The sequence below is a fragment of the Microtus oregoni genome, unplaced genomic scaffold (assembly GCF_018167655.1).
Source record: "Microtus oregoni isolate MIOR12 unplaced genomic scaffold, Mior012 000033F_ref0000390, whole genome shotgun sequence".
Lineage (NCBI taxonomy): Eukaryota > Metazoa > Chordata > Mammalia > Rodentia > Cricetidae > Microtus > Microtus oregoni.
Window position 1 is genome coordinate 13770357 of NW_024543092.1, and position 288358 is coordinate 14058714.

Consider the following 288358-nt stretch of genomic DNA (forward strand, 5'->3'; position numbering starts at 1 on the left):
CTACTTTCTGTCTGTCTAAAGTTGACACAGCTTGCTATCTTGGACAAGCAGAGTCAGACAGCGTTGATTCGTTGCTCGCCATCTGATTTTACTTGGCATAGTCTCTTCAAGATCCATCCATAGCATATCATAGCAAAGCTGGAAATCTCTGAGTTTGAGGCCAGCTTGGTCTACGAAGTAAGTGCCAGGACAGCCAGGGCTACACTGATAAATCCTGGCCCCAAAATCAAATTGATTAATTGATTGAATATATATATATATATATATATATATATATATCAAAAGGATATCATGTACAACTCTTCATCAATAATCTTGAAAATGTAAAATGGATAAATTCCTAGCAAAATGTCTTCTTACAGTTAGTGAAACCATATAATCCAAATAATACTGTATCTTTTAAATAAGTCCAGCAAACAATTTAAATTGGCCCAACAAGGACTCTCCCGTGACAAATCCTGTCAAACACCACATGAAGAACCAGTGCCCATTATACACACGCTGTCACAGAAGAGGAGGCACTAGATCTCGGCTCGCTTTATCAGCTCAGCGCCACCAAACTGAAGCCTGAAGAAGTCACGAGTGCTTATCAGCACTGCCCGTGAGCAGACTTGAAATTTCAAGTACAACGCTAGACGAGGAAATCCGGAAATACATAAAACCAAATATGGCTTATTTCAGGAGGGTAAGAGTGGTTTCCGATCAGTATAAAAACAAACAAACCAACAAACCAAAACCCTACAAAACCTATCAGTCTACTGCCCCCCCCCCCCGAGGTAAAGGGGGCAAAGCGGTGGTATTTCCCTTCATATCGGCAAATGGTGTGCTTTATGGTCGGTCAATAGCCCTCTCACTGAGTACAAAAACAGTTCTTTATAAAATTCAAGACCCATTCAAATGAAGGAAAAAAGGGCAGGGGGCTGCTTCACAGCCCTGATGGAAATTCTTTTGTCTCATGAAGAACAACCACAACGGATCTACAGCCAACACCATAGATAGTATAGACTATGTGGAATATGGAGTGTGCTTCCCCGAGATTGGGAACAAGGAAAGAAGCCCAGCGTCACTGCTGGCATGCAGCGTAAACCAAATGTCCTAGCCTATGCTACACATCCATAAAATAAATAGGTATTGACCTCGGGAAAGAAGCTGTTGTCAGAAGCTGGAAAGATGGCTCAGCGGTTAAGGGCACTGACTACTCTCCCAAAGGACCCAGGTTCAAATCCTAGCAGCCACATGGCTGCTAACAACTATCTGTAAATGAAGATCTGACACTATCATGCAAACGTATCTGCCAGCAAAACACCAATGCACATAAAATAAAAGTAAATAAATCTTAAAAAATAATAAATAAAATAAAAGAATCTGTTGTCACTTGTACATTATGCGAGTGCATATGAGGAAAAAGCCCTAAATTGTCCACAAGAAAAGTTTATTAAAATGAAGAAAGTAGACACAAGCTAAGTACGTTAACATCAATTGTACATATCTACAGCAACAGCCGAAAAATTAAATCTTTTCAAAGCAATTTGAATCGCATCAAATGTTCAGATACCTAGGAACAAGTCCCATGGTCAATGTGCAGCACTTTATGACGAAAATTGCAAATATAATAATAAGATTGTTTTCAATATGGACAGAGGTGACAGCGTTCATGGGTCCAACAGTAAGACACCCGTTCTCAAAATTGCCAACCTGTTCACTACAAGCCCAATCAAAAATCTTCAAACTGATAGATAGTTTCAACGCAAGGTTTAAAAAAGTAATCTTAACAGCTTAGAGATACATTTTATGGTTTCCATCTCTGTTACTGACTGGTGGAAATTAATAATGAAGTAATTCTCAAACATAGATATACAAATACAAAAGCAAAATCCATCCCATGGATGGAGGCAATATTGGAGGAGGAGGAGGCAAGGGAGGTAAGAAGAAAAGAGGAGAAGCTGAAAGAGATACACATCTCAGAAGCCACAAGCTTGCGAGTGTGGCTTCCGAGTCAATTCATTGCTCTGAGACTTCACAGTGTAATATTTTTTTCAGACAGCGCTGGTGTAAAGCGATAAATTGGTACACCATTCTGAGGAAGGTTTTATAAAAATTTTCTAAGGCTAAACCTACAAAGCTCCAATTACAGAACAGTTCTACTTCCAGGCACAGAGTGAGCCAAAGGAGTTCTCAAGCCATCAAAAACTGTCTGCAGGAATGCTTACACAAGCTTTATTTAAAATAGGCAAAAGATGCGTTAATGAACCAAACGTGCGCCAAGAGTAAGTAGACAGATTGAAGACGATTAATAGACAGAGTTCATGACATATTCTGCATAATCAGCATTTGCGTATGCAACATGGATGAGTGTTCGACATAAAGACAAGGGGGGAAAGCCCCAAACAAAAGGATGCGTAGGACATGATTCCACTCTTAAGTTTTAAAAACTGGCAGAATGAACTCGAGGTAGCGAACCTGAGAGGAGTGACTACCTGTGAAGGAACTGAGCAGTGACCCTGTGAGAGCCCCCTGAGGTCCTGGATTCGTTCTGTGGCTTAACCTTCATGTAGGGTAGGAAGGTGAAGGTGTGTTCTGTCAGAAAGATTCATTATGCACACAATTCATACCTGTTGCTTGTCAGCCTGTTCCCGCTCCATTTCTCTGCCTTTTAAACTGCTCTTCCTAAGGACCTCCAAACGGCTAGGCTTGGGGCCACACACTTCTAACCTCTGCCTCGAGGCAGAGGCAGGCAAATGTCTGTGAGTTGGAGGCTAGCCTGGTCTACGAAGGGAGTTCCAGGCCAACTAGAGGTACACAGTGCAATCCTAGCAAACAAACAAACAAAAGCACACCAAATGTGCAGAGAGAAAATCGGTGCCCAGCACTGGGCTTACTTCTCTGAATTCTCTTCCTTCTGAATCCTTGGAACAGGTCTCTCTTCTTCAGCTTTCTCTCACCCACCTCAAAAACCAAGTCCAGAGACCAATGCAATCTCAGAATGACATAAGTTACATTTTTTTTTTCACTTTCAGGTTCAATTCTTAAAAAAGGTGACAGTGGTCAGGCGCTGCCTTTCAGAGCACTGTTTTCATCTGAGGCTCAGGTTCAGTTGTTCCCATCTTAAGTAAAGGACACTGGGCACACAGAAGTCAACCTACTGCACATGAAACATTAGTAGGCACAAAGCCTATGCTTTAACCCACCTCTTACTCCAGACCTCTTTTCACTCTCAAGATGTATTTTATTTTTGTGTATATGTGTGAGCATCACGACAAGTGCAGTATCCTTGGAGGCCAGAAGAGGGCGTCAGGTCCCCATAGCTAAAGTTACAGGCAATTATAAGCTGACCAACAAGGGACCCAAACTCGGGTCCTCTGCAAGAGTGATACATACTCTTAACTGCCGAGCCATCTCTCCCTGAATTCTTAATAATAAATTATAAAACAACACAGGAATTCAAAATGATACATCCCTAAAGTAGACTGCTACAACCAGTCTAGTTCTGTTATACGGTTATGATATTTTCTTAGGGTAAAAGGAGTTGGACATAGCTAATGACTTTGATACGATCAAAGTACTTTTGATTTTTGCCCTCTAATTGTAAACTGCCCGAAAGGCATCCTGGACCTTTGCAAGTTCCATGAAAAGGGGAAATGTCCAGGTCTGTGCACTAGAGGTCCCCCTCCTAATGGTGGAGCTTACCTTTTGTTGTCTCTTAGAGGAAACCCGCCAAATTGGCCAGGTCTTGGCTGCAGACATCAATGTGACCAGCAGATGGCACTAAACTCCCAAAGATCAATAGGTTGTAGCTTTAGCTCACCCGTTCTGTGATTACAGAGTTTAATCCCTCAAGACAGGCCGTGCTAAATCTGTTATTTTAATGTATATTTCAATATGACGTTATTTAGTTACCAGTAGAGTTTAGAGTTAACTCAAACACACACACATACACACACTCGTCTTCTGAAAAAAAAATCAAAAAAAAAAAAAAGGAAAGATAGGTTTTTTTTTTTTTTTTGGGAAACAACAAGCAAAAGAGGATATGAAAGATATTTAGTTGACAGGATTGGCAGCTCAGACTGAGTTTTCAGGCTCTTTCCTGTATGAGATTTTACCAAACCCTATAGACACACTTGAGATCAGGAAGGTGAGGAGACCACAGGGTCCCAGTGTTTTCCACTGTCTCTCTTCCTACTTTCATGGGCAGTTCAGGTAGGTGGTCCATGAGGGCAGGGTAAGTGAAGACCTGGGTGTGGCAGAAGGTGGGGGGGACTCCACAGTGTGTTCCTGGCTTTCTACGTCATGCGAGGCTCCCTCAGGCCCCAAGCACTCACCCCACTACTTAACAAGAATTTCTGAGGCTCCAGCTAAGGCTTAGCTCAGCATCTCACTCCTGTGTACCGAGACCTGCAGCAGGCCTACCGACTTCCTGTCTTGGGGACTTCACTTAGGTTACCCCATTTATAGCTGCAACCTACAGAAGACATGCACCAAGATCCCTCATCTAAACCCAGGCCTGATGCCTGTCATGAGTCTCAGTTTGCTGCTCTTTCCATCTGAAAGGTACTCCAGGAGCAAAACCCCACCCACTAAGGATGACAGTGAAGAAAATGTTAGCATCTTTCCATGGTCACTACTGAAACAGTTAACTCCGGATCCCGTTATGAAAACTAATTTGCCCCATGTGAACCCAGCCTTGTTGTATGGAGAGTGTGGAGAGACTCTTCCTCAGAAGAGCCAAGAACTGGGGACAGCATCCAGTGTTTGGATGGCAGGAGCAAGACGTCTACCTGTATTGGGGGGGGGGGGATTACGTACATGTATGTGTACATGCGTGGAGGCCAGGGGTGTTCCACTTTGAATTTTGAGACAGGGTCTCGTTAGCCTGGATATCACCAACCAGTTCAGGTGGGTGGGCTGGCCCAGGAACTCCAGAAATCCTCCTGTCTCTGCCTCCCCAACTCTGAGACTACAGGCGAGCACCAAAACAACCAGCTTCTCGTGTGGGTTCTGAGGAACCGGCTCCTCTTAGTGAGTAAATCTTATGTCTGTAAATGAACTTAGCAAGAAACTGTTCCTCAAACAATGCCATAAAATTGTCCCGATCAGTCAACCGTCAGAAATGAAATAAAAACTTCAGCTCTGTGAGCGCCACCGCCCTCAAGCCTCAGCGAGTCCTCTACAGCATCCCTCAGTTCTATGTCTTATTAACGATTTCATTTTTATTGTAGGGTGCTCTCCCCAGCCCCTCACACCATGCGGAGCTTCCTCTCTTTCCTCATGGACACTCACAGCATGTCCAGACAGGCTCCTTCCACTCTCACCAGTTAGTGCCAGCGGACAAAGCTTCCTTTACGAAGATCACGGTGGCAAGTGACCTCTGCCGCTCTCACTCGTGGGTGCCTGCCCCCACATGGAAATCTAAAACGACTAGAATCCTCAAACCTCTGAGGGTCAGGGGAAGGAATTTCATGCCAAGGGACGTGGGCTTCCCGTGATCTCCGCACCTTAAAGAGAATTATTTTTGTCGTGGTTCAGAGATTTCAGTCTGTACTCATTGGCGCCACTCAGTCTGAGCCTGTAGTGAGACCGAATGTCATGGCTACCGGAACATGTTGCAGACAACGCTGCTCACCTCCTTGTAGCCTGGAAGTAGAGAGGCAAGGACCCGGAACTTAACCTGCAAAGGCAAGGAAGTCTCCGTGATTCACTTCCTCCAGTTCTGTCCCTTCTCCTGGTTTCCACCACCTCCCAAAACATTACCACCTGCTGGGAAAGAAGCGTTCGGTGGCGTACAAGCCTCTGTAGAACACTTTATATCCAAATCCCGGCAGCGGTGCCCAGCACATGTACATAGCAATCAATCAGCTGCTTCAGGCTCAAGCCTTGCCCATTCATCATCGCTGCCCTCCCGGCCTTGCTTTCGTAACCTGCAATGTGGAGAAAGACTCCAAATCTGTTCTAGGGGTGTACAGGTTCTTCATTCAGCTCTAAATTACACGCCAATCGCTGTCACAAAGACCCTATTGATGGAGACGTCCACACTTTGGCTGCAGGGCACAAATTAATCTCCCACTGGTTAAGAGCATCCTCCCTGCCTTCACAGAGCAGGAAGGTGCTGCCCTGGCTGCTGGAGGAGAAAAGACATCGATGAGGTTACCCAGCCCTGAACCCTATGTCAACACCAGCCTTGGGGTGAGATGTGTCCTGTAGCGCGGTAGTGGAATAACTGTTAAGCTGGGACTAACTAATTTCTAATTGGATTTGAGACAAAGGGAGTAGGCCCACAGAGCCATTAGGAATTTGCTGTTAGAGAAGCAAACTATCAAACAGTTTTTCTCTCTTTTATTTTCTTTTGCTTTCAACTCTATAACACAATGATATCCGAAACAAAGCAGTTTCTGTACGATTCTGGAAGTTGCTTTTGTGGTGGTGGTTTGTCGTTTTGGTTTGGTTTTGGTTTTGTGAGACAGGGTTTCTCTGCGTAACAGCCCTGGCCATTCTGGAACTCGGTCTGTAGACCAGGCTCGTCTCTGATTCAGAGATCCCCCTGCCTCTGCTTCTGGAGTGCTGGGATTAAAGGCGAGTGCCACCACTGCCCTTCGCTTTTGTGTTTTTTAATGGAGACGGTCTTGGGGAAGTTTCGGTTCCTCTGAGGATGTACTGCTCCCTGCTGACTACCGAGTTTCTACCTATCCACACACTTTCACTGAGTGCTTCTCATCACACAGCCAAGCCCACTGTTCGAGGTACTCAAAAGAGATCAGAAGACAAGACAATTCACCTATTAAGCAGGCACAGCTGCCTTGGGACACAACCAGCACGATGGAGGGCAGAGCTCTTGCCTTTGTCTAGACAAGAAAAGGACTGTAGAGGCAATGATGTTGCAGCCTGCACTCGGGAGAACTGTGAGCTCTCACACTGCTCAAGCTAGGTAGGGCATTCTACAGAGTATTTACAAAGCAGAAAGAATGCAGCAAGCACGGTGCATTTAGGAACCCACAAATAACCTGATATATGTATACATACACACACACACACATATAACCTGATGTGTGTGTATGTGTACAATTTTTTAAAGGTTTATTTATTTATTATATATACAGTGTTCTGTCTGTCTGTACGGTTGCTGGCCAGAAGAGGGCATCAGATTTCATTATAGATTGCTGTGAGCCACCATGAAGTTGCTGGGAATTGAACTCAGGACCTCTGGAAGAGTAGTCAGTGCTCTTAACCTCTGAGCCATCTCTCCAGCCCCCAATTTTTTTATTGATATTTATTGAGTTCTACATTTTTCCTCTGATCCCCTCCCTGCCTCTCCCCTCCCCTCTTCAGTCCTCCCCCAAGGTCCCCATGCTCCCAATTCACTCAGGAGATCTTGTCTTTTTCTACTTTCTACTTCTCATGTAGATTAGATCCATGTATGTCTCTCTTAGGGTCCTCATTGTTGTCTACGTTCTCTGGGATTGTGATTTGTGGACTGGCTTTCTTTGCTTTATGTTTAAAAACCACCTATGGGTGAGTACATGTGATAATTGTCTTTCTGGGTCTGGGTTACCTCACTCAAAGTAATGTTTTCTAGTTCCATCCATTTTCCTGCAAAATTCAAGCTGTCATTATTTTTTCTGCTGTGTAGTACTCCATTGTATGAAAGTACCACATTTTCCTTATCCATTCTTTGATCAAGGGGCATTTAGGTTGTTTCCAGGTTCTGGCTATGACAAACAGAGCTGCTATGAACATAGTTGAGCACCTGTCCTTGTGGCACGATTGAGCATCCTTTGGATATATACCCAATAGTGGTATTGCTGGGTCTTGAGGAAGGTTGTTTCCTAATTTTCTGAGAAATTGCTACACTGACATCCATATGAATCAGGACTCTATTCACATAGGCAAGACATAGACACAGATTAGATATCCCATCAACTGATGAGCAGATAATAAAAATGGGCTACCTAGCTGGGCGGTGATGGCTCACACCTTTAATCCCTGCACTTGGGAGGCAGAGGCAGGTGGATCTCTGTGAGTTCGAGGCCAGCCTGGTCTACAAGAGCTAGTTCCAGGACAGGCTCCAAAGCCACAGAGAAACCCTGTCTCGAAACAAACAAACAAACACCAAAAAACCCAAAAACATTTAGCAGAACTTCCGAGACAGACTGAAATAGCCCTACAGCCCAGATTGAAGACCTGTTGGTACTGATTCGGGTCCCACCCACTAAACATAAAACAATCTGCATGGATGAAATTTTGGGTTCTTGGCTTTCACAAGACTCACATCTTCTTCCGTGTTCCTACCTTACTTAATATCCATGAAGGAATTTGTCCTTGAATCTGTCCCAACATCAGTCCTTACAGATAGACCCTAATGGAGCTTGCTCCCAAATCATCTCAGGGGCCTTATTTTACCTGTAACGTGGAGGATGTGAAACACTTTCTGTCTTAACCGTGAAGGGCAATTTCAACTGTCAGCTTGATTAGATAGAGAAGAACCTAGGGAATTAGTAAGGCTCACACCTGTTATTGTTACCCACTGCTATGCTTCCTGCCCACCTTGATACGAACTACTCTGTGCTACATCCTGTATACAGGGAGCCGAGTGGCCTTCTCCAGCCACAAGCTTCATGTGCTGCTCAAACACCTGGGGCCAGGCAACCAGATGCCTATGATGAGCACGATAAACAATTCCTCCCCCACCCTGCTTTTGTCGGGTATTTTGCTATGATGAGGAAAGTAGAGCTTGCACACTAGCCAAACAAGGATCGTTAAAGCCTACGGAGTACTTATTCTTCATAAATACTTACATTAGGGAACAATATTCCAATTGCGTTTTCATAAAGCTGCCTAGACAAAAATTTTTACCAGAGGATCTCTCCATGTACCAGGGATTTCAAAGCGTCTGCTATTACCATGTTTGGGACAGAGAAGCAGACAGTGAAGATTGACAGAGTCTCCTGCAGCAGGAGCTTATTACGGGGAGGACAAGGGGGAACAGCCAGCAATAATAAAAGGCTATCTTTCACTGCGTTTAAAGAAAGAGAGACAGAGTGTGTGTGTGTGTGTGTGTGTGTGTGTGTCTGTTTGTTTGTCTTTACACTGGGTTTCCTGTTCTTCCCTGTCCCTGGGGGAGGTTTCATTCCTCTAGAGAGTTTATTGGTGTGATGTGGAGATGAGCCAGGGAGCTTGGGAGCCAGGTGTTGAGCTATTATTACTAGATAAATATAAATGCTAAGTGAGCTAAACAGGTCCAAGGAATGTTTCACTGAGGAAATGAGGTATCCGCTGCACCGACTCATGCACCGAGGATTTATTTGGTGCTCAGTGGCACAGAAAGGTTGTGTGGGGGTGTGTTTAGGAGGTGATGCCCTTGATTGGGCAGGAGGGCGGACTTATTGCATTTGTAGCCAGAGTTGAAACGTGAAGCAAATGAGTATGATCAGGGTCCATTTCCTGTGTCTACGAAACCCTCAGGAAACAAACTGAAAATACGACGGAAACAAGATTTTATAATGATTTCATTTAAGGGGTGGGGAGACAACTCAGCGAGGAAAAGCACTTGCCATGGAAACTTGAGCTTGATCCCCCAAGTAAAGCTCTTTGGGGGTCCGGGGGCAGAGACAGAGCGTTAGTAAGGGTTTCTGTTGCTGTGTAGAGACACCATAATCACAGCAACTTTTATAAAGGAAAACATTTAATTAGGTGGCTTACAGTTCAGAAGTGCAGTCCATGATCATCATGGTGGGACATGGTGGCATGCAGGCAGACATGGTGCTGGGAAGGGAGTTGGGAGTTCTACAACTTTGATCCTGCAGGGAACACCATGAGTGGTTTGAGCATTTACAAGACCTCAAAGCCCGCCTCCACGGTGACACACAAGGCCACACCAACTCCAAAGCCACACCTCCTAATAGTGCCATTCTCTATGAGCTTTTGGGGGCCAGTTACATTTAAACTACCCCTAAGAGGATTCCCTAGACGCTAGAGGACCAACTAGCCAGAGGATGCAATAGGAAAGAGACCCTAACTCAAAGATGAGAAGGCCAGAGCCAACATCAGAAAATTGTCCTCTGAGCTCCACACAAGTGTCATACCCACACCCACTCTGCGTCAGGGCACGTCATTTACTCAGTGCAGATATTTTAGCGGAGGTGAGTATGATGACGTCAGTCTGCTAACAGCATTAGCCAGAGGAGGCATCTAGATGAGTGCACCGCAGGCTGGTGAGGTGGTTCCGTTAGGTAAGGGCATTTACTGTACAACATAATGACCCAAGTTCCACCTCAGAGCCCACAGTCAAAGAAGCCCAGATCTCCAAATTGCTCTCTGACCTACACACACACACACACACACACACACACACACGCACTAAAAGTGAATCAGAATGAACGCTTGGGGAAAGTGAGCAGAGTGAGCCTCCTCATTCATCCATTCTCTTGGCAGGTGTGTCTTGAGCGTGCTGGGTTTCAGAAGCGCTCTTTGCTAAGGAGGCAGTGGGCACAGCTGTACGCGGCCAGGAGCCAGAAGAATGGTCCACAGTGCTTACGTGAGATGTTTGTGGTTAACCGTTCTCGCTAACCACAAGCATCCCTTGTAGCCAGCTTAATTTAAGACTACCCTGACAGCTTTCGGTTCTGGGTTTATGCTAATTTGCCTAGCTATTTGGAGGTTCGCATTTGCAATTAAAATGGTCTATGTAATTGTTAGAAAACGGCTCTGTAAGTGAAATGAAAAACAATTTTGTGCTGTTAAAAATACATGAGCAAGAAAAGAGACAGAGAAGAGGAGAAAGGGGAGAGAAGGAGGGAGGAAGAGAGGCAAAACCATATGAATCCCAACCATCAGGAGGATGAGGCAGGAGGATCCCACATTTGAGATCAGCTCGGGCTCTGTAATGAGACCCTGTTTCAATAAAAGCATCAAGCTTTAGAGGTGATTAGCAGGCTTCAGTCCCAGCACTCGAGAGGCAGAGGCCGGTGAATCTCTGAGTTTGAAGCCAGCTTTGTCTACAGAGTGAGTTCCAGGACAACCATGGCTACACAGAGGAACCCTATCTCTATCCCTCCACCCGCAAAAGACTGTAGAGGTGGTTAACTAGATCTAGAAATAAGATAGTTAGGGAATTTGTCTTAATGTTAATGTCAGAAATAAGAGGAACCAATTGAAATGTATGCTGGCTAATTTTGTGTGACACAAGCTAAAGCCGTCAGGGAAGAAGGAGCCTCCGTTGAGAAAATACCTCCATAGGACAGAGCTTCAGGGAGTCCTTTAGATGTTTTCATAATTAGTGATCTATGGGGGAGGGCCCAGTTTATAGTGGGTGGGACTCTCCCTGGGCTGATGGGCCTGAGTTTTATAAGAAATCAGGCTGAGCAAGCCATGAGGAGTAAGCCAATAAGCAGCTCCTCTTCAATCCCTCTGCATCAGCTCCTGCCTCGAGGCCCCAATCCAGGTTGAGTTCCTGATGTGGGATTCCCCTCTGTATGCTGTGAATATCATTGGTTAATAAAGGAATTGCTTTGGGCCTATAGCTAGGCCCAAACAGAGCTAGGTGGGGGAAACTGGAAGAAAGGAGGAGGAGTTAGAGAGAAGCCATAGAGCCACCGCTGGAGATAGACGTGCTGAAACTTTGCCGGTATGCCATGACCTCGTGGTGATGCACAGATTAATGGAGATGGGTTAAATTAAGATGTAATAGTCAGCCAATAAGAAGCTAGAGCTAATGGGCCAAGCAGTGATTTAATTAATACAGTTTCTGTGTGATTATTTCGGGGCTCAGAGCAGCCGGAGACCAACAAGCGGCCCTTCCTCCTACAAGTTCCTGCCTTGGTTTCCCTTAAGGAACCGTGATATGTAAGCCAAATAAGCCCTTTCCTTCCTAAATTGGTTTTGATGGGGCATTTCATCAGAGCAATAATAACTCCAAGACAGACACTGAAGAGAGATTTAAGTTGTGAAGTTTGGTTAATTATGTTCCTGTTGGAAGGCAGTCCATGGAGAAGGGCTTGGCTCGTGCCATGTACTTCATTGGAGTGCAGTCCCTTAGGGCAGCGCTTGGCACGCAATTCACTGAAGTGCATTCTTTTATTATATCTTATCACAGACTTTACTAGAGTACAGTCCACGGGGAGGTGCTTTGCTGGAAGCAAAGACCTGTATTTTGTGTATGCCATCTTACGTTCAAAAGTTAAGTAAGATATTCACTTTGCAGGGCAAGTTCCAGGCATAGAAAATTAACCTAGTGAGACTTGCAGGCCCCAGGCTTTAGAAGCAATTAGCATTTCCTGTATTAGTTAACAGTCACAGACCTCAGTATTTCCTTATCAGCTAGGGATGTCTCCAGACCTGAATTCCAGCATCCTAACTCCCGCTCACCTTGCCTGTTTGCTTTATAACAGCTCCTGAGGACTAATAAAGAGGCACCTGGATCAGAAAGCTTGTCTGGCTGTCATTTCTCTGTCCCCTCCGTTCATCTTCCTCCTCCAGATTTATCAGGGACCCTCTGTTCGTGTCCCGCTGGACAGGATAGTGCCTGGCACATGCCATGCAGTTTGGACTGCTTAGTAGAGAAGCTGCAGCCAGTTACCACAGCACTGTTTATGTCCCAAGTTACCATACCACACGTTCTAAGTGGGAAGACTGTGGAGATGTCCCCATTGTCCTTACATCTCTGAGAACCCATCCTGTGAAATGATGGTGAGTTTAATCTGAGCTGGCACCAGTACAGAACCTCAGGAGCCATTAGACACTGGATGAGGTTCTGAAGAGGACCCACCGACCTGGATTTAGTTCCAGCTTGAGTTCTATTGGCCCCGCAAGCACCATGGAGATAACTTAATATTACGTTACTGACTAAGTTTCTAATAGTCACCTGAATCAATGCAGAAATTTTTGTGTAAAGTTTGCATAGGATTCTCTTACACAATCAGATCTGGCACTGTCTGGCCTCCATTCACTCTTGGCAGACTTGACCAGAGCCACTCCTCTTAAAGGAGAATGCTCTGGAAGTGTGCTTTGGTCTCCACCATCTCTGTTACCTCCACTTACAGCATCATACAGACATCTGGCCCTTACCTCTTCCAACATTTACACTCTAGCTCACTGAATGGTGGGGGAGAAATGGGTCAACACTACATCGCCCAACAAACCATACATTTACAGGGCTCCAAAACAGCCAGAAGATCATGACGGTTGTTTTTCAAATCCTTATGTACACGCTGATGTAATCAGCAAAAATCCTAGAATTGTTGTGAATTGTCTTGCGTTTGTGTGCCCGTGCATGTGGAGACCAGAGGATGGCATCCAGTGTCTTCCTCAGTCGGGTTCTCAAGCTTGAGGTCACGTCCAGGTGCTTACAAGGCAGGTGCTTCAGCAATTAAGTCATCATCCCTGTTCCTGGATTAAATTGTCTAACATTTATTCCATAGTGTAGAGGGCTTTTTTATTTTTTAAAATTAAATAAGGGGAAGGTGACATTTGATATGTCAATGGTGTTTCTTTTAAAATTAACTTTTTACATGTATCTATTGATTGTATGTTTATGGGGGTGGTGCGTACCACAGCATGCATATAGAGATTGGAGGAAAACTTGCAGGAATTAGTTTTCTCCTCCTACCGTGATGGATCCTGGGGACTGAACTCAGGATCAGACAACTTTACCTGCTGAAACATCTTGTTGGCTCACATGTCCATGGTCTGTGAATGCAGATGGCTATAAAAACATTTCCTGGACTCTACATTGAGAGTCAAGCAAATTTTCAGTTACATCAAGAGTTTTAAGTCATTGGGCAGTGGCGGCACATGCCTTTAATGCCAGCACTCAGGAGGCATAGGTTCAAGACTGATCTTGAAAATACTAATGCTCGTGCTCGCTTCGGCAGCACATCTACTAGAATTGGAAGGATACAGGGAAGATTAGCATGGCCCCTGCGCAAGGATGACATGCAAATTCGTGACGCGTTCCATGTTAAAAAAGAAAGAAAGAAAGAAAGAAAAAGAAAATACTATGCTCAGCCAGACATGGTGGCACACGCCTTGAATCCCAGTGCTTGGGAGGCAGAGGCAGGTGGATCTCTGAGTTCAAGGCCAGCCTGGCATAGAGAGTGAGTTCCAGGACAATTAGAGCTCTGCAGAGAAACCCTATCTTGAAAGAAAAAAAAAGAAAGAAAAAAATACTAATATTAAATATTGGCAGCATATTCCAATAGCTAATGCAGAATAGTGATGGTTAATGACTGATTTTGGACTATACGAAGATCATCATATGCATTGTCCGGTTTTAGTCCACACAATTACTTTATGAAACAAGAATTATGTAAAAAAAAATAAAAAAAGAAAACCTGTTTGATTCTGGCTGCTTAGCCATTAACCAAAAACAGTAATAAAACTGTAGAGAATTCAAAAAAAAAAGAATTATGTTTCTATTTTTATGGATGAAGAAGCTACTAGTTCAAAGATTATTGACACATATACAAGTTGATACAACACATATACAAGTTGATACAACACATATACAAGTTGATACAACAAATCAGATTATCTGTGGAACAGGTAAGCAAATGCCAGATCCGCCAGTATCAGAGTGTGAGCTCATACATTCATGATCTAACACAACAAACATAACCCATATATAAAACTATAGGGAATGGAAGAAAAGGCAGCAGTGAAAGACGCTATATCTATTGTGTGGTGCTGGTGACACCAGTCAAAGCCAGTCTTCTGCACGCATAGCAGGTGCCTGTCCACACCCCTGTCTCCCCATCCCTTCAGTCCTTGGCTTTTTTAGACAGGCTTGTTATGTGGGATCAGGCTGTTCTTGAACGTAAGATCCTCCTGCCTCTGCTTCTGCCTCCTGAGGTCTGGGATGGTAGGTATGTACCACCATACACAGCTATAATGTCTCTTTGTAAATATATTTGGATGACAGTCACGTGCTAAGAAAATGTCACATTATGATCCGGAGTCAGGCTAGACGTCATGTATTAAATACAAAAAGTGAAGTGACACAGAACTAAAAGTTGAAGGATGGAAACATATTCCTAAGAAGGAAAACAAAGGCTGTGGCCCTGTGAGATGGTTCAGCGATTAAGGCTCCTGCCACTAAACCTGATGGCTTGACTTGGATCCCTGGGACCCACATGGTAGAAGGAGAGAAGTGATTCCCACTAGTGGGCCTCTGACTTTCCCATGCATGCACATATGTGCGCACACACACACACCTCACACCCCTAAATTCCCCAGAAAGGGAAGCTAGGATTTCTGTTTATTCTGTTGAACGTTCTAATCAAAACAGCTTATATCATCTTAACCATTGCTAAGAATGTGGAGATGGTGAAACAGCAGCCACTGAGCCAAGATAATATTGCCAGAGTAAAGCAGAATCAATGGAATATTTTGGTTACTATTTCAAAGTGACTTCCTCCAGGTATAATGGCACATCCTATAATCTCAGCATCTGGGTGACAGAGGCAGGAGAATAAAGAGTTCAAGGCTAGCCTGGGTTACACAGGGAGTTTGGGGCCAGCCTAAGCTACATAAGACACTCTAGTAAGAAGAAGGAGGAGGAAGAAGAGGAGAGGAGAAGAAGAAGGGGAGAGGAAGAGGAGGAGGACAAGAAGAGGAGGAAAAGAAAGAAGAAAAGAAAAACAAGTAAGCTTCCCTCACAGAGAGTTATGAGAGCTGGATGGTCATAAAGCAGAATCAAGGGGAACATAGGTTATGAAATGCAGTCATTGAAACCAGCAAAAGTCAGGCAGACAAACAAGCACTGTTCATCCAACCTGGACGGGTGAGGCAGCCATGCTGGTTTGGGCCAGAGCTGGGAAACTCCACAGGACTGAGGGCTTTTTGTGCCAAAACCCGGAAGTTATGGGCAAACTGTCAGGAAGATGGGACCCTCTGGGAGACAGAAGGAAGGAACACAAGTTGGAAATCCTTGAAAAGTCATGAAAGAAGCTAGTTATGAAAACTAGAAGCAAAACTGTCAACACTTCCCCAACAGGAGATTTGGGCGAAGAAATAGTTTAGGAATAATAATGAGTCATTTTCCTGAATTAAAGGAAACTGAAAGATCTGAGGAGAGGAGGATTTGAGACTGCCAAGGAAAATGACATGTTTATTTTATTCATCCAAGACAGAGAGAAAATTCTGAAAGTATTCCAGATGAGAATGAAGCACCCACAAAAAAAGTGAGTATTGTGAGTGGTAGCGAAAGCAACACTGGGTACAGGAAGGCAGGGGATACGATTTTTAAAGTGACAAAAAAATAAATAAAAAACCTCAGAGTTTGTTACGCTAAACTTTCTGAAAAGACAAGGCTACAACAAAGATGCACTTTGGGGATGGGAGTGAGCTGGAGAGATGGCTCAGTGGTTAAGAATATTTACTGCTCTCGCAGAGGACCTGAGTTCCTTGCCCAGCATCGGCGTCTGATAGCTTGCACTGTCTTGTAACTCAGCTAAGCTCAGGAGGTCTAACACATCCTCCATAGGTATGTGCGCGCATGTGTGTATGGACATATGTAGACACATGTACACATAAACAAAAAACTGAGTAAATATATATGTGTGTGTATGTATGTATGTAGATAGATAGATAGATAGATAGATAATTAGGATACACTTTATGTGATGGCATAAATATATTGAACTTACAGTGATCTGCCTGCCTTTGCTGCCTGAGTGCTGGGATTAAAGGCAGGCAGCACCACAGCCAGCTATGATGAATAATTTTGATTGTTGGCTTGATAGTATTTAAAGTCCCTGAAAATAAAGCTCAGGGTGTGTTTCCAAAGTGGTTTAATTGAAAAGGGAAGACCCTCCCTAAATGTGAGCGATGGCAGCATTCTTCTCTGTCTAGTTCCTACTGGGTGTTCAATGAAACCCACTGCCTCAGGCTCCTGGTGCCATGACTTCACCACCAGCATGTGACTGACCTGTGATCGTAAGCCAAAATAAGTCCTTTCTTAAGTTATTTTTGCTAGATATTTGGTGACAGCAACAGAAAAAGCAACTAATCCACTTTAAGACAGAAGGACTTAGAACTTTGCCATATTTTAACAGGTCCCCAGACCTTAGTAGTCTTCCAGACCTTAGCACAACTGATTCCATGATGGAAATACCATTCAGGTCCTATAATTCAGCATGTAGACAGCAACACCAGCCAAAACAAAAACCTAAGCCATCAAAGTCCATAGCCCTGGGAAAGACTCTGAATGTACTAACCTTGCTCTTTGGCTTCTGTCTTTGTGCTTCTGGCTAACTGTTCTTGTTAACTGAAGTGTGTCAACCTGGAACGTGGTTTTTGTGCTTAAAAATGCACCCTGGGCGGGGCGGTGGTGGCGCACGCCTTTAATCCCAGCACTCGGGAGGCAGAGGCAGGCAGATCTCTGTGAGTTCGAGACCAGCCTGGTCTACAAGAGCTAGTTCCAGGACAGGCTCCAAAGCCACAGAGAAACCCCGTCTCGAAAACCAAAAAAAAAAAAAAAAAAATGCACCCTGGGAAACACACCTATGGCAACACTGGGATCGCAAATGCCTAGTGTAAGTTGTTATCCTACCACTGAAGACTTTCTGTCGGCTTAACCGGTGTCAGGTGAGTCTTCGTTGGTGGATAGCACACAACAATATGAATCTCTCTCTGAACACATGCACTCTTGGGAAACGTCCTGTTAGAAAGGAAATAAATGCAGGAGAATACCAGAACACACACAGAAACTCAGGCCTTAGTGACACCTGTGTACTCTAAAGCAGTACTTCTCAGTTTTCCTAATGCTGTGACCCTTTAATACAGTTCCTCATGTTGTGGTGACCCAATGAATAAAATTATTTCTGTTGCTACTTCAGAACTGTAATTTTGCTACTGTTATGGATCATAATATAAATGTCTCAAACACAGGATATCTGATATGCGACTCCTGTGCAAGGGTCCTTTGACCCACAAAGGGGTCTCAACCCACAGGTTGAGAATCACTACTCACTGCTCTGCTTGTGGCAGAAACAAGACGTGCATTCAGCAACTCAGAACCTAAGTTCTTACTGTCAAATGCCCGGGCAGGAGGTGACTGAGGTGGTAAGAGATGAAAATACACTAGGTGCTGATAAGTTTATAGAGACATTAAGTAAGTGTAGGGCTTAAGAAACTAGTGGTAACCATATAAAATGCCAAATCAGAATCCTGTAAATATTTTCCAATTGAAGGAATACAAACACAAAATCTGTAGTTCTTCAACAAAACTCAGAAAAGAGAAATCAGCAGAAAAAAGAAAAAATAGGATCTTATGAAGTACTAATATGGATAATAAAAGAAATGAAAGTAGGGAAGGTTATGGGGTCTAGAGGGGAAAACTGAGGGTAGTGGGGGGAAACAAATATATTTTTTGTCTCATAAAAAGAGTTTAGATTTAATATCTATTTAATATAGAAATATATTATATAATATATTTAATGAAAGCTAAAAGAAAACTATCTGAGGGGAGAAAAGGGAACCAATGGAGGGGGCAAAGGGGTCAAGGTAGAGTAAAGGGGGCAAACATGAGACAGTACAGTAAAACGCATCTATGACAAACTTTACTACTACTACTGCTTAGGGGCTGGGCAGTGGTGGTGCATGCCTTTAATCCCAGCACTTGGGAAGCAGAGGTAGGCAGATCTCTGAGTTCGAAGCCAGCCTGATTCACAGAGCAAGTTCCAGGATAGCCAGGGCTATACAGAGAAACCCTGTCTCGAAAAACCAAGAATATTAAATAAATAAAAGAATAAAATAAAAGAATAAAAAGTCTTAAGACCCAGATGTGTTGGTGGATGCCTTTAGGTAGGTCTATCTGTGCGTTTGAGGCCAACCCAGTCTGCCTACACTGTGAGTTCTACAACAGACAGAGCTACATAGTGAGACCCTGTCTCAAACCTTCCATCAAATATGTTATTCTATTTAAGCAAATACAATAAATTTATATGGTGGCTGTTCTTGATCATCAACTTTGACTACATCTGGAATGAAGTACAACCCAAAAACAGAGGGCACAGCTGTAAGAGATTGGTTTTGCTTGGTTTGTAGTGGGCGAATCTACTTCTAGTCTGGACCTTTGAGGTAGGAAGACACACACCTTTGATACTGATTTCGAGGTACCTTTAATCTGGGTCACCCCTTCTGCTGGAAGCCTATATAAGGAAGGACGCTTTTGCTATTTGCCTCCTTGCTAGCAAGTTCATCCCCTCATTAGAGCCTACTTCTTTGGATTCCAGAATATAGTGTAGAACAGCTGAGACATCTAAATCTGTGGGTTGTGCGACTTCTGGATTTTTGAACTTTCCATTCATAGCCAAGTATTGTTGGACTGGTTGGACCATAACTTAGAAGTGATTCTAATAATTCTGATGTGTAAATGTGTGTGTGTGTGTGTGTGCAATGTTACTCTAACAAACCCTGACTAATACAGATTCAAAACATAAAAGGTTCCTAAAAGTTGAATTAAAAAGCAAAAGCAAAGCATCGCAAAGTTCCTATAGGAAAATGTTATGCAGAAAACCTGAAAGCAAATAGTTGAGATAGAAATATTACATCAAAATGAAGTAAAGCTAGAAAAAGACTTTTTTTTTTTTTTTTTTTTTTTTTTTTTTTTTTTTTTTTTTTGGTTTTTTGAGACAGGGTTTCTCTGTAGCTTTGGGAGCCTGTCCTGGAACTAGCTCTTGTAGACCAGGCTGACCTCGAACTCACAGAGATCCGCCTGCCTCTGCCTCCCGAGTGCTGGGATTAAAGGTGTGCACCACCACCTCCTGGCTGGAAAGGACTTTTAATATGACACATATTATTCAGTGTTTTTCACCTTGAGTTTTCAAAGGAAGAAAGCATTAAGAGTAGAACGGAATCAAACACAATCTACTACCTAAAGCAATACAGAGCAATAAGATGAAATCATGAGGCGAGGAATATAACCTGGCTAACATAGTTGAGGTGGCCATGGGGGTCGGGAAGTGACGTGGACTAATGAAATGCAGATGTTTTAAACACAGCTGGCAAACGCCAATGAACAGGCCTATAACCAACCAACAAAACAAAAATGCATACTCTACTTAAACAGGTGTGAAACTTACACAAGTTTCTCAGAAGAACCTTCAGGTGAGTTTTGGCTTCATCTCACTAACTGCAACCTTAGCTTTAGCTACGCCTGCCTGAGAAAACCTTATAACTGAATCCTCTTCAAGGTTGGCCTCCCGCTCTCTGAGATCTGCCTGCCTCTGCCCTGTGAGTGCTGGGGATAAAGGCGTGTTCCACCATGCCTAGTTTAAAGCATTTATATTTAGTAACCCAGAGTGAGAGACAGATAAGCTCTTACAGAAATGTAGCACTTTAATTACAAAAATGTTTAATATTTTCTGACCGTTATTCTTCAGCATGTAGATATAAAATTAGTATCTACTTGGACTGTACAGTTTTATGATGTTTGATTTTAAAAACTGTCTCATCTCATCTGAGGATGAGATCTGCCAGGGTGGAGGAAGGCAGCAGCAAACTGAACAGCTGCAGGGCTTATAGAGGGATTCTTCTGGGTAATGTTTTTCCAGGGATGAGATTTTCAGGTGGGAATTGGTTAGATCTCAGTCCCTTGAGCTCAGATTGACTAGATCTCATCCTCAGGGATTGGTTAGTTTTCTGCTCTGGGATTGGTTCATTTTCCTGCTCAGGGATTGGTTGGTTTTCTGCTTAGTTGGTCAGAGACAGGTTTGGCTCTGTTTTCAGGGCCAAAGTGTGTTTCTTTCAAAGGCCCCTTTTAGCTTTTTGGCTCTAATTTCAAGGCCAGGGCATATTTCTTTCACTGGCCCTGATCCTAGGGCCAGGGTGAGCTTCTCTGGCTGGCCCTTTTATCCTATATTAACTCTGTATGGGAAAAAATGAGCCCATCTGTGTCACCAATGTACACACTTCCTTTAGTAAATATTAAAATTATGTATGTCAAAATTGTTTAAAATAAATGATTCACTTTTAGTAAATGTTTCATTTGCTTGCCTCTTTTATATACTTATGCTATCCAGTTCACATAAAAAGTTCTTAGAAGCCGGGCGGTGGTGGCGCATGCCTTTAATCTCAGCACTCGGGAGGCAGAGGCAGGCGGATCTCTGTGAGTTCAAGACCAGCCTGGTCTACAAGAGCTAGTGCCAGGACAGGCTCCAAAGCCACAGAGAAACCCTGTCTCGAAAAACCAAAAAAAAAAAAGTTCTTAGAAAAAAAGGAGCCATAAGCTAAGGAAAAATATAAAGATGATTTATGTTAACTATGCTTTATTATATTTATATTAAGTGCTATATTAACATTTTACCTTCAATGCTCCAGAAGGAGGAACTGGATCCCATTGGACTATAGTGTACAGACACTTAAAATCTGCCATGTAAGTGCTGAGAACTGAACTTGGGACTTTGGAAAGAGTAGCCAGTGCTATTACCCACTGAGCCATCTCTAAGCCCAGTTGGCAGTGAACTTTTAGAGCAGCCGTGAGACTGGTTTTACTGTTGCTCCTTGATGCCTATGGCACTTCCATTACGGGAGCACTTTATGCCAGGGCACCTGAAGAGCACCTGTGCTGGCTGGACTTCTTGTGCAGTACTTTCTCTTTTGCTCAGGTTGAGGTAACTGTCCTCGGGGTCTCCTGGAGTGCAGGGGGGAAATGAGCAGACTCCCTCTTCATCCTGACTTGAGCTGTAGCCCTCTGAGGTCCCACGTGGTTCTCCCCTGGTCAGATTCTAAGTTTTGACTTTTGCCCTCTTTCGCTTAGGAGCTTGTCAGAGCCCAAAGGTCAAGTTTGCCTGGAACGAAAAAACCCTCCCAAGGCAAACGCCATTTCAGGGTCTCCCGTTCCTCTCCATGTCTTCAGCCTTTATCTTGCTATCTTGCACTCAGTTCTTTCAGAGCCTACCAGACTTTTTTTTTTTCCTTCCCCAGCATCTGTTGTTTCCATCAGTGAGGCTGCTCTGATTGCAGGAAGCTTATTAAAAATTTGCATTCTGGTTCTGTCAAGTCCACTTCCTGGACTCTTGTTTCTGGAAGCTTTCATGCATGGTTTCCCACTACCATTGTGGGGACATTTGCTCAAGGCAAAGAGCACCTGTGTGGGCCTGAGCTGCCTCAAGAATCACAACAACCCAAAACAACAGCAACAAACAATCCAAACAAGGCTTTTTCAGTCAGCATTCTTTAACCATATTTGCAACAGACTTTTTGCCAGACACCTTCATGAGTCTGTCAGTTGCTTTCCTCTGGCAGCCTCTATTTCGTTGTTGCAGCTGACTGGCAGATGAACAATCCAACACCAACTGAAAATCATTTCTTTGCATGAGGTTTTTCACATTGCCCAGGTATTAGGAATTACACCACAAATTTGCTTTTGAGGTGATTGTGGTTACATAGTCACAGGGCAGCATTTCCCCTCTCCCCACTGTTTCCAGTGTTGACACAGACTCGTTTCCTCACCTGTCTCCTCCCCACCTATGAGCATTTCGGTGTTTCCTGCTCCCTGTAGATTTCAGCCATTTTGTTGCTGATGCTACCCTGTACTTTCCATCCTTAAAGAGCTTAAGATAGACTGTCCATGCTTGTCAGGCAGGTGCGTAACTTTGAAATCATTTGGACTACTAACTACATCCTATGTCAACAATATTGGCTTTTGCTTATTGTTTTGTTTTTCAGATAGGATCTTATGTAGTTCAGATTGTCTTTGAATGTGATATGTGACTGAGGTTGGCCTTGAACTTGGGATGTTTGAATGCTAGGGTTTCTGTGATGTGTAACGACATGTAATTTTTTTCAGTGCCGGAGATCAAACCTAAGGCTTTGCACATCCTAGAATTACAAGTGTAATTAAATTAAATCTTGTAATTAAAATGACAAGAATTACAATTAATTACCTTACTTAAAGGCATCCTTCCCTCTTTGTGCAAATATGACCACACTGGAAGAAAGGTCACTGACTGATGTTAGAATGGGTACTGTCCTCAGGCCTGCTGCTCCTCTGCTGTTTCCATCTGTGGTACCTTTGATCCTGCTGCTGTGACCTAGGATACCTTGATGGACACTCAGGAATCAAGCCCTCTATTTCCTGTTCCCCCTTAGGTGTTATTTTACAGTGGCTTCTTGGTGAAGGGTGTTTAGTAATCTCTGGCCATTCACACTCCCACATGACTTCTGCCCTCATTCTTGTTGAAAGCCATAGGGACTATTTTTACTAACTTTAAAGGAGCGCCTAGACCTCTGTCTAGATACCTAGCTACCAGGCTACCTCCTGCCACCTCACCATTCTTTTTTTATTAGAACTTGCCTCTCTTTTTCTTCTTTTTTCTCGAGACAGGGTTTCTCTGTGTAGCCCTGGCTGTCCTGAAACTTGTTTTGTAGATCAGGCTGGTCTCAAACTCAGAGATCAGCCTGCCTCTGCCTCATGAGTGCCGGGGTTAAAGGTGTGCGCCACCGATGCCCAACAAATCACACCATTCTAAGCCTCTGCTTTATTTACCTGCAAAACTTAATGTTTTGTTGTTCTAAACTAATCAGAAGGCAGGAAAATTCTATGGTTTCCAGGCTGCTATCCTGCAGAGGTCGGACTACCCCAGATTTTGGGATCAGGTGCCTGGGACCAAATCTCTCCTAGTCAAGGCTATGTAATCCTCCCAAGACTCATGAGAAGCTGGAATCCATTTTCTCCACCTGTCACAATTTGATTCTAACTTTAAGTTGGCCTAAGAACTCTGTCAGCAACACCAGCACATGTACATGGAATCCTAGGGAGCCGTGGGAGGAAGTTTCATTTCCCTGAGCTTTGTGGCAGAAAAAAGTTGAATTTACCTATGTAAACAAAAATAGCATCCTTTCTCAGTGAAGAACAATTTACTCTCAAGAGGAAAATTCAAATGGCTTTCAAAAATAAAAAAGTTTGGCAACTGTCCTCACTGCGTTTAGCCTGCAGATTTTGTAAAGTGTTGGGTTCTTAGCCTCAAAGTGTTGCACACCTGAGCTGCTTCCATGAGGCTGTGAGGGAGTACCGTAGATGGAGCCGAGAGGCAGTGATAGCATCCGTGCGTACCTCACTCTCCAAGAGTCCTGGAGTTCAAGAGCAAGGTGCTGGCGGGCTGGGTCTTTGAAGGCTTGAGGATGCCTTTCTCCTCTCTGACTTCACCAAGGTCTTGCCCTTGTGGGCCTCTGCATCCTCATCGCTTCTGACACACATCAGATTGGCTTAGGACCCACACTATTGGCCTCGTTGTAATTGAGCTACCCCAGTAAAGGCATTGTACCTCCAAGTACAGACAGAATTTTTAACAATCAAAATTTGGGGGCCAGCATAAATAGCTCAGTTTCCACGTGTTATCCGCAGTTTGCTTTCTATTCATTTGTACCTAGTAGTTCTTGCTTATAGTTTTTGTACTTCTAGGTTTAGTTTAAGCATCTTTTGTGGTTAAAGTGTCTAAAACGTCAATGTCAATCCCTAAGTGCCTTACTACAGACTCAAGTAGACCCTATTGCGGTCCAGCCCACCACCCGACCTGCTCACCTCTCTAACTCTACCTGAATCCATTACATACCAACTCCTAATTTGCCCCTCACCCTACCACCCAGTAACCTCAGTCTGTCTATACGGATCAGCACGCATGCTCTTCTGTGACTGGCTTACTTCACTTAGCAGGTTTTCTTTGTTTTATTTTGCTGTGGGTGTATCAGAAGTCCCTTTCATTTTTAGGACTGAATAGTTTTTTTTTTATTCTATAGATACACCCTTTTTGTTTGTTTAGTGTTTTTTTTCTTTCTTTCTTTCTTTTTTTTTTTTTTTGAGACAGTACATGTGTTGCTTTCACTGGTTGATGAATAAAGCTGCTTTGGCCAACGACTTAGCAGAGTAAAGCCAGGTGGGAAATCTGAACAGAATAGAGAGAGAAGAGACAGTGTCAAGGAGACCCATGTAGCTGCCGAAGGAGAAAGATGCCTCAAATTCCAGCATGGCATGATCAGAGACCTTTTGCAGGGTCAGTTATGAAAAACAAAAACAACCAACCAAATATGAGCAACAGCAGCTAGCTAAGGGAAGAGGCACATAGAAACACTCAGGTGGGCAAATGCTATGCTGTCAGCTAACAGAGGGATAGTGAGCGGCACGTGTGGGGTAACAAGGCCTTCACACCCCTGTAAGTTAGGATGTATCTGAAGGGCAATGGAGAAGCAGCACAGGTATTTATCTAAACGAGAGATGTGTCTAAAACAGAGCCTCTAGGCTACTGTCGAGATCATGCCAGGTACGCGGAGACAGCAGGATCGTCAGGCATGGCCTGTGAACACTGGAAGCGGTGTGCACTTGAGATAGCAGGTGAAAAAAAAATTGGAAGCTTCTTGTCACTATTTTTACCTTCTAACAGCCAGTGCCAACAGCATATCTGTGAATGAAGCACGTACAGACCCTAAAACGCCAGGAAGGAACTTGCTTTGTGTTTCATAGGGCTCTGGATTTAGGAAACACTTTAAAGCTGCCCATTTTCACTTTTTTCATTTTGCTTGCATCTGGGGAGAGCTATGGCAAACGGCTTTCAACAAGGGTGGTCAGGGTGGCCGTACGTGTGGGAACACCCCTCGTTGGTAAAACTTCAAAAGAAGCACGACAGCGGCTCACCAGTAGCACTTCTCGATCCTAAAATCTGTATCCATCCTCTGCACTGATAATCTGGGGCAAAAATTCCTTGAGAATAACCCACTTCCTAAAAAAATATGGGTTGCGTTTCCGCGTCCAAACGGGACGTTCTGGGTTCCTTTCCGCCTCGGAGATGCTCAGGCCCCGATCGCTCAAGCCCGCATTTGCCTGCACGGTTGCGGCATGCACGCGTCCCATGCCAGCTTTTGTGTGGAGCGTTTGCTCCCCGCTTCTGGGACGCTTGGGGACACGCTGCCGACGAGGAATCCTCCCGGGGCTTCTCCTCCAAGTCAATACCCACGAAAGTTGTCAAAGGCACTTGCCCCCGGCCTCCAGGGCCGACGCCATCCCCTGGGGGACGGCCGTGGAGACACTGCCGTTCCCTCCATCCCTCCCCGCCCCCCGCCCGCACTTCGGGTTCCTCTCAGAGCAGCGCTCCTCCGCGGGACCCGCCACGGTCAGTGCCTCCCGTCCGCGCCGCAGCGCTCGCTCCCGCGGCGGGCGCCGCCGTCCCTCTCCCACCTCGGCGATTCGGGCTGCTCTGGCCCGCGCCGCGCGTCTCGATGGTCCGGCGCGACCGTGGGCCACGCGCGGCCCGGTCGCCAGGGGGCGCGCTGGCCGGCGCCGCCGACTCCGAGTGCGCGGCCCGACCGCGTCCGCCATATTGGATGCCGCAGCCGCCGCGGTCAGCGCTTCCTCCTGTGTCTTCGCTGCGCGCTGCAGGTTTGCGCGGCCTAGGCGGCAGCGCGGCCACACGGGAGTCCGCGGGAGGAAGAGGAAGGAGGAGAAGTGGGTGGAGAGTGCAGGCGACCGGAGCCTGAGCGCCGAGGCCGCTGCCGAGCGGGGCGGAGAAGCAGCGAAGGCGCCCGCGCCGGCCCCTCCCCCGCCGCCGACCCGCCCCGGCGGCCTCCGTCCTGCTCGCTGCGCCCGCCCCGCGGCCATGCCGGGGCCTCGCCGGCGCTGAGGAGCGTCGCCTGCCCGCCGTGCTCCGCGGCCTCCTGGGCCCGTCGTCCGCCCGCCCTTCCGCTCGCGCCGCCGCCTCTTCCTTCGCCGGGCCCCGGGCCTCTGCGCAGACAACATGGAGGCCGTGAAGACCTTCAACAGCGAGGTTCGTACCGCAGCCCGGCCTCCCGCCAGGCCTCAGCCGGCCCGGGGCTCGCGTGCCGAGCAAGGGCGCGGGCCGCAGTTTCCCTCCGGGTGGGGCGACGGCGGCCGGGCGGCCGTGAGGCGGGGGGGAGGGGAACGGCCCGCGCCCCTCCCCAGGCCAGGCAGGGCCGGGGGAGGGCAGGGGGAAGGGCAGGGGGAGGGCCGGAGGCCGGGCCGGTTCCCGAGGCCGCCGCGCCACGCTCCCGGGTGGGTTCGACCGAAGTCTGGTCCGCCCACCCGCAGCCCGTGGCCCCGCAGGGTCTGAACTGTTGCGGGACATCACTCTGCAGGTCCTCCCGGGTGATTGAGGAAGCTGACACACGGATGCGAGGCCTTGGAGAGGACCCACGGGGTGGTGATCCGAAGTCACGTTACACGTAGTGTTTATTATTGAGGTTCTGTTGACTAGGTAACTTGCCAGCCAGGGACTTAGCTAATTGGATGGTTGGTAGGGAGGCAACATTATTCCGTGATTTCTCTCTTCCCCCACTCCTCTCCCCTCATTTTTTCCTATTCTTGCTTTTCTGATCATGAGTTAGGGAGAAAGACACGAATATTAGGGAGACATTGTGCACCAAGAATGGAAGAAGCTTAGAGAATCATTTGCCACAGGCTCGTTCATGTGTCAGGTTAAGCATATATGATATATAACATATTTTATATATTATATATTATACACATATAATTATATACGCACACATATATAATATATAATATGTTATGTATTATATATGCAGACACATATTTTAAGGCAGGTGTCCGATTTTCACTGCTGAATTTACTGATCTGATTGGAAGTCAGGCTTCGAAAAAAATCAGTTTCTTTTTAAGGAATAATATCACTAGGACCTAATTCGAATATTAAATGTAGCAAATATCAGCTCAGTCAGCATCATTGTAGTCTTGTACCCCTTAGAAAAATACTTAAATGAATGCAAACTAATTAGCATAGTTTTCAGAACTTTTGATTTGGAAGTACTAATGCTTTACTCACTAATATGACTATTAATGTTTTAAGTACATGATCTATTAAAAGAGAATTTGTGGATGTCCACATGTGTTTTTAAATGCCTTTATGCAATTTCATCTTACTTTTTTTCCTGTTTAAGGCAGCATTTGGGAAATGCTGCAAAGGGGTTAAAAGTTAGATAAATTCATGGCTCTTTAGTTATGCATGTTACTTTAGGTAGTAGTAAACTTCCTGACCATTAGAGCGATGCATTCAGGAAGCTTCTGAATTATGGCTGGTAGTCGGGTCAGATAGTCCCTTATATAAAATTTATTCTCCCACTCAATGATCTATATTTAGAATATGGAATAAAGGGAATTTAGTGATAACTGTAATTAACTACTTTTAATATTTTGTGGCTATAGAAAAAGTCATGTGGCTTTTTAAATTTGCTACATACAGCACTAATATTTAAATTCTTTAGTACTGAGGCCAAGAGGTGGATCTCTGAGTTCAAGGCCAGCCTGGTCTACAGAGTAAGTAAGTTCCAGAACAGCCAGAGCTGTTATACAGAGACCCTTTCTCAAAACAAAACAAAATCCCTCCTTTCTCTATTTCCACGTCTCTGGACCATGGTAGGTGTAAACAACACTTAGTGCTCTGGCCACAGTAGCGCAGTGTGGAGGAGGAGAACAGGCTTTCCCGTGTCTGCTGCAGCAGAGTGAGGTCCAGTTCTAGTGTGTAGCCTCCTCAATTCCCATCTTTCCCCTAAGGATTTCAGACAACTTAAACCTTTACCTTTCTGTCTCACTATGATGGAAACTTTTATTATTAGAATGATCTAGAGTGGAGTTAGGCTGGACTCAGACTGAGAATTGAATGCTTTCTATGCTTAGGTTAGGGCTCCATCCATGAGTTAGAATATCCCAGTCCTGTTTTTTGCCATGAGAGAAGTCCTTTCTTAGATCGCCTAGGCTGGTAGCATTTGAACTCACTCAAGTTCAGATAAGACTTGTATTTATTATGTGATCCTCCTGCCTCAGCTTCTCTAGTAGCAGGATTCTCATTTTGCACTAGACTTGGCTTTGTATACTTTTGTTTAAGCACAGGATGCATAGGCTTGTTAATTTAGAAAAGAGGAAATTGATTATAATGTTGTGCGTATGTGGCTCCTGTGTGGTCTGTTATTGCAGGAGAGCCCTGGAGCAGTTCATTCATTTCTGTTCTGTTAAGTCCTGTTTTGTAAAGTACAGAGATGAAAAGAAGTCTGAATTACAGGCTTGGGAGGAAATCATGTTTTCAAGTGCTCACAGTGAATTTGGCTTTTAAGGCATCAAAATTCAGCTCATGGTAATAATAGCTATCATTAGTATTGTTGAGACAGGGTCTGTCTGTTGATTCGGTTTCCTGAGTGCTGGGATTACAGGTGTGTGGCACCACACTCTAGGCTAGTTTAAAGAATTATCATGACTGTTTGTTACCGAGGCATTTTTAAACCTTCAAATACTTAAAATATGAAAGTTGGGTCTCCTGACACACACTAGTAATTTCAGCACCTAGGAGGTTGAGTCAGGAGGATTACTCTGAATTTGAGACTGGTCTGGGCTACGTACTTTGTTCTAGGCCAGACTGAGCCATATTATACAGCCCTTCTGAAATAAAAACAAAGCAAACATGCTTAAAATATGAAAGGCTTGCTGATTCTTAGGCTTTATAAGACTGAACTACCCCCGTCTTATTTCCTGTTTAGCAGAGAACATTATCTTGGAAATAAAATGCTAGAGATTGTGAAGCTAAGAATACAGCCTTTTTTAAAATTAATCTGCAAAATGTGAAAAAATTTTAGTCTGAGTCATCATCCCCTATTAACTTCCTCCTCTCATAATTTCTCAAAGAATTTCTCAGTCCTTCACCACTATATTAAAGATACTGTTCCTCTTCATTATCATGAGTTGAATGAGAGCTAATCCTATGGCCATTATTGTCAATTCTGATACAGTGAGAGAGTCGTCCTTATTTTGGAAGACTCCCCGAGAATCCAAGCTTGAATAGAGCAGCTAAACGAGCATGGATTCGTCTTTACCAGGTACTGGACTTGATGCCATTCCAGGTGTTCACTTCTTACAGGGACCTGGAGTCACTGTAGTCACCTAGTGAGAAGGACAGCTTAACTGTGGACCGAATTGGGGCTGCCTTGAGTGCATAGAGGCCTCTTCCTCTCGTTCATTTCTCTCTCTCTCTCTCTCTCTCTCTCTCTCTCTCTCTCGTGTCTTGTATTTGAAAAGCATAAGGAAAGAGAATGGCTTTACATGATTTCTTCTTTAGAAAATTTCAGAGCAATTGGAGAAGAAATTTTAAAACATACTCATAAGGTAATCCATGGAAAAGTGTAGGAGTGGATCAGCAGTAGTTATGCCTGGACAAAACCAGAGGAGGTGCATTTTTACTTTGGTATTGGAGTCTTTTAAGAACTTAGTGTTTACAGTATTACAGGTGTGTGGCACCACACTCTTGGCTAGCTTAAAAAATTATCATGACTGTTTGTTACCGAGACAGTTTTAAATCTTCAAATGTTTAAAATAATGAAAGTTGGTGTCCTGACACACACTAGTAATTTCAGTACCTAGGAGGTTGAGTCAGGAGGATTACATAAAATTATCATGACTGTTTGTTACCGAGACAGTTTTAAATCTTCAAATGTTTAAAATAATGAAAGTTGGTGTCCTGACACACACTAGTAATTTCAGTACCTAGGAGGTTGAGTCAGGAGGATTACTCTGAATTTGAGACTGGTCTGGGTTGCATACTTTGTTCTAGGCTGGATTGAGCCATATTTTTAAACATCAAAAAAATTAGCATTAAGTCTTTAGCATAATAGAATCTGCTTCAGTGATGCAATTGTGTAGGTTGCTTTTCTAGCTGGTTATGTTGATGATGCCCCATGATATGTTTCATTTTCTCGCTCTGAGTAGGCTGAGTAGAAGGTAGGATGGGGCCTATGGATTTAAGACATGTTTTGTAGGGGAAGTTTGGTTAATTTTATCAACCTGTAATTTTTCTTTCTACCTTGTTGGTTATACAGTAATAGTTTTTTCTTATCCATAATAATAAAAATTTATACTACAATAATAATTCAGATTGAATAGATTTTGATATTGCATTTTGATTGATATAATCTCAACCATTCAAGATTACAAAAGAAATTGTCACTGTAGAAATCCATTTCATATAGTACTAAACCGAGGTATTCTAGACTAGTATTAAGTTAGTAAGAGTAATTTGTTGATATTTAAGGGACTCATGTATCTCCACTCTTCTGAACAGTTGTATTTTAATCATCATTTGCAGTAGGTAGTTTAGAATTAGTAGTGATTTTTATTGCTTCCACATACGATTTCAGATATCTCTTTCTAGGGCCAGATTTGCTGTTAATGGACAGTTTCTGACTCAGTGGTATGACAAAAATGTGATCAACCATGACCGTGAACACTGGCTGAGCTCAAACTCTTGAGTGAGCTCGTTTTGTCTGTTTTTGTTTTCTCAACATCTTTCTCTACTCCTTTCTCTCAGGGTTGTGCCTCTACTCCTGCTTGTACAGACTGCTTTTCCAGCAGCATGGACACAAGAAGCATAGTAAGATGATTCTAACCCACATAAGGCAGGCTCTCTGGGAAATGTTAGGTTTAATTTGGTAGTGAAATTCTGTATTGCTTGTATGGGTAGTACTTGGGAAGAAGGTGGAGTTTTGCTGCTTAAAATATATTAGTAATCTTAAAAAGATCATATAGGGAATAAAACTTAATTGCTTTATAAGAAATGTTGGAATTTCTTTAAAAATGGGGAAGGAAAAGTTACTGGGCTTAATAGTGAGCATATATCATAAATTTGCATTACATTTATTTGCATTCTATATTACATAATTTCACTACATTTTTGATAACATTTTAATATGAGTTACTTACAGACCTCATAATTTACGGTTTGGAAATAAATTAACGACGTATGATATAGGAGTGGAGAAACAAAAACTAAATCAGATTTTAGATTTTCTACTAGAGGGGTTAGTTATGGTACAGATGTCTCGAAAGTCAGGGCTGGTGAACAGTGTTTTGTAGCCTGAGTGCTCCCACGGTCTGTCTCAAACTTGGTTGTGAACATGGTGTTTGTTCTTTGTGATTCAGATTGTATGTACCTATTTCATCTTTATAAGAACTGATAAAGCCAAATTAAGACATAGGAATGAGTTTGTAACTTCCCACTGTGGGTCAAGAAATACCTCAGACTTTGACATTACCTTATTTATTAAGAGTGAAGAATAGATTGCTATTTTCCCTGCAGACATTTATGACTGATAAGCAAATGTGTATCAAACACGTTTTTAAAATCTGCAACTTAGTTATTCGTCACTTTGTTTTTCGAGACAGGGTTTCTCTGTGCAGCCATGGCTGTTCTTGAACTCACCCTGTAGATCAGGCTGGCCTCCACCTGTCCCTGTCTCCTGGGTACTGGGATTAAAGGCCTGCACCAGCACTGCCTGGCTAGTTTGTCACTTCTCTAGGTTGATTAGGAAAGGCTTAGGATTTCATTCTTTGACCCTGTTGTTAATTTAATTCTTAGTGGATGCTTACTGTATGCCAGGAGATTTCCTTAGATACAGCAATAAATGAGGCAAGGAAAGAACATCTACCTTAGAGGGATCTGCACTCTCTTGAGCCTGTCTGTCCTGTGCCTGGCTAGGCCCTCTAAGTGCCTGCATTCCTTCCTGCCCTGTTGGAGCTGCTGGGATCCTGCTGTCCAGGCCCAGTTTTGCCGAATAGTCCAAGTGTTTGCCTCCCAGAGCCAGATGACCCTGCGTGTGTTGTGCTCACAGTAGACCCAGCCTGTTTGCCCAACAGTCAGAAATAAGACAGTGCTGTTGAATTGTATTTGAAAATTTCTGACATTAAAAAACACCCTTCATTTGTTCTTTTAGAATCAGAACTACTTCTTTTAAGACTCATCTTTAAGAGTCCTTTCTTCTGTCATTGAGATAGTTACTCTATGTGTAACTTCCGTTGAGCAGTGACAAAAGCTTAAGTTTTGGAAAAGTAATAGATTTTTATTTAAAATCTTTTACTTGATCTAAGTATAGAAGAAATTGGTACCTTTGTTTTAACACTTTCTGAATTTGGTGTGTTCCTCAGACCTCCCTTCCTTCCTTCCTTCTAGCTAAAGTAAAAACAGTTGAGGTTATACAACCTGGGCAGTAATGCAGAGATTCCTACATAGTGGTACCATAAAGACTGCCACAAACAGGTTCAATGGCTTTCTTTAATTCAGTAAATTTTTTGATGCATAAAGTTGACACGGTATTTTGAATTAATCAAAGCAGTTCAAATATTCAGGTAAAAATCCTCTTCCATGAGTTGTTATTTGGTTCTGCAGACTAAACCTAGCATTTGTTGCACCAAATACGGTACACCAAATTTTCTAGGGAATAACAAGAGAAAAAGCATGAGTTCAGGACAGTTTTTTTTTTCCTGATTCTTTTTAATTTTTTGAAACTAGAGTTTCTCTGTGTAGCCTTGACTGTCCTGGAACTCACTCTGTAGATCAGGCTGGCCTCAAACTCAGATCCACCTGCCTTTTGCTCCCAGAGTACTGGGATTAAAGGTGTGTGTCACCACTGCCCAGCCTTTCCTGAATATTTCTGATTTGTGGGTGCTTGAACTCACTGATGCAGAAGCACTCTTCTTCCTGTTACACAGCGTGGTGCTTCAGCCATTGTTTGGGAGAGCTATGTAAAAGCTTGGTGGGTGCTCTTCCCTTTGCAGATGGTCAGCCATTGTGATTTTACCAAAGAAATGCACTTTGTAGCTGTTAGACAGGAAAGAAACGTGTGAGTTAGCACTCCTCTGATTTTCTTGCCCTTTGGGGGTTGCTTTTTTTTTTTTTAATTTGTAATGATGGAAACAGAAATACACAAATGCAAAGCTGTTTCCTGCCTAGTCTTGTGTTTCAGAACTGGGTCTCTAAAGATCTTTGTTGACAACAGTTTTGTCCAAGAGGATTCACATAGAGGATCTTGTAGACTTGAGGTGATTGTAAATCTTTGATCCATTGGCTGTCACTTTTTGAGGATAATGGTCAATTGCAGCCACCAGGGCATGGATATAAGGGTGGTCTGAAGTGCTGTCACCGGTGTTCTTCATGATGATGGCTTTTTGTCCAGAGTAGTGTCCAGTCAGGACCAACACTGCTCTCCCAGGTTTCATGAACATGCCCATTTCTGCAGAGAATAAAAGCAAGGAGTGACTCAGAAATTTGTAAACCGAAAGCCCAGGAGTGGCTAATAATACAAGGAACCCAGGTCATAGGCCCTAGCTGCCAATAAGGCCACATCGCCTATGGGTTCTGCTTGAACAGGAGGTATCCAGTCACCCAACCTGGAGATGCTATTGTGGGGGAAATGCAAGACCCCACCAGTCCTCTTCCTTGCTTTTTGTAAAGGAGGCCCATTAGTTAATGTTTTAGTAACTTAATAGACATCATGTTCAAATATAACTTTCATTTTTAAAAAATTACTTGAAACATATTTGTAAAGTTGCAAGAAACTTTTAGGTGCATACTTTGGATTCTTTTAAAGAAAAGATTTATTTTATATGACAGAGTGTATGTATGTATGTGCTTGTATGTATGTATGTGCATCGAGTGGGTGCCTGACAGAAGTCTGAAGAGTGTCGAATCCCCAGGGACTGGAGTTAGAGATGGCTGTGAGACATTGTGTGGGTGCTGAAGATTGAACCTGAGTCCTCTGCAAGAGAACTGAGCCATCTCTCTAGCCCCAGATTCTTTGTGTTAGATACTTTAGCTTTCTTTCTTTTTATAACACATGAACACAAGCTCTTTTTCTTGAATATTTTGAAGTAAATACCAATTCAGAGTGCCAGCTCCCTCTGAATAGCTGTCTCTTTTCTTTTAAAAAGGTATTTGTTTAGTCGAAATACAGTGTTATCCATTGGGAGGTTAACAGTGATTATAATTACTGTTGAAGATCTTTGCCTAATTTCACTATATATTGCACCCATGGTTTTCCTTAGAGAATAATTTCTATACCACACTTTAGTGTTTTATCTCTTTTAATTTGGAAGTTACTCTATTTTTTTTAGAGCTTGAGGTGGTGGTGTTTGATGACAGCAGGACAATTTAGAATTCTCTTCATATTGACTCATCCGCTGTGTAACTTTATGTGTTTTAGGTAGGAGTCCTTCAGAAATAACATTGTGGGCATCCTGACTTCTGAGACTTCTAATTTGTGTCATTAGCAGGAGTGGTAGCTCTTGGCTACAGCTTTCTTTGCTTTCTCTACCTTTGTACCATGTCTCTTGTAGGTGAGATATTTTGATGCAAATATAAAAAACATCACCCAAATTTGCTCACTGGTTTTTAGCATAAATTCATTTCTTGCCTGATATAGTCACCAAATGTTATTTTCTAAGTTCTTTGTGTCTGTATTTCTTTGTATCTGTGACAGCTTTCCCTTCTCTTAATTTCTACGTAAATATAATTTTGTATTTTGTTGTAAACTCATGGATTCTTTATTCATTGGCTTTTAAAGATCTATGGTAGTTGGGCGGTGGTGGTGCACGCCTTTGATCCCAACACTCAGGAGGCAGAGACAGGCGGATCTCTGTGAGTTCAAAAGTCAGCCTGTTTATAAGAGCTAGTTCCAGGACAGGCGCCAAAGCTACAGAAAAACCCTGTCTCGAAAGATCCTGCGTGGTCAGTTTTGACTAATCAGAGATTATTCAAGCCAACTCTTGGGCACTTTGACATATGCTAATGAGTTTTTGGAATAGCCCCTTACTTTGTGATACAGTAAGTTATTCCTGCCCAAACCTTGATTAGCCATTTCTTCAAGAATTTCAGGCTTCATTTGGTGTCAGGCTCATGGTATGATTAAAACTTAGGTAGTAGCTGGGCATGGTGGTGCACATCCTTAATCTCAGCACTTGGGAGTAGAGGCAGGTGAGTCTCTGAGTTGAAGGCCAGCTTGGTCTACATAGAGAGTTGTACGACAGTCAGGGCTATACAGACAAACCCTGTCCCCCAAAAGAAACCATTTAGTTGTTTATTGAAAGGTCTATGAAAAAAATTAAAGATTTAAATTGTGGTAGTGGCAATTTATTAGGACATTGGTATTAAGCCTGCTTGAATCCTTTAGCATTTTATGTAACATTTGTTACACAGTTCTTTATTATAATCATGAAACTAAATTAAACTACTGTAATATTAGAAATAGCTCATTTGTTTGAGAAATTGTAGTTAATACAGCTATGGGAACTTGCTGCCAAGAAGCTTTTTAATATCCTGATGACTTCCCGTCTCCTATGGTCACTTTGCTGTTATTACCACTTCTCAAACTAAGAGGACGTCGTGGTCTTACTGTTCCACTGTGATGGCCTCAGACAAATGTGGGCTGTTTAAATCATGGGGGAATTTAACTGAAGGTTTTCATACATCTACCTGTGTACTTATGTATTTTGTTTCATCTCAAGAATGATTTCTGCCCTTGGTTTTCTGACATGGTAACTGAATACCATTGTAGTTGTGTTGTGCATCGGGAGCTGTAAGCAGAACTGAAGTCTGGTTTTGTTTTTGACTCCCTTGTTCAGTTCTTGGCATAAACTTGACTTTTGAAAGATGTCGTTCGGTAGACTTGAGGATGAGCACTCGTACTTTATGTATTATTTAGGATACATACCTATGAGCAGTCAAATTAGAGTAAATTAATAATTTTCTTTTAAGTCACACTTATCTGTCTCTGTAGCTCAGACTGGAACTCATAGCTATCCTTCTGCCTCAGCCTCCCTAGCTGGAATTACAGATTTGTAAGTTACCATGCCCAACTACATTTATGTATTTATATAATTCAATGTTCTAGGGTTTTGGGGGATTTTTTTTTAAGATGGTGTTCTTGGGTGGCCTTGAACTTGATATGTAGACCAGATTGGCTTCAAACTCAGAGATCCACTTGTCTCTGCCTCCTGAGTGCTGGGATTAAGAGTGTGTGCTAGCACACCTGGCCAGGATGACTTTTAAAAAATTTTTTTTTAAATATGGTTGCTGTCAAAGGAATATGGGACAGTATCCATTGTGCAAGGAGACGTGTGGTAGTCCATCACTCACATGGTGGGATTAGAAAAGAGCCCTAGAGGGGCTTTTAGAGAAACGGACTTGTAGCACGGATTCTAAATAGTTTTTATAAAAACCTGGTGGGGCTGGAGCGATGGCTCAGAGGTTAAAAGCAGTGGCTGCTCTTCCATAGGTCCTGAGTTCAATTCCCAGCAACAACATGGTGGCTCATAACTATCTGTAATGAGATATGGTGCCCTCTTCTGGCATGGAGGTGTACAGGCAGGAGGAGCATTGTACATAAAATAAATATATCTTAAAAAAAAAAAGAAAGAAGAAAAACTGGAGTCAGATATGGGGATTAAGATCAGAGAAGCAGAGCGGCCAGCCACTAGAGAGTGCTTACCTCTACCAATGCTCATACTGAGGGGGTGATTCTGTCTCTTTGAATTCTCAGACTGACTGCTGCCTTTATGAAACTTCAGACTGCATCTGAGCTCCTGTCTCCTCCTATCTTATAGTCTTCTCTGTGCTCAGTCATCTCATTCGTGTAGGGTTAAAGGTGTATAGCTCCCAAGTACTGGGATTAAAGGTGTGCCATCACCACAACCTGACTTTGTTTCTCTCTTAGATTGGGTCAGTCTTGTATATTTGTATAGCCCAGGGTGGCCTTGAACTCACAGAGATCCACCTACCTCTGCCTTCTGGGATTAAAGGTGTGTGCCACCACTGCCTGGCCTCTGTGGCTAAATAGTCGCTTAGCTCTGCACTCTGATCTTCAGGCAAGCTTTATTTGTTAGATTACAAACAAGATAACACTACAGGGACTATCATTGTTACGGATTTTGAGCCCTAAAGCCTTATTAATGATTGTGTAAAATTCATGTTTAGGTGAATTTTGTCAAGTCATTTGATAAGTAGATTCACAAACACTTTACGTTTATGAAAAATCTGCTTGGTTATTAGGTTGACACCATGGTATAGTATGTTTTCCTAAATCCATTATCTTCACTAGGGAGTCATTGTTTCCATAGTCTTCCATCTTCACTGGGGACTCAGTTGTGTAGATTTACATGGCTCCTAGCTGATAGATTTGTTTTCTGTCTTTCTGTCTTTTTTGTTTGTTTGTTTGTTTTTTGGTGGCATTTACTTAGTTATTTTTTGAATTTTAGGTGTATGGTGCTTTGCCAGCATAGATGTCTGTGTATCATTTGTGTGTAGGGGACCTGCAATGTTAGAACTGTGAGCTGCCATTTGAGTCTAGGGAATTAAACCTGGGTCCTTTGGAAGAACTGCTAGTGCTTTTGCCAGGCCCATTGGCTCTTTTTTCTTTTCTTTTTTTTTTTTTTTTTTTTGGTTTTTCGAGACAGGGTTTCTCTGTGGTTTTGGAGCCTGTCCTGGAACTAGCTCTTGTAGACCAGGCTGGTCTCGAACTCACAGAGATCTGCCTGCCTCTGCCTCCCGAGTGCTGGGATTAAAGACGTGCGCCACCATCGCCCGGCAAGACGTGCGCCACCATCGCCCGGCTTCTTTTTTTTTTTTTTAATTTTTATTTATTTATTTTGGACAAGGGCTTGCTATGTATCCCTGCTACCTCGAACTCTCTCTACTTCAATTCTCCCATACCGGGATTACAGGCATGGGCCACATACAGTATGGACATTCCATATAGGCATGGGTAGTTTTGTTCTTGGAAACTCCATCCCTTCTGTGAGCCAAAAGTACTGTTTGAGACACGAGTCTGTAATGTATTTGAGGTGGTACTATGACAATTTTAATTTAGTTATCACTTGTTACAAATCAAGAAAATGCAAATACTATCAATCTTGGCAGGCCATTCTGAAGGAGAAAGTGCTTGAGCGGTCCTGACAGAACTGAGCGTTGGCAGAGTGCCTCAGATCTGAAGTGTTCTTTTCTCTTTGTGTGCAGCTCCTTTCCCTTAGCTCTGTCTTGGTTCTTTACACTTTTGAAAGCTTGATCTGAAGATCTGTTAACAGGCACATATTTTACTTTTCTCCTAGATCTCAGCATCTATTTCTTTTTTTCAAACCAATGTACTAATTATTATTTCTTTATCTGCCTTCTGTTACCTCTACAGGTATTCTTTTTTAAAAAAGATTTTTGTTTTATGAGATTCAGTTCTACATTATCTCGTTTTTTTTTCCATAGTGTATTATAATTGCAGTCATGTTCCTGTTACCCCAAATCTAAATTTTTCTTCAATTCACTTTTTGCTTTTAAGACTTCAGTTTACTTGGGGCAATAAAGCCATATTTCTTAATATTGACACAAAAACGTGTGATTCATCTGTCTTCCTCAGTTGTGAAACCCAATGAGCTACTTTTTAATGCATGCTGCATCCTTCCCTTTTTATTCTCCACGTTGAATCTTTAATCCATGCATGCATCCTTTCTCTTTTGCATTGCTGTTGTCAGTTTTAAGATGACCTCTGTCTTTAATTTATATGGAAGTTATCTCTTTAGCTTCTCTAAAATGACTTAGATTCTCAAACTTCGAAATTAGGCGTTGTGGCATAAGCCTTTAATCCTAACACTTGGGAGGTAGAAGCAAGCAGATCTCTGAGTTTAAAGGCCAGCCTGCTTAGTCTACGTAAACTAGTTTCATGCCAGCCAGGCCTACATAGACAGATCTGTCTCAGAATAAAACAAAAACTAAAAAACTTTCAGATTCTCTTTTTTTTTTTACAGCTTTACTATAAGGCTTTCTATAAGACTATACAAGAGAGAATTAATGATCAACTCTCAAAGTAAACATGTCAATTATATACAGGGATGATTTTTTTATTTAAGATGGTTATTTTTATTGGTGTGTGGGATAGACATGGGTGTTGTGCTGTTGTACACGTAGAGAGGTCAGAAGACAGCTTTGTGGAATTGATTGTCTCCATCTTATGTGTGTTCTAGGGATTGAGCTCATGTCAGGCTCCACCGCCACCACTTTTACCCTCTGAGCTATCTTGCCTACCCTAAAAGAAACTACAAAGCATCCAGATGATGGTGGGATCCTTTGAGTGGGCACCGTGCTGTGTTGACCTTTCTGTCTCCCCCATTTGTACCCTCCCTCAGGACAGCACTTCATTTTATGACAGTAGGGGATCAAGGTATTTTTTGTTTTGTTTTTGATTTTTTGAGACAAGGTTTCTTGTAGCTTTGGATCCTGTCCTAGAACTCACTCTGTAGACCAGTCTGGCCTTGAACTCATAGAGATCTGTCTGACTTTGCCCCCAGTGCTGGGATTAAAGGCGTGCACCACCACTGCCCAGCTTGGGTATCAAGGTTTTAAGTTAAATTGTGTGTGTGTGTAGGGTGGGGGGAGAAGTTTATATCAGTCCTGAGGCTTTGGTTACACATCTTTGAATGAGATCACTGTATTCAAGTGAATTTAATCATGAGGAAGTTGAGTAAATTCATTCTGCTATCTTGTATTGGATTGTTTAATTCCTTTTAGCGTCCATGTGTACTTAGTAAATTTTAGCTATTGTGGATGAGAAAAAAAACAAAGCAAAACAAAAAACTTTCTTGGCTACTGTTTAATGTAAGGTCATACTTTTCCAGGGTAGATGGAGAGGAAAAGAACTCGGGGTTTCTGCTAGAACATGGGTGTCAAATTGTAATTTTAGGTATAAAAGAGATTCACTTTCCATCTTTCAGTACAGAACATTTTAGTTGAGAACCACTTTGTTTTTTGTGATGATATATATTTGTTAATCTCTAAAAAGTTATTCGTTAGATTTAGCTTTGGGCAAGTAGTATTATCTAGAGAATTTAAAAATTTTTTTCCTTGTAATTTCTTAGTACTGCCTTTTGATAGTTGTGGACTATAACATTGTTTTTCAAAAAAATACTTAATTTCTTGGGGCTGGAGATATTGTAAAGTAAGTTAAGAGTACTTGCTGCTTCTTGCAAAGTATGTGGCCAGTTATAAGCCTAGGTCCATGGGATCTGATGCCCTCTCTGGACTCCACTGGCACCAGGTATGCACAGTGTTGTAGTGGAGTGGTGGGCCGCTTCTCGCCACTCAGGAGGGCTCCTGGCCACCGGCTAGCTTTACCCGAAATAACAACACACAAACTGTATTCTTTTAAACACTGCTTGGCCCATTAGCTTCAGCCTCTTACTGGCTAACTCTCACATCGTGATTAACCCGTTTCTAATAATCTGTGTAGCACCACGAGGCTTACCCGAAAGATCCTAACCTGCATCCATCTTGGAGAGGAGAGCTATGGCATGTGCCCCACTTCCCTTCTTCCCAGCATTCTGTTTGGTCTACTCCGCCTATCTAAATTCTGCCCTATCAGGCCAAGCAGTTTTCTTTATTAATTAACCAATGAAAGCAACAGATAGACAAATGACCTTCCTCCATCACAGTGTACATACATGCAGAAAAAACTCTCAAACACATGAAATAAAAAGAAATCTTAAAAAGAGATGCTGAAAAATATTTGCCTTATAATACAAAATATAGTTTGTGGCCTGATTAAGTAGTCAGCTGATTTGATCTGTGTTGCTGAGGACTGGTCAGTGCAGTTCAATATTTCCTATTGAACCTGGATTTGGTGTCTCCACTAATGACCCCATCCATCACTTGGGGCAGAGGTAGGAGGATTGACACAAGTTTAGAGCTGGCCTTGATTACCTAATGTGACATTTTACGGGATCGGAGAGGGAGCGACGGGAGGGTTTGTTTTGTTTTTAGAAAATTACTTATGTTTATTATATCCAGTTGACAATTTTTGATCATTTTCCCTGCTCTTGTTTTTGTATTTAGTCCATATATTTAGGATATTACAATGAATTTGAAACATTTACACTTATTATGTAACATATTAAAATATTCTGTTATTTCTAAGTGTAGTAATATGAGCGGCGGGGCTGTGTCCCCAGCACCCTGGCCGCCTGCTAGCTTATGCCCAAAATAACAACACACAAACTGTATTCATTTAAACACTGCTTGGCCCATTTCTATCTAGCCTCAGGCTAATTCTCACATATTAATCTAGCCCGTTTCTAATCATCTGTGTAGCTCCGCTAGGTGCGCTTACCGGGAAGATTCTAGCCTACGTCCATCCTGGGTCGGAGCTTCATCACGTGTGCCCCCGAGAGCTGAGCTATGGCGTCTCTCTGAGGCGTCTGCCCCTGAGAGTAGAGCTGTCGAGTCTGAGCTCACGTCCTCTTCCTCCCAGCATTCTGTTCTGTTTACTCCTCCCACCTATGTTTTAACCTATGAGGGCGAAGCAGTTTCTTTATTGCTTAACCAGTGAAATCAAGAGATTGATATATGACACTCCCACATCATCTAAGATAATTATTTTAAACCTCATTGACTATGCTAATACAAGGACAGAGCTTATTATTTCTCATCTTAATTATTTAAGTTAGTTGGGTTAGCAGTATTAAATGTCTCTTCTTGGCCATGTAAGTTATTTTTTTCTTTTTTATTGAGGGGGCTTATTTTTAATTTTTTGTATCATCTATAATGCTGATACGAAAGAGATTGTGATTATGGCCTGTTAAGTGTGTTAAGTCAGTAGAAGAATTTTTTGACTCTTACATTTAGTGTCATACTGCCAACTTCTCCTGGGTGTTAAAGTTGTGTATAAAATGACCATTTTGCTTTTTTTTTTCTTAGTTTCTTTTTCTGTGCTGAAAACTTGTATGTGTATTTATTTCCAGGGTTCATAGTATGTAATTTCTTTAAAGTATTTGTTAAAAGTTGATTTCTTTGATAGTTTCAGTCACGTAGATAGTATATTTTGATCATACTCATTCATTACAATACCCGCTACCCTCTACCACTTCCTCTGAACCTCCTTTTCTTCCTAACAAGTCTCTCTCATGCCCCCTCATATTTAATGGCCTACTCAGTTTAATTAGGGTTGCTGGCAGAAACAAAGGTGTGGTGTTATTTACTGGAGCGCAGGCATTTATTTTTCTATTTTCTTTAAAGTTTCTTGATGACTCTAGTGTAATTGTCCTTTTGTGATTAATAGTTAATTGTCTTTTTTCGCATGCGCACGCATTCAGTGTCTGTTTGCAAACCATCTGCTTTGTCCCTTGAATGTACCTAGCACACTTTTTGCTTGATGTAGTCTAAAAGTTGGCTAATAGTTGACAGGTATTTTAGTCTCAACTTTTGCCTTCCTTCTTCAGAAGTCTTTATGGAGGCATAGTCCAGAATGAGCCTAGGACTTGTTAGTTCATACACAGAAGAGTGTCCCCTGTTCACACTGGGATTCCCACAGTCTCCAGATTTTAGGACTCTTCTGTTTTTCTGTTCAGAAAGTTACCTGCTATGATTGAAGTAAAGAAAAACAATGAAACAGGACGGCCTCACACCTTCCGTTTCTTAGATAATGCAGTCTCCTTTTCCTTGTGCTTCTGGGTTGATGCTCATGTTGTAAACGGAGCTGCCTTCCAGTTAAAAAGGAAGCAGGAGAAGGGGAAAGAAAAGTCTCTCTTTGCTTTCCCCGCTCCTCCTTACCATCTCCCTAGTGCCTTTTTCTCTGCTCTTCTGGTTGGATACAGGGTAGGTTTCTACTGGCTGCTTTGCTTTTGTTGGCTGCACAGTTCTTCAGTTTCTGCCAGCACTGGGCTCATCCTGATGGCGGAGTACCCAGTGCTCTGGAATTTACCTGCTCTCTAAAGCCTCCTCATACCGGCACCACACAGCATTGAGGCTTGACACTCATCTTCAGTTGGCCTGCTTTTATACTTTTGAGTAATTGGGTAATTTTGTTTAGTCCTGGGTTTTTTCAGTTGCCAACAGGGAGGGGCTGCAGAAGGGGACATGTGTTTGACCTATCAATCTTGACCTGAAATGTGTACTTCTTAATAGTATTTTTAGCTCTCCCATTCCAACAATTTGACATGAAAGGACCTCTATACACAACTTTGTGGCTTAAGTATAGTTCTTTAAATAATGTTTGTTTATAGGGAATGTTGACTTTTATTTTTGCTGCAAATACAATTTTGAACTTAGATTCTAAAATATTTTCCTTTCAAATAGTATTCAAAAACTAATATTATCCTTAGGCAGTTACTGTACTTGAAAAGCAGGATATTGTTAATTTAATTACTATCCACATGAGAATGCTTATAGCCCATAGGAAGGACTGGGAAACATACCAGAACTCATGGTGCTGTAATGGTGTTGATAACTGCTTTGATTTGTAATTTTTGGTGCTGGGGATTGTGCACCCAGGTGTCACACATGCTAAACACCAGGTCCTACTAAAGCTATAGAGGTTATAATGTTAGAAAAACAAATGTTTCCCTTTCTTGATATTTTGTACTTCAAAAAATGTTTTAGATTTTTTTATTCTGAGAAAGTTGTACATTATTTCATACTCTTGTGTATGCTGTTACGTTATTGCACTGTTGTCCTGCTCTAGAAACGTGAATTTAATGGCAGACCTCATGGCCTTGTCGTACATTCCTACTGTCTGGTTTCAGTGAGTAGGTTTTGAATGAGTGATGAATTGTGAGATTATACATAATTTGTTTTTTCCTTCATTTGTGGTTTTTAAATTAGTCCATATTTTCTGTATTAAAATATCTTGAATTGGAAATAAAGGTCAGTCAAGGAGATGGCTCAGTGGATAAATCCACTTGGTGTCAATCCAGAGGATCTGATCCATATGGCAGGAGAGAACCTGTTCTTGCAGTTGTCCTTCGACGTCCATTTGGCATGTGTACACAAACTCATACATAAATAATGTAATTAAAATATGTTTTAGGAAAAGAATCATAAGCATTCTTTTATAACTAAGAAAAGTTATTTATTGTTGTAGGAGGCTGCTTGTTCGTTCCTGGCTACCCAGACTGGAAATAATCACTAATTATTTAAACCATTGCTTGGCCAATCACTTAAGCATATTACTAGCTAGCTCTTACCTCTAGAATTAACCCATTTCCATTATTTTATATTTTACCACGAGGCTTGTGGCCTATCTGCAAGGTTCCAGCTGGCAGCTCACATCTTTCCCCTCTGGCAACTTTTTTACCCCAGTGTAGTGATGAGGTGAGCTGGTTACGTCCTGTGGCCTGGCTAGCTTTACCCGAAATAATTACATGGACACTGTATTCGTTTAAACACTGCCTGGCCCATTACTTCTAATCTCTTATTGGCTAACTCTCACATCTTAATTAACCCATTTCTAATAAATCTGTGTATCACCATATGATTGTGGCTTACCGACAAGATTCTAGCCTATGTCCATCTCGGGCCTGAGAGCCATGGTGTCTGCCAAACTGCCTTCTTCCTCCCAGAATTCAGTCTACTCCACCTATCTAAGCTGCTGCCCTATCAAAAGCCAAGGCTGTCTCTTTATTTAACCAATAAAAATAACACATAGACAGATGACCCACCTACACCATTTCCCCTTTTTCTATTTAAACAAAAAGGAAGTTTTTAACTTTCACATAGTAAAATTACATATAACAAAACAGTTATCAAGCAAGAATTACAGTCACAATATTTATATCTATTTTATCTTTTATCATAATTAAGGAAAACTGTAACTATAACTAAGCATTCTTCAACTCCATCAAAGACTCCAGAAGGATATAATATTACCTAAGTAATCAAGAAATAAGCAACTTCCAAAACTCTAGAAATGACAGAGATATCTCGTTGCCTGGACAGTCACCCAAAGTTCCTCTGTACCGTTGGGGCATCCATCTTCAGCCTACAGGCCCATAGTATCCAGCAGACATTTCCATGAAGCAGGAAACTTCAAAGACAGTTGAGCCACTTTTTTCTGTGTCCTGTTTCCAAAATAGTCCAAGCTGATGTCTGCTTCCCTCAGGTAAGGCACTGATGGGAGTCTGGAGAAAGAACTGTATCCAAGTGTGGCCTTAGTGACCCTGAGCTTAATGAGGTCCCTTACAGGAACATGGTGACTTAGAGACAGCTGCGTCACTGAAAGGTTTACCCCAACGTGGTTGACAGCTGCATCCTTGCAGCTGCCAGCCTAAATTGCAGGTTGCTCCACCAGTTTTCTCCCTCTAGTTGCTTAACTGCTCTCCTAATTTGGGGAGGGGCCTTGTGTTGTTTGTAGCTTTTTGAAGCCTTTGTGGGTTTTTTTCTTTTTTTTTCAAGACAGGGTTTCTCTGTGTTTGTAGCCCTGGATCTCCTGTGTAGATCAGACTCAGTGACTTCAAACTCAGAGATCCCCCTGCCTCTGCCTCCACAGAGCTGAGATTAAAGATGTGCACTACCGTGCCTCACTTTTTGTTTTTAGACAACAGCTTTATTGAGACATCCACACTATACTTTTCATCTGTTGAAGTGTGCAATGTATAAGTTTTTGTATATTACACTAATAACTCTTTAAAGCTGTGGGAACCAGGCAAGATGATTCATCTCTGGAATTCTAGTATTCCCTGAGTTTTAAAAGTTTCAAGAGCTCTCTGTATCTCTGTGGGGTGAGCCACCCTCAGCTCTCCAGGGGCAATGTTCTAATGTGAAGAAATGTATTCACAGCACTCCATTTTCCCTCTACCTCACAGTATTTATCTGCCCCTTCTTTTGTGATGCTCTGAGTTTAGAAAGGGGTAATTTACATGTCTGTTTAACCCATCCTTATGGCTTACCATTGGGCCATTGTACCACAGCAGAGGTTATTTTAGTTTGTATGTATTTTAGGTTTATTTAGTATGAATGGTTATGAGTTTCTACAGTAGCCACTGCCCATTGCAAAGAAGAATAGCCTTCCTGAGTAGGGGCAACAACATCAGCAGCTGATGTCTAGAAGATAGTTTGACAGGCACATTACATCTGTAGCAGTTAGTCTCCTTTTGAAGCCTTGGATAGCCCCAGCCACAGATTTTTATCTTGACTTAGAGTATCAAATACGGTTTCCTCAAGGGAAGATAATTTTAAAGTCAAACAGAAAATAGGGACCTCATCTATCACCATTATTCCTGCACATACATGATGGATGATATGTCGTCAGAATCTGTAATCCAGCAGGACTGTTGGCGACAGTTTTTGCACAGCAGATTGTGGAGTGTCTTCCAGAGATTCAGTGAACAGGGCAGGACATGTCCAGCTCATTAGTAGTTGGATTTCCCCTAGTTCTGCAACCAAAATCTGTGCTGTCCTAGCAAAAAAGGACTTACCATCTAATTTGTGGAAACAACCAGCACCAAGGGCCATAGTCTTTTTGATTTATATATAGGATATGGGGGCCTCCCTGACCAAGAACTCATAGGGGTAGAGTTACTGTGGGCTCAGGGATTTTCATTTAATAACCTTACAGCTGCTGTCAATGTTTTTTTCTTTTTCCTTTTTCCTTCTTTAAGTAGGGTGCATTTATTTAAATTAACTTTTTTTCAGTTTTCTAAATCTCGGATACCGAACAGTTGGTTTTACATAATGAGATCGTCTTACAAAGGGTGAGCAGGATCTTTGCCCATCCAGGATTGTTCTTTTTGAGGAAGTATCCATTGGTTTTAGGATTTATCACTTAGCAGAATATTAAAAAGATCACTTAGCAAGTTCCAGTGCAGCCTGAAAAGATTGTATCCTTGTTCTGGCAGAAGAGCAGTGATGAGGTTTGATAATGTGGTCCGTGAACCATCCTGATTCTCCATCCTAGAGTGCTTCCAGGGTGCTCTGCACTTCCACCCCACAGGCTCAGTGGAGTTGTGTACTTGACCAGGATAGGGACCAGGGGAAGCAGGACCACATTTTTGCCTACCTTGACTGCCATTGTAGCTGATTTCTTGTAACCTCTGGGCTGGTTTTGAGGCCACTGCCTTTCCATTGACCACAGCTGACTGCAAAGGTCAATGGGTGGATGAACAGTTTCTACCCCCCAGTAGTAACGTACTCTAGGATACTAATTCCTACCCCCTCCCCTTAAAAAAAAAACAACTTGTACTATTCTGTCATTTCTTTAACCTTTTGGCGAAGTGTTTGGCCTTCCGGAAACAAATGCAACATTGGGTTTTCTGACATTTCTTAGTACTTTCCTTTCACATGTATCTCGTCACGTTTACCATCAAGTGAACTGGATAGATAGACCCTTTTGCTTGCCCTTGTGGTATCATGTCTTGAGTGCTGGAGCAGCCTCTGAACCTTATTTACATAACTGCTCTGAAGTCAGTCCCATCCATATACCTGTTCCCACATGGCTCATTGATGGTGCTGAAGTCCCCATGCCAGTTGTGAATACCAGCTGCTCTAGCTTCTTCCTGCCTCCTTGTGAACAGTCCTTTGGACCTGATGAATTGGAATTAAGCACTGTCTCTCACACACCCAGTATTCCTCAGTAATGCTGTTTTTTGCTTCCCGCTTATATTTATGTGGATCTTAACAGGCAGTCTATCAGGGATTGATTTCTGTTACATTGCCTCAGATTGTGCTGCCTTTGTCTCAAGGACAGACAGCTAGGTGCTTTCTGGTTTCTCCATTCCCCTGGCACTCAGACTGATCTTATCTATCCCCATGGCTCATACCTCAGGAACTAGACTGTGGGGAGTTGTTTTCCTTTCTTATTTAAAAGTCTTTCCAATTGAAGCAGTTTAGATGGAATATATTACTTGTTTATCATCGTTTCTGTACTGGTTCATTGTTAAGGCCCTCATCTGTATACTGAGTCTTGGATTTGTCCATTCTGTAGAAAAGGTCAGACCTGAGAAGTATCTTCTTTTTTTTAATTAAAAATATTTATTTAGTTTGCGTATGTGCATGATATATATGTGTGTGTTTGTGTGTTTGTCGGGGTGGTGGTGCATGTGGTATGGTATGTGTGTGCAGGTTAGAGGCTGATTTTATGGACTCAGTTCTCTGCTTCCACCTTATGTGGATTCTAGATATCAAACTTGGGTTGCTAGACTCTTTAGCAAGCATCTTTACACAGAAATCATTTCTCTAACCCCTAGGAATATCTTCTGTTCTATTTTTCCTTCACTATTTAATTTTGCCCCAGGTTACAAATCTTTCTGTCTGGTAAGGGTTTTTAAGGGCAGATAATGATTGGTATTTCGTTAGTGTCTCACCAGCATAACGAACAGCAGACCAACATCTTCATGTCATCCTTCCTTATTTTTCTTGAGTGTGTGCGTGCGTGCATGTGTGTGTTAGAGGCCAATATAGAGAATAGGATAGCATCCATTTTTTTTTGTAATTCCTTTCTTTGTTATAGTAATTTATTTTTATGTGCATTGGTGTTTTGCCTGTATGTATGTATTTGTGAAGGTATCGAGTCACCTGGAACTGGAGTTACTGACAGTTATAAACTGCCATGTGGGTGCTGGGAACTGAACCCCCAGTCAGTGCTCTTAACTGCTGAGCCATTTCTCCAGCCCTGTAATTTCTTTCTTATAGAGTTTGTTCTTTGTAGACTGGAAGATGAGCCTCAGTTGAATGTTGTATGGCCCAAAGCAAAGACCACATAACTTGCCTCTGTAGCTTGCTTATGATTGGTTCTCCTATGCAGTACTTCAGGGCTTGTACTACATTCTCCAGTCCGTTAAGAATTTCATAATGTGTGGGATACCATTCATCAAGGAAGTATGCTCTCCCATACTATGTAGACAGTGGCTATTGGAACATCCTCCCCTTTTCCAAAAGGTGCTCTATTCAAATGGCTCCACCTGGATTCTATATATTATTATCACAGGACACACACAGCTGTCATTACAAGGAGGCACACCATCCTTTACCACATCCTGGGAAAAAGTAGTCATATTGGGATTGCCCCCGTGAATTCTTCATCCTCAGACAGATTGTGTAAGCAGAAGCTGCTCGTTTGTTTCCCTGTCGCTCAGACCTGAAATAGTCACACAGAAACTGTATTATTACAACACTGCTTGGACTATTAGCTCATACTTCTTCTTGGCTAGCTTTTATATCTTAAATTAACCCATTTCTATTAATCTGTGTATTGCCACGTGGTTGTGGCCTACCGGTAAAGTTTTGTCCGGTGTCTGTCTCCTGCAGTGGCCACATGTCTTCTCTTTGACTCTGCCTACTCTTTTCTCTATCTGCTTGGAACGGACACCTTGACCTACTCTGTGCTGCAGTAGGCCTAAAGCAGCTTCTTCATTAACCAATGATATTCACAACATACAGAGGGGGATCCCACATCAAGATTGGCCAAGATTTGCTTATATTATCCTCACTTTGGTTATGTTAGTTCATGTTTGGGCACCAGTTGCTTTGTGTGATCATTCCTGGGGAGAAGTGTACAAAACATGCCTTTATCCTAGATAGCCACTGATGACAAACTAAAGACACAGTTCCACCTATCTAGCTGGATGAACCAGTAAGTTTATTAGGGTTAGTTCCAGTAGCACAGATGACTCACAGGTAACCTCAGTATTGAAAGGCCCATCCAGCATGGGTGCCAGCTCACGAAACCCATATTTTAGAGCTTTCTGTATCTGTTAGGTTTCATGAATTTCCTGAGCTTCTTGTGTGAATCTTGCCTGTTGAGTTTCCTGAATGTGAGAATCCCTCTTCCTCCTTTACTGGGAAGAATGAATGTTCAGTTTGGAGGACATAAGTGCTTTACAGCTATGAATGTATTTTATTTTCCCAATGCTCTAATTGAACAATAACATGTTTATAAATGGTAGGAAAGTTTCATCTAACCCATTTTTTTTATAGTGTCTTAAACAACTAAAAATTTTTTTTCTTTATAGTTCTTGAGGCTATAGTCAAGGCTTCAGGTGCTGACCATTGAGTTCCCAGAAGAAACTGTTTCTGTCTGATGGATACTTGCCTTCTCACAGAGGAAGGGAGGAGTGGGGTGCAGAAAGAATGTGGATATGTATGATAGCAAAAGCTGAGCTATCTAGTTTTTGAAAGACAGTAATCCTTGTTAGTCTGTTTATATGATATCATTTAATCACCTCCTTCAAAATACAGTCATAGTGAAGGTTGCGACTTCAATCTAAGAATTTAGGAGAAGGTGAACTGTGGAAATGATGTATGCACAAGTGGACTAGAATGAAAATAATGAAATTCAATTTTTGAATGATTTTGAAGTCTCCGACTTTGCTTGATTCCCCCCCCCCCAAAGACCACTCTTTTTCTCTTGTTAACCCTTAAGGTTATTAAGCCTTTAAATAAAGTTTAATACCACTGTCAGTTGAGTTTTAGACGTTAATAATTGTTGCAGTAGTAGGCGGGGGCATTTTTTCACAGTTACTGCTCCTGCACTCTCTCAGATCTTGGTCTTGGGTAGTGAGCCGTGAAAGAATGTATTTTATACAGTGGCTGTGTCTTATGTGTGTGCTAGGGCTCTGCTTTCCTTGTCTTACCAGTTACCAACCCTTTTCCATTTTCTAAAAGCTGATGACATCAGTTATCTGTTACTTCTCCCTTTTTTTCTTCATTATGAAAGTCATTGTCTTCTGAATAGGAGGAAGAAGTGGTTGTGTCTAGTCTGCTCACAGCCTTGAAAGTGTCAAGATCATATTGATTGGCAGGAACTTTTGTGAGGTTTCTCGTGTCTTGGAGAGTTCAGAGATACGGATTTATTTTTAAAGCCCCAAGGGGTTATTTTGGGAAAAGAATTAGCTACTCTTTTTTTTTTTTTTAAACTCACCCCCCCCTCCTTTTTTTTTTTTGGTTTTTCGAGACAGGGTTTCTCTGTGGCTTTGGAGCCTGTCCTGGAACTAGCTCTTGTAGACCAGGCTGGTCTCGAACTCACAGAGATCCGCCTGCCTCTGCCTCCCGAGTGCTGGGATTAAAGGCGTGCGCCACCACCGCCCGGCCTCACCCCCCTTTTTAAAAAAGATTTATTTATTAAGCATACTGCTGGCCAGTAGGTACCAGGTCTCATTACATTATAGATGGTTGTGAGCCACCATGTAGTTTCTGGGAATTGAACTTGGGACCTCTGGAAGAGCATCCAGTGCTCTTACCCTCTGAGCCATCTCTCCAGCCCTAGAATTAGCTACTCTTGACTTTTGATTTATGCTTTAATGCATTTGGTCAAAGATTCAGCAGCCTTGAAGGCACACTGCGCTGATGTACAGTCAGATGTCTGTTGGTGGTTCTGGTTTAGGACCTGTAAGTTCTCTTAGATTCTGCCAAAGCCATAGGATTAATTGAGTATTGATCAAATCGGCAAAGACACTAAAATGTTTTTTGAAAGTTTTGTTTGAAATAGTTTGAAAACATTTTGTTAAAATTGGGTGATGAGTTTCATTCAATACATATGAGGGTAGAAGAATGTTGTCTAGTGAGAGTACATTGTTTATCAAAAAGAGGAACGACCATCTTGAATTCAGATACTATTCAAATTCAAGGGTTGACTTTTGCTCTAAGTTCTTTTATCATACAGTTTGGTTTTTTTGGGTCAAATACAGTTTATTGGTGTCTTGCTACAAGAATAGACCTGAACAGAAGTGATATAGTAGAAACAGTGTGGCCTTACTAGCATTTTGCCATTATAATGAAATGCTTGGTACAAAAGAGTCCTTTTAGCTTATCCTTTTGGCAGTTCTGGAATGTGATGCTTGCAGTGGGTTTTGTCAGGTGAGGACCTCCATTGTCAGCAGGAGCATTTACTGTGTGCCTGTGATCACATGAGGCAGAGAGACCAGTGAAGCCAGGTTCAGGCTGGAGAACAAGCTTATTCTGTGGCCATTGCCTCCATATTATTTGAGGATCTCCCAGTAGGCTTCTGTAGATGGAAGTTCTGTCCCACCTGGTCCCACAGCTGTTCAGTCCCAAATAAACACACAGAGGCTTACATTAATTATAAACTTTGGACTTTTGCTCAGGCTTATTACTAAGTAGCTCTTACAGCTTAAATTAACCCATAATTCTTATCTATGTTTAGCCACATGGCTTGGCATCTTTTTTCAGTAAGGCATTTTTATCTTGCTCCCTCTGTGTCTGGGTGGCCACTGTTCTCACCTTTCCCCTTTCCAGAATTCTCCTATTCTGGTCGCCTCGCCTGTACTTTCTGTCTGACTACTGAGCAATGAGCATTTTATTAAACCAATACAAATGACAAATCTTTACTGGGTACATGAACACTATCCCACAGCAGGCCTGTCCTTTTAAGTCCCACTGCCACACTTGGAATCAACCTTCTTAGTATCGTTGGGGCCTTATTCTAGTCAGATGATTGTAATGGAAATGTGGGTACCCCAGAGGACGTTGAAAAGAAAGGCTGTTTGTAATTTTTTTAAACATAATTCTTTGGTTCTTTGGGAATTTCACATGATATACCTCAGTCCTGCTCACCTCCTAATTCCTCCATATCTACCCCTCTCTCCTGCAGCATGCCCCCCCCCCCAAATTAATTAAAAACAAAAACCAAAACCTACTTGCTCCTCCATCTTTCCAACACTTCTCCATTCATCCTCGTAGCATCAGGAGCTGTGGTGTGTCACACAGTATACCGTTTGTCAATAGCTCCACCCTCATGGCCCCAGGTGGTGGCCTAGATCTCTGGCATTGCCTTTGATGGTATCCAGAGCCATGGACGTCAATACAGACCCTGGGTATGGGTAGGGCCATGGACGCAGACATGGCCCTTGGCAGCAGTCCTGACCCAGATGGGTTGTTTGTAATTTTTAACTAGAATCCTAGGTTGCTTTCTGTTTGCAAAGTAGTTGGTGTATAGGTGGCCACTTAATACCTTAAATTGTATTAAAGGAATTAAACCCTGTGTTTATTAGTGCTAGTCACATTAGCTTTGTAGCAGTTCTTCTTGAAAAGTAAAATATTAGATGTAATCAGACAAATTAATGGCTTGATAGGTGAATGGTGAAACACTGAAAACATACAGAGAAGCTTGGTAGTGGGGAGTTAATGGAAGCCTCTCCTCCTTAGTTCATTTAGGGAAAAGTATACATTAGCTATCGGAGAGGCCCTGGTAGGGAATATTCTGAATAGAATAGAATAAATCTCATTTTAAGGGTCCTGTGGCTGGGAACTGAGAAGAGTGTGTACTAAGAGCAGGGGGATATAAACATGGCACAAGAGAAAACTGACCGTGATGCTGATGAAAGTCACACAGCGAGTCCTTCATTTGAAGTTTTGTTTTCTCCATAGGGAAGTTCCTGCTTATTGAAGTCGAGTAGTGGTGAAGGGAGATTTATTTATTTATTTTTATTTTTAAGATAGCTATAAATGTCGTAGGAGAGCATGCAGTATCCATTTACTTGTTCTCCAGGTGAGACATGGCTATTTCACTGTGGTCTGTTTGATAGGCCAAAGTCTAGTGAACAAACTTTTAAATACTGTCTTCGCCATAGCATCACAGACTGCAATGGAATTGGTCAGTTTTCGTTTAACCCCAGTTTTCTATTATCTAATTTTTCTGCCACTTCTTTTAATTATTGTCTTTCTGAGCATTCCATGAGGAATTATTAAAACAGATTGAAGGGCAAATTGTCTTGAAACCTTAGACACGTTGAGTTTTTGTTTTTTTTTTCTTTTTCTTTTTATTTATTTATTTATTTATTTATTATGTGTACAATATTCTGTCTGTGTGTACGTATCCAGGCCAGAAGAGGGCACCAGACCTCATTACAGATGGTTGTGAGCCACCATGTGGTTGCTGGGAATTGAACTCAGGACCTTTGGAAGAGCAGGCGATGCTCTTAACCACTGAGCCATCTCTCCAGCCCCGAGTTTTTGGTTTTTTAAGACAAAGTTTCTCTGTGGCTTTGGAGGAGCCTGTCCTGGAACTCGCTCTGTTTACCAGACTGACCTCAAACTCACAGAGATCCTCCACCTGTCTCTGCCTCCCAAGTGCTGTTATTAAAGGTGTGTGCCAGGTTTATTTTTCTTTTCCACCCCTCCTTTTCCTTTAAGTTACACTGCAAATCCTTGGATAGCCTAGCACACTGAGCATAGACTAGGCTTTTCTTCGAACTCAGAGAACTTCCTACCTCTGTTTCCCAATTGCTGGGATTAGAAACATGTGCCACCATGCCTGGCTTTAAAAAGACTTGCTGAGCTAGAATTCACATATAAAATCAGCAGCTCAATATGGCCATTTGGGGGTATAGTCACCACATGGTGCAACCATCATTGCAATTAACTTTAGGGTATTTTCTTTGTCTTTAAAAGAATTGCTAATCATGAGTTGTCCTCTGTTGAGGAATATTATTGTAAGGTGTGTGACTTTTGTTTATGCTACATTTGTTTAAATCTGTGAAGCTGTGATTTATTTATTTATTTATTTATTTATTTGGCCTGTCTAAAATACTTGATGGTCCTAATAAAGAGCTGAATGACCAGTAGAGAGGCAGGAGCAAGGATAGACGAGGCTGGCAGGCAGAAGAGTATACAAGGAGAACTCTGAGTGGAGGGAGAGCAGGAACAAGAGAGAACAAAGAGAGGAGGATAAGATGTCAGAGCCCAGTCACCCAGCCTGCCACGAAGTGAAAGTAAGATCTACAGAAGTAAGAAAAGGAAAAAGCCCAGGGGCAAAAGGTAGACAGTTTAAGAAAAGCTGGCAAGAAACAAGCTAAGGCCAGCCATTCCTAACTAAGAATAAGCCTGTGTGTGTGATTTATTTGGGAGCTGGGTACTGGGCCCCTCAGAAAGCCAAAAGAGCAAACCCCAGTACCTCAAGATTTTAAGGCAAGTGTACTACCACTCAGCTACATCCCCAGTTTTCTTTAGCTTAGCATCGTATTTTCAAGGGCCAGACACAATGGTGACACATGTTTGTAATCTTAGCTACTCAAGAGGCTGAGGCAAAAGGATTGCCAGTTTGAGGTCAACAACAGTTTAGTAAGATACCTCACCTCCCTTCCCATTTCCAAAATTCACATGTAATATACATCAGATATATCTATATATCCTAATTTTTTTTTTTTTTTGGTTTTTCGAGACAGGGTTTCTCTGTAGCTTTGGTGCCCGTCCCGGAACTAGCTCTTGTAGACCAGGCTGGCCTCATACTCCCAGAAATCCGCCTGCCTCTGCCTCCTGAGTGCTGGGATTAAACGCGTGCGCCACCACTGCCCGGCCCTAATTTCTTTTTAAGACAGTTCATTGAATACAATTTTGTCATTGGTTCATGTCATTTAGGTTGTCTCTACTTTTTCAGTGAGTCTTTGAATTTTATGTAAATAATTTTGTAGATTATCAGGTGCATGCCCCCCTTTCCTTTTCCTTCCCCCTTTCCTTCCCCCTCCTTTCCTTTCCTTTCCTTTCCTTTCCCCTTCCCCCGTTCCCCGTTCCCTTTTCCCCTTTCCCCCTTTTCCCCTTTTCTGAGGTAGAGTCTCACTATATAGCCCTGGTTGACTTGTTCTGGAATTTGCTTGTATAGATGGACCGGACTGATCTCAGACTGACCTCAAACTCACAGAGATCAGCCTGCTTCTTCCTAAAACTGGGTTTAAAGATGTCAGCCACCACGCTCTGCAACAGAGGCACAGATTTTAATATTTATTGTATACTTGAGAATGGAATTGGCTAGATCACATGGTGGCTATTTTTAAAATTTTTTGAGAAACTGTCATGCTCTTCTTTTTACATCTGGTGTGTGTTCATATATGTACATGTGTGTGGTGGGGCATATACATGCCATAGTAATCCTAAGGAAGGACAGTTTGTTAGATGGAATTGGTTCTCTGTTTCTACCATGTGGATTTGGAGAGTAAACGCAGATTGTTAGGTTTGGAGGCTCTCACCTTCTCCTTCTGAACAACATTGCTAGCTCTTCAGTGTATTATAAAGTTACTGTGCCATTTGCTCTTCACATTGGCAAAGTATGAGGATTCTAAGTTTTTATGGTCTTCTTTTTATTGATTATGAATAAGCAAATGTGAAGTAATTTCTGGTTATAATTTTGCGTTTCCATGCATTAGTGTTGTTGAGATTTTTTTTAAGCTTCCTGTGTATTTATTTCATTGAGAATATAAAAATGGACGTTCTAATAGTTTCACAATAGCTTAGAGGCACTTGTGATATATTTAACATTTGTTTTTCTTCTTTCTCAGTTATATTCGCTGAATGACTATAAACCACCCATTTCTAAAGCGAAAATGACCCAGATTACAAAGGCAGCCATCAAAGCTATTAAGGTGAGTAATAAATCTGTTCTTTAAATAAAATAACCTCTTATTTGTGTGTGTGTGTGTGTGTGTGCGCGCGCGCGTACAGATACATGTGCCATGTGTAAGGGTCATGTAGAGTCCAAAGGTTTTATCAGACATCTTCTACCATTGTGCTCCAGTCTATTTTTTTGAGATAGTCTGTGGGATAGTGCTGGCTGAGGTTTCCGTCCCACCTAGGCCTGCAGCCATTCAGTCCCAAAGAAATAAACAGAGGCTTACATTAATCATAAACTGGTTGGCCTATTAGTTTAGGCTTCTTATCAATTAATGCTTACATCTTAAGTTAGCCCATTATTCTTGTCTGTGTTAGCCACGTGGCTTGCTACTTTTTATCAGCAAGGTCTTCTCATCTTGCTTTTTCTGTGTCTGGGTGATGACTGCAGACTGAGCCTTTCTTCTTCCCAGAATTCTCTGGTTCTGGTCGCTCCGGCTATACTTCCTGCCTGGCTACTGGCCAATCAGCATTTTATTTAACCAGTACAAGTGACAGAACTTTACAGAGTATAAGACTATTGTCCCACATAAGGATAGTGTTAAATTATCAATTTGTCATGATCTAAAATCACCTGGGAGATGGACCTGGGGCATGCCTGTGGAGAATTTCCTTAATTACCCTAATTGAGCTGGGCAGGCTTGTCCACTCTGGGTGGTGGTCTCTTCCCCTGCTGTATAAATGGAGAAAGGGAACTGTGTATCAGCAGGCATTCATATTTGTTGCTTTTGCTGCTGCTTTAAATTTTAACTTTTGTTACTCTGTGTGGTGTATGCTTGTGAGTGTGGGCACTTATGTGCTGTGGGCATGTGTGGCGTTCGGGGGATAGCTTTCCCTCTTCCAACCTGGGAGGTGAGGATTGAACTCATGTCCTTGAGTTTGCTTGGAAAGTTCTTTTAGCCACTGATCCATGTCCCTTGTCCTCTCTGCTTCTTAACTGTGGATGCAGTGTGACTTAAGTATCTCAAGCTTCTGTTCCTTCCAGGATATTTGTCACAGCGACTGGAACTACTGTGTTAATACAGTGCTCCCTAGAGAAACAGGAGAGTCTATTTATTTATTGAAAGAGCTTTTACTAGAAAGGCTTACAGGCTGTGGTCTGGGTAGTCCAACAATGACTGTCTTATGATAGAAAGGTCAGGTAGCTCTGTTCAGTCCGTGAGACTGGATGGCTCAGTAACCCCAGTCTAGAGCTAGTCCTGGAAGGTTCCTAGAGTGCTGCTGGTCTGCAGTTTATGTTGGAATCCCAAAGGAGTAGATTTTAATACTAATGAATTCCCTCAGCACCAGGATCTATGAACTTGCCATTAAGAATGAGGACAAGTAGGAAAAAAGCCAAAGCTTCCTTCTTCCATGGCCTTTTTATATGGGTTTTACCACCTCAAATGATTTAAGAAAATTCCTCATAGGTGTGCCCTGAAACTCGGGTTTTAGTTGATTCCAGTAGTCAAGTTGACAACCAAGATTAAACCATCCTTTGTCAATTGACACACAGTCACACACCCTCTTGCTTAAATTTCAAATGAAAACAATGACCAGGTTATAGTTCCACCTCGGTCTCCCACATTAAACTGTAAGTGCAGTATGTGTTTTAGAATAGGTGGCACTGTCTCTTGAGGTATGCTTAGTATTTCAGCTGTTAGCTCAATCTATAGTGCATTACATAATAGATAAATAGAATAAAGAAAACATAAATATCTGCTTAATATCTGTGCGTGTGTATGCACAAACGTGTTCTTAGCAAAATAGGACAGGTGCACTCCTGTCAGTTACAGCTGTCTTTAGTTCTAGTGACCGTCCTCTTCTGTCCAGTCCGTATTTGCTCCACCCTCAGCAGTCACCTCAGCAGGTCTTGCTTCTTTTCCTGGAGGTGTGACCCATGCCTGAAGGATCTGGGTTCTTTGTCATCCTGTCTTGAATGGGTTGTGGTAGGGTTTATGTTGCTGTAGTAAAGCACCTTTGAAGTAATAAGGGCGGCAGGGCTGTGTTCTCAGCACCCCGGCTGCCTGCTCGGCTAGCTTATGCCCCGAAATAATTACACGGACACTGTATTCTTTTAAACACTGCTTGGCCCTTTAGCTCTAGCACTTACAGGCTAATTCTCACATCCCGATCAACCCATCTCTAATAATCTGTGAGCACCGGTCTTACCGGGAAGATTCTAGCCTAGTCCATCCTGGGTCGGAGCTTCATGGCCTGTGTCTGCCTGGGAGCGGGGCATGGCGTCTCTCTGAGGCGTCTGCTCCCTAGAGAGCTGAGGAGTCTCTGAGCTCACTTCCTCTTCCTCCCAGCGTTCTGTTCTGTTTACTCCTCCCACCTATCCTCTAACCAATAAAATGTGCCAAGGCAGATCCTTTATTAGCCAATGACCTTCCTCCATCACACCGTGACCAGAAGCAAATTGGGGAAGAAAGGGTTTATTTCAGCACACAACTCTCAAGTCACAGTCTGTCACTGAGGGAAATCAGGGACCCAGGTCAGGAGCTGAAGCAGAAGGCGTGGAGGAGTGCCGGCTACTCATGGCTTGCTCAGCCGGGTTTTTTTTTTTTTTCTTTATACCATTCAGGACCACCTGCCTGGGTTAGCACTAGCCATAATGGACTGGGCTCTCCCATATCAGTCATTAAAGGAAATGCCCTACAAGTTTGCCTTTAGGTTGAATTTACAGAGGTATTTCCTTAATTGAGATTCTTTCCTAGCTGATGATTATCTTGTGTGAAGCAGACAGAGAGTAGTAGTTTCTTACTGAATCTATAGCTGACTGATTAGGGTAGCTGGTTAACTGGTAAGACCCAGGAATCTTCCTGTCTCCACTTCCCCAGCAATGGAATTACAGGTGTGCACATCATTTTTTGCTTTTTATGTGGGTGCTTGAGATCCGAACTCAGGCCCTCAGGCTTGTAGAACAAGCCTTTACCTATTGAACAGTCCTCCCAGCCCCTCTCTAGTATTTTAAAGGAACACATTTTGTAGATTTTACATATTTACTTTGGCTTTATGGTATTGATGTATACTCAGGTGTGGAAAGAAAATCTGCCACCTGCAAAAACCCCCCACATTTACATAAAAACACAGTTTGAAAAGATTCTTCTATCTTGAGAGAAGCTCAGTGGTTAGAAGAGTGAACTGGTTTTAGAAAGGACCTGAGTTCAGTTCCCACCGCCCACACCAAGTCTCACAACTGGCTTACAGCCATCTCCAGTTCTAGAAGTTCAGTGCCACCCTCTGCCCTCCAAGACCATTGAACATACACCTGGTTCACATATACATGTAGGGGAAACACTCATACAAAGAAAATAAAATAAGCCTTTAAAAAAACTATCCTTGAAAACAGTCTGGTTTTTTTGTTTTGTTTTCAAGATAGGGTTTCTCTGTGTAACAGCTCTGGCAGTCCTGGAACTTGCTTTGTAGTCCTGGCTGGCCTCGAACTCACAGAGCTCCTTTTATGTCTGCCTGCCAAATGCTGGGATCAGAGATGTGCGCTACCACCACCTGTCTAAGAAACAGTCTTTTATATTTTGAAACTAGCATTTTCTGTACTGTTCTTAGGAGATAGTGTGGCTACGTCCGCGTCGTGGAGTAGGTGTCCTGACGCCGCATTAGTTGCACTGAGTGCAGAATCTTATATAAGTTGGTAAAAGATTTCTAAATAAAAATTAGTGTACTTGTTTTCTCTTAGTGATTCTTTATGTATTTAAAACTGAATCATGGAAAATAACTGGGCTTCATTGTGTATAAGGTACTTGAATTTTAGAAGTAGATCGTAGAAAGTAGTATCTTACCCCATTATAGTTAAAAATCTTGTGTTTTCTTGTTTAAAAAAATTAAAGATAAGATGGTAACAAGCCCACATAAGCCTGAGAATTCTGAAGGGAAATTATTATTATTATTATTTTTAAGAACATTGATAGGCCTAATTTAGCATAACCTTATTCTCTTTTAGTTTGCACTGTCTCCAGTGTGATCTGATTCTTTGGATCCTGGTTCTGAGAATATACAAACATGTATGTTAATATCAGTACTAGTATAGAAAATTAGAATTGGTATGTTTTATAAAATTTGAACAGAACTTGTTGATCTTAGTATAGGTTCTAGTATTTTCTGTTTTCAGATGTCAGAAGAGTATAGTTTGTAGGTTTTGAATTGGGGTTTCTGTCAATTGAGAGTAACTCAGTTTTTACAGTATACTGCAGTTTTTGTATTATTACCTCCTTTAGTTTTGAAAAAAGTTGTAGTATATTGTGACAAGCACTATGTTTTTGCCCCTTGGATCTATCAGTACCCTTTTACCGCATCTGCTTGATTTCTACTTGGTTATCACTTTATAGCCTTTGGCTAAAATCATTTACACACACACCAAAACACACACACACACACACACACACACACTCTCTCTCTCTCTCTCTCTCTCTCTCTCTCTCTCTCCCTCTCCTCTCCTCTTCTCTTTTTTCTTTACTTTTTTTTCTCTTTTTCCTGGTTGATTTATTTGATAGTTTAAGATATTAATAATAATAATCCCAATAATAATGGTTCCTTTAGCCAGTGATGTGCACACCTTTAATCCTAGCACTTGGGGGCCAGAAGGGAGGTGGATCTCAGTGAGTTCGAGTCCAGCCTGGTCTACAGAGTAAGTTCCAGTATAGGCTCCAAAGCTACACAGAGGACCCCTGTTTTGAACCCCCCCCAAAAGATTCCTATATATGTGTATATAAATCTCCTAAGAACATTGACATTTCCCTCCCTCTCTCTCTCCCTCCTTCCTTCCCTCCCTCCCTCCCTCCCTCCCTTCACTTTATTAAATTTATTTTTATTTTATGGTCACTGGTGTTTTGCCTGCATGTGTGTTTGTATGAGGTGTTAGAAACCGTGGAACTGGAGTTACAGGCAGTGTAAGCTGTGTTGTAGGTGCTGGGAATTGAACCCTGGTTCTCTTGAAGGGCAATCAAACTCCTGAGCCATCTCTCCAGACCCTACATTTTTTTTAGAAAACAACCAAACCACAGTACGTTGGTAACATGTATGAATTTCATTTGGATAAAATGCTTTTGTGCTAATATGCTTACAGTCAACCCATGTATACATTTCAGTGTTAAGGCTTTAGTTCTTATGTCTCACAGGAAGGGGCAGAAGTTATGAGAATGGAAGTATAATTCAAGTTCTTCAAAACAAATGTTTTAATAGTGGTATTACCATTGACATATTAAAATTGTATTGTCTATAATTTCTATTTTACTTATATTCAGGTTTATGTTGAATGTTTTATTGTACATTAAGTGTTCTCACAATTGATAGTGGATCATTTCATTTTATATGATTTATTAGCATATTATACATTACTTCTCTGCCTGAGGTTGAAACATATTTATTAATGTACTGCTGGTAGAGTTACTTCTTTTTCTAGTATTGTCCTTGATTTAGGTATTAAAATGATACTGTAGGGCATTGTTACATTTTCCTCTCTGGAAAAAACATTTGCCAGTGTACAATATTTTGCTATCAGTACACTTTGTCAAAGTGTGCTTTTATAAAGATGTTGAAAGTTTTATAATATTCTTTACATAAATTCATTCATATGTGCTTCAAAGAATTTTAAAGAATTAAGTATAATGGCTAGTTTTCCGTAAAGGTGAATGATGCGAATCACAAACGTTTTGTCTAAATTTATTATTTTAATGGACATTTGGAGCCCTTCAGACATGTGGAATCACGTTTTCTTTTTTCTTACAGTTCTATAAACACGTGGTACAAAGTGTTGAGAAATTCATTCAGAAGGTAAGTACATGTGCTCTTTACTCCCTAGGCTAAATGTGCTGTAGTTTTGTATTGATGCTTGTGTTTTCATTTTTTATTTATGTTTTTTTAAGCATGTAATTTAACTTTTAAATAATACTTTTAATGTTTTGTATGAGTGTTTTACCTCCATGTATGTATTTACACTAAATGTGTGCTGGGTCCCGTAGAACTGGAGTTAGAGATGCTTGTGAATGACCATTTTTGTGCAGAGAACTGAATCCAGACCCTCCACAAGAGCAGCAAGTGCTCTTAACCTCTGATCCATTCTCTGACCCCTTATGTTCTCCTTTAAGTCAAATACTTGAGTTTAAGTTTTGATGAACTGTTAAAAAGAAGCTCCCAGGTGTTGCAGATGTAGTTGTGCAGGTGAGGTGCTGGCATAGCATACCAGTGCCTCTGCATTCCGTCTCCAGCACTTTGTCACATAGGATTGTGCAGGCACATAGCTGCATAGTGTCTGGACACTACCTAGCTTCATGGTTGGTCTTAGCCAGAAGATGCCCATCTGGACTGTGTCACATTCTTTCTCAAGACAAAAAGGCTCCAGTTGTTTTGGTTTTGATTGAGAAATAAAATGAAAGTGCTAGTTGATAAGTCTGAAAATGGTAGCCTGTAGGCAGATATTTTTGCTCAATTCCTTTCTTAGAAACAGTTACTATGATTGATTTTTCAAATGTTACAAATATTTGTTGTGTGTGGCCTTAAGGGGAGATTCTCACTAGTCATTTTAAACTGTATGCTTAAAAAGTAACTCTGTATCTATGTAAAATATGGGTTAAATATTGTCTCCCATCCACTTTTGTTCCCTTCATTTACTGTGTCTGATCCATTAATGTATTAAACAGTGCTACATCTTATTTTGTAGATCGTATCCAGGGGAAATAAGGCAGATAAAGTTGAAAATAGCTGTCTTTCATACTGTCTTAGTTAGGGTTGCTGTTGGTCTGATGAAATGCCATGATTAGAGAGGAAAGGCTTATATATCTTAAAGTTCTTTGAGGGAAGCCAAGGTAGGAACGCAACCTGGACAGGATCCTGGAAGCAGGAGCTAATGCAGAGGCCATGAAGGGGTGCTGATTACTGCTTTGCTCTTCATGGCTTGCTCAGCCTGCTTTCTTATAGAACCTAAGATTATCAGTCAAGGGTTGACCCCACATACAATTGGCTGGATCCTTCCCCATCAATCACTAATTCAGAAAATACCTTATAAGCTGGCTCATAGCTTGCACTTATGGAAGCATTTTCTTAATTGACGCTCCCTCCTCTCAGATGACTTTAACTTGTGCCAAGTTGACATAAAACTGTCCAGCACACTTACAATCTGTATTAATATTCTAGGTGACTAGGTCATTGTTCTTAGTACTCTTACTTATGATCAACATTCTGTTGATGACGGTTTCTGGCAGGTGTATTTAAGAATTACGTCTTAGAATTTAGACTTTACTTACTTGGCATTAACATTTAGCAAGGTTTTTATGTACTATGGTAGGTGAAGGGATTAAAGTACGACTACTGGGTCTCTAAACTCGGTTGTCTTGAATAATTTATCTAACCTGTTTTTCATCCTGACTCTCTTTTAACAAAGATTAATTTAGGCAGGGTTGGTGGTGCATGTCTTTAATCCCATCATTTAGGAGACAGAGGCAGGAGGATCTCTGACTTCTAGGACAGCCAGGGCTATGTAGAGACCATGTCTCACAAAACCAAGAAATAAAAATCAAAATAATTTTTATATTTATTATTTTTATATGTATGGGTGTTTTGTTTATGTAAGTGTGTGTGCCATGGTGGGCAGAAGAAGACATCAAATTTCCTCAAAAACAGCTGTAGACAATTGTGAGCTGTCAGATGGGTGCTGGGAATCAGACCCAGGTCCTCTGGAAGAACAGTGTATGCTGAACCATCTCTCGGCCTCCTTTCCCTCCTTTTAAAATATTTTTCCCATAAAATATTGGTTAACTTACTTTGGGATTAAGACGTTTAGATAAAGATAAGTAACTTTTAAAGAAAATCAAACTGTAAAGCACAGTGTTAGTGACTAAACTTTTCCACCAGTGTAAATCTTTTTTTTTTAAATATTTTATTTATTTATATTATGTGTATAGCATTCCTTCCATGTGTACCTGCAAGCCAGAAGGAGGCGTCAGGTCTCATTATAGATGGCTGTAAGCCACCATGTGGTTGCTGGGAATTGAACTCGGGACCTCTGGAAGAGCAATCAGTGCTCTTAACCTCTGAGCCATCTCTCCAGCCCCAGTGTAAATCTTTTAAGAATCTTTTACAAGGTCTAAAATTGACGCCATTACCCTTAAATTTGACTACACAGGAAATGTATGGGGAGGCTTCCTGGAATGAATTTGATGAGGAGCCTGGGGTCTCATTTCCTGGTTGATCCCTTAGTGCCACACACAGAAATCCATTTCAGGTTTCAGGAAGATGAAGGGTTTTTGATGATGGGATTTGGGGTAGAAATGTGTTTGGTCAAGTAAGATACTTTAGAATTTTGGAAAGGCCTAGAGAAGGCTGTTCCATAGTCCATGTGAAGAAGCCAGTCTGAGGAAGTATGAATTACTTTGTCCCTATCCCTGTTTAAAGACTGAAGGATGAATTGTGTAATGGTTAGATTGATTTTGCTTATTCTGAGTTAAAATTTTAATTTCAGAGTATTTGTAGATTCATGTATGTAATTAGAAGATTCTTTTCCACCTCCCGGTTCCTGAATAACTACTCTCAAGCTTAATATTAATTACAAACTGTTTTGTCTATTATCTTAGGCTTATTATTAACTAGCTCTTACAATGTAAATTAACCCATTTCTATTATTTTATATTTTACCACGAGGCTTTTGTCTTGGTACCTCACATCTTGCTTCCTCAATGGCTGCTGGTGTTTCTCTGATTCCACCTTCTTTCTCCCTGTCTTTCTGCTTGGATTTCCTGCCTGGCTCCATTCTGCCTGGCTGTTGGCCTAATCAGCTTCTTTATTAACCAAGAGTCATAAAACATAGTCATAGCTTACAGAGAGATATCCCACATCATTTCCTTTTTTCTGTCTAATCAGAAAGGAAGGTTTTAACTTTAACATAGTAAATTACATATAACAAAACGGTTATCAAGCAAGGATTACAGTTAAAATATTTAGTTTATTTGTATATAACAAAATTAAAGACAATAGTCTATCATCTATCCTATTTTTGTCAGCCTTAAGTTTCATGTTTATCTTTTATCATAACTAAGGAAAACTAATTATAACTATCTATCAACTCCATCAAAGATCCCAGAAGGATACAATATTACCTAAGTAAAAAGGAAGTCCATTGTAAGCAACTTCCAAAACTCTAGAAGTGACAGAGATATCTGGCTGCCTGGACAGTCACCCCAAGTTTATCTGTAACATTGGGCCCTCCATCTTCAGCCTACAGGCCTAGAGTATCTGGCAAATTGCTCAATGAAGCAGGAAATTTGAAGGACTGTCCTGCCTGTTTTGGCAAAATTTGGCAGTTATTTTTTCCGTGTCCTACAGAATGTCTGCCAGACTCTTTCATGAAGCAGGAACCCTAAAGGAATGTCCCACCTTGTTTTGGCAAGTTCAACCATCATTTTCCTATGGATACTGCATGTTCAGTTTATATGGCATATTGTCAAGCTGTCCAGGCAAGAGCAGTTTCTTGGCCAAATGGCTAGCCTTTCCACATTGAAAGCAAACTCCATAAAAAGCTTCTTCAATGCCCATCATCTTCTTGAAGTAATTGGTGCTGTCAGGTCTCTCACTGTCGAGAAAAGTCTAACTTCTTAAAACATTTTAAATGCTATATTTTGTAGGTCTTTGAAGTGTTTGATGATTACTTACCCATCTGAAATATATCTCTGCATATCCAGAAAACTTAATATGTCAGGTGACTGTTAATTTGTATTTTCTTTCTCTCTCTCCCCGCGCTCTCTCTCTGTGTCTCTCTCTCCCCGCGTTCTCTTTCTATGTGTCTCTCTCTCTCTGTGTCTCTCTCTCTCTCTCTCTCTCTGTGTCTCTCTCTCTCTCTCTCTCTCTCTCTCTCTTTCTCTCTCTCTCTCTCTCTCTCTCTCTCTGTTTTCCGAGACAGGATTTCTCTGTAGCTTTTGGAGCCTGCCCTGCTGCCCTGGGACTAGCTCTTATAGACCAGTCTGGCCTCAAACACACATAGATCCACCTGCCTCTGCTGAGATTAAAGGCGTACACCACAACCACCCAGTTTTAATTAGTATTTTTTAACTGTACTTTATATTTTTAAATGAGCTGCATAACGTAAAACCTTAAGCAAGAGTAGAAATATACATATAGTGTAACAAAATTGACCTTATATTTGTATCCACAATCCATATCAATGTGAAGTATTTTGAGATTAACAGGTTTTTTTGGATTAAAGTAGACTTAATGATCTTTTTTTTAATCATTTCTATATCATAACCCCCCCCCTTTAAGAAAGAGATTAACAGCCAGGCGGTGGTGGCGCATGCCTTTAATTCCAGCACTCGGGAGGCAGAGGCAGGCGGATCTCTGTGAGTTTGAGGCCAGCCTGGTCTAGAAGAGCTAGTTCCAGGACAGGAACCAAAAGCTACGGAGAAACCCTGTCTGGAAAATTCCCCCCAAAAAAGAAAGAGATTAACTATGATCATTAACCATTTATAACCAACCCCCATTTAAATAAAGATAAGCAATATTTTGGGAATTAGGGCATAGTGTTGTTGGCTTTTTTTTATATACTTTTTTGGACTGATTGGGGGCACTGGTAATCTTATGGGGATCCTGAGAAAATTAGAATTATTGTTAAATCTTGTCTGTAGTAGTCTGTGAGGCTGCATCGTCTCAGCCAGTTGCCTTGAAGCTGTTCTGGATGTTAGATCACCTGGGCCATTGCTCTCATCAGAGACTTCTCAAGGGGGCCTTACTTGATCAAACCATATCAGCCTGGAAGGAATCCACAGCTTCTCTTTGTGGAAACAAAAGCAGAACCTCTTTTCCAAAGCAGCATATCTTTAGACCCAAATTTTGAAGTCAAGATACCTCTATGTTGATTTAGCTTAGTAGCCCCTACAGTCAAATGTCTCTCTACAGTTAGCTCATTAATAGTCAAAAAATTCAAAGAAAGTAATAGTATACATAATCCAGACTCTGTGTATTTTCCATTTTTACATGGCTTTTTAAAAAATATTACTTTTATTGTCTCTTTAACATCTTTGCTTTCTTTTTTTAAACTATTTTTTCTATAACTGCCTTTACCCATATCAGCCTGGAAGGAATCCACAGCTCCTCTTTGTGGAAACAAAAGCAGAACCTCTTTTCCAAAGCAGTGTATCTTTAGACCCAAATTTTGAAGTCAAGATACCTCTATGTTCTTTCTTTCTTAAGCCTAAGTACATTTTTTTTTGGTCTGAATCTGTCTTTATTGTAGATCTTTAATCATTTTCTGACCAGGAGAATTGTTAAAATGCTAAGTGGGCATGACTAGGACCAAGGCTTTGGCTGTTGGCTTTATCTTGTTTGGCTTTCCAACGTGGTGGAGGTAGTTCATTGCCCCAACTCTGGGAAGCTGTATTGTGCTCTTAGGCCCACATGCCTTGTCTGGCATGAGAGACTAGGAAGCCTAGTGGGGCTCCATTTCTTTTGGTTACCTTTGTTCTCCCATTTAAATATGTACATTTTATGTAGCAAATAGTCTTAGGGCAGATGGATTTTGATTGTGTATATACTGTTTACCCTAGTGTGTACACAAGGACATGGGCATTCAGGTGCAGGTAATTGGAAAGGAGTTCGCTTCCCGAGGCTTCTTGTCCAGATGTACCTTTTACTAACATTTCTTTGCCATAGGGTATTTTAGGTAAGTTCTAAATGCCACACTACTTGAGCTTATATTTTAGATATAGCTTGCCCTTCTTGAGTACGATGAGACGCTTTTGCCCAGAATTTCACTTTTTGTTATGAAGTACATATGCACATATACAGAAAAGACATTTTTTGTATACGGCTGTGTTTTTGTAAGGAAAAGTTTTGTTTAATTGTTGCTCATTTCTTGCAATCAAACTAAAGCCAGCTAGCTACCTCTTCTTAATCACTTGCCTTTTGTCTTCCCACATGACCACAGTCAGACTTTGTTTTCTCCTTTTTTGATGTTACAAAAAATGTGACTTCTGTTTTTAATTATTTACAGAATATTAGTTTCTGTAACCAAACACACAATAAATACTCTTTATTTAATATAGTGTGTTATTTCTATATAGGTGAGGAAAATTTTAAGTTTAATGTTTTTAAAATAAACTATTAATTTGTGTACCATGTTAACTCAGCATGGTAAATTTCCAAAATTAACAGCAAAGCTGATGTCCCAAATTCAGATTTTATAGCATGGATGTTAGAGGTGTGTGTATGTAGTTTTGTCTGTGTGTATACCCAGTAAAGACAGGATTGCTCATTCGTAGCAGGAGCAGGCTTTCCAGGTTTGCAGTCATCTTAACAAGATTATGGAAACATTTCATATACTCTACTAATAAAAAAGAGAAAAACAAAATAAGGTAAAAAAAAAATCCCCAGGAAAACAGTTCTGTTGTTATTCTGATACCTTGCACCGTTTTTTAAAACCAGTGTTCTTATCTGGAAGGAAGGGTTTTGGAGCCGTATCAGTAGGAACAGCCTTGATTATTAGTCATGTGTCTGGATAAAGTGTAGCAAGTGCCATCACAAATCTGACAGACAGCATCCTAGGGAGGCAGCAGTTTTAGCTTGCAGTCCTCTATGCTGGGAGGCGGGAGGCAGGAGCCTGAAACGGTTTCAGAGAGAGAGAGAGAGGAATGCTGGCACTCTGCTCTCCTCCTTTTTATTCAGTCTGGAACCACATAGGACCATGTTGCACCCATTTAGGGGTGTTCTTCCCACCTCAACCTAATCTAGAAACTCCCTCAGAGGTGTGATCGGAGAAGTCTGTTTTCATGGTGGGTCTCAGTCTCCTGAAGTTGACAGTCAAGGTTAATCACACCACCCACGTTTTCATTTACAGGAGTGTGTGACGCAGTGCTTGCTGTACCACATACACAAATTCCTAAAACCTATTATTTTTTGAGTTTTCATTAACATGTATTAGTTACACATGAAATGGATGGTATTTTCACACATAATGTACTTTGATCCCTAGGTTACCTTCTGTTGCCCCTCCGCAACTCTTCCTGATACCCTCTCTTCCTAATACGTCCTCCTACTTTCTTTACAATTATTGGAGTGAGCACTTATCTATAATGCGTGTGTGGAGGCCAAAGGACAGTTTAGGGGACTCCAGTGTCTCCTACCTTGTTGGCCCCAGCGATCAAGCTCAGGTCATCAGGCTTATGCCTCCTCCTCTTTTGGTGACTTGCTGGGTTTCATTATAGTTACATGTGGGAGAATGACTGAGGGTTATTTAAGAGTATATGGACTAATGGGCTCAACTGAAGAAGTGTATCTCCTCCCCTAGCAATCAATAGGATTGTTTCTGTGGAGTGTGGGGCATGGTGGTGTCTCATGGGGTCTCACTGTAGTTCTGGCTGGCTTGGAGCTCATGAAGAACTTCCAGCCTCTTTCTGCCTCCTGAGTGCTGGGATTAAAGGCATGTGCTTACCATCCCTGCCCCCTAGAATTCTTGGAGATTTTTAATATCAGGTATCTTCTCCCATTATCTTTCAGTGACACTTCACATCAGTAAAGATTGGTCACCTTTCATCTCTTGCCCTCCCCCTCCCTATTTCTGCTGGGATTGTGTGTATGTGCACACGCATGTGTTCATGTATATGGAGACCAGAGGCCAACTTGAAGTACCATTTCTCTTGAGCCATCCACCTTGTTTTGTCAGTGGGTCTGTCACTGGGGCCTGGGACTTGCTGGTTAGGCCAGCTCCTGCCTAGTGAGTCCAAGGAGTCTGCTTGTCTCTATCTCCTGCTAGGATTATAGATGCTGGGGTTGAACTCAGGTATTCATTCTTGTGTGGAAGCACTTTCCCAACTGAGGTATCTCCCTAGTGCAGCATCTCTTGCATCTTACTCGTGTGACTCAGGTCCTCTGAATGAAGAGGAGGAGGGTTGGTAACTTCCCATAGTCTTCGCTGGGGTGGCGGAGCACATGTGCATTCTGCCATACCCAGCTGTTTTTGTAGGTGCTAGGGATTTGAATTCAAAGCTTCATGGATAAATCCCAAACGCTCTTATCCACTAAGCTTAGTGTAGATTTTATATTTGTCATGCAATCCAAAAATTACAGATTTTGCTATTAGAAGCACTAAAATCAGCAGTTCATAGACCAACTTTTCAGATAAAAAAAAGACTATCCACATGGTGTCACCTTGACAGTATCCTGGGATAGCCATTGGCACTGTCATTCAGTTATTTGCAGATTCAGTCACTTGTGTTTTTCCCAGGCTAGTTTTGTTTTTCTTCATGGTTACTTTTCATACATGAAAGTAGAAGTGCAACTCTGACTGACGACGGCTACAGGTGCCAGCGTTAGACTGTGGCCTGCATGTGTGGACATGCAAGTTTTCTTGGGGCTGGAGAGATGGCTCAGCAGTTGAGAGAAGTTGCTCTTGCAGAGGACCTGGATTCTATTTCCAGCACCTTGATGGCAGCTCACAGCCATTTATAACTTCCAGGAGATCTGATGTTGTCTTTTTACTTTTGCATGTACCTGGTACGCGTGTGGTGCACATCCATATGTGCAGGCAAATAGTGTAAATAGAAAGAGAAAGCCAAGTTTTCTTAGGGATCTTGCTTTAGAGTAGAAATCTTGATTCTAAGTACATAAGCTTGGAAACCCTATACTAAGAAGTAGAGAATCTTGTAGTTCACAAAAGAAATTAGACAAGTAAGGTGAAAGCTAGTGGCCCAGTGGGATAGTATGAAAATACTTGCATGTTTCAGTGTTGGCAATTTTCCCCAGAATTTTTATGGTGGTAGTGTCATGTCTCCTTTATAGATGATAGTTTTAAACTTTGGCCTGGATATATTTGTCATGCTACATCTGTCATTTGTTCGTTTACTGATACACAAGTGTTATGTTGAGGTGGAGTCCAGTGCATGCTTGCAGAGCATTTTCTAACCTTTTCCTGATTTTGTTTTCATTGTTCTAGCTTTTCAAGATTATTAATTTTTTTATAATAATGTCTTGTTTATCAGGTTGCTTTTAGCCAGTTAATGCAATGCTAGTTTGGAATTTGAGTGACAGTTGACCTGAATGCATTGAGTAGCCAAACTAGATTCTGTTCTTTAAGATGCCATTCCATTCTGATTGCTTTTCGGGCTGAGGGGGGGGGGGACTTAATTAGGGGAGGGGAAGGGAAATGGGAGGCAGTGGCTGGGAAGAGACAGAAATCTTTAATAAATAAATAAATTAAAAAAAAAGATGCCATTCTAGAGACAGATGCTAAGAACTAGGCATAGTCTGGTTATTCGTGATGGCATGAACAGTGTTTTTATTTGAATAGGGTTTAATGTTTTTCTATCAAGAATTTTACCTTTTTGTTTCCTTCCCTATCCCACTCTTTTCTCATCAGTGTAAACCAGAATACAAGGTACCTGGACTGTACGTTATTGACTCCATTGTGCGACAATCCCGGCATCAGTTTGGCCAAGAAAAGGATGTGTTTGCACCCAGATTTAGTAATAACATCATTAGCACTTTCCAGAATTTATATCGTTGCCCTGGGGATGACAAGGTACGGTATTACTTTGTTAAAGGATGCGTTACTCTCTTTTTCTTATAGTTTTTATATTATTATGTGATCTTGTGTTGTCATTCACTCTTAGTTATTCTGAGTTTTAATATATAATTACTGTTACAGCCACACTCCTTTTCACTCTCAGAACATTTATAGAGTAGAAAGATGTAGTTGCTTTTGCTACTTTTTAATTTAGTGAAGCAACTTCTGTAAAAGAAATTGCCTGCAGAAGTATTTTGAAACTACATTAGACATTTAGTCATGCATACAGTCAGTTGAGGATTGTGGGTATTTGAGTTGGTGTTTACTATTTCAGTTTTGTGGAACGTGGATCTGCCAAGCAGTTCATAGAAGAGTACATATTAAATTTTTTTTATTATACTTTTGTGAACGCTGAAGAGAAACACTCAAATCTTAGTATGTGTATCTATAATTAGCAGGTGAGGAATTCAGAGCCAAAAATAAAGGGAGATGTTTCCTTCATATCCCTTCTAAAATTGCTAGAAAGTTACTTAAGTTGAATGCTGATTTGGAAGTGATATGTTTTTTCTGTTTTTAAATAGGAAAAGGTCATGAGTAGGTGAGCAGGACTGGAAATGGCTCAGCTATTAAGAGTATTTACTTCTCTATCAGACCAATATAAAGATTCAATACCCTCTTCTGATGTCTCCCTCCTTCCCTCCCTCCCTCCCTCCCTCCCTCCCAGACAAATACATTAAAAAGAGGAGAATTGGTGAGGATTGTTAAAAATAAGGATCTTAAATCTAAAGTTTACAAGATTGGGTAGTTTTATTTTTTAATTGCCATTGTACCTTGGATTTTAAAAATCGTTATTGTGGGGATGAATTTACTATAGCATATTCTTTGTAAATATTCTTGGATATAATTTCTAGAAGTTCGTGTATTTTGTTTTAATTATTTTAGTATTATGGTAAGCCTAGCTAGTATTCCTAAAGAATGTTTCAGATTTTCAGTCTCCCATCTTAATGAGTTCTTAAAGAATAGAATCCCATGTAAAATAATTAATTTGAAATATTAAATTATAACAACGTACTTAGAAATCATACCAATTTGAACTTGAATTTCTGACAGTTACAGTGCTCAAATCAGTCTTGATTTTGTAGGTCTCATGACTAATGTGTCTTCAGGATAGTCTTTATGAATAAGGTATTTTAAAAACCATTCGAGGAAATAGTACATGAATCTGTAATCTCAGTAATAATGGAGATTAATAGACATGCACATAGATATTGTTGGGATTGTTATTTTGAAGAACATGGGCATCAGACATTGAGAAATGTTCACATAAGCCAAAAGAATGTGAAGTACTTTCTGAGCACCCTTTCCATGCAGAGGCAGGAGTTGAATCAGAAGGCTACAAGCCATTTGTTATATATTCTCATTCTCTCTCTCTCTCTCTCTCTCTCTCTCTCCTCCCTCCCTCCCTCCCTCCCTCTTCCTCTCTTCCTCTCTCTAAAATTCTGTTTAACTATTCTTTTCTTTTTCAATGCTTAACAGTAGCCTCTGATTTAATCTTTTTCCCTTTTCTTTCTTTTCTCTCCCAGAGACATTCTCTATATAACAGCTCTGGCTGTCCTGGAACTCTCTTTCCAGACCAGGCTGGCCTTGAACTAATGGAGATCTGCCTTCTGCTGCTGCCTCCCACGTGCTGAGATTACAGGCGTGCGCTAACATGCCCACCTAAAGTTTTTTTTTTTTCCTTAGTGTAACAAATAGCCCTGGAATAGTAACCGCTGGTTCTTGGTCATAGAACCTTAATATTGAGTAGTTGTGAGTCAGCTCATTTTGTGCTGACATTAAGGGAGTAGCTTTTACTAGTCTTAGTATGGGTTCAGGTGACTGTTATTCAAGAAGCGGGTGTAACTGATGTTTATTTATTTATTTTTTTAATAGTAGAAAACCTTTAAGGTAAAAAAAAAAGTACAGTAAAACACTTGGAACATCCTTCTCATTGGGCATGTTCTCTGCTTGCAGACCTGAAACTTCCAGGATCTGTAACCAGTCCTTCAACCAAGAAGACTCTTAAGTAGGAATCTCTGTGATCCCCAGAGTATGACAGAGATCTATGTAACCCAGTCTTTTCAAGTTTGTAATTCACTGAGCAATACAACAGTTGAGTCAGTAAACTATGAGAACATAGGATTTTATATGAACTCTGTTGGAGAAAGGTGAGAATTCCAAGTTAGTTGAAGTAGAACTGTGACTGATAACATCCGATAACTTTGCCCTCTAAGGGCTTGTGGCTAAGTTCTGCACATGCTAGTAGCTGAATCCGTGGTTACAGTCACAGTTCCAGAAAAGAACGAGAAAAATCTGTTACAGTCTCATTTTGTAAATGATGAAACTGAGGGTGTAAATGTTTGTAAAATTTATTGACACTGTTGGCCTGGGACTAGGGTGAATGAGAAGTGTCAAGCACATAGGTCATGACTTTTATAGACTCTGCTTAAATATGACATGATTGCGTGGACCTCACCCACAGTGGGACTTACCTTAAATACTTGGGAAACCCAGAACAGTGTGAGGTGAAAACACTGCATGACACACCTGTGAGAGTGGGTTGGACAGTCTCTGAGTGAATGAATTGAATGCACAGCTACAGTCCAGGGGCCTCTCAGAAAGAGACAAATAAATGACGGAGAATGTGCATATTTTATTTATTTTTGTAGAATAGTAAAGGACTCAGATTATTCTAAGTCACCAAATAATGTAGAGCATTATTGATATAGAACATAATTCTTACCCTTAATAACGCTAGTGTGGTGTTGACTATATTCTTCTAGGGAGAGAGTAGGTAGGGACAGTGGCAAAAGGACAGAGGAAGGCTGTGCTTCATGCTGTGCATAGGAATGTTATTGCTGTTGTTTGGAAGTACATTTATGGCAAGCTTCTTAGGCAGGAATGGAGTGTGGTGAATTGTCCCTTTTCTTTTGTGTAGTAATAGGAGCGGCGGGGCTGCGTCCCCAACACCCCAGCCGCCTGCTAGCTTATGCCCGAAATAACAACACACAAACTGTATTCATTTAAACACTGCTTGGCCCATTTCTATCTAGCCTCTTCTAGGCTAACTCTCGCACCTGGATTAGCCCATTTCTAATATTCTATGTAGCACAGCTAGGTGCGCTTACCGGGAAGATTCTAGCCTACGTTCATCCTGGGTCGGAGCTTCATCGCGGCTTCATCGCGTGTGTCTGCCCAGGAGCTGGGAGCATGGCGTCTCTCTGAGGCGTCTGCCCCCGAGAGGAGAGCTGTGGAGTCTGAGCTCACTTCCTCTTCCTCCCAGCATTCTGTTCTGTTTACTCCTCCCACCTATGTTCTAAGCTATGAGGCCAAGCAGTTTGCTTATTAACCAATGAAATCAACAGATTGATATATGACACTCCCACATCACTTTTGGTCAAGGAGACATGCTGAACACAGGTGCTGAGCTACATTTTTTAAGTGGAGAAATGTCCTCTCTAAAATTATTTAAATAGCTTATAAAATGAAATTTGTTAAGAGTCACATTAGATGAGGACTTTGTCCTGAATTTACTTGCTAGTTCAGAAGGTAAGCATTGTATGAGTCAGGGTCGAATTCACCTTTATGTATTTGTACATAGGATGTTGAGATAGAGTCTGCCTCTTCCTCTTTCTCAGAGTTCTTTGGACAGGGTAGATGTTGAGTAAAGTGCTTGTTGTTCAGGCCTAGTGACTTCTTTTAATCCTGGACCCATGTAAAGAGGAGTTTCAGGGCAGTTCTCTTGGAACTGTGTCATCAATCTCCTGTGAATTGACATACAGGGAAAACGGAGCCTGGTTGTCACCCTGCTTAAGCTAAGTATAGCTTTCATTTATCTTGTGTAGCTGTCAGAAGTAGCTCCCCTTATTGCCTACAGTTAGGAATTGCAGAATGGTTAAAAACAGTTTCAGGTTGGAATGTACCATAGAAGTATTTTAATCTCTCTTTCCATTGTATGCCTGAATAATCTATATGAAATGAGTGTGCTAAGATTTGAAAGCAGAAAAAGTTGAATATAACAGAGTACTTGAAACAATTTTTGAGAAGGAATTACCATAGAAATATTTTAATTTCTTTTACATCATGTGCTCAATTAATCTGTGTGAACTGAGTTGTGCAAATGTTTTGAAAGCAAAAAATTCACTGTCATTTTTCTTCATTCTTGTAGAGTAAAATAGTGAGAGTATTAAACTTATGGCAGAAGAATAATGTTTTTAAGAGTGAGATTATCCAGCCTCTTCTGGATATGGCAGCAGGAATTCCTCCTCCAGTTGTCACCCCTGTTTTGGCCAGCACCACTGCAGCCATGAGCAATACTCCAGGTAAGTATCTGTAGTGCATACTTGGTTTCTGAGACTCAGGTCGTACTCATTACCCTGCCATTCATGTGTAAAATGACAAGGTAGCAGTTTAGAGCGATTTGTTCATCATTAGATAATTGAAAGAAAGTGACTTGAAGGCTTAGTGTGGTGGCAAATGCTTTAAGTCAGACAGAGGTAGAGACAGAGGCAGGTATATCTCTTTGAGATCATGAAATGAAATTAGTTTTGCTGTTAATCTAAAATTAGGAAAGTTTGAAAATTGATTTTCTTGTTCTTCAGTCACCAAAACCATGCATTTTGGAAACTGTTGATTATAGTTTATTTTTGTTTTGTTTTGCACTCCCAGGGATTGAATGCAGGGCCTTGCATAGGCCCAGCACTTCCACTGAGCCACATCTGCAGTTCTCAGGGAAGGTTCTCCTGATTTAGGTTGTTTGTAACTCCTTAAACTTGTGTATAACTTAACTTGATGTTTACAGGAAATATGGTGGATGTAATTTTTAAGAAGGCCCAAAGTATTGCTTAATAAAGCCCAATTATCTCAAAAAATTTATCTTCTTGGAGCATTTAAATGTTATTTTCAGTTTTACTCTGAACCCAACATTTGTTAACTTTTTGGTATATAGTTTTTGTTGTACACATGTCTATGAACAGCTTTATATGTATAAATGACTTTTCAGGTAAACATGATTTTATGTTATACAAACTCACAGCTTTTATCAGCAGAGATTGTAGGTTTGAAGATTGTAGGCTTGTTGTTTCCTCCTGTTAAAGAATTTTCTCAGGGGTACCTGGTGATGCACCCCTTTGATCCTAGCACTCGGATACAGAGGCAGGTGGATCTCTGTGTTCAAGGCCAGCCTGGTCTACAGATGGAGTTCCAGGGTAGCCAAGGCTACAAACAGAAACCCTGTGTTTGAAAACCAAAAATAAATAAGTAAATAAAAATTACAAGAATTTTGTGTTGTAAAAATTTGATGGCTTCCATACAGTAGTAGCTTGGTTTGTTTAAGACAAGTTTGATCAGATCCCATGGGGGTAGAGTGGAGGTTTCTTTCCTGTTTGTAAAACTGCCTAATCACATAAAGGCTTTATGTGGTTTTCAAGATGGAGGCAATGAAATGAAAATAAACTATTTGATTATATTTTATATTAACTAAATCTTTTCACCTTTTCAAGTATTTACTTAATATTTGGATGTGTGTGTTATGTGTTTTCCAAAAGGAACCCCTGTGACACCTGTTACTCCAGCCAATGTGGTTCAAGGCTTACCTGATCCATGGGTTTCTCAGATAACAAACACAGACACATTGGCAGCCGTTGCTCAGATCTTACAAAGTCCTCAAGGTCAGCAGGTGAGCAGTCCTGTTATCAAGAAGGTTCAGAATGCATCGTCTTCCTAATGTGTGGCTTCATAACATACCACTTTATTTTGTCGTCCTTTCCTTTTTTTTTTTTTTTTTTGGTTTTTCGAGACAGAGGGAACTCTGCACTTGTAACTGCAGAGTTACCCTTGTAGTTGTTATTCAGTAATCCATCATGAACATCATCTTGTCATTAATGTTTGCTATGTAGTAAATTCTTTCTGTATCAGAATACTGAGGAAGCACATACCTTGTGCCAACCATTGATAGGTACCAATTGCTGTCCCATGGATAAACCCGGTGCTTCCTGTTGTCATTGTAGTAGGAGCCAGTAGAATATGAAGTCACTGTAGAAAAAGTTACTGCTGTGTTGATTTTAACAGTACTCATGGGGAAAATGGAGGTGTCAGAGGAACAGTAGAGTACAGTTGTGTAAAGGAGGGGTTGGCAGCCTTGTTTGCCCTATTCCTGTGTTGCTTCCTTCATTCTAAGTGCTTTAGAGAGTGTGTGTCTCTTATGCCATTGTTGACCTTAGTGGTGAGGTCATGTTCATGCTTTTTTTTTGTACTGTATTAATTATATTGTTTCGATAATTGCATGACTCCACTTTGTTTCCTAATATTGCTGTGTTAAGGTATTCTGAGATTATTTATTCCATCTTGAATAGGATTTATCACTTCTCATACTAGTTGCTAACAGCAGCTTTTCCATTTTCATTTTTTTAATCTTTGCTGATAGTTATAAATTGTAACAACTATACTGTGGGGTTTTTGTTTTACTTTTTTTTATTTTTATTTTTTGCTTATGTATATGAGTGCTCAATTTGCATGTATGCCTTCATGGCAGAAGAGGGCATCAGATTTCATTATAGGTGGTTGTGAGTCACTATATGGTTCTGGGAATTAGACTCAGGACCTCTGGGGAAGCAACCAGTGTTTTTCACCACTGAGCCATTGCTCTAACCCCTGCTTTTTGCTTTATTAACAATGTAATTGTCTGTGTTTATAAGCAGTAATATGATATTCAATGCATATATAAAATTTGTAATGTTTAAACTGGGGTAAATGGCATATTTACCACCTCTGCTATTTATTCTTTTTGTTGTGAAAAGTCAAATCCTCTTTACTGGATGTGATAATCATTGTCAACTATAATGCCTTGCTTTGTTATAGAGCGTTAGTTAACAACAGGACTATTAAAGGGTTAACTACAACCTGGATTGTTTGCACTAGGGACTTCTTACATAATCATAGATAGTTTATTATTATAATTAGTGTTTTGTGTGCATGCATATAAGTGTGTGGAGGCCACAACTTGTATGAATTGATTCATTCCTACCATGTAGTTCCTGGGAATTGAGTAAACCCATGTTGTCAGGCTTGAAAGCAAGCACCTTTACCCATGGGAGATACCTCACCAGCTAGCTCTCTTTACGTGTTTGTTTGTTTGTTTTATGTGGTTTTAAAGACTTTATTTTATTTATGTGTATATGTGGAGGCCAGAAGAGGGCATTGGATCCTCTGGAGCTGGGGTTACAGGTGGTTGTGACCTGCCTGACATGAGTGCTGGGAACCAAACCTCAGTCCTAAAAGTGTGGCAGGTGCTACCACTGAATCTTTTTCAGCCCCATGCTTTGTTTTGTTTCTTAAAGGTGTGTGAAGAACCAGGAGTAGATATTGCTGCAATTGTAGTCTGCTCTATTCATCCTTCGTGACACATTCTATTAAGTCTCAGACTATCCCTGTTGAATAGGTTTTTCTTCTCTTTTCAGGAAATGTGTTCTTAGATACTCAATCTGATATAAAAGCTGTTGTTCTGGTCAGGGCTTAGCTCTTGTGGAATTACTTGAGTGAGGACGAGAAGCTTAGCTAAAGCATCCAGCCTGTGAGGAGTTCTTTGTTCTGTTGTTAGAGTGTGCCTGTTTCGTCTGCAGTACTCATGACTCTACAGAAGCAGGCCAGGCTTTTCAAGGGTTTACGTGCTACCCACTTCATCTGCTCTTGTGCTGTGGTAAACACTGACTGAAGCAACTCGGGAGGATAAGGGTTCTTTGATTTTACACTTCCAAGTGACAGTCTGTCATTGAGGGAACCCAAGGCAGCAACTTGGAGTTATAGACACCATAGAAGTTCCCTGCTCGTGTTCAGCTACCTTCCTTATATATGCCAGATCCTGTTGCCTAGGGATAACACACCCATAGTTACCTGGGTTGACCTACTTCAATTAGTAGTTAAGAAAATGCTACTAAAGACATGGCCATAGACTAATCTGACTGAGGTAGTTCTTCTGATGAGGTTCCTTCTTCCCAAGTGACATTAAGTTTGTGTCAGATTGACACCTGAAGGGGAATGCACTAGATGGGGGGAAATACAAGTGGGCTTCGGTGAGAAAGGTGCTCAGCTGGCGGGGGTGGGGATTTGGGGTGGTGGTGCCCGGTTAGATGTGGGGAAGAACGAATAAAGTAATCCCACACTAGCTCCAAATAGGGTGTAATAAGAGGTTCTTTACCAAAGGGAAACTCAGATCACAAAGGGGAACAGGAATGGGATCCAACATCTAGATGTGACAAGCTATGGGTGGGGAGGGAGAGAGCCAGTGGTCCCATGTCTTTTTTGATACCCAAAGCCACACCCAACCTTGTCCAGATTCTCAAAGGTCATTGGCTAATAGTGGTTCCCCATTAGACATCTAAAAATCTAACTATGACATTCCACCCCTTATTAACTTTGACATAACAAACACAAACACACATCTAAACCATAACTTCTCCTTTGTCGGTTGACCAAATCTTGCATTAAGTCATAGTATAAAGCACACTACAGCTTTAAAAATCCCACAGTCTTAGAATTTGACACCTTGAAACCAGTGTCCTTAAAAAATCCTCAACTCTCTTCATTGTGGGCTCCTATAGTTTCCACAATGCTTTGCTTACTTTCTTATTCCAAGAACGAAGAACCGGTACACAGTCAAACTGAAGCCAATATCCAGCAGTGTAAAAAAAGCTCAGTGTCTGAATCATTATCAGGGCCGATTCCAGAGTGTTAGGCAGTTCCATTTCTCTGTCTCTGCCATTCACAGACACACAGCTTGGCTCATAGACTCAGTGCCTCACATGTCCTTGATGGACTTTGCACAGGCCTGGCATCTCCAGTATGCTGGGATCATCACTGCAGCTGAGGCTGCACCTTTGCCAACGGTCTTTCCTGGCTTCTTCGGGGACACTCTTTATCTGTTTATTTTTATTTTGTGTGTATGGGTGTTTCCCCTCAATATCTGTGCACCACATCCTTGCCCAGTACTCTAGGCAAGTAATCACTTGCCTAGGCCAGAAAGGGGGATCAGGATCAGTCCCTAGGACTAGAGTTATGGATGGTTGTGAACTACCATATGCATGCAGAAATTGAACCTGGGTCTTCTGGAAGAGCAGCCAGTGCTCCCATAGTGATGCTTTTCACCTTCTTTAGTGACTCCTTCAGTCATTCAAAACCATCTCCACATTGGAGAGAGTCTTTGCCAGATTGTCCACCAGCCCCCTGATGTGCAGCCTCAGCTCCCCAGCCATAAAGAAATACTTCCCAGATGAATTGTGACTGATTTTTTTTTCAGCCCCAGCTGTCCAGCCTCCATTGTCCCAGCAAAGCATATTTTCATGTCTTCATGTTAAAATACCATAACTAAAAGTGACTTATGGAATAGTTAACTGTGACTTAGATGTCCAGAGGGAGAAAATCCAGAGTGGAAAGGGAAGCATGTCAACAGGCAACTACAACAGAAAGCTGGTCAATGACATTTTGTCACACAGGAAGCTCAGAGATCACATCTTCAACTGTGAACACAAGCAGAGAATATGAGCTAGAAGTGTGGCAAAGCTCTAAGTTCTCAGAATATGTTTCCATTCTCTGTGTTGTGTTTTCTTCTTTGGCCAGGCTGCACCCTACCCCAGCCAAAAGTTGATAACCTCCCCAAACAGCACCATCATCAGGGGGCCTACACATGTTCAAATACTTTCGCAGATAGGGGGCATTTCTCATTCACACTGTCACATATTAAAAACACTTTCTCTGTAGGATGATAAAATTTATTGGATAAAAAGGTTTATTCATTCATTAAGACCCAATACCCAAAAAAAAATTTATGATTTTTTTTTTTCCTTCCAGCTTCAGCAGCTAATACAAACCTTACAGATCCAACAGCAGAAGCCCCAGCCTTCCATCCTCCAGGCCTTGGATGCTGGTCTTGTGGTTCAGTTGCAGGCACTTACAGCACAGCTTACAGCTGCAGCTGCGGCAGCCAACTCGCTTACACCCTTGGATCAGGGTGTCTCTTTCAACAAGGTAGTCATTAAAAATATTGATGTTTTTATGTGAACTGTAAACTTTATGTCATATCATTTAAAGTCTTCTTTGTAAATTATAATTTCATAGACTTCTGTTGTGTGCACCTTTATGTGTAGCACATTTTGGCTTCTAATACACAGTCTGTTTGCCTCAGCCTCCCCAGTGCTGACTTTGGTGGTTTATGTTCTATCATTTGACTTGATAAAATAATCAATATTTGGAAACTCAAAAGAAAAATTTTCTGTAAGTTCACATTACTGTATATTTTATGTTTAGTTTAACTATGAAAAATAGTGTTTTTAAAATTGAGGCTGTTTTATGAATAATTTTTTGTGTGATATCCTCTTCATGGTTGTCAGTTAGAAGTATATCTTGGAAGTGCTGTGTGTGTTTTCACATAGGCACATACAAATGTGTCTTTTTTTTCTCTCTCTCTGATCTTTTCGGGCCTGCCACCCTGCTCCAAGATAATCACATGGAGACTTAGTCTTACTTATGAATGCCTGGCCTTAGCTCGGCTTGTTTCTAGCTGTTCTTAAATTATCCTGTCTACCTTTTGTCTCTGGGCTTCTGTCTTCTTCTATTTCTATTTATCTTTTTTTATAACTATTTTATTTTGTTCTTAGATTTATTATGTATACAGTGTTCTGCCCATATCCCTGCAGACCAGAAGAGGGCACCAGATCTCATTAAGGATGGTTGTAAGCCACCATGTGGTTGCTGGAAATTGAACTCAGGACCACTAGAAGAGCAGTCAGTGTAACCGCTGAGCCATCTCTCCAGCCCCCTTCTGTTTGGGTGACTGGCCCCTGGTGTCCTCTTTACTTTTTTCATTCCTCCCTATAGTGATATTTCATTTGTATTTTAATAAGTAAAGCTTAGAAGTAAGAACCAGTGGCTGAATGTTTTGCTTTTCTGAACTTCAGATTGAACCACATTATCTGTCTCTTGGTTTTTATTAATTGTGCTACACCTCCCTCTTCTCTCTTATTTATTTTCTCTGCCTGCCGGTCCTGCTTATTCTCTTTCCTACCTAGCTATTGCCTACTCAGCTCTTTATTAAACCAAAATGTGTTTTAGACAAAGTAACACAGCTTCATAGAGTTAAACGAATGCAATATATCTTTCCATCATTAAACAAATGTTCTGCAGCATTAACACATGTAACTGACTCATTCGATGTTATTTCAGCTTACATTCTACAACATGTATTATGCTATTTATTTTTATAGGAAAATCAGTACCGATTTCTTAGGTAATGATTTTATTTCTTGGATAATGAACCGTTTGGCCAGTCACTCTTAATTTAGTAGATAAACCACATTTTAACATCAAGTTTTTACTAGGACTAGTTAACAATTGATTTTTTTTTAAGTTACAGTTATACAATCCTTCATTTTCTTTAAATATTGTTTTGTGAGCTGGGCATGGTGGTGGCACATGCCTTTAATCCCAACACTTGGGGACATAGAGGCAGGCAGATTTATGAGTTAGAGGTCAACCTGGTCTACAGAACAAATTCCAGGATAGCTAGGGATATACCCAAGAAACCCCATCTTGAAAAACGAAACTTTTAGTATTTTGCTGGTTATGTGAAAATGGTTTTGTTCTATGATGATGAAGTAGTCCTTCGAGTCCTCAGTCATTTCTGCACCTCTGGAGGAGCTTGAAACTGTATGAATTTCTGTCTACACATAATTATGATAATGCTTAATAAGTAAATTAGTGAAAATAGAAAAACAGTAATATACTGAGACTATATGAAGATTTCTCTCGAAAGAATCATAGCAATAATATTTTCATACTATATTTGTGAATGAGAGTGAAATTACACGGAAATATGTGTAAGGGCCTGCTTTATGTTACAGTGCTCTGAAAGCATGCATATGGCATAGTGTGAAATGACTCACAACACTTATTTCCCGTTATTTTGTGGTATCCACGTGGAAGCACTTTTTAATTTGTCTCTTTCTCTCGTCCATAGAAGTTGATGGATAGGTTTGACTTTGGGGAAGATTCTGAGCACAGTGAAGAATCCAAAAAGGAAATTCCTACTCCTCAACTGTAAGAATTATGTTTTTCTTTAGAGCTGTATTTTCTTTATCTTGTTGTTCTCAATCCTCAGTGGGGTGTTAACAGTCTAAACTGTAGGGGTGCTGTTTCAGGCTTTAAGCACTGAAATTATGGAGGGTCGTGGACTTGCTGTCTTGTTACCTCTCTAGGTTATTGGAACTCTTTCGGATCTTTGCAAATAGTTGGACTATATTAAAGTTCCCTATAGGAAAATTGATAAGCATTGTTAAGACAGTTGTGATACATTTTTATCTCTGTTGGCTTTAAGTAACTTAGTTTTAAGAATATTTGTAATAGGAAGACCAATGCTTCTGCTGAAGTCTACTTCTAGAAATGGCAATTTCTGACAAATGCATTAGTTAGATTGAAATTATATGTGTTTCATTTATTTAAAAAATGGATTTTTTGTTTTTATTTAAATTGTTGTATAGAATCCTGTGTTTTGTGAGGGGATTTCTAAAGAGCGGTAGGAGAATTTGAGAGGCGGGAGAGATGACTGACAGAAGCATTTGGGACCCTCATTCAAACAGAGTATATTTATATATATAAAATATTAATACATCCTTTTGATACAGGGATTTTCCTTGACAAAGTTTAAAAGTAGTATTTGAATGGAGTTGGGAGGGCTGTTTAAGGTCTTGTAGATGAAGGAGCTAAGCAGTTAAGAATTCCTTAATAGTCTGGATGGTAGAGTCCGTGCTTTCCCACCTTCCAAGGAAAGAGCTCGTGGGACTCTTATTGTCACATGCCATCTTGTTGAACTGAATTCCCTCATTTCTAGACACTAATTCAAACCTTGTGTTTTGAAGAAAGGAAATAAATTGACTCCATTGTTTTAAGACATGGCCTTATGATATTTGAAAATAGATATTATTCTCCCCATAGGTTTTTTTGCTACAGATGATATACTCTTTTTTTCAACTGTTTCAAGACCTGTCACCATTCTGCCTGCCCCTTTTGGGATGCCCTCTTTTTTTCATGTCTTACCCATGGCACTTAGAAGTCCAGCTGTATCCCAGGTGTGACTTTCCCAGAGTATAGTTATATTATTATTTTCTCTTTTATCTAGCACTGTCTGTTACTGTTAGCATACCTAATACCATGATGACTTTCTAAAGGGAACACACTCTGTAAAATTCATGGGGAGTGAAAATTATGGATTTTGCACATACTGATTGATAGACCATTTCCTACTGTCTCATGGTTAAACACGAGTTATTGCCAAAAACCCCGCGTTTTTAAAAATTGACAATGTTTATATACTTATACCTTTTTGAAAGTGTTTTGAGATTCTCTTACAGTAAGCTAGTAAAAGCCACTAATTTGTATGTACAGCACACTCATCTGTGCAGCATGAGGCCCTGGTGTCAGTTCTGTAACAGAACACCTCTAGGCTTTGTCTGTTGAAACATTATTGAGTATATTTCTCTTCTACTGTATCAATGTTCCATAATACTACATTTTAGATCTTAGTATTTTATAAAGAATGCCCCGTAATAGAGTACACTGTGTCAGTGGTGTTTCATGTCACCTTTGGTACGTTTTAACTTGCATCTTCTCCCTTTGTTGCTCATTTTAGTTCTCATGTTTCCGAATCTGTGAACAACTCCATCTTCCATCAGATAGCAGAGCAGCTGCAGCAGCAGAACCTGGAGCACCTGCGGCAGCAGCTTTTGGAGCAGCAGCAGCCCCAGAAGGTCTGTGCCACCTGCAGTTATTACTCTCTGCAGATGGGCATTGTGTGGGACACTTGAGTATTGAACATTCTCAGTCTTTAGAGCTGTTCATTAGTCTTTGTTTTTTTACCAGCCACTACATGTCCTTTCTATGGTATTTCCTTTCCAATACCTTTGTAGCTATTCCTATTATAGAAAAAAAAAGTCTTCTGGCAGTGTAGTGAAATCATGTTATAGAAATGAATTTCATGATAAAGTGGAGAGAGAAGAAAGGTTTCACTTTAGAAGTGATAAAACATGTCATGCTATAGACCAAGATTTAGTCTTAAAAAGATACTTGTGACCTATATTAGAAACATTTCAGTTTGTGCATAGTTATTAAAAATAATATCAGTCACCAGGCAGTGATGGCGCATGCCTTTAATCTCAGCACTCTGGAGGCAGAGGCAGGTGGATCTCTGTGAGTTCAAGGCCAACCCGGCCTACAGAGTGAGATTCAGGACAACCAAGGCTACACAGAGAAACTCTTTCTTGAAAAGCCAAAAAAGAAAAGAAAAAGCTATCAGTTATGAATATAAAGCAACCTACAGATATTTGTGTGACTGTACATTTTTAGGCAAGTGATACATAATAAAGACGGACAGAAGTGGTTCTGCCTTTAGGTGATGTAACCTTTTTTACTAAAGAAGTACAAACATTTGTAGAAATCCATGGCAAGATTCATTCTATAGTCTCTTTAATAGAGTTAAAAGTGCAGGATTCTGGGAACGTGAAAGAAGACTCAGTACTTGTGGTATTTAGAATATTTTGAGACACAGTTAGAACCGGAGCTTGACCTTTATATGCAAACAGTTAAAGTGAAGGATCCCAGGGTACTTGTTGGACCTCATGAGCACGGACTGATTTGATGAACTAGTTCTAATTGAAATGGTCTAAATAAGAGTCATATTTTTTGCTAAAATGATATTTACTGGAGAATACAAAAAGATAATAACAGGAATTTGTCAGTCAGTCATAGGAACAGTAACTACAAAGATAGCAGACAAGAGGTGGTGCTTTCTCCAAACAGTAGAAGGCTCCGAGTTGCCTTACGCCACTCTTACTTCCGAAGGTTTAGTAGAAAAAGCAAAATCAGGGCAGTACTCTCGGCACGGGAAATTTCTGAGAATTGGAAGGAAGCAAGTGTGAAGAATCTCACCAACCAAAACAAAACTACTTACTCCATGCAATAGTTTCAAAAATAAGCCACATACGGTAATAAGATCCCTTTAAAGAAATAGCAGTTAAGTCTCCATTGCCCAAGTTTTATCTAATGACAAATGATGTGGTAAAGTCAGAACCAGACAAGCAATCCTTTGCTAATGTGTCAAGTGCACAGCGAGTATGAAAGTGGCACACTTAATGCACAGGATGCTAACTTGGTGGCAGGTGTGTACAATAAGTTAGGCGATTCAAGATGGGATGAGTGATAACTCGGTGTTTAAGAGCACTTACAGCTTCTTTCAAGAGGACTGGAGGTGGGTTCCTAGCACCTGTGTTGGGTGGCTCACAACTCCTGTCTCTCCAGCTTTAGAAGACCATATGCCCAGGACACACATGTGGGTTTGCTTGCAAACTTGTGTGTGAGCACACGCACATATGCACACATGTAAATCAATAAATAATTTGGGAGAGTGGGCGGTTTCAAGGCAGAATTTCATTCTGTTGCTCTGAATTCACTATGTAGACCAGACTGGCCTTGAATGCACAGATAGCTACCTGATTTTGATTCCCAAGTGTCAGGATTAAAGGCATGTGCTACTATGCCAAGCTCTAAATTAAATGTTTAACAAAAATAGAATAAGATCAGTAGAAAAATAAAGCACTTTTGCTAACATAGGTCCATAGAACTACCCCTAACTAGGATAGTGCTGTCCTGCTCTTTGCGGGGCAGCTGCAGCTGCGGTGTGCAGTGAGGTCCAGGTCCCAGGAATTAGAAGGAAAACACTTTAAAGGTTTAAGAACATTTGAAAAACTATGTTTCTAATAAAAATATAATCAGAATTATGAAAAATTAGAAACCTTATCATAATGGAATGATTTCTGTTGTCTTAAGTTAGAGTTTTATGATTTTGCTGATTATTAGGAGAATCAAAAGATGTTACCAGAGCTATACCACAAATGAAATACTACTGGTAAGATCTTAAAGGACCCTTTAAAAGATTTAGCCTACCAATGATGAAGCATTATCAATGGGATGTCTGAAGTAGTATAATTCGCTTTGTTTCAGAATGTAATGGAGCATGGTGACACATATCTTTAATGCAGCACTCATGAGGCAGAGGCAGGTGATCTCTGAGTTGGAGAACAGTCTGGTCTACATTGCTGGTTCCTGGACAGCCAGGGTTGCATAGACAGACCATGTTTCAAAAACAATAGCAAAAAATCCAGAATGTAATGCAAACAGCAGAGATGACATGATGAACTCTGGATTGGGTAGCACTGCTTTGTGGTAAATGAATTACTGTTTGTAAAGTCAAATAACTTTTAGGATATTGATTATGTGGAGCTATTAGATTTGTGTATTAGATAAATATAGTTGGTGTAGCATGTGGAATGTTCAACATCTACACGAATGCTCCCAACAATTTACAACTCCAGTCCCAGGAGATCCAGTGCCCTCTTCTGACCTCCTTGGGCACTGCATGAATGTATTGTCCAGACAGACACCCAGGCAAAGCAGCCATTATTATAAAGTTAAGAAAAAGGAAAACAAAGTTTGTACTTATTTATTGCACTTTTGTTTCTGTTGTGATTGAGAAGACACTTTTCTGTCTGTTCTGACTTTTTCTTAAGGTATATTTATCAACTTTGACATATCCTGTTTTTGGGATAATAAGGGACTTAACAATTGTTATTTAAAACTCTGCCCTGAATTTTATGATGCTGTCTTCTCTTCTAGTTTTAAAATGCACCACTCATAAGAGCAGCATCCTCTAAATTTCCTAGTAAACAAATTATTATGCCAGTTGGTGTAATACAGCTTAAACACTATAGAAATCCCAACTTTGCATTAAAATAGTTTAGTATAAAATGGTATATAAAATATCCAAATATACTCAAGATAGTGGCTATATGTTACCACACTTGTAATTTGCATTGAGAATGAGATGGAGGAAAACCAGATTTCAGATTGTAGACAATATAAGGTCACTTTTCTAAAAAGCATAGTATGGACTGATCCTCCCACCCACACCCCAGTCAGTGCTTCTCTGTATCCTTGGCTTTCCTGGAACTCACTCTGTAGACCAGGCTGGCCTCGAACTTAAGAGATCCACCTGCCTCTGCTGGGGTTAAAGGCCTGTACCACCACTACCCAGCTTGATTAATTTGCTTTTCATTAATTTATTTATTTTGGGATGACACGTGTGAGGTCAGATGAGAGCTTGCAGGACTTGGTTCTCTCACTCTACTATGTGAGCTTCAGGAATTTGAGTCCAGTCCTAAGGCTTAGTGACAGGTACCTTTACCCACTGAACCTTCCTACCAGTCCTTATATCCTGAATTTGAAATAAATCTTTCACAGAACTCTTCGTTTATTTTGAATATGTATGTTTAGAAAAATATACTAAAGAGATATAAATTCCTAAGATTATTCAAGTCCAGTATTGCTCTTGACACATTTATTTTGTTAGTGAATATGCTTGACAGTGTTCCTTTAAGGTGGCTCAGTCAAAACACAGTGTAACTGAAGCAGAATCAATTGCCCTGTGGTTCTCCACAGTCAGGGTACCGACTCCTAATGACTTCCAGGAGCAAAGCTTCCTAGGTCCTGTCCTAGTGCCTAATTGAACATGTCCATGAGACACAAAGCTTATCCTCACCTTCAGGTCTTAAGCTCCTGTGCTTGCCTGCTTAATTGCACAGACTTGCTTTGTTTTTGTTTTTTTGAAACAGGCGCTCACTCATTATATAGCCCCAGCTATCTGGAACTCAACTGTGTAGGTCAGGCTGGCTTTGAACTAACAAAGATCTGCCTACCTCTGCCTCCCAAGTGCAGGTTAATAAACTTTCTTAAATCGAACTAGATCTGTTTATTTCCTACTGCACTAGTATGAGGCACGTTCATTGCTGCTGTTCTTTGTGGAATCATGTCTCCCTTTACCTCTATTTTGCTTCTGCGTATCTAAGGTGTGTGGACTGCTTCCTTGTTTGGGGATGTTTCTGAATAGTTTGTAACAAGGGACTATTAGTGTGTAGTTTTTCTTTCTTCATTATGTTTTAGCCTGTATACCACCAGGAACTTACCCCTTCTAGATTCCTATAAGATCATGTTCTAGAAAAATTTTCCTCCAGATTGCTTTTCCCCATAATGGGTTTCTCCATGTTTTAGCTAAGTCAGTCTTTAAATTGTTACTTTGGTTCCTACTTACTAACATCAAGTTAGAGCATACATACATACACTACATACTATTGCTGTACTACTTCTTGGAACCGTGGGGACATTCATTGTTCCCTTAAGTTTGTCTTTATTTTTCTAACTTGTATTAAAACTTTAAATATACACATTACAATCTATTTCCTATAACTATCTTATGAATTCTTATAGAAGACCCTAATTGTGAATAGTTTTGTTAAAATCACGAGTTTTGATGGTGACTTTGGGTATTGTTTTGCCTTTAGGTATATAGTATGTGATTTTAAGTTTTTTAATATAAGGTTTTAATTGGACCTTGAGAATATTTTGTTTATACTAATTAAACATGTAGTTCTAGATTAATTTATTACTGTTAGGTATCATTAAGTATTTTTGTATTACTCAATAGTTTGACACTTAAACGTTCTTGAGGACATATTTCATCTAGCTATTTTTCATACAAATATATACAAAAGTGCCATTTTTATGAACCTTTTCTTGTTAAAAGTATACTTGGATTTATACAGAATACTTCAGGTAAATTACTCTAAGAATGGCTTGCTATGAATATGACTCCCTTGAATATTTAATTGTGATATTTGCTGTAGTCAGGTTATCATTTATAGTAATGTTGTCTCAGAACATTCGTCTGTTTTCAATAGGTGACTCCTCAAGATAGCCAGGAGGGAACATTTGGGTCAGAACATTCAGCGTCACCCTCACAAGGAAGTAGCCAGCAGCATTTTCTGGAACCTGAAGCTAATTTGGATGACTCTATAGACATTCAGCAACAGGTAAAAGTCAGTACTTTTCTGAATCATAAATGTCCAAGGCCTTGTAAGGTTCTTTGTGAATATACTGTATTCTGGATGTACCTTGTCTTCTGGGTGTTCCACACCCCTAGCTCTGTTACCTGTGAAACCTTAATATTACATTACTAATATTTTTAAGACAGAACTGCACTTGTATGCTGAGTTTTAACTGGGCTTTTTGTTTATGTGCCTTCAACTTTGCTTTCCAAGGATATGGATATCGATGAAGGACAAGATGTTGTTGAAGAGGAGATCTTTGAACCAGAAGCTAAGAAAGTAGCTGTTCGCTCAAGATCAAGAACTCATTCGCGATCTCGATCAAGGTTCTATAATAATATTTAACAGTATTGTATGCTTTTTTCTTTGCATCAAGATTAAAAGAAATACTTAAAGTGATTTTAAAAATATTTTTTAAAAAGTAATTTTTAAAAATAATTGAAACTTAAAACCGCGAGATAACCTTTGTTATACATCTGCTATTTGAGCACTTTATATAACAGGGACAGCTGGTGTCATGAGGTTGTGATTTTGGATTATAGTTGATGTTAGTTGATAAGAGCATGATACCTTACTGCTTCTAAACAGCATATAAGTCAGGCTGTATTTCTTGCATCCAAATTATATAGCGATACCAAAAATGTTTTCCCCAGACAGCCACAAAACAAGTTTTATGAATGTTAAATATGCTTGCAAGCCAGTAGAAAACTCGTCCTTAAATCAAAACCAAGTCACTGATTCTTTGGTATTCTTAATGTAAGCATGCTTGCAAACATGTAAGTAAACAAATGACAGGATCAGCTTACATTGAAAAGTCAAGACCTGTAACATTTTAGAAGTTGTAAAGTATTAAACAGGATTATACTGTGTCCTAATACTGTGTTGGAAGTATTCTGATCCTCTCCTGAATTGTACTTTTCCTCTGATTTTAATGAATACAGTTTCAGATTTATCTAGCATCTATTAGTAATGTGCCCATCCATAGCACAAGTCTACAGTGGAACACTTGTTTAATAGTTGATTAAACTATAGGATTGTTTAAGAGGTGGTTAAATATGACAAATCCTGCCCTTTTTCATTCACTTCAAATTGAACGATTTAATGGAAAGATAATAATGTCATTAGAAGTGAAATAATAATTATTATTGATATTATTATTGTAGATCTCCAAGAAAACGAAGGTCCAGGTCGCGATCTGGGTCTCGAAAGCGAAAACATAGGAAGCGATCCCGCTCCCGCTCAAGAGAAAGAAAGAGAAAATCATCACGGTCGTATTCAAGTGAAAGAAGAGCCAGAGAGAGGGAGAAAGAACGGCAGAAAAAGGGCTTGCCTCCTGTTCGATCAAAAACCCTAAGTGGTAAGTGACATGTACTGAATTAGACCTCCTTCTTAGTGTTGGGAACTAGTTTCTGTTATGTTTAGGTTAGTAGAGTGCTTGCCGCTTAAGCCTTTGATCTTCAGCAACCACAGGAAAAGCCTGGAAAGGTAACCCTCATGCTTGAAAGGGACACAAGTGCATTCCTAGTTTACTCATGAGCTCCAGGGCAGCAAAAGACTTTGCCCCAGAAGTTCTTGAGGAAGCACACCTAAGGCTCTAGCCTCTGCATCTGATTAAGGTCACGTCCTCCTAGAATAACAACAACAAAAAAATAAACAAAAACTAAGCAACAACAAAAAATTAGTTTTCTGCTCTAAAAATCTCTTACCTAATTTTATTTTTAGAGTAAGAAACTGAAAAGGAAGGAGCTTGTTAGTAACTAAATTACTTTAATTCAGGTTTTTGTGAAAGAAAACCAGATTACCAGATACTTGCTAAATCATCAAAAATGTTTAATGCAAGTTGTGGAGTATGGCTTGACCAAGGACACAAAACCAGGCTGATATCTATAACATGACATTGTCAGTAACTGCTTAAGTAGTAACAGACAGTTGTCAGTATTCAAATCTGTATAAGAAATTAGGACACAAAGATTGTTTTTGTATACTTAGTTATATATTCAGTGTATATGTGTGGTGTTGGAGACTACACCCAGGGTTTTATACCTGCTAGGTCAATTGGTGTATAATTGAACTAAAATAAATGGTAAACTTGTAGTTTGTACCAGAAGAGAAATGACTAGTACAACCTGTTTTTAATGTAGTTAACAGATTTGGTTATGGTGGTGTTTACTTCAGGATCTGGCTAGGGTAAAGATCACGTTCCATACAACAAAATGAGTTGTGTTTCTACCAGGTTCTGCCTTGGAGTTTGTTAATCCATTATCATTTCTAGAGAGAATTAACAGACTACAGGTGAGCAAGGAAGCACATGATAGAGAGTAAGTTATCAGTTTTGCCCGAGTGGACTCTTGTTACTTTCTGGTGGTCTTCAATTAAGTTACCTTAGCATCAGTAATTGTTACAGAGAGCCATAGTAATTGTTACAGATCGTCATGCTATAGATTCTGCACTGGGATCACACACATCCTAGGCTTTTTACATGACTCCTAGAAAGTGAATGTAAGCCCTTATTTGGTGCTGCTAGAGCATCTTGAAATTCAGGCTCCCAAAATCAAAGAAAATGGCATCTGACAATTTCAGTAGTCCTTGGTTATCTTTCCAGAACCGTCTCACATTATAAAGAGCTAGTGAAACATTTGAAGATTCTATTTGCCCCTTATCATATGAAACCAAATTTGTTTTAGTGTTGTTTGACAAATAATATAAAAAAACCTGATCCTTCCAAAAAATATAAGAAAGATCTTTTTTTCTTCATCCTTGTGTGATTACCCCTTGGTCTTTCAGAATCATTACTTTGTTAAGAGTAGGGCTTTCATTTAGTATCTCTTCATTTTTTGCTCACACACTTTGTGATGCTGTTGAGCATTATCTTAAGTTAGGGCTGCTAACACTGATACGATGACCAAAAGCAACTTGGAGAGGAAAGACTTTATTTTGCTTGTGGTTCCATATCACTGTTTGTTATTGAGGGACGTCAGGGCAGGAATCTGGAGGTAGGAGCTGAAGCAGAGGCTATGGAAGGGGGGTGCTGCTTACTGGCTTGCTCAGCCTGCTTTCTTACAGAACCTGGGAATACCAGTCCAGAAGTAGCATCACCCACAATGGCTTCCTTCTCCCATACCAAACATGAATTAATCAACTATCCAACAGGCTTTCCTGCAGCCCTATCTTTTTTTTAATTAATTAATTTATTTTTTAACTTCCGTTTACCTTCCAGCCACAGTCCCCCCCCCCCCCCCCCCCCCCGAATTGCCTCACCTTTCATTCACTCCTCCCAATGGCTAAGGGCTCTGATGGGGAGCCAAAGTCTGGAACATTAAGTTGGGGCAGGACCACTTCCTTTCTTCATTTAGATTGAGCATGGCATCCCACCATAGAGAATGGGCTCAACAAGCTAGCTCAGGCACCAGGGATCTATCCTAGTCCTACTGCCAGGGACCCCTCAAATAGTTCAAGCTTTACCACTTTCTCCCACAGAGGAGGGCCTAGTTTGGTCCCACGAGACCCCACAGCTGGTCAGTCTAGCGTTTATGATTATCCCTGAGCTTGATTGAGCTGTCTCTGTAGATAGATTTCTCCATCATGAAGTTGACCTCCCTTGCTCATATATTCCCTCTTCCCTCTCTTCGACTGGATTCCCTAGCTTGGCCTGCTGTTTGCTTGGTTTTGGACATTTCTGCATCTCATTTTGCAGAGATCCAAATTTGGTTTCTTATGATAAGGGGCAAATAGAATCTTCATACTGGATGAATGTTTTATGGTGACCGTTAGGGGATTCACCAATTCTCTCCACTGTGATTAGTATTCTTAGCTGGGGTCATCCTTGTGGATTCTTGAGAATTTCCCTCACAAAGCAAATTTCAACAGATAACAAAAAATTGAAAACTCTCCCCCTCCCCGCCCGTATCTTAGCAGATTACCATGGCTTAAAGTTAGAATTCAACAACACAAATTTCAGAAAGCTTACAAATTCATAGAAACGGAATAACTTTTAACTTGAATCATGCCTCGGTCAAGGAAGAAATAAATAAAAAACTTCCTAGATTTCAGTGAAAATGAAGGTACAACATACTTAAACTTTCGGGACACTGTTAAAGCAGTGCTGTGAGGAAAGTTCATAGTGCCAAATGCCTACGTAAAGAAAGTAGAGAAATCCCACACTTGGGGAATTAACAGAACAAGTAGATGGCAGGAATAATCCAATTTAGGGGTAGAATCAATAAAATAGAAACAAAGAGAACAACAGAAAAAATCAACGAAACAGAGTTGGTTCTTCGAGAAAATCAGCAAGGTAGACAAACCCTTATCCAAACTATCTAAATAGCAGAGAGAATATCCATATTAACAAAATAGGAAAAGAAAAGGGGGACATAACAACAGGCACTGAGGAAATCCAAAGTATTGTCAGATCATACTTCAAAAACCTGTACTCCACAAAATTGGAAAATTTAAAAGAAATGAACAATTTTCTGGATAGGTTCCATTTATCAAAATTAAATCCAGACCAGATAAACAATTTAAATATACCTATAGTCCCAAAGGAAATAGAAACAGTCATTAAAAGTCTCCCAACCAAAATAATCCAGGATCGGATGGCTTCAGTGCAGAATTCTACCAGAACTTCAAAGAAGAGGTAATTCCAATACTCTTCCAGTTGTTTCACACAGTAGACAGAGAAGGAGCATATCCTAACTCCATTTATGAGGCTACAGTCACCCTGATAACCATACCGCACAAAAGGTGCGACAAAGAAAAGAATTATAGACCGTTCTCCCTCATGAACATAGATGCAAAAATACTCAATAAAAAACTAATAAACTAAATCTAAGAACACATCCAAAAAATCATCCACTATGACCAAGTAGACTTTATTCCAGACATGCAGGGTTGGTTCAGCATACATTTAACCTGATAAAGAGAAAGTGGGAAGTCCTTTGAACACATTGGCAAAGGAGGCCATCTAAATACAGCCCCATGGAGGCATTTCCTCAGTTAAGATTTCTCTCCTCTCAGATGACTCTAGCTTGTCAGGTTGATATACCAACCAGCTGGTATAATTGATCCTTTGTCAGCTTGACTCAGACACATCACTAATGGAATATAATTTCTCCTTTCTTGCCCCCATAATATGATTATTTTACAGTATAAAACATAATTACAAACATTAATGGTTTCATAGTCTTTATAATTTCAAATGCTTTAAAAGTTAAGTCTCTTTAAAAATCCTAAGTCTTTCTACTGTGGGCTCCTATAAAATCCAAAGTAAGTTAAATATTTTTTTGCTTAAAGAAGGAAGAACCAGGGCATTGTCATATTCTAAATAAAGCAAAGCAAAACTCCAATTGTGTAAATAATTTAGTACCCAATGTCTGGCATCCTCCGAGGGGTTTGAGTTACTTCTCTGGCTTCAGCCTCTGTAGCACACACAGATTATTTCCCAAGCTCAAGCTGGCTCTACACCATGCTGCTGCTATTTTTGGTCATTCTGTGGTACTGGCATTCCCGAAATGCTAGGGGCTCTTGGTACAACTGACTGCCCTTTGACCAATAAATACCGTCTTCTGGGCACTCTTCAGGGAATTCAGCTCTGCCACACAATGCCAAGCCTCCATTGCTTCCACTTCTCCATGCCTTCAAAACCAGTACACGCTTAAACTACGAAGTGTCTGCCATCACAGGGTAAAACCTTGGCCACTTCTTGAATACAGATCTGGTACCTCCAAGGAAACAGAAGATTTTACATCAGTGATGCTTATCTCTGCCTTTACATTTTTTATTTTAATGTTTATTTCATATGTACAGGTGTTTTGCCTGCATGTGTGTGTGCTACTTTTATGCCTAATGCTGTACAGGGCAGCAGATGGCTCTAATCCCCTGGAACTGGAGTTGCAAATGGTTGTGAGCCAATGGTTGTCAGTGCTGAGGATTGAACCTGGATGCTTTGAAAAATGGTAGCTGTGCTTTTATTTTTAACTGCTAAGCCATTTCTCCTGCCCCTGCTGGCCTCTTCTTAACTTCACAGTTCTGGCTGACCAGCATCCATTATTCCAGCCAGACAAACACTTCATTTGGGCAGTTCTGGTGTCTGTTAATCATCTTCAAGCTTTTGTTAAACAGAACCACAGATTTATTTCTCTTTTTCTTTTTCTATTTCCCTCCCTCCCTTTCTCCTTTCTTCCTTCCTTTCTTTTTCCCTCCTTTTTTTCTCTTCCCCTGCCTCCCCCTCTTTTGAGGCAAGATTTCTTTGTTTAGCAGTTCTTGCTGACCTGGATCTTGCTCTGTAGACCGGGCTGTCCTTGAACTCATGGCTGTCTATCTGCTTCTGCCTCCCAAGTGTTGGGATTAAAGTGGTGAGATACCATGCCTGGACAGAAGCAAAGATTCTAAGTGGCCCCATGATCTTTAAGTGACTCTCAGACTTTCCCTTTAGTTTCACAAGTCAGGCCTCTATCCTCTCCATTTCTGTGGTCACTGTTTATTTTCTAAGCTCACATAGAACATTTCACGGAATGTTGAACACCCATTGGCTCCGAAGTCCAGAGTTCCAAAGTCCTCCCAAAAAACAATGGGGTCAGGTCAGTCACAGCAATACTCCACTATCCTGTTACCAATTTCTGTCTTAGTTCGGGCTTCTATTCCTCTGATGAAACACCATGTCCAAAAGCAACTTGGTGAATAAAGGGTTTATTTTACTTATGATTCTATGTCACTGTTCATTGTCAAAGGAAGTCAGTACAGGAACTAAACAGGACAGGAACCTGGAGGCAAGCACTGATGCAGAGGCTGTGGATGGGGGCTGCTCAATGGATTGCTCCAGCCCAATGATGACACTACCCACAATGTGGTAGGCCAGTGGTTCTCGGTGCTCCTAATTCTAGACCCTTTAATATAGTTCTTCATGTTGTGACCACAATCATAAAATTATTTTCATTGTTACTTCTTAACCAATTTTGCTATTGTTATGAACCATAATATAAATATATGGCATGCCACCCTAAAGGGATTTTAACCCACAGATTGAGAAACACTGGGCTAGGCTCTGCCACCTCAGTCATTAAGAAAATGGTTTACAGTCTGAATTTTACAGAGGCATTTTCTCAATCGAGGTTCCCTCCTCTCAGATGATTATAACTTGTATTAAGTTGACATAAAAACCAACTGCCATAGGCATGGAATCACATTTTCTCTTTTAAAAGTTTGTAGTTTTTAAAAAAGGGCTTACTTTTATATGCATGAGTGTTTTGTCTGCATATATGTATGTGTGCATGCCCTGTGCATCTTGGTGCCCATGGAGGTGAGAAGAGAACATTAAATCCTAGCTGGAGTTATAGGCCGCTGTGGGCTGTTGTGTGGGTGGTAGCAACTGAATCTGGGTTTCCCATAAGAACAGCATGTGTTCTCAATTGCTGAGCCCTCTCTCTAGTCCTCCAAATATATTGTGTTTGGCATCTCATAATTATACATACAGCATACAGTATGGTATTTTTGTACATGCCAATACTGTGTAATGATCAGATTAGGGCAATTAAGAAATCAAACACACATGATTATTTAACTCTTGTTACTGCTGTAGAACATCATTATTCCTCTTAAAAATAAAATTATACTTTATTTTATATATAACAATGTAGTTTACATGTTAAGCAGCAGTATGTACAAAAATCTGATACAGTTTTGAATCAAAGAAAAAAGTAGAAACTTTCAGGTTATATAACCTCTTCAAGAAGATATTTAAACAAAATTCCATTCTACATGAATCAGGGGGTGCTTCTGTTCCTCTCTTAGGTTCTCTACTTCTATGACATCAGCTTTTTCCGTTTCTACCTAGTAGTGAGAAAACACAGCTTTCTTTTTGTCTTGGCTTATTTCTTGTCATATGATTCCCTCTGGTTTCATGAGTATTCCACAAGCATCAGAATTTCATTTTCTTTTTGTAGCTGAATTGTAGAATTTATTTTCTATTGCTGTTTTGTTTGTTTCTTTGTTTGCTTTGGTTTTTCAAGACAGTATTTCTCTGTGTAGCCCTGGCTATTTTGGAACTCATTCTGTAGACCAGCCTGGCCTCAAACTCACAGAGATCCACCTGCCTCTGCCTCCTGAGTGCTGGGATTACAGGTGTGCATCACCACCACCCAGTGCTGTTTTATTTTTATTAGTTAAAAGTTTTAAGATGGAAAACTCAACAAGCACATGAGAAAATACAGTGACAACTGTATCTTCCATTGTGTACTGTATCTCAAAACTCCTCATCTTGAAGTGGAACCAGTTTTCCTCTCATTGCTGTTCTTTCAACACATTTAAAATTGGTGTGGTTGAGTTCCCCACTGCTTGTCCTGGACATAGATTATAAAATGCAGCGCTTTCAGGGTCAGTCAGTGGTGTGAAGCATCAACAGATTAATACCCCAGGAGCCAAGTGTTTCCTCTCTTCTGGATTGGGAAGAGTAATGACCTCTTCTTAGCCAAAAATAAAATAAATTGTAGAGCAGCATTAAAAAATTAGAAACACTAGTAAAACTTAGGGAGACAAAAGCAGTTGGAATCTACAGGACAGGGCATTTCATCCGGAGGCATTATTTTAAGGTGATAAAGCTACAAAGTTGTTTCCCTCTGGATCACCGGACTTTCCCTCATGTAGTATTTATACACTGCATTTCACTACATGGTGGTAGAGCAGCTTTCTATCCCCGTGACATCAATGGGGGAAAGGTTTACTTTTCCTTGTGTTTGTTGTTGAAGGTTGCTTGACCTTGCTCCTTTTGACTGTTCATTTTGACTGGAAAGCAGAACAAAGAAGATTGGAGACAGTGAGCCCATTCAAGGGCAGGCCCCTACTTGAGACCCATCTATTTAAAGTTTCACCACTTTCAATGGTTCTGTGGGCTAAAGACTAAGCCTATGTATGGTATATGAGATTTTGGGAGACGTGGTTTATTTAAATTATAGCAATCTGGTGTTAGGGGAGGCCGCTTGTTTGTCCTGGCCAGCTAGAACCAAAATAATCACACGGAAAATGTATTAACTAAATCACTGCTTGGCCCATTAGCTCTGGCTTATTGGCTAACTCTCACATATTAATTTAACCCATTTCTATTAATCTTTGTATCACCACGTGGCTGTGGCTTACCCGGTAATGTTCCATTCGACTCCAGGGGGCTACATGGTGTCTCTCTGAGTCTGCCTTCCTTTCTCCCAGCATTCAGCTTAGTTTTTTCTCACCTACCTATATTCTGCCCTGCACAGGCCCAAAGCAGTCCTTTATTAACCAATGGTATTCATAGCATCCAGAGGGGTAAAAAGCAGAAATTGAAGGTCCATTTAAAAAAAAAAAGCCAAACTTGTATGCATTTTTCTCTCACTTTGCTCTATAATTGTGTATGTTTGTGTATGCTTCTGTATGCCATGATGAGGGTATGTAGCCTGAAGACAACTTAGTCAGTTTTCTCCTTCCTTGTGTATGCTTCTGAGGTCAAACTTAGGTTGTAGGTCTTGGCAAAGTAAGTTTATCTGCTAAGCCATTTCACTGGTCTCTGGGATTTAATTAAAAATGTTAAAAAGTTGAAGATATTTTGATGAATCATGAGTTGAAAATTATACAGAGTGAGTGTGTGAGGCAGAACAAAGTGGCTGAGAAAGTAAAGTTGTCACAGTATGTGTTAGCTAGATGATTCTCAAAGCTTGTGTGTGTCCAAGTGATGTTCTGACCAAAAAGAGTAGTCTCCTGGTCGTTATTTTATCTAGGATCATATGGGGTAGGTTAACCCTAGAAAAGCCTGCTTTAGACCTCTTCTGCCAGGATTAAAATGCTGGAAAATGACTTGAACATTAAAGCTGTGTAAATGTGTTGTCTGTAACAGGAGGAATTCAGGAAGCATGAACAGTCTGGAGTGTTTTCTCTTGAACTTTGGTGTGTGTTAAACAGAGGTAGCTTTCAGGCTGGAGGTTCAGAGTACCTGCTGCTCATTCATGAGAAGTAGAATTCTGAAACTTGTGTGGTGTTGGGTCTCTAAGGAAGCCACACTCTTCTGGCCTCTGCATACAGGAGTGTGCACACAAAGAAGTGCCAGTCAGTTCATCTTCAAGTCATAATAGCAAGCTAAGGAGTCCTGATTTGTCCATTTCCTTCTTTATCTTTCTGCAATGTCTTACTTCCTTAAGGATGAGGCAGCTCATACAGGCTTAGTTATCTGCTGGTTAGGGAGAACCATCCACTGAGTCATTCCAACACACAGATATTAAGGTCCACAGATAGGAATTAGTTTCAAAACTATCGCACTTCAGAGTCAGCTGGGGAGTTTTAAAGCTTCGCTTCCAGTCTGACACACCACTTTTCTCTAGTGGTTGGACAGCGTGTGCACAGGTGGATCTCTGAGTTCAAAGCCTGGCTGGTCTGCAAAGTGGGTTCCACCTGCCTCTCTCTCCTGTGTGCTTGGATTAAATGCTGCCACTCCCTGGCTTTTTTTCTTTTAAATATATATGTATGGGTGTTTTGCCTGTATATATGTCTGTGCACAACATGTGTACCTAGTGCCTGCAGAAGCTGGATGAGGGGCTTGATCCCCAGAAACTGGAGTTATAGATGGTTGTGAGCCACCAGGTGGGTGTCAGAATTGAACGTAGGTCCTCTGGAAGAACAGCCACTCTCCTTAAACGTTGAGCCATTAGTCAATTTTAAATGGAGCAGTTATCTATGTGTAGCTGTCAGTTACTCAATACACACTATCTTCAGTTGGATCTATTGTTAATGTTGTGCTTGAGGCAACTGTGTCTTTGAGAACCTCTGTTTCTTTGTCTTGACAGTATGCAGCACTACCCTTTGGGTTGGCCAAGTGGATAAGAAGGCTACACAGCAAGATTTAACCAACCTTTTTGAGGAGTTTGGACAAATTGAATCTATTAATGTATGTATCTCTTAAGCACTAAAACAGTCTTTTAAAATGGCCAGTTTTCACTCTTTTCACTTCCTAATTAAGCCCGATAGTATCTGACTTTGGTAGTGTACATCTTGACAAGTTTTGTTTATTTTGTTCATTTTTCTTTGTTTGCTTTGAAGCTCTTTTTATCCTTTTCAATACAGTATCTTACAAAATAGTCATAGGGTTTTATAGCAGGATAGCACTTAATTCTTAAAAGCATTAAATATTGGTCAGCAAGATGCCTCCTTTCCTCTCTTCCCCTCCTTCTGTTTTACCTGTCAGAATGAAAATGGAGCCATACATTTCTTTAATAGTAAGTTTTATGTTCCATAGTCAAGGAACTGATAATATGTTTTCAAGATTTCACCTTTATCATGACTTAATGCAAGCCAAATTAATGCATGAATATGGGGCTTATTAAAACTAAATAATTAATTGTATATGTATCAATAAACATTTGGCGGTAGAAAGAAAATTAATTTGATCATCTGCCAAAATCGAATTGTAGTCAGTTGTCATTGTGTTGTTTCAGTAGAAGCAAATGTCAGACTGCATTTCCATCCTTCTACTTTCTGTTAAGAAAGGATTTTTCCCTCATAGATGATTCCACCCAGGGGCTGTGCATATGTCTGTATGGTTCACCGACAAGATTCATTTCGGGCTCTTCAGAAACTGAGTTCAGGATCCTATAAAATTGGTTCCAAGGTCATCAAGGTGAGTTTTTGTGGGTAAATTTATGGTAGAGTGGCGGCTACCCTTGTGGCCTCTGTTAGTCACAGTGTTATGTTTTTCATAGGAAAGGTCATATGATCTTATTTGTTGTGACTGTTAGAATGCCCCAGTTCTTCTCTTCCATCTCTCTTCCCTTGCTCCTCGATATGGATCAGACCCTCCCTTGCTCCTCGATATGGATCAGACCCTGGGCCTTGACATGTTAAGCACATATTCTTACACTGAGCTTAGACTCAGCCTTATCTTTAATGTTTGCAGCAAGCTTATGGCTTTAGTATTAGTCAATTATAATTAGGATTATGTACATACACTAATTTACTAGCCAAAATTTGAGTTTGTTTGTTCCTTAAGTGTATACACCTATACAAGTCTCTGCCATCTCACACTTCATATAGTTAGAACCTTTTCCTATTTACAAATTTGTCTTTCATTTACTTTTTCTCCCAGCACTTTTTTCTTACTTTTTTTTTTTTTTTTTTTTTTTTTTTTTTGGTTTTTCGAGACAGGGTTTCTCTGTGGCTTTGGAGCCTGTCCTGGAACTAGCTCTTGTAGACCAGGCTGGTCTCGAACTCAGAGAGATCCGCCTGCCTCTTCCTCCCAAGTGCTGGGATTAAAGGTGTGCGCCACCACCGCCCGGCTACATTATTTCTTCTTATTTTAAGTAGCCAGCCACCTTGTAGCGTTTATATACAAGCATTTTCTTTCTTCTAAGTCTTTAAATTGAGAATTCGTGAGGTGTTTTCTCAATTGCTTGTTCTTGACTCAGAATTTCATTTTGACTCTTTAGAGAGAATGTGTTCAGTCAGCTTCTGCACCTAAATTAAAACTCTGAACTCTTTCTGAAGAGTGTGCATGCCCATCTTTTACTGTTTCCTGATAGTTGATGTGTGTAAACTCAGGTATTGCTTATTTATTCTGGCATGGTGTACAATGTCTTCTGAAACTTGTGATAACTATCTTGGTTATTGTCAATGGAACTGAGCTTTTTATTGTGAAAATTAGACTTTGTTTTCTCCAGAAATGAGTTTAGAGTTGGGTAAAAATTGGAAACAGATCTTATATCGAAAATATGATCTCCAGTGCTAGTTTAAAACAAGTACTCAAGAAAAACAAGTTTTATTCCTATTTTCTTAAATATGATTTTGAACTTTATTTTTATTATAGTAAATAATAAAATATATTGTGATCTTCTTTCTTTTCCTCTTCCCATTCCCAATAGATTGCCTGGGCTTTGAACAAAGGTGTAAAGACGGAATACAAACAGTTCTGGGATGTAGATCTTGGAGTCACATATATACCCTGGGAAAAAGTTAAAGTGGATGATTTGGATGGCTTTGCAGAAGGAGGCATGATAGATCAGGAAACTGTAAATGCTGGTGAGAATATACTTTTTATTATTTAAAAATAAGCTTCAGAAGGTTGTAATATAAATGTGTTTAGGGAGGCAGAGTAAACTATGCTTAGTCCCTGGATTCAGCTCCACAAAGAAGAGATGATGCTGTTTCTGACATTGCTTCTTCAGTGTTTTGTATTTCAGTAGGTGTCAAGGAGCAGTTGAGAAAGTACTGACTGGAAGCCTGCAACTGTAGCAGTCTTTCCTTTATGACTTAACATTTTTGTTATATTTAAGGGAAAGCTTTGTACCATGGAAACTTTGTTAAAGTAAGTTGTTGTTGTTGTTTTTAAATTCCATGAGTTTTGAGTGGGAACCGAGGATCTGAGAAGCTTTTTGGAGAAATTCCAGAAGATTTCAGATAGAGTTCATTTTGAGTAGCAGACTCTGATGTGGCTCAAGTACTGCAGCATGATAATCTTCTGAAACACTTCCTGCATTGTCTATAACCAAATGAGCGTATGCCCTGCTCTGGAAAAAGTGCAGCTTCTGTTTTTGTTTTTATTTTTAAGAATTCTCAGTTATAAATTCACAATGAGCTACAACCAAAAGGAAATACTCTATATGTTCTTTGTTTCTTCGCATCTTAGCTCTCTTACCAAAACTAGCCTGCTTTCAGGGTAGTTCTCATGCTTATGAACATACACAGACATCTTCTTGATGTTGTTGCCTTCTGCCTGGAGATGGCCCTCAGGTAGGAGAACATGTTCTTAACATGTGCAAGGCCCTTGATTTGAATCCCAGGACCACCCAGATCAATACAGTTTATTGTTTACTTCTTTGTCCTATGCCTGTTTCCTAGGACAGTCCTTCTTTCAGTTGTCTGAGTTCCTGCTGTGTGACAAGTTGATTCTTCAGGAACTAACATTGTGATAGGGTAACAGAAAGCAGGCATCACTTTTTGCTTGAATGGCACAGGCTCCCATGGCCTGTACTCTGCCCTGAAGCCTGATAGTGGTCTGTTCTGAAAACGGACCTCTGTGGGAACACAGCCTTGCTTGCGTGTATATATACTGTTTTCAGGACTGTTTCTATCTTTTTTCTCCCTCCCTTCCTCCCTCCCTCCCTCTCTCCCTCCTTCCTTCCTCTCTCATTCTCATCTCTTCCTTTTCTTCCTTCTTTTCCCCTTTCTCCCTTCCTTCCTTTATTCATAGCAGCAAATATACATATATTTAGAACTCAAAAAAACAAAACAAAACCCAAAAACATGTTCTAGTCAAATAAATAATAAGAAAAAGAATACTGTATAGGATTTGTGTGTTGGTATAGTCCAGTGGTGGTGGAGCGCTTGCCTTCAATCCTATTTCTTGGGAGACAGGTTTCTGTATGAGCTTGAAGCTAGCCTGGTTCACATACCAAATTCCAGGCCAGGCTGTATGGTGAAGCCCTGTCTCAGGGAGACAGAGAGACTAGGAAGAGAGCTGATCCATGGGAGCATTACATTGTAAGTAAATGTAGATCTGTGGGGGTGGAGCATCTATGAGGATTTGAGACGTGTGTCCACTTTGGGAAGCAGCATGCCAGAACTTAATGAACATGGAACATATAGGAGATTAAGGCAGATACACTGAGAAGCAAAAGTTGACTAGTCATGTTTGTTCTTGGCTCAGAAGAAGACAGAGGACCATGATTGATTTCATGTTATCTAGACTGTCCTCTAACTCCTGTCCCAGCACCCCTACCTCCTAAGCACTCAGCCTCAGGCATGTGCCACATGTTCAACTGATCGCATTTTCTGTTCTTGTCCTCTTTGGAAGATTTCTCTGTATTCAGTTACTACTTTGTTAGTTGTGCCTCATAACATACAAAACAGGGCTGGTTTCCCATAATCAGGTGACCTATAAGGTATATCTGTTACAGCTTGGTGTTGTCATTTTTAGCTTGTGTGGTATTTTTAGATTTGCCAAGATAGATCTGGAAAGGGTTCAGATGGTAATGTAAATGGGGAAAAAAGCTGAAAATCAGCATTTAAAGGAAATCAATTTCAAATATTTTATTTAGAATGGGAAACTGTGAAAGCCTCAGAACCCGTTAAAGAAACGGTCCAGACTACACAGAGTCCAACTCCAGTTGAAAAGGAGACAGTGGTCACAACACAGGCAGAGGTTTTCCCTCCACCTGTGGCCATGCTGCAGGTTAGTACTTGCTGACTTCTTAGTTGTACTTTTTTCATATCTTATTTGCTGATGTGTAACAGTTGGCATCTGTTGTTCACATTAAGACAGAGGTTAAAAATATTCTGCACACACAATGCATTATTATACTAAATGCAAGAATGGTTAATTAGGTGAATAGCGAGCTGTAACCCCCTTAGACTTACAGATTTTCTTTAGATTTATGCTTTCTGTGCAAGCAAATTTGTATCAATAACATTATTTGATAATTATATTAATAAAGTTATTTCAGCGATTTAGTGAAACATTTTGAAAGGTCATTATTGTTGGAAATGGTAATATTCATACTTAAATGTTTATGCATTAAATATGTACTATGTGCTAGTGCTAAGTTGTACACTGTTGTAGAAGCTTCTGGTGCTCAGGTTACACCCATGTTGACCATGGAGCGTTCATTGTCATTCGGGGAGCCAGAGATGAGATCCTCTGGATAAGAAAAGTAGACTGTGGTGGTCAAGAATGTCTGCACCGTTGCCTGCCATCTTATGACAGAGCTGAGGGTGTGCCTAGTTGAACAACTTGGTGGTGAAGAAGTTAGCCAGCATCTGAGCAAGAGCATCACAAGCAGAAGAAACCCACACTGAAGGTTATAAGCAGTAGCTTACTCTAGCAGGTGGCTAGAGTCTTGCCTGTAAGCTCAACTCTCAAAGGAACTCATCTTGATTCTGAATGAAGGGAACCACTGGAGGACGATAACCAGAGGAGTGACTTGTAAAGGGTTACACTGGATATCATTTATAGTGTGTAGGCTACACCACACACTATATAAATGAATGTATAAATGAAGAGATGAAGTGAAAATACTGTAGCAGTATAGGTGTGAGGTGATTGAGCCATGAAGACTGACAAAAGAGAAGTCACAGATAGTAGGTGACTTAGAAGATACAACTAGTAGGACTTTGTAGACTTGAATTTAGAGTTGTGAAACAGGAAAGAAAGGGGCTTGGTCCAAGAAATTAGAAATTTTGGAGCTATCATTTTTTTGAGACTAGGAAATCACATGAGGCGCTGTCTCTTAAGAGTAACAAGTAGTTCATTTTCTGTACATGTGACCTTTACAGTACTCTTTAAGCAATGTAGTTTAGATGCTGAACTTGGTAACATTTGAGATTCAGGAAAGAGATAAAGCCATGCAAGAGAGAAGTTAGGGCCTTTTTGAAGCTATGATGAATAAAAGATATTTAAGTTGAGATTAGAAAACCAAGTTTGGAGAATTTGGTGCTCATTGAAAGTTGCTACTGTGTGCTTTGTAGAGGCAGCCTGGCAGGTTGGTGCTAGTGAGTCTGAAGCCTGAGCCTCAGTGCTTAGCTGAGTTCTCATTAATTTATTTGAAAGTAAGAGGAGAGACCTATTGACTCCTACTCGTTACCCCTAAATTGATTCACTCACAAGTATACAAATAGAGAAACATAAGTATAATGACATTTATTACTTTCCTATTTAAAAGAGGTAATTTGCCTTTAGTATGCCAGAATGTAGAAATTACTTCAGGTGGATAAACTGACTAACAGACATTTTTCTGCCCACTAAAGATTCCAGTAGCACCAGCGGTTCCTGCAGTTAGTTTAGTTCCACCAGCGTTTCCTGTGTCAATGCCGGTCCCCCCGCCTGGATTCAGCCCAATCCCTCCACCTCCTTTCCTACGAGCAAGTTTTAACCCTTCACAGCCACCTCCTGGTAAGGAATTTATAGCTTGCTGTTTTAACTCCCTTTAGAATATCATTGATATTCTAAATATCATTCTCTTGGGGTCTCAATGCCATAGAGCAATGGTTCTCAGACTTCAGCACACAACAGAACTAGCATGCTGGGTCCATTCTCCCGACCATCCATTAGGCCACATCTTTCAGCAGCTTTTATTTTTACTCACTGTTTCCTCTCATTTAATCTAATAGTGACTCTACCTTTAAAAACTGAAAAGAAGCAGATTTATAATTTGGTCATGTGGTCTGTGGGATCATAAAAATATCATTATAGTGTAGGGTTTATTTTATCCTCTAAAGTTAACAAAATATTTTAACATAGTGGTAAAGAGCATGACGTGTCTATAGTGTTATTTTCTTCTGTGATGGTACCTTGAGATAGTTTTAGCACTCTCCCTGTGGTCAGCATTCCCACAAAAAACAGTTGGTTCCCTAGATGATGACATCCTGATCTGCAGTGCAGAGTGGTCCACAAGACTTAAACGAGTAAATGAATAAATACGTTATAATTAGAATCACTGCTTCATCTGTCTTATAGAAATCAAGTATTTATAAAAGTTATTTTAAGTGGAGAATATTGCGCAGATCCATCAGCATGGTGACAGAGGTGATTTTAAGGCTGTGAGGTTTTGCTGTTATAGTGGAGCACTGAGGTCCCCATTTAGAAACCTTTTGTATCACCAACCAGCTCCCAAATAAAGACACAGAGACTTAGTATTAGTTTTAGATGCTCAGCCTTATCTTACACTTGTCCCACTAGCTCTTTTAACTTAATTTAACCTGTTTCTCTTCATCTGCATTTTGCCTCAGGGTTTTTTACATTTCTTTCATTCTGGATGTCTGACTTATCCTGCTTCTTTAGTGTCTTACTGACTGTTGGCTGCCTGACTGGTCCCTAGGTCTTTTCTCCCTAGAGCTTAGATTGTTTCTCCAATTTATTCTCTCTGCCCACAGCCGCCTGTCCCTTTACTGCCTAGCTATTAGGTGCCTTAGGCAGGCAAAGCAGTACATTTTTATATCATTAAACAAATGCAGTAGAAACTAATATAACACACCTTTAAATATTAAATTTATATTCCACAGCACAAACAAATGTAACACATCTTGACATAGTTAGAGTAATATTCCACAACATCCGCATTCCTCAGGAGGTTGAAGTAGAATGACTTAGCCCGCAGGTTCCATACCAGCTGGGTAGCAGAGGAAGACCCCATGGTAAAACGATAAGAAAATGTGGAAGTAGTTCATTTATAAATCTTGAACCCTTTGATTTAAACAAATAATTTTCTTTGTGCTGTTTTATTTTGGTCTTTTTTCTCCCATGTAGGTTTTATGCCACCTCCGGTTCCCCCACCTGTGGTACCTCCCCCTGCAATTCCACCAGTAGTACCAACATGTGAGTTACTGATTTACAGAGTCTGTTTTATCCCAGGGAGTCTTAGTGTGTCTGTGCTCATTTCTGTAAAACATTAGTTTTCAACAAATGCATGCTAGAGGATCTGAAAATTAACAGTATCTCAGAAGTTCTTATTCATGTTTCTTCAATTGTCCCAAAATGTCTTTTTGTAATCTACTTCCTTTAGTCAAGATTCACAGACTGTCCTCCCATCACGGCAGTTTTGCTGTGTTTATTTTAAACATCTTGTTTAGTGCCATCCTGCCCAGGTCTCCCTTCTGGTTTATTGTTCTTCATGACTACTGAGCCATTCCTCTCCAGATACAAGATTCCTGGAAGGGGGAAGTTAGTGTCAAAGACTTGCTTAGATTACAGATGACCCTTTTTCCTCATAAGAATACAAGCAGTACTTAGTAGATTTGCATTCTGTCAAACTTTTGTCTTTTTGTTCATTTTTGAACCAAACATAATATTTTTATAGCAGTTTCAGAATTAAGACAAAATCAAGCAGAAAGTACAGACATTACTTGCATGCCCCATCCCTGCTCATACATACTTTGTCTTATCATCATCCTCCCAGAGCAAGACCTAGAGTAGATGAATTTGTATTTTCATTATTATTCAAATGCATAATTTATGTTAGGGTTTGTTTACACTTGATATTTTCTTACATATTTAGTAATGAATGTTAAGATCGATGAGGGTATTTGGGTATTAGAACTTTGCTGTTCAAAATGCTTATCTGTTTAGTTTTTAATTATGTTTTTATTTGTTATTATTGGTTAAATCTGTCATTAGTTACAAAGTGGTTATCTCTCCAAATAGTACTTTCCTTGTTAGTTTTTTTTTTTAAATATAAGGAAAATTTACCAGCTGATGGTGATTAGATCCCTTGAGGTGTAGTGCACAGGAGAATTAGGGTAGATGTCATACCTTTTCCCTAATGGCCAGCGTACATAGTGCAGTGTGGGTGTGACCGGAGAGCAGAGAGGGTTTCTGTCATTTTTCTCCCCCCCCCCCCCAAACTGCCCTTCATTTCTTCATTTTTTTAATCTGTGTTTTCATGGATTAATAATTCTTTCCCATCAGTTGTATTCTTTGTTCTTTTGATAGTCAAATGGTTTTACCTTAGTGTATGTTGCTTCTCTGTGTCTTGGAGTTAGCTCCCGTTAGCTTCTGAGAGAGTCTCAGGATTTTCAGCTTGATTGTCTCCAACTCATACTATATCTTCCACTGAGTGTGAACCAGACATATCTCGTAATGCAAGATGACATTCAGAGACCACAATCTGGCCACTAGATTATGTTTGCTCTGAGGATTTTGTTGGGTGAAAAAATTCTCAGGGAAAAAAACTAGGAAGTAGTCATTTGAGTAGAGAAATTATAAATGTATGTTATAAAATAGCTTCAAGTAGAAGTTTACAACACATTTTACTTAGCTATGTTTTCATATTTCTGTCTGCTATCATACTGAAATGACAACATGTATACTTACCTCCTCCCTTGCAATGTAAACCTACAGAGTCATAGACACTGGCAATAGAAAACCAGATGGTACTACCATCCAGACTCCTCCCTCTACCTTCAGAATGTGTGTGCTTACTGACATCCTGCTGACCTCAGGGAATTCAAAAACAAGCATTGTAGACATGTAGTTAGCTTTTAATTTTCTATTTCCTTTTTCCTGTTACTAAACACAGGGCTTCTGAAGAACCATTTAGTAATTTGAGCAATCCCACTTTAAAAATTAGATTCCAAAAGACCTTTTATGAGAGTACATATAATAGAGATGTTTGCTAATTTCTTAAATTCTAAATCTGCTTGCCTTACGTTTTAAAATGTTTTCCTTCATTATTTAGGTACCTTTCAAATCTTTCTGAAAACACTATTCAAAAGTTCTTTTTTAATTCATTACTCAAAGAGGCTCGTGCTGTATAGCCTGTCTCTCAATAGTTATAGTTCCCAAACCTTGGATCCATTGCTGCATACATAGAATTCCGCTATTCTTCCTGCCTCACTTAGTTCCCATAATTCCTGTTCATGATCATAGGTGGTTTTGTCCCAGTATAATATTTCTGTAATATACTGACAGTTTGTCCAAATAATTCTCAAAGTGAAAAGGGGGGAAGGGACACCTTTGCTTACAGTATCCAAGTATGACTCAACAGTTTTCCATATGACATACCCTGAGCGAGAACTTCTAAGACTGTTAAATTCTTGTGGTTCTGCCTTTTAGTATGTAGATGGCATACACATGTGGAGAGTTTTCACCAACTGTTTTGGAACAGAATGTTTATAACATTACATTTACAGTTCACCTTTCCTAACCTTGTTTGATGAAGGTACTGAATGGAAAGGGATCTCTCCCCAACATACTGTAGTTTGAAGATGATTGGTCAGACTTTCATTCTGATATCTACTTGTCTGTTCTGCCAATCATTTCTGTATATTTTGCATTCTCTTAGCTCACCTTAGGAAATTAGTTTTTCTATTAGTGTTACTAGGATATACTTTTTTCTTCCTGTACCATAACCTTTTGGTGAAAACATTTCTTAAGATATTTTCTCTATTTTGAAAGAGTGAAACATTGTAAATAGAACTGAGGCTCTTCATTATGAGCATTGGTTATTATATAACATGCTTGGTAATACAGAGATGCCACTAAGTAAATCACTCATGTTGCCAGATAGCTTACAAATTAAGTCTGAAATAAATTTTTGTCCTGTTTAAACAGCTTTAGTGCAACCACCATTGTCCATGACCCCAGAAACTGTGAAAGATGTTGGATTTGGTAGCCTTGTCTTACCAGGTGGTTCTGTTGCCAGCAATCTTGCTCCTTCAACTCTACCAGCTGGAAATGTTTTTAATCCTCCCAATAAAGCAGAGCCTGAAGACAAAGTACCTCACCTTGCAGAACACCAGATTCCTTCTGGTGAGAACACCAGACCAGGTAAAACAAACCACTGACTATAAGCCCCTAGACATAAAATTAATCTCATAATTATTTTTCTGAAGATTAGTGCTAAATTTTTACGTGCTACGTATGTGAAAGTGTTAGTGCCCTTTTTTCACAGGGATCACTGTGTTTTCTCCATGCTCTGCAGTTGTCACTTTGAGAAGTGACATATTCTAAAGGGTTGGAGACAGCTCAGTGGTAGCTTGCACAAGGCCCTTTATTTTAATGCCCAGTATTATCAAGACAGTTACAAATTACATTCTATTCAGAATAATACTGGGTTTTAGGCCTTTTCATTAGACCCACCCAGCCCTCGCCCTTCTGAGGCCTATGGTGCTGCCCCTGGGCATTATGGTCAGAATAAGATTCCAAATTGTGTATTTACAGGAAGACAAGGATCAGCAATAGGGATGAATAACAGATACTGTACCAGAGTATTAGCTAGCTAGAAATGGTGTTTCCAAGCATTAAGTAATTTTTAATAGAGTCCCATTGTTTGGTATCTTTTTTTGTTTTTTTTTGAGACAAGGTTTCTCTGTAGCTTTGAAGCCTGTCCTGGAACTAGCTCTCATAGATCAGACTGGCCTCAAACTCACAAGAGATCCGCCTGCCTCTGCCTCCTGAGTGCTGGGATTAAAGGCATGCACCACCACTGTCCAGCCCCATTGTTTGGTATCTTAATCACATGCAAAAAATCTGACATTTTTGTTTGAAAATATTTGTGCAGAGTATTTTGTTTTAATATGTGAATTTCACTCTGTGTGCTGTTAATAATCTTAGGTCTTATGTTCATCCTGTATCTGGTGAAGTGTGATTCTTTGACGGGGTTGAAGTTCATTTGCAGAAATTATAGCATGAATAATATATTTCCTTTTTATAACAGTAACTGTTACTTCAAATGATTTCTTTTCTTTCTCTTTTAGTGATTCCAAATGATATTCCCAGTAGTGCTGCAATGTTAGCACAGCCACCTGGCCCTGCAAACACCTCTGGGATCCTGTGCGTGCAGAGACCAAATGTGTCAAGTAATTCTGAAATTCTGGGGGTTCGGCCAGCTAATGTTTCCAGTAGTGCTGCAATTATCGGAGCACAGCCACCAAATATTCTAAATAACTCTGGAATGTTGGGCATACAGCCACCAAATGTGTCGAGTGGCTCTGGACTTCTTGGAGTACTGCCTCCAAATTTGCCTAACAACTCTGGACTTGTAGGACTACAGCCACCAAATGTTACAAATCCTGCTGGACTTTTGGGAACACAACCACCGATTGGACCTCAAAACTTACCTCCCTTAACTATGCCAGCTCAAAGGATGCCTGCATTGCCAATGTTGGATATCCGTCCAGGACTTATACCACAGGCTCCTGGACCAAGATTCCCTTTACTACAGCCTGGAATTCCCCCACAACGGGGTATCCCTCCCCCATCGGTACTTGATGCACCTCTTCATCCGCCACCCCGTGGACCTTTTCCTCCAGGAGATCTTTTCAGTCAGCCAGAAAGACCTTTTCTGGCTCCTGGAAGACCAAGTCTAGACAATGTTCCCAACCCAGATAAGCGAATACCACTTGGGAATGACAGTATTCAGCAGGAAGGGGATAGAGACTACCGGTTTCCTCCTGTAGAAACAAGGGAGGGCATTACTAGACCTCCCCCAGTGGATGTTAGGGATGTTGTTGGGCGACCTGTAGACCCCAGAGAAGGTCCTGGAAGGCCTCCATTAGATGGTAGGGATCACTTTGGAAGACCTCCTGTGGACATGAGAGAGAATCTTGTGAGGCCCGGTCTAGATCATCTTGGTAGAAGAGATCACTTTGGCTTTCCCCCAGAGAAACCTTGGGGGCATAGAGATTTTGATGAGAGAGAGCATCGAGTTTTGCCTGTCTTTGGTGGTCCAAAAGGCTTGCATGAAGAAAGAGGTAGATTTCGGGCTGGAAATTACCGATTTGATCCTAGAAGTGGTCCTTGGAACAGGGGATTTGGACAAGAAGTTCACAGAGATTTCGATGACCGCAGAAGACCCTGGGAGAGGCAAAGGGATAGGGATGACAGAGATTTTGATTTCTGCAGAGAAATGAATGGAAACCGTCTTGGACGAGATAGAATTCAAAACACTTGGGTCCCCCCTCCTCACGCTCGGGTTTTTGATTATTTCGAAGGGGCCACTTCTCAACGGAAAGGCGATAATGTGCCTCAAGTTAACGGTGAAAATACAGAGAGACATGTTCAGCCTCCGCCCTTACCAGTACAGAAGGACCCTGAACTCTATGACAAACTGGCATCTGCAGGTGACGTAGACAAGGAGGAGAGCGGCACAGTTGCTGGTGTAGAAAGTGAAGCAGTGGTGGTAGAGAGCACAGAGACTGAGGGGACATAACCATCGCTCAGTAGGTAAAAGAAACCTTTTGTAAAGTTGTCATCTCTGTAAGGGTAATGGCTGACTGCACCAGAGTTGTTCACGTTTATCTGCCAGAACTAAGTTAATCTGATGTTCATGTTCACCTCTCTTAAAATAATTGTACAACTGACTTGTATAGACATTGTTCTTAATATGAACATGGTAGGTAAACATTTTTTATTTTTCTGATAAAGTATAAATGTTGCCCCAGATTCTTTTAACGTCAAGGAGATGCTAACAGCTTCAGAGACTTCCTATGGAAGAAAAGGTTTTAGACACTGTCATTGGGTTGGTTATGATAATGACATATTTCAGAACAGCAAGGTGTGGCATATCTTCTCCATATCTTTAGGCTGCTGCAGGATTTTAAGGTAACAAACAAAGCTGTGACATTTTATGCAAGGACTGGCTCTAGATTCTAGAGGAGCATAATACAGAGATTTTAAGAAGTGATTTTGTGAAAATCTCCACTCTGGTCTCTGTACTCCAAAGTAAGTGTGTGTGATTTGTTCCTCATGCTGCAGTGAGTAAAAAAGGAAAAAAAAAAAAAAAAGCAAACAACATAAATATTAAACTACGTTTCAATGTTGGGTGAATTTTGTTTTTAGATGCCAATAAAACTTGTTTGATAACAGTGTTCTAGGAATTGTATTTTTTTAACCTACAAATTCTTAAAACTGAATTGTTAGTAGCATGCACTTAGCTGTTGAAGTTTCCCATTGCCATCTAACAGCAATGAAGAGATATGTGGTGGTAAAAGCCTGTACTTTATATAAAAACTATGCAGTATGATTAATGTGTCCGCAATATCTATGTATATTTATTGTGAAAGCCATGTAGTTTTTCTTTCTCTGAATGTCTGTTTCTTCGCTCGTACAGAGAAAAGGTAGAATGTTTTTTAAAAGTTTAATAGGAAACTCTTTAAAACTTGATAGAAAATTGGAAACATTGGATAAAGTAACATTGCTCATCATTATAGCTTTTGATCTTGACAAATGTGAAGAAATTAGAAAGAAATATATTGTCAGAGAGGCAATCCTGTGGTGCTTTTGTTCAGTACAGCGGAGCACGAAGCCAGGTGCAATGTGTAGTCAGATTTCACGTCAGTGCTTCCAGTCTTTCACACTCCATTTGTTGTTCTGTGTAGATATTACTGTCCTCAAGGAGTTTAGTTCACCTGCCTGCCCTGAGTTTCTTGATTGCACAGAGTGTGTACTGTACTGATGGACTTAAGAGATTTTATTATACCAGGAATAAAGTGTCCATCGTGCGTTTTGTAGGCTCTGGGTAACATTGTTTAGACAAGACTAAGATAAACTGAGTAGGTGAATTTGGGCTTGGCTTCTTGTTTGCGTTTGCCCTTAAGTTTCATTTATTTGCTATTTTCTTTTGTGTTTTCTACATATAGTTTATACATGTAAAATAAAAATAAACCATCGGCATATTTTAGTTTCTAGTGGAAAGCTTTCATGTGATCGTGTGAGCAGTCATTTCCAGCAGCTCATCGTGTGCTCTGTCTCAAGCTCCTGTGTGGTGGCAGAGCACACCAGCCATTTTAAATGAGATTTGTTTGTGTACATTTCTAATGATCTAGAGAGCTATAACTTTTGTGATCAAAAATTGTCTTTTTCTCACACGGTCTCAATACAGATAGTAGGTTATTTGGGGAAAGTAAGAGTAGAAGCATTTAAATGTTTAGTTCCAAAGTAATTCAGTCAGTAGTTTGATTTTATTTCAGGTCTTTCCCTTTGGATAAAGAATGAAAATTGTAACCTTAGGGCAGAACAGATGTTCAGGAAAGACTGACTTTGAACTTAAGGAAATGATACTGAGCATAGTTTCTCAAAATAACTTTAGTTCCATTTGCTCTGATCAAAATTAATGGATGGTTGGTTCAAGTTAAGTAGCAGTATAAATAAGACTTGTTAGCTATTTTAAAAGAATTCTAAGCCTTTGACCTTCCTATGGGGGTGCTTAAGGTATGTTGCACTGGCACTTGTTTGAAGGTTCTAGAAAGTACAAGTTAACCTGTGTCATTTTGAGTGTGTCTGGGGATTCTTGTATGATTTAAAAGAAATAGGAATGATGTTGTTCCTCCCTTTCCCCTGTCTAGTTATATAATGTTAAGGAAGGAAATACCCAGCCTTGTTTACTGAACTAGGATTTCCTTCACCAGTTTGTAAACACTCGAGAAAAGTTAATTGCTGTATTTTGATGAGTTTGGCTTAGGACCTGCCCCATTTTGTATGCCTTTGTTGACACTTCTGTCACTAGAATGCTACCAGTTGGAAGTATGAAGTGGCCCAGCCACTTAATTCAGTGTTTTGTGGTTTTGCCGGCAGTACCATAGGAGACAGAGTTTGTTTGTTGCTGGGGACCGACCCCTGGCCAGTTGCATGCTGGGATTTTCCCACTGAGATATACTCCACAGCCCCATGTAGTTGTAATTTAGCACACTGAATTACTTATTTTTTAAATGTGTGAATATTTCATTCAGCATGAGCCCCGTTCTTAGCATTAGTGTGTGTACTGCAGTTGGTAACTCCTACCATGCATAGAAACATGTAACAGTGTCATCTGGATCTGCAACGTTTGGGGTAGGCTGCTCATTTTAGGTCGTTGTAGGTAGGTAAAGAATCTGAAGTCATTTGGAAGATCCAGTAGTATAAATGGCCCATTTAAAACTCAAGGTAATTTCCCATGACTGTAAAATAATTCCTGACTCAGAGATGTTGAGTCGTAGAGTCAAAGAAAAAGAAGAGTTAAGTAGACTGTAGACAGTTTATTGAACGTGTACTAGTGAGTGGATTTGGTCCACAGACGGATGCTGAGTGAGTGACTCCAGAATATTAGATTTTCCTCACTCTGTATTCAGGTAGGCATGGCCTTTGAACCAAGGGCATTTTATAGTCAATTTAAATATTTTTGCTGTATCTCATGTGCCTTTATATTAATAAGACATTGCTTACTAGGTACTGTGTTAACAGTATAATATTTCAGTACCTTTTAGATTTTTTCCTTTTCAAACAAGTTATTTTACTTACATACTGCAGAAGGCAAGAGCAAATAACTATAATTCATTTTTAAGGCAGGCAGATGACACGCTCATTTAATCACAGATGGTGTAGGGTAACATAGAATTCTGTTTTTCTTAAGTGTTCTTGCTGTGGTTTTTATATAAAATACAGCATCTTTTAAACCATGTGAGCTGTGGGCACTAAGAAATTAATGTTTACGTCTAAAGAAAAAATCCTAAGTTTAATGGGGGGAGGGTTAGTAATGATATTTTGATCAATATACCTTTGTGAAGGTCAACATTAAAATCAGTAATGGCATACTTTAATGTAGACACACACAGAAATTTATTTGTAGCATGCTCCCTGTGAATCCCCGCTTCCTAGGAAGTGTTCGCAATCACCTCTGGAGCCCTGAATATTGTAAGGAGCTCTGTGGATGGTCATTCCAGACTTACAGGGTCTTCTGAGAGGTTTCATGACACTCATAGATGCGTACGTAAATTCTGAAGACATACCTTCCTTGTATATGTGTTTTTTGCTTAATTTCACCCACATACTTCCATTTCAGATGCACACTGAATATGTTCCTTCCCTGCTCATTTTTAGGTCAGAGTCTCCCTCTGTAGCTTAGACTGGCCTTGAACTCATGATAACCCCTGTGTTCCCTAGTGATGGGATAACAGTTTGTTAGCCACCATACCTGTTTTACATGTAATACTCTTTAAATCGTTTTCTACTTAAAATATTCTACTTTCATAGAATTATTTTTAGTGTTATAAGAAAACAGTACATTTATGTCAATTGATGCTGCAGGGTGACTAAAATGTAGAGGTCATCATAGCTGAAATTTATATTTTTAAAAATGAACTATTGCACCAAAAAATTGAGAAGAAATCAATGAGTTGAATACAAGAATCATTTTCTTTACTTATATGTGCTTTTTATAGGATATCTCAGGTTTTTACTTTATCATATAGTTGGATATTTTAATTATAGAAAGAACTGTTAGTGGATAAAGCTAATGTATAGATTGATGAGGAACTGGCGTCAGTGTCATTAATAGGACTGCATAGATGGGTTTTACATCAGGAACTAACATAAATCAATGGTTTCTCTAGATAGACTTCTTGCTCCCTGTTCCATCCCCCCAACACATGTGTACACTTAGAATTGCCTTGCTTTGTTCAAAAGGCTGTTGAAGATCTAGAACAAATACCTTGAGCTTTCTTTCCTTTCCCTCCTCTGACTTTCTCCTTTTGTTACTGTATCAAAGGGGAGAGAGGTGTGACAGAGTAACTTCAGATTGTATAAAATGTTAACTGTTGCATACATAAACAGAACACATTCTGTGTGAACACAGGCCAGGTATGTGGTTTAATGAGTGTACACCTTGCATAAGACCACAAGTCTCTGAAGCAGTCTGCAGGGGATTAGTACTAAAACTTTTTCCTAGGTACCAAAATCCAAAGGTGCTCAATTGTATCATCCGTGTACTTTAAATCAGCTGGACATTACTGTTAATCTAGTAAATGTGATGTAGTGTCTGTTTCTAATTATTACACTCTATTGTTAAGGGATAATGACCCAAGGAAAAGAGTATGTATTTGTTTTGTTTTGTTTTTTTGCCTTTTCGAGACAGGGTTTCTCTGTGGTTTTGGAGCCTGTCCTGGAACTAGCTCTTGTAGACCAGGCTGGTCTCGAACTCACAGAAATCCGCCTGCCTCTGCCTCCCGAGTGCTGGGATTAAAGGCGTGCGCCACCACCGCCCGGCAAGAGTATGTATTCCATATAGAGTCTTTTGATTTTTAAAATTGTTGTCATCTGAATCTGAATTGATGGAGTCCACCAGAGCAAACTTTCTGAATGCACGGGGCTTGCGGCTTGCGTGCAAATGTCCTTTGTCTCCTCCTACCCTGCCTGCAACTGTTGTGATGGGATTTTGCCCTTCAGAACTCATGACTGTAATGGGGCATTCAGGGCTGGCAACTGATTTTGTGACCTATATTAAAAGTGATCTCGCCTATCCTAATCTTGACGCTGTTTCCAGCGTTTTACTACCTTAACTTGTTGAGTTTCATAGAACACAGTCCACTCAGGAGTCTACAGCAGTAAGATCTTGAGTTACACCAGGGTCTTTAAGAAAAGACAAATAATAAGCAATATTAAGTTTTCTATTTGGTGAATGAAGAAGAAAAGAAGAATGGGTAGGGGCAACCAACAATATTAGCACTTTTTTAAATAATGCATTTAAAATTACTGCTTTTTGGTTTTACAAACTGGCCTTAACAGTTGGTAGAGTGTGTTTGGGCAAGCTGCTGAACTTTGAGTCCTTGTTCTTCGTAGCTGAACAGTCTTCATCACTGAAGAGACCCATAGCCAATACCCAGGACGTATACTGTTTTGAGGAGTGAAATAATTAATTGCATCGTGTTTGTGAGGCAATCCTGTGGCCATCTTAGGGTCTTGTAGTATCTTTTGCTTAAGAGAAACTTAAGTAACAGGTGTAAGTGGCTTCCTTAAGTCTCGTAATTTGTATTTGAGTGAACATTGAAATCTTGTTGCCAGATTTAGAAGTTAGTATATGCCATTTCAAAAAAATGCCCAACCAGGCTTTTTGGGATTTATGGTTGCATTAATCACCAAGGTCCCTTTTTGTGGTTACACATGTACATTGTTATTCCTCCTCTTACAGCGTGTAAGAACTTACTTCATGGTTTTAAGTTTGCTCAGTGATGTACTGTCAACTAGTCTGAAGCAGGTTTATATTGCGTTGATGCTAAGTAAGGTTTCGTTCAGAAAACCCCTTTCTATCTCCCTTTCCCCTTGAGGATGCTCTGTAACCAGTGAAGGAGGACTTTGCAGATCTGCATTTGAGGGTGTGGTTTTTGACAACTTCAAAAACTCAGTTTTGTGCACTGTATGTATAATAAAGATTTAGTAAGTATAAAACCATTCTGTACATAATTTATTGTGCTTGGATTAAACAAAGAATGAAGTAATAGTACATACATTGAGCATTATTAATGCTTACTTGCCACTTGAATTCAGTTTAGAGACTAGCCTTTGTGCTTTGTGGTAATATTTAATTTGCAACTATTTTACCTTATTGAAATGCATAACAGGATTCTTCAAGTATTCAAATTCCTAAACTAGATTTCTACAGACCCAGGCTGGTGTCAGCATGTTGTGACACCATATCCAGAGTCCTAGAACCAGAGACTGAATGTTGGCCATGTTACCGCCCAGCCTTCCCTTCAGAGGAAACACTCATAGAATTTGTTAGGTAAAGCTTGATTATTATATGAAATAAAGTGTTAACTCTGTTTTTTTTTTTTTTTTTTTTTTAAATAATGGGAGTTTCCTACTTCATTGGCAGCCAGTTTTTACTTTAGTTATCTGGACTTGTTTCAATTTCGAAGGCTAGTTTAATATATGTGCTGTGTAAACTAGACTTCTGTGGGGCTTGAATTTGGCTTTGAGCCCTTTAGATGGAAAGGCAGTGTGACCATGCTGAGTCCCTCAGGACTGAGAGGCTAACCTTTCCACAGAGCCTTTTCTGAGTCCATTACTTTCTCAATTGTTGGTCCCAATAGTCCATGACTGTTAGTTTTCTTAGTGCAGTCAGAGAAGGACTTGGAGTAGGAGTGTTAACCTACGTGGCAAGTGTACACAGTTTATCTTCAGAAGTAGTCACCGAGGAGGCTCAGATAGTCTTGATTTTCAACAAGACAATGCCCTCTTGTCCACACTCTTGACTATCCTGTGTCCTCTCCCACCCAGACTAACTTTACTGACTTCAAAGCTGTGCTTGCCAAGGCTGTAGTTCTCGCCTTAGAAGCTGTGGTGCTAGTGAGTGGACTGTGTTGATTAGCTTCCTGGAGCTGCTATTAGCAATTTGCCAAGATGTGTAGCAGCTTGCAGTGCGAGTCAGGGTGTGGGCAAAGCCCTGCCCCCTCCTCCAGGTCCGGAGGCAGCCTCCCCCTTGCATCTTCTGATAGTTCTCAGCTACCTCTGAACTGTCCTGAGGTTGTGGGTTCCTCTTCTAGTGTCGCCTGCAGTTGTGTCTTCGCACCATCTTCTGTGGCTGCATACCGTGTTCAAATTTTTTTGTTAAGAGGTCTGACATTGTTTCAGAATATTTTGAGGGGCGATAATGTTCCCATCCTCAACAGACTGAGTAACTATTTAAAAGCCATATAAATTGACTTCCTAGAACATAGTGGAAAGAGTGGACACATCTGAGTGACATTATAAAATGATGTTGGCTGTTACTGAATTTTGTTGCAGACCATCAATCAGGTTAGTCCGCACTACCTACTTTTTCAGGTGAATGTGTAATGCCCCTACTTGGCCATTAATGCTTGAGCTAATGGAATGTGCAGAGAAAATCCAGTAATATCATTGTTACATCACAACAAGCAGCCACTGTATTTGTTCATTAAAAAGTGGTTGATGAACTGGGACTCCGCAATAGAGCGCCTGACTAATGTATGCATGGCCCTAGGTCATGAATGATCCTCCAGAATGAAAGGGAAAATGTACTGAAATCCAAGTTGGGCGAACTTGGAAAGGTCCAGACTGAGTCATCTTAAAAAATGACCTTGGTAGCTTTTACAGGAATTCAGTTGAGAATTTCCGTGGGAAGTCTGTGAGGAGCACCTAGCACTTCGGCACCATGGCACTTACTAGATGGGTGTTTATTATTGCCAGTATAGCCCTGACGAATCAGGTAATCTGTGGTAATGCAACAGTTAAGGGATTATTTATGCAGAATTAGATATTAGAACCCAGAGTCAGTGGAAGGGGCGATGTGTAGTTGTTGGAATTCTGTAGGTTTTTACAAGCATTCTATGTGTCTGAATCCCCAACTCTCTGGGTCTCCATGACCAAACCTGGATGCTGATGTCCTAGGTAGAGGGCCATCAAGGGGAGAGACAGATCTGATGTCCTAGGTGGAGGGCCATCATGGAGAGAGGTTCCTTAAGAGCTTCCTTCCTGTCATTTATTGTCTGAATCATGCCAGTTAGGAACAGTTTCTTAAGTGAATCAGTATTGCTCAATTTCTTATGCAATAAAGTGAGGAAATCAGGTTTTTCAGGATATTTCCCCCAGTGGTAATTGGAAAAGGTCGATTGTTTTGAAATCGAGCAGAGCAAAGCCTTCCCTTGAATATATCCATGCTTAAAAAGCTGTTAACCCTGGAAATAAATTGTGTTGATCACTTCATTGGGTTGTGTCTGACTCATTGTATTGTATTTAGAGTTTTTTAAAATTGCTATTATACCTTCCCACCATATGATATTGAAAACTTGAGCATATTATGAACCATTTCATCCTTAAGTATTAGAATTTAAGATCTCAAAAGATTTCTGTTTGGGGTAGAGAAAGGAAATGATTGCTAGCCCAAATCTGTAGTTCCCGGAGTATCCTGGGTTTTCAATTTGTCTAGTATAATTCGAGACCCAGTGATATAGTGATAGGCAGCTTAGACAGACAGAATAGAGCCCCAATGCAATATTGTGGCAGTAACAACATAAAAATTAGGTCAGGCAATGGTGGCTGGCACATGCCTTTTAATCCCACCACTCAGGAGACAGGTAGGTAGATGGCTGAGTTAGAGGCCAGCTTTGTCTACAGACTGGGTGGGTTGTAGGACAAACAAGGGTTATGCAGAGAAATCCTGCCTCAAAGCCAAAATTATCTTTATTTCCTTATCAGATTAACAAGTAGGAAAATTAATAGCCGATTCCTGAGGGGACAGCTAAAATAGTTTCTTTCATCTAGAAGGCCATAGCTGAAAAAGAGCAGTTCTCTGAGTGTGCCATTTATTGTTGGGCCAGAGGGTTCCAGGGATGACTTCACGTGGAAAAGAATGCATAGTTGCCCTGCCCAGTATTCACAGTTCAAAGCCCAAGGGCAAAGTGAATCAGTGATTCCCACTGCAATCTGCTAGAAAGGTTGGTTTCCAAATTACCTTTTACATAGGGTTAGAAAGGAGCCTCCTCCATACCCCGAACAGTTCCATTTATATGGTAGTAAAAACAGGCATGTGGTGTGGGGACCTGCACACGTGAAGGAGCAGCAGATGAACAGTAGCTGGGAACACACGTTAGTTTCATTTTAAGCAGTGCAGCTGAGTGGAATGTGCCAGTTAACTAAGGGTGGCACACGAGGGTCTTGCCAAGGTGTTTTCTAAGCCGCATCACAGGCAGAAACGATTTGAAGCAGGTCTTGCAGCCTGACCATTTGTGAAATCCCAAGATGGAGGCAATCACTGGCTAGGCATTCAGTTCTACCACGTTTGCTTTTTCTTTGGACAATTCTCTTTTATTTTTCTCTTGTAAAGCTTTATATGATTGTCCTGGAGACAAGGACAGACTCTTACCTTGGAACACCGTGTCAAATACCTGCAAAGGCAACCTGAACAGACAGCTATTCTGACTGGTAGTGGTTGAGCCAGGTTGTTCCACCCTCTCCCATGGTTTTCTCTTTTAGCGATTTCCATTTCCTAACAATACAATTCACAATTGGAAATAGATGTGTGCACATCACAGTACATACACGTGTGTAATTAGTGCCTCACCCTTTACAAAGTCTTGTAGATTTTTTTATTTTTATATTGGTGATTTTGATATTCTCATGAAGTCGACGAGTTAAAGCCAATATTTTCTTTTTTTTTTTTTTTGCGTAAGTCTCACATTTGTTTATGAAATGCATTACTTCCCAGAACTTTAGTACCTAATAGTTTCTCCTCAGGACCAACTCAGGCTTTAGGAATAAGACATTTAAAAGGGACCCACTAGCCCAGATCCAAGACCACAGAGTGGGGGAGAGCAAGCAAGAGGCTGGCTGTGCTTCCTAAGTGGGTGTCAGGTGTAAAAAAAATATTCTTAAATCATTTGAGTCATTGATCTTGTGATTTCTATGTTCTACATTGCTGTTTAAGTTACTATCTAGTTAGTGTTCTTTATGGCCTCTGGAACACGGCTTGTTTTTGTGAATTTGTAGATAGACGTTTCTGTCCCTCCTGGTCCTGCAGCTGGTCAGTCCCAAAGAAAAATACAGAGGCTTATATTAATTATAAACTGGACTATTAGCTCAGGCTTATTAAATAGCTCTTACAATGAAATGAACCCATAATTCTTACCTATGTTTAGCCACATGGCTTGGCACCTTTTCTTAGGCATTTTCATCTTACTTCCTCTGCATCTGACCGGTGACTGTATCTTTTCCTCTTTCCAGAATTTTCCTAGTGTGGTCGTCCTGCCTATACTTCTTGCCTGGCTACTGGCCAATCAGCATTTTATTAAACCAATACAAGTGACAAATCTTTACAGTGTACGAGAACATTCTTCCACAGCATTTCCCCCTTCTTTTTCAAAACAAGAACTCTGAATCTAATCTCCTTTATTTAGCTTTTTTCCTGACTGTTACCAATAACAACTTGTAACCAACACTCTAAACAAAGACAAACATCCGTAATCCATTTTTTGAGAATGTGGGTGTAGTTTTCTAGGATATTTCCTGCTGATTGCTGGCGCTGTTAATCTTATGGGGACCCAAAGAAAATTTAGAATTATGGTCAAGTCCTGACTGGAGTATTCTGAGAGACTGGCTCATCTTAGCCAGCAGTCTTGAGGCTGTTCCAGATGTAGAACTCAGAAGAAACTGCAACAGAGATGCTCTGAAATGTTGGATCATCTGGGCCATTTGTTCCCATTGGAGATTTTTCAGGTGTCTTCCTTAATCAAACCTTAGTTTTCTTAACCCAGAATGAATCCACAGCCTCTAATTTCCTGTGGAAACAAAAACAAAACCTCTTCTCCAAAGTAACATACCTTTTGAATTAAATTTTGAAGTCAAGGCTTTTTCAAAATATATAGCTTGGATTAATCCAGTGGCATTTAAATCAAATATCTTTTAGCAGCTGTTGCTCCTTCCTCAGCAGCCAAACAATTCAAAGACAACACAATAACATACAGTATCCATATTTTTTTGTATATTTTCCATCTTTAAGTGGCTTTTTAAAAACTTATTATTTTTTAATTTTTGGCTTTATGAGACAGTTTCTCTGTGTATATTTGACTGTCCTGGAACTCACTCTGTAGACCTGAAACTCACAGAAATTCACCTGCCTCTGCCTCCCAAGTCCTGGGATTTAAGGCTTGTGTCACCACACCCAACTACTCTTTTTTTTTTTTAAGGACCTTCTCTATCCTTTTTCTTTTTTCTTCCAAGTCAGTGCATATTTTTAAGCATGCTGTAATTTTTAAGCACTCTGTAAACCATTTAGAAGGTTTTTCATCTGAATCTCTTTATATCTCTATCTTTCTATTCAGAGTCTTTGATCTGCTAAATGATAGGGCTAGGATTAAAGCTATGGCTTTGGCAGTTGGCTCCACCCACTCGTTTTCTTCCTGAGAGTCTTAACTTCGTGGTAGAGGTATTGTTGGGAGCCACGTTTATTGCCATGACTCTGCAGAGTTTCTAGTTTCATGCCACCACCAAGAAGCATGCCACTGGCTGCTCATAAACACCATTTAAGGGTTTGGTGGCAGAGCCTCTTAAAATAGCTGTGCGTTGTGGTTTTTGCTGCTTATGCCATCAGGAAGCCTTTCTTAAAGGAGCCACACCTCTGCTTGCCAAGCAGAGCCTACCTGTGTAAGACAGTTATCAAGAAGCTGTGATCAACTCTGTTCCTCTCTGTCTAGAATTCTTTTTTCAAGCTTTGCCAGTCTCTATGTGGACACACTTGCCAAACATTTGGGCGTCCTTTGTAAACAGAAGTTTCTATCCCGCTAGCTTCTTTCCGCCATTTGAGACTACACAGGGTTCTGAGAAAAGAACAATCTCAGGGTGCAGGAGTGGTACAGCAGGCATACCGGGTATGACTACTTTGTAGTCAGTGTCCAAGGACAAACCTTCCTTCTGGGGTATATATTATCTGTGTTCATGTGCATTTGTGCATGACTTTTACAAAGGTTATTGTATGGATCTTCTCTTAGACTTGACAATTTACTGACCACTCTTATAGACTTTGTTAGACTGGTAGATTACAAAGTACTTTATCTCAGTGAACCTGTGTGTATAGATGTCATGAGAAGAAAGATCAGGTTGGGCTCATTGTACGTCTGGAAGGCACATCCTTGTGGTTGTAATTTTTCTTTAAAGTTTTTTAGTTCTTTTGTTAAACTCTGGGCATTTTCCTGACTACCTCATGAGCTCTGGGCCTTTCCACTTGTAAAACCTAGTAAATGAGAGTGAATAGCACACGAACGCCCTTGTGCCTCTATGATTATTTCTATACCCTTCTCTTCTCAAAACCTTCTCACAAACACTGAGCAGAAGTGTTGAGACACAAGCACCTTTGCTTCTGGCTTCAGCAAGGCCTGATCTTAACAACTTTGATTTGTGAGGATGCGTCTTTGACAACCTAGAGGAGGAACTCACTCTAAAGTGCCTTGTCCCTGTGATGTGTCCCAACAGAAAAACCAAAACCAAAGCCCATTAGCCCAAGATTATCTAACGGAATTCCCATCAGAATTGGAAGGCGCGATTTTCTTGCAGACGGTGAAAACGCTATGGCTCCAGGGGCATGTTTGCCTTGTAGTGTGGCTGGTACCAGGGAAGTATGCCAGGACACTCTGCTGCCCAAACCCAACGGTTGGTTTTGTCCAGGCAGCCATTTTTTCTTGTTTTTATTCTTTGACAATTTCATGCATATGTGCATAATAGATCTTGTTCATCTTCACCTCGCATTCCTCTCTTCCCACACTGCTGAACCCCTTCAGTTCTTCTCAAGTCTCCCTCCTGTTTTCATGTCCTATTGTTGGTTTGTGGTACATTGAGTTGAGGATTGCTTGCATGAGCAAGGGTGGAGGGTTTTTTTTTACTGGAGAGCATTGGAAACTTGCCAGTGTTCCAGCAGTCAAGAAAGCTCCATCCCCACCCCCCAGCAACCATCAGGTGGCCATACTTCAGCTTCATCCCTGGCCCTGGAGCACTTTACCAATAACATGTGTTTTGAAACAGTCATTTAAATGTCTTCTCTTAGCTTGCTGGTAGTTTTGTAGTTTGTAACTATGGTGTGATTTGTAATATACGCTGGGAGACATGGTGTGAGGTCATCACTGAGATCATTCTGCCTTGAGATGCTCATTCAAGTGAGTGCATTCCTGGTTGCTTTGAAGTATTTAGAAACAATAAGTCTACACGGCATCCATTAGCTCTTCTTCCCATGGGGGTCATGATGTCCTGATGGCTTGTCTGGCCTTGTTTTTAGGTGTGGGTAGAGATGGAGTCCTTCACGAAGGTCTTAGATGAAATAGCCATACCTTTGTCTATTGTCTTAGGTAGATGTTAGCCTTGTCAGTCAAACTGTTTAAATCATTAAAAGCATGCAAACCCAAGACTTTAGGATACAGTTAATTTTTCTTTCAGAACATCTCTTTTACCTTCATGTATTTGTGGAGTGGGGCAGGGGTGTCAAGGTTAGAGGGCCATTTGCAGGAATCCTGAGTGCCAGGGATCCCACTCAGGTTGTCAGGTGTGGCTGCAGGTGCCCCTGCCTGCTGAGTCATGTTCACATCTCCACAGCTCTTTTTTTTTTTTATGTTAAAACCTTATTTTTCAAAAAAAAAGGGGGGGGGGATTCATTGAGCAACTTTGGAGAATGAAATTTTATGAGGAAACAAGAGAGAAAATGGAATTAGGGTTGGCATGCTTTTATTGCTTCCCAGCGGAAGTGAACTGGTGAAATACGAGCACAAAGCCTATTAGGAAAAGAGCAAGTGTTAACATAGCAACTGCATTTCATCTGAAGACGAAGTTTCCACATGTGTGAGATCATGGTTGGTCCGGAGTTGAGTGTCTGATGTGATTGAAATACCCACATAGATTGGCAGATACTGTGTGCCCATGGGATTTTCACTTCCTTTGGAGCTGAGGGTCCAGAGGGGCCAGACCTCCATCTTTGTTGTGTACAGTCATTATGTGAACATACTGGCCGCCAGTTGGTGGTTTTTCTACTCAGCTTGTATCACGACCCTGTTGTCATTGAAATGGGTGTGTTTTTCCTAAAATACTTGATCTTGGACCATCATACCAAAGGTTTTAAGTTGCAAGCAGAAATGCATTTGGATGACGTCATGCCAATTGGTCTGTAGATTATGGAATTTCAGCTATTTAGTAATAGGAGCTGTAAGTTTCACTTGAAATCCCGTAGGAAGAGACCAGTGACACATCCACACCCCTGTCCAGAGCTCAGTTCAGCTGCAAATGGTTTTGACTCCAGGGAGGCAGGGGTTGCCACAGTAAGGCCAATGGTCAAGCATGGCTGCTCTGCAGAGGGATGTACAGTCCCTTAGCTGAGGTATGCTCAGCAGAGGGAGAACCTCTGCCTCCTACGTGTGTGGTGGGTGTTTTAGCACATTTGAGTAAGGTAAGATGCTGTGTCAGGATGTTCAATCTCTTTGGAATACTGCAGTTGTGGTTCTGAGTTAAGGGTGTGGATGTAGAGCAAGGAGAAGAAGCCAGTTTCTGGGTCCTCAATCCTTGAGACATTTTCTCCCGCAGCCCGCTGACAAACTCTGGGAACACCGTCTGTCCTCAAGTGGCCTCTTTCACTTTGATGGCTGTCGTAGCCTGAATTGCATAGTGGATTTACACACCTTCAGCCTTTTTAGGAAAGGGCTGAGATTGTCAAAACCGTGTACCAGAATTTTAAGATGTTCGCATAGAGTTTTAGGGGCATAACATCTGGTTACAACATCTGTGTGTCACTTTGGCAATGTGCAGCATTTCAACCATTAGAGCCCTTAGAATTACATTATTTTCTAAATACTCAGCAGAAACATTGAGGTGAATTTGCAGGACTATGTGAGAGTTGGTAGAGTTTTCTTTCAGGGCTGGAAAGATGGCCCAGTGGTTAAGAGTATTGGCTTCTCTTTCAGAAGATCTGGTTCTATTACCTACCCCACCCACAAGACAGCTGTAACTTCAGTTTCAGGGGCGCTGACTTTCATGGGCATGACATACATGTGGTGCACAGTCATACATGCAGGCAAAACACTCATACACTTAAAATAAAATGTTATTTTTTAACAACATTGGTGCGCTAGAAGACAGATTAAAAGAAAATACGCAGGAGAAAGTGCCCCGAAATACTATCTTCAAAGGCAGTTTTAAAGTGTCAAACCAAAATTTTTTTCCTGCCTTGTAATAAAATTTCGCGTTTTGAATGTAATAGATGGTCCTTGAGATGAAATATAGCAACCTTCCTATTTAAAACTTAAAAGTGTTTATTCAGGCTAAAAATATGACAAACTGATTGCATGATTTTGTAATTCCTGTCCTGACACAAGAGAAAATAGTTCTCTTAGCATCAGACACTTGAAGATAATGCTAGTTCCAAGACTGTCACAGGAGAATCTGGGCTCAGCCTCCTCTAAATACTATTTTCTTGAGAGTCCCTAAGGAAATGCACTTGTGTTGTAAGCCAGGCACGAGGAAAGTATGTGTCATGTTTAGTTTTATTTTCCGTCCTTCACCAATCACAGAGCCCACAATTGACTTAGAGCCCCACTAGCTGCCAGTGTTTCTCAAAGGCACTTCCTGTCTTCCCCCAGGGCCCCTCCAATCCCTTAGCCCAGTGGTTCTCACTGAGCCGCCCCCTGATGCTGCAATCCTTTAATACAGTTCCTCATGTTGTGATGACCCCCAACTATAAAACTATTTCTTTGCTACTTCATAACTTACTTTGTTACTGTTATGAATCGTAATGTAAATATCTGGCCTTCCTATGGTCCTGGGCGACCCCTGTGAAAGGGTCATCAGCTCCCAAAGGTTCCACGACCCAGAGGTTGAGAACCTCTGCCTTAGAACCCAAAGCAGGGCTTTGAAGACACAGCTGGTTGTTCCTACTGAGGTTGGGTGCTGTCGGCTCCTGCATGACACAGGGCAGCCCTACCCTGTGCAGGGCAGTGTCAGGAACGCCTTGGCTACGGCCACGGAACCGCTTCTCAGGCCTGCAGGAGGAGGGTCACTACTTGGGTGTAAAGCACTGTGCTCCTCCTTGTGTCTTTTGAACCCTTCACATTTCCTACGTCACGGTTTCACACTAATGTGCGTATCTCTCACAACATTTTTAAAAGGAAGACTTCTCTCTGCGCTCTGCTTCTTCCTCACCATTAGTGTCGTCGGTGTTTTATAGACAGGTCTTTGGGAAGAGCGCTTTCCTGTCAGTTTCTGCATCCTCTTTCCATCCCCCTGGAGCTCCAGTCGGTTTCTGACCCCTGCTCCTCCAATTGTTCCTTCTAGAGTTGGGTTTCTTTCTTCTCGCCCAGCCCAGGAACTGTTTCCCTCACTCCTGCATGGGAGTACCAACTTCCTCTTGCTTTCTGTTGTGTACAGTTGGACACATTCACCTGCGGAGGGGCATTCCCTGGTATGATGGCCTTCCTAAAGACCTGCGAACTGCGGACTGATCTGGCTGTGTCACCAGTGCCCAGCAAAGCTGAGAACTCCTATAGTCTGACAGACCATTCCCCAGGGTGCTTTGCTTCTTCGCTGAGGTTCTCACCTCTGCTGCCCCTTCTTCTCAGACAGGCCTCATCACAGTTCTGGCAAACACACAGCCTCCCTCCCTCCCTCCCTCCCTCCCTCCCTTCCTCCTCCTCCTTTTCTTTCTTTCTTTCTTTCTTTCTTTCAACATTGGGCCCTTTGAGAGCAGAAATCGAATCTCCCATCCTACCACAGCGCCTGCCTCTTTGTACACGTTTAAACGTTTTGTTGAACGAACACATGAGCGTTAAAAAAGAAACTAAGAGAAGTATAAAAAACAAAACCAACATTAGGAAAGACCTAGAAAATTTAAGTCTTTGCTATACACTACTGCTTTCGGCCAGTGACTTCAGCATCCACTGGAAAGTGGTTAGATGCATGCCTTCCCCAGCTCCAGATAGACTCATCTGATAGAGACATTCACGTCTCAGAGCTCACAGGTGGCCTGTCCTGGAGTAGGATCTGAGCAGCCATGCCCCAGCTCAAGTCTGGTTTCCCCAACAGATTCCTGGTAACATATTTTCAGCTTTCTTCCCCTGTAACTGGCCATTAGCAAATGTTCCTCAGGACCTTTGTTTCTAATCAGGACAAGGAGATTAGTCCTGTTTTGTTTGTTTGTTTGTTTGTTTGTTGTTGTTTTTGAGACAGGATTTCTCTGTTTAGCCCTGGCTAACCTTGAATTCACTCCAAGGGTAGAACAGACTGACCTTGAACTCACAGAGGTCTTACCTCCTCCACCTCCCAAGTGATGGGATTAAAGGCCTGTGCCACCCAGTTAAAGAGATAACTCTACCCAGAGTCCTCTGGTCTAACTGTATGATGCCATTTATGATGCTATATCTGTAGCAAGCTCTAGGGGGAACCGGTCCTGTGGGGTATTTTTTGCAGCATGGAGGTCAGGTCTCATGTCTTAGTGTAGAAGGCTGTGGACTGGACTAGAGTAACTTGTACTTTCTGATTTATTTATTTATTTTTTATTTTTTTATTTATTTTTGGCTCTCAGTGCTTATCCTTGCTTAAACTGCCTAACAATGCCCTGTAAGGAGTAAGCACAATTTAATCATGTATGAAAAGTTCAAAAAGGTATCTCCAACACACGAAGAGACAAAACCGTGAAGGACTTGTTATGTAAGCACCAGGTCTCAGCTCACGCAGGCCATTTCAAGGTCTGGCTTCTGCACTCGAAGGTTAATATATCAGGAGGCTTTTCTGTGGGGAAACCTGGGTGTCATGATTGATTGGTGACATTAAACACTTCATTTAGATATTTCTAAAACTGTGGGAAATATGCTTTCCTGAAAGTAATAGTCTGTGAAATGTGGCAGTTCATGTTTTGACCTGAAAATCTCCAAGCTCATTTACAGATTCGCTGAGACTGCTCGTAAAATTTTAACCATTAAAGGCCCTGCTTGATCACGAGCTATGAAGGCCCGATGGTTCAGAGGATGCATGTGAAGTCAGATATTTGTCGTTGGAATCAAGTGTGTACTAAGCTCACGTAGCCACGTACTGACAAGTGTGTCTTTTGAGTGCCTCAATGGCTCCTTCGGTGATGGTGTTTGGGAAGATGTGGTGTCTGCAGGGCACAGATCCTGTCGTCGAGGAGATTAAGTAAGGAAGTCAGTAAGGGCGTTACAGTGGGACACACAGGAGGCACAGGGCTAGAAGACGCTCTTGCTGGGTTTGAGGTAGAAGATTGATGCATACTTTGTCGCATTAGTCTGTCTCAAGACCCTCATCTGTAGAGGTGGAGATAAGGGTCATATCCATTGTGGCTGGAGGTGCTCAGTCTATAGAGCCACCCTGTCACTAGGAAGTCACTTACCACGGTCTTGGGCTTTCCTTTCGTCCCTACTTCCTGTTTCCTGTACTCTTTCTCTATCCACAGACCCAGGGCGTGGGTCTGAGTAAGTATCCCTAAATCCTGGAGGCCAAATGTGTGCTTCTCTGAACGTTCATTTTCTCCTCTTGCCCTTGCTTCGTTCAGCTCCAGAATTCCTAAAACATTCATGCTGTGCCCTGTGATGGCATGCTGTCTCTTTAAGATCTGTCCTGTCCAATATGGCGGACGTTAGTTGCATAAGGCTGTTTAGGTTAGTTACCAGTTAAGTTCTCTGGTACACTGACTGTGCTTCAATGCTCCATTTAAGTGCTTTTAGTTGTTGGCTAGCATGTCGGGCCCATCTTTGCCGTTTGTGGTAGGCACATTAGATATGCCAGCAGGTAACTTGATGGCCCCATGTTTGCCAGTTGTGGTGGCACATAGATTTAAGAATACTAACTGCTTTCGCAGAGGACGCCCCTGAGTTCTGGCCCTGCGTCCGTATCTGACTGTTTACAGCCGCCTATAGCTCCTGCTTCAAGATCCAGCACCCTCTTCTGGACTCTGTGGGTACCCGTGTTCACATGTGTATATAAGAACACACACATGCACACACATGCAATTAAAAGTTGTTTAGGGCTGGAGAAATGGCTCAGCTCTTCCAGAGGTCCTGAGTTCAATTCTAAGCACCCACATGGTGACTCACAGCCATGAAGTATGAGATTTGGCACCCTCTTCTGGCCTGCAGGCATACATGCAGACAGAACACTGCATACATAATAAATAAATAAATCTTTTTAAAAAGTTGTTTAATTAAAAACCTTATCTGTGGTAGAAATCAATGCCCTCCTATGCCAGTGTCTTTCCAGAGAGACCTTTAAACAATAATTCTGTAACCCTAAAAATGATAGTCTCTGCTTTTTCTTGTGTTGTGATAAGAACAAATCAGATTTATATGAAGTTAAGGTCATGGTTTGAGATAGGTGTCATTCGTTGCCCCTTGACTAACTGTTTGCCTCAGATGTTTTTCAGAGTGATGACGCATCAGATCAGCTCTGAATAAAAAAAGAATAGCCTAAATGTTTTTTGAACCACTTAAATTCAGTTTGAAAATACCAGAGAGATCACTGATCATGTTTTTCTGACCTGTAACTCATGGCCGTCCATCTACAAAGTAGTAGGTTGGGGTAAGGGTCAAAGAAAGCGGGCTTAATAATGCGTGGTGAAGCACCAGTGAAAATGGACAGCTAGGAATGGGTTTAGATTGTCCATACATTATAGTTTATACATTTTTATAGAAATATAGTGAGTAAATTGGAATTTGGAGAGAACAAGTAACTTCATCTTTCATTGTCTCAAGTTTATGATTTTTTGTTTATTTATATTTTAAGATAATAAAATATAGGATAATAAAATATGCTTTATTATGCTTTGCTGTGTGTTTTGAGGACGTAAAGAGTAACACATAGCAACTAGTTAGTACATGCTACATGATTTGACGCTGAAGATATGTTAAACAAAAGGAGGCAGCTACAAAGACCATGTGTTGTATGATTTGTAATATGAAGTGTCCGTCATGGACACATCAGTGTCCGGCATCCCTATGAGGTGGTGGATGGGGGAAGGGCAGCGTGTAGGAGGCAAGGCGGCTGGGACTGGCTGCACAGTTGCCCAGGGAGTGGAAGACATCCTGCTGTTAGATAAACTTTGGAACAGTGTACCCATCCCTGAGTAAAGTCCTTGGAACTACATGAGTCTCATTATGTGTGAGCAGAAAGCCTTCTCCTTCCCCACACCCCCGCCCCCAGAGATAGAGTTTCTCTAGATTGGAGCCTGTCCTGGAACTCTCTGTAGACCAGGCTGTCCTTGAACTCACAGAGATCTTCGGAGGTGCTGTTTTTTGTCTCATAATGTCACATTAGGACTTCTCTTTCTTTTTTTAATCTTTTTTTTTTGCTTATGTATTTTTTTTCTTATCTCTCTATTAGCCCACAGGTCCTTAGCGCATATATTGTGACTTCTAGTTTAGTATTTTTTATGGGATTCTTGATTGTAAGAATGAGCAGGTCTCTAACTATGTCTGTCTCTTGTGCCTTTTCTTGGGCTCGTTCCCTCCCTTTGTTAGTTTCTATTTATTTTACTATTATCTATCCTTTAGAGGCCTGTTTGTTTGCAAATGAGAGACAGAATGGGAATGAAAGGGAGGAGCTAGAAGAAGTGGAGAAATGGGAAACCATTATCACTATATCTTATGTGAGCAAAAAATATTTTCAATAAATGTTTTTTAAAAAGCCTCAGTAAGGAAAAGCAGTAATCATACTCTTCATAGGGATTAGCGACTGTTATCAAGGTATTTTATATTTGTGAAATATAAAAGAATGCAGAAAAGCTAGCTAAGTGTAGTTAATATTCATCATACCTGAAATACCAGTAATTTGCCTGTGAAAATGTGTTGTGATTACCTTTGCCGGCAGTACAGTATTGGATAAGGGCGGGTTTCCACACTCAGGTGTTAGCTCTAGCCGGCCTCCCCTCCCGCCCAGGGAAGGGCTTCGCATCTCAGTCAGTATTGCAATAATGTTTTCAGTTTTCCTAAAACATAGAAATACCACTAAGATGGCAAAATTTATGTCAAGTGAATTTTATCACATTTTAAAATTTATTCTTTGTGTGCATGTTCAGGTGCATGCATGCTACCGCCCATGCGTGTCAAGATCAGAGGACAGCATTCAGTTCTCACCTTACCCTAGAGTTCCCGGGTTGGAATTCGGATCCTCAGACTTGGCAGTAGATGTCCTTCCTTATCCACTGGCCCATTGCTCTGGCCCCAGCAGCTTAGAAAAACAGCTACTACCAAGTCTCGCCAGAGTCGGGAATCATTAAACTCCCCAGCGAAGGCAGGTTGTCTGTGTTCTCAGGTTGTCTCTGGTTTTAAAGATAAATATTCATACAGCCTCTGTCTAACGTTGCTGTCCCCCAGGAACTGAACAGGGCCCTGTGGAAATAAACTGCAAAACTCAATCTCTGGCATTCATATCCGAGGAGAGCAGCGACTGCTGCTTGTCTGGGAACTGTAGGCGGTGCTAGGAGTCTGTGCGTGCACAAAGTGTCTCAGTTGCCCCTTGGGCTTGTAAGGGGGCTCTGAAGAATGCCATCAAAAGCGGTGGCAGGAAGAGGTGACTTCTGCTTTAAAGCTTAGTGATTGGAAATAGACCACAAAGACGTTCCAGGTGTAGTTTTGAGGTGTGGCAGTCACACTGGTATTTGCTTAATAATTTATATTTGCATATTTACATCTTATTACAGTTACAGATATTTACATAATAAATCGTAATTCTTGGTTTGGGATTTGCTGTTAACTACAGTTATGAGAGTTGTTTATCTAGCTGTTTTTCTGTTATATGGGCATTGTGTTTGAGAGTCTGGGTGGGGGGGACATACTAGGATAGTTTGCCAATGCTGTATCCTTGAAGGACTTAGACTTGGAGGGATAGATGGTGTGTGTGTGTGTGTGTGTGTGTGTGTGTGTGTGTGTGATAGAATATAGGATAGCAGAACCTAAGGTTGAACACAAGTGAGCGCCCTCTTCTGGCCTCTGCAAGTGTTGCACTAAGGAAGAAGGAAAGTCAGTAGCCATAGTAAAAATTAGGTTTCACTTATCAGTTTTCTAGAAGTTGTAGATTTGTTGAGCTTTTTAATCTGGTTTTAATTGTGCTGATGTTAAAATAAAGTAGCTGGAGGCTCTCATGTAAAACACAGAAATAAAACTGTCTCCATTAAATGTGGCCGTTACCTGAAAACATTAGCTGGACACGCTTTCTTAAGGGATGGCCCCTCACCTCCAGTTTGTTTTAATGTTCAGGGCTCAATGTAGACAGTTTTAAAAGTAGACTTTAATCCCATCACTTGGGAGGCAGAGGCAGGTGGATCTCTGTGAGTTCCAGGCCAACCTGGTCTACAGAGTGAGTTCTAGGATAGCAAGGCTGCTCAGAGAAACCCTGTCTCAAAAGAAAAAGAAGAAAGGGACAAAGCCATTTCCCCCGAGCTGATCCTCGAGTGTGAGCGTTAGAGTGGTGTTTTCGCTAAAGAGAAAGAGTAAGGAATCGTGAGAATTGGAAGCAGAAAATCTCTGGAATTCCTGCCACTTTCCACCCCTGTGACTGTGATGAAGGCTTTATTTCTTCTTCAGAATTCTGGCTTCACCGCTTCCGGCTTTACCTCTTCTTCCTAATTGATCTTGTCAGATTCACCCAGCCAGAAACAGGGAAGGTTGGACACCCAGCCTGTGTGCTTTCCTTTAAAAACAAAACAAAACAAAAAAACCTCTCACACAGACTTGATGCTTTTCTTCATACTTCTTCTTCCTTTCCTTTAGTCTCTCAGAAGGGTGCGCCCCGCCCCCTGGTTTGTTTGGTATAGTGCATGCCTTTGAGAGTGTGCGTGTACGTGCCGCGAGAGTGTGCGTACATGCCGTGAGAGTGTGTGCATGCCTATGAATGTGTGTGTGTGTGTGTGTACATGCCGTGAGAGTGTGTGCATGCCTATGAATGTGTGTGTGTGTGTGTGTGTGTGTGTGTACATGCCGTGAGAGTGTGCTTGTACATGCTATGAATGAGTGTGCCCCTGGAAGCCACAGTGGTTCATCAGAGGTCTTTCTCTACTGTTCTTACCTTACTGCTTTGAGACGGGGTCTCTAGCCAGCAAGCTTTGTGGATCCCACTGTCTCCATAATCCTGGAGTCATAGGCACGTGCAGCCCAGGTTTTTGTTTTTTTGGTTTTTTTAATTTGATTTTTACTTTTTAATGTGGGTGCTTGGGATTTGAGCTTGTTTGTAGAGCAAGGCGTCTTATGCACTGAACTATCTCTGTAGTCCTCAGAATGGTATTTTTATTTACTGACCTTGCTGTCTGTCTTACTAGATATTAGCTGTATATAATTCAAGCTGTACCATAAGGTATGAATTAATAATCAGCTGGCCAGCCTCGGGCACTTCTGTTACTGATGGCACTGATGTGCCTGGGATGCTCCTACTCCACGCCAAGCTTGCGATCACTTTTGTGAGGCTGCCGTTATATCCCGCTCCCTGGTTGACCATAATTCCATTAGCAAAACGTCCTGCGGGTTATTTTAGTCATTTCCTGTTTTTCTCTCCCTTGTACCCGGGTTAAATGATGTTACCGTATTTCACAGTACCGTGAAGGTTTTGGTATTTATGTGGGAGTTCTTCACTGAGAGCTCACAGTGTTTAAAACTCTGAACTCTTTCTGAAGGCTGGTGTTGACTTTGTAGAGAGTTGCTGTTGTGATGTCTGGTGGCAGTCAGCCTTGTGTAGGGAAGGCCCTGTCCTGTGGGCTGGGAGGAGAGTAAGAGGCAGGGAGGCCCAGCAGTCAGTCCCTCCTGTTCACCTCACCTTCCCCTACGGAAAGCCTGCCCTTGATCTAGATAGATAACTGGAAATGGTCCTGAACTTGTGAGTCCTCTGCCTTTTCCACCCTGATGCCGGGATTACTGGTGTCAGCCACCTCCCCTGGTCTTATATGATGCTCAGGTCACCCCCAGTGTTCTCACCATGTGACCCACATCCGTATCCCCCCATTAACTGCTTCAATACTCTGAACTTGAGATGTCTCCAGCCCTCGGTGGAGTATGGCCTCCGTGCAGCTGACCTTTACTGTGGCTTGTTCAGCCGTGTTGACTTCCTGGGTGCTTGAGCCATCAAGCAATGTAAACTAGACCCACTGCAGCGAGGACTTTTCCATTTCTCACTTGTCCCTCTAGTTCCCAGCCTTTCTGTCCTGCTTCTGTTTCCAGACACGTCCTGATGGCATTGGCTAGCTAGCCATAACTAAGTCATAATTGTTTGTGTTCCTGATTTCCTGTCTCGTCCACCTTCCTGATGTTGGGACCCTTTAATACAGTTCCTCATGTTGTAGTGACCCCAACCATAAAGTTATTTTCCTTGCTACCCCATAACTGTAATTTTGCTACTGTTATGAATCCTAATGTAAATATCTATATTTTCCAATAGTCTTAGGCCACCTTCATAAAAGAGCCATTCAACCCTTTGGGTTGTGACCCACAGGTTGAGCACCACTGGTCTAAGAGGAGAGGCATGCAGGCCCTTGGCAGCAGGGAACTTTGGGTGCAGGTGGTGTTTCCTGAAGGGGGGGGGGAACTGATACATCTTACATCATTCTTGAGTAAGAAAACCAACTTTGTGTTTTAGGAGGAGTTGTTTAAAATGTGTGCTCATAATTCTTTATAAAATAGTCCTGCTGCCTACTAGCACTGACTCCTTGGGGCAGCGATGGTGTTCCCTTCACCCTTGTGTCCCTGGCCGTGTCTTGTATCCACAGCTGCAGATACCAGCACTTGAACAAATAGAAACCATGACAAGATGATGTATTCACATAGTTAAGAGAGGAAGCCTTCATTTCCCCCTCTTCTGCCTCTCAGTGAGCTCTGCACCTAAGCCGCCTGTCTTTTCTTAGACTCTGGTCGTGAGCCCCGCCTTTGCTCCAGCCCAAGTTTTGTCTCTTTCCTGTACAGAGACCCAGCCCACCTCCTTGCAGTTACTTTTATTATGTGTGATTTGAAACACGCACATGCACACACGCACGCGCGCGCACACACACATATGCACGCACAGGATTAAAGTTGTCATTTCCCCGGTTTCAGGATGGACCGTTAATATGACTGAAAGAGTCACTCCGAATGCTTTGCTGCTTCGTTCTCTGCAGTGGGTCGTTCTGAAAGCGAAGTTATCGGGACACTGTTTCCGCCTGTAAGGTTTAAAGATGCCCTCACTGGTTCTTGTAAACCTGTGCTCTGGACTCGCCCACTGCATCCTCACCATGTGTACACGCATATTCCAGTGGTTATGTAGTGGGGTTTGGTTCTTGTAAACCTGTGCTCTGGACTTGCCCACTGCATCCTCACCATGTGTACACGCATATTCCAGTGGTTATGTAGTGGGGTTTGGGCCCTTTGCGGTCAGGTATGGCATTGATGTTTTTTTTTTTTTTTTCAGATCAAGATAAACTTTAATTATCCAAAGTTACTATAAACTTAAAAATGTCTACAATTTATTTCTGAGAACGGTTTGGAATTAAAAGAGAAAGCCGAAGCTTTCGCTGTGGCTTTGAAAGCAGGAAAACAAGGGTCCGGGGAAGGCAGGCCACTTGAGACTTGGCAGTGGCAAGTTTCGATACCAATCCTGTGATTGGTGCCTATGGAAACCGGTTATGCTGGAGCTGCTTCAATGATACATTTATAGCCGCTCCGATAGCTATAGCAGTGTTGCGTTTTGCCAGCAGGATTAAATTCTGAGCTGAAATGCTGTACCGTTCTTTCTGTTCTGTGCTAACGTGTGTGTGGCCTACTTCAGCTGGCGTGTTTAGAGAAGAATCAAGTCAGCTTTCTGTGTTTCTACCAGTAGAGGTCACTGTGCCCCTGTTGAAGGCGACCATGGTGGCTTCGGATCAGTATTTATCACTGCCATTTCTGAGGGCTTCCCTTCCCACTCCAATGTAGGCCTTTTCTGTTGGTACTCCAGAGAGTCAATTGCTGTGTGTCCACATCAGGAGATCATATCCCCATAAAGCTCCGACATCTGCCCGTAATATACCTGGGCAAGTTAGCTGATCCCACAGGCATGCGTGCTTAGTTGTGAATGGTGGTAACTTCCACACAGCCATGTGCTTCTTACTCTGCTGTCCTGTCCGTGTTACCCTCTGAGTGTCTGCTGGAGACTCCCTTCCTCCAAGGTTGGCTGTGTTTGCCGGTAACAAGACTGTTTAAGAACAAAGCACAATTCTGGTCTGAATAAAATTGCCATGGGCCCCTCCACAGATAACCAAGCTGTGTAAATCCCAGACTAGCCTGCGTGACCTAGGTAAGAAGGACCGCTGGAGCAGCAAGCTGCTGGGAGTTAGCACACGCCACTGCAGGCAGTGGTGTGGGACACGCTGATGCTTTCAGATCCCGTCAGTGCCACCATCCTCATCTTGGTGGCGAATGACCTGGCCATTCTGATACCCTTGTAGTGACTCTCTCTCTCTCTGCCTCAGTTTGAGAGTACCTGCCTCCTGGTATGGGATGCGGCCACCAAGGTAGCCCCTGGAAAGCCTGCAGAATGGTGCTCTAGGATGCAGTCAACACTCAGGTTGCTGCTGCCGTCAACTTTCTGAGGAAATGCTGAGCTGAGTGTATTAGCTCAGTTCTTACATTCCATGGATCTAAGAGCTTATTTCGTGTTCTTCCTAATAACCTGTTTTTCTCTGTTTTCGTATCAAGGAACCAGATAAGTATCTCACCATTAATTACTCAAGATTTTTTTTTTCTTTGAAGTTGTTTCTGTGCTTAGTCAGTGAACTTCCCTCTGCTGGTCCAGTGCTCTCTTCTGGAGTAATGACCTGCAGCCACGCCTCTTAGTGAGTTGTGCCAATGTATTACATGATATACTTACTTTGTGTTCAAGGGTGTTGATTTCAGTGGAAGATGTGAAACTTTTTTTTAAAGATTTATTTATTTATTATGTATACAATCCTTTGCCTGCACATATGTTTGCAAACCAGAAGAGGGCACTAGATCTCATTACAGATGGTTGTGAACCACTATGTGGTTGCTGGGAATTGAACTCAGGACCTCTGGAAGAACAGCCAATGCTCTTAACCTCTGAGCCATCTCTCCAGCCCCCGTAGAACTTTTTTTCTTTTTTGCAAGATTTTACTGTAACATCTCAATTTGCTGGTGTATTTTTTTTCCATATTAGAAATCTGTTTCACTGATTATAAGGCAGTGGTTTTCAACTCAAGAATTCAGAGCAGTGATCTATCTATTTGTATAGAGCAGAAATCTGGCCACCAAAGTCTCTACGTTCAAAGTTCCTGTGGACCAGTTCTAGCTGAGGGAAAGCGATATCTGTCTGACATAGAAGGATTTGGGGATTCCTTTTTAAATATCTTAATTGTATTTATTGGTGTGAGGGCACACACGGGCACACGGAGATTAGAGGGTAGCTTGGGGGAGTTGTTTCTTTCCTCTTAGGCGGATCCCAAAGATGACTCAAGTTGTCAGACTTGGTGCAAGTGCTCTGATCTTCTAAGCCATCACATTTTTGGGGTCTGGATTTGGTCCTCAAAAGTGGGACTGGTTGTAAATTTTATGTCCTTGATGGACATTTAAACTCCATTCTCTAATTTGTCTGTATCAGCTTTGCCTCTAGGTAGGTGAGGTAAACCAGTTGTCTCGAGGTGCGTCACATCTAACTCACTACTGTCTGTTGTCAGGTGCACGAACTAGGAGGATTTCTCTAGGGATGGTTCAGATTCCCTAGAGTAGGCAGAAGTCCACAAAGTGCAGTACCTTCTCCATTAACTGGAGAGCCTGATATTTCTAAGACTAGATGTGAAAAATCATGTCCATTACCTATTCCCTGAGAGACTGAACTGTGTCAGTACTTGAGTTTTTAAATGAGTTACATGTGGACACACACACACACACACACACACACACCAAGAATGGAACCTTCCAGTAACAACATTACTGGGGGACTGGGTGGTACCAGTCACTTCTTCATGCGTTGGGAAGCACCAAGCAGCAGGCTGAGATTGGGACTAGAGCCATATACTGTCCAAGATTCTTGAATGAATTTGTCTTGGGACCTAGCAACTTTGTGTGTTTGGGATACAATTAGAGGTCTAAAGATCGTCTAGTCCCTGGGGAAGAACTTGGGAAGGAGAGGAGACACTGAAGGGCCTGCTAGCTGTGCTTTGTGTCATAATGCCGAGTGAAGCTTTGCAGATCCTCCTGGTGTGGGGAGATGCCTGGGTCCTGAAAGTGGGAAGAGAGGCAGGGGACTGAGGTCAGCCACAGCTGGGAGACAGGGCTGCTCCACATGGTGTCCTCCCCCGAAAGAAGGAGTGAAGACTCCAACCACTTAGAGCAGGTATCTGCTACCAGCACAAAATGAAAACCCCTCGGAGTTAGAGGCAGCTTTACCTGAGATGAAGACACAGTGTTGTTTCTCCTGCTGGCAAGTGGCTCATGTCTACAGCCCAGCATTTGCAGTGCTGAGGTAGGGAGATTGCCTCTAGTTCAAGGCTGGCCTGGGCTACATTGTGAGCCATGCATGCTTACACACAATCTCCAAAATAACAAAAAGTCTGTTTTCCTCAAGTTCTGTTAGGAGTAGTATTCAGGCAAGAGTCTTAGAGATGGGGTCTCCAGATTTGTAAAAACAACAAATGGACCCCCTGTTAGATTAAATTTCGGGTAAAATAATAAATTTTAATATAAGAATGATTGAAATTCACACATAACTAGGCAGCCACTATTTTATTTTACATTTCTTATGGGAAACCTAGAGTCAGGACCAGTGTGTTTGTGTGTGTGCGCGCGTGCGTGCTCACACACACAGGCTAGCAGCTGACACTGGTTATCTTCTTCAGGGACTCGCCACCATATTGTGGAAGGTGGGGGTCAGAGGTCTCCAATTTAGCTAGTCTGGCTAACCATCATGCTCTGGAATCTCCTGTCTCCGCCTCTTCAAGCACCGAGACTACAGGGTAGTCACCTGGCCTTTATATAGTTAGTATTTTAAGAGTTTGTTTTGCCTGCCTGCGTGTCTATGCAGCACGTGTGTGTGCTCGTGTGTGCAGTGCCTGCAGACGCTAGAAGAGGGCATTGGTTCCCCCGGAACTGGAGCTACAGTGAGTTGTGTGAGTTGCCATGTGGGTGTTGGTCATTGAACCCAGGCTCTGCAAGAGCAGCCAGTCCTTCCCACCACTGAGCCAGCTCTCCAGCTCCGTGCATTGTCCTGTTTTCCCTCGCCGTCAGTGATAGAAATTTTTCCTCATAACCAATCATTGTAAGTTTATATGCTTGTCAGGTTTTTTTTAAGACTCCGAGTAGACTCACGTTGTTGGCAGTTTTTAAAACTTTTAGTGTGTGTGTGTCCATCATGTGTGTGGTTATGTGTGAGTATGGCACATACATGCCATGAAGCTTATTGTGGGACTGGTTCTCTCCTTCCACCTGTTGAGGCAGGGTCTCTCTGTTTCTGCTGCACACGGCACTGCACACTCCCGACTGTGGCCTGGGAGTTACCCTGTCCACACCTCCTGTCTTGCTGTGGTGGTGCTGGGATTACAAGTGAGCACCACTGTCCCTTTATTGTGGATTCAAGGAGTTAAATTCGAGGCTTCAGGTGTATGTGACGAGGGCTTTTATCGGTTGAGCCACCTCCCAAGCCTGCAAACGCTTTTTCTTGCTCATTCAGATGCTGTACACTTTGATCCCTTCTGAGACCTATTGGTCCCTTCTACCTTTCTGTTCTGTGGACTCGTGCTAACAGTCTGGGAGAAGATGAAGAATCCTGCCTGCGTCTGGACTGTATTTATCTGCTGGTCACATAAATACTTGAAAATAGAAATCCATTGTTGAAAAGTATTTTATCAACTCATTTGTATTTAAAACTATTCCTGTCAGCTTCTAGTTCTCTGACATACACCACTTTTGCCAAAGTTCCTGTGGCAGGTACTTTGAAAGGGTGGCAGTCTGCTCTTTTCACTCAAGCCCAGCTAAGTTTGACAAACTTAGACACCTTGCTCCCTTCTGAGAACCGCAGTGAGTTCTTCTGCACTGGGGGATTCTTCAGTTCCACTAAGGCTGGCACTGAGGGCGTGGCTTGTTGATCTGTAGAGATTTTAGTGAGGAGAACGTAAAACCTCGGCTGTATTCAGGCTCGCCTGTGTGTGTGGGCTCACTTCTCTCCAGACAGGACGCCGGCTCCCCAGAGCCCCATGTGCTCGGCATCCCAAGGAGCAAGTCTTTGCCTTTGTCATCTTGTCCGTTCCTTTGAGCCATACTTGACAGCTGCACATGACAGTTGGGGAATTGCTTTCAAAATCTGGCATCGGGATTCAGTAGCCAATTTAAATATAAACCACATCCTTTGGAAGTTTTCAGTGGAAGGCATTTATACTCAGTGTCTTTTAAATGAGAAGTCAAGCAAGTGAATGGTGGCAGGGGCCTAACTTGTAAGTGCCTTTGTTAGCATTTGGATGACAGATACACAAGTACCCCAACACTAGGTCTACTATAAGTTCACAGTGTAACCAACTATGGCCATTTATCTCAATTATTCAAGTTGTGAGATCTACAGAAGTCTATGCATTCCTACGTGAACTACATAAACAATAATAGAAGCCTATAGCCAGGATGATGGGGGGGTGGGGTAGCTCATCCCTTGACAGCCAAGGAACTATGGGGCTGACGTTCTAGTTTGGTTATTGATCCCATGCAGTAATTTTCTTTATTTCTGTATTTTCTTAATGTATGTGAGTATTTTGCCTGAGTGTATGTCTGCACCACACGTGTGCCTGGTACTCATGGAGGCCAGAAGAGAGCATTGGATACCCTGGAGCTGGAGTTACATGTATAGGGCTGTCAACTGCTGTGTGGGTGCTGGGGACCGAACCCCAGTCCTCTGGGAGAGCAGTCAGTATTCTCTACCACCGAGCCACCTGTCCAGTGTCCAGAATGCCAGGGCAGGACTGTGTCTCCGAGAATTTGCCAAACTGAGGTCAAGGGGTCGAGCTGTTCGTGTTCCTTACGTCACAGCAGAGAAATGCTGACCCATCTCATCTCATGGATCCCCTTTGTCATTAGTGGCCCTGGAATAGGAGCATTCACATTCTAGAGCATTTCAGTCAACCAAGACAGACGGCACTTTTAGAAATAATTTCAGCACAATCAGTTGTAAAATATTTATCTTAAATGCATAGATGTGTTTTCCTTCACCTGTTGGTGTGCACCTGTGAAGCTGAGAGCCTGTGGAGGTTGTTGGTGTAGTCCTGCGAGGCACCGCACGCTCGCTCACTTTGTGTTCATTGTATATACATATGGTGTATAAGTATAGTTTATTCAACTTTCCCATTCTGGTTTTCCCCAAGTACGATAGAATTCTCTAGGTGGTTTTATACAGAACGACAAGGACAAATTCTTCCCAAGCCAAACATCCTGTTAGTGAATATCTTCCCCCCATTGCACTCAGACTGACTTCTGCATGCCGCCACCACATGCCACGCACGCCCCGTCAGTTGGCACCCATCCTCTGCCACTTAGACTTTTCGTCCTGTGTCCAATGATGAAATAGTGAAACTTTGAGGTAAATTTATTGTGGTAACTTTCTCTCGTTCCAATATGATGTTTTTTTCCAGTAAGGAAGAAACATTCCACTTTTATCATTAAAAATAGGTATGTAAAAGAATAACAATTCAGAGATGTGATGGATTTTCTAGAATTCTCCTGAGGGAAGAGTTATACCTATAGGGGAGAAAGTGGCTGAAGAGTGGGCTGTGCATAGGAAGTCATGTTGGGAAAGCATGTTCCTACTCTGGTCTGTGTTTTGTTGAGACAGGATCATGTAGCCCAGGCTGTCCTCAGATGTGAAGTATAGCTGAGGGTAGCCTTGATTTCCTGATCTTTCTGTCTCTTCCTCTCACATGCTGGAATTATGGGTATCTTCTACCATGCTCTGCCTCGTTTATGTCGTGTTGGGTTTCATGAACATGAGGTTTCATGCGTTCTAAGCAGGAACTCTACAGATTGAGCTACGTCCCCAGCTCCTGTTCAATGTTTTATTTTTTTTTTAAATAGAAGAGGAATTTTAAGTGTTTTTTGTCTTTTTTGTCTGTTTTAAAAATAGTAATTAACTAGCAAACAATAATAACTAGTAAAAAATAATCTCATAACATTTTTATTCTTGTATATTTTAGTTTCCTGTTGTTTGTTTGTTTGTTTTTGATGTCTTTAAGTCTTGAGGATTCTAACTCGGGACTCTTGCCCAGTTAACGAGAAAGAGTAATCATATGGGGAAATGCTCTTGAAATTTTGCTGCCTAGCGAGTGCTTCCCCTTCCGGTCTCTGTTTGTCTCCTGTGGGACCGCCTTAGCATTGACTGCACTTCTGCATTCAGTATCTGTGTGCAGGACCCGAAAGAGAACAGGGCCACTATGGTGAAAATGGTGTAGCGATGAAAATGATTTGGACACTTACATTGCTTAAAATGCGCATGCCGTTACAAAAAGCCTGGTGGATTAGGAAGAAGGTCAACCCACTGGCTTCTCATGGAGCTGTCTGAATAATTAGATCGAATTGGAGATATGTATCTATCTGGACTCACTCTGTAGACCAGGCTGACTTCAAACTCAGAGATCCGCCTGCCTCTGCCTCCTGAGGGCTGGGATTAAAGGGATGCCCCACCACCTGGCTTGGATTTATATTTCAAGCGTAGTTGTGGTTCTGAAAGTCTGTGCACACTGCTCCATTTCTCCAGATTGCAGGTAATTGAGATTCCACGTTTGTGGTAGACAGCTTACCCGTTCCGGTCCACGTTAGGTAGTTGTGTGTGTGCTTACACTTGCCTGTGGGAGTGTGGAGGCCAGCGCTGACACTGGACTATTTCCCCCACGTCTTCACCTTACTTTGTTTTGTTTTTTGAGGAAGGGTCTCTCACTGCACTTGCAGCTCAGCTTTGACCAGGCTGGCTGGAGAGCAAGCCTCTGGGGGCTGCTCTTCCCCTCCCGCCCCCACCTCTACACCCGGGATAGAGACTCAAGAGCCACCATGCCAGGTTCTTACATAGGGAATCCAGACTAGGGCCTGGATCCCCACAGAGCCAGCCATCTTCACAGACCCCAAGTTAGTTTTTATGACTGAACTCAGTCAGGGATTCCTTTGACACTCTGGAGCCCGGTTTGTTTTTGTTTTCTCTGGCTGATTTACAAGGAACTGCCTTTTCTAATTTTATCAACCTGAGGACCGTGGCTGTAGCTTCACTTCCTGGTGCTGGTGAACAAGAAGTACGATTCGCTTTTTCTCCTTCAGCTCCAACTGTTTTTCCAAACTGCGTTCTGCTTAATTGTCTCTTCCATTTGAAAACACTGAAATTCTCCCAACATAATTAAGAAAGTTGACTTTTGTTGTTGGATAAAAAACAGTGGCAAATCTGTTTCTTTTTCTGAAACTAAAATTTAAGGGCATTTGATATGAAACAGGTAGTGCCATGCCTTCCAAATCAAAGGTAATATCCGCCATATCACTGCATTGAGGAGTCTGGAAATGACTCTGTTATCCCAATATGGCGTCTTCCGACCATGCAGGAAGGCCAGTAGCCGAGCGTTCCTCTTGGGACTCCTCGTGGTGTCGTGAGCTAGTGCGCATCAAATCCTAGCAGTGCTCTGAGAACTGGTGACGGTTACCTCATTTAGATGTTTTCTGAAGGATCCTGTGGGTGGTGAGCATAGCTCCCCTGCCATCCTTCCACAGTGCGTTTCCATGGCTCTCCGCAGCTCTTGCCTGTTCCCTAAATGGCCCTAATTTGAGAGCATTCAGGGTCACAGTGGTGCTGGTAGACGTAAGGGTCTTTGTCTCCGGTGGCAGAGTCATGGGAGATCCAGGAGAGATGAATGGGCAATAGGGAAACGTTTAGTTTACCTATTGAAGGAAAGGGATTGTTTTGTTTTTTGTTTGTGTATAGTGATGAGGCGAGTAGGCCTGCTTTTCGTCCCACCCAGCTCCCGCATGGTTAGCTTTGCCCCGGAAATAACAACACACAAATTGTATTCTTTTAAACACTGCCTGGCCCATTATATCTAGCCTCTTCTTGGCTAACTCTCATATCTTGCTTTAACCCATATTTAGTAATCTGTGTGGCACCACGAGGTGGTGGCTTACTGGGAAAGATTCAGCATGTCTGACCTGGCAGCTGGCTCCATGGCGGCTGCCTGAGGCGTCAGCCTCATTACCTTCTTCCCAGAATTCTGTTCTGTCTACTCCACCTACCTATTCTGACCTATCAGGCCAAGCAGTTTCTTTATTAATTAACCAATGAAAGCAACAGATAGACAAATGACCCTCCTCCATCATTTGTGTGGTTTTTGCTTAGAAAAAAAGAAGTCTACAGTAGCTAGTTTTTTTGACAAGGCCACTCAGCTCTTCAGCCTACGAGACTGGAACAGTATTTGCCCACTTGGATCTTCAAAGGGAGCTGGACACAATTGTTTCGGTAGCTGTGCCGTTTTTCATTTTGCCACAACCTTTGTCTATGTGTGTTTCTGTGTGTGTGTGTCATACTCTTCTAAGGAACAAACAGAAGGCATTGTGTGTGTGCTGGACTTGATCGTTCTGCAAGAATGGAAATGAGTCTGCTATATTCTGACCTCTTTCCAAAATTTATTGCCTGACACCAGGAAGCCAGTTATCAAAAGCCATCCGTATTATGTCACAATCCTTTAGCACTGGGACCCTTGTAAAAAGACACTTAGCGGGACAGGTCTACATACTTATTCTCAGCTAGATGTGGTCGTCTTCTATAAACACTGTTTATAGACCTTGAGGTTTAGGTGCCTGTGCTTACAGATCTGTTAGTGAACACTTGCTCATGTACCTCTCGTGTTACAGAAACCCAGTTGGTTGTGTAAAGGAAAACTCTGGCAGTATGGTGGTGTCTGTGTTTGTGGTGGGAGGTCTCCCCTAAAGGGAAGGATTTGCATGTTTCTTCTAGAAAGTAAAACCGGATCCAGTGGAGCAAATGCAGCTACAGGTGCCATTGAGTGGCAGACCATGAGGTGTGCAAGTGGGGAGTTAGGATAACAGCGAAGAGATGGCCTCTCGCCACCTACTGTGAATGAGGAGGGCTTTGGGAACAGTTGCCTAGAGAGTCTGAGCAAGTCACCAAACAAAGACTGGTAAGCATTCAGCGTGTGCATGGGGCAGAGGGTATAGGTATATTTAATAGCACTGGCATTATCAGCTTTATAATCTGTTAGAGGAGGGAGCCAAGGTAGGCAGCTTCTTGCCATCCTGTCTTTGTCCCAGTTGACACCATTTATCGCGAGCCCTCTTTGTCTAGGTAGTAACGTATCATTTCATCTCTTTCCCAGTGGCCAAAGGTCTGGATACAGAGCTTTCTTCGGTTCCAGATACCGCATCCGTATTTTGGGTTCAGAGGTAATAGGATGGGGTATAAAGAGCATAGAAAGTTGGGCATTCATTACTTTCTCCATCGCTGAAACCAAACACCTGAGCAAGGCAACTGAAGGAAGAGAGGCTTTATTTTGGCTAACAGTTCAGGGAAAGTCCATCATGATGGCAGGAAGCCATGGAGGCCAGAGCTTGAGGCAGCCAGTCATACGGCATCAAGGCCTAAGCCAGGAGAACGGTATCATCCATTTAAGGGCAACCTAATCAAGATAGACGCCTCGTAGGTGATTGTAGTCCTTTCAAGTTGATAATAACTCTCAAGGTTCTGTGTCATGTGTCAGGTTCTGTGCCTCCACCTGCTATAGATCACCATTATACTCGGGCCTACTTCCCATATACCAAAATACTCAAAAATGAGAAGAAAAGGAAACCCGTTTTTACAGATAGCCAAAGCATACATGCTGTAACAGTTGGTCCTCATTGCCTGTTTGGGGGTTCCCCAAGTTGTGGGTCTAACCGGTGTTGTCAGCTGTGTGGCTGGTGCTTTGTCTCATCGGCAGAGGATTTTGGTAGCAGAAATCAAGAGCACTCTACCAGGACAACCTGCAGCAGTTCTAGAATAGTCTTCCTTTGGCAGTCAAGTCCCGCACACCAACCACGTGACTCAAAATACCCGCCTCCAAACCTGAGGCTCAAAAGGAAGCAAAAGGCGTGTAATGTCCATTCTGTCCTGAGATGATTGACTCCCAACCTCAGCAGACAAAATCCATGGAAGTTCCTGTGTCTCTAACTATCCGCGTCTGCCGCCATGCAGCAATGGTGTCAAAGCTGAGACCCGTGAACATGGGAGCACTGGCAGTCCCAGTCAGTGCATGCCTGTGAGCCTCAGTTTCTCTGTTTCACTCCTCCAGGGGTGTTCCAGTAACAGCAGGTCCTCGCCTACCTACCTACATATTGCCAGGGTTTTTCTTTCTTACCCAAGGAAGGTAGGGGTGCTTCCTGCCGGCTTTGAGCAGTAGTTTAAGTGTACAGGACGATGCTCCTCTGGGTTTGAAGTCGGCAGATGGTAGTATGACCACGATTTCCATGGCTGTAAAGCTTACAGGTGATGATTTGTAAACTGGAAACTTAAGATGTGGCGGGAGTGTTGAGTATCAGGCTTTTAAAAATCATTTTTTTTCCGGTTTCAAATGAAATCAATATCTCACTATACAATGTCAGTACTTTTTACTCATTGTTTGGATTTGAAGAATGAGCATGTGCCGGTCATCGGTTTGGCTTAGGGATCATTCGGTTGTTTGTCCCCTCAACAGATAGTTGAGTGGCCCAGCCCTTCCAGGTACTGGAGAAACACGAAGGCCACAATGACAGACATCAGGGAGGCATAGAAACTCTGGGCACTGCTGTGTGTGCCACCGTGGGCCACAAAGAGGGTCCTGTTCCAAAGCTTCACCGGGAAGAATGCTCTACTGACCTTTGAAGACTGTAGGGATGGGATTGCACAGAGGGCTGGCCGTGGGGGAGGGGATGGTGGGGACTACACAGACCTCGTGGAGAAGGGCTCCTTGAGTCACATGTTTCTATAGTAGAAGACAAGAGTCTGCAGATTGGAGAAGGGGATTGTCGTATATTGTGATATATCTAACTATTTTTATTGATGGATGTGTGTGTGTGTGTGTGCGCACGCGCACGTGCATGCACACATATGTGAAGGTCAGATCACAGGTTTATAGAATCATTTCTTTTCTTGGGTTCTGAGGATCAGACTCGGAGCTCCAAGCCGATTCAGCTAGCACCTCCACCTACATAGCCATCTCTCCAGCCTGGCTTTAAATATCTTCATGATATTGTTCGTTAGAGTATGCAAGATTAAAAATCCCTTCAAGATCCTGAAGTCAGGCTCCTGTTTAGAGCATCTTTAAGACACATTGCTTATTAACCCTGGATACGGAAGATGCACAAAAGGCAAAAATAATGATGGCGTTTCACCTGTATGAATCCCAGGAGATTTGGCTCTCCTTCTGCAAATCTGGAAATAAATGTTTTCTGGGACATTAACTGGAAGACAGCTTGCCAGCACCAAACTGGCAGTCCATGGTAGAAACTCAAAACTGCGAACAGATGCAGCCTCCAGATTTTTAAAGAGTGGAATCTTTTCAGCCAGCTGCCAAACCATTGATCTCCGTTATTTTTAAAGTCTGAAATACACATTTAAGTCTAACTTTACTGTTCAGCTCACACAAAACGTTCCTGCGTGTTATATCCCAAATACATGGCTGATTTCCAAGAGACTTAACCTTGGTTAGAATTAAACTGTTGTTACTGACTGGGTAGTTTATCCAGAAGCCAAATAGATCAAATACAGTGTTTCAAAACTAGAACTCCAGTGGACATCAGTAACCATAGGCATGAAGGGAACCTGCGGGTGTTCCGTGTTCCCTTAAAACCACGTTTGCAGCGTGTGTGTGTGTGTGTGTGTGTGTGTGTGTGTGTGTGTGGTGGCATTTGTTCAGCATGCACATGTAGTATATGTCATTATGATATATTTAGGAAACTCCAAACTGTCACATTAGTTAAGTGATAAATCTCCCAAGGAATGGAGCCCAGGTCTCTCCTCAGTTTTACAGGCGTTCAGCATGGTTGCTCCCCTGAGGGATTCAATAGACGGGATCTTTCCATCCTTAGTCGGAGACACACTGGCTAGTCCGTTCCAAAGCCATGTCCTATTCATAATGAGAGTCATCATGGACTCTGTGGTCTGGCTGGTGAGGAGGTGGGGTAGTAGGATTGAAGACTCTGTCCATGCAAGCCCCCCACCTCCTCCATGCACACATGTCCAAGACATCCTGCTAGACGTCTCTCCAATCAAGAGACATCTCTATTTTGTAAATCTTCATACTTTTCAAATGCTTTTGCTAAGTGTCAGAGCAGAGGCTTTCTCCACCTCTTGCAGACATGGGACTGTGCGTGTTCTGGTAGCCTACTTAAAAACCGTGCAGAAAGGCACAGTTTTAGTCCGGGTGTTGGTACATGCCTTTAATCCCAGCACTCGGCAGACAGAGACAGGCAGATCTCTGTGAGTCTGAAGCCAGCCTGGTCTACAAAGCTAGTTCCAGGACAGCCAGGGGCTGAAAAACCTAAATAAATGCACAGTTTGGGAAATTGTACAGTAGGATAAGGATAGACAAAATCAAATCACTTAAAACACCAAATCTGGATCTATCTCTGTTTGCCTGACACAAAACTAGCCCGTAGGAGCTCGCAGGTGCTGGAGTCTCCAGGGCAGGCCTCCATTCTGGCTTTGCCTCCCGGCAGTTGTCTCAGGTCATGAGCAGCACCCCTCTGTATCTCTGCAAAGATAGGTGCTAGCAGTCCAGGATGCTGGAAGGAAGGCAGAGGAAGGAGTCAAATGGTAGCTGTTGGCAAGACACTGTGTCTGGCTGTGTCTCCTGGGAGCGTTTCGGGGATTCGGAGATAAATGTGGTGAGCAGAGAAAGGTGACACACGGGTAAAGCAGCAGAATAAACCTGCTAGTAAGAGGCAGTGATACCTGATGCCAAGAACAGACAGGGCCGCGAGGGGAGCAGCACTCTAGGGACTCAATTTGGCATGAGCAGAGGAGACTTTATAGTCCACAGTGAATGTCAGAGTCACTGCACAGATCTGGGCAGAAAGCAGGCTTGAGATGAGGGGTCGCAGGGGTCTGGAGTCTAGAATTAGACATTGCTGACGTCAGCGCGCCAGGGTGAGTGCAGGACTGAAGAAGGGGAAGGTGCCGAGAGGGCCTTCATTCTCAGAATTGTTCTGGTCCTAAGAAGTGATGGAAACTTCCAGATTGGCTTGTAGTTCCCTGCAAATTCAGAACTGGCGAGCAGGGGAGGATCTTCATGCTTGACCTTCAAGCACAGGGAAAGCTTCCTAGAAGGCTGAGCCAATGGGTTTATCATCATTCCTGGCAAGATGCCTGAATGAATTCATTGAAGAATTGCTCAGCTGGGCATGGTGGCATGCACCCGAAATCCCAGCCCACAGGAGACAGAGGCAGGAGGATCTCAAATTCAGAGCCAGCCTGGGATACACAGTAAGACGATGTCCCAAACAACAAGAACTAATTCAGAGTTGGGGAGATGACTGAGTCACTAAAGGCCTTTCTGTGCAAGCTTGGGGGTTTGAGGTCAGTCCTCAGAACCCATGTGAGAAAAGGCAAGTGCCATGGCACACACTTGGGATCCATACGGGGAGGCAGAGACAGCTCCCCAGAGCTCACTGACAGCCCAGCTTAGCGAATCAGTGGGCCAAATAGTGCTGGTGGGGGCTTCTTGTTTGCTCCCTGCTGCCCAGACCCGGAATCTATATTAATTGCAATACTGTTTGGCCAATAGCTTAAGTGTATTTCTAGCTAGCTCTTACATCTTAAATTAACCCATTTCTATTTTATATTTTACCATAAGGCTCTTGATTTATGGGCAAGGTTCCGGGCAGGAGTCTGTCTCCTCCAGTGGCTACATGGCGTCTCCCTGACTCCGCCTACTCTCTCCTCAGTCTCCCTGGAATTCCCACCTTGCTCTATTCTGCCCGGCAATAGGCTCAAAGCAGCTTCTTTATTAACCAGTGGTAATAAAAGATATTCATAGCATACAGAGGGGAATCCCACATCAAGGTAGGAAAACCTGTCTCAAAACACAGGTGGGTGGCACCATGGAGTAACAACAAAGGCTTAATTCTGGCCTCCAACCACCCCCACATACATGAGCAGGCACATATACCAATAAATCAATAGAAATAAATTAATAAGTGATCACTTTGTTGAGTGTTTAAATGGTCCCAATAAACCATTACTGGGTTACTAGGAATAAATTCCTTGCAGAAAAATGGTTCTATTTTTGAAAAGCTATTTTGTTGAAGGGGAAAGATGTTCAGATGCTGTCAGTAGGGGACTGAAAAGGTTGTTTAGCTTGTGACAGTGATGGTGGTGGAGGCCTGGATGGCAGTGGTGCAGCAGCCTGGCTCACTCCACCTACCCAATAATGGAGCAGTGTCAACCCTGGAAGAGGACATGTCCAGCAGCCTCTCACCTCAGTTCTGGATCTCAACTGATCCCTGGCCTGGCCCTTACCTTAGAGTGTGCAGTAGTTGGAAGCCATGGCCTCCCTGGGTCAGAGGAAGGAAGCCAAGCCCAAGCCACGTGACCACAGGCCTTTTGCCCAGAGGCCTTGAGGTAGTGCCAACGACAGGCACCATCCCTTCCTCCTCATTCCCCTGGGAAATTCTGAAGGTCCCTTTGAAAGGCTCCAGAGAACTTCTGACTTCATATCTGTATTATGGGACCTGCTTATCATTTATTTGAGTAAGGAAGTAGGTATCAGACCTTAAATTAAACCAAGGGCGATGTGTAATGAGAGAACCAATAATGTCAGGTGAGCACTGTGCCCCTGTGGCAAGCTCAGTCACTTCCAATGTGGAAAAAACACTGTCCAGCAGCCCCTGGGGGAGGAACTTGATGGAGATGAAAGGGCCTGAAGCTCAGAGGCCTGATTTGCATATCCCCTCCCCTGGCCACTGGGATCTTATTTGCATATGTCCTCTCCTGACCTCAGGAGAACTGAGCATGTGAACCAGGGCAGAATGAGCTGAGTTTTGTTACTTTTTGAGAGCAGGTGGGGTTAGTAAGGATGGGCATCTATTTAAGATTTTAAATTGTTTATTATAAACGTAAAAGCCCTTCCATAGGACTTTGGGTGTAAGCCCAAGGCATGTGTCACTAAGCTAAGACAAATGATGGCAAAGTTCCTGCCATTGGCTGATACCTCCATGCCCAGGACCTGTGATCATGCTTGCTCTTGTCTCTTTGAATGGGGGTTAGGGGAGCTAGGAGAGCCATGGGAACTTGGTTCCCAACATATTCCCAGGCACCTGTCATCCCTGTGAGACAAGCTGCGCTCACTGTCCTGCTTACCCAAAATGGGGTTGCCATGGGGACCCCCCCCACACACACACCCCTGGGTGAAGGTGCAGGTGTTCCTCTCGTCTGTCTTCAGCTCTACATCAGTAAGGGGCTCTCTGCGATTGTGTTTCTAGCTGGGGATCAGAAACAAAAGATAAATGCCCTGAAGCCATCTTCCTTTCTGGAGGGGCTGGCTTGCTTTGGAAATGAATGCCCCCTGTAATCGCAGCTCAGGTAGGGAGAGAGAAAACACAGGTTATCCAGCAGACTGTAAGCTTAAGATAAGCAAGAAAGAACTTTTTTTGTATAAGCATACCACATGCAATATTTGGGATAACCTCATGATAAAATTAACTAACCATGAATTTCTAGTTGGTGATTTTGACAACAGTCCCTGGTATATAGCGACTGGATCTAGGTTTGGACTTTGAGCATTTGCTACAGTTTTCATAAGAGAAATCGTCCGCCAGCCTTGTCCCTGATCTATGGCTGATATGAACCAAGCCTCCTCCAGAACCCCTCCCAGACTGACGCGTACATCCCTTAGGTCCTCTTTGTCCGCATTCAGGAACACATGCCACGTCTGAGAATGGCTGCTGCAGAGCCCTTTCAGAGTTGGTAACACAGATGTGCAATTTAGACTTTCTTATTGTGACCGAACCTAACAAATGACACTAGGGCCCTCCCAGCTCACAGGCTGGACACGTGTGACTTAGAATTCAGAAGTCGGAAACGAGGGATGTTTTACTTGAAATATGGGATTTGTTATTGGCAAGAGAAAAAAAAATACTTCTGGCTCCAAAAGGGATCTTTGTAAAGAGAGGTGACAGGGTCCAGATTGTCTGGCTACTGGGAAAACAGCCTGAAATACGTGTGCTGTTAGCGCTGGGGCCATAACAGCAGTGTTGCAAAGTAAAGGCAAAATGAATGCCACCTCATGCCATTTAAGTGGTGGGAGTTTGTTGAAGTACAAAGAACTAACTCACAAAGGTGAGCAGTGGGCGTGTCTCTTTACAGTTAACAGTCACTACTGAGTTTTATGTTGTTCATTAATTGTGAAAATTGCCAATGCAGATTAAGAAATGCCAGAGGTGTTAGAAGCCATCAGCACAGTTGGAATAAATCCCAAATAGAGAATATGCCATGATTCACAGGGATAATTTTCAAATTATTACTTTGACATATGGGTGAGGATTTGATTTTTTTTTTCAAAAGAAACTCTTAACATATGGCCAAAGCTAAATTCTATCTCAGCCTTCGTTTCTCTCCTTTGTATAAGAAGCAAGCCAGTAGGCAGTGTTCATTTGAGTCCATTGGATCCTCTCAAGCACCTACTGTCAACAGCTGTGATCCTCAAAGAGCTGTCTGCCTTAACTGTAATTAACACAGACCTAATGGTGGCAGGTGACTCTGTAGCCAATGAGGGGCCACTTCTTCCCTCTGTAGCCTCCCCAGGCACCGGCTCCTCGGGTGTCCCGAGAAGTCCAGCTACTACACAGATTGTGGGCACATTCCTCAAAGCACTCTGTTATGCATCCTGGGAAGAATTCCAAAGAATCCATAAACGGGGATAAATCTAGCTTGTCACAGTTCCAAAGAGAGAAAGAGCCAAAAGTTTTGACACCATTTTGGGGCGAGGTGGGGAGGGCGGAGCTAGATACTCTTGAGCCGATTTCCTCAGTTAAGCTTCTCTGGTAGCTCAGACCAGCAACGGTTCTGGATGTAAAGAAGCCCTTGGTTGGGTAAGGTTCACTGTATCCTGGCAGAAGTTTCCTTCCACTCGATCTGCAATTGGAAGACCCATCTGTGACTTATCACCCTGAGAGTCCCTTGGGGGATGAACAACTCCTTGTTGAAATGTCACAGAAAAGCTTAGCCCCACCTGCTACCCACAGTATAAACCAGGGAGATGAGGAATCCAGACGTGTATTCCTGGGACGGGGTCAGGGATGGCGGCCTACGGAGTGGAGAAGGGCACCTACCGCATTCTGCATCCAATTCACACCAGATAGTTTAGATCTTCTTTCCTCCTCCTGACAGCTCTATTAGCCAGTTTAAATAAAGGCTCACAAATCCCTGACTTACTTAAGGAAGAGGGTAGATGGTTAAAAGGAACATCAGAAGAACAGGAAATGTTTTCTTTGGTATTAATAGAGAAAAGTCAGGGGCTTTGAGGGGTTCAGTGCCATGTGGCTGCAGGGAGAAGAAACCGTTTCTTTTGAAGACAGAAATTTCTTTTGTAAATTTGTAAACCAGCTGTATTTTATTTTATTTTTTATTTATTTATTTTTATTTATTTATTTATTTTTTTGTTTTTTCGAGACAGGGTTTTTCTGTGGTTTTGGAGCCTGTCTTGGAACTAGCTCTTGTAAACCAGGCTGGTCTCGAACTCACAGAGATCCGCCTGCCTCTGCCTCCCAAGTGCTGGGATTAAAGGCGTGCGCCACCACCGCCCGGCAACCAGCTGTATTTTAAAACAATCTTCTGACCCTGAAAAACTCTTGACAAAGAGAATACAATCAGTTGTCCCAAGACCCGCTGGAATTTTCTTTTCTTTTCTGTTGTCTCCAAGCCAAGTCACTTAAGCCAAGAACGCCCTGTCCTGTCCTGAATTGTAATCCAGCTTCACCTGCCCCGTAGCCCTCTGCTAACACTCTTCCACTGAGTCGCAAGTGCTTATCTGTCAAGTTCGGGTAACAGATGATGTGTGTGTGTGTGTGTGGCTGTTTCTCGGTGTGCATGTAATTCGCCAAAGGAGGGGAGAAAGGGAGAAGCCTAAAGAGGAAAAAGTCATTTGCCGACATCTTCTGGCCTCATTGATGTTGATTCTCATTTGTGGGGTGGATCAAGCTTCCTGCCTATACACATTGTGACTTCAGCAAGGGATTCATCCCCAGAAAGACTTTCTGACCTCCCCGAATCTGATCCTGAGTGTTGACCAGGATCCAGACCCACACCGAAGAAAAGACATGAGACCCCCTTTGAGAAATCGTCCCAAGTTCACAAGAGATGAAATTTTGTGAATGTGGGCGGGTGTGGGCGTGCATGTGTATCCAAATGTCGAAGCCAGATGTCAGTTAGGTCAATCAGGCCGTGAGCCTCTTGGGTTTTGTGCGGCACAATGCTCTCTTTGCCTGGAACTGTCCAAGTAGACCGGACTGACTGGCCAGGTAGCACCAGAGCGCTGGTGTTCTCACCTCCCCAGCACTGACATCACAGGCATTTCCCACCGTGTCCAGCTTTTCTGATGTGGGTTTGTGATTCTTTTTTCTGATGTGCTCAGAATCCAGTAGATTGTATAATATCAGACCACAGACTTCCAAAAGTCTACCTTGAAGGCTGTGGAGCATAGGATACAGGCTATCTTTAGGGCCTGGGCGTGCCCACCTCCTACCCAATCACACACATCTAACACCTTGAACTCTCCCAGTTTTAAAGCTGGGATCTAACTGCAAACTAATGCTGGGGTACCATGCATCACTGCCTGTGACATTTATGGCTAAAGCTGTCGGAAGCTGCTTCACGGCCTAGAATCATATGTAATTTTGCTTCAAGGCACAAATGGGGACAGTGTGGACGGCAAGGCATGCGGGGGTAGTATACTGCTTAGCTGGGGTCAGCCCTGCTGACTGCCATTATCTATGGATTGCCCGTCTGTTTCCCTGCGAGGACTATGTTGTAATAGCCTGATATTTGTCCAAGATATGCCCCTCCCACAAGTCTGAAGTCTTCGGAGATATGTTCAGGGCCCTGGACAGCTGAATGGAATGCAGGTGTTGTGCCTGAGGAATTACCAGAAGTGTATTCTAGAAGGTTCTCTGCTCCAATTCATGAGGGGATTCTTTGTCGTGGACAGACACAGCACATGTCAGCTCTCACAGACACTGCACAGAGGTTCACTTCCTTCTCCCCAATTCCAGCTGAGGCTTCAGAGGAATTTGATTCTGGAAACTACCCATTTTTAAAACAACAAAAACAGTCATTTTCCCTTCTAGTGTGTGCTTTTGAGTTTGCTGGGGACGAACGGTCCTGAGCCTGAGCTGTGTTGGAGGAGGAGGAGGAGATCTATTAGCGGTTCCTTCATTTGAACTGGGTCTGGAATTCTTTGTGAGCCTTTTTAAAATAAGGCACCATGCCCTCCCCCAAACTGTTACTCTATTTTACATTTTATTCACTGTTATGCTGTGTATGTGATGTATACACACACACGTGCCGTATCACGTGGAGGATCGGAAGATAATTTGCAGGCAGGCATGAGCTGGTTCTCTCCTCCAACCTTCTGGGCTCCTAGGTACTGAACTTAGATCATCAGGGTTGGTGACAGGTGCCTTGACCGGACCATCACTCTATTTAAACAAAGCAATCTCGTGTCAGATTTCACTGACCACAATCTCTGTAGCTGTGTGGGGTGTCATAGATGCAGTTGCCTTTGGGGGACGCCCCCCCCCCCGCCTGCCATGTGTTTGTAAATAGCTATGATCTTGATTGTTGGATTTGCCAGCTCTGTACTGTGCCTGTTGATGGTGTGGACCCCAGATCCTGTCAGGAATTGTATGAACATGAAGCTCAGATCCTCTGTCCAGCCAGGCAGGGGAGCATTTACTAGCCGGCTTCTGTAAACACAGCAGCAGATGCTTCTTAAATTTCACTCACCGGCCTTCCTATTAGTACTTTGAAAACAACCTGTTCCCACTTTCAAATGCTCCTGGGCAAGGAGAGAAAGCACATGCGCGCAGAAAAGAGACCTGATGCAGAGACGAGCCTCTGGGAGGTGCAGCCTGGTTGGAGGCTAGCCCGCTTACTGCATGTAGGTATCCTGCCTGGGTACCTAGAGATGGAGGTTTCAGAACTTGTGGGTGACCTTTGCAATCTTGAGTCTTTCCAGGATCACTTTTCTCCTGGGCCTGGGCAAGTGAGTGGCTTGTCATTTCCTAGACTGAGTCAGATTGATTCACCGTCACTAATTCGGTTTGCAAATCAGTTTCTGCAGCCATTAAAAAGCAATAGCATGTGTACACGTGAACGGCCATGTTGACTCCGCAGCTAAGCCGTGACGACAGCTGTGGAACCAGATTGAGTTTGCGGCTTGAAGGCTGGATATATAGGAAACCCTGAAGCCTGGAAGGACTGTTCACTTTTCAAAAGGGCTCCTTTTCCAGAGAGACAGACAGACAGACCCTGGAGGCAGGAACCTGGAGCTGGGGGCTGTAGCATTAGCCTCTAAGGAAGGTGTTATAGCAGAGGCAGCTGCTCAATGATGTGGTGGCCGCCTGAGTTCTCCCACGGTAGGGCAAGGAGGGGGTGCACATCCTAGACAGAGGCCATGCAAAGCCTCAGCCTCTTGTCCTCAGGGCTGCTCGGGCACATGGCTGGCAAGAGGAAGAATGGCCCTCTCCGAGTCTGTTTAATCTCCCCCCACCCCTTGGCACTTACCCCTTGGCTGAGGAGTCCACGAAGGACTTGCCTGAGTGTGTCCACAGTGCGTGTTCCCGGCCACCTCTCTGTGGATGAGCTGACCGGAGGGACTTTCTGAGGCCCTGAATGCTGACCCAACTCCTTCCCAGCGGGACATGGAATTACAGTGTTCATGGAAATAGCTCAATCCATTATAGTCCAGGAAGCCCATGTAGTCAAATTGTTCGTCCTTGGTGGCTTAACTTTTCAGTATTTGTAATATGTGAGTGTTCTTTCTTTAAATTAAGTGAGTAATGGGTGTGGCGGGACCAAGAATTCAAGTATCACATCGTCTCCCAATGTCTGTGCATCCAGGGGAAGAGGAAGTTGGGTTCTTTAGTTTTCTTTGGGTTAAACTGATTCCCAAGGTCTGGGCTGAGCTGACTCCTGTTCTTACTGTAGGTTTAAGTGGCTGCTTTGGTTTTAGTAGCTACTCTTGAGTCACTGTCCATGCAGTACACATGTGGACATCAGGCAGTCATGTGACCTCCGCTGAACAGAGGAGCCCTGGGTATTCCCTGTCAGAGAATAAACTTCCTCACCAGGCTACAGATGCCTTTGTTATTGTAATTCTCCCCATACTTGGTATTTGAAGAGGCGCCGCTCCACGTCGTTCCAGCCTAATGAGCCGAAACGCGGTGCATTCTAAGTAGGTTTTTAGCTATCGAACCATGAAACAGAGCAAATTTCTAGACTACATCTGCAGTGACTGATAATCACAGTCCTGTGCCAGCCATCGTGAGCCCATATGGGCTGACCAAACGGATCAAGCTGGCCAGGGCAGATGGGGGCCTGGCATCCATGAATAACTTTGGCACTTTCCTTCCCACATGGCAGGACGATCTGGCTGAGGCTTAGCTTGAGCGTCTTTTGGGAAGTGGCACACGCGTGCCAAGTGTGCCTCCATCCCCTTCTTATGAGGCCGTCTGGATGTTAATCCAGGATCTTCAGTGGAGCACACTGCTGAGGCGCTGGTTTTCTGTCCCCCGGCTTCTTAATCACACGCCTTCATCTTCGATGCAAAGCAGAAGTTAAAGGCGGTGTGGGTTTTCTAGTCTGAACCTTTGCTGACTACTGACAGCTCCGATGAGAGATGTTCTGGGAGGAGATGGCTTCCAGAGATCAAAGGTTCTCTGTGGACTTCATCCCCTCATCCTGTTCTCCCTGCCCTCTCTCGTCCTGGCTGTCACTCTCTGGTTATATGGCCTGCAGATAGGGCCATCGGTTAAGATAGAAAAACCAACCAAACCCCAGGATCTTCTCCGTGATAAGTGGGAGAAACACTCTGTTTCTCCATGCTCTTGGTCCCCTGGAGTCAAATCCTTAAGGTGGGGGGCATCTTTGCCTGGTTCTTCTTTTGTCTTCTGCCCAGTATCCTGACCTAGGGACCTGGCTACTGTCCTTACAGCTAGATTGTGTATTAAGAGAGGCTGCAGTGGGTATAGAAGCAGCTGAACCTCCTTGCTCCTCAGCCCCTATGAGTCATGGCGTCTGGCGGCTGTGCCACCCTCATGTGGCATCAGGAGAATGGACTGATAGGACAGGTATAGAATTAAGGGGCCAGACTTGCTTTAGCCTGAGAACGAGTCATGGGTACGCCCCTCTTGACTGATCCAACCTGTTTGCTCCTCTGACAGGAGTGGTTCACAAATGCTTCTCCCTACCTGCAGGGCTGTTCAGGTAGGCACTGCAGGCCCCTTGGCACCTGTTTTCCATCGACCCACATCTGGGTATGAAGCACAGTGCTCTCCTCTAGCCTTTCCAGCAGGGCGACAGCAGATGTGTTGGTCCCAGTGAAAGGCACAGAGGCGAACAGCTTACTGCGGGTGGCTCAAGCTAGGGAAAGTGCTTCTAAAGCGTCACATCATCCAGGTTCACTGGTGCCTCCGAACCCCTTGTACCTGTGCTCCCTAGTTCTGGTCCTGGTTCTTTACCACGGAATGATGGGTGATATCCTGGCGAGTCATGAGCCACTCTGGTAATAGGAAGAGTAATCTCTGGCTATGTGAGAACTCATTTCCTCACAGAATCTCATCATGAGCCAAGTTATTCATGTCATTTGGAATGCACTTAGCGATGGGTTGTATCCCTGCAACATTCGGAAGCAGTCAGGTTTCCTGGTCTGGTTTTTTGTTGTTGTGTTGGTTGTTTTGTGTTTGGTTTTTTGTTTTTGTTTTTGCTTTTTTTTCTCGAGACAGAGCCTCGCTTGTAGCCCATACTCAACGCAGACTCTCAGTCCCCCTACCTCAGCCTTCTGGGTGCTGGGATTATACCAGGAGGGTTTCCCTTTTGTGACCATGCTGTAGGCATAGCAGCCTCTGTTGGATTCGATACCTCCAGTGCTGCAGAAGTTCTGCGTGACAGTTCATGGCATACCCAGATGGCACACACGGTAGAGGACTCCGAGGCCATGCAATTAAAGCATCAAAGCTTGGAGCTCTGGCTCAGTCTTTCTCTGTGGGATGCTGGGCAAGGCCTGTCTTGGCACCTGTATGTCCTTGCAGGTATTCTCCGTAAAGCGTGTACTCTATCAGAGCTAACACTGTTCACAGAGCTACGCAGTGCTAAGAGATGGGCTAGGCACCTGCCAGTATTCAGTGCTAAGAAGAGAGACCTGGCCTGGAAAGAAAAAGGCTTGGTTTCTACCCCAGTCTAGGGCTCACTTTGTCTAATGCTGAGCCAATCTCCAGAGCAATCCCATCTTGGCTGCCTGTAGGGGAAGCTGGGTTCCCTGGTGTAAGAGCCAGCAAGCTCATACATGGGAGCTGGCTTCAAAAAGCGAGCACCATGCCATAAATGCTGTTGGCCCGCTATCTCCACACCTCCCATTATTCCTTGCATTTTATTTAATTTTCATTTTATTTGATTTTTTTTTCCGCAAGGTTATAGCAAAAGAGACACATGAATGGGAGGTTTCCAGAATTTTCACTCATATAGCTTAACCATACTATCTTGTGGAGTTTTGATTTACTTCAGAAGCTAGCATACATGTTGAGGTTCCTCTGAATGAATTAAGCTGATTTCTAACACAAAGCAAAGCTAGCACCCATGTGTAGAATTGTAAACCTATTCACTGGCAAAGATTGACATGATCAGACCTGGGTGTGCTCTGTAGAGATCTGAGAAGACAGGAATGTGTGCACACATTAAAAGCTAGCCTTGGAGAGCCACCACCTCAGGTAGTATTGGCCAAAATACTTTTAGTGTCTGTGTGTAAGCAATTAGGGCACCATTAGGCAGGGAACCGTGTTAATCCTTTGTCGAGGTGTACCTGGAGCCTAGATCTACTGACTTTTGGGATGGACTGTCTCCTGACTATTGCTGCCTAGCTTGGGTTTCCCTGCACTACTGGAAGAAATACATAGCAGTCCTGGGCTCAGAAAGCCATCAGACATCAAAGCATTTGCTATTGTGTGACACCATCCCTTCTTTAGGGGGAAAAAACTAGGAAAGTTATTCCATTTACCAGTGATGACGTTATTATTCCTTTTGTCAACAGGCAAGATGATGAATGAAGTCCTGGCAGCTTCCCGGGTCCCAGGCCTTGTAGAAATAAATGAGACAGACGTGCTTCAAAGTTCTAATGGGCATCACACCGGAAGCATTAAAAGGAGCCCCGCCGTTGCCTGTTGAGAAGGCTGTGTGCTCTCAGGCGTGGTTACAAGCATGCCTCCCTGTATTACCTGTCGGAGCAGGTTTAATTTTATAAATTTCTAGACACAAACTCTATGAGTTTCTAGTTCATACCTGTTCTTTTTGAGGATCCACTCAGACGAACAGTATTACATCTGTAAGAGATACGCACTCCCACTGCCCAAAACTGGTTGAGGAATCACTGGCAACAGACTCCATCAGTAGCATCGTCCAGTGCATGATGGGAAGGACAGAGGGCGAGGAGACCGTCCCAGGGCGAGTCATACTGTGCCGGAACCACAGATGGCCAGAACCATAGTGTTACTACACCAGCGATTTATTTTTTGTTTTTTGGGTTTTTTTTCCCCCTTGAACACAGTAGATGCTTACTACTGTGAAGCCACGTACAAAGCCTGCCTGCGGCTTCAATCCATTGTCATTAGTGACTTCTTTGGACACTCGAAAACACTGAAAGTTGTAAGCTTTCATTTTTAAAATCCTTTTTAACTGAGCTTTGAGAAAAGCCAGGGTCAGCAAACTGTCCTGGACCCTTTGTTCCGGCCTCCCTATCCCGTCACGCAAGCAGCAGGTACCCAGGCAAAGATGGGAAGCCTTGTGGGAGAGGAAGGAACATGGTGACGATCAGGCCCACTGCATGGGAGCTTAGCGCCCTGAGGAGCTTCTAATGCAGGCAGTGATGGTGACAGCTCGCTGCAGAAGGCCAGACCTAATTTGTGTTTTTGAAACCACAAGTATTCACACAATTCTTGGGGGAGGGGGGACTCAAAAACTCAAATATGAGCATCGCTTATACCCAGATCAGTATTTTTAATCATTCTTTTGTTTGTTTTGTTAAAAAAAAAAACAATTAAAGTGCTTGGAATTCTTTATCTGTGGTCCCTTGGAATGTAATCTGTGAGACACCTCCCGCAGTATGCTGTCACTTTGGACATTCATAATAAAAGTTGAAACTCATTTCCGTTGCAAGTCCTTTCTTTTGCCTTGGTTGGTACACATGTCTCCGTTTACCTTTGCCTGGCACCCACGCCGTCTGCACCGGTGCATATACAAAGATGCATTCATCTTCCAAGCCTCCTTCTCCCCCATCCTGCCCCCGTCTTTTTCACTGGGTGACTGACAGTTTCCAAGTTTGAACAGCCACTCTTCTCTTGTTTCCTGGAAGACCAAGAGATCTTTGAATGCCAAAGTCTTTTTGAATATGCATTGCAACATGGGTTAGAGATAATTCCCAAGGATTGGACCATGGCTTTCTGGAGTTTCTCCTTGTATATTTTTTATTAAATTAATCATACCGTGATTCTGACACGTCTTGGCTGTGCTGTAGATTCTGTTGACGAGCTGGGAACCGGAGAAGGCTATGGCTGCTACGGTGACATGGTGCGGGCTTTTCAGAACATCTTTGTTTGACTCCCCAACATGTTGGGGTGTCATCTTATGTATTCCAGCATACTGCAGTTAAGAAAGAAAACAGCTTCCAAAAAGTCCAAACATGCCAGTCTTATAAAAAAATGTGTAGATCTTGCTTGGCACGCTTACCAAATCTGCCGTGACAAGAAGAAATGATCACTTTCTGTCTTTGTAGTTAATCCTGCAATGGTAGGTGTACCACTCACCTTGCCTCAACCTCCCAGTACCTAGTCCTTATCCCCCGAAGAAACAAATTTGGGAGGGGAGCTACCAGGCTATTCTAGTGCTATATGAACAAGTGATTTGGGAACTTTGGGGGCTGGGGAGATGGCTCAGTCAGGAGATGATTGCCACACAGGCATGAGGTCCTGAGTCTGATACTCAGCACCCATGTAAAAAACCAGCTGTGGCGATGTGTGTTCATATCCCAGTGTTGGGGAGGTGGAGAGCTGGAGACAGGGGGATCTCTGATGTCTGTACGTCAGCCATCCTGGCCTAGTCAGTAACTCCCAAATCCTACTAAGAGACTATGTCTCAAAAAATATGTTGGATAGTTCTCGAGGAACAGCTTCTCAGATTAATCTATGGCTTCCACACACAAACTGATTTGATCATCTCTTTGTTAGACATGGGGCATTGCTGTTTCCTAGGCTGGTTGCAAACTCCTGGGTCTACAGTCCTTTTCCTGCTTTAGAAGAGTGTCAGGTACGGGGAGAGACAGATGCCTACCATTTTGCCCTTCTTTGATGAGAAAACTCATTTAAATTGATGGAAACCTAGCAGATCCTGAAAGTTTTCTTCCATGGATGGGATGGTGGGACAAACTAGAATCATAGAGGACTTAGAATTGGGCTCATTACTTCAGAGGCCAGCTTGTAGGCAGTCAGCACAAGTTAGAGATGCCTTTCTGGAGGTCATGGGTACTGAGGGATCTGGGAGGAGTTGTCTTTTGACTATCCAAGGACAGCCCTCTTAGTGGCAGAGGTTGGTGTTGTCATAGCTAGCTGATCTCAGAAAGCCCCATTTCCTGCCAGCGTCCCGTCAGCCCTCTGTGGTCATTGTGCTGTTTCCCACAAGCCCCCCCACCCCCAGCCTGCTGCAAAGGAAGCTTTCAGAGCCCCCTTCTGGAGAGACTTCTGGCTTTGGAAACAGCGTGAGGTGACTGATGTGCTGAATGGGACAGCGGCCTTGGGAGCCGGGAGGGCCTCTCTCCCGTGGATTCTTGGTGGGTGATCTGAAGCAGTGTCTTTGTGGTTAATCAGTTCTCATGGAATGGGGGAAACAACAAACAAACAAAAAGCCACTCTGTTTCAGAACGCTGCGCACGGATGGTTATCATTAACCAATCATTTGTGCTTTAAGCAGTTAAGCAGTCGCCAGGCCCCATGTTGCAGACGGTAGGCCCCTTCTGCTCATTGCTAGTGACTTCCAGAAACCCGTGAGCTCTACGTTCACTTATTAAAATTGGGAACACTCCACAACTCCACCGGATGCAATCACTTTTGACTGCATGCTCTCTCAGAGGGCTGCTCCGGTTACAAAGCAGTGGTGGTCAGCTCCCGAGGCCTTCATTGCACCTCTTAGTGTATGCAAGGGATGTCAGGCTTACTCCTCTTATTTCTTCTGAGGTTCACATCTCTCTCACAGTGTTGTTTCCAACAGAAAAGATTTGAGACTGGAGAGATGGCTCAGCCGTTAAAGGCTAGGCTAACAAGAAACACAAGACTCGAACTCCAAACCATATGGAAGCAAAATGTGGGCTCATTGTCACCCAGTCCTGTGTCATAGCAATTAATTCCTTCCAATCCAGTAGGAGACAAGTCGATTAAATGCCTATTCATATGGGTTAGTGAAAACCGTGAACTATAAAAATAAAACATGCATTTTATTAACTAGATGTCTAAGGCTGTCAGCTTACACAGTTAAGGAAAAAAAATCCTGAATATGCCTTCACTTGCGCTCTGCTGATCCCAGGTAAGGAGAAAACTACGGAACAGAAGGGATCTCTAGTCAGATTATTGTTTTAAAACGGCGTGAAGTCCAAACTGAACCTTTAAAGGATCCTTCCCAGAAGATCGGACTCACATATACAATCCCTTCCCCCCTCACCTCCCAGGTCCAGAGCCACCGTGTCACAGATGGGCCATCCTCTTCTAGAGCCACAGTGGCATGGATGGGCCAGCCTCTCCCACTTACTGTTGCACTGCCTCTTTTTACAGTTAAGGGGGAAAAAATTTACCAAGGGAAATGCCCCAAATGGCCATGAAATCAGGAGTTTTGTCCATATGGAAGAAATTACACATACATGCGTGTACGAGCAGGTCATGTGGTTGGAGGCACAGAGCCAACTGGCCACAATTTTAGGTCATAGAAAAGCAAAACACCTCAAGTCGAGCCCTGGTGGGGAGTGCTGAGAGCAGAGGGTCCCAGAGGCCTGCCCTGCCATCTTCGGCTGATGTGGACATCCCATAACAGAAACTTCAGCTGCCCGCTGATTCCCACTGATGCCTGCTCCCACAGAAGGACATTTAGGAGAATGTTGCAAAGTCAGAGGTCTTCAGACACCAATATATTCACCAGTCACCAAGTGCTCAGTGCTATGCCTGAGCTCAAACATGGAACCCCGTTGTGGATTAGCATCCTGTCACTTTGGATCCACATACTAGAATACAGGTTGTATTGCAATTCCCCAGAAGTGAATGCAAAAAAAGCGGCTCAGGCAGGTCCGAATTACTAGTTTTCTCATAATGGAATTAAAACTACCTTCTTCTTCTTCTTCTTCTTCTTCTTCTTCTTCTTCTTCTTCTTCTTCTTCTTCTTCCTCCTCCTCCTCCTCCTCCTCCTCCTCCTCCTCTTCCCCTCCCCTTCCTTCTCTTTCTTTTCCTCCTCCTCCTCCTCCTCCTCCTCCTCCTCCTCCTCCTCCTCCTCCTTCTTTTTTGGTTTTTTAAGACAGGGCTTCTCTGTGTAACAGCTGTAGCTGTCCTGGAACTAGCTTTGTAGACTAGGCTGGCCTTGAACTCACAGAGATCCGCCTGCTGGGATTAAAAGCATGCACCGCCACTACCCAGCTTAAAAATGCTTCTTATGTCATAGTCAATAAACACTTTTGCTCTGTCCTGGCCAGCAACAAGTTTGTTTTATTTAGATTCCAAAACATCAGGGTTCAGCTGACTAGAACAGTGAGCCATTTCTTTTTTAAAGTGTAGGATTACCAAGGTCTTCTCATGATTTCTGTGTTCTGCAAGCAGAGGTCCTTATAGCAAGGTTCTGAAAGCAATGGGCATTCAGGTGGATGTACCAGCTTTGAAGACGTATCACCTTTCTGGTCTCAGGCAAAGGAGAGATGATTTGGAAGCAAAATATGATGATACATCTTCTTTACTCTTAAACTCATGTATGATCCCACAAATCTGTCCCCAGCTGTACTTAAATAGACCCCTGTTCTCTGAACCCCTAATCTTTATGGTTACTTTGTAATTCTGACCACCCATAGATGCTGCTGTCATAAGAACTCTCCAGTGTGACCAATAAATAGGAGGGAAAACAGTTCAAAATGCAAGCAAAATGGTTGGCTTTTACAGCCTTTGGGAATTATAAATAAAATGTGAGGAGCTATTTCTATTACAAAGTCAAATGTATTCTATTTTTTGAAGCAGCTTTCCTATTAGAATATTAATATTGAGGGGGTTGGAACTGTAGCATAGTTAACAGAGTGCTTGCCTAGCATACACAAAAGCTGAATTCAATCCCAGCACCATATAAACCGAGTGTGGTGGTACAAGCCTGTAATCCCAGCACTCAGAGGCTGAGGCAGGAGATCAAGGGGAGACTCAGGTACACAGCCAGTTTGAGGCCACTCTCGGCTAGAGACTCAAAAAAATAAGATAAAAGGGCTAGAGAGATGGCTTACCCGTAAAGAGCACTGGCTGCTCTTGAAGAAGACCAGGGTTCAATTCTTAGCCCCCGCATGGTAGGACACAATCATTTGAACATCCAGGTCCTGGGAATCCAGTGCCCTCTTCTGACACTAAGGGCACTGTATGCACATGGTACACAAACATATATGCAGTCAAAACACCCATGTACATGAAACAGAAACTTTTAAAAATTTAAAATGATGTAGCTAGATACATACACATATGTATTTGGTGGAACACAGATACTTTGCAGGAAGCCAGTGGGACAGAATACAGTTACTGAACGCTCAGCTATTTTCCGTGTGGGGCTATCTTCAAGGTCACAGAGGCAAGGGTAGTTTAAGCAGACCTTTGCTGAATTTGACACTGAGGAGAGAAAGACTGGTGGAATGGATCTTACTTAGAAAGGTGCTTACCAAACAGCAAAGAGAAAACTAAGATCAGCGGCTGTCCCGTGAACTATGAGTTGAGGTCGCCGTTAGTTTCTCCCTCTGGACAAAGCCAGCGTCACTGGTCACAACTACCTGGTGTGTGAGGCTTGAGAGACACACAGGAGGTTTGCTTTGACATTTCAGATACTTCCACCTGGTGGTGGATGCCATAGATGTCACTTAAGAAGCATTTTTTTCCCTCAAGCTCAAATAAGGCTAGGAATGACCACAACCAAGTCATTTGTCAACTTCCCCACTTTTTGGACATCAGCCAAGATACAGGAGTGGTGGCTCATTTAATTAAAGTCCCCCTTGAGGACTTCTAATTCTGGTGTCCATAACTGGACCATCATCACTTTCTTCAAACCGAGTGTCTCTGAGGTAACACCACAGATTAACCATTTCTTTAATACTTAGGTATTTTCATGAAGAGGATGGGGAGTGCACATGTCATGGGGTGTGTGGATGTCACAGGACAATTTGTGGAAGTCACTTCTCTGCTTGTGGGTCCTCCTGGGATTCATTTAAACGTGGGTCATCCTATGGGTGTGCCCTGAACATCAGGAGTCTTAGAAGAGATCCAGATAGATCCTGTCATGGAGACACTATTGGGTACAAATGGGATGAGAAGATGGGATGGGTTGGTGTCAGGGTGTGGGTCCCACCCCTGACCCTGTGGGTTTTTCACGGAGACCTAACTGGCCTAGACTACAGGAGGGAGCTAGCCACAGCAGCAGCTCTCTGATCCATATAATGAAAATATCATCTGTTTTGTATGATTCAGGATAGAATGGGCTCGGCAAAGGCTGAGCAATCAGGAAATGACGGCTGTCGTTTATTCCCTAACGTGAAATACAGATATAGAAATACAGGGTGATTGAGGATGTCGGATTCTTGAATGTGCGAACCAGAAGGGTGTCGTCCAGGCTCGATTTTTCCTGGGTAATTAAATGGCTCCTCTGTCACAGCTTTATTGAGAGATAATGCTATTTATTGTGCGCTCTGTTTTCCCAGGGTGGGACCAACAGGATCTGCTTGGCAGAAACAATTGGGAAGTGAACTCTTTGGATAAGGCCTGCTGGGTGTCTGAGTTTCGGGTGAGGTGAGGGCACATCATTAATGTCAATTGCTGTCCAGGGATGGCCACCACAGGAAGGAAAATGAACTAAGGGACAAGGGTTATGTTGTCATAGACCCTTCGCAAGTTTCTCCTCTGTTCCCCACCCTTTTTTATGACCTGGTTTGTGTTTATCTGAAGTAAACAAAACCAACTTCTATTAGAAAAGAAAAAAATACAACACAGTGCATATGGGATGGACATGACTCCCACCATGCAGGGAGGACAAAGCTTTCTCACTCTGCTTGTGTGTGCAGTGTAGCTCTCGACGGGGCCCAGCACCAGGAGGAGAGCCTTATGGTGTGTGTGCACTTCTCTGGGATTGTCAGAGCAGGTAGAAACGCGAGCCAGCACCCAAGCCTCAAGCTTCATAACTGTGAGCATTGTGGAATCCTACACAGCATTTCTGACTCTCTTTGAGAGAGACCGTGACTTTTCATCTGATTTGCGAAGAGCTTGGTAGCCTCCCAGACCAGAGACTCGCTGTAATTACTAAGGAAACAAACCCAAAGGAATCAGTTCAAATCTGCAAGGGCAGTCAGAAACCAATGAATGTAGAACTAAGTGCAGGGGTAGGCTCTGTTACTGTTGGCTGGGGGTACTGAGTTGTCTGAAGCCCCTGGAAAGAAAGCTGAGCTGTGGCTACCGATGGGCAGTGGTTGGGTCAACCACCGAGGCAGAGTCCAGCCACAAGGGGCTAGCAACTGTCTGGCAAGCTCAGGACACAGGTCACAAAAGCCAAAAAGAAGCTGTGACATAAAACCAACAAGCCTGGTTTGGATTTTCTTTATTTTTTCTTTTAAAAATTTTTTGTTTGTTTGTTTTGTTTTTTGAGGCAAGGTTTCTCTCTGTAACTGCTTTGGCTGGAACTTGTTTTGTAGATCAGACTGGCCTCAATCTCAGAATTTCAATTCTTTTTTTCGAGGCTTAATGGACCCAGAAGTTCTACACAGTGAAGGTATTTGGGAGCTTTTATGAGAGAGCATTAAACCCTGACACTAACAGAATTTCCCTAAGAATAATAGGGACCACACTGGGCTTGCCCAGTGCTGTGGTCAACCAGGCTTGCAACAGCCAGGGGAGGGAGCCCTGGAACAGCTGAGGGATGGATACCGGGCAGCTACTCCCCTCCCCTGAGGACAGGCCATTCCTGCTTCACCTGGACTGGAGATTTCTCAGCTTTATTATAGGCTAGGAACTTCTTTCCCCTAAGCCTTGGTTTCCCTATCTATAAAAATGGGGAGAAATGTGCCTGCCTATTGGATCCTTTCAAAGATAACCGAACGTAGATTAGGCATCTAGCTGATCATGTCATGTTCCTTGTGTCAAATATATTTTGGATTGTGGAACCATGGTATTGTAACTTCTTATGACAAAAAGTTGATGGGATTAACTCTTCTGGAAAGGAATAGGGCCAGCAGTCCAAACTCAAAGGCTGAGAAAAATGAAAGAACCTTTTTTGCTTGCTCTTTCTGGTCCCTGCCCTGCCATGGTTGACCCCAACTCTCTTGATTTGATTTTAATGTTGTGATACAGGGTCTCATATATCCCAAGCTGGCCTTTATATCTGTCTCCATAGATGGCCAGTCACACATGACCTAGAATTCCTGATCTCGCTGCTTCCACCCTAAGACCACACTTGGCTCTTGGTTTGATTGGTTTGATTCTTAATTACTCAAGAATTAAAAATAAAGGAAACAATACATTACAAATGATCCCAGTGAAGTTTAGTGGACTGGAAAGGGACATGGGAGGGAGGAAAAGGGTCATGGACTGCTCCAGGGAGAGAACATCCTTACAAAGGCAGAGAGAGACTTGGCTGCTGCTGCTTGTTGAAATCATCAAGACTGGTTGGGGATGTGCTGGGGACTGAGGCCAGGGTGACCCCAGAGAAGTCAGAGCAGCCTGTAGCATTGACCACTCCTTTGTGTAATTAGAGAAGGGACCTTCTGTACCCAGAGTATGCAACCGGGGTTTAGCTCGTGATCACCCTCTCAACAGGTACTCACGGTATATGTTGATTGAGGGCCGCGTAGACTCGGAAGTTCAAGCATCCCTCTCCATCCACAAGGACCAAGGGTAATGCTGAAGTCATGCTCATGTTTTGGGGGGATGGCAAGATGAAGAGATAGGAAGGAACTCAGGACCTTTCCTTCTTGGGGCCTAGGGAAAGTCCCTTTCAAATGTGTCCAGAGATTTGTAGACTCTCTTGGCCCCTCTCCTACCAGCTGCTCTCAGATTCCCCACCAGGACAGGTTCTGAGTCCTCCCTCCAGGTTCCAGCGCCTCTCTTCCCCACCACCTCTTGTCCCTGTAGCTTCAGAGAACTATGGAGTGACCTGTGCACAGGCAGGCTTTGAAGAGATTGTTCTACAGTCTGACAGTAAAGCTTGTGATCCCCTTGTCCAAGCCAGGGAGCCCAAAGAAGGGCTTGGTGAGCCCCCTGCCCTGTGAAGAGTGCTCGAAGGTGAGCAGAGAGCCATCTGGCCGCTCCCTCGTTCATGTCTTCACAGGGCTGCCTCCCATTCCACTTCCTTCTACTGACTCTTAGGAGGACATGTGTCTTCTTCGGGCTTAGGGCCTGCCTAGAGCACCCGTGATGGCCTCATCTTGAAAGCTTTAACTTAACCACATTTGCAGAGGCCCTTTTCCCAAATAAGGTCACAACTAGGGGTTCCTGAGGCTAAGACAAGGATACACCTGTCCGATCCAGCTCACAGCCCAGTCCCATGCCTGCACTATCTCCAGAAGTGTTTTCTTGTCCTTCCCCTAAAATTTGGGTGTTCTTTAAATACCTCAAGCCATCTTTGGGTAGAATATGGAAGATTCCAGAATATCACTGGAATAATAGAACACTGTTGACTAGGGATTGATATTTCCTATAAAGATATAAGCTTGGTGCCTAAGGGGGGGAAGGAACAAAGATCCCCAGATGTGGAGGCGCATACTGTAACCCCAACAGTTGGGAGGCAGAGGCAGGAGAATCAGGTGTTTAAAGTCATCCTCAGCTACAAGGCAAGCTTGAGGATAGCATGGAACACCTGAGACCCCATCTCAAAACAAAACAAAAGACTGAAAGACCTGTAAATCTGAGTGCCTCTCCCACCTCCGCCACTTCTCATCCCTGAATTCTTATGTCTTCCTAAGAGGTACGGGGTCTCCATGCTTCCTCCTGTACCTACATCCTACATCCCTTTCCATGTATACATATATACATGTGCATGCCTATCCTATCTCTCAAGAATAGAACCCAGCAGGGGGAGGGGGTACTGGATGGGGTTAATAGTCCTTGCTCTATAAACCCGAGGCCTGAGTTCAAATCTCTAGCACTTGGGTAAAAAACTAAGCATGGAGGCATATACCCGTAACCCCGACATTGTCGAGCACACACAAGGCAAATCCTGAGAGTCTGCTGTTGGGCTAACCTGGTGTAAATAGTGAGTTTCCTGTTGGATGATACACTGTCTCAAGATAGCAAAGTGGAAATCTCTAGAGAGGGACATTCGATGTACTGCTCTAAGCTCCCTGTGCGCCATTGTCTTTCTTTCTTCCTCTCTTCCCCACTTCCCCTCTGCCTCCCCCCCCCCCTCTCTCTCTCACACACACACACACGTATATGCACAAAAATCTAAGATTTAGTTCTGTAGTAAAACACTTGCTGGCACACATGAGGCTTTGGGTTCATCCCCAGCATTACAGAATAAACAAGAAATCTGACCCCAGCTCGCAAGCCTGGCATTTGAGGCTGTACCACTTCTTTACCCTCAACACGCTCTCCTGATATCAGGGCTGCCTGACATTCACAAACCTCTCCCACTGTGCCCTGCCCTGGCATCATCTCAGGTCCTAGAGCCTCAGGCCCAAGGGACTTTTATATTGAAATCTTTCAGCTCATTTAATGTTGAATCAAACATTAAAATGCACCCACCTGCCGCATGAAGTATTTTTGGGCACAGGAATATTTTTAAAGGTTTTTGTATGACAGCTTCAGAGTTTATGTGACTATGTGTGAACTTTTGAGAGTGCATTCAGAGTTACAGCCAACTCCCCTGTACTGCAGGCATTGTGGGTAGGGACAGCATCCAGCCTGCGAGAGTCTTGGAATGCAGCAATGTCTTCGTGACCACTAAACTCTAACACTAGGCCCAGCTCTTTTTAGTTCTCTGTGCCAAGCAGTTGCGAACTCCGCTTCTCCTGCCTTCCTTTCCTGTTTCTCATGTCACCCTTAAATGTGCCCTCTCTCCTCCTAGACTGCACCCAACTGACCATTCCATCTCCAGCTCTTACTGTGAGGGAGGTCTCTTGGGGTGTACAGTGTTCACTTTGATCTCCCTTTCAGGGTGATGCCTCTGTCACCTCCCAAAGCTGTCTCTCCACAAACAAGCACATCCCAGAGTGTCTGTGTGTGCTCCTTGGCTCTCTCCTCGGCTTTCACTGGGCACCCGAACATTGCAGGGCTCCGATTCTTCTCCCATGCTTGCAGCCTGTGATCCCAGCCCAGGAAGACCCTGTGACCCTTCTACTTTCTTGTGTAGTGAGACAGGCTTCAGCCTTATTCTCTATAGTATCAAGAATTATAGTAGTGCACCGTTTGAGAGGCCACGCCAGGGAAATGTCTGCTCTAGGGATGGACCTGGTTGTCTGGAGACTTCCTGGATGATCAGCATGTGTCCCTGGTGGAACCTGTCACACTATAATCACTATCACCATTGCTCTCTGTGGCAGATCTGTTTTTACAGATCTGTCTGTGCCTTTCCTTTGTAGTCTCCCTTGCTACCTAGAGTCACACGAGGAGATGGGTCATGGGAATGGCAGGCCCTCTGCACAAATGACACACTGTTTAGCTGTGTTTGGGACACAGTAATGGTCAGCCACATTTCACTGCTACTGCTATCAGGGAACAGACGCTGAGATCACAGGACTATTGGCTTGGTCACCAGATGTGTGATATTCAGTCATGTGCTGATGTCACTTAGTGCCTTGGGATCTTTGTGGCTCAAATAGCTAAAGTTACTACCAATTCATCCTTTGATTTTCCAAGATGAAGGACGTAGTTCTCAAAGCAAAAAAGATCCTGCCATGGTTGGCTGGAGGACTGAAGGAGCTGGGCCCGGGTGAAAGCAGAAACATGGCAGCCCATTGGTTACGATGCTGTTGCAAAGCCGGGACTTGAGGTCTATCGATCGGCTGGACCATTGGCAATGTGGTTGGCCTGGAGAGCATTCTGTGATGTCAGAGTTAGAACAGAAGAACAGGGAAGGAGACAGGGAGGAAAGACAAGATAAGCCTTGCCCACCTCACAAATGGGTAGGGATGACTGGAGTTCGTTCCATCATAGGGTGTGAGCTGTGATTATTGGAAGTAGGTCCGGAGGTATCGCTCAGTTGGTAGAGCATGTGGGTTAAAGTGCATGAAGCCTGGGGTTCCATCCCCAGCACAGAATAAACATGGTTCACACATGTAATCCCAGTACTTGGAAGGTGAAGGCAGGAGAAGCAGAAGTTGAAGGTTGTCCTTGGCTACCTTGAAGGTCGTCCTTGGCTGCCTGGGGAGTTCGGGACCAGCCTGTGTTTCATGAGACCCTGCCTCAAAAACTAATTAAAAAAAAAAAAAAACTAGCCGGGCGGTGGTGGCGCACGCCTTTAATCCCAGCACTCGGGAGGCAGAGGCAGGCGGATCTCTGTGAATTCGAGGCCAGCCTGGTCTACAAGAGCTAGTTCCAGGACAGGAACCAAAAGCTACGGAGAAACCCTGTCTCGAAAAATCAAAAAAAAAAAAAAAAACAAACAAACAAAAAAAAAAAAAAAAACTAAAGATTTAGACCTTGAGACCCTTCTCGCTCCCCTCCTCTTCTCTCCTCTTCTCCCCCTCCCAGCCCCACTCAGCAAACCAAAGAGCAACATTCCCACAGATTCGCTAGCAATCGGAATGGAAGTGGCTCGCTGTGGCCACGACAACCACCCAAAGGTCCGGGATGGGACTGGACGTTTGAGTTCATTTTCAAAGCTTCCGGGTTATCACTGTCTCTTTGAGTTTCGTGTCTAGATCCCGTGAAGACGTGAGGAGGTGTGATGGGGAGACTTTGGGGAAATGGAGTGTGTGGCTTCTTGGGGACCTTCCCAGGCCTCCCTAGGTTCCAAGAGGAAGGTGGGGAAATGCGCGCAGGCTGTTTGCTGTCGATGCTCTCCCTGGGCACAGTGCCTCAGTCACTCTACCCTCTGGCTGCCAAATCAGCTGATCTCATCTGTAGGACTGGGCAGACACATTCCCAGTAGGGAGGTCACCAGCCTGCTCCATCTCTGTAACAAATCTGAATTCCCCACCTGTGCGTTTCTCCCTGGATGTTTCTGTACGTCTTCCCAAGTACATCTGCCCTCCATAAAACCAACATGTCAGAGGCACTCTGAGTGTCAGAGGGATGCGCCTGGCATTGTCCTCATGGTCTTACAGTGGTGTCCTTCTTCTCCCACCCAAGCACACTTGTGGGCAACAGAGGGAAAGATCCCATTTGTACGTTGTACACTGGGCCAAGGACGTGGCGTGGTATTGTCGCCTACATAGCTGCTTTACTTAAAGCTCCTGTGTAATTGTCAGACTGGGTGCCAACTGTACTCTCTTGTCTAGAATACAGGTTTGTCTTAACCCACAAGTCTTGGGTTCCTTATGGGTCTCTTGTAAGGCTGCCTGCTGTAGCAGAGCCTTGTTCACCTTCCCGATGACTCTCGGTTTCCTGTCTCGCTTTGCCCGTTCTGTTCCCTTTGGGTGCGTCCAAACCTGTGTCTCTTACCTCGTTTTCCCTTTTGTTGGTTGGAATCTCACACTTGGCTGCCAGCTTCTCTGCCTGGTGTGAACACGTGAACAGAGGTGGGGACTCGAAGCCAACGGGTCAGCGAGAAAGCCTGTCAAACAGGAGGCTCAGAGTCGAGGGAGCCGGTCAGAGGCCAGGCTCACGGAAGAGCGAGTGAGCCATAGCTCCGCTCTCATGCCAGGCAAACATAAGGGGCTGGAGATGAGCTCCACATCCAGACCGTCTCATCTCTAGCACTGTGTCAGGAGCACAGGACACAAGGCTCACGGGGGAGACAGAACCTCTCACTGTGCTGATAGCATTAACAGAGCTGAGGTTTGAATGAGTCCTGCCCCCACCATCACTGCTGGTCGGGACTCACAGACCTGCCGCCTGAGTGACACTCAGCGACCGCTGTTCTAACTTTGTCAATAATGACAGGAAAGTTCTAAAAAATATTCTTTCCTGAATTTAAGTTGACTAGGGGTATAAGAAACCAATGTGATATTTTTAAAAGAAGGATTCTATTTTGTTTCTCATTAATAAATCCCATAAATTTAGATAGCTGTTTTAGCTTCCAATAGAGATCTATGAGTATATTTCATTACCTGGTTCTCTCCAAAGCCCTCAGAAATGGATTCTCCAATCACCTTCGTTGTGCTTGTGACTTAGATGGGTGGTAAGGTGCTCACCAAGCTCACAGACACTCAGCCTGGAGGGGAGGCACCAAATAGTCACTTCACCGTTTCAACAACCCAGACTCAGCTGGGAGGCGGATTCAAGGCTGGCCTGGGCTAACTAAGTAAGATCCAGTCTCGAAAACAAAATAAAAGAAATACAAAAACACATCCCCTAAGCATTGTGGCATGCTCACATCTAGTGCCCCATGGCGCCCCTGTGTCTTCAGGATAAGGAACACTTTCTAAAACTAGCAGACATATTACCCTTCTGGCTGTCAACCCACCTTTAACTTTTTGTTATTTTATACACACAAATGCATTTAGTTAGTCATTGTTATTTTGTTTCTTTCTGCCACCGATTATCTCGTCTTCGGAGAGAGGGAATTCACTTCTAGCGAGGGGACAGCATAGCCAAACTAGACACTTATATCCTCAGGTCAACTTTTATTAGCTCGGCTAGTGCAGCGGCCGAGAGACTCCAGCCGAGTTTCGACGGCTTTGCAAAAGTCGCCTCAAGAGGGCGCTCTGCACAAGCCTTTAACTTAGTTCTCGCCAGGCCTGATTGTGGGTTTGGGAACAGCACTGTTTTCAGAAAAGGGATCACAGTCCTGTGTGAGCACCGAGGAACGAAGTCTGTGTAACCTCTGCGCTAGAAACAAAACGAAAGTACAGAAACCTCGAGGGCTTGTTTGTTTATCTTTGTTTGCTAGTTGTAGAATTTACTTAGTTAGGTTTGTTTTCTTGAGACAGGGTTTCTCCGTAATCCTGGCTGTCCTGGGACTTGCTCTGTAGACCAGGCTGGCCTCGAACTCAGATTCACCTGCCTCTGCCCACCAAGAGCTGGGATTAAAGGCGTGCGCCACCCCTGTCGGCAGAATTTTTTTTTGTTTATTTATTTAGTTTTAAGTCTGCTGCAGACAGCAACAGCGGGACTGGAGAGATGGTTCCGTGGTTAAGAATCTTGGCCGCCCTTCCAGAGGACCTGAGTTCTGTTTCCAGCACCCATGTCAGGAAGCTCACACCTGTCTAATTCCAGTTCTAGGCGGTCTGGCTGCCCCCAAACTCCGGCGCTCAAGCCCATGTAGACAGCCAGCCAGCCAGCACAAAATAAATCAGAGAGAGAGAGAGAGAGAGGGAGAGAGGGAGAGAGGGAGAGGGAGAGAGAGAGAGAGAGAGGGAGAGAGAGAGAGAGAGAGAGAGAGAGAGAGAGATCACTTGTAGAGGGTATGGCAGTAACAGAACTGCCTACCCAGAGATCAAAGCTCACAAGACAGAAATTTAGGATCACGATGAAGGTTGCTCAAGCAAAGCCCCTCGGACCAGTTTCCTGTGGGATGGCGCTGCAGCAGGACTCTTAAGATGGCAGGAAGAATCTGAGTCAGGCCCTCCTCAGGTAGTTGAGACTGACCCAGAACTCCTTATAGAACACAGGTTGTCCTCAAACTAGTGACCCCCCTGCCTCTGCCTCCAAAGGGCTGAGGTTAGAAGAGTACCCCACTGTTCTTAAGTGCTGGGAACTCCCAGCCTGTTCCGAGACGATTCATTCATAGATGCCTGGCACTATGGATAGCACCAAGTCCTTAATGCACTATGTTTATCCCCAGTCATAATCATGCCTGTGAAAAGCTTAACTTACAGGGAAAATAATATGAGATATTAGCAAGTACTAGGATAAAATATAATGATGGATTGGCTAAAATCTCGTCCAGCTGCCCAAAGTCCCAACACCACTGAAACAGATGTGGCGGCACATGCCTGTCATTCTAGCACACAAAGTAGAGCCAGGAGGAGTTCAAGGTCCTCCTCAGATACACGGAGACTTTAGGGCCATCCTGGGCTACATAACACTCTATCTCACAAAAAAAAATAATAAGTAAATATACCTCAAGAATTGTCTGCGAGCCGGTCGGTGGTGGCGCACGCCTTTAATCCCAGCACTTGGGAGGCAGAGGCAGGTGGATCTCTGTGAGTTCGAGACCAGCCTGGTCTACAAGAGCTAGTTCCAGGACAGGCTCCAAAACCACAGAGAAACTCTGTCTCGAAAAACCAAAAAAAAAAAAAGAAAAAAGAATTGTCTGCGGGCATAGCGGCACTGGTCTATTCTAGCCTTTTCGAAGGCAGGCATGGGAAGATCTCCCAGTTTGAGTTACACAGGAAGGCCATGTCTCAAAAAAACAAAAATAATTATGATTTTGATGGGATTTTTTTTTGTTTGTTTGTTTTGTTGTTTGCTCTCTTGGGACTACCTGGGGTAGCTGTTCTGCTTTCATGTCTGTGACTGTGCTAAAACAGAACAAACAAACAAACAAAAAACACGTCAGCCAAAGACAACATAGCGGGGAGAGGGGCAGAGGGTTTATTTGGCTTATACTTCCGGGCCACAATCTGTCACTGAGGGAAATCGGGACAGAAACTTAAGCAAGATCTTGAATATTTATTTATTTATTTAGTATACAATATTCTGTCTGTGTGCATGCCTGCAGGCCAGCAGAGGGCACCAGACCTCATTCCGGATGGTTGTGAGCCACCATGTGGTTGCCGGGAATTGAACTCAGGACCTTTGGAAGAGCAGGCAATGCTCTTAACCACTGAGCCATCTCTCCAGCCCCCTTAAGCAAGATCTTGAAAGCAGGTCTAATTGCCCACACAGCCCGAGAACTCACTCGCAGCCCAGGAGGAATGCTCCTTGGTACCTTACTCTCAGGTCCATGCCTAATTAGATTTCTGATGCATCCTGGGACCACCTATGACCTGGTCATCTGGGTCCTCCTAGGTTAATTAATAACCAAGAGTCCTGAGCCCCCAGAGACACGCCTACGGGCTAATGGGACCTGGGTCATCCCTCGACTGAGACTTCCTCCTCAGGCCACTCTAGATTGTGTCATGGTGGCAGGTGAAAGTAATTAGGGCAGTACCTGGCGTACAGAGGAAAGACTGTGGCTCCAGAGGGCTGCTGCATGTCATTTAAAACGTTGATAAAATCTTGAGGCACGGGGCGCAAGGTATTTGTTTTTGTTCTTTCAAGAATCCTACTAGTTCTAGGGGGAATGTAGAGACATAGTTTTAAAAAAAATAATAAATGTGTGTGAGGGGGAAATAAGAATGAAATAAATAATGCTTAATTCATCTGAAGGAAGGGCGACAGGAAGAGCAGAAAGACTTTTAAAATGGATGGAATCAATAGAAAATGAATTATGATGTCAGGCTTAAATACAAACACATTGATAATTAACAGTAAATATAAATGGACTAAAACATCTCTACTTAAAGACAGAGATTCTAGTTTTGGGAGGTTTAGCTAAATAATGCCTTTAAATATAAATACATAAAGTAAGTAGAGGGACTAGAAAGATGAATCAGAGGTTAAGAGCACTGGCTGCCCTTTCAGAGGTACTGAGTTCAATCCCCAGCAAACTACATGGTGGCTTCACAACCGTCTGTAATGAGATCTTGTGCCCTCTTCTGGCCTGCAGGCATACATGGAGGTAGAATGTTGCTTACATCATAAATAAACAAATAATTTTTAAAAGAAATAAGTAGATGGGGACTGTATGTCATAGAAAACATTGTGCTAACCAGGCATGGTGGCTCATGCCTGTAACCTCAGGACTAAGGAGCACGAGAAGCACGAGAACCGCTGTGACCAGAGAATACACTGGGCTGTGTAGTGGACTCTGGGCTAGCCTGGGCTATAAAAACAGCTAAGACAACCAAACAAACAAATAAGAAAGTCTCAGCATGCTTTAGAGAGCTGGAGTGGCTATACAAACATATGATTAAGGAGACTTCGAGATGATCAAAGTCACAGAAAGGGAAAGTGGAGCTTTCCCAAGAACACAGAACAGTAATGAACTGATACACCTCATAAAGGGGCTTAAATAGACGAAGGAACAGTGACAGAATTTAAGGAGATCCCTGGTAAATCCACAATCACAGTTGGAAGTTTTAACATTCCTTCATCCGTAATTGGTGGACATACTAGACCAAAAAAACCCACATTCACTCCTGTCGATGGAGAGAAAGTCACAGGGGACGGAGTCACCGCCAACCAATGAGCACTCCGCACACAATAGGTTTTGATTAGATTTTTCTGGCTAATGAAGAGCAGTTGTCTAGGCATCCTTTGTTGCTGGAAGGACATCTTGAGATTGATTATAATTGCTGTGAGAGGGAGCCTGAGGTCTTTGTTGGGGCAAGGGAGCAGCTGAAGGGTTCACTTAAACCCTTGAGGTCAACCTCTGGGCCTAGTGAGCGGAGTAAATTGCTTCCACTTGAGGAAGGTGAGCCCTCTTAAGCTATCTCCAAGGAGGCACAGCAGGCTGTCAGGGGAGCAGGCTCCATGGAGAATCCTCATGCCTAGTGTTTGACTATGCTTATGAGGCCTTGAGCTCCAAGATGACAGTTTCACCGCTATGGGTAAGGGACACTTAAGCCTGTTATCTCCCAGCCACCCTCTTCACCAGATTCTTCAAGGAGCCACTTAATAGGATTATGGAAGGACAAAGGCCAACCTTGTCCTCCGCCTTCAAGGAGACCCCCCCCCTCTTCTGTCACATAGTTCTCAGTCTCCTGGGAAGGGAATTTTTCAATTTCCTGCCCTGACAGTGTTTAACGTTTTTCCACGCTTGAGAAGATGATGAATTTAAATCTTGTGAGTACCGACCCGGGCAGCATAGAGGACTAGTTTGCGTTAAGGCATCTTTTGTTTCTCTATCAGTTAAGATTCCTGTAGCTATGGAGACCTGACCCCTTGGACTATTCTGAAACGATCTCTCTCTCTCTCTCTCCCTTCTGTGTCCATCTGTCTGTCTGTCTGTCGTCTATGTTTATGTATGTGCGTGAGGAGGCCAGAGATCACCGTTGGCTGTCTTTCTCATCACTGAGACAGGGTCTCTCACTGAACCTGGAGCTCATTGATTTGGCAAGACTGACTGCCCAGTGAGCCCCGAGGATCCTCTTGCCTCTGCCTCACCGACATTGCGAGTGCCATACCACCCAGTTTTTAATGTGGGTGCTGGGGATCCAATCTCAGGTCTTTATGCCTGCATGGCGACGACTTTACTGGGGACTGAGCTATCTCCCCAGTCTTGGGAATTCTTCTAAGTAAATGTCTTTAGTCTGAACTGTTCTCTGCTTCACAGATCTATTGCCATCCAACTCTTCTCAAACGAAAGACAGGAAAGGAAGGAGGAGGGAGAAAAAGAGTGTGGGGAGTCATTGGAAACTTAATTTATTAAAGCCAAGAAGCCAAAATTTTAAAATTTAAAATTTTTAAATTTGCATATGTTTACTGGCAGGGAGAAACATCCAAGATCAAAAATGCTACATTTTGTTTGTCAAAAGGCAGACATTTTATTAGTCAAAATTACATTTTACATTTAATATTTACATTTTATTAGTCAAAAGGCAGACGTTTTGAACAAATGGGAAGCGATTTGTTCCAATGAACTTCCATCTTTAAATAAGTAATAAGCATTGAAAAAAATCCCATGCTTAGCCTGTGCAAGACTCTGGGTTGATTTTAAAAAAAAAATCCGCCTCAGCATAGGAGAAAGAGTGAGAAAAAAAAATTTGCAACTAACGGGGAGCGGGTAAGTGTGAGCACCCAGGCTCCTCAGCAGAGTTCTTCAGCACCCCTCAGGTTCCTCCGGGTAAGTTACTATTCCTACCTGATGCCACACAGAGCTTCATGCGTCCCATCTGTCCTCCCCGGTCCTTGTGGCAAGTCCCTCCTGTGGAATGTAGTATTTTCTCATGTTGTTCTCAAAGAGCGAGGTCATGAAAGAGCAGAGTCTCCATCCACCCAGGCGAAGGTCTGCCATTTCCCCCTGAGATGTAAGCATGCTGAGATGCTGACCGAGAAGGCCATCGAGGGGTCATCTCAGAACCAATCTGATGAGGGGCCACGGAGATGGCTCGTCCAGTAAAGGAGCTTGCCTTGGAAGCCTGATGGCCCGAGTTTGATCCCCAGGACCCACGCAGAGGGTGAAGGAGAGCGCTGACTTTACAAAACTGTCCTCTGGCCTCTCAGCATGCTCTACGGATGGTTTTCCCTGACCTCCAATAATATCAAAATTTTTGAAGACAATTTGATGAATATCTAAATGAGCTATTTCTACTGTAGTGTCCCGATTCCTCTTCCTAGTTCGCGTGTGTTGATCAGTTACAGAGTGCTTGCTTAGCATGTGTGTGGTCCTGGGTTTGATCCCAAGCACGAACTAACTAAATAAGCGGATTACATTTTCCAAACAGAAAAAAACACATTTAAAGACTGAGTGTTTGTCTCAGAAGTTTTTTCGGCTGTTCGTTTGCTTGTTTTGAAACGGTCTTGAACTCTCTACACGACCCAAGCTGTCCTTAGATGCTTACTCTCCCTTAGCCTTCCAAATTCTGTGCTCACGGCATGTGCCACCACATCTGCTGACCTTACCTTCACATGGCGGATGTATGAGGGGAAAACAGGGAGAAAAACTTGTCGTCTACGTTTTCTTCAGATGATTGATTCCATCAGAAGCAACAGCACAGTAGAAAGTGCTGAGTCCAGTGGGACCAAGTGGCTCACACCTGTACGTTGGGTGCCTGCCTCTCAGCCAGCCTCTGTGTTCTCCTCTGTTACTGGGGCCGTCCGTCCTCAGTACTTTTCTTTTTTTTTTAAAAATATTTATTTATTTATTTTGTATACAATATCTTTTGTGCGTGTATGCCTGATCGCTAGAAGAGGGCACCAGACCTCATTACAGATGGTTGTGAGCCACCATGTGGTTGCTGGGAATTGAACTCAGGACCTTTGGAAGAGCAGGCAATGCTCTTAACCACTGAGCCATCTCTCCATGGCCAAGGCCACTTATAGAGATGAAGGGTTTATTTGGACGTATGGTTCCATGAGGATAAGAGTCCATCACCAACACCGTGGGAAGCATGGCAGCAGGCAGGAAACTGAATGCTGAGGGTTCGCATTTTGAACCACGACTAGGAAGTAGAGAGCACACTGGGAATGGTGGGAAGTCTTTGAAACCTCTAAAACACGCCCCTCGTGATATACTTCCTCTAGCAAGGCCACACCTCCCAAACCTCCGTCACAGTACTACCAGCTGGGGACCAAGTATCCAAATGCCGGAGACTTTTAGAGACATTTCATTCATACCACCACAGGGGAGTTAGCCCTTTCCTGTTCAGGTGGAAACACTGTACAAGGTCACAAAGTCCACAACTTTGAGGATGACCGTACAGGCACTGACAAGCCTTATCTTCCATTCTAGTTGCAACCTGGACCACTTCTTCCCATTTTGTGCAGAACCTCTTCTTTCCCTTTGGTCCTGATGGCTATTCTGACTGTGGCATCTTCCTTCATCCATTTTTATTTTCAATTTACCCTTTTCCTTAACCCATGAGCTACCATGATTTTCATAACTTACCACGTGCCTCCAAAATTACCTCAATCATTTCAAGATACCTTCCCCTTTCGTGTGTGTGTGTGTGTGTGTGTGCACATGTGCGCACATACTAAGGATTGAACCCAAAGCTTCCCACATACTAAGCAAACAGTCCCTTATCACTGAGTGCCTCTACAACCTTCCTCTTTTAAAGAAGACATTCTTTAGTCTCATTTGGCAAGTTTCTGAGTTTTCTGTTTGTTTATTTGTTTTAGATAGTCTCATATAGCCCAGGCTGGTCTTAAACTTGCTAAAGATGATCTTGAACTTCTGATTCTAATGCCTAAACCTCTCAAGTGCTGAGACAGTGGGTGTGGACCGGCACACCTGGTTTGTGCGGTGTGTGGGATCCAGCCCACAGCTGTGCGCATGCTAGACAGGTACTGTGCCAGGTGAGCCACATCCCCAGCCTAACGATCTGGTGAGCCGACTGTTCCGTGGCTTGTCACTCAGTTCCGAGAGCCTAATACTTGCATTTTCATTTGGGAGCTCGCTCTTATTGGCGTTGTCTCTCTTGGGGTCCTGGGGACCTTGGGGCTTCACTCCAGCCTCAGCTCAACTCAATAGGACAGACCTCTAGCCAGAAACTCGGCCTTTCTAGTTCCCTGGGTGCTTGTGCTTTTTACTTCTTTGGCTGTGGATGAAAGTCCATTTAAGAGATAATTTTAACAACTGATTTGTTGTCGGACATGAAGCTCGAAAGTCGGCTCACCCATCCCTGCTCTTACTCTCTTGTGTCTGGGCTTGGTGGCCTGATTTTTCTTCTGAGAAGGCTCATTGATGTAATCCTTAAACAATTTAAACCCACAGATTAAGAACATATGTTTCTTCCTGTCACATGCTGTGAGAGGTTTCAGCTAATTCTGAAGTCTGTATTTAAGAATGTCTTTAAAGCAAAATTGTAACTATATCTATATTATCTACAAATTGTGTCAAATATGGCTGTTGTGGCCCAGAGAGTATTAAAGGTCACCTCAACCTATTATTATTATTGTTATCATCATCATCATCATCATCATCATTTTGACCTTAGGTGGTCTGTTTATTTTTCTTGTAGAATGCTAGCCCCAGTGTAGGTGTGTAAAGGAGGGTGCCTGTGGGTGTGTAAGGGAGGGTGCAATGTGGGTATATAAGGGGGGTTCAGTGTGGGTATATAAGGGGGGTACAGTGTGGGTATATAAGGGGGTACAGTGTGGGTGTATAAGGGGGGTACAATGTGGGTATATAAGGGGGGGTACAGTGTGGGTGTGTAAGGGAGGGTGCAGTATGGGTGTGTAAGGGGGGTGCAGTGTGAGTATTTAGGGGAGTGTGCTGTGTGAGTGTGTAAGGGAGGATGCAGTGTAGGTGTGTAAGAAGAGGGTGCAGTGTGAGTGTGTAGGGGAGGGTGCTGTGTGGGTGTGTAAGGGAGGATGCTGTGTGGGTGTGTAAGGGAGGATGCAGTGTGGGTGTGTAAGGGAGGTTGGAGTGTGGGTGTGTAAGGGGTGCAGTGTGGGTGTGAGGGGGTGCAGTGTGGGTGTGTAAGGGAGGTTGGAGTGTGGGTGTGAGGGGGTGCAGTGTGGGTGTGAGGGGGTGCAGTGTGGGTGTGTAAGGGAGGTTGGAGTGTGGGTGTGAGGGGGTGCAGTGTGGGTGTGTAAGGGAGGTTGGAGTGTGGGTGTGAGGGGGTGCAGTGTGGGTGTGTAAGGGAGTGTACAGTGTGGGTGTGTAAGGGAGGGTGATAAGGTGGGGACTTGTTTTTACTCCCCGATATTAGTTCAAAAGTCAGGAATGAATCTCAGAAGCGGGTTTAGTCAGTATGCCTTTAGCTCATTCCTTGAATCTGTTCATATTCTATCTGCTCCCTCCAGGAACATGAGTTTCAAATTTTACTATCTACAGTAGTAAAGGACTTCATTTCTTACCTCACTCTATCTCTGGAGTGCCTGTTGTTTTGCGTGTGTGGAAGCCATGATTGCATTTGCATTTTTTCCAACCCGAGTCCACATGACTGTGGAAACTCTGAAAGGTCGGCCTCTGTCAAGACCGAGAGGCCTAATCTGGGTTCAGAAGATGGAGGAATTTTCAAAGGGGACTTCCTCAAACAGTCAAAGTGTGTGTGTGTGTGTGTGTGTGTGTGTGTGTGTGTGTATGTGCTTGTGCCTGTGTGTGTACTAGTGTGTATGTTGTTCCTCAGGTGTTGTCCACACATTTTGTTTTGTTTTGTTTTGGGGTGTGTGTGTGTGTGTGTGTGTAATTTTGTTTGCTTGTTTTGTTTTTGGCCAGGTCCCTCACTGGCCTGCAGCTTACCGACCAGTCTACGCTGGCCGGAGTTCGAGCCCCAGTAAAGGCCACACCTAGATTTTTTTAAAATGTGAATTCTGGGGGTTCAATTAAAATCTTCGTGCTTGCGTGACCAACATTTTATTTCCTCACCCATCTCCCCAGTGCCACAAATAGTTGTGGGTTTTTTTTTAATTTTGTATCTTATTTTATGTGTATTCATGTTTTGCCTGTATTTATGCCTGTGCACCATATGTGTGTCTAGTGCCTCCTGAAGGCAGAAGAGGGTACTGCATCCCCTGGAACTGAAGTTACAGATGGTCCCGTGCTGGGAATCGAACCCAGGTCCTCTGGAAAGGCAGCCAGGGCTCTTAACCACCGAGCTAAGGATCCTGCTTAGTTTTTGATGCTGTGCAGTGGTCTTCTTTGTTGATTGACTTACAGGCCCACGTCCTTGTGACTGTTGAAAAAGGGTTAAGTGTCACCCACAGTTTTAGTACGTGAGAAACATAACCTATCCAAAGTTTATAATCTACGCTCCAGATCAGACCCTGTTCGCCCCTTTTGAATGGGACCATTGCAGGCGTGCCAAACGCTACAGCTAGTCAATTGTATACATCTGGTAAAACTTTTCATCCCGGCTAAGGTTTGCGGCAATGTGATTTTAATTACAGACAGATTGGCTAGCTGGAAGAAAACACAGGCGCTAAATGGAGAGCGAAGCTAAGCCATGAGCCCTTTCGTACGTGGTCCTGGTTTAGTTAGGGCAGACTCAAGAGTGACTGCTGGCGACGTCTGTTTCAGGGGAGCTCTGGAGGTGGGAGGTGACTCATCTCCAACCTGGGGGCTGGTTGTTGATGTGGAAGGGCGGTAATTAGATGCGTGCTGATGCTTGTCTCGTTACTGCGGTCCTTGGGAGCACAGGTGTTTCTCCCAGACAAAATTGCTCTGGATCGGACCACGTTCGCTTTGAAGGCCGCAGGAAATGGAGAGGCAGAGGTGCCTTTCCCAGTCTTTCCCCCTAAGCAGACGTTATTAGGCCGCACTCTTGCGTCTCTGAAGTTCACTCCACACAAAGATTTCAGAAGTAAAGCAACGTCCTTTGTATAAGCAAAGGCGCAGGAAGCCAACCGCGTCAGGATCTCAAATGCCCGGTGCCCTACCGGGAGCACAGGGAGACTTTCCTATGTGCAGGGGGGACCCGTCACTCTGGAGTGCATGTCCCCAGCCGAACAACACAGCTGTAGTTTTCTTCGGAACTCTCTGGAAGGGTCCCTAACTGCCTCATGGGTAAGCTGCTGTGAATTTCAGCTTTCTCCATGTGAACTGAAGCTACAACCCCTACCCTCACCCCTACCCCACCCCACCCCACCCCACGCTTTACTAAGGTGTTTACTAGAGGAGGCTTGCAGTCTTCAAAACACAAACACCGACCCAGATGCCTGCTCTGCCACTTAGTCTCCGGGAGGAGAAGATGGATTTAGCTTGGGGAGGATATAAGATGCTATCTGTTTCTCCAGAGCCCACCCTGCTGTCACCCCAGACCGGTACCAGGAGAGGGGCAAGCACATAATATGTAATTTCGTTGACGAGGAGCCAGTGGTAGGCCTCTGGGAGTGTCCGGGTTTCCTCCCAGTGTTTCTGGAGCTCCCACCATCACCTGGTAGATGAGCTAAGGAATCCTACTTGCTGACAAGGAAACTTTTCTTATCTACCATGGTGTTTGGCCAAGGAGAGCATAGGCCGTCCCCACCTGCCCTGTGACTCTTTGGCCTATCCAGATGGCTGCCACAGAGGTGATGGATGTCTTCTCCCTTATTCACCCACCTCTCTGGTGAGTTCGTTGTGTGTACACCATAGCCTTCAGCATGGATATGCTCTCTACAGTTGGGGCTTTGGTGTCAGCCAATCATCTTGAGGTAGTCACTTTAACCTACAGGGCCTTCTGGGCCTTCTTTAGTCGAACAATCACCAGGCAACTTCACCCCCTGTCAGGGTTTCTATTGCTGTGATGAAACACTATGACCAAATGGGAGGAAAGGGTTTATTTGGCTTACACTTCCACATTGCTGTTCTTCACTGAAAGAGGTCAGAGCAGGAACTCACACAGGGCAGGAGCTGATGCAGAGGCCATGGAGGGTGCTGCTTACTGGCTTGCTCCCCATGGCATGCTCAGCCTGCTTTCCTATAGAACCCAGAACAATCAGCACAGGGTGGCACCACCCACCATGGCTGGGCCCTCTCACGTCAATCACCAATTGGGAAGATGCTCTCCCAGTTTGCCTATAGCTCAGTCTTACCGAGGCATTTTCTCCATCAAAGTGCTTTCCCCTTAGATGACTCTAGCTTGTGTCAAGTTGACATAGAACTAGCCAGCACGGTCACTTTGTAGCTATGGGTCGTAATGTCTCCCTTTGGGGGACATGGCAGAACTATCAGTTAGCTAAAATGTAGCCTCTGAAAACATTTCTGGAGGGCAGCTTCCATATTGTAAGTGCTTCTCTAGTCTAGGCTAAATGAGGAGACTGACATTAACTTTCCTTACTTAAAAGGATTTTTAAAAATATATGTTTAGTCATGTGTTCAGATATATAAAAATGACCTCTCCTGGTCATAAAAGTACATTTATTTCTCTTTAAAAAGGTAAGAGGAAATGAGGGAAGAAGGGAAGCCATTTGTTCTAAGACACAGATTCTTGTCTTTTTCATGTGTGCTCCAGTGGCCTCAGCATGCTTGTCCCAGGCTAAGTTAAGCCTCAGGTAATCACTCCCACCAAACCCAGATTCTATGGAAGCTGTCTTCTGGCTCACTGGGGAAGGGGACAGGCTTGCAGAGACGAGGAGGAGGCAGTACAAAAAGAATGATGGCTTTGGGTACATCCTATTTGGGTACCAGGTCATGTGGCAGAAGCTGAAGGCATGACTAATTAGAGCACAGGGGCACCCCAATAATGGGCATTTAAAGAGATAATTTATGGGCTAGCAATTGCGTTTGCTATGGTAGGGGTGTACCCCAAGAACTGTAGTGGTTCTGGAAAGGAATAAGAGGGTATGCCTGGGAGAATCACGGGCCTTACAGAGGGCCCATGTAGGGCAGAGTCAAATGATGAACAAATATTCTCTGAGCAATGACATAGGGAAAGTCTTCTAAGCCTTGGAGATGAGGCAATGATTGATCAATATTAAAAATTGGGGGGCTGGAGAGATGGCTCAGGGGGTAAGGGTACTAGCTGCTCTTCCAGAGGTCCCGAGTTCAATTCCCAGCAACCACATGGTGGCTAACAACCATCTGTAATGTAATGAGACCTGGTGCCTTCCTTGCCAGCAGTACATTGTATGCTTAATAAATAAATAAATCTTTTAAAAAAAAATTGGGTGGGGGTACTAGAAAGTGGTTGAGAACACTTGCTGCTCTTGGAGAAAACCTGGGTTTGGTTCCTAGAACCTACATGGAAGCTTACAACCACCTGTAACTTCAGCTTCCCTGGGCACTTAGGCACACATGGAGTACACATACATGCAAGCAAAGACATACGTGTAAAATAAAACCAAATGTTCTCCTAGAAAAATCTGGGCTTGGAAAGATGGTTCAGTGGCTAAAATGCTTGTGGGTTCAGCTTCAGATCCTGAACAGCTATGGAAAGAAAGAGATAGGAAAGCCCAGGGTGGTGGCGGGTGCCTGTAATCCCAGCAGTAGGGAGACTTGGAGTCTCACGGGTTGTGCCCTACACACCTCTAGGGGGCAGCACTAATGACAACACTAGGTCGCCTCATAAAGCCACTGAGGTTTTCTTGTATTTTGTAGCTCGGCATGTGGGCAGTTGCTTTAGTTACAAACATCGGCATTGATGGTGAGAGTTTTATAGATTTGCAAGGATTTGTCATCTAGTGGGACTGTTCCATGGCTTAGGAGGTGTTATCTTTTCATGTTGAAAACTACAGAATCTTTTCTTTTTATTTCCCTCCTTCTTTCCTTCCTTCCCCATCTCTCATTCTCTTTCTTTCTAAGATTTTTTTAAAATTTTTTAATATAAAATCAATTATGTGTATAGGTGTGTGTGTGTGTGTGTGTGTGTGTGTGTGTGTGTGTGTGTGTGCATGCGCGCACACATGCAGGTGCCCAAAGAGATGGAGGAGGTCGCGCAGTACATGTTTTTAACCACTGAGCCATCTCCCCAGTCTCCTCCCTCCCTCCGTCCCTCCCTCTGCCATTCACTCTCGCCCTCTCTCCACTGCTTTTGGCTCCTCATATCTTCTCTCCTCGTATCGTTTCTCTCCCTATGAGATTTTGCTCTTTTGCCCAGGGTGCCTAGAACTCCTGGGCTCAAGTCATTCCCTCTCTCTCAGCCTTTTTAGGTGACCGGAATTGTAGGCATATCCCACTACCACCAACTCCCCACCCCACCCCACGCCCACCTTTCAGAGAAGGGTTTCCCCTCTGCAGCTCAGGCTGACCTTGCACCCACTTCCTATCCCAGGTTGGCTTTGAACTGTCAGAGAATTCCTTGTCTCTTCCTCTGGAATCCTGGGCTTACAGGCTTGAGCCATCATACCCTGCCTTGTGTTTCTCTTTGGAAGCCCTTGAGAAATTGCATTTTTATGTCATCTTCTGCCAGCGATGGGAATGTGGGGGTTTTTGTTGGTGGTGTGTTCTAGGCTTCCTAGCATGCAGCTTGTCCCATGCCATTTCCACAGTGAGCAAGGCAGAAAGACAAGTGGATCCTGCCGTTAGAATGGATGGGTCTATGGACGTGGACGAGGAAATCAGCATCCCTCATTCACAAGCGTCACGTATTGCTTTACAGCTCGGTGGATTTTGCTCATATGCTTCAGGGGAAACATCTCTAAAATGTGGCAGCCCAGAATTTAGGTTTGGCTTGCTCTCTGTTGCATCCTGAGGTTCCTAAACCTCCTGGTATTTCTCAGCAAGCCAAAATGCAGCTTAAAGGAGGCAGGAGCCCCTAGAGACGATGTCAGAGCCCAGTGTCTTCCTGGATGCCACACTGCCAAGGGCTAACGAAAGGGAAATAATCCTTGTTGATTTCAGGGCAGCAACTTTGCCTTTGCCTTGTGGACATGCTCCAAACCCGTTGTCCCCTGGGAGGTGGTTGCCAAACTTTGAGCTGGAATGGGGCCTGGCACTGGCAGCTAGTACACAAAGCCCTGCTTGTCTCCACCCTCTTCATCCAGTGGAAACATGTCAGGCTGCCTCCCCAAAGGCTCTGCATTTATTTGAAAGAATGTTAGAAGGGAAATGTATCGCTTACCATCTTCCTCCCTCTTTGGGAGTGTTTATTGTGATTGGAGATCATTTCGGTCCACATGGCTGTGGCTTTCCCACTCGTTCTTTGTGCTCCTATGTTAAACAGCTCTGGGAGAAAATAAACAGAAGGGGCCGGTTTTCACTCAGTGATGGCAGAAGGAGAGAAGTTGGACTCTGGAGGGCTGGAGTTGCATACTCAGGTTCTGCCTTGGCTGTGTGCTGGTTTTTCTCACCCTGGAGTCTGGCCAGGAGGAATCTGGAGGCCTTGGCTAGTGAGGGTTGGGCGTTCAGGCACCATGTCCAGCAAGCTGTGTGAGCTGGCGTGTGATTTGGAAGAATTTACCTGGGGGTCTGTCTCGGCCGTATCTGCTGGAAGAAGAAATTCCGAACCTAAAAAGAGGGCTGGGGAGAGGGCTCTGTGGATAAACGCTTGTTGTAAAAGCATGAGGAAGAACCAGAGTTTGGATCCCCAGTACCCCATGTTAAAAACTAGGGTACTCCACATTGTGCCCTGTAACCCCAGCCCTGGAGAGGCAGAGACAGGCAGAGGCTGTCTGGCCAGCGAGCCCAGCCAAATCAGAGAGCTCTTAGTTCTTTGAGAGACCCTGTCTCAAAAATAAAAGGCGAGAAGGATGGAGGAAGACATGTCAGTATCTACTACTTGAGCAAATGCATAATATACATACATTCTCCCCCCCACACACACATACACACATGCCACAGGCGCATGTGCACACACACACCACACATATGTGCACATACAGACACACGCACACATACACACACAAGCACACAAATGCAGAAACACACACAAGCAAGAAAGCTAAAAACATTTAAACACCAGACTTTAAGTTAGGCCCCAAGCTATAGGACAGCTGTCTCCTGGATCAGCATATTACACACACCTGCTATTAAGCCTTGGGAACACCTGCTGAAAGGGGAGGAGCCGCTCCTGCTAGGGTGACAGCTCACAGATAGTGACCACACCCCTCACCACACAGCCTCTCTCCTGCCAGACGAGGGAAAAGAGCTAATTTAATTTTGCTTGTCCTACCAGGCCTGGAAATACCAAGCAATTCATCTCCATATTGTTGGTTCCTTATTTCAAACCAATGATCTCTTCCTGTAAATCCCTGGAGTTCAAGGGGAAAACCCGCAACTCCAGAAAGCCGCAGCAAGTGCATGATGTAATGCCTTATTATAGGTGAACGCCATTCAAGCCAACCAGGAAACCGTGTACTCTCCTGTCCCAGAAGCAGGCACCCAGCCCCCATTCCCGCACCACCCCCTCTGTGCTTCAACAGTCCAGTCTCTCTCTTCCTGTGGTCCCCAGTTCCCTGTTTTCCTCTTAGGGGTCTTAGCACCCCCACTGTGCTGTGCTGCCTGGAAAAGCTTATTCTAACCCATTGCAAAAATATCTAATGGGGCTGAGGGTACAGCTAAGCCCTCAAGTAAGCACCCAGTATGTGCGACTGCGTCCTCAGCACCAAGATAAAGAACTAAGAACACACAGTTCATCTTTTCAGTCCATGTTATTACTGTAAATGTCTTCACACACTTTGTCTGCTGAACAACTTTTAGGTAAGACTAAGAAGCAGTTAAGCTGAATCCTACCAACCAATAGACTCACTTTTGAAAACTCAATGCAATTTTATTATTTTTTTAGTTCCTATGTCACTTGTGCCACCTACAATCTTGAGATTCTCAAACAAGATTTATTTATTTATTTATGTCTTATACGTATGGGTGTTTTCTTTCCTGTGTGTATGTCTGTGTACCATGAGCATACTGTACCTGTGGAGGCCAGAGGAGCAAGTCAGCTCTTCTGGGACTGGCGTTTTAGGTGGTTGTGAGCTGCCACATGCGTGCTGGGAACTGAACCAGGTCCTCTGCAAGAGCAGCCAGTGCTCCTAATGGCTGAGCCTTCTCTCCAGCCCCACCTTTGAGACTTAAACACATGCAAACAAAGAGTGTATAACCTACTCCTAAGCAAAACAGTGAGACCTAAACATACTTTAAAGGGACAGATGAATTTCTTTAGAGTCGAGACTAACAGTGAAGGGTGATGCTTGCTGACTTTCAGGAAAGACTTTCCACCCTGTGAGACCTTTGATTTTGTGACATGCATGGTTATAATAAACATGGTTATAATAAAATCCTCTTCCATGTTATCTTCTTATAAAGAATAGAAAACAGCCTGTAACTCTAGCAGAAACAGCAGAAATATCAACCCCACCCGTAGGCTCAGGAGCAAGTTTAGGTTTTGGAGTCACCTGTTCTGCGATCTGGGCGATCATTAACCCCGCTTCTTGTGTTTCTTCTCCATTAAGATGAAGATAACAGGACCAATGGACTAACCCAAGTCCACGTGTCCTTTAGCTCTGGAGGACAATTGTATATGTAAATCTCTGCTGTATTGCCCCTGAACCTATAAGCCAAACCAGACTCTTCGGTCTAAAAATAGTGATAGTGTGGTCTAGATGTGGAGACCAATAGTCCCAGCACTTTGGAGGCTAAGGCAGGAGTTGCAGGGTTGAGGCTAGTCTGTGCAATATAATGAGACTATAAGTTAATAGGTGAATGAATTAATAAAAACTAAAGTTGTTTGAAAAATTACATACTGAAAAAAATCAAGTGTAGTTTCATCTTTCATGGGAACCAATGCTTTCAAATTTTTCCATAATTTATTAATATATAATAATACATAGTAATCCTTAAAATGGTGGCTTAGACTTAGACTCCTTTTGGTTCATAAAAAGGACAGAGTAACCCTTTTCTGTTTTTTATTAAATTGACTTTTCTCTTTAATACTTCTGTTTATTTTGAATTATTTGTATGTGTTGGCAGGTATGTGCACATGAGTGCTGGTGATAGTCGAGGTCAGAGGTATCAGATCTCCCTTGAGTTGGAGGGTGAGGGCAATTGTTAGCTGTATGATGTGGGTGCTGGGAATTGAACTCGGGTCCTCTGGAAGAGCAGTGCAGCCAGAGTGTCAGCTGGTTGTGAGCTGCCTGGTATGGCTGCTGGGAACTGAACCCAGGTCCCGTTGAGCCATCTGCCTGGCTCCTTAATTTGCTGCTTAATAGAATTAAAACAAAAATCATACCTCGTTTCTTCTGCTTTAGGTATTGGCTAGCGTCCCCTTGTTAGTGATGACCTAGAGTGAGGGACTTGCCTATAACCCTGTGACATGTAGTTGTATCACAAATGCTGGGTAGAATGTCAACATTCTTATTTCTTGTCTCTGGAACTACTTATTTTGTGTGGTACTTAGTTCTTGTCATGATTGCCACACAATCGCCTAGTAAAATGTCAGTTCAGTAGTGGATAAGATAATTAATTTTGGCCTCATCTTATGTCATTGCTTAATAGGTAAACACGCAATTCTTTAGTCACCAAAATAGCACAAGGAGTTGACTGCCCCTTGCCTTACCATTGTACACCCTTCACCAGAGGGAAGCACACTGTGGTGGCACAAAGCCGTTCTCTAAGTGGACCTTGTCTCTCTAGCCATGAGTCTGTAGTCACAAACCTGAGTGGGTTGCCACAAACCCACAGCTTGTAAACACAGTAGCCAAAACATGTCTGAAGGAAGTTTAAAAAAAAAAAACAGAATATTTAGTATTGTTTTAATGAAAAAGGCTATCACATATCCCAATACCATGCCATCCCTAGGGACACTGTCTTTTTGAATGAAGGTCACTGAAGGCTGAGCTGGAGTTGGGCCCACTGCCTCCTGGCTTCCTGTTCTCCATGCTTTCCTACTGTTGGGTGATAGTGAGCCAGGAAGATCCATTCCCTACCCAGCCAGAGCTTGGTTGAGCTTCTGGCTGCATCTTCAGTTCTTTTTTCTTTTTTTAAAGTGATTTTTTTATTAAGCTCTACATTTTTCTCTGCTTCCCTCCCTGCATCTCCCTCCCCTTCAACCCTCTCTCAAGGTCCCCATGCTCCCAATTTACTCAGGAGATCTTGTCTTTTTCTACTTCCCATGTAGATTAGATCTATGTATGTGTCTCTTAGGGTCCTTATTGTCTGAGTTCTCTGGGATTGTGATTTGTAGGCTGGTTGTTCTTTACTTTATGTTTAAAAACCACTTATGAGTGAGTACATGTGATAATTGTCTTTCTGTGTCTGGATAACCTCACTCAAAATGATGTTTTCTAGCTCCATCCATTTTCCTGTAAAATTTAAGATGTTGTTATTTTTTTCTGCTGTGTAGTATTCCGTTGTATAAATGTACCACATTTTCGTAATCCATTCTTCAATCGAGGGGCAGTTAGGTTGTTTCTAGGTTCTGGCTATGACAAACAAAGCTGCTGTAAACATAGTTGAGCACATGTCCTTGTGGCACGATTGAGCATCCTTTGGATATATACCCAAAAGTAGTGTTACTGGGTCTTGATGAAGGTTGTTTCCTAATTTTCTGAGAAATCACCATACTGACATCCAAAGGGGCTGTACCAGCTTGCATTCCCACCAGCAATGCTCTCCAGTATAAGTTATCACCAGTGTTTTTGATCTTGGCCATTCTTACAGATGTAAGGTGAAATCTCAGAGTTCTTTTGATTTGCATTTCTCGGATGACTAAGGATGTTGAACATTTCCTTAAATGTTTTTTTAGCCAATTTAGATTCCTCTGTTGAGAGTTCTCTGTTTAGGTCTGTACTCCATTTTTTTATTGGATTATGTGTTCTTTTGATGGCCAATTTCTTGAGTTCTTTGCATATTTTGGAGATCATACCTCTGCCTGATGTGGGGTTAGTGAAGATCTTTTCCCAATCTGAAGGCTATTATTTTGTCTTGTTGACCATATCCTTTGCTTTTCAGTTTCAGGAGGTCCCATTTATTAATTGTTTCTTTCAGTGTCTATTTAGGAAGTGGTCTCCTGTGCCAATGCATTCAAGTGCACTTTCCACTTTCTCTTCTATGAGGTTCAGTGTGGCTGACTTTATGTTGAGGTCTTTGATCCATTTGGACTTGAGTTTTGCGCATGGTAGGTCTATTTTCATTCTTCTATATGCTAATATCCAGTTATGCCAGCACCACTTGTTAAATATGCTTTCTTTTTTCCATTTGATATTTTTTTGCTTCTTTATCCAAGATCAGGTGTTCGAAGATGTGTGGATTGATATTCGGGTCTTCTATTTGGTTGCATTGATCCTCCTGTCTGTTCTTATGCCAATACCAGGCTGTTTTCAGTACTGTAGCTCTATAGTAGAGTTTGAAGTCAGGGATTGTGATGCCTCCAAAAGTTCTTTTATTGTACAAGATTGTTTTGGTTATTCTGGATTTTTCGCTTTTCAAATGAAGTTGAGTACCATTCTTTTGAGGTCTTTGAAGAATTTTGCTGGGATTTTGATGGGCAGTGCGTTGAATCTGTATATTGCTTTTGGTAATATAGCCATTTTTACTATGTTAATTCTGCCTACCCAAGAGCATGGGAGGTCTTTCCATTTTCTGGTGTCTTCTTCAATTTCTTTCTTCGAAGATTTAAAGTTTTTTTATACAAGTCTTCCACTTGTTTGGTCAGAGTTATTCCAAGATATTTTATGCTATTTGTGGCTATTGTGAAGGGTGCTGATTCTCTGTTTTCTTCCCCAGCCCTTTTATCATCTGTGAACAGGAGGGCTACTGATTTTTTTGAGTTAATATTGTATCGCTATATTACTGAAAGTGTTTATGAGTTGTAAAACTTCCTTGGTAGACTTTTTGGGATCACTTATGTAAACTATCATATCATCAGCAAACAGTGAGAGTTTGACTTCTTCTTTTCCCATTTGTATCCCCTTGATCACCCTTTGGTGTCTTACTGCTCTAGCTAGGACCTCAAGAACTATATTGAGTAGACATGGAAAGAGTGGACAACCTTGTCTTGTTCCTGATTTCAGTGGAATCGCTGGGAGTTTCTCTCCATTTAGTTTGATGTTGGCTGTTTGCTTGCTGTATATTGCCCTAATTATGTTTAGGTATGTTCCTTGTTTCCCTGCTTTCTCCAAGACCTTTATCATGAAGGGATGTTGTGTTTTGTCAAATGCTTTTTTGGCATCTAAATGAGATGATCATGTGATTTTTATTTTTTTAGCTTGTTTATATGGTGGATTACATCGACAGATTTTCGTATGTTGAACCATCCTTGCATCTGTGAGATGAAGCCGACTTGGTCATGGTGGATAATGGTTCTGATGTGTTCTTGTATTTGATTTGCTAGTATTTTATTTAGTAATTTTGCATCAATGTTCATGAGTGAGATTGGTCTATAATTCTCTTTCTTAGTATTGTCTTTCTGTGGTTTGGGTATCAGGGTAATTATAGCCTCATAAAAAGAGTTTGGCAAAGTTTTCTCTGTTTCTATTGTGTGGAATAATTTGAGGAGTATTGGTATTAGTTCTTCTTTGAAACTCTTATAGAATTCTGAGCTGAAACCCCAGAATCATGCCAAGACCTGCAGAGTTCCTGGCTCAGTCCTAGTTCCTCAGAGGTCCTAGACTCATGCCCAGACCCACAGGGGTCCTGGCTTAGGTCTATTCCCTTGAAGGTCCCAGATTCACATCTAGACTCGCAGTGGTCTCTGGCTCTGGCTCACTCACTCAGCAGCTGCTCCCCTGTACCTGTTCCTGTGGAGTTTGCTGTCTCATGTCTGCTCTGGCCCAGGTTGCTGGCTCAGTCCTGGTCTGCAAATATCCCTGGACTAGATCTGCTCCCGCTCTGTGGAGCTTGCTTTCTCAGGCCCACTCGGGCCTACATAGCTGGTTCAGTCTTGTTCCTGTGTAGCTCACATCTCAGGACTGCTCTGATCTGGGTAGCTGACCCGGTCCTGCTTCCACAAATGACCCTGTTCTGGATCTGCTCCTGTATTCATGGAGTTCGCTGTCCGAGAACATCTTCATTTCTAACAATTAGGCATAGGGTTCTGCCATAAGTACAGAGCTGGTGTCATGGAGTTTTCCCATGGCTTCATAGGTACCCATCCTTTAGTCTCGGGTTGAAGGAAAGGGGGAACCCCTTTTTTTTCTTGTTCTATTATTTTCCTGTCTGTCCTAATTAAACTTATCTATTGCTATGATGAAACATCATAACCAAAAGCAATTTGGGAAGGAGAAGAAAAAGAAAAACTTTTACAATGTTGTTTATCTTTTAACACAGCCTGATGTTATAGAGGCATTTTCTCAGTTGAGGATCCTTCCCCTCTGATGACTCTAGCTTGTGTCCAGTTGATATAGAATTAGCCTGAACACTGTCCTACCCCTGAAGTGTATTGAGAGATCTTCTTAACCCCAAGCACCTCATCCTTGGTGAGGAACAGGTTGTAGCTAGCTTGTTCTGGATCTCTGTGCTGGTTCTGCCCCAGCAGACACTGGCTACTCTGCACTTACCATTTCACATGAACCTTGAAAAAAAAAAAACAAACCAGTGGTCACTTTGTTCTGAACTCAGCAGCCCTCATGCCTTTTTGTCAGCATAACCTATGAATGGATTTTCTACTGTAGAGAAAATCTCAGGCTCACAAATGACAGCGATACACATCCCTGTGAATTTTCCTACTGTCAGTTAATTTATGCTGTTTTCTAATCTGTCTATTTTGGTTTTACTTTATTTATCCGTACATGCATGCATGCATGCGTACATACATATATACATATGTATATATGTACCCTTTTTTCCGGCAAAGGTTTTGCTATTGTGCCTGAAACTTGGGATCTTCCTGTCTTGGCCTCTGAAGTACTGACCTAACAGTATCATGGCATTGCAATCTGGAGAAGGCCTAAATCTCAGCTGCTTAATGGGGAAGCTGAGGCAGGAAGATTTCAAGTTCCAAGCCCACCTTGGGTTATAGGATTTGTTCAAGGCTACCCTGGGCAATTTATTGAGACACTGTCTCAAAATGAAAAGTAAAAATAGGGCTGGGACAATAGTTCAGTGTTAGAATTCCTGTCTTGCATGTACAGTGCTCTAGGTTCAGTCTACAGTACTGAGGGAAAGGGAAGAAGGAGAAAAAAAAAAGAGAGAGAGAGAGACCCATTTTAGAAAGTAACGTGTCCTTCTAATGTGTCAGAAGCTGGAGTTTGAACAGTAGAGTTCTATTTAAGACACCTAATTCCCCTCCCCACCCACACTACATTGTGCACTCTCTGCAGTCAGAAAATGTGCTAATCACCCCTTTGTGTACCTAGCACCCACTTGGCCCCTGCCTTGTCAGCCTTGCTCAGATCCAAGCGCTGAGCCAAAGAGCACAGCCTCCCTGATGTTTTGTGATCTTATTTGTAAAATGGAGACATGCTGTGTGTACTTCATAGGAGACTGAGAGCTGCTTGTGAGGTCACCTGTTTGAAGCAGAGAGTCTGGATCCTGGTGCCAACAGATGCTCATTGCCATCCATTTGATCTGGTGTCCTCCAGCCAGATCTCTAATTGACTGGCTTCATAACACAGTGCTTTTAAATGTGATGAGAGGTTTGGACTCCTCTAGTTCAAGGTCCTAACCAGCTCAAGGACTAAGATTTTCCAAGGTGGCAGGAAGCAAATTGCTCTCTGGGGGAAAAGTCAACTTCTGTCTGAAAATATGGAACTGTCCTGGGGACCTTTTTATTAAACCCTAAAGGGCTCATTTTTCTATGAAATGCAGAGACTTGGGCTTATTATTAGAAAATTACTTCCATATTTAGAGAGATTATAAAGTAAATTTTAAACCAATGTGAAACTCAGGAATTTTCTAGATCAAAAGCCCTTGTAAAGCTACAGTTTCAGGCTAGGTTAATTACCATTTCACAGGAAGTACCCTGGTTACTGAACTTCAGACTTGACTGGAAACTGACTGCTAGGCTGTAGGTGACAGACTGCATCTGGTCCCTTCTGCTATACAAAGGTATTCTGTACAAAATTCTGAACTCTCAAGTACAAACTTGAGTGTCCTTCATTTTACATTCCCCAGAACATAAGCAACAAAGAGAAACCATCCCCAAAATGGCTTTCTCAGCTACAGAGGGGCAATCAACTTCCCATTGTCAACCTTGGCTTTTCATAACCATTTCTTATCACCATTGTGTAGGAAGGATACACTGTAACCATTTCTCACCACCACTGTGTAGGAAGGATACACTGTAACCATTTCTCACTACGACTATATAGGAAGGATACACTGTAACCATTTCTCACCACCACTGTGTAGGAAGGATACACTGTAACCCATTTCTCACTACGACTATATAGGAAGGATACACTGTAACCATTTCTCAACACCACTGTGTAGGAAGGATACACTGTAACCATTTCTCACTATGACTATATAGGAAGGATACACTGTAACCATTTCTCACCACCACTGTGTAGGAAGGATACACTGTAACCATTTCTCACTACGACTATATAGGAAGGATACACTGTAACCATTTCTCACCACCACTGTGTAGAAAGGATACATGATGCTCTCATTGACAATGTACCAGCGAAGAAGAGGGCTGGTTGTTTTCAAAGTAAGAGAAGCCTCAACCAGTGAACTTCTGCATGTATCATCACAGACTTTCCTTCTCATTTCTACTCCACCTTGCCCATGACCTGCCAGTGTTTCATTTGATGCTACATGAGTGGAGATAGTTCACTATTAGTAATTCAATGAGCCTCTTTGTTGTTTTCTTTCAGGACAGAATGATCGAGAAGTTGCAGAGCATCTAAGCTTCTAGGAGGATGTGAAGTTGTTCATCTTGAGTAGCCTGGCTACAGCTGGAGGTCAGTATTGACTTCGTTTGTCTCTATGTCTTTAGGAGTCCTTAGTGAGCAGGCTGGCCTGAGGCTGGGGCAAGAGTCACACTTGCATCAGGCCCACTGTATGATTCTCTTTCTTACCCCTGTGACCAAATGTCTCACATATGAACTTAAGGGAAGAAAGGTTTCTCTTGGCTCATGGTTTGAGGGGATGGTCCACAGTGATGGGAAAGGCATGGTGGCAGATGGTGCCATGGATGTGTTAGTGTGCCGCAGGGTTCCTCAGCCTCCCTCTTGTCAGAATAGGAAGCAGAAGCAGATAGACCTTAAGTAAGGCTATCACCCTCAAAGCTGACCAGTAGTGATCTACTTCCTCCAGCCTGATCCCACCTCCCCAAACAGTACTACCAGCTGGGGACCAAGTGTTCAAATAGGTGAGCTTCGGGGGCACATTTTTACATATAAAGCATAATACCTACTGTCTTAGGGTTTCTATTGCTGTGAAGAGACACCATGACTCTGGCAACTCTTATAAAGGAAGGCATTTCAGAGGTTTAGTCCATTACTATCATGGTGGGACATGGTGGCATTCAGGCAGGCATGGTGCTGAAGAAGGAGCTGAGAGTAGAGAAGGAACTACCTCGTGATCCCATAGGCAATAGGAAGTGGTCTGAGACTCTGGGCATGGCTTGAGCATATATGAGACGTCAAAGCCCACCTCCGCTTTGTGGAGTGACACACTTCCTCCAACAAGGCCACACCTACTCCAACAAAGCCACACCTCCTAATATTGCCACTCCCTATAAGCTTATGGGGGCCAATTACATTCAAATTACCACACCTCCTAACCCCCTCTGGCTTTGAAGTTGACATGTAAGAGGAAAAGGCTCAGGGTGGAAAGGCTACCTCTGCAGTTTGTTGCCCCCAGACCCACAGCCTGGAGGACCTCAGTATTGGGCCTCAAGATTCTAATGGAAAATTAAACGAGGTGGCAAAAAGGTTCAACTTGAAAGGCCAAACTCTGTGAGCACATTTCTGAAAGGACTTCTTCCTACCTTCCCCTTCCAGGGACTGGGAGTGTAGCTCAGTTGATAGAGTGTTTAACAAGCATACATGAAGGCCTGAGTTCAGTCCCCAGTACTGCATCAAGAGTCATGTTGATTCCTACCTCTGATCCCAGCACTGGGGAGCTAAAGGCAAGAGTTCAAGGTTCTCCTCTGCTACATAGGAGGTTCAAAGCCAGCCTGCACTGTCTGAGACCTTGTCTATAAAATAAAACAAAAGGACCCATCTTCTGTGCAGTGGAAAAGTTGTCACATCCCCACTACAGAGATGATGACCGGCTGTTTACTGTGGTGTGTCAGTTCATCAAATTACCCTCCTAAAGGACCTTCGTCACTCTCATGTACCATCATGCCACATCCTAATGGTACCCTAAAGGCCCCTCAAATCCTGTAGGATCAAAGCCAGTGTCCTGGTTTTCAAGGCCCTTGTAGCCTCTTCACATGCCACCCCTTCCTTTCCCTTGAACCCATCATCCAGCCGTGCCCTTGCTATCCTTTCTGTCTAGCATGTGCTTCTCCCTCCTTCACCATCTACTTTGCAAGGCTCCCCACTCATGCCTGCCTTTCTGAGGCTCATTGCCGTAGCTGTGTGTGGTTCAGTGGCCTGTCATTCACCACAGTGTACATGTGGTTTTGCCTTCTCCCCAAGGGCTGCACCAGGCACTGTCCTCAGCACAGTTTCCTTTCTGCTTTACTCTCCCTGCCCCTCCCCCCAAAATGCTGGAGATTGAGCCTAGGGTCTCACATGCTAAGCAAGGGCTCTATCATAAGTTCTTCCCCAGCCTTCTCTTTCTTTCTTTCTTTCTTTCTTTCTTTCTTTTTTTTTTTTTCTTTCTTTCTTTCTTTCTTTCTTTCTTTCTCTTTTCTATTTTCTTTCTTTCTTTCCCTCCCTCCCTCCCTCCCTTCCATCCTTTCCTTTCTTTTCCTTTCATTTTCTTTTCTTTTTTTTTTTTTTTTTTTTTTTTGGTTTTTCGAGACAGGGTTTCTCTGTGGCTTTGGAGCCTGTCCTGGAACTCGCTCTGTAGACCAGGCTGGTCTCGAACTCACAGAGATCCGCCTGCCTCTGCCTCCCGAGTGCTGGGATTAAAGGCGTGCGCCACCACCGCCCGGCTTTCTTTTCTTTTTTTGAGACAGGATTTCTCTGTGTAAAACAACCCTAGCTGTCCTGGAACTCACTTTTGTAGACCAGGTTGGCCTCAAACTCACTGAGATCTGCCTGCCTCAGCCTCCCATGAGCCACCCCTGCCCAGATTTCTTTCTACTTCTTTTTTTTTTTTTTTTTTAATATTTATTTATTTATTAAGTATACAATATTCTGTCTGTGTGTATGTCTGCAGGCCAGAAGAGGGCACCAGACCTCTTTACAGATGGTTGTGAGCCACCATGTGGTTGCTGGGAATTGAACTCAGGACCTTTGGAAGAGCAGGCAATGCTCTTAACCACTGAGCCATCTCTCCAGCCCCCTCTTTCTACTTCTTTATATTGAGATAGGGTCTCATTAAATAGATTGCTGTTGAGCTTGCAGTCCTTCTGCTTTTAGCCTGAGTGACTAGGATCAAAGATCTGTGTCTCCAGGTCTGGATCTCTCCTTGTGTCTAAGATTTAACATTGCAGTGACAAGGGTACAGGCCTCGGAGCTTCACTTTGTAGATTCAGATCCTGGTTCTGTGCTTTAGTGAGTGTGGTCTTGGGCATCATCTCTTCCCGGGCTACTGTCTTCATTTTGAAATGGGGTGGTAAAGATGCGGACAGTCAGGGTTTGGGACATGTAGAGAGTTGGGTGTGAGCTCTGAGATCTGGGTCAGGGTCATGGTAATATACATCTGTGCTATGTGTTACTATGTGCTTTCAGTTATTAGAGTTTGCCACAGGGAAGTGGCTCAAAACCGCACACTTTTCTCCGAGAACCGGCGCCACACAACTTTCAACAATGATTTGTAGCTTCTGGGAGTCTTTTTGGAGTTTATCTACTGTGAAGGAAGGGGGTGCAAGTGTAATGTTCTATGATACTCTAGGGATCTGCAGGTGTTCTCTGTTGTACAAAGACGTCAGGCCAGGAAGACGTCACGCCCCTTGTAAGCTCACTGTCCCCCCCCAAACCATTGCTGTAGTATAAATTCCTTTAAGGTCCCCAGCCCTGTACCTTTGCAATACCCACACTGTGTGGCTATGGTGGCAGCGATCCCACCTTTCTCCAGAGTGGACAGATACATGACTCACCTGTCTCTATGGTTCCATCTCCTCTGAGTCAAGACATATTAGTCTGTGGTCCTCACTCCCTTGACCAGCGTCCATCAACAAGCATGCAGATGCAGCCAGACATGGTCATGACGGTCCCAGAGTATGTCCATTCCCAGTACTGTCAGTGCCCCTTCTGCGTGGTCACTCTGTGCCTAGAGGACCCAGAGGTTTCTCTGTGTGCAACTCATTCATGCAGATAGTGGGAGTAGCATGCCTGAGTGTGGCCATCCTGCAAAAAGAGATAACTATAGCATTGAGACCAGACCCAGGAATTCCAGAAATACTCAGTGCTCAAGCCCAGCCCCTCCTCCCACCCCATCTCACTCTGTGTGCTCCATGGTAGCTGGCATTACCCCGGTTGACTGCTTTCTTCAAGCTCTGAGGTACTTTGGAGGTAAAAGGTCCACCTATCCAGAAGTCTGGATTGTTTTTGAAGTGTCTACCCTGTGGATTGATCTCCTGGAGAAAAGGGAGGGTGTTTCTGTTTTTTGAATGAAGCTTTGAGAACTCTGTGGGATTACAGGCATCTTTACTCCCCAAATCTTGCTCCTTCTCACCGTTGCCCTTGCCACCTTCCGAGGGTACTCTGTGGGCAGCCACTTCATCTCTTCTTCTACAGGTCTGCAGCCTGCTTCTGCCCATCCCATCCTGCTGAAGTCCCATCTCAGTTGGGAATGGCTTTTTTTTTTTAAAAACACATCAGCTGGCTGGTTGTATAGGTGTTTCCCAGCATGCCCCAAACCCTAGGTTCTGCTCCAAGCACCAGAACAAAAGAAAAGGAAAAAAAAAAAGAAAGAAAGAAAACTGATTTCAGCATTGATTTCCCCTTCTCTTGCAAAGTGCTCTGATTTCCTGTGCTACGCTCCACAGATAAATTCACTGTGAAAGTTCTCACATCAGGAGGTTCAGTTTGTGTGGAATTTCACAGCCTGTGCCCACAGTCTAGCATTGAGGAGATTTTGTTGTGTTTGGATTAGAAAGAGAATTGCAAAGTGTTCAGACTTCCTTCCCGGATGGCTCCTTCTATTACTTCCTCATTATATCAGCAGCTGCCAGAGGATCCAGGATAAACCATTTTCCCAGGCCTGCTGAGAGGCCAGGGCTCTCGCAGTGGCTGTTTTATTGCCCCATTATCAGAGCCAGCCTCATGGTTTCCACTGTGGAAGTCTAGAGAGTAAACACGTGGACTTGTATTTGTAAGTGTGGAGCACAGGGCTGTCCCAGGCCTCACCGTGTAACTCTGGCCGGCCGTGAACTTGCAGCAACCTTCTTAGCATATTTGGGGTCATGGACGTGAGTCAACGTGTCCAACTTGAACACTTCTGTTTTAAATTGCTTACATGTCATGTGCACTTCCTGTTACATTAGTAAAGTTCATTTAAACTACATGAGGTAGAAACCCACAAAGGTGAGTTTTAAAATAAAAAAGGATCTAGAAATATCATCTTTCCAGATCCTAGTGGAGCAGGCCTGGGAAGGTACGCACCACCACTGAACCCAGGGGCCAAGATGCTGACCATGGTCCTGGGGCCCTGCCCCCAGCCGACCTCTGCTTCTCTTTCCCCATCTAGCATGGTTCCTGTGTTTGTTTTCAGAAAGCAGTGTTTTCTTTTCCTCTCTTCTTCAGGAACTTTTGGTGCTCTGGGTGTCTAGCTGGCGACAGGTCTGCCTCCCACGTGACCTACAGGCCACTGCAATCCCAGCATGACCTCTGCTCCAAGCTTCCCCCTCTCACGCGTCTCCTCATTGCCTGCTGTGCTGCTTTTTTCCCCAGTCATTCCCACACCTTGAGGCTGTCCTCAGGCAGGGCCATCCCTCTTTTGGCACACAGCCGCCTCCCACTGAGCAGCATGGCACACTCACGGGGGCTCTTATCTTTACAGTTGGATTATGATCCCCACGAGGATGTGCTCAGGCTTCCCCTCCATTCACAGCCTTCTCTGGGGACAGGGACCCAGACTTTGGACCCATTTCTCCCTGTCGCTTCTGTGCCAGGGCCTCTTCAGTCCCTCTGAAGGCTGGCATAACCACAAGGCCACACGAGCCTTCTCGGTGGCTGTTTGGGCAGAGACAGGCATGGAGGTCACAGAATCTCAAGTGCTGCCTGACTTACCAGATGACTGCTGGCTGCAGGGACTTCGCGTGTTCGTGGCAAGCAGACGAACACTGCAAAGTTCCGCTCAAGTCCAGCTTCCTGATGCTGGCATTTCCTAGCAATGGGTAGTACATTCTTTTCAAAACTTAGTAGAGGAATTGGTCTTTTGTTGAAGTTGTACTTTGGTTGACAGCTTGGGTAACCTTAAGTCAATGTTGATACTTAGTAGCGTTAGCTCAGAACAGGAATGGAGGTACATCACTAAGATAACAAATTCCTGGAGTAAGCGCTAGGCACTTATTAATGACCAATCAATGCACCTACTTACTGGTGGCAGAGTCAGGGTGGTACCAACACCTCAAGATGCTGAACATTCAGGAATGGGTGACTTTGAAACACTGAAAGGGTCAAAGACCTGCAGCTTCGCTCTTTGAAAACCCAACAGCAGCACTGACGTCTGAACTGGAAGAGAGAGGACCGAAATGAAGAGCTCAGCTCCCTTCCAGATCTCCCCGGGGCATCTCTAGGCACCAAACCATCACTTTCTGGCCCCGGGTCTTCAATGTACTCCTTCCAGTCTCCCAGGGGCATCTCTAGGCACCAAACCATCACTGGATGGGCAACGTCTAGGGCTGCCTTAATGGAATTGGTGATGAGCTTTGTAGCTGTGAGTGGCTCTTGCCTAGCATATGCAAGGCCCTGAGTTTGATCCTTAGCACCACAACACATGTATACACACACATACAGAGATACACACACACACAGAGACACACACACTAGCTGAAACACATCTTCTTTGCAAAATGGACAGGTGAGGACCGTAAGCTTAGTTTATGATCTCTGCTGCAAGAGGACTTGTCTAGGAAGCTGAGCTATTTAAATTTTAAACTACGTTTTTTTCTTTTCCTGTTTATGTGTTAAGTGTGACAGGCGTGGTGAATGCCCTAAGTGTGTCTCAGTCCAAAAGTCATATCACAGACGTCAAGTACAGTGTGACTCAAGGTCTTGAGCCAAGACTGGTTTGCCAGTCTCTGAGTGTTCTGCCGTGGCCAAGGGTATAGCTGATCCTGTGCAGATTGCTAGAGGGGGTGATTTTTAGACTAATGTGACATTTTCACTACCCTAATGACACATAGTTACTAATTTTTTCTTGAGTGTACATGTGAGTGTGTGTGGTGCCTATATGAGTATGTATATACATATCTATGTGTGTGCGTATGCATGTTCTTTTTTTTTTCTTTTGGTTTCTCAAGATAGGGTTTCTCTAGAACTCACTCTGCAGACCAGGCTGGCCTCGAACTTGCAGAGATCTGCCTGCCTCTGCCTCCCGAGTGCTGGAATTAAAGGTGTGCGCCACCACTGCTGGCTGAGTGTGTTCTTCTATTCTGAGTGGAAGAGCTGAACTGGGGAGGAGACGGGAGAAAGATCTGTGTTCCATGTTCTCCACCAAAATCTTTGATGTTCGTTATTTCTTTGCAGTTATTTGATCCCTTTCAGTCTTTTAAGACCCACAGAAGAAGAAGGAAATGGAGAGAGAGGAGTGCCATCTGGCAACTGATTCTCCCTTCCCCCACCCATGTTCCCCCATGCCTCACCACACAACATTTAGCTCAGGACACAGTGTGTCTTTCCAGCCTCCGCCTTCTAGGGACCACTGCAGAATGGCATCAGGGGAGGGGTACAAGTGCTGGCTCTCTTGTTTCTCCTGGGCTTCTGCTGAGGCCTGGGATGAGAAGACCCAAGTGCGTTGCCAAGTCAGGCATTTCCATGGCGTGAGTCAGACAGAGCGGGCTTGACTGGGTGGATACACAGCTAGAAAGCTTAGGAGCAAATGCCCATCCTGGGAGATGAAGGATCTTTGCCATTGTATGAATTCAGGATCTTTCTCAGGGAAGCCATCCTGTCGTTTTGTTTTGTTATGGGCACCCCATAAACCTGTGGTGGCTCATATTATTCCTCCCTCAGTTTTCTTTAAACCTGCTTAGGAAGCACGTTGGTACAAACCAGTAAGGGATGTGGAAAGTCTGCATTCTTTGTTGGAGTTAATTAAAACACTATAGGACTTTCAGGAGTATGCCGATCGGGAGATTGTGACCTTAGAAACCAGGAAGAAGGCTGGAGTTCCATCTGTCTTCATTCACAGCCTGCCCATTCTTTTTCTTTTTGTTTGTTTGGGATTTTGTTTTTGTTTTTCAGGACAGGGTTTTTCTGTGTAGTCCTGACTGTCCTAGAGCTCACTCTATAGGCCAGGCTAGCCCAAATTCACAGAGGTCCTCCTGCCTCTGCCTTCCAAGTGCTGGGATTAAAGGCATGCACCATCACTGTCCAGCAAACCTGCCTATTCTTAACTGTCATAGTTCCAGTAAATGGTTGATCAACTGTTTAATTAAAGATTTTGGGACTTTACCTAAATAGAGACAATCTTGATCAACTGTTTAATTAAAGATTTGGGGAATTTTTACCTAAATAGAGACAATCTTGATCAATTGTTTAATTAAAGATTTGGGGAATTTTTACCTAAAAAGAGATGATCTCCGAGTGCTCATAATGCTCAGAAATGCTTTGCGTTTCTATAAACATCCTTATCGCGCACCGACTATCACTTATCACGCATCTGCTATGTGCAAAGTGAACGTGAGTGCTGGAGACCCAGTCCTGAGCGTGGCTTGAGCTGCAGACCCCTCACCTCACAGAAGTCTTAGCTCTGTGCGGTACCCTTATCCTCTACAGCCATTTGAAGAACCTTAGGAATTAACTTAAACTTGACTGTCACAAAATTTCAAATAAGAGAAATAAATGTTTAATACAGCATCTATCACCAATGTATCGTTTATAATTCTGTGTAAATTTATTTTTTACCTTTTCCATTTATATTAAGCTCATGTGTAAAAACATAAAGTCCTGCATCCTGGTGAGAGTTCATTCCTTTATCTCACACTTAGCCGCGTGCAGTGTATGATAGGACAGGCCCAGAGGTTGGAAGTGTGGAAATGCAGAAGTGCCTTGAACTCATGGCTCAGGCTCTGCTCATATCAGCGGTCTTACCCCAAACCATCCCTTCACAGTCCTAAGCCAGCTCTTCATAAAGGATGGTGGTGCGGATGTTTCAGAAGCAGAAAGACCAGGAAGGTTAATTCTTCTCTTCTTTGGAAACATCTAATTATGAAATCTCAAGCCCGAATTTCTGAAAGGCAGAAGCCCCCAGCCACATATCCTGGGACCCTTGTGAGTAACCCAAGAGGGTGGATCACTCTGTTGTGGCTCTGAGCCTTCCCTACCTCCCTGACCATGTTCCCTAGCAGCAAGTGAGACGGACGGGATAACTTTGAAGCTGTAGCAACAGAATAATTGTGCCTGCTTTATAAGACCTACTATAAGCCAGAACTATGACATCGTGTTATGTCAGGACCCTGATGCCTCCCATTTCTGCAAATGCCTTTTCAAGAATGACAGACTTTGAGTAGATGTCGGGCAACGTATTTCATTTAAATTTTTTTTTCCAAACCAAGATTTCCCTTATTTATATTGGAATGTCCCTAATGATAAGGTTCCTGAAAGGGCTATTGCATTTTTAAATAGCAGTCCATCCTCCACTGAGAAGCCAGGACCTACACTTGGGTTTGTCTCCCTTACTGCAACTTGTCTCTGAGACGCCCACAGCCCTGCTCTTCCTGTCTTTTTCTTTCCAAAGGCTTCTCTTACTCCACCCTCATGCTTAAGCCTGTGTCAAAGTACAATGACTCACCCCCAACTCCGCTTTAGAAAAATGTTCTCCTTGCTCCATCGGTGACTTAACACTTTCCTGAGTAGCTTCCTAGACTCATGAGTTGTAGTGCACCTCTGTCTTGGGAGTCACCCAGCTTTCCCTCCAGAGCCACTTTCACTTTAAAGAAGTTGCTCTGTTAGCACAGGGTCCTCTTTTCTAAGTTCTCTTTCATGTACTGTGCTCTGGTTTTCCTCTGTTCGTCTTCTGTACTGTGGATCAAATCCAAAGTTTTGCATTTTCTACACAGTCCCTGATGACTAAGACACACCCCTCAGTCCAAATAGATTGTTTTTATCCTTTGAGACATGGTCTTGCTATGTAGCCTTGGCTGGCTTCAGCTAACTAGACCTTAGGCTGGCCTTGAACTAGAGGCAATCCTCCTGCCTCAGCGTCTCCAGTGCTAGGATTACAAGCATGCCCCACCACAGCCAGGCAGGTCTGAATAGATTTTTATTTCTATTTTCTGGGTGGGTCTTTATGAAGAAGATGCAAGCTTTTGTTTCTTTCCTAGGGAAATGATGAGCGGGTGGCTTTTTTTTCTAATGTACAATAATGCAGTACTGAGACCAGAACCACCTCTCTGTACCTCAGATGGGAGGTTGGCTCTCTGTCCTCTTGTTTCTTGTGCCTCAGAGACTCCATCTGGTCTTCCACATACATTTCTTCATCACAAGAACCTTCTATGTCACAAATACTAAGCAAAACAAAACACAAGAAGTCCATTTTTGCTCCATTGTTGAAACAAAGTAACATCGAAGAATTTGCAGAGAGCCTTTCGTGATGCACTAAACCACTCTGCTATTGGTGGGGGGTCTCCTGTCCATGGGGGCTGCCCCAAATGCCACATTGCCTTTGGGGGGGGTCTCTGTCTATAGGGACTGCTGCAAACACCACACTACTGTTGGGGGGTCTCTTGCCCACGGGGGCTGCTCCAGACATCACACTGCCATTGGGTGGGGGAGTCTCCTGTCTACGGGGGCTGCTGCAAACATTTTTGCAGAATTAGAAGCAATCCATTGTGTCTGTGAGGAAGACACACCCTGCTTGTCCAGCCTCTCGAGATGTGGAAACCCAGCGTAAGCCATACAAGAGCCCACTCACAGTGCACCAGACTCTCATTACTCTACTTGAGGCATTTCCTGTTTCTGATCCCAGGCCTTCCAGAACCCTTTCCCAGAGCCGGGTTGCCTGACTGCTTTCTCCTGGTACATTACTACACAGTAAATGGCTGATTTCATATAATTAAGGAAGCTATTCACGGAGACTAAGTAGATGCCAGGGGCTGCATAAAAACAGATGCAGGGGAGACATGTTTGCATTGAGGGTGCAGTCGTGTTTGACTTTTATGAATGTTTCTCACTTACGAAGAAAAAATTGGGAACACCAGGAAACAATGCCGTGCAATGCTTTTTAAAAAGAGCCCATGCAGTCAGGTTTAATTTTATATTAGAAAGTTGCCACTTTTAAGACCTTGAGAATTCCCAAAGGTCCATATATATAGTAAGTTGCACATAAAGCCTATTTATAATTTTGGGAAATTTTATAGTTAAACCCAAAAATGTTAATATTTTACAAACGTGTACCTGCCACAGGCCAGGGGCATGAACAAAGGACTTGTATGTTTGTAATGATGCTTCCCAATAACCCCATGATATCCAGGCTTATAGTACATGCCTACAGTGCCAGAAACATGTGAGGTGGGGGCAGGAGGATATCAAGTTCAAGAGCTCCCTGAGGTGCAGAACGAGTTCAAGTCCTGCCTGGTCAGCTTAGTGAGACCCTATGTGAATGAAAATACTAAAAGGTCTGAGGATGTCGCTCAGTGGTAGAGTGCTTGCATAGGGCACGAGATGCCTTAGATTCAAGGCCAGGTACATACACGTGCACACACACATGCACATGCACACAAGACAGTCCTCATTGGTACTTGTCCTACTTCGTACATGAGAAAAATGAAGCCGTGGGAAGGTCAAGTCCTTGGCCCTAGGTCAGACAGCTGAAAGCAAAGGAGTGACGTTTCCGCAGCTCAGTTTGACCCCAAGCTCATCTTGGTGGCCTTGTGCTGCTGTATTGCCTTTCTACAACTGCCAAGAACAGCTTCCTTAATGAATTATTCTCTGTGCAGGTAAGGGCAGCCTCCACATCACAGAGTCCCAAAACATTTGTTTTGGTTAGCACTATGTCTTTCTCGAGTCCCCTCTTCCACAGAGTAGCTGAATGCAAGCCGACCAGTGCCCTCTTGTTTTCCAGAATGCTCTTATCTCTCGCATCTGAAACAGCTTCAGGCCTCCCAGGCTGGCCTCAAGCTCACTATATAGCTGACAATGACCTTCAATGTCTGATCTTCCTGCCTCTTCCTCCCACATCCTGAGAGTACAAGCTTGGCTCTCCATGCCTTGTTTATACTGTACTGGGCATTGAACCCAAGGATTTCGGCAGTCTAGGCAAGCTCTCTACCAGCTGGGCCCTGCCCACAGTGTACCTCATGTTCATTCTCAGGATCTGAGAATATACTGTGCTCTGGTTTTCCTCTGTTCGTCTTCTGTACGGTGGATCAAATCCAAAGTTTTGCATTTTCTACACAAGTCCCCAATGACTAAGACACACCCCTCAGTCCAAATAGATTGTTTTTATCCTTTGAGACATGGTCTTGCTATGTAGCCTTGGCTGGCTTCAGCTAACTAGACCTTAGTCTGGCCTTGAACTAGAGGCAATCCTCCTGCCTCGGCGTCTCCAGTGCTAGGATTACAAGCATGCCCCACCACAGCCAGGCAGGTCTGAATAGATTTTTATTTCTATTTTCTGGGTGGGTCTTTATGAAGAAGATGCACTCTGACCAGTTCCCTTTTATGCGGTGGCAGCGACAGGGCTAGTGGTACAACTCATGGCGGAGCACATGCTTAGTTGGCTGAGACCCTGGTTTTGACTCTTGGCACTGCAAAGTGAAACAAACGAATAAACAGAAGATAAATGAAGACTCTGTAGTCTTGGGTTAGTCAGAAAACAAAAGAAGAAAATACCAGGAGGCAACGGTGTTTTAACACGCAATAGAATTTTCCATTTTCCCTTTGATTCGGGCTCTGGTGTAAAATGGTAGTCTGCACAGCATCTGTGAGGCCTTTCTCGCCATGCTGAGACACACCTCTTCTGACAGAGCAAGGCATGAGGCTATTAACACCGGAGCCATATGCAAGCCATCAAGGCTGATGGAGAAGGGGTGGATGGCTCGGGGCCCCCCAGGGTGGGCTTCTTTGCTTTCCTCGTGGCTGGCAGGATGCTAAGAGTTTAGGTATTGGCTCCCTCCCCTCAGCTCCCAGCAGTAGTCTAGAGAAGGAGCAGATCTCCACGTATGCTACTCTAGACCAGAGCTTTCTCCAAGGCAGGAGCTGTGCCTTGCTGTTCCTGAGGGTCTTGCTCTGAGCCTGGCTCTTGAGTACATACCAAGAAGGTAGCAAATAAAAGCCAACAGGAATGTGAGCTGCTTACTCACACGGAAGGAGCCAGGGTTTCTGGCTTCCAACCTCATACTGTTTTTTTTTTAAATATTTATTATTTATTATGTATACAATAGTCTATTCTATGTGCATGCCGAAGGCCAGAGGAGGGCACCAGACCTTATTACAAATGGTTGTGAGCCACCATGTGGTTGCTGGGAATTGAACTCAGGACCTTTGGAAGAACAGGCAATGCTCTTAATCACTGAGCCATCTCTCCAGCCCCCTCATACTGTTTTTGTAAAAATATATTTTGGAACCTGTGGGCCAAACTTTCAGTAAAAAGTGTACCACTGAGGAAGCCTCCGGGAAAGATTTCCTTCTACGAACAAATTAAAAACATGGCTCCAACAGTAGTTATTTCCTGGAGTATTAAATGGCCGGAATCTTCAGGAGACCCCAGCAGACCTTTCTCTATGGTCTAGAACCCTAATCAGGAACCAAAATGCTGGGGTGCATATCAAGTCCAGACCACCATACTCAGTGATGTACTTGGGGGAATGAATCCTTGAACAATTTAAACTTCACGTGTTCTTCTAGTAAAACAGCTACACCAGGCCAGACCTCACAATACACATCTGTAATCTCAACATTCAGGAGGCCAAGACAGGAAGGATGCCACAAGCCCCAGGCCAGCCTGGGCTAGGTACGTAGTGACTTCTAGGCCAGCTTCGCCTACAGAGTGAGACCCTATCTCAGAGCAAAAATAGAAGAGCTGGGTGCAAGGTAGTATTGTCAATGTCGTCCTCAGCTATGTAGACAATTCAGAGCCAGTCTGGTCCATGGGAAAGTCTGACTCAAAAAAAAAAAAATGAATGAAATGAATAAATAAAAATAAAAGACTAAGCCTTAGTTCATTTTCTTCCCACCGCCATCATCTCAGGAGGTGAAGAAGGAAAACATGTCTTGCTATCTATCTGGCAGACGGTGGTTTTGAGCAATCAATATAACTCGAGAGACTAGGCCTAAGGATGCGGCAGTGTAAAGAAATGAAACTAAGATAACTGGAAGCAAGGAGTGGAACCCGCCTCTCTGGCGTTGCAACTCCGCGATGGGACTTGGTGTCAAAGAGCAGCTGCCAACACCCAGAGGTTTCTAGGCAGCAGGTGAGCTGTACAAACACAACACAGACGGAGGCGGTGGAAGGGTCAGGTCTGAAGTGATGGCCCTGAGCCTTGGGCTGGGTGCTGAGGAGGAATTTGCTGGCCTAGTGTTTTCCATGCCCAATAAAAGGACATTGCGAATCCTAATGTCCTCAGGGTACTAATTCCTTTGTTGATTGACTGCAGGAGGAATTAATGAAGATGCATGTATAAGCTTGGAGATTAGCCGGAGAGCTGAAATGCTACAAACCTCACCTCCTAGGGCTTCCTGTTTGTGATCCCTCTGCAAGCCTTACCAGGAGGCACCTCTCCAGCTCCCAGTTGGAGTGTCTTTTGTGTGCATTAGCTGTCTGGATGTCTGGGTAGCTCTTTAATGACCCAGACTCTGAGATGAGAAATAGAAAGGTTAAAGAGGGGCCCGGCCTTAAGCTTTTGGTTCTCAGAGGCATCTGCCAGCTAAGATGCTCCAAGATAGCCAGAGAAATGATGTCTCCACCAACTACATCCAATAAAGCTCTGGCCTGGGAATAGAGCTATAAGGAAGAAATTAATTAAAAAGAAAAAAATCAACAGTTGTAGTGAGACTGTTGTTCAGGGCATTTCAAAAGAAAGCCATGTTGTTCTGTGGGTACACACCAAGATGAGCTCATTTTCAGGGCTGAGACCAAGGTGAGGGAGCTGAGATAGGGGCAGGAAGAGATTACATGGTTGCCATTCTGGCTTTTGTCCTGTGACTCCTAATTGAGCCTTGTGGATGGGAATGGGGACACAAGAACAGGGAAACAACATTTGGGGCTATTGAAACATGATCCTTAGGGTTAGTCCTGAGGCTGAGGGCTTTGGGAAGCCCCCATCCAGTAGAGGAATGTTTTTTTTTTTTTTTTTTTTTTTTTTTTTTTTTTTTTTAATAGAGAAGAGGCTGTTCTGGTCACGTGCTTGTAATCTCAGTGCTTGGGAGAGAGAGGGAGGAGAATTAGAAGTTCAAAGCTAGCCTTGACTACATAGTAAGTTTCAGACCTTGCTTCAAACAAACAAGCAGAAAATCGGAGAATACATCATCTATCCCACACCTCACTTTACTGCCACTTGGAGAAAAGAGAGGAGTGGGAGACTGTAGGGATCCTGAATTGTCAGAAGGCAGATAGAGGTGGACCAGAACTTGGAGGAACTCAGGAATATGGGGCTTGCACAGACCACACAGACAGAAGAACATCTCGTGACTGCAGAGGCAGAGACCAGAGAGATGTGTCTACCATCCGAGGAACACCAAGGGTCAGCTGAAGCTACCAGCGTCCAAGGGAGATGCACAGCCCAGGCATCACACTCCAGCTTCCAGGGCTGTGCAGCACTGTGGTCCTGTTGGTAGCTGTAATTTGCTCTGGAAGTCCTAGCAGACAGTACAGTCTACTAACTGTAAACACACTGGCAAGTTCAGTTCAGTAATGGGAAAAAGACAATTGTATTTCTAGGCCCACTCTCATAATTTGTATTAAACTTGGGCTTTGTAATTCAGTTTTCCTGACAAGGCTAACCCGTGTCACCTTTTGATTCACAGGACCCCTGTGCACAGTCTGGTGACTTGTCTCTCTCCATCTGGGAATTTCCCAGGTTGACATCTACTCAGGCACCATTTGCCTCAGGCACATGTGTCTTAGAAGGATCTGGAGCCATTCACAAACCTAGTTCTGGTTTGGTTAAGCTAGCGGAAACTGGCTTGATCCAGGATTTAGACCAACCTAGGAAGCAGGTGCATAAAATAATCACAGTACACTTCCACAGAGGAATGAAGTAATTCTCAGGCCAAGGTCGCACAAGGAGGGGAGTCGCTGAGATTACCTTGGGCAGTGACAGTGTCTTCCCTTGTGAAGAGTCATTCTCAGGATCTGTCTGTCTGTCTGTCCTCTGGGTACGGAAGTCCTTCAACAACTAGCACTCATAGCTTCTGAGTGGCTCTGAGATTCCTGGGGTCAGCTTCCTGCCTTTGGTTCTCTAGGGGATTGTCGGTTTTTCAATTAAAACACCAATAGTCCCCAGTCTACAAGTTCCCAGGTAAAGCTAGAAGCTGCTTATTTCATAATTTCTAAAGGAGGCATGGAGGATGGACCCAAGAAGGCCAAAGATGGCTTGTCAATCTAGCCTTGGGCTAGATCATCATAAGCATCTACAGCCAAGTTAATTAATATCCATGTAGTCACAGGGATAATTAACCTGGAATCTCGGCTATCTTTTTTCCTTTGAGACAGAGTTTCACATAGACCAGGCTAGCCCTAAACTTTCTGGGTAGCCAAAGATGATCCTGAATTCCTGGTCCTCCCGCCTCTACTCCTGAGTGCTGAGAGTATAGGAATTGCTCCCAGTGCCTACTTTATGCAGAGCTGGGGATTGAACCCAGGACATCATGCATCCTCGGCAAGCACTCTGCCGACTGAACTACAGCCTCAGCCCCTACTACTGCTTCTGGGCTGATAATAATATTGAATGGAGATGGGCTTGGTATCTCGTGCCTTTAATCCCAGCACTTAAGAGGCAGAGGCAGGCAGATCTCTGTGAGTTTGAGGCTAGCCTGGTCTATAGAGTGAGTTCCAGGACAGCCAGCAAGAAGTCATAGGTGAAGAAGAGACTTGTGGGGTTGTGGGGTTGCTCTGATCTCCAGTCTTCTACTTCTTCAAGTGTACATTTACTTATTCTTAGCACGGGCTGGTAGGCCCTCAAGCTAGCAGTGAGCCATTTGTCCTCCCTACTGGGTGCCCCCTACACACTCCCAGGATCCTTCTGTAATCACCTGGTGCCATCTCCTCCTTGTAACTGGGAAGGAGAACTTCTCTCCCAGGACCTCCCTCCCCTCTGGGTGAACTTGGCCCATTGTCAGCGCCCCATCAGGTGAGCAGGACTGGAGCGCAGCCTCTGAGTGGCACCGGCTGCTTCTCAGGACCCCTAGGAACATGAGCGTGAGTGGTGGCATTTCTTAGTCAGATTTCAGGTCCGGCGAGGGTTCCTCTTCAATCAATAGTGTCCTTTCTGGCTAGGGATGTGGCTCAGTGGTAGAATGCGTGCTGAGTGACTCCATTCATAGCACCTAAAGAAATAAAAATCACAGAAGGGTTCTTCTTGTTGTGGAAAACTCTACTTGTGCTGAGTGTGGTGGTATAAGGTCCCAAGCAGCTTAGGAGGCTGAGACTGAAGCTAAACAGTTGGAAGCCAGCCTCCATCACAGAGTGAAACCCAGTTTCTTCAAAAAAAAAAAAAACACAAAACAAAAGCCAGCAAAACAAAGAAAGAAAAACTGTATTTTGATGAAGTTTTGGGCTGGAGATGTAGTTCAGTTGAGTAGAATACTTGATTAGGAGACAGAAGCGCTGGGTGCTGTCCCTGGTGGTACAGGGATACCATGCACATACATCCCATCCCTCATATGACAGGCATGTCAGCACACAGAAGCAGGAGAATCGGGCATTCAAGGCCATCCTTGGCGATATAATAAGTTTAAAGCCAACCAGGCTACCTGAGATCCTGTTCTAGGAAAAAGAAAATAGTGGGTTTCTAATCCTATCACTTGGAGTGTAGATACAGGAGGATCAGAAATTCATGGTCATCTTCAGCTATATTGGTGACTTAGAGGTCAGCCTGGGCTACATGACACCCCAACTCGAAGAACCAAACCGAACCAAATGTAATTAACAAAACAAAGCTTCCAACTACATTTTCTAAAAGCTTAGACTTTTTGATGGCTTCTTGGTGGTGTCAGCATTTCTTTGGCGCTACTACTGACTGAGTGTGGGATGAAAAGAGGGTAGAGAAGCAGCCCCTGGTCCTGAGTGTTGGCTTCGTCTCTTCCAGAGCAGTTCATTTGTTCAAAGTGGGTTGTCTGCCTTTGGTAGGTGATTCCATTTGGGAAATGTTTGCCAAGACGCTTGTTCTAAAACCACCTGGAAATCTTAATAAAGATATAAGCATAGCAACAACTTGCATCTTGGGAGCTGAGGTAAAGGTGGGAATGAAATCATTGGAGAGACATAAGGAGTTACCTGTCAACTACATTTTCTTCCTTTTTCTCTTTAAAACTCTCTACATAACTGTTTCTTTTTTTGAATTTTATTTATTCATGTATTTGAGTTCTCTGTCTTCACGCACAGGAGGAGAGGGCCTCAGATCCCATTATAGATAGTTGTGAGCCACCATGTGGGCTCTGGGAATTGAACTCAGAACCTCTGGAAGGGCAGCCAAGTGCTTTTAACTGTTAAGCCATTTCTCCAACCCCCTTAGTTACTGTTCTATTGCTGTGAGACACTATGACCAAGGCAACTTGTAAAAGAAACATTAAATTGGAGGCTTGCTTAGTTTCAGAGGGTGAGTCCATGACCATTCATGCCGGGAAGTAGACAGGCATGGTGCTAGAGCAGCAGCTGAGGGCGTTACATCCTGATCAGAGAGAGAGAGAGAGAGAGAGAGAGAGAGAGAGACCAGCTAAGAATGGCATGTGTCACTTCCAGTGACACACATTTCCTCCAACAAGGCCATACCTCCTAATCCTTCCCAAAGAGTTCCACCAATTGTGGGCTGAACATTCAAATGCATGCATGCATGCATTGGGGCCATTCAAACCACCACACTGTTGGTTACACAGCATGATACAATCTTACCTTTCAGCCAGTCCCATAGAAAAGTAAGTATTTCACTTAAAAGTCTCCATTAGAGTATTAGTTTTTGTGGCTTAAGATTATAATTGGAAGCTGGGCATGGTGGCACATGCCTTTAATCCTAGCATTCCAGAGGCAGAGGCAGGTGGATCTCTGAGTTCAGGCCAGGCTGTCTACCAAGCAAGCTCTGGATAGCCAGGGCTACACAGAGAAACCCTGTCTTGAAAAAAAAAACAAAACAAACCAAAACAAAACAAAATTGCTTCCTCCCAAAGATCCCATTCGTACACTAGATGGCCCCATGCCAACAGCACTCAACTTCAATAGCAACTCCACTGATCTTTGTGGGTGAGCAGAAATCTGTTTCCCTCCCTTGCTGTCAGCGTCCAGAAATGTGCACAAACTCTAGAACTTCCACCAACCAAAAAGAGGCAACATTTCTACAGTGGAAAGCCTGAATGGCTACATATGGGGGCCGAGTGGGAATGATAGATCTTAACAGAGCACTGGGAGGGAGTCAGAGGGATTTGAGGTGAGGTCAACCAGAGAAAGCTTCCAGGAAGTGCAAATCCAAGCTCCACTGGACCCACAAATTGGAAGAGAAGGCCTCAGAGCTGAAAAGGAAAAGTTAGCCAGAGTTCACTAGAGGAAAAGAAGTGATTGTGTGTGTGTGTGTGTGTGTGTGTGTGTGTGTGTGTGTGTATGGATATATATGTAAAAGTTAATATTCCCTGCATCAAAACTCAATACCTGGGCTGCGAGTGTAGACCAGCATATATTTTTTTTTATTTTTTTAGAATGCCTTATGGCTGTGGGCCAGCTAGTCCAATAATGGCTGGCTGCCAATAGAAGGTCCAAGAATCCAGCAGTTTAGTCCATGAAGCTGGATGCTTGAGCTGGTTTTCAGTATACGCTGGATTTCAGAAGAAGTAGGCTCTAACGCCAGGGAAGGAATTGAGCACAAGCGTAAGCTTCCTTCTTCCCTGTCTTTTATAAAGGCTGCCAGCAGAAGGTGTGGCCCAGAGTAAAGGTGTGTCTTCACATCTCAAAAGATTGGGATTAAAAGTGGGTCTTCCCGCTTCAACTGATTTAATTAAGAAAAAATCTCTCACAGGTGTGCCCACCCACTTGGGTTTTGGTTAATTCCAGATGTGATCAAGCTGAAAACCGAGAACAGACATCACTGATGGGGCGTTCACACGGTGTCAGCTGACATCACTGAAGGGGTGCTCACATGGAGTCAGCTGACATTTCACCTCAGCGTGTCTCGGGATGGGGGCTGTGACCAGGTGGTGAGCCAGCTTTGATGTACGGTGCTGTCCCAGGTATTCAGTGGTTTGTTTTTGAGACGTGGTCTCCTGGACCCCAGACTGGCTTGGAATCCTATATAGCTAAAATTAACCTTAAGCTTCTCAGTTCCACCTACCTCACCTTCCAAATGTTGAGATGAGAAGTGTGTATTACATCTGGTATATGAGATGCTGGGAATCAGACGGAAGCCTTCATACATGCTAGGCAGACCCCAGATGGGCTACTCTCCCAGCCCAGGTATTGGGTTTTGAGGCAGGGAATGTTAACTTTTACATTTTAAAACTGGTTTATTTGGCCAATTTAATACATTATTAGAAATGTAATAAACTTAATATGCGTTCCCTTCATTTAGGTAATCACTGGTATAGGTAACCTTTTCTAAGATTTCACTTTGGAGGATGGAGAATCCTAGTCAGTCTGTCAGTGCAGGCTCTCTGTATCTGGACAGCCTAAAAGCCTGACTGACGAATGCATGGGTAATTCATCCTTCTCCATTCAGAGCCTCCTTATGAAGTCACTGATACACTCTTATAATCCCAGAACTCTGAAGGCAGAGGCAAGAGGATCGTGAGTTCAAGTCCAGCCTGGGCTACATACTGAGTTCTAGGTCAGCTTAGGCTATACAGTGAGGCCCTGTCTCAAGAATCCAAAACCAAACAACAAAAACTCCGCCCACCTACAACTTAAGAATGACACGCTTTTTTTCCTGGGGCTACTGAGGTCTGCTGGTTCTTTCAGATGCCTGGGGATGTTTTCCAGTCAGGGATGGGCTAGGGATGGTCCTGGCCCTGGCTAGAGAGGATTCTCTGTGGCACTAATAAGGTTTAAAATTGGACTCTGAGCCAGGAATGGTCTAGAGCCTCAGGTGTGTTCAACCTGTAGCCTTCAGGCTACGTGTTCCCCAGAATAGCTATGAACGTAGCCTAATACAAATCATAAATGTATTTGAATCATTGTGAGGTTTTTTTAAATAAATGGTTGTATAGTTTCTGAGCATGGAGCTTGTGGAAGAAGACAGTGTTGTGTCACACTGTCCAGGCATACCTGGGACAAAGCACGGGCCTTTCTTCACGTGTGGTGATACCAAAAAGTACTTCTATTTTCAGTAGCCTATGAAGGATGTATAAATGAGATTCTAGTGTCCTGTCAGCTGGGAGGGAAGCCGCTAAAATACGTGCCACAGAACAAAAAGAGAACCCTTCACCATGCACTAATTCACAAACACCTGGCCATACTGCCCAACTACACACCATACATGCACACATAAGTAGTCTGCAGGCAAAGGAAGGCAAAACAGACTTGGGGCTACATCAGCTTCTTTGGGACACCAATCAAGCCTTCATCTTTCTTTCTTGTAGGAACTGGAAACAGTGAAGAGACCCATTCAGGCTCCCAAGTGGCCAGGAGAGATCCAATTGCACTTAGCCACTGTTCATCAGAAGGGAGAGGCTGCCCTCCACAAATCTCAACTCCTGAAGAATCAACTTGATCCACTGGCAGAGATGCCCAGCTGTGCCCGACACATGGCTGTGTTGGAGGAGTGCAGCTGTTGCCCACTTTCTAAATCCTAGGGTGTATCATGAATAATAAAAACCCAGAGACAGACATTGGGGTTCAAGCTGAAGAACAGAAAAACAAAGCAACCAACCACTAGAGAGACCTTTAACCTTTACCAAATCTTCAGATAGAAAGGGCAGTATCCTGTCTCTAGGAATCCTCCACCTCCACACTTCTGTGAGTTCCTGTCTCTTCCCCTTTATATTCCTCTCTCCACCCAGCCATATCGCTTCTGTCTCCACCTCCCTAGTGCTGGGATTAAAGTGTGTGACTCCCAAACATCGGGATTAAAGGTGTGAGTCACCACCACCTGGATCTGTTTCTGGACTGATCTTGAGTAGCCCAGGGTAGCCTTGAACTCACAGAGATCCATCTGTCTCCTGAGTCCTGGGATTAAAGGTGTGTGCCACCACTGCCTGGCCTCTAGTGGCCTAGCTTTGCATTCTGCTCTTCATGTAAGCTTTATTTATTAAAATAGAAATAAAAAACCACTACACTGGGATCCTGCATGCTAGCCTATGAGTGTTGTTAGCATCAAGAGGTGGAAAAGCACTTTAAAATTGATTGATTGATGAGTATGTGTGCATGTGTGTGGAGGCTTGGGAACTTTCTGGAGTTGCTCTCTCCCTCTACCATGAGTCTTGGGGATTGAACTCTGGCTGTCAGGCTTGGCAGAAATCACCTCTACCCATGGAACCGCCTCATCTGCCCTGGAAAAACATATCTTAATAGGAGGAGCCATCAGAGAGATCCTGGTGTCTTCTATAAACTGCTATCAGATTACATCTGAGTTCCCAGGAGAATTCAGCTCAGTCATTTTCTATGGGGTTACCACTGTGTGTGTGTGTGTGTGTGTGTGTGTGTGTGTGTGTGTGTGAAGGAATTGAATTCAGTCATTTTCTATGATATTACCGCTCTGTGTGTGTCTGTGTGTGTGTGTGTGTGTGTGTGTGTGAAGGAATTGAATTCAGTCATTTTCTATGATATTACCGCTCTGTGTGTGTGTGTCTGTGTGTGTGTGTGTGTGTGAAGGAATTGAATTCAGTCATTTTCTATGATATTACTGCTCTGTGTGTGTGTGTCTGTGTGTGTGTGTGTGTGTGAAGGAATTGAATTCAGTCATTTTCTATGATATTACCGCTCTGTGTGTGTGTGTCTGTGTGTGTGTGAAGGAATTGAATTCAGTCATTTTCTATGGGATTACCACTGTGTGTGTGTGTGTGAAGGAATTGAATTCAGTCATTTTCTATGGGATTACCACTGTGTGTGTCCCTTATGTGTTGGTAATGCTCAGGCTGAGGCTGAGGGTTTACATGGCAGACAGACATTTCAGGTGCAGTGAAAGGAAGGAATGGGATAAAAAGCCTGTCCCTCGACCTCCCAGAAGTCAGAAAAGGGTTGTACGGAAGTTCTTGGCCCTGGAGTTGAGGGAAGGATTGTTTGTTTATTGGCTCAGTGTCCTGTGATCAGAAAGTCCAACAAAGTACTGAGCAGTGACCAGAAGCTTATTTTTTTTAATTTCCCTCCTCCCTCTGTGTTCTACCTCTTCTCTCCCCATTCCTCTCAATAGAGTCTTGCTAATGTAGCCCAGGCTGGCTACATTTTACTCTCTATCCTCCTGTCTCAAGTACTTGGATTATGGGTGTGTACCACTGGGCTTGACCTCAGCTTGAACAGATTAGGAACACAATTCATTCGGCAATTTTTTAAAAGTACATCCTGTGTGTCAGAAATTGTTCTGAGTTACTGGAGATAAGAGAGTGCATTGGCGCTGACCCCTTCCCTAGGATCTGTGTAAGTTAAGCATAAAGGGTCTGTAAGAGAAGATGCCAGATTGGCGGGATTAGAGAGCCAAAAGGCCAGGTAACCAAGTGGCTTAGACACCTTGATGGCTGTGGATGAGAAAGGTGCTGAGGAAAGTGGGCCAGCCTATTTAAACCTTCACGCTGTCCTTCCCTCTGCCAGCATGGAAATGTGAGGTTGTCACTGAGAGCAGATGGTCTTGCTTTTGTACTACGAGCAAGCTGGTGAGCTGATGGTAAAGATAACAGCATCAGTACCACTTCCCAGTTCTCTCTCCTCCTTGGCCCTTTTCCAGTTCTCTGTGCTCACCTCCCTTCATTTTTCTCTATTTCTCTTCATTTCACAGTATCTATCTAGGACCTAGCAGTCAGGTGTTGGCTAGACATAATTTCTGCACGCCTGTTATTCCCTAAGTATCCAAGTTCAACTCTGTTCTGAGCACTGGTGTGGTCTAGTTTCCCAATAGTCTCCCAAGTAGATGCTTCTTGAATGTACCCTCCAACTGGCAGCTGATTGGCACTTAAACCCTTTTGCGGGGATGGCCTTTGTTGATGAATTAAGATGAAGTTCTTCACATCTGTATGTCCATGTGTAGCTGACTTTTGCATGCTTCTCTGTCTTTATCTCCTGCCATTCTGAACTGAGTGTCCTCCTTCAGAGTGTCCTAGCTGTTTCTCCCACACTGGAGAGCCTCAGGGTCCTCTATCTGGAGAGATCCACTTCTCAGCCAGTCGCTCAGGACTTAGCTCAAATGTGACTGTTCCAACAGGGCCCCTTCTAGCCCAGGAGTTCTGAGGACACTCATCTGCTGAGTCCTGGCATCTGCTAGCTCTATTTTCTCCTGGTTTTCCTTCTTACTAGTCAGTTCTCATGACTGGAAGCCTCCTTGAAACCAGAAACTCAGAACTTCCTTTTCTTTTCTTTCTTTTTTCTCTCTTTTTTAGGATTTATTAATGTATGCCACCAGACCTCATTACAGATGGCTGTAAATTACCATGTATTTGCTGGGAATTGAACTCAGGACCTTTGGAAGAGCAGGCAATGCTCTTAACCTCTGAGCCATCTCTCCAGTCCCTGGCTCCTCTCTCTTTATCGAGCCCAGATTCATATGCATGAGATTGGGCCCTGACTCTGGTTATGTGGTGTGGTAGTCTATCTTCACTGTTAGTGCTAAAAAGATTTAGAATCTTCTAGAAGACCCACTTTTTTGTTTGTTTTTTATGTTTTGTTTTTTTTTTGTTTTTTGTTTTGATTTGTTTTGTTTTGTTTTTCGAGGCAGGGTTTCTCTATAGCTTTGGAGCCTGTCCTGGAACTAGCTCTGGTAGACCAGATTGGCCTCGAACTCACAAAGATCCGCCTGTTTCTGCCTCCTGAGTGCTGGGATTAAAGGATTAAAGGCGTGTGCCACCACCGCCCGACAAGAAGACCCACATCCCTGTGTGTCTGTGAAGGCGTTCCCAGAGAGGCTGAGGGTTTCAAGACCCACCTTGATCGTGGCACCATCCCACCGACAGGGGTGCCAAAGAAGCTGGAAGGCAGCCATATTTCTAGCTCTCTGCTTCCTGGTTTGCTGAGATGTGAACAGTTTCCCAGTTCCACTGCGCATCCATGAGTAGGTCCACTGTGCCCTACATTGGACATTGTAGACTACACCTTCAAACCATGACCCCAAATACATTCATCCCATCTTAAACTGTTTCTTGTCATGTGTTGGGTCACGCAACAAGAAAACTAACGTGCCTGCTCATCAAGAAGGTGCTTGGAAGCATTTGAGCCTTCGGCCCTTTTCTAAGTTTGTGGAATAGACACATTACTTTCATAATCAGAAAATGTGTGTGTGTGTGTGTGTGTGTGTGTATACATACATATGTGTGTATGTATAGTATCAGGCCAGAACCAGCTCCCAAATCATGACACAAAGACATGATTATGAGTGCCTAATTTTATGCTTGTCCCTCTAGCTCGTGCAACTTAAATTAACCTGCTTCTCTGCATCTACGCTTTTGCCTTGCGCCTTTTTACCTCTTATTCTGCATGCCCTACTCTGTGTCTGGTTAGCTGGCAGCTGCGTGGGTGGTCCCAGGCACCTCCCTTTCTTTCTCCTTTTCTTATTCTCTCCAAGCCTAGATCCCTCCTCCGATTTATTCTCTCTGCCCACCAGCCCCGCCCTCTTCTGCCTAGCTATTGGCCATTCAGCTTTTTCTTAGACCAATAAGGTGCCTTAGGCTGGCAAGGCAACATATCTTTAGATTGTTAAATAAATGCAGCATAAACAAATGTAGCACATCTTTGCTTAGTTAAAGTAATTCACAACACTGTTTATTGTGTGTGTGGTACATATACATAGTGAACCCACAGAACTTATGATTGTAGACGTCGGGTTAGGGTGGTATTCTCTGCTCTTCTTCATGTGTGGTCATCGGGCTCTCTCCCCAGCTCCCTTCACATTTAAATTTTAAAAAAAAAGATTTGTGTGTGTGTGTGTGTGTGTATGTGTTTTGCCTTTACGTATGCCGGGTGTTCTCTGAGGTCAGAGGAGGGAGTTGGATTCCCAGAATCTGGAGTTATAAGTGATTGTGACCTACTATGTGGATGTTGGGAATGGAAACCTGGCTCCTATGCAAGATGAGAATTCTTTGCCACCCAGGCATCGCCCCGCTCGCATGCGCGTGCGCACACACGCACACTCCCCTTCCGCTGTGAAGATCCCCAGCAGCTAGTCTTGCATTGGCACCTATATTTTGAGGAACCATAGTAACAAAGCAGCTGTGACCCCCCAAGATCAAGCCTGTTGACTGTTGATGTTCCCTTACAGGACTGGGTGGAGAGGGTCTTTGGCCCTTCACTTGAGATTCCAACCACTCCCTCCAGCACCCTTCGGAGAATGGACTGTCTTCAGAATTGCCAGATTATATAGGCTGAGGAAGGTTCACTAAGGGGGCTTCCAAATACACAACTACGAGTAGTCCATGCTGGGGTGAGATTGTTTAGGGGTCCCCCACACTCACCTATGCTCTGTAAATAAGCCCAGTAAACTCGGTTCCCCAAATTGGACTTTGATGGAATTCTACTTCGGTTTGTTTGTGGTGCTATAAGGAGCAGGCAGACTTCTCCCCAGGGAAAGGTTTTCTTCCACAAATCGACCACATCCGTATCCCTTACCTCTCCTCCCTGAGGGGGAGACTTCGGGTCACCGGGAGATGATGGTGGTCCCAGACTGCCAGGTACCTTCCTCTCACGTGGGCCCTCCAGCTCACTCAGGTTTACTAATAAGCCCTGCAAGTCCCAAGCCCTGTAGGACTCTGGGTGGCCCAACTCAGCACTGCCCTCCCCCTTTCAGCTGTCACACCCCATCATCTCTCTGAAGGGAAGAAGATGTGTGTGCTACCGCGAAGTCCTTTGCTTCTGACTTCTGGGTTGGACCCGAGGGAACGTCTTGGCTGCACACTCTGGGGGGAAGGGGCAGGATCCCGCGTGCTTCGCAGTTTGCGGTCTGGGCCACAGCGACTGGCTGGCTCAGCGGACTCCAAGTTGTGAGTTGTTTTTGGTTAGTGGGGACATAATGTGCGGATGGAACCAGACCAGAAGGCAAAGGGGTCCGGGCTAGGGGTGGGAGTGGGGGCGTGTTCCTGAGGGGCGGGGCGTGTCATGGGCGTATCCGGGCAGGGCGGGGCGGGCCGAGCAGCGCGTAGAAAGGTGTGGCCGCGGATCCGGCCTCGCTGGAGCTGTGCGGAGCTGGGGCAGCCTTGACCTCCCTAGGCTCAGCGAGCTGAGAACAAAGTGACGGAGAAAACTTCCTCGAGTGCGCCCGGTGTCCCCGCGGGGCCTCGCTCAGGGGCGCAGAGCGGGGCTCGAGAGGGACTTGGATCGAGGTAAGGGCGACGCAGGCGGGGACGCGGGCGAGGGCGCCGCTGCGCGGCCGGGGCGTCTCGCGTGCGTTCCTTGCCCCGGGGCGTCCCGCAGAACTGCCCTAGCCTTTGCCAGTGGGCCAGGCTCGCCCTTTCTTCGCCCCGGCTTTGGCAGTGATCAGGGGCGCGGCGGGGTCACTTTACTCCCGGCGGCTGGCAGCTCTCAGCGCCTTTGCGTTCTCTCGCATCCAGCCTGGCTCTGGGAGTGATTCCTTTCCAAAGGACTCCAAAGCGACGTCCTGCCCCGCCCCCACGCGCGGCGCGGCTACATAGGATCCAGCTGTGCCATCCAGGTTTGGAGGTGATGGAGCCGTTCATCCCCACCAGTGCCCAACTCTTTACGCCCAGAGGAGAAGGGCGCAGCGGGGAGCAGGTGAACGTCCCCGGCTTGGCTATCCGGGAGGGGACCGAAGATCGCTCGCCCGGCGACCACCCAGACTAGCGCGGCTCCCCGCCGGCCGCGGTGCCAAGTTTCTGTGAAAGCCGACAACATTGTGTCCCTGATGGATCGTATTTACCACAAACAGTTCAGAAAGAAAAGGGCCCATTCTTCCAGCAGCAAAGTGTGCGAGTAGGATTCCGCGAGGGGTTTTTATCTCCGAGACCGGAAACTTAATATGGACGCGCTTCCATGGCTCTCCTTACTTTAAAAAAAAAATGAAAAATAGGGTAACTTTATATTATGGGTGGGGAAGCTGCTTGATCGCGAAGATAATTCCATTCAGGGTTGGTTTTCCTGCTGTTGGTTCTCCGCAGGCCGCTAGGTGACATTCCCAGGCAGCCTTGGTGTGCTACAAGTATACACTCCCGGTGTGAAAGTCCGAGGTTCCCTTCTGGGGGCAATTCACACCTTCTATCTTCTGTTTCCCAAATTCCCCTGCGGTCCTCATTTGACAGATAACACCCGACGCCTCCAATTCAAGATTGAAAATACAGTGTCTCTAAGAGCTTTTTTGAAATGCCTTCCAACTTTCTTACAGGTGCAGATCATGTGCTGGGCGTAAAGAGTGCCACCTGCTCCTCTTACGTTTGTTTGTGTAGCTAATACTACTCGAGTGCACGTGACCGTTTGAGCTACTTTCACTGATATTCTCTCTCCCTTTTCTCTCTCTTCCCTTTCTCTTTCTTTAATCTTTAAATTGTAGTTTTAGCCAGGTATGGTGGTGCGTTCATTTAATCCCAGTAGACCTGAGTTCGAGGCCGTAAAAGGCTACATAGTGAAACCTTGTCTCAAGTCCTTCTCCAAAAACAGTGTTGGGGGATGGGGAGCAACTGGAGAGGTGTCTCGGTGGTTAAGAGTACACATACTGTTCTTGCAGAGAACCCGAGTTCAATTCTTAGGACAGCTCACAACTGCCTGTAACTCAAGCTCTAGATGACCTGATATCCCTCTGAACTCCTCCTCCCCCTCCTATACACACACATACACACACACACACACACACACACACACACACTCACACTTTAAAAAGGAAAATGGTTTTTAAAGAAGCTTATCTTGTCAAAATAAAAACCCACTCAAAAGGTCCAATATTAAGAATTCAAAAAGGATTTTCCCATATCATTGGATTTTTCCCTGCTCAGTTGAAGGGAAAGTGAAATGTGTTGCTTTAGAGTGGTGAAGGTCTTTTCTGATGGATAAATGTAAAATAATAAATAATTGTGAAGTATATCTAAAATAGAGTTTGTTACTATACCCAAGCAAGCTCCCACAGGGCCCAAGTCTCCACCTTTAGCATCCCATAGAAAACACACAAGTGTGGGGCATCCTGTGGTCTCAGCACTCAGGAACCTGAGGCAGGAGGATGCCTTGCTGTAGGTCTGCCTGGGCTCTGTAGTAAAAGCAAACCTGAAAACACTAACAGGAGCGACAGTGTGGCCCACACCTTTAGCTTCTGCTCCCAGCACTGGGGAGGTGGCAGGAGTCCGTGTGAGTTCAAGATGAGCCGGAGCTGCAGAGTGGAAGCCTGCCAACAAACCCAGACCACGTCAGGTCCTGGATAACGAGGCCCTGCCGTCCTTGCCTCTCCTTCCTCTCTTCCCTCTGAGGAGAGCAGGCATACTGTCTGCTCCAAACACGTCACACCACAGCGTGTCCCTTCCAGGCCATTGTCTAGAAGGAACCCACATTCTGCTTACTCTGTTCCTACTCCCCTTCTCCATCTGCTGGGCACCCACACATCCCCTCATGTGTCAGTCAAATCTCCCGTCCAAGGAAGCTGTGTTTCCTATGTCTCCTGGCAGAGCAGAAGCCTTCCTCCTCCGGTTGTCAGTGTCTGTACCAGGACATACTTTTAAGTCTGCAGTTTTTGTCACCTCGCACAGCCCTGGGTGTTTACTGTACAGGTCAACCTGACCAACAGGCGAGCAGAGTCAACAATCAATTCATACTCAATTTGCCAAGCCCCCGGGTGCTCTTCCACACTGGAAGAGGATTCCTTTTGTAATTCACTCACTAGTACATTGTGGATCACTATTCCCCAAGCCCATCTACTTCTGTATTCACCACAAATCAATGGGAACGATGAAGGGCCTGGATAAATGAGAAAAGAAAGATATATGTATCTAATAAGCTCCACAAAGAAACAGGACAGTTTTTTTTTCTTGTGTGTGTGTGTGTTAAGTATATAGAAATGTGCTTTATTCAGCTTTGATGTCTGGCTGTCCCACTTAGACATATGTCTCTGATGACAAGGAAGGATCCATGAGAGGATCCACGGGTAGACGGCAGCCTTGTGTCACGTGGCTGTTCTCAGCCAACCTCCTTTCCAGGCACCAAAGTTTGCATCTAATCAGGATCTGGAGAGAGATTTGGTGCAGGACTTGGAAGAAAGGCCACGAGGAGCTTTGCTTCTGTAAACGTGGGCCAATGAACGGGATTAGCGTCCATGGAAGAGGTGGTCATCTCAGAGTGACAGCAAGCACAGAAGAGACGGGAGAAAGACTGCCCCAGTGGGGTCATCGAGCATCCTCATCTACTCATGTGCGCACAGTTTTGATGCTTGGACCGTTTGCTGTATGGCTCTGAACAAACGCTCCAGATGTGTAGTTAGAACATCAGTCTGTGGGATAATCTGTAGCATTTGTTCAACCTGCAAGAAATACAGGGATCATCTCAAAAACTTGTGAAATTGTGCTATGAAGTATATACGTGGTAGATGGCACTGTGTCTGTCTGGTTAAATGGAATTCCTGTGTCTCGTGGGGTTCTTCATGGTGAAGTAACATTAAAGATAATAGGGACCATTCTGTCATTCTGTGAGTAAAGAAGCTGAGTGCCAGGGACGCGTCCAAGTCAATAGGCTTCTGAAGAGGCATCGCCTTTGTGAGCGCTCAGCTTTCCTGGCTTCTGGGTTGTCGCTGTCTGTCCAAGTCCCTGTAAGAACAGCAGGCATTCTCCACTTTCTGTCGTTGGCTTAGCAGAGACATTTTGAAATCATAAACTGTCTTAAAACGGCATGCGCGAATGGGGTGATGAATTACCAGTTTAAGGCAAGCCCAGGCTGTGAAGTGAGCTAAAGTCCTATGGAGTCGACCGTAGTGGGTGGAATTTGGCCTCTGTACACACACTCCTGAAGTGTGCTAAAAGGCAGAGGATACGCATGGATGGGATGGATATCTGGATGGATTGGATCTACCATAGGGAAGACAGGTTTTGATTCCATCCCGTATCAATTTCTAGAGAGAAGCCAGAAATTATGACAGAAAGGCACACGGGAGGTAGCCTGGGCCGAGCCCTCTGGTCCACAACCTTGGTTCTTCCTTTGGGGCCCTCTCAGAAGTTTCCATTATTAGAAGGTTCACAGGCGCTCACGTGTGTAAGAGCACTTTGCAAACTTTGGGACAGAAATCAGAGAAGCTGCAGCAGTGACTGAGAGATGCCTCTGTGCGGGCGTTCTGTGTATTTTTATCACATTCATCCCTCTGAATAAAGCAAAGCAGGGCTTTGCGGGTCGGGGAGAAACCTGGTACCCACAGTTCTCCTCCAGCGTCAAACAGGGATTGAGTGTACTGCCGATCTCGTCACACTGTTCGGTCCCAAACATGAGCTGCCTACGAGAACTTCAGGTGCTCAGCAATGAGCCACACTAAGCAATGCCCGAAGCCACTGCTTAAACTTAGGCGGAGGAGAGAGAGGCCAGATTTGTACACCAGCAAATCCCTCTGGGGATGGTCTGGAGTGTGTTTGGAGAGGCAAGGCTGATGGAAAGGTCCCTTCTAGCACTGTGATCCGAGGAGGTAACAAGAGGATCTGAGGACAGACGAGGAGGAAGTGACCAGAACTGTAGAGGGGAAATGGGCTTGATGAGTGAGAGAGGCCAGGGAGGATGAAATCCTGCAGAAAAATGACACCCGGACTGTTCATCCACGTCAGCTGGGGACCTGGGGATTGACACCTGGGTCCACACCGTTCTGAAATCGCCTAGTGAGTGTGCCCATTCTAAGTGAGTCAGGGATCGTGATGAAAGCCGCCTAAACTTTGAAAGCTGGATTTTGTAGCATGACAGAACGTTGAGTATAAATTGCCCAGCCACAGATGGTTGAGGCAAATAGCAGCAGACCCTTCCTGTCTTGAGCCCTGTGGGCTGGGGCCCTGGCCAGCACACTCCCTTCCCCCTCCCTGTCTTGTTGGGGACTGGCCCCCTTGGTTTCCATTTATGAGGTTTGTAGATGAGGTGACAGAATCTGAGCTGCAGTGTTAATCGGATTTCCTGATTTCCTGGTGTCGGGTTATCAGGTTTCTTTTCAGTCGGGGCTTGGCTTTCCATATGTGTCATCTGTACGTGGTACCTTCAAGTGTTACTATTACTTATCATGTGGAAGGAGACCGCTTCATGAGGTTCTTTGTAAGCGGTTTGTGAACCAGCTAACAGATTCGCTCCTCGCTCCTTCGAGTGGCGAGAGCTGAGGATTCTAGTGGCCGTAAAGCAGAATGATGAGGTTTGGCTGCATTATTTAATGTCACTTTAAAAATTCAGAGTTTCACTCTTGTTCAGCATTGTGCACTGTGGGATCTCCTCAAGGTGAAGGAAGACGGCTGTAGCTTCCTCACAGACTCACTGACACTGGGTGCTGCAGAGACTTGGGCCTGCAGAGATAGAGGTCTGGGACCCAGAGTCTGTGACTCAGTTTGCAGAGAGCCTGCCTCACCTGCACAAAGCAAGCCCTGGATTTTACCACATAAACCAGGTGTGGTGATGCACACTTGTGGGCTCAGAAGTCAGGAGGAGGAGGCCGCAGGATAAGGAGGCAAAGGTCATCCTGTGTCGCAGAAAAACAAAACAAAAACAAATGCTGGCAAACATGCAAGAAACCAGGCAGAACCAGCCCCTTTCTTCTTGTCTTTTCTTCGCTGTCATCCTGCTTCTTTCCTGGGTTTGTTGTCTTTCTTGCCCTTTGTGGTCCTCCCTAGCGTACCGTCAAGCCCAAGCAGGGCCCTCCCTATGACCGTCTTGGGCTCTTTGCCCTTGTATGGTTTGTGTCCATTGCTCTAGCGCCCTGTGCTGTTTCATTGCGGGTAACTTCCCATCACATAGGGACCATTGTTTATTTTACCGGTGTGTTCTTTCCAGGTGGAGCCCCAGGCTTTGAAAAATGCTGCTAAAACGGCGGCGTCGCTTTGTGTAACGCGCTGGTTGAAATTCTTATTGAAGATATTCCAACAGGATTCCGTCTCGACAAAAGGTGAGCGAGCCTTTGTCAAATCTAAACATTTTTTGTGTGTGCATGTATGCGTTTGTTTACTTGTGTGGTAGAGAACACATATGTACACATGCATGTGGAAGACAGGTTGATGTTGAATGCCTTCCTTCAAGGTCTCTCACTGAACCTGGAGCTTGCCAATTCAACTAGACTGGCTGGTCACTAGGCTCCCAGGGCCCCACATCTCTGCCAACACTGCATTGAGATTATAGGCTCACCTGGTGTGTGGCTATGCAGAACCCCTTCTTTTTTCTTTAACGTGGGTCCAGAAGATTGAACTCACATCTTCATGGTTTATCCACTGAGCCCTGAGTTTTTGAGTCTCTAAATGGGTCTTAGCAGTAATAGAGCGTTGTCATTAAAATGCAGAATTCCCAATGTTTCCAAGCATGGAGCAGTAGCAGTGTCCTTATCCTGCGCATCTGTAGGTCTAGATTCTAGTCTAGAATTGGCAAGTCATCTTAACCTTTAAAGTCCATTTCTTCCAGAGGGCAAGTGACACAGCTCTTGAGAGATTCCCTCTGTTTTCTGCCCTAGGGCACCAGGCTTTTCTCATTAATTTTCTCTTTCAGCTTTGTGCCCAATCAGTTGGCTGATTGGCAGAGTAATAGCCACACCCGTGCTCACATTCTGGGCAACTGAGACTTCTTAAAATCATGGGCTTTGAAAAGAGTGTGTGCAAGCTGGGCATGGTAGTGCATGCCTTTCCAGCACTCGGGAGGCAGAGACAGGTGGGTCTACAGAGCCAATTCCAAGACAACCAGGGCTACACAGAGAAATCCTGTTCAGCCGAACCAACCAAAGCAAAAGAGGGTGTGTAGTCTGTATAGACGGCTTCTCAGCAGCCCGACACTTGTGGCTCTTACAGAGGAGCTCAGTTTGGTTCCCAGCATCCATGCTCTGTGGCTCACAACTACCTGCCACTGTAGCTCCAGGGGTTTAGACTCCTTTTCCTGGACTCATGTGCACAAGCCCACCCACAGACACAGAATTCAAAGTGAAAATATTTTCGAAAGAAAAGAGGGTGTTTGTGGATGCAAATTGAAATGGAGGAAGAACGCATGTGGGTTGAGGGGTCACATGGTGATGGGGATTGCACTGGATTGGGAGGTTGCTTTTGGTTGGGTGGTCACTTCCATAATATCAACCCTAAGTCTCTCCCCGAGGAGCTATGGGCAATTGATAGTGTCTAGCAGAGAGAGACTCGGGTTTCTTAAGAGAGTGGCCCCTTGTAGGCCTAGCCCACTTGCTGTGGATGGCCACACACCCAAGACTGTTTGGGGGACACAGATTGGACTTGATGCTGATTTTAAAGAGCATAGAGCCAGGTGGGCAGGAAAGCAGGGTCAGATCTCGGAGGAATCGGGGAAGGGAGGGTGAATACGGTAAAAATGGGTCATGTGAGACCTTCAAAGAACTGCTAAAAAGTTCTAAAAAGAAATGAAGATGTCAACACGAATAAGGGTGGCGTTGAGCCTTCTGGAGTGGGTATCACTCTGTGAGTTCATTCCCTGATGAATGTTGCTGAGTCAGAAACCAAGATATTTTCCTTCAGCTCACTCATTCTCTGTTTCCGCTCTGGAAAATCTTCGTGGTTTCGCAAAGCTGTATTTATGCACTGACTTTCCCGTGACAGATGCCCTAGTTTGCTTCTCCACTGCTGGGATCTAACACCTTGGCCACAGCCTCCTTCAGGAGGAAGCAGTGTTTATTAGGCTTGTGTTTCCCTGTCACACTGTTATCACTCCGGGAGGTCAGGGCAGGTGCCCAAGCAGGAGCCTGGAGGCAGGAACTGAAGCAGAGGCCATGGAGGAGTGCTGCTTACTGGCTTGCTCCCAGTGGTTTGTTCAGCTTGTTTTTCCTATACAACCCAGGACCACCTGTGCAGCAGTGGAACTGCTCACAGTGGGTTGGGCTTTCTCCTAGAAATCAACCAAGGGAATAGCCCGCAGACTTGCGTCCAGGGTAATCTGATGAAGCCATTCTCTCAGCTGAGTTCCCTGCCTTCTTGGGTGACTCTGACTTGTGTCAAGTTAACAGAAAGCTGGCCAGCATGCATATGTCTGTGTGCACGCTGTGTGTATGTGTTTGGCCATGCTGTCTGTACAGAGTGGTGGGTATGTTTAAAGATGTTTTGGGACAGGTGATTTTTATTGGGGCCTTTACTATCATCCACTCTGATGGAAAGTGAAGGGTGACCTGAACTATTTGAAAGCCACTTTCTCTCTCTCTCTGTCTCTCTCTCTGTCTCTGTCTCTCTGTCTCTGTCTCTGTCTCTCTCTCTCTCTCTCTCTCTCTCTCTGTGTGTGTGTGTGTGTGTGTGTGTGTGTGTGTTTGAACTGTTCTTGTCCTTTGTCGTCAGAAGTAATAAGGTGGGGTAGCCCACCAAGGACAAGACTGGATCTCTAGTTTCTGGGGAACTTTGGAAAGAGTAGCTGTGCAGTCTTGAACCAAACTTTATATTCTCTCTGGTTTTCATTTCTGAGTGTCTGCACATGTGTGATCATGTATGCATGCATATGTTTGTGTGCATGCTTGTGTGTATATGTTTGGTGACAGGAGCTCTAACTTGGGTCTCTTCCTCAGTCATGCTCCTCCTTGCTTCTTGGAAACATGGTATTTTTATTGCCTTACTTACTGATGTTTTTTCTAGGCTGGATGACCAGGATGTACCACACCTGGATTTTTATTTATTTATTTTTTTAATGCTGGTTCCAGGTGTGGAACTCAGGCCCTCATGGTGTGTAGCAGACACTTTACTGACAGAGCCATCTGTCTACCCTTTGGCTTTCATTCCTTAATTTGTGACTTTGGTGTGCAGGAAGTCACAGTGAGCTAAGCGATCTTTAGGGAGGGTTTAAACCGTGAAAATCAGTGGTTTTGTGCATCTGTGGAGTGCCAGAAAGTGAACGGGGACCATCTCTATATAGGGGAGAGGGACGAATCTGCAGCCTGCTATTTTGTCCACTGCTGTTGGAACAGGTCTACATGGCAGACAGCCACCACCCAGCCTGAGTAAGGGAGTGTGTGTGTGTGTGTGTGTGTGTGTGTTATAAACCAATGATGAGTAATTAGATGGAAAGATTAGGTTATTTTCTGTGATCTTTGGACTGTGGATACTATACATTTTAAGTTCTCAGGACTAAAGACATTGAAACATCCAGGAAAGAATTGAAGCAGGATGTAATGAAGGCAGGATGTAAAATGAGGATAGGAATAGCTTACTACTCTACCTAAGACTGGCCATCACATCGTCTCAGCAATAGGCTGTGTAGGCAAGGATCGGCAGAGTGCTGGTGCGGATGTTTGATTTGTAGTTTAACAGAAACTTTTTAATGAGATACATCTGGTCCCTTCAGGAGAGAGTCTGTGTGTTAATATAATATATCGATAGTGAGAGACATTTAGAAACAGTGTTGGCCTCTTAGGAACATGTGCTTTGTAGTAACAAGCCTTCTTACCTCTTCAGTGATGATCCATTTTGTAAAGGACATGGGCATGAGAGAGTTTGCTTGCTTCGACTTCAGCAGCCTATGCACTTGGAGTTCTAAGATTATCTATCATAAAATTTTTTTTAGGGATGTCATTCTGTCTGGCTGTTGTGAGTCTAGTAAGTGTACAGAGACGTTTGGTCTGGAAACATTTTATGTTCTGGAGTCTTGATGTGTGTGGAGGAGAGATGTCATTGCATTGTGGTATGTTTTGAAAAGCTGCCTGAATTATGGTGGCCTGATAAATCCGATTAGTTAGAGAATTCACTAAAGCTTGGATTGTACTGAGTCGACAAGTAACACCAGACGTTTTTCAGTGAATCAGTCAGCGGGTGGGTGCACACATCTGCTACCATCAGCATTAAATAACACCTTGTGAAATTTCCCATCGTCTAAAGGAAGCCCTTTGCACACTCATGGAGTGCATGGAACAGTTTTGAATAATTCCACATTGTAATTTATAGACTGCGGCTACCTGTGTACGGCCTATGCCACTACAGATATTGTAGCTGTAAGCAGCTATGATATTAAGAGAGAATGTGTCTTGTTCACAGATACACATAGAAGAGGCTTTGGGCCCAAGTCATGACGATCCTGTATAGTTTTCGAATGAATCCCGTGTGTTAGCATGCAGTCTGGAGCAGCAGATACTTTAGAAATCATCTAATTGAAACCATTTCTCAGAAGGGAAACTTGCTGTTTCTGCTTAGTTAGTAAGACGGCTCAGTCAGTAAAGTATTTGCCGTGCAAGCAAGAGGACCCGGGTTTGAGTCCCTGGCACCTGTGTGAAAACTGAGCATGGTGGCCTGTGTTTCTAATCCCAGGGCTGGGGTGGGTGGAGACTTGGGAGGGGTGTCTGTCTGTCTCTGGGGCTCACTGTCCAGCCAGGTTTGCCAAATTAGAGAGCTTTAGGTTTGGTATGAGACTCTGTCTCAAAAACTAAGGTGAAGAACAATTAAGGAAGACATTGAACATTAACCTCTGGCCACCGTGTGCATGTAAATACATATGAACATTGCACATCTACACTGCACATGCGCACACACGTATGCACACACATGATTACATGTACACTATGCACACAACCTCCTTTAGCTGTCTCCTCACTGGAGTCTGATTAAAGACTAGACATTGCAATTCTTCAGATTTTTTTCCATGCTTAAGAATGAGAAGATCTTGTTATGAGATTTATATAAAAATGCTGGGAAATATTTCAGCATCTTTCAATGGAGAATTTCTGCTCTGTTTTCCTGAGACGGGTTTTCACTATGTTTCCCAGGCTGGCCTGGAGCTGGCTTTGAACTCAGGTTCTTACTGTGTTAGCCTCCCTATGTGAGGATTGTAGGTGGATACCACCACCCCTGCCTTTACTAGTGAATCCTGGGAGTTAGTAAAGGTAATAAGAGCTTTCCTAGGTTGTTCCTTGTTTGACCTTTAGACAGTGTTATCTAGAGGGATGGACGAGCCGTAAAGCATGTCTGTTCATGAAAGGAGACTACTGTGCACTAAGATGGACAGGCCTCTGCCCAGCCCACTGTGCTTAGGGAATGGGAGGATTCCCTGAAAATTATTTGAGCTGAAATGCTTCCTAGAAGCAATGTAGTTCATCTTTTCATATAAGAATACAATTTATACTATTTATTTTAGTTTGAATCACTGTGATGTTTTAACTGTTTCAAAAAAAAAAAAACAAGTGTTACCTTCAAAGCCCATCAGGTTATATTATTATTTTTTTTCAATCTGGTGTCTGAAGAAAAATTTCCCAAGCTTATTTAAAAAATGTTTTCATTAGCATATATTAATTATACACCATGAATTTAATTATGACATTTGAACACGTAATAATGCACTTTGATCATGTTCACGCACCATTGCCCTCTCCTGTGCCCCTCCCACTGATTTTCCTTCTCCCAACTACCTCCCCTTCTGCTTTTATCTCTCTCTCTTTTTTTTTAATGACCCAGTGTGTTTCACTAGGGTCTCTTAGAGGGAACATCAGTGAGGATAGGCACCACACAGTGGCTACGCCACTGAAGAAAATGTCTCTCCTACCCCCATCAACCACCATTTGCCTGTAAATCCCCGGGAAGGAAAGAGCCTGTTCTCCCATGACAAAATGTTGATGGGCTTAACCTTGTCCAGGTCTTTTGCAAGTAACCACAGCCTGTCAGGATTCAAGAGTGTGTCTACTCTGTCTCTTCCACTGGCTTTCCCATTCTTTCTGTCCCCACTTCTGTGTGATTAGAGGAGGCTTTATATGCATGCATGCAAGTACACACACATGCATGGGCACACGTGCCCGCACACACACACACACACACACACACACACACACACACACGTCCCATTTGTAGATGAGCAGTCAGCAGTCATGCATTCTCATCTCTTTGACCAGTTATGAGTCACTGCAGGGAAAGTCCAGAGGAGGAGAAGGACATCAGGTCTGTCATGAGGATGTCACTGAACCTGGAGCTAGGCCAGTGGCCAGCAAATTCTCCTGTAACCCAGCCCCACAGCACTGGGCTTATAGACAACATGGGCAGCCATGATGGGGGTCTGGGATCTGAACTGGGGTTCTTGTGCAGTCAGCATTCTTATCTGTGGAGCCATCTCTCAGTCCCTTATTTATTTTGTTATTGCTCTCTCTCTCTCTCTCTTTTGGATTTTCAAGACAGGGTTTCTCTGTGGTTTTGGAGCCTGTCCTGGAACTAGCTCTTGTAGACCAGGCTGGCCTCGAAGTCAGAAATCCACCTGCCTCTGCCTCTGCCTCCCGGGTGCTGGGATTAAAGGCATGCTCCACTACCACCCAGTCAAGTTTTCTCTTTTACACTGTGAGTTTGGGGGATTGAATTCAGGTTGTCAGGTTTGCACTGAGCCATCTCTCTGGATCTGTGCTGTCATTTTAAATAATAAAATGATTATTACATGTGTTTTGGTTGCGTGTATGTAAACGTGCCACCTGTGTGCCTGGTTTCTGCAGGGGTCAGAAGAGAGCACCAGATTTCCTGGAACTGGAGTTGCAGATGCTTGCGAGCTTTCATGTATGTGTGGAGAACTGAACCTTGGTCCTCTGCAAGCACAGCAAATGTTCTCACTGTTGAGCTCTCTTTCCAGTCCCTTAAAGCTGTGTTTTGTAAAGTGTGAGCCACTGGTGGCAAATTAGTTAAGAGGTCATAAATTGTGTGTGTGTGTGTGAGTGAGTGTGTGAGAATACTTATTGATTTTTCTTGAGACAGACTCCTACTATGTAGCCCAGGCTAGCTTTAAACAAAAACAAAACAAAACAAAAGACCAGAACCATTCCAATGACTTTCTTTTTTAGAAACACCCACATTAGGAAAATGTACACATGGAATAACAAAATAATATGGAATGCCAGCATCTACATGTGTATTAAGGTTTTCCAGAGAAGCAGAACCAATAGCGTGTGTATCCATGTTTATGTGTGAGGGATGTCCCCCATCCCGTAGAGCTGGAAACTGAGGTCATGTGGGAAAGCCTGGACCACTGCACTCCAGCCCCTGTGTAGTTGTGCTGTAAGGACCTGACTGACAGTTGTGGGTCTGAGAAGTCCAGGATCTGCAGGGTGGGCAGCATGTGAAGCCCAGGAAGCTGCTGGTGTGGCCGAAGCCCAAGGATATCTATGATGGAAGACCCTCATGCCCAGGGTTCTGTTAAGTCATGATTCTATAAATATGTATAAAATCACCTTTACAGAATTAACCCTAGTACAGTTCCATCTATGAGCCCCTCATGGCTCACGGTGTGGGATGATCTGCTGTAGCCAAAGATTGCCAACTGGAATGCTACATCTCAACAAAACTCTTCTCCAAGTTGACACATGATATGTTGGTGTCAAAGTTACATAGTTGGTCAGGTGGTGCCCACCAAAGTTAGGCATTGAGAGGTCTGTGTAGACTTCTCCCTACCACATCTCTAGAGGCTGTGTAGGGCTGACTAGCTTAGCCACAGCAGAAATTCCCAGGCTAGGGAGAGTCTGTCTTATTCACCTTGGGGACTCTTCCAAAACCTGGATGTTTATGCTTTAGCAAACCTCTCCCAGGTATTGGTCTCTCTGTCTCTGACTCTTTCTGTGATGTTTTCCTTTATTCTTCTCTTTTTTTAAAAAAAAATTCATTTTTTGAACATAGTTTTTCGCCTGCATGTTTGTGTGAGGATGTCAGGTCCCATTGAACTGGAGTTGCAGACAGTTGTGAGTTGCCATGTGGGGTGCTGGGAATTGAACCTGGGTCCATTTGGAAGAACAGTCAGTGCTCTTAATCTCGAGCCATCTCTCCAGCCCCTCACCCCTTATTCTTCTCTTAAGACAGAGTCCTACTATGAGCCCAGGAAAAAAAATTCTTTATTCCTTTATATTTGCCTTTTTTTTTTTTCAAGGGCACTGAGTATTGAACCCAAGTTCTTGGCTTGCACAATAGAACACTTTACCTACTGAGCTATCACCCCACCCCTCCTCCTCAGGTATCTTACGTAATGACAGGGAGGGCTGAAGGTCTGCCACTGTGCTGACGGGGGGCATGAGGTCTTGAGGGGAGAGGCCTTGTATGAGGTCACTGGGCTAAACAATGTCACCCCACCTGGTGGCAGACCCTCCCGGAAGTTTGTCTGCCGCACTCTGCACCCTTTTCTGTTGTGTTCATGTGCAATGACTGCAGGAGCATCTACGGGAAGAATGTGTGGTTGGTAGGAATCTGAGCCACAGCCTCAGAGATCTCCATGACAACCTTAACATTTTTACAGTGTGTTGGGACAGCAAACCCATGAAAATAGTACAGCTGCCCTGTGACTCACAGGTGACCAGCTCTGTGCTGGGTGACGTTTCCCTTGAGATGGTGAGCTGAGGATCTGGGACGCATGTCCATGTGTATAAATCGGCAGTTGGTTTCTTTCCATTTCTCCCTTTTTTTCCCTCCCTGCTCCTCCCTGTTTCCGCCTCTGCCTCCTCCTCCCCGATTCACTCCTTTCTGCTCCTGCTGTGTTGTCCAGCCTTGCTCTGATCTCACGGTCCTCCTGAGTGCTCCCATTGCAATCATGTACCCAACAGGTTTGTTTTCTTAAACCTCGGGAAGAGGTACAAAAACGGATTTAATTTAGGAGCTGACTCTTCAGGCCTTGTAGTCGTGGGCGAACCCTCTGACACATCAAATGATTCCTATTTTTAAGGTGAGCCTGTCATTAAGGGGTCCGTGGGAATTCTAGAACTTGCACTGGTTGGGAAACCTTTAGAACGGGGCATCATCTAGTGTGTGAATTAGTTTTCTTCCTTAGACCCAAGCTGTAGAGCTACTGTGATCCTGGAGTGTTTCAGCTTTTACAAACACACTTCTTTGCGATCATTTTGGGTTCTCAGCTTGGTCTCCCATTATAGTCAATGAGTAACCTGGACCATTGCTTTAGCCCAGTCCCGTTCTGCATTGAGAATCCTCTTGTCCCAGTGAATACCACAGGGAGTTATGCTGACCTACTTTTTCTCCTGAGAGGTGTGTCTGACAGCCATTTGCCCTGGGTGGGGTATGCAGTTTGAACATGTGGTAAGCATGATTTTAGTTCCATGGGGATAACCCTCTGTTTTAATACCTCATCTGACCCTCACAATTCCGTTTAATTGCAGCTATTTTGATATTGGGCCAAGTCACTAAAAACTGGACAACTGTCCATGGGGAGACAGTAAACTTTTGATGACCATCCCAGCCAAAGTGGAATTCTTCTGCAAAGAACTGCTTTTTCAAGATTTCTCCTTGTAAATGCACAGGGAAATTGGCAGCCGTTGGGTGCTTTGGGAGGGACTGTGGTGAGTGCCAAATGGCGCATAGCTACTGTATACTTGGAAAATGTTAACGAGAAGCTGGGCTTCTCTGTGTGTGTGTCTTGGCCTTTGGAGATAGCTGTCATGTAGGAAGAACCATCTTTTAAAACCAAATGTAGACCTTGGGCATCCTCCAAGGGGAGTGTTGTAAATATATCCAGGCTGATACTCATGGGTTTTCTTTGTAGAAAGAAAAGAGGGGTGTTTAATAAGAACCGTAAAGTCTTTGAGCAGAGCTCGTGATTTCAAAGAGGTGCTCTTTCCTCGAGGCCAGGTTCTTGTAAACATTGTATTTTTGGTCGCGTTTCTCTCTACACCTCCCCCGTGGTTCGCAACCCCTCCCTTTAGGGCCCCTTTTGGGAAGGGGTGGTACCAGGAGTAGAAACTGCTGTATTGCACATGCTAGGCAAAGACTATCCCGCTGAACCACATCATTGTCCCCATCACCGCTTTTTATTTCAAAGGAGGACTCATTATTATTTTTTTTTTAATTTTTTTTTTGATTTTTCGAGACAGGGTTTCTCCGTAGCTTTTTGGTTCCTGTCCTGGAACTAGCTCTTGTAGACCAGGCTGGCCTCAAACTCACAGAGATCCACCCGCCTTTGCCTCCCGAGTGCTGGGATTAAAGGCGTGTGCCACCACCGCCGGCTGGAGGACTCATTATTAATAGTACAAGCTGCCCTTGAACCCCCTCTGGAGCCCAGGCTGGCCTTGAACTGGTAATCTTTTTTGCCTTAGCCTGCCAAGTAGTTAAAAATATAATTCTGTGTTACTCAGCCTGGCTGGTATTGATTATCTTTTCATTTCTTTGGAGCGACAGGGTCTCATTCACCAGGCCCATGGACCTACCTCATCCATAGCCCAGAGTGTCACTGACCTTGTGATCTTCCTTCCTCAGCCTCTTGCAGGCCGGGAGGACAGGTGTGTCCCTGACACCAGGCTCCACAACTGCATTTTTTCAGCCTGTCTTTAGTGTGAGAGTGTTTACAGCCAAGGGGTGTTTACAGAGCAGGAAGGGAAGAAGATCCTTATCATATTTTGATCCCCCCCCTCCACTCCTATTGAGCTTCTGATTGAAAGCAAGCAGTCTTAGGGAAAATAGTCTGTATTTGGACTAGGTGGGGTGAGAGTACCATAAACCACTGGCCAGACCCAGCTAATTCATGATTCTGTTATATGTATAAAATTAGCCTTACAGAATAAGCCGTAGGACAGTTTCTCTGGCACGACTGTAAGTTCTCCTCACGTACATACTTTCCCCTCCCATCTTTAAAGTCTTCCATCGTGAAGCTCGGATGCCGTGATGTGTTGGAATCACGAGGTACAGAAGGGATGGCGTGAGCTTGGGTTCACCCTGAAGGGTGGAAATGACAGAACCAGTTCTCTCACCTGGTGGGGCTTGGCCTTCTGTGGCTTCTCTTCCAGCGTCTCATACATCTACCTGGCGTGGATGACAGACCCCTGAGCCCGAAGTACTTGGGGGTGCTCAGTGCTCCTGTGTGACAGCGGAATTTGGGGTCTGCAGTCATCCGAGGTCTCGCGTGCTCTTGAAAATGCCTTAGGTCATCTAGAAGCCTTTTGAGAGCCTTGTAGGTGCTTCAGAAGTTTCACTTTTCGAAAAGAGCATTTGGAGTTTGAGGATTCGTGATGTCAGGTATGTCATGAGGCACGTTCGCACGACTTTTCAGATGAGCGGCCCCTAGCCTGCGAAGTGTGGATGTTGTATGTGAGCATATTGCAGCCCAGATTTGGGCCCGAGTCCCAGTGTGTCTGACTTAACGTCTTTCCTCCCAGCTTGTTCTTTGGAGGGGGAAGGGCTCAGAGCACATGTGCATCTTACACAGGCCATATGGAATCTAAAGAGCTGTGCAGCCCTGACAGCTGTTTAAATTATCGGCGACACCGCATCCTACCATTAGTCAGGATGATGGATGGTTGACAGTTTCCGTCAGAAGAGGCCCGGCTCTGGGTGCTGGAGGAGGCCTCACAGGCTTCCCTCCATGTTCGGTCAGTGCAATTGGAACCGGGTGTGCTGGGCTAGAAAGCACCGATGGCTCATACAGAGAGTCACACAAACGTTCACGTTTGTCACCTGCCCATCCTGAAGTGTGACACGTCACTGTTGTAGACTTTGCCAGCAAGAAAACTAGGCAAAAACTAAGAAATGCCATTTTCCATGAGCTAATGCCCACAAAATCTATTTTTACCAGACTCTTGCTAATTAGATTCATATCTCGTTTTGTTAAATCTTTGCCTTTCAAAAATATTTTTTCATCCCTTCTTTTCTGCATACCAATTGTTGAGCCAGCGTTGTCTTCTCCGAGGTGTGCTGACCTGGTCCTTTATCTCATGTCTTTCTTCAGTTGAGCAGGTTAGAGTTTCAAAGCCACCGCGTGCTAAGTCATCATTTTCATTGTTCCCTTTTCAAATTATTAAAGAGGACATCTTCTAGTTCCTGTGTCATCTCGCCTGCTCTGCCCCCAAGGTCTGACACATGCTAGGAGAGTCCTCTGTCATTGGGCCCAGGCCTGCCCTCAGCCCCTGCAAGTCTTATTTAGTTTAAGCTGTGATTTATTTCTCATTATTATGTATAGTATACAATGATGAAAAAACCCATTACATATTGCTCTGCTGGGTTTTGATGCCAGCTGTTTACATCTGATCACGGAACTCATCATGAGACAGATAATGGATGCTCAATGATTCTGCGCAGTTGGTGTGAGTCTGGAATGCTCTTCATTGTGGCAGACTGATTTCTTATTCTTTTGTTTTTGGTCATTTTCTGAATGTGTACCAACAGACCCTATGGTAGGTTTTTGATCTTCTAAACAATGGTCTCTTCTGTAAACGCTTTCTGTTTTTATAACTGAAAGACATTTCCTTAGCCGGGTAGGCCCAGAGTAGCAGAGGTGATTCCTGTAAAGCATCTGTTTACCTGTGTGTTCCGTGTTCTCCGGGAATCCTCCTAAAAACTCACACATACCAAACAGGTGTGTTCCTATTGCCTTTGGAGCACAAAGGGGTTCGGCGTCAAGAAGCTGGAGGTATAGATCAGAGCAAAGCTTAGAAGTGTGGGTTAGGGGACCGGGGAAGATGGCTGCCATGCAAACATGAGCAGCTGAGTTGGCTCCCCAGTGCGCAAATAAGTCAGGCACGTGTGTCTGTAACCCCAGCTCTGTGGAGGCAGAGACAGAAAGATTCCTGGAGCTCAATAACCAGCCAGCCTGGCTGAATTGATGAGCTTCTCCATCAAGTCTGATGACCCACGTGGTGGAGTGGAAGGACCAATACCTCTAACTTGTGCTCTAACTAACACATATGCATCTTGGCACATACATGACCCTCTGCTCAAATGGAAACAAAAGAGTAGGATGAAGAAGAAGGGGGTGGAGAGTGATAGAGGAAGACAGATGTCTGAGGTTGAACGCTGACCTTCAAATGAACATGCACATACTTGTGCATGCCTTGGCATGCACACATGTACACATAATATGAACACCCAGAGAAGTGTGATTCTGATATCTGGGTATAGCTTTCCTTGCTAGGGTGGGGCACTGGGGTTGTGCTATAGAGCTAACTGTATTCTGGGGTTTGAGGGATGAGCTGGACTGTTACCCCGGCCCAGGTATCTGTGAGGGGAGTCTGCACCAATTGGATAGAGGCGAGTAAGAAGTGTTTGGATTGGCAGTGGCTGGTTTGGAGAAGTAAATAGTGACACAGGAGATGCAAACTGGGGCATCTTTGGTAATGTTGCTGCTTTTGTGATTGAAAAATTGGAGGAGGGTGCTGGAAAGATGGCTTCATGGTTAAGAGTACATGCTGTTCCTGCCGAGGAGCAGAACTAAGTCCCCAGTACCTATTTTAGATGGCTCACAACCACCTGTAGCTCCAGGTCCATGGGACCCAGTGACCCCTCCTGGAGTCCACAGATATGTGCACTTATATGTGCACTTATATGTGCACATAGATACACACACACACACACACACACACACACACACACACACACACCCCGAATATGAGAGGCGAGCAATACAGGAATAGACCCGATTGATGCTCAACTTGGATAGTTGAAAGGGTGGGAAACAGAAGACGTAGCTCAGAAAGATCTGTGAGAGAATGGCTTCCCCAGACCATGGAGCAGGTTGAGAGAGGGCGGGAAGAGTTTGCAGATTTCATGTGCATCAGACCATCAAGACTGACACCGTGTTTAAACTTTGTTAATGTCACTCCCAGCGAGAAGTCTTCCAGCACTGTTTCCAGCCATTTGAGAAAGATGTCTAGCTGAGTCTACTTAAAATTTCAAATGTCCATGGCTTTTGACTTGGTGATTTCCTTCCCTGATACCCTAGCCTGTCAATATTAAAGCAGCTGTATGTGATTCTACTGTGGAAGGATGTTCGCTGGAGTGTCAATTGTAGTAAGAAAGAATTGGAAACTTGAAGTATTGTTTAATGCATTAACGGTGATGGAGGCATAGGATACAATGTGGCATGTCTATATCTTAGGCTTGGTACCACCTGAACTGGAAGGGTTCTGTGGGGAAAGAATGAAGAGTCGTGTAAAGAAGCATTTCATTTTTGTACATAGAAAAGGATAAACATATGCTTGTGTCTGTTCTGATTGGGAAGAGGGAGTTTGGAAGGATGGGAGTCCTGGACAAATGGCATGTGAAAGTTCATTTCTGAGCTGTTGTTGGTTCTAAAACCTTGGGAAGTCTGTGCGTGTGAATGGGTGTGCACAGATAGAGTCAAGGACATGCACCAAGTTCCATGAGGGCGCCTTGGCGTGAGGAGATGCCCCTGACTTTTATTTTCAATTATTGGTCATCAAGGTCTGAAGTGAGGCTCTTGGTGTTAGGGTTTAGGAATCGTTGAGAAGCTATCAAAGAGCAGTTGAGGATGAGAACCCCACTTGTCAGTCGTGAGTGGTGGTGAAGGAGACATGGTAAGGTTACATGTTTGCTGTTGTGAGCAGGGTGGCTGTGAGCATGAGTGTGCAAATATCTCACCAGGAGCCAAATTTTAATTCATGTTTACTAAGAAGTACAACTGCTGGGTCTTGGCAATTTCATTTTAGATTATTTTGGGAGAATTGCTATAATTGTTTTTTCTTACTACATTATTTACATTCCCCTGGAGAGTGCATATGGGCCATACCTTTTTTCTTGTGTATTATAGATTAGTCTTTTTTTCCAAATTTATTTTAGGGTAGAATTAAAAAAAAATATTGCCTGCATGTTGGTGTAGTATAAATACATGTATGTTTACAACTGGAGCCAATATTCTTTATTAACATGTGGCTGAGTGCACACACTATTCCAACCCAGCTAAGTCCCATGTTCAGGTTCTTTAAAAATACCCACAATGCCTCACTAAACTGATTTTACAACCCACTAATTGGTTACAGATTACCATGTGCAATGTTCTAGAATAATCTCCAAGATACTCGGTCAAAGTTCAGCCATTGCTTGTTGATGGACACACCTCCCTCTTCCGTTTACTGTGGTGACTGATGGCAGAGGTGCCCTTCCTGAGTATCACTCTTGGCCATTCACATGATGCACCCCCATTTTAAATGCAAGCACCCACCTTCCTTCAGACCCAGCAGCCATCCCTTCCGAATTGCATGAGATCCACAAGCTAAAATCTTCACAGAGTTACAAGATTTACGCAGTTTTCTGAGCCTGGATCTCTTCCGTTTTGAGGGCTCTAATTCCTTTCTAATGAAAAGCTACAGGAGCTTGGCATTCGCCCACTTTACAGCCTCACTTAAGTAGTAGATAAGGACACTAATTGGCTTGACCTCATATCTGGTCATACAGCTTGTGATGTCAAGGACAGGGCTCAAGTTCAAGTTGTCTTGCTTTCACTGTGGCTTGCACAGTGAGCACTGGCCTTGTATCTGTTCTGAGTCAGTGTGCACCCGCCGCTCCTGTTCTGGGTGGGCTGTAGGAGCTGGCAAGATGGCTCGGCTCAAGACCAGTGCTTGACCTGATTGTCGCTGTCGCCTCCTCCAGCTTCTGCTCTGTTGTCACCTGTGAGTTTAATCACCCCCTACGAGAGTGGCAGCATCCCAAGCAGTGACTCTGGTTTTTCTCTCTCTTTTCTATCGCATTACCACTTCAAATAGGCTTGCAAACATGAACTCACATGTCATCACAGAGCGCTTAACATCTGATAATTTTCCAAAAAATGATTTGAGGAGAAAACGGAGACGCAAGAGAAAAGATGAAAGGCACCATTATGCTGAGTGCTCACCAGCTGCTGTAAAAGGGTCTTCCTTTTCTGGGGTGTTTACCCAGGGTTAGGTGTGTGTACCATGTGTCCAGGCACCTGCTCAGCTTGTATATTGGGTACAAGGTCTTGCTATATAGCTCTGGCTGACCTTGAACTGGGGAGCTGACCTCTGCCTCTGCCTTTCCAATGCTGACATTGTAGAAATACCATGTCTGATTTATTGTCTGTTTCTGGAAGAGCTTGTTTGCACTTTCTCACATATTTTAATGCCAAGGTGAGATTAATACACAGGATACGTGTGTGTGTGTGTGTGTGTGTGTGTGTGTGTGTGTACACATACGTGCGTGCACATACCTTTGATTGTGGGGTATCCACCCGTGGCTGCTTATTGACAAAGCCCCTGAGTTAATGAGAAGTTGGGGCTTCCTGAAGACAGTGGTTGGTTGCTGCTTCAGCAGGGGCTCTGGTTACCGGATATGACGGATGACAGGGGGATGTTTTGTGACAGAGCATTAGAAGGCCTTCCTTGGGTCCTGCTTGAGGGTCTGTCATGGTGAATTCCTTCTCACAGTAGCCACCTTGGATTTGCGTTTCTTTGACTTTTGTTTTTGAAGAAGTGTTCCATTGTGGTGGTGTGTTGTTTCCAAATGAGAACATTGGATAATGAGGAAGAACTCAGCTTTTGTTCATTATATTATTATTATTATTATTATTATTATTATTATTGCCAATTCTGAAATCTGTCACTGTTGTATTTTTTGAAGTTGTCTGACTGTGATTGGCTTTACTTCCAGCCACTTTGAGCAAGAGACTTTGGAGGGGACTATGGGGCTGGTGAAGATGGCAGCCTAGGAAGCCCTCAGCATCCTTTAAGCCAAGCTGTAATTTGAAGTTAAATCTGGAGGGCAAAGTCCTGTCTCTGCACACTGTGCACAGACGGGATGGCCTGTGATCTGACCAGAAGGGCTTCTTAGTAAATGTTACACTTCATTGACAGAGCTTGTCTTTCCATGTTCATCTCTGCCCTTCCGTTTCAGCTTGCACGCTTCCTGAGCTGGATCTGGTGTGGGCTGTGGAGAGTCTGGTGTCTGTGGGCATCACTCTGGGCTTCTGCAGCCCTGAGCTGTTGGTGGGTGGTGCCTTGGCCTGGAACCAGCTGGAAGTGAATGATTTTAAGTGGCCAAGCAAAGACAGAGGCTTATTTGAGGCAGAATAAAGGTAGGTCCCATCCATCATCCTTAGGGGTCCTTCTGAGGAGTCTTACATCTGTACTCAGTTAGCAGTGGTGACATTAGCCACCCTCCTGCTTCGTGTGAAGCCCTTTGTAGACTTAAGCATCACTGTGTTTTGTTTTGTGTCCTTGGACGTTTTCGCGGAACCTTCTCTCTGTAATCTACTCGTTGACCTGCAGATTGTCTGCAGATTGTTGCCTTATATACCGTATAAACTCTTTGGTCCTCTTCTGTAATGGAGGGATTGGAGAAAATATTTCCCAAATCCCATTCCATCATGGGCAGCAGCATCGTTTAGCCTTTGTTTAAAGCCTGAGGACGGCAGGGACTGTTACCAGGCATGGTATCAGGATCACATTCGGTATCCTGATGTGCATCCCAGGCACCAGAACAAACAACCAAGTATGTGTCATGTGCACAGTTCTTGAAGGTTCATTTCCTCCCACACTGCAGAGTGGATTGAGGGAGAGGCACCCCACAGTGGGTCAGGGTTTTTATCTGGTCTGCACCCAGAGAATTGGTCCTTTGTGTCTTGCTGCTCCCTACAGATTGGTGACTCCAGAAAACAGCGTTTTCCCCTATTGAACTGAAGAGCAGTTGAGTTGTATGTCTTCTGTATGAAGCTAGAGAGTGAGTAAAGACTGACTCCCTTTCTCCCCAGGAGCTGTAATTGCTAACACCGGAATCAGTGGAAGGGCCAACTAGAAGAGATATCATGGCCCGAATTTAAAATCTTTCTACAGTTCTTGATGGGCATTGCGGCACATGCCTTTAATCCCAGCACTTGGGAGGCAGAGGCAGATGAATCTCTGTGAATTCAAGGCCAGCCTGGGCTATGTAGAGAAACTGTCTCTCTGTCTCTCTCTTTGTCTCTCTCTCTCTCTCTCTCTCTCTCACACACACACACACACATATATGTACACACTACATAATCCTACAATTCTTGGGCAACAAGTTTTGTGGGAGAAATGGGGTATTTTCTTTGCTCCTAGAGGATCAGAGCTGTGTCTAAGGATTGTATTTTGGTAGTAGATAGATCAGCTATCTTTTCCTACGCTAATGTTTTTACTTCATAGGAAAAGAAAAATCCTATTCCTCAATTGCAGTTATATTTAGGTTTTCAGCGGTGGGTACTGGTGAAGTAGATATTATTATAGGCTGAAATCTATATATAGGGACATTCAAATTAAATGTGGTATAAATCCATGTCTTTAAAAAAGAAAGCAATTACTATGTTGGAAAGCCAAGCTATAAAAAGCAAATGAGATCATAGGAGAAAGAAGTCAGGATTTTCTTGCACTGAGCAATGCGCCCAAGCTTCATTTCCCCTTTGTGACCTGTAGTGGCCGAGTGGGGGATGCATATGTCTCTTAGTTGGATTATATAGATATTTGCAGAGGGCCGAATGTCGGACATTGTCCCTAAGGCTGTGCGTGCTGTACATTAAATCTAGGAAAGAGTCACTCTCAGCCAACTGGCTTGGACTTTGTCATATGCCATTTGGTTCTGGGGTATTCCATGAAACCTAGCTTAGTTTTAAAAGGAGATGGGTGATTTTTTTATTTTATTTTATTTTTTTTAGAGAAAGGGGGTTTGGGGAGAAAATGAGAGCGAGCTGCTAAGTGGTCCAAGCTGGCCGCCCCAAGCCTCCTGAGTACTAGGATTATAGGTGTAAGTCATCATGCAAGTGGAAATTATTTTCATGTAAGGTGTGCTCATAAACACAATATTTTCTTTTTTTCTTCTCTTCATGTGTTCTCTCTCTCTCTCTCTCTCTCTCTCTCACACACACACACACACACACACACACACTCACTCACACACATACACACTGACATACATGCTCGAGCATCGTTCCTCTAACAAACCCTATTCCTAACAGCACCAAAGGACAGAAAGGAAAACAATTGGAACCTCCTGGAAAGCACTAACCCTTTCCCCATTGAGTGATGGTGGATGCTAGTCTCCCTGACAGTCCTGTGATGTGGGATGGGGACCCGCAGTGGCTGGCCTTCTCTGTCCTCTGGCATCCAGCTCAGAGGACCAATCAGCTTTATGTAGGTAGCATGCTCTCCCTCAGGAGTACCCTGCAGCTCCTCCAGAGCTCCAAGAGTGACAGCCTGGGCTTCTGCCCAGAAACCTAGAGCAGCCTATCTATTGCCAGGCATTTACTTTGCTTAAATGCATCTTGGCCTTGGCTAGATACTGGATAAGGGGACCTTTAAAATTGTTTTATTTATTAGTGTGTGTGTTTATGTATAGAAGTGGGCATGCACATGCCAGTATGATGTGCATATGGAGGTCGGGGACATCTCTCGGTTGGTTTTCTTCTGCTTTGCTGTGGTAGACTCTTGTTCCTGCCACACTGAGTACCCTAGCCGAGCTGGCCTTGGAGTTTCTGGGAGACTGTCTTGTCTTTGCTTTCCATCCCCCCTAGAAGTGGTGGGTTTGCAGGTGTGCACAGTGTCTCTGGCTTTATGACTTTTGCATGGACTCTTGAGATTAAGCTCAGGTTGTCAGCTTGCAAAACAAATCCTTGACTTGCTGCACTGTCTTGTGGCCCCTGCTCTTTTGAGACAGGGCCTTACTCTGCAGTCCGGGCCTGGGACCGCTGTGTACGCTAGACCCCAAGCTGTCTGACCCCAATCTCTCAATTTCTCAAGTGCTGGGATTTTGGTCCTGAGCCCACACCTGGCTTCCAGAGCTTCTGCTGAGTGGAGGCAGGTGTTTAGGACATGGGTAGGTTCTTTCACCATAAGTCTCCTTAGGGACATAGAGAATTTCAACTTCGGAAAGTTGTAGGTGATCCCCCAGCAAGCAGATTCTGTTGAGAACATTTCTGGTTGTGTCCTCCAGTTCCCCCTATTAGGAATCTCCCTGGGGGTGGCAGGGGTGGAGGTGTGTCTTCCCTTCTGGTATCTTTTTTGTTTCTTTTTTTCCAGTGTCTTAAAGTTTTCATTGTTCAAGTCTGTCACTTCCTTGGTTAGGTTTACACACACACACACCACACACACCACACACACGCACGCCTGCATGCACATACACACACACACACACACACACACACACACACACACACACACATTTGAGGGAATCGTGAATGGCACTGTTTCCTTGATTTCTTTCTTGGGATGTTTGTAATTTATATATATGAAGTTAGTTTTGTACCCTACTACATTACTCAACGTGTTTATCAGCTGAAGTTTGCTAGTGGAGTTGGTAGGGCATAGTGAATAAGAGATTACAGAACACTAGGCCCTAAAGGGGACATATATACTGTATTGCCTCCCCCGGGCTCAGGAACCACTAAAGAAGAAGGGAAGGAGGTGTGGAAAAGACAGGTGTCTACAAAGCTACATCTGCTGGCTACGTCAGGGCAGCTGCACTAAGACTATAGACTATGCTGTTGTGGCATCATGTAGAAATCCTGTGTATGCCCAAGCCAGACGAATCCCAGCATGGAGAGTGGAGCTGGCCCACTCAATCCTACCCCTAGTGGGGGACCGTCATGAGTTGTTAGCTGCTGGGAAGCGAAGGGACAGTATTGTCTATGGGAGTAGGTCCTGGTAAGTCAATCACACTCCAGTGGAAGACCATGCACCTAGGAATATTGGCATCAACACAAATTGGTCTGGAAGGATGCAAAGAAACGAAAAGGAAGGGAGTGTGTGGATTGGTGAAAGGTTATGTGGGTATGGGGGAATGAATATGATCGAAACACATTGCGTGCCATTCCCAAAGAACTAATAAAAAAATCAAAATTAAAACCAATGTTTTAGGGGCCGCAAGTGCTGCTCAATAGTAGAGCCTTTGCCTAGCCATTTAGGGGTCTGTGTCCAATTCTTAACACTGGGAGCAAAAATCAACCTTCCCAGTGAAAATTGAGTTTCTTGCTTTCTCCTTTCCTTTCTGTGAGGCACAGTCTGTCTTAATGCTAAGCAGTTACTGTTCTCAGCAAAACGCTCTGTGGTTGATCATCACATTTTGAAGGGAACTGACAACTGTCCAACACAGGGCTGAAAATATTTCTGTAATGAAGGGGCTGCATGCTAGTGGGGATGCTTTCAAGCAGGGGCTGGCAGGCATGGAAGGACTGAGTCACCGTGAGTCACCCCAGCAGCCCCTGTCTGTGGCCCATGGGCCTGCTAGCAGCACTAACAGAGTAGAGGCGGATCCTTGCCTGTCCCTTGGGAACAGGAAAGGTGGAAAACTCGAAGGTGCAAGTCTGGCCTGCCTGTGTGAGTGTGGACTCGGTCTTGCTCAGGGTTTTGCAAGAAGCCATCATGGCCCTCTTGTCTCCAGCCTCGCATGTGGCAGCTGCAGGGCTTGCTCCTTGGGGAGATACAGTAGAACACTGGGATGGGAAGAGGAGAACACACCTCTTCTTTTGTGCGATGCCCATCATTGCCAGCTTGAAATGTCCTCTGTCTCATGCTCCCAGTTCCCATGTCCATCGGATCTGGTGTGCCTTTGTTTTTTTCCCTCTCAAAAGAACCTTTTTTGACAATTCTTTGCAAAGTTATTCATCTGCATAAACTTTAGAATCATTTTCTAAACATTTAATCATTTAAAACAACAGCAGCAGCAGCAACAATGACAACGGCAACAACGGTAACAGTCACAGCGATGAGAACGATAACAACGAAATCAACAGCAGCAACAGTAGCAACAGCAAACCACCTGCGACCGAACTAAACCTGTATCAGCATAAGGAGAATTTGCCTCTTCTTGAGATACATCATTTGAGGCACATACTTGTGCCAAGATTTTTTAAATCTGTTTAGTAGGTTGTTTTTTTTTAAATATTTATTTATTTATTATGTATACAATATTCTGTCTGTGTATATGCCTGCAGGCCAGAAGAGGGCACCAGACCTCATTACAGATGGTTGTGAGCCACCATGTGGTTGCTGGGAATGGAACTCAGGACCTTTGGAAGAGCAGGCAATGCTCTTAACCTCTGAGCCATCTCTCCAGCCCCTAGTAGGTTGTTTTTTAAGAATAGTTTTTAAAACATATTATCATTATTTCTTATTTAGTGATCTTTCTGGTAATGAAAATGATTTTATTTTTTCAAGACAGAGTTTTTGAGACCAAACTGGCCTCAAACTCAGACATCTGCCTGTCTCAAAGACTTGTGCTGTAACATGAAGGGGCCTGCTCGTTGGGGTTTCTGTCCCGTCTGGTACCCCACAGCTGGCAAGCCCCAAAGAAAATCACACAGAGGACTCCATAAGATTATAAAACGGATTGGCCCATTAGCTCAGGCTTCTTGTTAATTCTTGTAGCTTATATTAACCCATTGTTCTTATCTACGTTAGCCACATGGCTTGGTACCTTTCTCAGCCAGATAGATTACATCTGGGCAGGAATGGGAGGAATGGGCTTCCTCCTTACTAGCATTCTTCTGTTCTCATTGCCCCGCCTCCACTTCCTGTCTTGTTGACCCACCTATATTTCCTGCCTAACCAATCAGCATTTATTTAAAATGATTGACAGAATACAGACAATTCTCCCGCACCATTGTGCCACCACTGCCTGGAGAGAAAGGATTTTTAACTTTAGGTTTTTAGTGAAATTTTTGTTTTGTTTTGAGACAGGCTATGCTGGAATTCCTTAAGTAGCCCAGGCTAGCCTCAAACTTGTGACAATCCTTCTGCTTCAGCCTTCCAAGTGCTGAGGAGTCAGGTATGTGCCAACACACCCATCTGACAAAGAACATGTTCTTCCTAATGCATTTATTGTTGGTAATTGCTGATGTATGGAAACCCACGCAAATTGCATTTTTACCTTGAGACGCTTACTGCACTACCTTACTCTAGTAAATTATTTGACTATTTTTCTCAGCATATATGATATTATCTTAAGTCAAAATAGTACTTATGTCTTGCTTCTTGTTTTTTCTTCCTGCGTTGGAATCCGTGAGTGATTTGATATGCTCCCCCTCTTTTTTGTAACATGCAGATGGATGATTGTCTGAGAATGTCATCATTATCACCAGCAACACACAAGGTCTTGAGAGCATTTGTGTATTACAGTGATTTTTCTCAGATGACAGTTTGAGTGCTGAGTGTGGTGGCGTACACCTCTAGTCCTGTGATGCAGAAGGGAACAGCAGCCTTTTTTCTAGGGGGAAGAAAACAAAGTATTAGTGGTTGTGAAAAGAGAGTGAGAGATGGTATCTGCCTTAGCCTAGAAGGTGTGAGCAATAGAAGAAAGGAGAGGTGGGTAGGAGAGAGACACTAAACACTAGAACCCCAAAGCCTTGATTCCATTAATAGTAACAACTTCTGCTCTGCTCCCTCTCCAAGCCAGGAAATAGGGAGGTTGTTCAAGTCACAGGGAGCTGTCTTCTGTCAGTCAGATGCAAACTTTTAGGTAGCTTCTCTCTTTCCAGGTTTGGGATCCCTTGAGGCATCATGGTGAGTCGGGGCAATGGCTAACCATTGGCCGAGTGAGCTGATGGGAGGAGCTGGCTGGTGAACCTGGCTTTTCTTCTTCCAGGCAAAGGTCTACTGGTACTGTTCACCCACTGTTACTGGACCTCAGCTACTTCTCTTCTCTGGGAACACTGGCTGGGGAGGATCCGATTGTGAAGAAGGCGGGCTGTTTTCTCTCGCTTCTGCAATAATCTGAACTTGTAACTCTTTAAAAAAAAGTCACCTCTCTCTCAGGGTGGCAGGGCTCAGGTTTTTTGTTCCCGCAGTTAGTTTTGGAAATGTGTTGGGAAGTACAACTGTGAGCTCAGCAGGGAGAGTCTTCATTTACTTCAGATAAAGAGATTAGAGCCCTCCCCTTTAGAATCTTAACCCCCTTCTTTAGAACCTTAGCTCCTCCCCCTTATAACCTTTCCCCTTCCTCTTTAGAATCTTAGCTGTCTTCTTAGAAGTCCTGGAGTCAAAGGTGAGGAATGTCTACTGTAATGGTGTCCACTAGTTGCCTGTCCACACAAGGTTCTTTGTCCCCTCCGATTGTGCTGGCTTCTCTTTGTCACATGTGGAATAAAGACTTTATGAAATGTCTTATGTAGGTGGTATTCTGACATGCAGTTGGACCCTTTCCAACATTTTTGTACAGTCTTGTAGTCTTTTGTGATTTCCTAAACTCTACAAAGCTCATCTCTCAATAAAAGGAGCTAGAACTGGGTATGGCATGGGGCAGCATCTGAACAAAGGTATTCAAGACCATGTCAGGTAGCAGCAATTCCTCACAATCTAATGAATAATAAATGAACCTGAATGACTGAAATACAGTGCTATTAATTCTCTCTATCATATTTACTTTATTGGCTTTTGGATTGAACCGAAAGCAAGACATATTTCTCTGCATAAAAGCACATTGTATATTTAAGGTGTCCATGGCAAGTATCTAGACTGTCGCGTGTGGACCTTCAACACAAATCCCGCACATACTATTTTGGCACAGCACAGCATAGGGTATGTTTTATAGAACACGCGGTAGGTTTTTAAGACAGGGAGGAGGTGTGTTTCATGTGTTGTGGTGTGTGAGGACACAGTAATTGCAAGGAAAGTGATTATGTTTACGCCGAGCAGAGTCTGTTTGCCCCAATGTTTGTCTCTGTCTTTCTGTTTTCTGCTGGGACGTATACACTTAGAAGCCAGTGTGAACTGGCTTGCTTAACTGTGAGCAGGATTAAAGTGTGGAAAGATTACATAGTGGTCTTCTCCTTGCTAGCTACTTGCCTGGTGGTCCATAGAGTTGGCCACTCTCTGGGCTCACATCTGAAAAGCCAGATGCCTACAGCAACTTGCCTATGTCAGGCAGGGAGTTCGTCATTAAACCCCCGTCCACACAAGCAAATTTCAGAAGAGAACTGAGGCGCTTGCCAAGTCGTCCCGGGAGACTCCTTTGAGGATATGCAGCCTTCCTTTCTCTGTCTCTGCTTCGATCTGAGGCTCTTGAGCACTGAGAAGACATTCTTTTCTTCTAAGTACTTGTGCTGTTGACTGAGGGGTTTGGGGTTCATGGAAGAGTCATTTCTTCTAATAATAGTCTCTGTCTTTAAGTGGTAAACAGCCGTGTTAAGTGTCTGTTGTTTGAAATTTCAGGACCACAGTTGTCTCTGCTCTCTTGCCTGTGAGCTTAGGATGTTTCTTAACTGCATGTTAACTGGTTGAACTGGTTTTGACTCTCTTTGTTCCCAGACCTTCTGCATCTCTTCCTAGACCTTGGGAGTTAACTAAGGCAACCAGATCCCGTTGGGATTGTGTGTAGATCATGGTGATCATCGTGGCCCTGCACCCCTCTAAAGCCCTGATTGAGCCACTGTTGAGTGGGCACCAAGGAGAGTTGTTGGCAGTTGGAGCCCTGGCTAGGCTGTGTGCCTCTCAGTTCCCTAAGGACACAGCATGACTGGTAAGGAACAATTGTCAGGGACCAAATGCAGTCTGTTCCGCTGCTGAGTAACATTGGTGATCTACGATTTCCCCTGATTATTATTGTGCAGCTGGTACTGTTACTGTGTAAGTGCTAGAAATGCTGTTTGCTTCTGGATTTAGACTTAAACCACAGAAAGTGTCTTGGTTTTAACAAGTACAACAGGAAGGTGCGGTTTTAGGAAAATGGCAGACATGAGCACATTTGGCCATGCAGGGCGCTCTCTGAACCCTGCCTGCTTCCTCAAACACTCTAGAAGTGTCTTTTTGCCATTGGTTCTGAGCTGGTTCCTTTCTCTTGGCATTCTTTCTCTAACTCCTTTTAGATTTTGCTTCCTCTTCCACTTCCTTGATTCACTCCCAAGGCTTCCTCCAACTGTGGTGGCAAGGCAGTCATTGGCTCAGTCAGTATGCCCTCAGGTGGGACCCCACCTCTTTGGATACCTTGTTAACTTCTCCAGGGTGTCTACATCTGGACATTACTGACATTGCAGCGCTTCACGAAAGGAGCAAAGCCTTCTATACTTCATAGTTCTCTCTTCATGGAGTTCCTGCCTCAGAGTCGAGTTAATTATTTTTTTGCTGTATTAGCTAGCACCCGTAAAGCAAAGTTGTCTTGTCTGGGCCTCAGATGGAAGGCACTCTGTACTCATCAGTGTGACATTAGCTATGTATTCCTAGATTCCATTCATTATGATACTGCAAAATTGGGGTCCCTTTCCGGGGGGTTTCTGAGTCTCATTAATAAAATAATTTAAGAATGATTTCAAACAAAGCTCAAGGACAATTTAAAAGTTTTTTTAAAAAAATCTCCAGGCCAGGCAGACTATAAATATCTGTAGCTGCCTGGAGGAGGAGGATAGAGAAGGGGTAGGGGGAGTCGTGCCATTTGAGTTAAACTGGTGTGGAGGTCGATTGGCCTTGTGGGCCGTGGGGCAGAAAGAAGGGCTTTAGAGAAAGAGAAAGGAATCCCGGAGTGTTAGAGCATGCTCAGAACAGGGATAGAAAGGGAAAGGCATGGTCTTCTGAGTAATTCAGAAAAGCAGACAGAATTTCAAGGCCACATGGCTATACCCCTGAAAGGCACTTCAGTGAGGGGTGGGGATTCTGGGAAGGGGAAGCACAGTATCTCATTAAAGGGATGGATAGTCCATCTATCTCAGTAGTATGGTTTAAGGTGAACCTGTCTTTCTGATGGGTAGTTCTTTAGTCAAGCCATTGGCCTTGACCCAAATGTCAGGTCTCCAACAAGGCTAGGGATATTATCCTCTTGACCAAATGAAAATATTTTTATTTTCATGGCCTTATGGCCTTTACTATTGCTGTGTGAATTATGTAGGTCTCCTCCTCCTCCTCCTCCTCCTCCTCCTCCTCCTCCTCCCCCTCCTTCTCCTCCTCCTCCTCCTCCTCCTCCTCCTCCTCCTCCTCCTCCTCCTCCTCTTCCTTCAGATCAAACCTAGGACATTTCCTGAATGCTAGACATGTACACAAAGATACATGCCCAGTCTAATTATGAAGTTAAAATAAATCACATTTATTTTGTATGTGTGTGCGCGCGCGTGCATGCATGTTATATGTCTTGTTATGTGTGTGGAGGTCATAGAACAATATTTAGGAGTCAGTGCTCTTTTTCCAACATGTGAGGCTGGGGATCCAACTCAGGTTGTTAGGCCTGGCAGAAAACACTGTTATCCACTGAGCCATTTCACAAACACACTACTAGGAAGTTTTAAAGATTGCTTTAGAGATCTTTATTACTTGATGATTTTTAACATTTTTAATACTGAGAGGATCTGTACTCAGAAAAACAAGATCCCAGACCAACCTGTAATACACGCAGGAACGAGAAATGGTTTCAGTGGAACTGGCCTGGACTAAAGACACTGCCACAGTTGAAGAGGAACAAGTCGAAATATGGTTTGAAGGAAGAGAGAATTTTGTTTGCGTACGAATCCCCTGCGTGCTGAATAGATGTTCAAATAGTATGAGTGTAATACTACTTTTTAAAAAGAATTCTTGGCAATTATATGTATCTTTCTGTTATTTCAGTGGTCCAGAAGGCTCACAATGGTGAAGGAGTTGTTACCCAGTTACATGTATCTTTCTGTTATTTCAGTGGTCCAGAAGGCTCACAACAGTGAAGGAGTTGTTACCCAGTTACATGTATCTTTCTGTTATTTCAGTGGTCCAGAAGGCTCACAACAGTGAAGGAGTTGTTACCCAGTTACATGTATCTTTCTGTTATTTCAGTGGTCCAGAAGGCTCACAACGGTGATGGAGTTGTTACTATAGTGTGCATGCACACTGGCCATCACTGCTGGGACTGCAAAATCTGTACAATTGGAAATTTAATTTAGCTCCTCTTTGTTCTATAATTGGGAAAATTAAACCCAATTCAGTCTCAGAATGTATCTCTGGAAATGCCTGGAAGTTCCTGTGCTCATGAGAGTTGTGCTAATCAAAACATAATCATATGAATAAAGAGGATGGCCACTCAGCAGATGGTGACCATGTTTGGGACAGCGCCATTCATGGTCCTTGCGTGGATGATGCAAATGTCCCTTATACAGCTGTGATAACAATACTACAACTTGCTTATTTTTTTGAAACAGGAACTTTTTTCCTCCGGTTTTTCAAGACCAGGCTGGCCTTGAACTCACAGAGATCCCCCTGTCTCTGCTCCCCGAGCACTGAGATTAAAGGTGTGCACCACCACCGCCCAGCAAAACCAGGAACAATTTTGTAATTAGAATTTTTAATTTCATCTGGAATTGGAGTATAGTGTTTTATTGATCATCGTTGGTCTATCTTTGGGTAAGTCTGTCTGGAATAAGAAAGAAAAACGGCATATGCAGGGCGTGCACCATGTAGGCCCTTTGGGTGCAACGTTGAGATGGTTAACTGGCATTCTAAGACACACGCCACATAACAAGGTCTTCAGTCGATGTGTGTTAGAAAATGCTGAACGGAAGAGGGAGGGAGCGGAAGGGGACACTGCTGGGATGTGTCATGTGTTGTCATGCCTTCTTACTGCCCTTAGTGCTTTCACACCCTTGAGCAGGCCGAGCAGGCCCCCTGAAGCTGAGCTGTGACCCCCAGGCCTCTAGCCCTTGTTTCCTTTTCTTTTTCTTTAGCAATCAAGTTGATCCTATAGGTCTCATTACCCCTAAAGTCTGCAATGTATATGAAACGTTTAGGAATTTTAAGTTGCTGCCTCGCGGTAGCGTTACAGGGGCTCTGCACGATTCTTCTGCAACCCTTCCGAAACTGTCACCTCTCTTCACCAGGGTGTTTTCTCCATGTCCCATCCCATTGTACGGGGTTATTCTGGGCTGATCTAGCCACTCACGGCACAGTGTGACTGGGCCCAGATCTGTTCTCCATTAACTGTTTACTTGTGTACACTTGAGGCTAATTTTCTGGGCCCTGATTTTCTTGTTAAAACGGGAGTAGTAAAATATTTCCCTCAGATTTTAAGTGTGAGCTGTCGAAAGTGTGATTGAGCTTTGTGCTATGCCTGATTTAAAAAAAAAAAAGCCATATTAGTCTGTTTCCTCTCCCTCCTCCTCTTCCTCCTTCTCCATTTCACATTCTCTTGCCCTCCCCTTTCTCGCCTCCTCCCGCTCATATTAGTTTGTTCTGTTGAGGTGAAGATTTTCTGTGTTGCTCAGGGGGTGATTGTCCTGCTTCAGCCTCATGCCCGCAGGGGCTGCAGCTGCAAAGGCAGGGCCGCAGAGACACAGGTGGGAGCCGCAGGGGCACAGGCAGGGGCTGCAGGTGCACAGGCAAAATGCTACAATTTCATGCAGTGTTACAATTTTCTGTTTTGAATGATTGACTAAGTTTTTGGTGCCTCTGTTGACTGTGGGCATGGCTGGGTTAGGATCACTGTCCCTTCCTTTTTCCCAGAACAGAACACTCTTTCTCTTCATGTGTGGTCTCACTTCCAGTGGTTACTACCATCTTTTTTACCCTTTCTTATCCATCACTGGTCTGCATTTCTGGCTGGAGTCATGTAGTCTGGGTGTCTGTTCTCCATCTTGTTTGTGCGGTACCTACTTGGCCAGAAGAAGTTCTTTTTCTCCATTAGTTTAGGAACTAAGAAGGAATTTTCTTTTTCTCAGCCATAGGATAAGCAAGCCTGATCTGAACATTTTCTTTCAGGCGAAGTTGCTCACTAAGAAGAATGTAAAAATATTTCCTATTGAGGGGGGATGGATGCAAATCCTAGTGTGATTCCCAGTGACTTATCTCAGGCTGCACCCACCTGGGCAATAATGCCGTGGAAAAGGGAAGGGGGGACTCTCACTGCTCCAGGCCCTTCCTCCGGTCTCTGGACCCTGTTATCTGTCCTGATTGCCTAGTTGTGGTGAGAAGCATTTCAGACCCATCTCCCACTGGTGGTGCAGGGCCTGGAGTTGTAGCCGCTCGTCCCTCAGGCAAGTCTGAGGCAAGAGAGACTGGAATTTGTTCTCCCGGCATCTTGCGCATTACAACTTTCCTGGTGGACAGGTGAAGAAGGCAGAGGAGAGATAGGCCGCCTCCTGTGTGATAAGGGGTTTGTGTTCTCTGTACGAGCAGTTTCGGTGGTCACAATTCTCTGCCTGGCTTACTTCATGTTCTCAGTTCCATTCCTGCTGCCCTGGATGACAGGAGCTCATCCTGTCCAATGTCCCATCACGCGCAAGGAGCTCATCCTGTCCAGTGTCCCATCACACGCAAGGAGCTCATCCTGTCCAATGTCCCATCACGCGCAAACGCTGCATCTTCCTTATTTGCCATCAGCAGATACTTTGTGTTCTCTGGTTATCATGGATGAAAACAGCGACCATGGAAGGACAGACATCTCTTCTACCCACTGACTTCTTGGATATGGCAGTGGGATTGCCGGGTTGGAGGGTGGGTCTGTTTTTCATATTTTGAGGATACTTTTTTTTTTTTAAATCTATACAGTTTCCACAGTGTCTGTACTAGTTTGCGACTCCAACATCAGTATGTGGGGCTCATTTTGTTCAGTCTTTTTGATAACAAGCCTTCATACTCCAGTGGGTAATGGCTCGTGGTAGTTTTGACTTGCTTTTCTTTGGTTAGTCCTGATGTTAGTAGTGATATTAGTGGTGATGTTAGCAGTGGTTAGCAGTGGTGTTAGTGATGGTGGTGATATTAATCATTAGTCATGTACTCTAATATACCTGTTGGCCAGCCGCATGTCTTCTTTATAAACAGTTACTTAAGCCTTGTCCTTTTGAGTTATTTTTCCACATTTATATGTGTATCTGTGCATGTGTGTGCGTGTGTGTGTGTGTGTGCATGTGTGTGCATGTGCAGAAGTCACTCCCCTTTGTCTACCATTTGGGTTCTAGAGATCAAACCCGGGTCATTGCTTGATGGTGAGCACCTTTACCCTTTGAGCCATCTTGATAGCCAGGTTGCTGATTTTTAGATCAGCACCCTCCCCCCCATTGAATGTTTGGAACTTCTTATGTATTCCGGATGTGACTACCTTGTCCGAAATATAGTTTGCACATACTTTCTTCTAGGGAGTCCATGTTTTGTTGGCTCTCAAACACATGTAATTTGTGGAAAGGATCATTAAGAATCAGTATACAAAAGACCATTCTGTAGCAGGATTTGTTACAGGCACATTGTCGGGGTCCCTCCCAGGCTTTAAAAGGAGCCCTGAGGCGTAAGATCCCTCAGTTAGGTATAGCTTGTTTCTGTTCCAAAAAGAGAGGTAGAACAAAGGACCCTTATACACTGCAGTGTGCGGATCCTCTGAGCCGTATTCTCAGAAGCAGAGATTTGGAAATGAATGTGCTGCATTGAGAAGCTTTGACACGTAGCGGGGAAGGCACTGGGAACGGAAAATGGTTTATACAGTTTAAACCCAACTACAGCCCATGTTTAATTCAACCATTTTCCCCCCAATTTTCCATTTGGCAATAATTTGTACAGTAATTTAGTATTACAAAGTGACCTTTGACCAAAACCAATTAACTTCAAGTTTCTTGCCTAGAAGGCTGTGTTTTACAATTTTAGAAGCCTTTTCTGAGAAATAGACTAAAATTTCCATTGTAATTAGGACCTTGAGATAGTCTGGTGTCAAAGAAGAAACATAATCCACTCTTCTCTGTCCGGTAATTACATTTTCGTCTTTACCCCCTCTCTAAATAGTCTTCCTATCTGTTTCCTTACTTAGATAAATAGTTCATCAATCAGAGATTAGAATAATCTCATTACCTATGGGAATTCCTCTTGCGGCTCCAGGCTTTAATGTGGTTGTGAGGGAACGGTTATCATCTGGAGCACCACCGAGGGACCAGATGGGCTCATTGGGATCAGCTCTCAGGATGCCAGGGGAGATTCTAATGAGAGAGTGGAGTGAACATGGAGGGAGCCTGGGCTGGCTGGTTCTGTCTTCTGGTTTCCTTTTTTTTCTTGGTAAAGGAAGTGAAGTTTCAGAAGTACAATTCTGTCTGTTCAGTTTTATGTAAGTCAAGGAAAACAATCAAAGAATGTGACTTATTCTCTATGTGTATGTATGTGTGAGCATGTGCATACGTGTGGAGGTTCTAGGCTAATCCTAGGTATCCTGAGGTCCAGAGCTCCCATCCTGTCTAGGCTGACTGGCAGGTGAGCCTCAGGTGTCTTCCTGACTTTACAACCTTGTTGGTGGGATTACCGGCATGCACGATTGTGCCTGTCCCCAACCCTCTAAAGTATGTTCTGGACATCACATCCTTAGATTGTAATGAGCATTTTACCAACTGAGATATTGTTGTGTTCCTAACAGGATCCTTCCTGAGGGAGCGCAGAGCTGGAAAAACCCAGTAGAGTGTAGACAGCTGCCATGCAGGCTTTTCGGTTTAGCTGGGGCTTTGGTTTTTGGCTGTGACTTTCGGCACCCAGATTGCCCGTTGTTCGAAGAGGCAGTAGAGCCCTTGACGATTCTTGCCAAATTTATTGTCACTTCTTGAACAAAGAATTTGAATTGAGGGCAAGAATCAAATTCCCTAGCCCAGTTAAATTGTGCTGTCATTGAAGAAGTATTTCTATTCTGTTTCAAACCACAGCCTGCAGCCCACAGCTGTGAAGGATCCCTGCCCGCATCAGAGAGGAAAGCATGGCTCTTTGCTATGACACACGTGTAGAAGTCACTGCCACACACACACACACACACACACACACACACACACACACCCTAAACAAGCCAAAAACCAAAATTGAAAGTTTGGCTGACATTTCTGTGGGTTTGCATTTAGTGTGAGTATTTTGGGCTGGCTCCATACTCTAGAGAAAAGGGTGTGGTGGAAAAAGGAACTATAGCAAGAATGAGTGGAACAAGGAGTAGCTCTGTGTTTGAGTTTCTGTGATCTGTGGAAGAGGAAGTTTTTTTTTTTAAGTTAGATAAAAATAATACATCATGATCCAGTCTTCACTTGCAGCTACTGTCAGACAAATACCGAACCCTTGTGCACTGTGTCACCCATGGGCATGTGGTAAACACTCCTGAGGTGATTGAAAGAATATGGTCCCCAAAGGCAGTGGCATTGTCAGGAGGTGTCACTGTGGAGGCAGGCTTTGAGGTTTCATATATGCTCAAGCCACACTGAATAAGACAGACCCCTTTCTATTTTCTGTGTGTCAAGGTATAAGAACTCTCAGCTCCTTCTCCAACATCATGTCTGCCTGCATGCTGCCTTGCTTCTAACCATGATGATAATTAATTAAACCTCTGAACTGTAAGCCACCCAGTTAAATGTTTTCCTTTATAAGAGTTGCCATGGTGTCTCTACACAGCAATAGGAACCCTAACTAAGACAGATACTTAGGCTGTAACCTTAGAATACTTTAGTTAAAATACAAACAGAGTTGTTTTAATATGTGCTTCTTTGACACATATCGCTCTTCACCTGAGGAGGTGGTTCTCAACCTATGGGTCGAGACCCCTTTGAGGGTACCATATCAGATAATCTGCATACCAGATATTTACATTACAATTTATTATAGTAGCAAAATTGCAGTTATGAAGTATCAATAAAATGATTTTATGCTGGGGGGGTCATCACAACATGAGAAACTATTAAGGGTTGCAGCGTTGGGAAAGATGAGGACCACCGAGGCATTCTCATTGTCAGATATTAGACACAATTAGGTCAGTTTGAAAAAATGTTATTGACTTCTGTGCTGCAGACACAAGGACCCTGTTACTTCTGGGGAATCACTGATGTTTTCAGCATACATACCCCCATACTTTATTTATAGAAGTGTAATTATAATAATTAACCTTTTCTGATCATTTGTTGTGCCCAGGTTTCTGTAGTTTTCCTTAGGCCTCCTGACATCACAGGGAACCCAGACATAGGGCAGTAAGTGAGGACATCTAATCTGCAGGATTAGAAATCCATCGGTCATGCAGGTGGGAAGGAGAGGGTTCTGTTGGTTCACCTTTTCCATCTTTCACGGAGCAGAACTTGAGGAACCTATAGAAGTCACCATCTATGGGCCCTCAGCACTGACCATGTGAGTGGACTCTTCCCTGGCCTGTCAGTCAGATCTGCCAGGGGCGGGCCCTTGCTTTAGGAGCTTCCCCAGGTGATGCTGCCCCATGGACAGGTTGCTGACCAAGACTCTAGTTCACCGTCCCTGTTTTCAGAACGGGAAGCCCAACAAACGAGGACATTGGAAGCAAGAACTTAGCCGTTGATCTTGTATAGCTCCCAATCTCCTAATCACTACCAGTCCTGACAAGATAATCCAGACACAGGAGACCTCATCTGAGTGGTGGCTTACCCACACTGTGCAGGCCACTCATGTGGGGGTGACATGCATACCTCGTTATGAGATGATCCTGTGCTTATTGGCTGAACCAGCTCATGTGACACATCCCTTAAATTATATCCCTGCATTCTGTCCATGAGGAGGATTGTCTCCAGTAATGGTTTAGGGAGTGGGCCTCTCTCCTCAACAGGTTGATTAAATAAATAGCATCAGTGTACTCAGGGGAGATGAGAGATCTGTTTTTCAGAAGAGATGGATGCAGAGGCTGCAAGGTGTTTCTCTAGTGGAGGATAGAGTGAGGTGTTCTTAGCCATGCTTTGATTTTGTTACCACTAAACCATATGGCCATCTGTCCCTTCCAAAGCCTGGATGTCTCATGATCAGAGCCCATTCGCGGGTAGAGCAGGGCATCCATTCTGGTAACTGGACCTTGATTAGAGGAGAAGCTGCTCCCCCATTGTTGTCTTGGGGATGTGCTCTGAACCCCCCTCTTCCTCAGGTCCTGACACACATTAGTTGGTCTGAAGATTTGGGGCTTCGCTCTTGTGTGTTTTTCTGTATCTGCTCTCCCAGGTCATGGCTTTGGGAGTTTTCGTGGCTCTTTTTATTTCTAAGTCCATTGGTTTCTTTAATGGTCATTTCTAATTTTCTCTCTTCTGATTGATTGCCTCTTTTTCAGAGCAGCCTGGTCTCGCCTTGTTTGCCTAATATTATTTAAAATCTTTCCCAAGGTCCTTAGAGATTTCTTTCAATTATCTTCTGTCCTATGGCTTTGGGGCCTATATTATGTCTCCTCTGGGCCAATGTGCTCTTTGCTTATCGTGGTCCTTTTATTTTGTATTCTGGATTTCTTCAAGTAACTCACAAGCTCTGGCTTTGTCTTTATCTTATTTATTTATTTACTTAACTCATTTATTTCTGGGATTGCCTTTGATCTTCTCTGCAGTGGCCGAGTTTCCAAAGCAGTCCCTGTCTTAAGAAGTGGTCTGTCTGGCTCTTCATCCCTGGTGATGTCATAGAAAGTAGTCAGACCCTCTAAGGGGAAGTGAGGTTGGGAAGTGGTTTCTGAACAACTTACAGTTCCTCTCTGACACCCACACAGAGATTCCCTAAGCCGGAGCGCCCATTTCCGCTGCTGTGACTCCCGGCTTCTAAGGATTCTCGAGAGGGAAATGGCAGGGCTGGGCACCGAATGTGGGGTTGGGCATCGGGGGCTCATGCTCCTGTTTTACCTTTCTCCCTCATAACATCACCAGAGGTACTCCAGAGCTCCTTGCATGCCCTTCAGTGGCTCTAAGCTTGATTGTCAGGCCCTGTGGAAAGGATCCCCTGGTCCCCTGAAGCCTAGGTTGCAGCTTCCCCTGTTTTGATCCTTGCTGTTGATGTGTGACTGTTCTTCCCCCTCCTTTCCAAGATTCTCTCACACTTTGTGGTCCACCAAGTGCTGCTTTTCCTGTTTCTAGCATTCTTTTGTTTGAAAGTTCACTATTGTTTTAGCGCTAACTGGGAGGGTGGGAGGCCTTTAGCTTCCCTGTAGCCTGTAGCTGGAAGGTGGCCTTCGGCTGTGGGCAGCTTGAACCAGAGGAATCGGTCTGGTGTTTCACCATGTGTTTTGGGCTTCTCTGGTAACTTCCTTTTAACAGGCTGGGCCTCTTTATAGAGAGAGGAACACACAAGAGTAACCAACTGCAGAGGAGTCTTTTCTTCATCTCCGTATCGCCTACAGCTTTGTGTCTGTCAGCTGGAATTGATTTGTTCCATTGGAAGCTGGGTGTGAGGTGAGAGACTCGGCAGGAACCACAGACATCTGTGGGGGTGTCTCTGCGGGGATGTCTTTGTAGGGATGTCTCTGGAAATATCTCTGCGGGGATGTCTCTGGGGGATGTTTTTATGGGGATGTCTCTGGGGGTGTCTCTGCAGAGATGTCTCTGTAGGGATGTCTCTGGAAATATCTCTGCGGGGATGTCTCTGTAGGGATGTCTCTAGAAATATCTCTGCGGGGATGTCTCTGGGGATGTTTGTATGGGGATGTCTCTGGGAATATCTCTGTGGGATGTCTCTGGAGACTATGTTTCAGACAGATTTGGGAAGCTGGCTCTTAGGGATAGGGAAAGGAGAAGCAGAAAGAATGGGTTTGGTTCCCAGAGTTCTGCCCTGGCCTGGGTTCAGGATGTAAGCCATCTTCAGTTCTTCAGTCTTTCCTATCCTCTGTTCTCTGAGCTTGTCCTTGCCCTAAGTTCACCCCAGAGGGCCGTACTCTCAGGCCTTTCTACACTAAGCCTGACCTGGTGAAGAGGGCAGACCTAGCAGCAGCCCCTCCCGAGTGCTGTGTGGATCTCCTCACAGTTTCTGCAAGGGCCCTGAAGGTGGCAGAGTGAGCAGGAAGCACTCTCCCTCCTAAGGCCGAGATGGCATCTCTCATGCAACCCTCTCTCTGTCCGTGCTTTAAGCTTTTGTTACATTAGTGTGTGTGTGTGAATGGATGTGTGTAAATATTTGTGTACATGTGGAGAGGTCAGAGGACAACTTATGGACATTGACTGTTTTTTCATCATGTGGTCCTAGGGATCGAACTTAGGTTGTCAAACTCAGCAGCAAGCACCTCTATCTGGTGAGCCATCTTGCTGGCCCCTCTCCATTTGGTTTTGGAGAGAAAGGCAAGAGTAAGAAATAGACAAATGTCACTAAGGCTTAGGAGGCTCTATCTGGCACTGACTATGGAGTCACACTGAATGGCTGCTGTTGATGTCCATGTAGCTAAGCAAGAGTATTATTAAAATTTACATAGTACGTCCCCTAAAAATGGTACACCCACAAAAGGAGAGAGCCAGCAGGTGAGCGGACGGAGCTACAAGGAAAAGGGGGGTCATGACAGTAAGGGCAGAGGGTTGCGCGGGGTTGGGGCGCACTGGGAAAACTGGTGTCTACAAAAGCCCCCGTGACAGCGTGGTGGTGAGACGCTGGGGAAGCTGGGATGGGAAAGGGGACTTGGAAAAGGCCCTACTGTGTTTGGGGAGGCAGCATAAGGACTGTGGGAGAGTTTTGCTTGAATTATTGCAGACTCACATTTTATGGGGTGGTAATAATGCAGCAAACACACGCAGGGCATGCTTGGACAGAAGGGAGCGCAAGATCCTTAATGCAGCCTTTGAAAGGCTCTCGGGCTCCTTGTTGAGGCGTGAAACCAGGGCCGCCGCAGTTTGGGTTTGGACTGGCTGCCAAGTGCACGTGCCGATGAGGGGTGAGGGCTGGACCCCGAGACCCTTTTCCTATGGAGTGCGTGGAGCCATCCCTGTCTGTCATTTTTCAGGCAGAGAAGACTCAAGGGTAGATCACCTGGTGGAGGCAGAAGATGGCTGTGCATTTCAACACAGGTTTGTTCTGTAGTTAGTTCTTCGCTGGGTCTTAAAAAGTGGGTAATTTAGACTGGGGATCTGGCTCAGTTGGTGTGAACTTCTACCCAGGCATGCACATGGCAAGGCCCTAGGTTTATTCCCCAGTACTAATCAATCAACCAACCGATCAGTCAATGGGAATGGAATAGGGTTCTGTGTTTTCCCTGCTTTGGTCCATTGAGTCCTAAGGCTGGCTCGTCAGGAATAGCTCATTAGCACCGTGATAATTGTCAGTTTTGGCCGGTGCTGGGGAGTTTATATGGTTTTGCCCGCAGCTGAGTCCTGGCGCAGCTGCTGGGTTAACAGCAACTATCCTTGTGTTGTGGGCACATTTTTAACAACCTGTTCCAAGCCCTGGGCTTTCTAATTGGTCCATTTATCAGACTGATTCTAATTTGAAATAATAGTCTTTAAAAAGAGCATTGATTTAAAAATGGTGTAAATGTTTAGTAGGAAAGGAAAATAGACTAATTAGCCTTCGCCCAAGCAAGATGCTTTCATTTGTAATTTTCTTTCTAAATTACAAAAAATCCCTAAGCAACAATAACAATAAAACACCAAGCGTTTGCTCTTATATGGCAAAAATGTAGTTTAAGCATGGGCTTTGATAAGAGACGTAACAGGTTGCAGAGAACTCTTTCTAGAAGCCCAGTGGCCTTGGATCATTTAATAGACACTTTCTCAGCATCCGGCTTTCTCCTCTGTCAGTGAAGGAAGTGAGTCGATCACGGCTTTGGAATCCGAGAGTCTAAAGTTGTCCTCCACCCGGCAAGAATACTACACTATCATATTGTGGCATAAAACAAACCCTCCTAGCACGAATTTGCCTAAAAATGCTTTTTCTCTCGTTATATGGAGGAATAAATTCAGAATTTTGTGTGGGCTGGGCAACCCTCCTACCCCTGAGCTACATCTTCAGCCCTTTTTTGTTAGTTTAAATAACTGGCTTTTTAAATTTCCCAGTGGGGCTTGCACCCAGGGCCTTGTGCTTGTTTAGGTAAGTGTTCTACCACCGAGTTCCACTCCCAGCCCTTTGAGTATTATTATTAATTTTTAGCTTCAAGATAGATGCTAAGTAACCCAGGCAGGCTTCTGATGCTCCTACCTCAGCCTTCTGATTAGCTGGGACACAGTTCTCCATAAAAATTGATTATGACATTGAAATTAAGATGATATTAGTAAAGTGATCTTTGGATATTTTAATACTTCAGTTTTTAAAACATCAAAGCAACGATTGCATAACTGCAGACTCAGTTTTTGAAGGACGGGCTTCCAAAACAAAATAGTCTGCTAAATAATAGCTATCAGACTGTGTGCTCTTACTGACTTTAATTATGAACCATATCACCATATCACAACACTGGAGCCATGGTCTGGATCTAGCGTGAGATAACCCCCTCTCTAGGCCTACACCTAGTTCAGTCTGTAGTGGACAACTGTGTTTTTGTTGTCTGTTACAATGACAGGTGGATTCTTTCTTAAAAGTGTTTATTTATGGGTGTGTATGTCGGTGAGTGTGTGCATGCATGCCCACATATGTGGAGGTCAGGGGAACACTTGCAGGCGTTGTTTCTCTCCCCCATTACATGGGTCCCAGGGAATTTAGGTAGCCAGTGTTGGAGCCAGGCACCTTTCCTGCTGAGCCATCTTTGAGGCCCACAGTTGGGCTCTTTAACAGCTTCAGTTTTGAGGTAGAGTTGGGAGTTTTATTCAGTAAAGTTAAGCCTGGGAATTACAGGGAAAGAGAGTCAGGAAAAGAAGCAAACAGACCAGAGTGAGCCTGGCTTCTCAAGACAGAGTAACAACGGCTCATCATACTAACACCCGGAGCTATGGCTTCAGCAACTCCTGAAGTTATAGCATAGGCTCAGTTTCTGAGGAGTTACCTGAAGAGTAACCACCGTTGCCTTGCACAGAGGGTTCCCATTCTAGCCAACCCCACTGCCTGGACCTACATCTCTTATGTAGTTGCCCATCTCTCTTCATCTGTGTTGTTTATATCCATTCTTACTAGAGGGTCCTGGTTTTCAATCTTCCTCCTGTGGTGACCCTTTAACACAGTTCCTCATGTTGTGGAGACCCCAACCATAAAGTTATTTTCATTTCTACTTCATAACTGTAATTTTGCTACTGTTATGCATTGTAATGTAAATATCTGTGTTGTTCAATGGTCTTAGGCGACCCCTGTGAAAGGGTCATTCAATACCCCTCCAAAGGGGTCGCAACCCACAGCTTGAGAGCCATGTGAAGGCACACTGTCTACACGGCCCAAAGGGCTCAGAGAGTGGTTGTCTGTCAAGTGGAGCCCGCCGCTCCCCTCCATGCACTGGTGCCAGGGATCAGCTTGTCCAGCGTGAATGCCGAGCCCTGTGCCTTTGCCATTTTGTGTCCTTCAGCAATCCAGATGGGTTTTGTTCTCTTTAGAGAAAGAACAAGAACTTAGTAACTTGCGCCATGGCAAAAATCACACTACTACTACAGAGTAGCCAGGAGTAACCTGGAAGTGAGGCCCAGATCCCAGGATCCAAAGCCAGCAGTCTTTCTCCTAACCCACTGTGCTTTTCTCTAAGTCTATCTGTAACTTATTTTTGCCCTTTTCTTTTTTCGGCTGTTTTGCTGGTGCTGCTTTCCTCCCGTGTATAAATGGCCACCAAAACCTCAATCCCTTAGAAAGAACTGAGCAAAATTATCTAGATGGAGTTGACAGGTTCGCTCTGTGCCATGTGTTTAAGAGGGAGTGGCCCCCAAAGATTAAAAGAATTGATGTATGTGTGTATACTGACATCATGGGATGCATTGGAGGTCAGAGGATGACATTTGGGAGTCAGTTCTCTCCTGTTTTGATAACTCGGAGTCTTCTTTCTCCAGCCTAGCTGGCCTCTGAGCACTCCCAGGAGAGTTTCCAGATAGTTCTGTTTACACTATAGGACTCACTATAGGAGTTTTGGGGTTGCATGTCCCATCATTTGGTGTGTCCCTGGGATAGAATTCAACTTGTCAGGCTCCTATCACTCCTACCTCAGCTGTTTGCCTGGTCTGGACTTGTGAGGAAGGTGGGCTGGGTAGAAAGAGGAAGAAGGACACGAGAGAGGATGTGCTTAACTATGTAGCATACCCATACAACATAGATGATGCAAAAACCAAGGCAGGATGCGTGAAAACCTACAGTTAGTGTGTGCTATGGTGGTTTTAATTATGGCATGGGAATGTCACTGATTTTGTGACATGATGTTTATCTTAGCATGCTACCTTTGCTTTTCGAGGTGGTGTCCTGCTAAATTCACAGCTCATTATGACCTCGACCTTGGAGCCACAAGGGATATTCCTGCCTCTGCCTCACTTAAAAAGTTATTATTTACAACAAAAACAAGTTCCTGACTTTTTTTTTAAAGAGTTAGTCATGAATGATGTGGGCACAACTTTCAGCTAAAAATGATTTTATTCTTTCGCAATAACTTAGAAACATGGGACATGTATGTCTCTTTGAAAAGCTAAACTGAAATAGTTCCTAATAAGCCAGAGCCATGGTGCGTGGGGCCACCGGTTTCACACAAAAAGGCCAGTGACATCCGTGTGTATGTAACTCACTGTGATGGTCAGCATCGTCAGTTTGACAGAATCGAGCATCACCTGAGATATGGGCATCTACGGGGGGCTTGTCTTGATTATGTTAACTGAGAGGCATCCACTGTGGGCATTACCATTCCCTAGCTGGGACCTGGATTGCGGGCAGACATCCCCATTTCTTTCCTTATTGTAAGTATACTGTGACCAGCCGCTTCACGCCGCCTTGACTTCCCTGCCATGATGAACCATACTCTTGAACTCTGAGACCAAACCCCTTTTTCCCTTAAGTTACTTTTATGATAGTATTTTTTTTAAAAAATCACATTAATAGAAACGAAGACACCTACTAGCCTTCTTCATATGTCTCTGGAGCTTGGAGATTTGTCCTTATTGGCAGGTGGACTGTGAGATGGGCAGGCTTTCTTTGGACCACATGCCCTCTGTGCCTGTGTCCAGCGAGCACCCTCCAGGACCCAATTTGTCAGCCCACGTGATCTGTTGTAAAAGCCATGTTGACATAGCTGTCATTGGCCTGCTGCAGAGTTGAGCTTTCATTATCAGCTCAACCGAGTCCCTCTCTGGGAGCCTGGGGACATGCGGTCCTCGGAAATGCTCTTGGATTAGTAGTTTTCTGTCGCCAGTAAACGCCATTGCCAGAAAGCACCTTTCTAGAAGAATGAACCGAGGCTTGCAGTTCCAGAGGGGCAGGCCAAAAGGACAAGGTAAGCAGGCAGCCAGAGTTGGAAGCTGGCTGGTTGCTTTTTGTCACACAAGAAACCAAGAGAGTAAACTAGGAGAAGGGTTAAATGTAAGTCCCCAAATCCTTCCCTCAGTGATGTACTTCCTCTGGCAGGTCTCCATAAATCTCCAAAATTCATAACTTCCCTAGTCTGTGTTATCATATGAAAACCAAGTATTCAGATACATGCCTCTCACCTAGATGGCAGCCACAATCTTTCTAGTGAGCAGGGAGTTCATTCCTTGAGACTTACCAGAGGCCTCTTGAGTGAAAGCCAAGCTTTTAATACAATTATCGTCTCTTGGTGCTAACTGATGCCCGGAGACAATCTTAGAAACAGACTCAGGAGGGCTGAGGGCAGGAGAAGCCAATATAATCAACGAAGATGTTGGGTAATTATTTGGTAGTGGCATTTGGGAATGGAAGGCAGGGGTATGTATCTTAGCACCTGCCATTTAATTGTGGGCATTAGTTTAATTTTTGCAGCCTGTGCTCATGTTGAAGAAATGATTTCAGTTGTTATTTCTCATAGTCCTGGTGTGGGATGGGTGAGAACATTTTGTGGCTTCAGAAAGGCCTGGAACATGGATGTTGGCTGTACAGTTGTAAGCCAGAGCCATTTTCTTCTCTCGGGGAGTCATTACTTGGGTGTGTTTTGTGTTAGAAGAAATTTGTCTGGATCACTGATTGTTCCAGAACATACTTCCTAAGGACATAAAAAAAATATGAGTGCAGATTCCTGGGCCAGCTTCCTCTAAGCTGTTGATTTATTCCTTTCATGGAACAGAAATAGGAGCCTAAAGAAGACCCTGTGGTCCTCTTCCATGTCAGTAAGTGCAATATTTCTGTACAAACATTTTTCCAAAACCAGTGAATTCTGAGGTCTCACTACTTTCGCTTTCCAAATCTGTCCTTTCCTACTAGTGTGCAAGTCAGCATCAGAACGGCTGCCTCACACCCTGGTGGCAACTGTGCATTCACCAAACAGGCTTTGCCATTTTTGTTCTATCTCTCTGGTCCTGGTGTACAGTATCTGGTTAGAATAGCAGATTGTGAAATTACTTGTGCCAGCTCCTTTTTCCCACTCCAGGTAAGTGATGTGATCTGTCTGTAGGATTGGTGTGTGTGTGATGCAAAGGCTAGAGAAAGATGTTGAGTACCCTGCTAATCATTCTCTGTCTCAGTACCTTGAGAGGGAGTCTTGCCCTGCACTTGGAGCTTACCTGTTCTGTCTCAACAAGCTGGCTGGAAAGCCCTGGCACGCCTGTGTCTGCCCCGTGTGTGCTGGAGCTACGGCCACATCCATAGCCACGCCAGTTGACAAGGGAGCGTGCGATTTGTGATCTGTATGCAGGTTCTCAGGCTTGAGTAGGAAATATTCAAACCCACTCAGCCATTTCTCCAATCCCCTTGTTTGTTTTTTATCGCCTTACTTCATTCCGAGATCCCCTGACATTCTGATTGGCTTTTGTTTTGTTTGTTTGAGACAGGGTCTCACTATGTTGTTCTGGAATGCACATAGATCTGCCTGCCTCTGTCTCCTGAGTGCTGGAATTAAAAGCTTGGGCCACCAAGTCTGTCTGGGGTGTGTGTGTGTGTGTGTGTGTGTGTGTGTGTGTGTGTGTGTGTGTATGCATGCATGTGCATGCATATGTCTGTGTTTTGTGGATTAAACTCATTAGTAATAATCTCCAAGTTACCCACGTGCCTCAGTGTTGAATTAAAGAAAAGATATTTCCTCTTGGTACCATTTAACGAAGAGCAAGCCCAGATTAGAATCCTCCTCATCTCACTTCCCAAGTCCACCACACCTGGCTACTTTTTAATAACTCCTTATTCATATTTTGTGATATATATATATATATATATATATATATATATATATATATATCTTTTATCCGTTATGTGACTTACAAAGATGTTGTTCCTAGTTTGACTTGTAGTGTTTTCATAAAGAAAATATCAGGCTCAGATTTAGTGGGAAGGCAACATAATTTAATAAAAGGGTCGTGATTCAAAACTTAGGAACGCAGTAGCAAGAGTTCTGCCATGCACTGTAAATGATACTTTGAGCGCTTTTTTTTTTTCCATGACTGAAAATCAGTGTTTTAGCAATCCATCATCACGGGGTGGCCAACTGGTTGTTTAGACCACAGCCTTACGGCTTGCCCGAGGGTGGAGCGTGTATGTCGGTATATGCCTGTTGATGCGTTTTTATGTGGCTATGGTGGACAGTGATACATACGTGCGTGCATCTAGCAATGTGTTGCACATCTCCCACATCCAGATGGGGCGGTGAAGCCAAACGGCAGCTGCAGAGAACAAAACAGACATGGTGCAGGAGGATTTCTGTGGACTCCTGCCCTCATTATCTCAGGAAGACCAAGATTGCCTTGGGTCAGAGGAAAGACCAGTGCATACCTTGTGTGCCGTCAGTTAGTGTCTTTTAGCTTTGCAAAGTGGCCAATCTGTCTGGATAATAGCAAGTGATTTAGTAGCCTACAGTCTTGGCCATAGGGTTTTTCTTGATAATTGGCAAATTTACCTCGCAATTTTTAAAAGTTCCTTTCATTCTTTATATTTAATGTTGCCCAAAAGATTTCCTTTGCCAGGATAGGCTGTTGGTGAATTTTAGACTAGGATCGCATGCAGCACCTCCTACTTAAGGGTTAAGTCTGAATTCTAGGCAAACTTAAGAGTCTAGCTTTCCTCTTGGACATGAAAACTGCTTGGCTTAATTGTGTAGTCTGAGAAACGTTGAAAAACAAACCCTGATGTATTTAGGTTTATGGATCTGGCTTGCCTGTGCCTCAATTATGAATCGTGGATGTAGCTGGAACTGGAATTTGACGATTTGACTTCTCCGGAACTTTTGGTTTGGCCCAGAACCAAGTGGAGTGTGAGTGGGCCTGCGCCCAGCAGTGTACCTCACGAGGGATGGGCGTCGGGAGGGACAGGAGTAATACTGTAGCCAACTGTTCATCAATGGAGCCAGAGGCTTGTGAGTAATTTGATGTGTAGGGTGGAGATGGAGTTTGAACATTAGAAGTAAGTTACATAATTACACTGCATGGCCGCGCGGCTAGTCACTTGTGTTCACCCCATTTGGAAAGAAACGAGTCATTTGATAGAGTCTCCCCGGGTCTGGTTCCTCTGGCTGCATGGAGTCCCAACTCACCTGGCCTCCCTCCCCTGATCTCCCGTTATCCTTCCCCGTCATTCTCATCCTTGCTCCCTCCTTCCTTCCCTCCCACCTCCAGAATAGGATATTAATAAGATTTTATTTTTGTATAAATGCATTTTTAGTCCATTCTTTCTTCTTGTTTGCTTAGATCCAAGCTGTGCAAGGCCTGTGACCTTGTTATTTTGAAGGAAAGCCATGAATATGTTCTTGATACAGAAGCATCTCTCACCCCCGGAGGGCTGAAGTGTGATATTTGCCTCTGTGCGAAAATAATGAATTAACACACAGGAAGGGGACTGCTCTTTGGCTTAGAGACTCTGTGGGCATGAGCAGGCAGGCATTAGAACCCTGGGGTAGCGTTGTATATTAATTACCCCAGTACTGCTGAGTAGATGCTACTGACAGTGTTTGAAGACAAGGGGTTTCGGCCATATCCGGGAACTCTGGGAGACTCCAGCCCCACTCTGAAGCCCTTCCCATAAGCACAGGTCTCACCTCTGTCAGGTTCTTGTTTATTTCTGTTTCCTTAATTTTGTTGTTTATTATTGGAAACTGGGAAGGCCTGGGGCAAGGACAGATGGCAGACCTGAGTTTCTTTTTGCTTAAAGTGTGCTTTCTCTCGCTATCTCTCTCTCGCTCCCCCCCCCCCACACACACACACATACCCTTTTACTCTCTCTGTGTGTATCTGTGCGTATCCATACAAATTTTTTTGCAAAAACCTTTTGTAGAGGGAGCTCCGTGTTCTGTGTTGTGTTTCTGGTGTGTCTTTTTCCTCTTTGGCTTGGGTTTCTCCCCCTTCATTTTGATCCCTTTATAAATCAGCTTGAGTTTCAGACTTGGAAAATGGACTCAGATTTTAACAATAAACTTGGAGAGTTTGGTGAAAAAAAAGTTTTTGCAGACTTTTCTTGGTGCACGTTGAAGCAGAGCGCAGTTGGTTAGCTAGCCTTCCTGTCTAGATCATCCAACCTGCTGGATTTGTCAGAGGAAATATTGCGGGCAGGGTTCGCAGCATGGCCACAGCCCTCGTAGAGCCCCCGAGGCATCGGCGCATCTTTTCTGCTGTACACATCCCACGCTATACACATTACACATTATTACGCATTGTAAAGGGTCAGCCTTGCACTGTCGCTCATGTTCAGGCCCCTGCCCCTGCGTAGCTCTAACCCGGCTCTTCCGTTTCCAGCAGTCTCTTGGTGGTGTGCCCCTTAGTTCCTCGTGCCCAACCCCTAAGTTCCTAAGTCTCCTTCTCTTTAAATCTCAAAGATAATCCACTTGAGCTATTGTTCCTTTCCCTGGGAAGTGTCCAGGATCCCCAGCAAACCTGGAAAGTTTGCATGAAGTCTCAGTTCTCCTGTTTGGCTCTGACTCTGCGTCTCTGCTCCTCTGAGCTCTCATTCCTCTGCAAGCATCGCTTGCTCCTCTCAGCACCACCCCGCCCCTTGCTGGTGCTTCATGCACTCATGTTGGCTCTGAGTTCGAAGGGTGATGCTCCTGACTGTCGGGGCTGAGGGGAACATTGCAGAGAACTGAAGTCATAAAGGCATTTGGAATTTGTGACAGGACGAGTCCCAGACCTCCATGGGAGGCTGGAGGGCAGGAACTGGAGCTGGTGGCGAATGTCTGTGCCACCCACTAGGAGAAGCTTGGGGTTGAAAGCTAAAGGCAGGGATGACAGTGAAAGTTTGAAGCTAGATCACAATAGGATCTGATTAAATTTCTAGTTTCCTCCTGATGCTATGGTGGGAGATGCGGATAGGGAAAGGCATAGAAACAGCAGAGGCAGCACTGGAGACTGTCCTGCGTGAGTCCTGTGGTCCTGCGGTCCTGGATGGATAAAGGGAGTGGAGAAGGATGCCCCGCAAGCAGGGCTACACAGTGGCTCTGCGGGTAAAAGTGTTTGCCACCAAGCCAGGCAGCCTGAGTTGATGAGCCTCAGGACGCACTTGACAGAAGGAGAAAACCTGCTCCCGTATGTTGTCTGCCGACCTCCGTGTGCATGCCATGACATGTATGCACCCACCTACCCACACCTACACCCAAATAAAGAAATAAATGCAATAAAACATTTCTACATATATGAAAGAGAGAAGCTTAGGAAGTAGAAGTCAGAGGATTTAATGACTGCCTTGATGTATGAGATGAGGGAAAGTAGAAGCAGGCCTGGGATAATTGACAGGTATCTATCTTTTGTGCCAGGCCGGAGGGAAGAATCATCATCTTGGTTCGGTACACAGGGGAAGAGTCAGGTCATCTGGGAGCATGGGGGGTGGGGAGGGGAGGGCAGTTAGGAAGTCATGATGTTTACATGTTGATTTGGAGACAGCCTATCCAGGAGATAGATCCATAGGTCTAGGGCTGAGTAGTGATAGAGAGGAGGCTGTGGTCAATGACAATGAACACCATGCAACCATCCCCAAAAGAGGGTATCAAAGCTGTAGAGGTGAGCACCAGCAAGAAGCCCCCAAGGAACATGGGTATATCTTAGGAAGACATGAAGGAATAGATGCTTGGGATGGAAGCTGAGGGTCAGGATTTGAGATGCAAGAGTGTGTTGTGAAAGGCTGCTTGTTTATCCCTGCCGCCCAGAACTGAAATAAGCACACAGAAACTGTATTGATTAAAACACTGCTTGGCCTATTAGCTCTAGCTTCTTATTGGCTAGCTCTTACATATTAATTTAACCCATTTCTATTAATCTGTGTATCACCACGTGGCTGTGGCTTACCGGGTAAAGTCCCCAGTATCTCTCCTACATGACTTCTCTCCACTCTACCCTTCTTTCTCCCAGCATTCATTTTAGTTTTCCCCACCTAGCTCTTTCTGCCCTGCTCTGCTATAGGCTCAAAGCAGTTCCTTTATTAACCAATGGTATTCACAGCATACAGAGGGGAATCCCATATCAAGAGTGGATGGTGGTGAAGGATGGAGCTTCAAGACATTGCGTAGAGGGGGCCAGCAAGGTGATTTGACTCACAGGTAAAGCTACCTGCTGTGCAAACCTAATGTCTGAATGTGATTCCTGGAGCACACTTAAGGGTTGAGAGAACCAACCCCATAGAGTTGGTGTCTGATTTCACATATATGCTATGGTTCACACAACCTTCATGTACACACACAATCATAAAAAACTTTGAGATGTTTTTGGAGGCCACTTGTTTGTTTCCCAGCTGCCCAGACTCCCAAAATAATCACATAGAAACTATATTATTTAAATCACTGCATGGCCTATTAGCTCTAGCTTCTTATTGGCTAACTCTTTTTTTTTGGTTTGGTTTTTTTTTTTTTTTTTTTTTGGATTTTCGAGACAGGGTTTTTCCGTAGCTTTTGGTTCCTGTCCTGGAACTAGCCTCGAACTCACAGAGATCCACCTGCCTCTGCCTCCTGAGTGCTGGGATTAAAGGCGTGCGCCACCACCGCCCGGCCTTGGCTAACTCTCAATTAACCCATTTCTATTAATCTGTGTATCACCACGTGGCTGTGGCCTACCAGCAAGGTTCCAACTGGCAGCTCACATCTTTTTCCTCTGGCGGCTTCATGGCTTCTCATTTACTCTGCCTTCTTTCTCCCAGCATTTGGTTTAGTTTTCCCCACCTAGCTCTGTTCAGCCCTACTATAGGCCCAAAGCAATTTCTTTATTATTCAGTGGTAATCACAGGATACAGAAGGGAATCCTGCATCAAGACATGAAATAGAGTTTGTCTCAGTTTTACATTGATGCCAGATGAAAGTGTTATACTACAACACTGTGTCAGCCACACTGAAGTCCTTGCTTATAGCTGGGGAGATCTTCAGTCCATAAAATGCTCACCGTATAAGTGTGAGAACTTGAGTTTGATGCCCTGAAATCCATGTAAAAAGGTTGGTGGTGATTCGTGCTTGCCTTCTAGTGCTGGGGGGATGGATGACTAGACAGTCGTGCCTATATCCTCCATACACACATACACACATGTGCAAACATGCACATACACAAATAATTGTGTGACTAGGAACCATATCAACTCATTTCTGTGCATCACTTATGTGCTGGTATTATGCCTAGAATTTGTGCTGAATGCTACAGGTTGAGGATTTCCTAAAGCGTTGCCTGTTTGTAGATCTTCAAATACTTCTCCAGAAGGCCTTGAGCCACTCCATACCAGTCCAATGTTACACACGTGCTTCCCACTTCTCTTTGATCTCCCCTCACATGAGCCCCATGTCACATGGTGGCATTGTGCACGGAACCTAGATTTACACCACAGGAAATGAGCCTCAAGGTCATGTCCACCAGGGCAGCAGAGGAAAAATCAGGATTGCAGGACCTCTGGTCGCTGCCTAATAGCCAGCTCCCCCACTTTCCCCTAATTAAAAGTCTACCGTGATTTCCACTTCAAACAGCCCATTTTGTTCCCTGCAGAAGACACCCTCAGAGGAGCTGGGAACCTTCCCATGGGGCAGAGTGGGAGTGCTTGCCTACAAGCCTTCATTAGCCCCTTTCATCCACAGAGATGAAAGCTCTCTCGGGCATCAGTAATCCCCCGCAGAATCCCTTTGAGCAGGGGGTGGGAACTGAGAGCATCTGGGTGAAGACAGGTGAGCATGCTGTCCCCAAAGTGGCTTCTTAGCACTCAGCACCAGGACCAAGGTGCCCCTGCTGTGGTGCATCGATGCTGTCCTGCACGGCAGGCACTGGGGTACTGGTGACCCCTTCTTCTGCCTGGGGCTTGTTGCCTAGCCAGCCTTACTCCTTGGTGACTTCAGGCCAATGAAAGAGCCTATCTCAAAGCCAATGAATCAAGGTGGATTCTGAGGCCTGATGTCCAAGGCTGATTTCTGTCTCTACACACATGCACATGTACACATGTGTGCATTTACACACATGTTTTTATTTGTGACTAGGAACTATGTCAGTTGAATTTTGCACATCACTCACAGTCTGATGTTATGTAATATCTGTAATTAACGTTTACAGGTTGAAGGGTTTTCTAAGGAATTGATTATTTTTAGTTAAGCCTGGCTCTTGTTTCAGATTGGCTCAGTACGTCTCCAGAAGGTCTGGAGCTGGCCCAGTCTGACCTTAAACTTCACCTTGTAGCCCAGGCTGGCCTTGGATTTAAAATCCCTTCTGAGAAGCTGAGATGAGAGACTTGTATCAACAGGCCTGGTAGGACTGGACTGTTCATCTCATTTCATTAAACTGATGGGAAGCTTTCCCCAAAGTTTTATTATCAATGGGCTTCTTCTTGTTTGTTCAAGTTCTTCTTAAGGGACCAAGAGGCTTTTGGTTATTAAAATGTGACTGGCATTCTGTCTTCAAAGCTGTTTGAATGTGTGAGAACCCAGAGACTTTTCACAGAGGCAGAGATGCCTCCACTGCCTTGGAGAACTCAAAGTTGGGGGCAGTCATGGTTTGTAAGGTGTCAGAATAGGGTGTAGGGCTGGGGGGTAGGAGCTTGGATGTGTGGTGCTGTCTCCCTGAGTCACAGAGGGAGGTGGCTGTGTAGAGTGGAAGGAGGGCTCATGGGTTGGACAAAGCCAGAAGACCTTCAGTGTGATTAGTACAGGATATTTTGTATCCATGCTCGTTACCATGGTTCCTGTAACCAGTGAAGTTCTGATGTGGCTGTGAGGGAACAGCTACCATGCTGAAGCAGCCCCTGTGTACCATGGCCATGGAACTCAAACTGTATAAAGAACTCCAAGACAGCCTTCATCTTGCCTTTTGCTTTACTTTCTCTCAGGTCGTGGAGTCATCCTCCCCTACGCTTTCCATGTCTCGTGCCACTAGGAAATAACTGGAATTTTGAATGAGGTGAGAACAGAATTTGACATAAGATTTAGTATAAAATAGTCCATGGTTGCAGGCTGGAGAGATGAGTCGGTGGTTAAGGGTGCTGACTACTCTTCCAGAGGACCTGGGTTTGGTTCCCAGCACCCACATGGTAGTTCACAGCCCTCTGTAACTCCACTTGAAGGGGATCGAATGTCCTGTTCTGGCCTCCACAGGCACTGGACATACACAGTACACATACATACAGGCCAAACACACATCAAATAAAATGAAATATCACACAACAGTTTAAAGAGTCTAGGATTAATATCGAATGGGAGAGGGTTTTCCTGAGGAACACAGTTTGGCGGGAGCTGAGCAGACGTGTCTGATGGGACATGACTGAACGGAAGCTTGCAGCCATCTAGACGTTTGAGTAGAGCCCAGGAAAGCTATGAATACTGAAGACAGCCCTCAACTTACCGTGAAGTTACAGCCCCGTAACTCATCAGAAATGGAGACTGTCACAAGTGGAAAGCACAGCTAATAAGCCCTCCTTGCTGAGCACAGAAACTATC

The 288358-nt window shown here is 43.6% G+C and overlaps 1 protein-coding gene and 1 non-coding gene across 8 annotated transcripts; both read left to right on the forward strand.

Moving 5' to 3' along the window:
* Positions 1 to 13843: 13843 nt before the first annotated feature.
* LOC121466664 lies at positions 13844 to 13950 on the forward strand. Its single transcript, XR_005976790.1, has one exon. It is a non-coding gene; the product is annotated as a U6 spliceosomal RNA (small nuclear RNA).
* A 12429-nt stretch (positions 13951 to 26379) lies between these two features.
* On the forward strand, positions 26380 to 237156 carry Scaf8 (SR-related CTD associated factor 8). Of its 7 annotated transcripts, none has more exons than XR_005976766.1 (23): positions 26380 to 26744; positions 31301 to 31363; positions 56794 to 56877; positions 62630 to 62674; positions 72237 to 72398; positions 76591 to 76744; positions 77969 to 78099; positions 82266 to 82442; positions 84430 to 84509; positions 86098 to 86215; positions 91253 to 91384; positions 91613 to 91725; positions 92563 to 92756; positions 102199 to 102299; positions 102915 to 103028; positions 104266 to 104422; positions 106441 to 106574; positions 108146 to 108290; positions 109644 to 109712; positions 112446 to 112661; positions 113591 to 115058; positions 204431 to 204517; positions 237045 to 237156. XR_005976766.1 is itself a non-coding variant. In XM_041680061.1 (22 exons), exons 1-21 carry the CDS (start codon positions 26715 to 26717, stop codon positions 115042 to 115044), a joined length of 3873 nt encoding a protein of 1290 aa, XP_041535995.1. In that variant the 5' UTR covers positions 26381 to 26714; the 3' UTR covers positions 115045 to 115058; positions 165352 to 166460. The 7 variants fall into 7 exon arrangements, 5 of the variants coding, with proteins under 5 accessions (XP_041535995.1, XP_041535999.1, XP_041535996.1 ...); XR_005976767.1 differs by lacking the exon at positions 237045 to 237156 and adding an exon at positions 225563 to 225976; XM_041680061.1 differs by lacking the exons at positions 204431 to 204517; positions 237045 to 237156 and adding an exon at positions 165352 to 166460 and having other exon boundaries at positions 26381 to 26744.
* The last annotated feature ends 51202 nt before the right edge of the window (positions 237157 to 288358 follow it).

Excerpts from the sequence above, each read along its gene's own strand:
- Scaf8 (XM_041680061.1), top strand. The coding sequence starts at position 26,715 with ATGGAGGCCGTGAAGACCTTCAACAGCGAG. Across the intron at positions 92,757-102,198 it reads TCGATCAAAAACCCTAAGTG|TATGCAGCACTACCCTTTGG; the intron begins GTAAGTGACATG and ends TTGTCTTGACAG. Across the intron at positions 102,300-102,914 it reads GACAAATTGAATCTATTAAT|ATGATTCCACCCAGGGGCTG; the intron begins GTATGTATCTCT and ends TTTCCCTCATAG.